We start from the raw sequence: 288,358 nt of genomic DNA, 5'->3' as shown, positions 1-288,358 counted from the left end.
ACTGCTAAAATAAGTATTTGCATTATTTACGACAAGTTGGTAACTGACTGACATATTGGCAACTGACTGATATTACAAACATCCAACACAATATATCCATTAAAAAAATATTTTCTTCTAGTTTATTGATTTCTTCAAGCTGAATTTAATTATATAATTGAATGTTTAAAAGGCATTTTAAATCATTAAAAAAATGTTAAAACATGGTGACTACATGAATGCAACCTGCGAGAAAAGTAGTATAGATTGAATAAAAGATTCTCCTCTGAAAGCAAAAGGAATTATTCATAAATTTAAATCGGGGTCAAGGAATAATGAAAAACCTTTTAGGTTACGGAATTTGATATTTCAAACATGTTACTAAAATACAAAATTACAGTAATTAGAGCACCCTGGTACTAACTGAATGACATTTCAAAATATCCTATATATCCTAACATAAAAAATTCAGAATTATGCAGTAAAACAAACAAATAAGTGTACACAAAAGAAGAACTTTCTGTGCCATAAAAGCTAGACCAGGGTTCCCTCAGCTTATGAGGACCCCCAAAATAATTAGACCATACAGAAAATTACTACAAAACATTGTTTTAATATGTTAATTATGATGTTTAAAAGCAAGGGCGATACAAAACGTATATAAAGATTGATTTTTAACATCAAAATGATAATTTTTTGCTACCTAGTATTTTGTTCAAGTTGTCTACACCCTCAGTGTACAGTAGATGTAATATATGAAATCACAGAAACTGTAGGCGCTTGCAACTCTGTAGTACTTCCTTCGGTATTTTTTTTTTCGGTAGGATCTATAAATGTGTTTCACCGAATGTCTAACTGCCTTAAAATTTGTAAATAAAAGTTTTACGCAAAAGTAAAGCAATTAAATAAGATTTTTTTTTCTATCGATAACCTCTTTTCCTTCATAGTTTTCTTTTTTTTTTTTTTTATTGCTAGAGGATTTGAAAATCTCTTTTTTTCCCTTCGGTGTTTTAAAATGGATCACATCCCTGTAAAATTATTGAGCTCTAAAAGGTAAACTATTTCTATTTCCTCTACTTCATCTTAGCCACTCATATAATTGAACAAGTCCTTTTTTCAAGAATTTCACCTTAGCCTTTCCCATATTACCATCTATCTTTTACTACAAAATATTGTAAATCACAAGAAACTCCATAGAAATGTTCTTTACAAGCAGTCACTTCCCATATTTCTGAATTTCTCTTCCCCTGTGAAAGTTGTGACATTGCAAATTTGTCTTTTGGCTGTACTGACTGTAAAATGCTTTCCTCTTCTGTTTTGAATTAATGTATTTTTCGAATATTAGGCAATTTCTTTCGAAATTTAGGCCCAATCATTACTAAATTATGTAAGAATGAATAATGAACAAAATCAATAAACTATGTTATCATTCATAAAAACCAAAAGAGTTGGGCTGTATATCACATCACTAAAAAGGCTAAAAATAAAATAATTTTATTTTCATTAGCTAAAATAAATACATTGCAGTCATTTTAAAGTTAAACAGAATGTCAGTCAGTTAACGTATCAAGTGTGTCAGTCAGTTACCGAGGAATTTTCGGTGTTCCGGTTTTAAACTACCAATTCTACTTATTCATCATTTAAATACTCCTGATGTAGGCAGATAATATGAATTTTAGAATATTTCCACCAATAATTTTCATACTGAGGGGAAAATTTCATTTCATCAGAGCTGTTCATTTTTTATGATAACTGACTGACATTCATAAACTGATTTTAAAATTGTTTCTGAAGGAAACAGTATAAAGATATTTTTGGTATAAACTTCCAGTATAAAACAATATTATAAGCATAACAAAATACATTAACTTTTTTTCCTTTTAGTTAGAAATTTTTTTTTTAGGAAAAAGGTTGATTACTACAGACCAAATTTTCTCCAAAAAATCCGGAAAGGACGTAGACATTTGTTACGGATTATTTTCAATACAAAAAATTTTAAATTAAAATTTAACTTGGAACACTTTAAAAATATATATTTTAAGATTTTTAAGTGATATACACTACTTAAAGTTTTGTTAATATTGAAATTTTGGTGCTCAGGTTGACATTTTCGTGGAATTGCCCTTCCACATATCGTAATGTTCCTTCCCTTTACAGAGAGAAAGAAATTTATGTAAAAAGCAAAAGAAAAAGTTTTTTTGTGGTAAAATAAAGAAATTAATAAACAGCATGAATCATTATTAACTGCCGTGTGTCTGATGAATTTTAGTTTTACCGAAACCATTTGTCCTTTTTAATTCAAATTCCTTTTATGTTTTGATTCTTTCAATATAAGGCAATCTACTATAAAACACACAAATCCTGATCCAGTTTTATGCCTACTGCTAATCATTGTTGGCGCACAGTAGCGGTCAAAAAAAAAAAAAAAAAAAGCATCATTTGCGGAAAAGTGGAAAAGAGAGTAAATAAGGTTTTTCATGTGATTGGTTCATGCAATGAGGATAATTTTTCAATAAAATACAGTAGTAATACTAACCTCAATCACATTTTATTCGGATTAATAAAATATTGGCTCGCCATTATTTAGAAAGTTGAAAAAAAAAAAAGTTAAGTTTAAAAATGCATTATTTATGAAAGTGTGGAACAAAGCAATTAATGCACAAATTCTGTATTTAATATGAATTCTAACTAACGGCAATCATTCTGCATACACTTACAAGTGTACATCTATTGGGAGCACTCCACGAGCTGCAAGGAGAACTTTGCAATATTCTCGCATAGAAGATATCAACTTCTGAAATCACTCCTACATATCTCACAACACTAGAGCCTAAGAATGATTTCCGAATCATTGTAAGAAAATTCCGAAACGTCACAGATTAGTTTCGGGCAACGTTCCAGGTTTTCACGAGTTTTCATAAGTTTCCTGTGAAAATCCAGTATTTTTGTCAAAACGTTTCCTGAGTTGCTACAAGTTGCATGAATGCAGACTTCTCACTGTAGCAAAAGATATTTTTAGCTACAAGTTTAAAGATAAACAGACCTTATTTATTAAATCTATAGCCGTTAGTTAAACTACAGTCCATCCAGATTGGCTAAGTTGCTAACGGTTCTCAACCCATGTTTTCTTTTTGTCACCCGTCATGTCATTAAGAATCATTTTGCTTTTTAAAGCTGGACACTTTTGATTGTTGATGTCTTTAATGTTCGTAAAAATTTCAGGATGTGTTAGTGGTACTATGATAAGAAAAAGTGAAATTTCTTTTTAAAAAAAACTGATTTGTTTGTCCTTGAGTTGAGGTCAAAGTTTCAGTTCTTGAAAAAAAAAAAAAAAGAGCTAAATATATGATTGCTTTGCTCCAAAAGCAATGAGTGAACCAAGCCAATTCTTTTTAATGTGAATACTTCTTGATACTAGGTACATGCTAGCATAAATATTTTGATGGCTCACTTATGGTTTTCAAGGCAAAGGTCAATTGAAACTGATACTTTTGAAACTTTTTTTTTGTCTAGTTTGGGCCCAGATACCTGCTAAAGCCGTGAGTAACCCTCGGAGAAAAGTATATGATTTACTACTCACTCAGTACAATATATGAAAAATTATCATATAAGCTTTGTGCTACAATATGATTAAAGTGAAAAACAAGTTGCGAGAGTTCTCTCGCAACTTTTGGTTGTGTTGGTGAGCTTTCTGCACTGATGAAAAGGCTCCATTGTAGCCTTGAAATAGCTATATGCTGTATCTTATCCAATATTTGTGCTTTATTTACGTTGTTTTTCACTTTAATCACTCAGTACAATACTAATAAAAATATAAAATAGCTTTTGTTTCTCTTGGTTTTAGTAGCTAAACGGCCTCTAAGTCGAGGATTTTTTAAAAATGGTCAAGTTTAGAGGTCAATAACTTTGTTCACGACGGGTCAACAACTTTGGGACACAGCTCTAGTTATAATCCGAGCGGTGTAGTTTAAGGTCCATGTTAGAAACCCATGGCAACTAAGCAACTTTCTTAAGTACACGGTCTCAAAGTTGATAATTTGAAGCAAAAGTCATCAAAGTTTTAAGTCCATTACTCTAAAACGACTGAGTCAATAACTTTGATCAAGCGCTGTAATTATACTCTACGTGGTGTAGTTTTAGACTCATGTCAGAAAACTATGAGATCTAACAGTTTTACTTAATTAAACGGTCTCAAAAATGATGATTGGAGTATAAAAGAGCGTTTTTTCACGAGTTTATATACGTGCTACTCAAAATCTTATGAGATCAAACTCGCATAAATACTAGAAAGAATCAATAACCAAATGTACTTTAAGCTCCCAAAATTTTACAGTTCCTGTGTAATAAAATTTTCTACAACCTTTACTGCAACATGGCGGTTTGTCTCACAAAGCTGATCCGCCATATTGGAGCATTATATTTTGGAGATCCTAGATCCCCAGGATTCGGATCTCGAAAGCGGAAAATTTGCATAGGTTAGTTTCAAAAACATCTCTATACCTCTATAAAATTTCATTCCATTCGGTAATGATCAAGCGGGGACTGTTTGAAAAATCAAGTTACATCAAGCCATGAGTGAGCCACCAAAATATTTATGCTTAGCATGTACCGAGTATCAAATAGTATCCACATTAAAAAGAATTGGCTTGGTTCACTCATTGCTTTTGAAGCAAAGCAATCATATATTTAGCTCGTTTTTTTCGGGACTTTAAACTTTGACCCCTACTCGAGGGCCAACAAGTCAAATTTGAGAGGAAAGAAGCTTCACTTTTTCTTATAACAATACTGGTAAAATATCCTGAAAGTTTCAGGAAAATTGAAGGTGTCAACTATCAGGCCCCCATTACTTTGTTCAGCTTTAAAAAAAACGACTCTTAAATCGTCGCCTGGTTATATAGTTTGGAATTGGTACTTTGACCATCTCATTCATTTCATCGGGATTTATCGTTTCCCGTACGATTTCTTACACGCTGGAAAAATAAATGTTTCACAGTTGGTATGCAGTTTTCAATGCAATTAATTAAACTAGCAACATTGTATCTGATCTCCTGTGCAGGTTAAATGCATCTCTTTTCGTTTTTCTACAACTACGAAAATACCGTGGCACACCAAGGAAGGACCTTGTCGTGGCACACCGGATGAGAAGCACTGGCTTAAGCTATTTACACTATTGTTTTAACATTGCTGTATTTGTTTTCAGGCTAATAAACTTCAGAAACACTTTCAAAGTAAGACAGAAACATCCAATCGATTAAATAAAATATTGTATAAAATTAATTTAATTGCTTTGTCTTTCTTTTTATAAGGAAAATGCTGGTTTCAAATATCCTAAGCTTTAAAAGTCAAAAATAAATTTATTCCAGAATTATCTATTCTGACTAAGCAAGATTTTTTAAGGTGGATTGAGTAGAATTTTAGAATACAGTTTGGTTCTATGATAAACGAAAATAAAAAACCCTGTTAATCACTACTCTCACATAGGAAATGTTTTGATCAGCAAAAAGTAAGTTGCCATAGTGCCCATTACTCCGAAAAATAGTCCTCTTCGTATAGGAACAAAGCCACCGATTGTAAGTGACGGCCCTTGTTGAACTTTCAAGAGTAACATAATTACTTCATTTGAATATCCGTAATAGCTTCCTAAGCTACATAAAATGTTATTCAAATCTACGTTGGCATCAGGAATACCTGCAGCGAGATATATCAGTACACACAAAGAACATGTTCCGCAAACGGTAGAAAAAAATGGTCCAGACAGGGTAACAGTTAGAGGTAAATCACTGCAAAGGAATCCGAATAAGGTAACATACGTACCAACTGATGCAAAGATAACGGAAGCAAGAAGAATTGAACTCAACTGCTTATCCACCTCAAGTAACACTGCCGTTACGAAGTCGTAATATCGATGATGATGGTCTAGTTGAAATGGCGTTAAAACTAAATTTTGTGCTATGTCTGTAAATGTATGTTTCAAATGCCAACATACTGTACAATAGAGAACTATAAAGGCATTGAACCAAAAAACAGAATAACAAGGTACTACAATGCTAACAGTTAACAAAAATAGTTTTGTGATTAAGTCCTTGTGCTTTGCAGTTTCTATAATGTCGGAAAATAAAGAATAGTATTGAATAACATATTGCATCGTATAGTTTGCCGTTAAAATATTGCGCAATTCAAATTGCGATATCTGTACCAAGATTTGACTCAGAGTGATCAAGAACAAAATAATGACGGAAATGCGTACTAAAGTTGCACCTTTGTTACATTTTGTTTTAATATATGACGATATGGGAATAGATGCAACAGCTTGGAGAACACAAGCTATGTTCTTTTTTTTCTTGGTCAAAAAAATGTTGAAGGTTAATGTTACAAAATAGAGAGCGCAAGGAGCAATGTTGTTTTGAGTAAACCCATTTCGTAGAGAAGTCACTGAAGTTATCAACACAAACATTGTAAACAGTATAGCAAATCTTTCGAGAGTGACAAGAATGACTCTCAAAATCTTCATGAAGCAGTTATTCAGATCTGTAAATGAATCCAAGGCATTACAAAATAGCAATAACCACACGGGTGTGTAGATGAGCCAATATTTTGAACCTTTTTTGAAAATGACTTCGTTAATAGCATGAGTCATCTTCGGAAAACTTGTTTTGATTTAATTCACTACAGCCAAAGATTTTCACATCCATTTATCTCTTGGGAATTTCTGTTTTACTGGTAAAATTGCTTTGAAGTTGCACTTTGAAACTGCTTCTTTTAATATGCACTTAGCTGATATTTAGTGCATATAACTACCAAACATTTGTTTTGGAAAATCTAGAAACGCATATTAAAAACTTAAAATAGCTTTTAAGGTTGAATATTCCTTACATTTGATGCAAACCTTTTTATATAGAAATTCTGACATAAGTGCCCTTCTGGTGAAAATTTGGTTGATTCGGAGAAGTCTTTAATGTAAAATAAATAAATAAATAAATAAATAAAAACCCCTAAAAGCTATTGATTTCATTACAGAGTATTGTTGCAGTTTTTTGTATAGAAAAAGTTTTTGTTGAAAGTTAGGCCATAATTTTGTGTTGGATTATTGTAATCAATAACTATTTCTGCCTCATTTGGCTTTCATTTCTCTAAAATCAATTTTTGCCTGATTGCAATTTAACAAAAACTCTCTTTTAGCTTATTGTCCGTAACATTTCACTTCCGAGAACGGATCTGTTTCCAATAAACTTCTTTTCACTGTTTTTAGAATTTGATCCATTTGATATTATCAAAATTACAATTCAATTTCTTTGAATTTTGATATTCATATGAAGTGTTTCCCATTGTTCTGAAAGTCACTTAGTCGACTTTTAATGTAGCGATCAATAAAAAGTTTTTCGTATTTGATTTCTACACATTATGACGGCTGGGTTTTTAAAAAATGTATTTTACCTAAAAACTTTCATTACGTCTAAAATTTTCCTTTGATTTTTCGTTAAAGTATAAAATGTTTTCCAAACAAACATGCATTGAGTCAATCCATGTCAAGTGATCTAGTGGTCCCAGCTCGATCATCTCCGAATTAAATAAAATTTTATAGGGGTGTAGGGCCTTTAAAAAACTATATATATATATAGTAAAACCTATGCAAATTTTCAGCTTCGAGATCCAAATCCTCAGGATCTAGGATCTCACAAAAAAGACCCAAAATGGCGGATGATGTTTTTGTGACAAATTGCCACTTTTAGACTAAGTTTGCAAAGAATTTTCACATACCACAATCCTTAAATATTAGGAGATTAAAGTACAATCGGCTGTTAATACTTTCAAGTATTTTTGTGAATTTGAGCTCAATAGCTTTTTTAAAGCATGCCTGTAAGCTAGTGAACAAGCGCGGAGGGGAAATTTTTTCCTGGATTTTATGTTGTCGTAAAACCTGAACAAAAATAATTCAAAGGCTCATACACTCCTGTTTGTGAAAATTGCAACACCATAAGGGAAGCATCATAGTTGAATGAAATTTTATACACAGTTGAGTGGTAATGGTACAAATAAATGATTACATTTTCAAACCAAACAAATAATAAAAAGAGACAGAAATTAGTATTTTGTGTGGCTACCACTCGCCGTAGTAAGAGCTGCTATACGACTTGGCATGGAGTGAAACAAAGTTTGAATATCTGTATGCGGAAGAGTATTCCATATTGTTTGTATGCGCAACCAAAGTTCGTCTGTCGAAGCAACAGGACGAGGATCACGAGCGAGACGCCCCCAACGAAATCCCACGCATGTTCAATCGGTGATATATCCGGGGATATGTAGGCCAAGGAAGAAGCTGTACCTGCTGCGAATCAAGGTAGGATGACAGTCCTGGCGACATGTGGACGGGCATTATCTTGCTGGAATACAGCCCCTGGCAATCCTTGCAAGAAAAGAATAGCTTGTGGCTTTAAAATTCGTTTATGTATCGAGTATTGTTCAAATTGCCTACAATTCGTAGCAATTGTGACCGTCCATAATATGCTATGGCACCCCAGACCGTAACTCCGGGTGTTCGTCCACTGTGGCGTTCGATAATGCGCTCCGGAATGTGCCGTTCACCGGCATAGCGCCTGACACGAATTCGGCCATCATGGTGCCACAAATTGAAGCGGAATTCGTCAGAAAAGACAACCTGCTGCCAATCAGCACGCCAGCTCCTATACACATTGAAACATTGTTGCCGCAGTCGGCGATGGTTTTGCGCGAGAGGAATCCTATATAAAGAAATCCATGCGCGCACCCCACGCTGCAGCCGACGTCTCCGAATTGATGAAACACCTGTAGCTGTTGACCACTGTGGTGCCAGTTGTCTAGAAGAAGCTGTGCGGTCCGTCAAAGCCATACGCACCAGGTGTCTGTCATCGCGAGCTGACGTCACATTTCGGGGTCCACTCCCGGATTTCCGAGCTGTCCGACCCTCGTCCGTCCACGGCTTCCAAACACGCATGATCGCGCTGCTGTTACGCTGCACGATAAGACAATCCAGCTTCACGAAGACCGACTATTCTGCCCCGTTCAAACTCCGAAATTTGCTCAAATTTCGCTTTCTTTCGTCGAAGAGGCATAGTAAAGATTCAGTTAACGTTTACTCTAGCATATAACCACCGATAATCATACACGCCTCGATGCAGCCGTCTATTTATATTCGGTTCGATTCGCCGTTCAGAGGGCACTGCTCAACATACGCATGCGCTACCGGTCTGCAATTCTAATCATTTGCATATCATGCCCTACTTTACAATTCCTGCAATTTTCAGCTCACTCGCGCAAGTCCTTCGGGGTGTTGCAATTTTCACAAACAGGAGTGTACATCGTGACTATGAATGAAAACTTCCTCCTCTCCACAGAGCTTTTTTCGCCAGCTGGCGCTGTAAACTATTTACATTGAGTAGCGCATGGCAACTTTACAATATACCTAGATTCAGGAGCGGATACAGAAAAATCTTTTGGAGGGAGCTCGGAAAATTGAACCCCCCCCCCCCTATTCGATGTTTCATAACATAGTTTTCATGACTTTATTTAAAAAAAAATCATTTATAATGTCACAAGATGCTATACAATGAACATGGTTTTAATTAGGAAGATTGTCATTTTGCTTGTAACACGAGGGCAAGGTTATTAAATAAACCCATACCTCATTTGAGTTTTTATAAATTAATTTATATTTTAACTATAAAATATTGTAAATCATAACTTCATAACGTGTAATTTTTATTGAAGAATTCAGAAACTATTAATGTGTGAATTTCAAAGCAGTTGCTGATTTGTTTATAAAGTCATGATACAGTTGAGATAACATATTGATACCACATGCCGTTTCTATTAATAGTCATGGTTTTTTCAAGAAACCACCATATGATTTCTTTCATTTTGCATTTTTGATAAGCTGAAAAAGAAATCTACTATTTCGCAAATGGTTGCTGGATCAAAATGACTCTTTTAGGTGCGCCTACACATTTTTTGAAAAAATGTTTATTATTGATTCCATCAAAGAAGAATTAGTGAACGAATCGCGACAATACGTTCCCTTGAATTCGAAACCAGCGAGTTAAATGTATTCAGCCACTCTAGGCCTCTGACTCCAGTATTACTTCTTCAACAAAAATGCTTTTATTCAAAATATGCTGTGTGTGTGTGTGTATTGTGTTCCTTTTAATTAACTACAAAAAAAAAAAAAAAAAAAAAAAAAAGAGAAGTCCATTAAAAATAAATAAAATAGTTAAATCCATAATTGGGAGGGGGGATGAGCCCCCTGCCCCCCACCCCCCTAAAATCCGCTACTGCCCAGACTCAACTTTTATGACTATTGCCGTTTAGAAATTATTGGGGTGACAACGGACTTTAGCAGGTACACTACATGTAACAGCATTTTTACTAATGAATTCCATTTAAATTTACAGTTCCAATAGAGCATTTCGATTACACGAAGTCTTTAGTTCAAATCCCCTTTATATTATTTCTTAAGCATTTTTTTTCCCATTTTTTTTTAAATTATTTTTTCAAGTCTCTTGTAATGTTTTTTTTTTAAAGTATTACTATTATTATTTTTTTAAGAGCTAATGGGGCTCTTCATCTGGCTGAGGTAGAAATGGCTGGTATGGAAGGTTTCAAGGGTCAAAGTAAATTTTTAGTATAGACCTAAAAGCTGAAAACATTTTTAGAAAATAATAATAAAACAATTTAACAGTGGTAGCTTGGGCTTTCGTAAAAAGCGTTTTTTCCAATTCATTTATTTTACTGTAGTACTATATAAAAGAAAAATTATACTTAATTTTCCACAGAAAAAATGATAATGGATTTCACGTTAAACATTTTTACTTGATTTATCTATGATCCTTATTTCATCACATGTTTATTATACTTTGAATTTAAATTTTCAGTGATGGGATTAGTGCGTCATTTGTTGTCGCAAACTAAAACACAACAATTAAATAAAACTTCGTAAGACTTGCGGCTCATTTTACCTCTGTTGAAGCATAACGCAAGATAATAAAACGTCAATATAGGAAAAAAATGGCAAGTTAACAGTTTAACACCGCTTTAAGTTTATCTTATTCAGCGCACTAATTTCACATTAGAAATACACTACCTGCCATTAAAATTGCTACACCAAGAAGGCGACATGGTACAGACATGAAATTTAAACAAGAAGATGATGTGATATGCAAATGATTAGCTTTTCAGCTCATTCAGACAACGGAGGCGCCCGCAGCGTCACCTACAAGATGTTTCAATGAGGAATTTGTAAAGCCAATTTCCCACGTGCAAATTCAATTTGAACTTTGTTGCGTGGTGGAAAATTGTTGTAATGCCTCGTGTAAGAAGAAGAAATGCGTACCAGCACGTTTCTGCCTTTGATAGAGGTTGAATTATAGCCTACAGGGGTTGCGGTTTATTCTATAGCAGTATTGCTGCTCGCCGTCGGTTGAGATCCAATGACAGTCAGCAGAATATGGATTCGATGGGTTCAGGATGGTAATACAGATCGCCGTGCTGGTTCTCAACGGCCAGTAATCACTACCAGCCGAGAGGACAGTGTTATCCGCATGACCTTAATGGCTCGTACAGCTACGGCACGAGCCCTGAGTCAAGAAATGGGGTCATTTGCAAGACAACAAGTGTCTGCACGAACAGTTTTTGCGAGATTTACAGCAGTATGGACTGTCAGCTAGGAGACCATGGTTGATGCTACCATTGACGCTGCATCTCAGACAGGAGCGCCTTTAATGGTGTGATCAGCGACGAACCTGGCTGTACCAATGGCGAGACGTCATTTTTTCTGATGAATCTAGGTTCTGCTTACAACATCATGATGGTTGCATCCGTGTTTGGCGGCATCGTTGTAAACGCACACTGACAGCGTACATCCGCCATCGTCATATTGGCCCATCCCCTGGCGTGATGGTATAGGGTGCCGTTGGATACACATGTCGGTCACCTCTTGTTCGCATTGACGGCAATACGAACATTCAGTGTTACATTTCTGATGTGTTACGACCCGTGGCACTACCTTTTATTCGAGCCCTACGAAACACTACGTTTCAGCAGGATAATGCACGACCGCATGTGCCTGGTAGTGTGCAGACTCTCCTTGATGCGGAAAATGTACGACTGATGCCCTGGCCAGCACGTTCTCCAGATCTCTCCTATATAGAAAAAGTCTGGTCAATGGTTGCTGAACAACTGGCTCGTCAGCAAACTCCAGCCACTACGGTCGATGAACTGTGGCATCGTGTTGAAGCTGCATAGGTGTCTGTACCTGTACATGCCATCCAATCTCTGTACGAATCTCTGCCCAGGCGTATAAGCGCTGTTATTGCTGCCAGTGGTAGTAGTTCTAGGTACTAATTTCTCAAGATCTATTCACACAAATTTCTTGAAAATTTAATCATTTGTTATTTTTAGCATAATATATGTGTCCAATAAATATCATTTTGTTATCTGCATTTCTTCCTGGTGTAGCAAATTTAATGACCAGTAGTGTATAATGTTGATGATTATACCATCTATAATAAGTAATCAACAAACTTCTAGTTTTTCTGTCTTCTGTTTGTGTACACTGTTAAAACTACAGGTTGCGTTTGGCACCTGTCAGGGGTGAAACGCTTGTTCACCAGCGACACCCGATAGAGAGCCGAAATTGCACCCTTAGCAAGGGTGAAAAACTGACTCCCTTCACCCAACGTGCACCGTGGGTTGAAAGATGGTACCCTAGGTGAGAAAAATGGCACCTTTATTGCTTCCTATAGGGATTCCCCCCCCCCCGTGTTGTGTGCGTTTTTGAATACAATTGTGTTTTATTTATTTTGATTTATATATACGAAGGCATTTGATCACATTTCAACTTTCGAACATAGTTTAGAAGTGTTCATGACTTTAATTTGTCTGTTCGTGCACTAACTTTCTTATATTCACACTTGAATTGCTCAGTAATTAATATGTTGTTGACAATTTTTACTATAATCCGTACCGAAAATGAACAGGGAAGGTATTTATCAATCATTTGCCGGAACAACCAGAAATATTAGGTAACATTAGATTAGAATCATAGGAAAATAAAAGCGTTTCATAAACATTTAAAATATTAATCGAGCGTAACTTATCAATACTTATTATAAGATTCGATATTTGAGTATCCTTATGCGTACAAGATAAATACTAATTTAAAAGCCCTTCTTTCCAATGTCAAGTTTTCCGTCAGATTAAAAATAAAAACTAGCAGATAACTACATTCGCTTCATGCAATAACGCCTGAGAAAGATACGTTAACCAAAACACGATGTGAAACTCATGAGTCAAACGCTAAGTGAGAGATTTCTTTTCACGCAGTTTTTTTTTTTCTCTGCCTTTGCTGCTCTGTTCGTTTCCACTACGTAGTTATTTCATTCAGAAGAAATAGACATTGATATATAGGCTGTTAACGTCGATGCATTTTTATTCCGGAATTAGCAATTCAATTATCAGCTGATTCAAACGTTTTTATTTTTAATATTAGTACTGATAGATAGTTTTAGGTAACAGTTTTGCAGGATATAAATAACAAGACATTAAATGTTTAATAAGGTAAACGGAACAATAAGAGTTGTCAACATACTTTAAACACTTTAAATATGTTCGAAAGTTCTGAGAGCTACAATATAATCAAATGCCTTTACTTACGCGAGATTTCGAAGATTAATCCACGAAATTTTCAGTTTTGTACTTCATTCAAAATGAAAGTAAATTTCGTTGCAACTTCCTTCGTTCGCCATTCAAACTGGAGTTGTCGTTGGACGATAAGTCAGAGCGCAAGGAGTCGCTCTCCTATTGAATGGTCTTTTATCACTTTTGTTGACGTCGTTCACCCACTGAGGAACCAAAAGCACCTTAACGACACTTCCTAGCCTCTGTTTCACCCAGAGGCACCGTTTTTTCACCCTTGGGTGAAATTCTTTACCCCTGTGGAACTCCTGGTTTTAACAGTGTACTGACGAAGAAGATCAAAGCACCGTTCTGCTAGATAAAGCTTCTTGATTGATTTTCCGGTTTTGCTAAAGTTGTTTTACATAGCTTTGTAACTTAATTTATAAACCAAAGATGAAAAACATACAATTTTTAAAATTTCACATTTGTACCTAATTCTAATCTCATTTAGTAAACGGTAGTTCATAAAAGTTTCACTCCGCTGTAGCAGAGGTGGTAGCACTTGGAACAGTCGATCGAGAAAACAAAAAGAGATAATTTAATTATGATTATTTGATTGGCGACTTGCATATTATGATTTAATTACTGATAAGCGAAAAATTTATGCCAATCCTTTTTAGCATACGTCTTACTTCATTTTAATATTATTATTTATGTATTTATTTTTTGCATAGTTAAAAAAAAAGAACACAAGCTTTAATAAATGCCTACTTACATTTTATATTTCTTCAAATTAAAAATACTCTGTTTTGTATCTGTTATTTTTCACGGCATGTATATTTCTAAATTACTGCACTAACCAATCCACGAGTTAACGCATTATGAAAACTATATTGTTCTTTGAAAGCTGCAAATGAATATATCTATTTCTTCAAGCTCACGTTAAAATGTCTGATAAACGAGTCATATTTGAAAATAGTAAAATATATTTTTGGAGTTACGACGAGTAACACATAATTGTAAAATGTACATAAAATATTTTTATTCAGTGCCTTTAGTGCTTATACAATAAGTAAAGAACAGATTATCACGCATAACTTAATGATTTTGTACAAAATGGAGATTTTTACGAGTTTATATTTCATAGGGTTATTCATCAATGAAAATGAAACAGAATTTTTTGTTTCTCATCTGAATTTATTGATTTCAATTTAGTTTCTTAACTAAACAATCGCCACTTTTTCTTCATTAAAGCTTAGAGGAAAAGCATGGGCGTCGCTGGCTCTTCTTTATTGAGGGGGACGATTGATGTAATGCAGAACAATCACCGAGGTGTTATACCCCCCCCAGCTTTTTTTGTGAAAACTTTAACTTAGAGATCTAAAAAGAAATGGGAAGCCTTCCATCTAAAAAATAAAAATAATGAAATTCTGAATATAAGTAAGAATTGAATAAATACCTGTGTGCGGAAAAGTAAAAGAAGACAAAACAAAGTTCATAGCGACAAATTTTCAGGAAACAGCAAGCATGTGTTTCGGAGTTGCAAGAAACCCTTTTGCTGTCTTAAAGAAGGGAGTTTGTGGACAGCTCATTTTCATCGATCGTGCTTGTTCATCAGCATGATTTCTATATATATTATCTGTGAAATTTTATCAGCACTAAGCTAAAAACGTTTTAACAATGAAAATCTATAAAAACGGATTTTTTGCAAATTTATATATATAAAAAGTGAGAAATGAAATCCGATCGTTATTTTTTTCTTCTCTTTTGACTGTGCACCCCCAAAAAAAGTTGCTTTATGTCAGTTGCAGCCTATTGTTATATTCCTCCGAGAAAAGGAGAAAAGAAGTCCGAAATTCTTTCTGGAGTAACAGTTAGTAAACAAGAAACCCGGCGACGGGAAACAAAAATAGCTGAAGCGACAATGAGTAATTTCCCAGAATCTTCGCAAACGAAAGAAATTTCTTTCTCTGCGTTATTGACATAAAAGTTTTATCACATAGTTCGAAACCTACAAAGTATCTATGTATGGGAAAAAAATTAAGTCTCAAAATCGTTATCAAAACATTACTAAACAATTCTCCTTCATTGAATAATTTCTAGTTCTTTTTAAATCGATACATATTAAAATGGGAGTTTATTTGTGTGTGTGAGTGTATGTTCTTATACAAATCCGCAGTTTACGCCAGGTTATTGCCAAATTTAGCACAAATGTGATCTGATGCTCACAAACTTACATAGGGAAGTTTTCACCAAATTTGGCGTAGAAGCTCTTAGAGGCTCAGAAATTCTCATAGGACTTTTTTCCTTATGCAAATCTAGTTTACCTCGCATCTTTGCCAAACTTAGCACAGAGGTCCTTTGATGCTCATGAATTCTCATAGGTATTTTTTCGCTCTAATGGGGTTGGGGGGGGGGAACCTAGGGGGAAGGCTTAGTAAAAATGACAGAGTTTCTGGAATTTAAGAAAAAAATTCAAAGAGGTTTAAATTTTGAGGCGAGAAATTGCTCGTTTCTACACGTTGAAGGGGAATTTTTACCACCTTTTTTTCTTTTATTTATACTTTATTGCTGAACATGAGTCATTTGACGCACATTTTATTTTCAAGGCAGACAGTGCAACATCCGGGCACTGTCTACCTCATTATCTCAGCTAGTGATTTAATAAACATCACAACTTTCTTTATCTGTTATTATAAGCCATTCGTTATGTAACTATTAGCCCTTTTGATAGCTTATCAGTAGCGTAATAATTATTCCAGCTATAAAATCAGCCAAAAAACATTTGTGTACTTTAATAGGGTAACTTTGAGCCTCAATTTCTCTACTTTAAACTACATCATTCATAGTATTTGTTGGTGAAAAATGAAAGTAAAAGTTCTGAGTATTGCATAGCTATACAACATTAAAAAGTACTAATTATAAAATCCACTTAAAATGAATTATTAGCCTAGCTCAAAGTTATCCTGCCTTTTATGGTAACTTTGAGCCTCGTCGGAAATGAAAGGCAAAATGAATTTTATTAGAAGTAGTACAGCTTTAAAGCAGAAAAAAATCATTAAAAACTCCCCTTCCTTACTTACAACATCGTAGAATTTCTGTCCTTTATAATATTGCGCTTAATAAAATTTACTTTGTTGAAAGAGCACTTTCAACAACTTTAATTATAGCTTCCAAACAGTACTTCAAAACAAATTATTGAATGATGCAATTATCTGTGCATGGCCAACTTTTTTGTTTTTTAAAATGAAGAGTAGAAAATTCATTTCATATCTTCGCCGGGAGCGTGCAGCATCGAACCATCTAATTTATTAGTTACTTTTTGTTACGTCAAATATACAGTGCCTGCAAAAAAAAAAAAAAAAAATCTTTGCATGTGGGTGTCAATTAAAAACCTGACTTGAAAACTTCTTGTAATGATTTTACTTGGCGTGCTCACCCTAGTGATGTGTGACGACTGGCCAGGCGAATGGAGCACAGTGTAAATGGTCAGTCGTCTCACATCACTAAGGTGAGCATGTTAAGTACAGTGCTGATGAAAAAAATTGCATCATCCTCGCATTTTCACAACAATGGGATTAGGTGAGAAGTTTTGGTCGCCCGATTAACGATGAATGTATGTGAAATTCTGCAAAACTTATGAAATAAACATTTAACAGCAGGAATCCGATAATTGTTTACGAAGATCGGGGCTGTTTCCGGGCCAAGGCAAACTGCTGACCCCATGCTCATTTTCCCATTTCTGAACCTGCGTGTGAGTTTAGAGAAAGGAAATTACTTAACCCCATGTCAATTTCAGTCTAATGACAGGATAAAGGTTTCTAAATTGTTACTTACCAGTTTTGCCCTACGGCACGGAGCAGAAACATCCTGGAAAATGACGTTTGGAACTAAAGTAAAGTGATCCCGCATAGTAGGAAGCAATTTCTCCTCCAAAATGCCAATGTACACCTGAGCGTTTACTGTTCCTTTCACAAAGTGAATCCTTACCAACTCCTTGATCAGAAATACATCACCAAATCATCTGGGATACGGGATGCTTGACTGTGTGTTGAATGCAGTCGGGATTATATTTCTCTCCTTTGCGGCCCGGGTGATGCATTTTTTTTTTTACCACCACTGTAAAAGCATGACAAGAAGTTCGCATGTCAGGTTTTCAATTGCCACCCACATGTAAATTTTTTTTCCGGCACTGTAGTAAAAAAAAAAAAAATGGAAACGACAAAAAGTTAACCGGCATGACTTAAAATTGCCTTGAGTGACTATACCGGTAGCTCATTCTATCAGCAAAAGCAGCCAATGTCGCTGCATTTGATGGTCACTGTTGTTAATGCTGTTATGGGTGATTTTCAAATGTATTGACACATTAGGTTCGACGCAATTTCAAAATCTTTGTTGTTATAAACATTAAAATTTTCCAAGGGATAAATTCTTTACTATTTATAGCTTTCTAATCAGGTGATTATTTGTGAGTTAATTTGCTTAGACTTTAAAAATTCTAAAAAACTGATTGTCAAGTCACCGTTTTTCATATAGTGTTACCTTTATAAAACATTCTTTAAATTTTTTTCTAAAATCAAATAAACAAGCAAATCTTGATTAAACTATCTTAAATGCAGATTAATAAGCCAAAATGGTATATTTACTTATTTAAGATATTTTAAGTATTTGTATAACTGTTTTTCTCATGAGTGTTACTTTGTTTCCTAAATAAAAGGTAAAGAGTTTTCGATAAAAACATTAAATTCAATATTAAATGTTTCCATTGCAATTTCCATGAATAGCTAAAAAGTTCCAATATTGAAACCAATTTTTTTAAGATTAAAGAAAAAGTTTAATTATACAAATGCTGAATTTTAGCTATAGTAACACTCATGAGAGATGGACTCGTGAAATAATTTATTGCAGATTTCGGCTGTAATTCCTCTAAAATGTGTAGTTATTTGAATACTATATCTTAATAATGAGTTTTTTTCCCTAAACAACGCACACAATTTTTCTTTTTGCAAACATCAGCTTTGTGTCAGTGTTCACTCTTCTAATTTTTAATAAATGTAATTTATTGCATATATATATATATATATATATATATATATATATATATATATATATATATATATATATATACATACAGGGTGTTCCGTTTTAACCTGCAAGACCTTTATTTTCGCAACCGTTAGCCCTAGATGTATACTTGCAATTGCAAAAATGTTCAAAATCATATGCATAGTTAAGATGCTGAAAGTTCGAAGTAAAAATTAAAATGAGTCAAAAAATACAAAATTTAACTTTTTACACGGGCCCCAGGTAACCTAACTTATATTTAGAGAAATAATCTCCATTGAAAGTAATTCGAACACAAAAAGTTTGAAATTAGTACGACAAATATTCATAGAGATATGAAACGCAGCGTTTTGTGACTTACGCCACTTTTCACTCGCCGTCAATAACACCTTTGGGGGAAAATATAGCTGTTAACAAGTGCTTAAAATTATATGTGTGCATAGAGTGTGATTTTTCAAATTGTTCGAGGTTTTGTAGTGTATTTTTGAGCATCACGGATAACATTTGCATTTATTTTTGAATAGCAATGAAAAATATAAGTACTTTGTTTTTCTTACTTCGACAACCTGTCAATCTTCTGAAGGTTCGATAAGTACCAATTTCATCTTCTGTATGGTCCCTTAAAACTTTGAAATGGAATATCTCCTTGAGTTTTGGTCGCACAAATGTCAAGTTTTTTGTGTCAGTAATAGTTTTCAATGAAAATTATTTCCCTAAATATAAGTTGGGGGACCTGGGGTTAGTATAAAAAGTTAAATTTTATATTTTTTGACTAATTTTTATTTTTACTTCAAACTTTCGCTATCTTAACTCTGTAGCTGATTAAATATTTACTTTCCACTCATGAGTTGTACTTAAGAACACAAACTGAAAGGAAATTTTAAAATGTTAGATGAGCAGTTCAGTAAAACCAATTTCAGCTGTGTTTAACTAACAAATATTACATCTTTGTTCCTCCGGGCCTACTACCGAACGTAACGAGTAGGTTTAGCTTTAAAGACTATTTTCGCATTTTATTAAAATTGTGTTTAACTCAGGATTTAGTGGGTTGTCAGTTACGTTAGGTAGTGGTTTATAGGAGGCCCCGACTTCAAATGGTTATTAAAAATCAAGAGATCGTATATAATTAGTTAGGTATTAAAATAATTCATCGTATAGTGATTAAAATCAGCGTTTATTTTATAATTGGGTGTTTAGTTTAGTTGATTTTTGTACTGGAATTGTAAAATAAATTTGATTTATACGTTTGGGTAGAAAATCGTATGTAAGTATGACCCATTATTTTTTACTTTTTAGTTCCTCTTGTTTTTTTTGAAGTCGGTTCTTTTTTTTATTGGGAAATAATTTGTTTTTTGCTTTTTAGTGGTGTAAATATAAAATAAGTACCTAGGGTAGAGTATGTGGTACACTCCTCACGTACATCTCGAGTGAGAAATCGTCGAGCAAAGGAGTCTGAAAACAGCTAATATGAGCAAAATAGAGAAAGAAATAGAGCACAACGTCTCGGAGACTTCCGAAGACTAAAGAAAGCCTTTTTCAAATGTGCAATTATTTACAAAGAAAATTATCTTCATCAGCAGTTTGACTTTATCAAAGTATGCTTTCCGAAAAAAATTCACGTGTCACTAAAAAAACAACAGAAATCGCTTTAACTTTGCCCATAGAATTTAAAGGGTTATCTTGATTTTTCAAGGATCCCATCTTCAGATACTGACTTGATGACCATGGGATCACCTGGGAAGTATATACCTTTTCAAACGATAAAAAAACAATTCAAATTTGTCTGAGCGTGTTTGAGTTTACGAGGGACATATATAAAGAGATTCCGACGAATTGAGAACGTCCTTTTTGAAGTCGGTTAAAAAAAGAAAAATTCTTAATGCGCATAACATTTTATACGATTGGCACTAAAAACTGATCTTTGTTCCTCTACAGGATTTATTTGTGGGTTAATCTAATTAGAGCCATTTAAATGTGAAAGATTTTCCTAACTATTTTATATTTCACAATAATACGTGTCACGTAACTCGTGGAAAAAAAAATCACATTTCTCTTTACTAGACCCCGTTATAGATCAATACCACACTAGAAACAGTATCTACTGTGATGTTGTATATATGAAGATCAAAATACTATTAGAACAATGAAACTAAATGAATTTCCTGTTTGCTTTTCAGAGGAGTCCTTATTCAAAAATTGCGATATGACTGCGAATGATTAATGCAGGGGAAATAGTTAGGGAGGAGGGTACTCCCCCAAAGGAAGAGCCCCCTAAAAAGGAAAAATACCCCTCAAAACACCCTCCTTCGCCCATAAGGGGGCACCCCTGACTAATATTAATGTTTTATGGTACTTTCTTTAACACTGAGTAAAGAGTGTACCTTTGTTTTATGGGGGGCACTTTCTTTAACAATGGATTTTATATTTAATCGTTTGATATTGAAATTGAATGAAGTTTATTGTTTTTTGCCCATAACTTTTTTCTAAAGAACAAGTATGGAGAAGCAAAGGTTTGGGTCTTAAGTTAGATCCCTTCTATGCATTAAACAAAAACATAAAAATAGTTTCTTTAAGTGAGACGCTATGAGTTTACAAACAACAAAGCGCGAGTATGAAATTTATTTTATAATTTTAGTACAAAAATCAACTAAACTAAACACCCAGTTATAAAATAAACACTGATTTTAATTACTACACGATGAATTATTTTAATACCTAACTAATTATATACGATCTCGTAATTTTTTATAACCTTTTGAAGTCGGGACCTATAAACTACTACATAACGTAACTGACAACCCACATGAGTTTAACACTAATTTAACTAAACGCGAAATTAGACTTTAAATCTATCCTCTCCCTCGATTTCTCCAGTATCCCTTATACCCGGACTTGAAGACCATTAGACGACAGGGAGAAGTATAAAGTTTCAAACAGAATTTTTTTTTCCTAATCTGTACAGGCGTCTTCTAGTAATCGGGGAGCATAGTACATAAAAAAATTCCAACTATGTCTGTAAATTAATATTACCCTAACTGTAAATTAAGCTGACGGCGTCATGAAATATTAAATCTAGAATACTAGTCAAACTTTAGAAATCGGCGCCAGTTACGATATATTTATTAAGGAACATAAATTTAATCTTCGGAGGGAGCGGCAGGGGGATTTTTGTCTTAAATTCTCCTTGAATTTAACACTAAATATATTTCAAAACTGAAATATTAAAAAAAAAACCTTTGAAATGAATTTATTAGCAAAAAAAAAATAAATAAATTAATTCAACTATTTTCGTAGCAAAATGCATTTAATTTACTGATTTGCTCATGAGTAAGAAATACATTAGTAAGACAAAATTAAAATTAGCAAGCGGCGCCGTGAAAATCAAATCCCGATCCGAGAGAATTATATACGTATTGTTCAAAACAAGATACATCTGTCGAAAGAATGCACCGTTCACGCCAAGACCACGTGACCTCCTGTGACGTATCGCGCAGTGACGAAAGCGGTCTACGTAGCCACAACGTGTGAAATTTAAAGTTTCTTAGATTTCTCCGAGAACCCTCAACAGATCCAGACAAAATTAACATGGGACCATCTGAGAAGCATACCCTTCCAAACAAAAAAAGAATTTTTCGAATCGATCCAGTATTCTTGAAGTAATACGAAAACACACATAAAAAGCCGCAAGCCGAAATCATAACGTCCTTTTTTGAAGTCGGTTAATAAACGTACTAATTGTAGAGACATGAAGGATACACGTCAACATGATTCCGTAGTTATTAAACACGTTGACTGCCAACTACGAGATAACTCGTAGTTTGCGTTCTTTTCTAGGACGCCAACTACGAGTTATCTAGTATTTGTTTACTCGTCATTTTTGCGCAACTACGATTTAACTCGTAATATATCAGTGCTAATATCGATAGATGGCTTCTGGGAAAATAACAAAAAATCAATGCTGGCTTGCACGAACAGAAAATTTATTAAGAAACGAACAAAAAATATAATTATAAAACTTAGTTTAAATTCAAGAAAAACAATAATATTTTATTGTTTTTTTATGCTTCTTGATGACAACTAAGCCATAGTATTAGATTTTTTAATAATATAGTATGATTAAACCAAATCATTTTAGGATAGATTTCTAAAAATTGTAGTGGCAGTCAACGTGTTAACGCTAAAATGACTGCCAAAAAAAGTAGCTGTAATGAAGCGAAAAATTGTTCGTAATAAATAGGATAAGAAATTGCAGAGTAACTGCGAATATTCAGCACAAATTGCATTTTTGATATAGCATCATGAATAAGGTATAAAGCTGTGCTAATAAACTCCGTTGTATGCATTATGAATCTAAACTTATGAGACGCTCTAAACATTTGTAAAGCATACTTTGTGCAAACGTTGCGAACACTGCTTAAAATTTGATATGCATTAATCAGTACAAAATAAGTTAACCATCAATTTGATACTAAAAGTAGATGAAGTTATACGGAATACAATATTGTATTTGCATTGCGCAGTGTCCTGCATAGAGTAATTTTGATGAATTAGATAAAACTAAGGGAAATCGGACAGGACAGCGATCCTTCGAGATTTTTGCTTTTATATATCACTAGCGGTACCCGCACGCCTTTGCTCATAGCAGAAAATTAAAAGGTCATTTGGTTCGCCTGTATAGTTACAAATGATGGATGACGAATTTCTCGCCAATTTGCTATGTTCATTTGCTCGCCCATGTTACAGTAGTTTGTTCGTCCATGTTATGATAATTTGCTCGGTAAAATGTTCCTAAAATTGGAACAGAAAAAGAACAAAATCGAATTTTCGAAAAATCGCTTCGAGGTGCACACCCCATGCTTCAAACTAATTCTGTGCCAAATTTAATGAAAATCGGCCGATCGGTCTATGCGTTATGCGCGTCACAGACATCCATCAAGACTTTCAGCTTTATTATTAGTAAAGATAACTGAATTTTGAGATTTATACACATCTCATTAAATTTTCTCCTTCTTTAGAACAAGGAATTGAAATGAGGATGTTTCTAAAAAAATATTAATGTGTCAAAAAAAAAAAAAAATCTTAAAATATAATAATCATAAAATATCATGATATCTGAATGAACTATAAAGTTTTTTTCTGTTAATTTTCAGATTAAAGTTTAAATATATAAGAAACCATATTGAAACAAACATTAAAAAAAAAAAAAAAAAAATGAGTATCGTGGTTAAGTATAGAGTTCTTCATGAAATAACTACAACCATAGTTTTTGAAAAGGAAATGATTTTAAATTAAACAGTACAGTGTACATTGCAAAAAATGTCTGCCACAAGCTTAAGCGCTTTCTCACTTATTAACTACTTAACATTCAATTCGTTCTATTTTTTATTTAAAAAATAAGTGGTTAAAATCTATAAGTAACTGATCAGATGGAGTATTGGATTTTGTAAGGACAATATGGATCCATCGATCGGTTCTAACTTTATAGATTAAAAATAAATTAATAAAAAAATTTGAAATATCCAAACAGAAAACAAAAAAAAGTCATAAATAAAAATAACTAAATGGATGCCTAAACATAAAAAAAGTCAGTAAAAATAAACAAAATAAATATATTATTGTTTCGTAAAACAAATCGACCAGAATAAGTAAATTAATTAATTAATAAAATATATTATACTATTATATTTTTGTGAAAGACTGTCAAAATAAGTTATTAAATATCAAGTGTGTTGGTCGAGTATATTTCTAAAATTCTATTCAAATTTCCTTCACTGGCTTCTTGAAAAGAACTAACGCAACAGAGTTCGAGTTGGCTTCTAGAGTATTTACAAGAGATCTGGCGAAGGCAATGTATGCAAGAGAAAAAATTTATGCCTGGAACGTGTTTTCATCAACTGTGGAATAATTCATTGAGCAATATTTCGTCGAAAGTTTCTTTCCGAAGCTATTTTTACCAACGGTGTTTATTTAACGCATACGATCGACTAACAAATATTTTTAAAAACTTTTAATGTTGAATTTCAGCAAGAGATTATTCTTTCAACTTTTCTTTTGAGCTGACACATTTAAGTCAGAAAAACATGTACGTTCACGATTAATCCTCAATCGGATCATTTTGTTATCACTATTTCCTAGAAGTAATATGTTTTCTCAACAGATTATTTCTTGAAATTGTTTATTTTATCTACGGAAGGAGCAATAGCTTTGAAAATTTTACTTTTGCCCTGATTTTACTCTTCACAGACTTTCGAAAAGATTTTTACTTTAACATCGCATGTATTCAGGTACCATAGAATCAACAGATAAACTAATACAGCTATGCCATAGAAAAGAGCTGAGTAATATATTCCAGAACTAAAAATTATTCTTTCTGGTCCATTTCTTAGAGCAGGGATTAAAATGAAGGGAGCCAGTCTAATCATTGGCATAGCAAAACCTGATTCAAGGATCACAAGTCGCATGACTCAACAACAATGAATGGTTGGCAGGTTTTGCGTGAAACAAGAGGGAGAAACCCGATTTCTTCCAATGCTTTGCTTTAAAATCTGTCACGTGACTTGGGGCCTCGGTTTCATGAATGGAAGTCTTCACTCCCTCCATTTTATCCCTTCTCAATTTTTCATTTACTGTTTCAGAAATGAGAGCCATATAAAGTTGCTAGTAATGTTACTGTGTCAAGATCTTTCGTTACTCAATTTACTACTATTTGCAATTTAATAACTGTAACATTATTGCAAACAGTGCTCTGAGTTTCGGATGTCGAAATTTAATTGCATCAATTATTCATTTCAGATCAGGAAGCAATGAGTGAGTAATATGCGTTACAATGGAGTATTCGATTTATTGACATAAAATAGTGAAGCCATTTTTTTGCATTTTCAAACTGCAGTATATTTGAAAAAGACGATTTATTTGTATGTATCCGTTTTTAAACTACAAATATTTGCAAAACTATGTGTAAAAAGCATCAAGTTTACCTTGTTGAAAAATAACAAGTAAGCTTTGGGAATGTCCAATAAACGTATTAACCTTTGTTTCAGTTGGAGTTTATTTACCTTTAGATAAGTAGGGTCAGTTGAGGCGAATTGAAACACGAGGTAAATGGCAACAAACTCTATTACCACATTTGTAATAATTTTTCAAACTAAATTTTTGTGGTGTTCCCATAGGGTATACTCCCCATACGCCGTATACTCTCAAATATTTTTTAGACACATATCGTATACCCTCAAGCTTCAAAAATTTTCATATAATGACATATGACGTATATAATCACATACACATATTATTATGCGTAAATGGATTACTGGGAGTATACCCTCAGAAAAACAGATGAGAACATCACTGTACTTAAGAGATTCTGAGAGTTCTGAGTGTTTTGAAACAATTGCATAACTGTCATCATTGTTCGAAGATGACCTTGTGGAAAAAATTTGCTTTTTAAAATTCAGTCATCTTACATTTTCTTTTCCAGCAGGTCTACAAATGAGAAGTAATCGGATTCAACTAGTTCTATTTGTCACGTAGAAAGGTAATTAAAACATTTATTTGGGAATTTCACTTTCTCAGCATTTTTTGATGTTAAATTCAAGTGCTTCCATTTAACCCATTAATATTGAACTCTGGGGTAAATGAAAGCTTTTCATTCTTCCTATTTTATGGAAGATAAGATTTTAATGTAAATTACATTTTTTGTGTATATTTTACAAAGTATATCATGTAATTATTTTTGTATGGTTTTTCTTTTTTAATGAGTTCACATTACGTTTGGAAGATTCAACGGGTCGCATGCGACCTACGATAAAAAGAATGAGTATTGCTAGAGTAGAACTTCTTTAACTTCTAAGCAGATTATGTATACTGCTATTATCCACTAATGGGGGGGGGCAAAGAGGGAGTTTTTATTTACATCTATTCGCTTGGGTAAAAGGAAATACGCAGCGTCAAGTGGAAAGATGATTTGATTCGCTAACAAACAGACACAAAGTCAAATTTTTTATGCCTTGTTATTACTTCCAGAGAGTGTAGTCTCGGACGCAATGCACAAAATGTTATAGCTCAATTCAATGAGAAAGAAGGATCTGAAGATGGAGATATTGAAATTCTGTTTCTCTTTACCTCGACTGACCCTTACAGATGTGTATATCGTCACCTCAAAACAACAGTAGGATATCTTACTGTTATTCCTGGGACTAGATGTCTTACTGTTGCTCTGAGGTGACGATATAACACTCAACTAATAAAATGTGGTATTTTTCATAACTTGAAATGGAAATCATCAGGTTAAAATATGCTTATGAAAACGGCTAAATCTGAAGTCTATATTTTTTCAAATCTCGCGGTATATTTTTATTCATTAAATCAAAGCATTGAGTGTTATACAATGGCGATGTGAAGTAGAATGTCGGGATACCTGTTTCTCAGTTTCATCCAAGCACTGCGTCGTTATGCCTTTCTCAATCCGATGTCAGCTGGGATTGATATTCCGTGCAAGAATTATTTATCTGAAAAGTCTTTCCAGTTGATATAAGCTGAAATACACGTTACTGGAGTGGAAATATTGAAAACAAAATTAGGGTACCGCAAAAGTTGTTTGCGTTATTTTCGGACGCTTGCACGTTCACAAATTTGTCTCGGTAGCCTACGGAACCAGCTTCTCGTTATGAATCTTCTTAATATTACATACCATGAGATACACACCTTTTCCCTTAGATTTACTTGAGCACCTAATGAAAAATGTCTAATCACAGTGTTGAGCTTAGGCCTACTTAGAATTTTTTTATTATTTTTCCCCAATTGAGGATACCAAACTCCATCTTTTAAGAGGTAATGCGATTCCAAAATAAAGAAATCAATTTTTTAGAAAAACCCTACCAAATAAGATCATCCTATTGTTCATAATCAAGTATCCCGCTCATTTATGACTGAATTAGCACCAACTTTTGCATATTCATCACACGGCTTATTGGGCTACCATCTACTTTTCTAGGATATCAAATAGGAAAAAATGACGGTACACAATGACATGTTTCTCTTTGAATTCGTCAACTACCTACATTAGGCTTCAAGAACAATAAATAAATTTTTTTTATGCTTGTAAACTACAGTGAACAACGCAGAAAAAAAAAAAAAAACTAGTATAAAGTATGATCAGATAGTTTTGATATCTCTTTTGTAATAACTTTTGCTAAATTATTGCCTGGCAATCAAAAACTGTTTATTGAAAAGGCTTAATCATCAGTCAGGTTTTATGATGACAATGAAGACACGATATGGTAGCGAACTTTTATTATGCTACATCAAAAATGGGGGGAATGGCTTTATTCGCGTCTTTATTTCGCGCACCCATCTGACATACATATGGATCATATGGACACTTCGCGGCACCCCTTGCGTCTTCCTACGGCACCCCAAGGCGCCGCGGCACACAGTTTGAGAGCCCCTGCTTTGAAGCGTAGTGTTCTTTTAAACAATTTTTTTATTAATAAATTTTGATGGAAGGTGAAATTCATTTTTGCTAAGTTTAACGATTTAACTTTCCTCGTAATTAATCTTTAATAAATATTAAAAGTCAGAATTAATGAAACTTTCAACCCATTACCCACTGTGTTGACATGCTTCAGAAAGTGTAAAGCAATTAGAATGTTACTTTTTTTTTTTGCTCATTTTTCTTTTTTCCAGTTTACTCATATTCTTCAATTCAATGTACGTTTTCAAGATCCTTTTGACACATTTAGAAACCTTTGAAAAGTTTTCTAGATTCATTAACTGTTAAGTGTTTTCTCGCTTACAAAGTTGAGATCTAGAAAAAGTTTTTTTTTTTAAATCAAAAAATGGATTTCTTTGTTTCCATTTTAAATTTTTATTCGCTTTTAGCAAGAGGAAAGCTAATGAAATAAAAATCCTCCAAAGCTGTTCAACATTATATTGATTTCCTATGTAACATAGAAAAAAAATCTAAAAGAAATGAAGCTGCGCTTTGTTTTACGAATCTAGATAATTGATATCAAATGTGTTTTGCAAAGAAACATAGCGGCACATTTTAAATTGTTATTACGCCCCATTACGCAATTTCAGATGCTTTAGAAAAGTTATTATTTCCCTGCATTTTTTTTGTCTTTAAATTCAATTACAGTAACAATAACAAGTGTCCGTAAAATATTTCTGTCAAACCAGTTGAAAGAAGTGATTTATTTAGTTTAATTAGAAAATATAATTAGATTGAAAATACGATTTATTCTACGTCTTAAACAAAAACCAGAGACAGGAAAATTGAGCAGTAATACAATTAATGGGCAAGATTAAAAATTTCAATGCGTAACGTGATCTGAACATTAAAAAAAAAAGCAAGATTCAAAAGATAGGAAATAAATAAAAAACATAGAACGAAACAAAACTATTTTTCGCTGTGTAAAAAAAATATTGCTTTAAGACATAGAGAACCCTGGAGTTATTTATGTGAAATTTTAAAAATTGGGTTATGCAAATAAGGAAGATTGATGTTGTGATAAGGATGTTCATAAGTGAAATGTAGAAAGGTAAGATTCGCATGATTTAGTTTATTGAAAACTAGTAAATCAGTAATAGGATGAGGGAATAATCGTAACAAACTTTTTGTTTCTTAAAACCAACTAATTCCAGAAACATTGGACAGTCTAAAATTCTTGAACTTGTGATTGTTTCAGAAACTTTAGTAGTGAAATAAGCATTTGATATTTAGTACATGTTATTACAATAAACAGTCTTGCATATCAGAATCCTAGTCTCTCAGAATCTACCTTTTTTACAATCCAGTGGCGCAGCGAAAGGGGGTTTTGGGGGTGAAAACACCCCCCAGAGGCATTGGATTTAACATAAATGTAAATTCAAATACAGTAGTTTATGCATATGAAAGGGCTGTTTTGATCAGAAAACCCCTTTCAGAAGGTATTTTTAATCAAAATTCTCCTCCAGAAGGTAATTTTGATCAAAAAAACCCCTCCATAATTTAATTTTGATCAACCCCCCCCCCCCCCCCCCCCACAGAAGGTATTTCTGGCTGCACTAGTGTTGCAATCGATAAGCTGATGTACATCAATAGATTCCGTTTGTAGATAAGTGCAAATTTTGCTCTCTGTGCACACGCACACACACACCAAAGATTTATGACACGCGCTAATGAAATAAAAATCCGTTTGTATTAATAAACAATAGATTCCGTTTGTAGATAAGTGCAAATTTTGCTCTCTGTGCACACGCACACACACACCAAAGATTTATGACACGCGCGCGCGTGTGCGCGTATGGAGTGGTCACTAGAAAAAGACCTAAGTCCAATAATTGAATAAAACAAAAATGTAAGCCTACTGCTTAATAATATGACAAATTCAAAGGTTATCACGAATGTTATAAAATGAATGAGTAAAACTTAAAAATAAGATTTCATCAAAAAGTGGCCTCTTATTACTCCGAAATATGTGTAGACAGTTTGACTGAAAATCTGCGTGAAAACTAAGATTTTTTTTTTTTTTTTTTGACTTTAAGGAAACGTTGAGTAAGGACATGGAATGAAGTGATCTTATGTAGGGAGTTCGGAATTCCAATAACACTCGTTTACTCTGAAATCCTCATATTATCTTTATTATCTTTGAACTAATCTGCTTTCCACCTGGTAAGGAGCAGATTGAAAATTTTAGCTTACGACCAAACGGCACGACCTTGAGGGTCACGGATTTGGACAAAATTCTAGCTATAGGTTCATTCACACTAGATATAAGTGCAGGTAAAACGGTTTGACTGCATAGGCCCTACGATCTCTGCAACGAGGGTTTAAATTGTTAGTTTGGCCCCAGATTTGCAATGGCGTTTCCATTGGAAATTGAGAATTAGACACTTTTTTCGATCTCCCAACACCTTTTTCATCTGTTGTAAGTAAATTGAGCATAAGAGAGAACAGGTATTTATTTATGCATCTAAGTTATTTGAAAAGTCGACACGATCTCGTATTTTTGTTCTTTAGTGTGCCATGTGCAATAAATAAGAGTTTTTTTCTTCTATTTTTTTCTTATCAATGTGGGATATCTTTGATAGCATACAATAAATATCCAGTCAAAGTAATTGTTTTTATTAGCAAACGATAAATACTTGTTGCCAGCAGACGATTAATATTTAACGAAAGTAATTAGTTTCATTTGCAAACGATAAACATCCTGTTACTATGTTATTTTGGAATTCACGTTATTGAAATTAAAAGTAGTTGCCAATCTGAATTTGAGAACCGTTTATTAAAAATTAATATTCAGCATAATTAATTCAAAGGCAAGTATGCAAACGGCTCATACTGCAGTACAATAGCAGAAAAAACATTAAAAATAGTAATTTTAAAGGAAACTCCATTGCACTTCTGGGTCCAAATTATCAACTTGAGACCCACGTTACAGCCGAACTAGGGCCTATGCAGTCAAACCGCTATACCTGGGTTCATATCTAGTTGGAACTGACCTATATCTAGAATTTTGTCCAAATCCATGACCCTCAAGATCGTGCCGTTTGGTAGTTAGATGATCCACGTTTTTTTTTTTTGACACGGGGATTTTTTTTTTTTTAAACTGCGGTTTTTTTACCCCGCTTTCTCGGTCAATGTATCAGGGCTCAAACGACAGCTTCCCTGCTTTCTAATCTGAAATTAATATCAACAAACTTTTCTTATGCAATGAACATCTAGAACACACATAAGAGAATCAAATCGCTTCGGATTCTCTTTTAACACCTTCTGCATCAAACAAGAGGTATTTTTTGGAAAAAGAAGCAACTGTTCTTCTGTTTAAAATGCTTATACAAATTTTGGTATATTAAAACATAAAAAATGAAAAAGTGAAAGATAAAATAAAATTTTGACTGAAATGCAAACATTACATTAAAAAAAAAATAATAAATTAAATAAAAAAAACGGGATTTGTCAGTTTCCCAGCTTTGGTTTTGTTCATGGAGATGAAAGGGGAGAGGGAACTCGAGAGAAGCTGAGGAGGAACTTTAATACAATTTATATGCGCATTTAAATGTGCTTATTACATGTACTTTCCTTGCTACGCAAGCATTTATTTCAAAAAATTGTATTCGGTACTTTATCGATGAATTTTTACAAAAACCTATTTATATATAATTTCTTTTTACAAAACTTGTGTACTATTTAAAAAGAAGAAAAAAACGGAGCGAGAGTCACTCAGTAAACCGCTTTTACTAAAGGAAATTTTCAAAGTGTAAATAAAATAAAAAACACATCCGACAAAAGTCGTACGTTTTTTTCATCCATGAGTTCACTTATTTTGCGTTGAAAAAGGGGTTCCTTGTAACCCTAAAACACGTGTATGCAGTAATCTACATTTTTTGTACAATTATACGTTGTTACATACATTTAAGTTACGGAACAGTTTGATTTATTCTTAACATCAGAGAAGTTTTCGTTAAGAAAGTTATGTTTTCGTTTTTAATCTGTGTTGGGAAACTCAGTATGCATTTTTTTCCTGGCACAAGTTTTTATTATTATTAATTTTTCTCTTAATAACTAATTCCACTCCTGATACAGATATAAAAGTTTGCTTTGCATAAAATCAAGCTTTTAATAAGCAAAAATTTCAATAAACTCTTGAATTCTGGCATATTAGAAACTGACCTTTGCATACCTATTTCTGAGCTTATCAAAAATTGAAGAAGCCGTTCGCCGACCTGGTAAGGAGACTTACAAAAAATGTGAGAGCCAGTAATGAAACGTATTTTACAATTTGTTTGTTTTGACTCCGATGAAAAAAATACTTTCAAACTTAGTAAGTTACAGCACGCTACTACTTAAAAAAAAGATTCTGCCTACTATTAACCAAACTGGAAACAATAGAATTCAGTAAAACTAATAAAATTATTGCAGTACAGAAAAAATGTATTCTTTTGAGCACATATTTTTTCCAACTACTAACAATATAAGAATTTTTAATGAGTTAGAGTAATGTACTTGTTTCTTCAAAAGTTTAGCGCGAATGATAAAGTTCAGGAAAACAATTCCTAAAACAGATATTTTCTTATTGAAATTTAAAAAAGAAGAAATTATTGTTTTGCAGGAAATAACCCCAATAAAAGTAAATATAACCTTTTTAAAACAAATTGTGGTTCCAACATTTCTCTTATGTTGTTGTTGTTTTTTTTTTAATCTTCCCTACTCTAAGTCACGCATTAAAAGATATATATCTCTTCCTTCGTATTCTTGAAATTTATTAAAAAAGTTGGGTCCCTGAAACCCCCACAGAGGAAACTGTCACAATCCCCAGTAGATGGCGCCGCACCGCTTAATGTATCCGATAACATTTGGACCGAAAATACTACTCTAGGACACTGTTGGTTGGGCTTCGCTGTACGACATCCGCGATAGAGACACAGTCAAACGCCAGGATAGCTGTTCGCAAAACTGATTTACAACCGTTCGACATCGTGTCCAGCTAGCGGGAGGCCGCGCTATTACTATAGCAACCCCTTAAGAGTGTTTTGCTATTTTCCCGACTCTTTAATTGTACTTAGAAGAGTTTATGGCACATTATATTCTGCGTGAACTTAATCTTTCACATAATAAATTCGTATTTATTTCTTTTGTGAAGAGCGCTGGGAAAATTTGTTTGTCTGAAGGAAATAGTTTTTTGCCAATTAATTATATTTAGGCTATAAAAAAGTCGATTTTTAACAAATGAGGTTATTTGTTGCATTTTATCAAAGTAAAATAAAATAAGAAACGGCTACTTTCAACTTTTATTAATACGTAAACGTGTGTATCCGCGAAATTTGAATGTTAATTTAATTTTTGAAACTTTATTATCGCTGTGAGTTCTGAACTGAATAATGAAATATGAAGGTATTTAAATTCGTCTTATTGAAAGTCACCAAGGAATTTCAGTACAAATAATCAATTATTATTGAGGTAGCTCAGCATACGAAAAAAATCACAAAATGGCTCAGCCAATGATTTCTGACCCCATTCAAGATGTACCACCTCAGACTTTACCCGAAGAAACGGACCAGCGAGGAATGCCTGCTTCTTCAAGGGTTGGTGGATCACAAGTTGAAATTGGTAGTGTGCTGAAGATGTTCCCAGCAGGGACAACAATTTCAACCAAAAAGGAGCATTTTTACCAATTGCTGTGGACTAATAAGCATGTCACAGGAACACTGTGTGCTCTTTTTTGGTCTTTTGGTATGTGTGTGGCTTTTCTTGGACCAACTTTACTGGACTTGGGATGTAAGACAAATACAGTGTTTCCAACAATGTCTTGGGTGTTCTTTAGTCAATCCCTGTTTGTTCTTTTTGGTTCAGCTTGTGGAGGAGTTCTTGTTCAAAGGTGAGATTTATAAATTATAATAAATGTAATCTTATTTTGACGAAATTACTAGCAATTTGCCTTATAATGTATGTTATTCTACCCAATGTATGGAACTAAATGTTTTTTTACGTATAGTAGAGAGAAAAATAATCTAGGTTATTTTTTTCCTTTTTTTCTGCGATTTCATCAGTTCTAAAGTACTGAAAATTATTTCCCAACTCTTTCTGCCCGTGTGATTTCATTTCTGCTCTGAAACGAACAAATAAAAATAAACAAAAAAAAAAAAAAAAAAGTAAATTACACATGTTGTTCTTAGGGATGAAAGCAAAAACAGTTGATGAAAAACATTTTCCTTTCAAAATAAAAATTACTTCAGAGAAACATAAAATTTTATCGAAAGTATAAGGGAAAAAAAAAAGAAATATCAGAGAAAAATAAAGCAAAGGATCTATTTCTTAAAATTATTTTTTTATATTGCCAATTTAATATACAAAATAAAAATGTATTTTTATTATTTTTGCCTAATTTGAATCCTTTTGCATCTTTGTATTGCAACAAAAAAATTTCATATACTTTCCAAACTTTCTGAAAAAAAATCTTATATTCCTAAAAAAAGTAATTTCTTTAATAGCATATCAAATACCAGCAAATATTTTGTCTATAATTATTTAAAAAATCAAATATGATCTTTTCTCATCAAAAATGTTGGTTCTAAAATTATTTAAGATTGTTTTAGGTGCTTTAAACAGCATCTTCACTATCGCAACAGCATGAAAATAATTTCAAATTCAGTAAATTAATGTCAAAAAAACATTACAAAATAATGTATTGTTTCATTTGTCTTTACAATCTTTCCCTATGCTTTAAGTAGAGATGTTGAAACTTTTTGCAACATTGGCTGCATTAAAAATACACTTTTGAGAGCTACTAAAATTCTGAATTCAATAGTTATGCAATTTGGTTTTAATGGAATTCTAAATTATGGAACAATGAGCTCAGATCGACTTTTAATATTAAATATCTTTTTTTAGCAGTTGGTTCAACTATTTTGTTAGGGATGTTTATGGTAAATGTAGATTTCTTTACTTTTGAGAAAATATTTTCAAATCTGAGCTCATTATTGGTATTTCAAAGCTTACATAGAAAACTAAACATAAATTAAACTAAATAAAATTACTAGCTTTTAATTAGTTTATAGAAAATAATAATAAACTTCAGTAGTTAAAACTTATACGATTGTTATACCATTCCTCCAAGCATATTATGTATGATAATTATTTGCAGATATGAAAATTTATAATTATATCGGGGCTCGATTCAAGTAGGTTAAAGAGAAATCATAGACGGTGGACGGGAGTGGACAAGTAATTATTTTGTTGCTTTCAGGGAAAAAATGTAATATGATTTGATTAAAGTGACTGAGAGTAACAAAAGTTCATCATTACTTTCTAAAATACTGCTTTTAATTTTCTTAAAAATTATAATTTAGAAAAATCAGATGGGTTTCCCACTTACCCCACAATAAGGAGTAAGTGGGCCATCCCCCTTTTATCTAAATTTAAATCATGCATATCTAAAAAAGGGGTAAGGAGGTGTTACTTGGTACGGTATGTAAATTTTTAGTATGAATTATTTTTTTGTAAACGCATCTATTTTGGAGATACTGTTTTTTTAATCTGTATGACAGAATTTTTCCAGCAAAAACGAAAAATTACATCTGCGAAGTTAATTGAAAGCCTATAATTACATATTTTACTTTTAACATATAAAGGTGTGTTGAATATACGTAATACAGTTGATTAAGGTCAAATTCGGTAAATTAGCCAAAACTGCTAGCTGAAAAAGAAATTGGCAACACTAAATGACTGCGTCTATTTAAAGTGTGCTAAGGAAGAACTATCATCATACTGGCGGCTTCATCCTAAATAATAATTCCGACATCCTTCGCACCAGACCAATAAAAACTCACCATTTCTATTCGTCCTTGCAATTCAGCAGTATTTTTTTTGTTTGTATTATTAACTCTCAGCATTAGACTTACATAATACTTCAAATAAGAAAGTAATACGTAAAGCAAGAAGCTTTTGTCGGATGGCTTTTCATCCATAAAGTCATTACTTTTTGAAAAAGGCGTTCCTTATAATGCTGAAACACGTGTCAGCAGTAATCTGCAATTTGTGCGTTCTGACGTTGTTATTTCTTACTTTACTATTCAGCACAAAGGTACTTATTTATCTTATTTTATCATACATAATATTTTTTGGTTTACTTTGATGTAAGTTTCACAGATACATAATCACTAGCTTTAGCAGTTTTTGTAGCTATACTATCAATTCTTACTAGGTCATCATAGTTGTCTTGTATTTCATTAATACAAATCTTTAATCAGAGTTGCTTTTTATTTTAAAATCCTCATTATTATAGGGGGAACCCCTTACCCCATAGTAAGGTGACCCACTTACCCCTTATAGCAAAATATTACGGGGTAAGTTGGAAACCTCCTCTTACACAAAAAAAAATCGTTGCATTATGAACTTTAAGTTAAACTATACATGAAAAACCAATGATCATAAAAAATAAACAAAAGCTATCTTGGAAACACTTCTTTGAAATATGTTGCTTGAACTCGCAAAAGAATATTTTTCAGAATTGTTTTTTTTACTATGTGCCATGACCTAGAAAAAAATTCGACGAAACACAAATATATGCCAAACCAATCACTGTGATTAAATTTAGCATGAACAGTGTAACAAAGTTTGAACACTTTATCCATATTTCAGTTTTAGGGGGGTGACCCACTTACCCCAGTGACCCACCTCCCCCAACCAACCCTATTGTAAAAAAATGCTTTTAAATTAAAAAAAAACCGCCTTCAAAAAACACCTAGGAACTAAAAAGCAAAAAATAACCGATTACACTTACATAATATTTTCTACCCAAACCTAGAAATGACATTTATTTTACAATTCCAGTACAAAAATCAACTAAACACCCAATTATAAAATAAACGCTGAATTTAATTACTATACGATGAATTATTTTTAATACCTAACTAATTATATACGATCTCTTAATTTTTAATAACCTTTTGAAGTCGGGGACTCCTATAATTACTACCTAACGTAACTGGCAACTCACCGAATCCTGAATTAAACACTAATTTATCTAAATACAAAATTAGTATTTAAAACTTAATCTACTCAATTACGTTTATTTTGGTTTAAAATAATATTAAGGTAATTGATTCAGCTATTAAAGTAGCAAAGTATATTTAACTTACTGCTTTGCTATGCAGTAAAACATTAGTAACACCTATAAGTAAAAATTAACAGACGACGAAAATTAATCATCCATATGGGTCGTTCTCCAGAAAACGTAATTTTTGAATGCAAATATTTTTCAATTTCGAAACCTTTTGTTTTATTTTTATTTTTTAATTCTTACATGAAAGTGTTACCTACTAGAAGTAACCATAAACAATGACCCAGCTAAGTTAAAATTATTTTACTCATAAGTAAAAAAAATAAAAAAATTGTCTTGTTCACGGAAATAAAAAGAAAAAAAAACTTTTAATATTTAAAAATCGATGCCAATTTAATATCAAAGTTGTAATTTTGCTAATTGTCAAAACAATCAGCTATTTTAATGATTAGTGGGAATATAATATTAAGCTCTCTTAATTAAAGTACGGCTAAATTAGTAGTTTCAAATGTATATTAAAGAAAAGTATTTTGTAAATTTGAAGACATACTGGTAATTTATAATTTTGGTACAATGCCTATTATTGATGTATTTCCCCTCCATCAGTTATTTTCACCTCAGAAATACTGACATTGATAAGGTCTGTCACGGAGGTGAGGATCTTTCTATTAATATAGGCCTAATAGATACATTTTTGAAGGATTTTTTTTCTTCGTTGCTACAATCTGCACATGTTAAGCATATAAAAACGTATTCACTTCTTTTTTTACATGAATTTACATCCCTGAAATTCAAGTTCACGGAGGTGAGAAGTCAGAATAACCACACTAAGCTTTAAAAGCAAAATCTATCTTCTTGGTTTTCGACAAAAATCTCACAACTTCAACTATGGGTGAAAACAAACAAGGGGGCTCCCTTGTATCATGGAAAATAAAATTTGATATCATTACTGCCCATGTTAATGAGGAATGGCATTGTGTGTTTAGGTAACGGAGGTGAGAATTTATTGTGTGACATGACTTCTTGTCCTTCTAAAACGAACTAAAACACAATATTAAAAAAATTAAATTTTCTTAGGCAATTAGTATTTGACACACTTGTGAAAGGAATAATAAATAAGTTTATACTTTTAATCAAACAAGTTATTAAGCAACATAAACAGCCCCACAGGGTGTGTGACATGCCACGGAGGCGAGAATTCACATGTTGTGAACCAAAAATATACTAAAAAAATTATGAAAAAACTGTTGTGAGGTTTAAATAGATATATATTTGATGAAATTAAAAATCATTGTTAAATGAATTGTTCCTTAAAGTTTTTACAGCAAAAGGCGTGTGACAGAAAAGTTACACTTTTTGAAGAATAACTCATATGCCGCGAGAATTATCGTTTAAGACGAAGGCAAAACCTTTGCCGTGAAAATACACCGGTCACGGAAAAACCACGTGATCTGTGTGAATGGATCCGTAATCATAATGGGGGAAGTAACTGGCGATTGTTTCTTATAGATCAAGTTGTAACTCAGAGGACTCGAGAGGAGACGATTTTGGATCTAGTTTTCAGTGACTGACTAGTGGTGTGGTAGGAAGTTCTGTTAAGGGGTTGTGTGTAGGAGACCATATGGAAGATAGTGATAATAACAGCATTAGGTTCTGGATTGAATTTGAAGTGTACAAAGTTGAAAATTTTATGCTTGTGCCCAATTTCAGAAACACTGATTTTGTTGCACTTAGGCAGAGCTTGAAAGAGGTTTTTTCGTCAGGATTTCAAAATTGCGACGTAGATCAGCAGTGGACAGAATTTAAGGAAATGCTGGCAAAAACGGTTGGGGATTTTGTTCCATTTTGGAGAAAAAGTGTTGTACTAAAATTTGGCCCATGTGGTTCTTCAGGGAGATTAAAAAAGCAAGCGGCATATTGTCGGTTTAAGGAAACTGGTCAGAGTGCAGATAGGCTTTAGTATTGTAAAGCAAGACGAAATTTTAAGTATTTGGTACGGATTCAGAAAAGGGAATTTGAACAAAGGCTAGCAGATAACATTGATGGGAATCCTAAAAGATTTTTTGCTTACGCTAATTCTGGGAAAGCTCGAAATAGTCAAACTGGGTCATTGGTTGATAAGCATAGAAATTAATCCAAAACGAAAGGGATATTGCAAATGTTCTTAATAACTTTTTTTCCTGTGTTTAACGATAACTGTATCTCAACAGTCGACACTAGCAAGACACAAGCTATTATGCAGCTTGAGGATTTTGTGTTTTCCAGGGAGGAGGTTCTATTTTATTTGAAAAAAATAAAGCAACTAAAGCCCCGAAACCAGATAATATTTACCCTAAAATTTTAGTTGAATGTGCAGAGGAATTAGTGGATGTTATTTTAAATATTTTCAATGCTTCTTATAACTCAGGGACAGTGCCAGTGAACTGGAAACAGGCTAACATAACCCCGCTCTTCAAGAAAGGGTCTAAAGGTAATGCTGGGAATTATAGACCTGTAAGTCTGACTTCAGTGGTTTGCAAGATTTTCGAAACTTTGATCAAAATTAATATTATGAATTTCTTAGAGACTAATAGTCTGTTGACTAGTTTGCAGTATGGATTCAGGAAAGGTAAATCGCGTGCTACTAATTTATTGCATTTCTACGACAAGGTTACCTTGACTTTAGATAACAAAAAGTGTGTGGATGTTGTTTATATTGATTTTCAAAAAGCTTTTGATAAGGTACCGCATGTTGCTCTTCGCAGCAAATTAGCTGACATAGGAATAGGAGGAAAACTTTACTTTGGGTTAGAAGTTGGCTGACTGGAAGGAAAAAAAAGAGTGATTGTGAGGGGAAATCATTCTAAATGGAGTGATGTTTTAAGCGGGGTTCCTCAGGGTTCAGCTTTATGGCCTCTCGTTTATTATTTTTATGAATGACATCAATGAGAATATTTCTGGAAGCATGAATTGTTTTACTGACGATGTAAAATGTATGGGGATTGTAGACAATGAAGAACAGGTAAAACAGCTTCAAGAGGATTTAGATTATATTACTAAGTGGGCGGATAAGTGTGGTATGGCTGTTAATGTAGGGAAATGTCAAGTGCTACACTTAGGTTGATGCAACCTGTAGCTAAAATGATTCTTTAACTGTAAGTTTTTTTTTTTTTTTTTTTTTTTAAAGGTTTGGATCCGGTCAGAAAACTAAAGCATAATAAGTATTTGACCTTTGTTCAAAAAAAAAAAAAAAAAATACTACCCTAAATTGATATTACGCTTTTCATTTAGTTTAAAATAGACTTACGGTCTAAAAATCAATTTTTCGGAAACACCCCTTGCTGTTGCAAAACCTTGATGCAGCCTGTAGTTCTTATGCAGATTTTTTTTTAAAGCAAAATTCCAATTTTTTGCGTCGCTTTCGGCGAAAAAAAAAATACAATTAACCCGTTTTTTAATTTTTTTTTATTTTTTAGATAAAGCTTAAGAGCACTGGACTTAGTTGTTCGGTTAAATTGATAATTTTTTTTTCGGTAGAGCGTTCAGTTATAAACTAGCTAAAATACAGTTAAGCCCCTGCATGAGATGTCCGACATTGTAGGCTAATTTAGATTAATATTACGCATTACATGTACTCATAACATACAACTGATAACACAAGGCGGCAATAAAATAAATGGCACAGGAATGCTCCTTGGCATTTGGACTCCTTTATGCAGGCTACGGTTATTATTCAGATAAGTTGACTATTAATCGAAGGGTGCTATTTCTTTCTTTTTTTTTAAGCTTTGACTTCGTTCAGATAACTAAGCATAATGAAAGCATAAAAAAAGCATTAGATTTAAAAATTCAGACCTCAAGGGAACCTTTCTGTGCATAAAAACTTTTTCATTGTATGCTGAAATGTAGAGTTTTCTAACAACAGTGTTCGACCTTTTGTACACATAAAAAAGTCCTACGCCAAATTAAAATTACGAGTTTCATCCAGTAAACCTTTAACTATTTATTCGAATACGATGTAAAACATTAAAATTACTATCAACTTCATAAGTAAGAAATAATTTTCTACTCCTCTGCTTTGGGCGAAAGAAAAAAAAAATGCATTTTGTCTACGTACGAAAAATTACGCTTAAAAAACCGACTCAGCTCAACTGATTTTGGTTTTGAATTTCAAGTGTTTGATTTAGAGAAAAACATGTGCTGGCATTCTAGCCGTACCGGTTAAAACAGCCTGCTATGGGGGAAGTTGTATCAATTTTCAAAAATAGAAACACTTATTTTCAATCTAATTTATTATTTCTCCCGAATTTTTGTTTCAATCGCTACGCGAGATCTTCCTCATTCTTTAATCAAAATCAATGTTCTACGAATAATTTTAAAGCGTACCATGCTGGCTAATGACAAAACATAGACGCATGGTCTCAAAAGTTTTCTTTTCTTTTATTACGCACTGCTTCAATGAATAGCATTCGAAATTTAGCGCATTTGCTCGGTTGGATGGAATGTTGTACTAATAATTAGAATGACGCCTGTTCGAATCCGTGCCAATAAATATCCGTTTAATGTTTCTTTTTTTCCCCGTCAGATACTCACATAGGCAGAATTGTATTTGAAAAACCGGTTTCTTCACATGCATAATTACTGCTTTTTCATGAGTCACTCAGTCACACTTTTAATGATATTTATGTTTGCATTGAAAGTACGTATAACTAAAAAGTGAGCAATAATCACATTATCACAACATTATATTTAACGAGGTTTTGCTGCTGATTTCTTCAAATTACATGCCTTCTTTTGTGCGTTTAGTTTTTTTCCGTTTACTTTTTTTCGATTCTTCTTCATATTGCCCTTTCTTTGAAATTTTTAAAGAGTGAAATGCCACATGAAAAAATTTGAAGCACAGTGCGGAGTTCCGCACGGGTCGACTAGTATATTATATTGAAACCAGCGGGATAAACATTCAAACTTAAGAAAAAAGGATCCTTTCCTACTAAACTTTAGCACGTGACTGCAGTAAACTCCGATTATCCATGGAATTGGTTGCCACAAGTGCCGCGGATAATAAAAATCGCTGATAAAGAGCAAAAAGGCTAAAATGAGGGACAATAAAGGTAAAAATTGTAATTCTTCTTAAAAATATGGCTGTATAACACGGTACTTGTACAGCACGGTTTTGATATTACACGGTACCGAATTTGCGATTATTATAACACGTTTTCGATATTACATGGAACCAAATTGGCGATCATTATAACACGTTTTTGATATTACATGGTACGAAACTTCAATTTAATACGTCATGCCTTTGATGCAACATGAATGTTATATTTAAAAAAGATGGAATTTCATTTTTGTTTAATACATTTTTGACAATAACTCTAACACTTTACTTTGTTTTTATGAAACTTGGTTTTGATACAACATGGTACACATCCCTTGATTTACATTTTTATTTCTACGTCTCGTATAACACGGTTTCGATATAACACGAAACACGGTTTCAATACAACACGGTACATATTAGCATTAGTTTTACTATGTACATGATTAATTAGTGTAAAAAATAAGCTAAAAATTCATTTTTAAATAAGTCTCGTATAACACGGTTTCGATACTACACGGAACGAATTAACCGTGCATGTACGATGAAGAAAGCGCAACAGTAAATAAATAAATAAATACAACAAAAACTACTAAAAGTTTAACTTTACAGTTTTTTGGAAAAAAAAAACAAACAGATATCCGTTTTTTCTTCTTTATTGCGAAAATACATGTTCCTGATTGTTGGATAATTCTCTCGCTGATAATCGGGAGTTTACTGTACATAAAAAAACCGTGTACAATTGTTATTTCATGAAAAATATTATCTCAACAGCATTTTCCCACCTCAGTAGATTCGGAGAAACAATTACAAGATATTTTTTGAACCTTTAAAAAATTTGGAAAAATCTTTATGTAAACTGAAACTTTGTCAAGTGGTTTTCTGCTCATTTTCTGCTCATGATGCATTTTTATAACGACTTTACAACCACTAATTGCTGATTTTGTTTAATATTTTTGTGGGTAAAATTTTCACTTCAGCCTTAAAAAAAAAAAAAAAAAAGATAATTTTGCCAATTCTAAACGTTTTTTTTTTTTTTCAAAGTATAAAAATTCTCAGTATAAAACTCATTGTGTATTTCAAAATTAATTACGTCTTTTTTTTCCTAAGAACTGTCGATTAAATATATTATTTCATGAAGTGAAGTCTAATGAAAGTAAATATGCCATTAAAATATTCTCCGAAGCATTGTTTCGATAATTAAAATATAACTTTAAAAAGAAAAAAAATCGGAAAAAGTACTTATTTTTTAAGGATTTATACTGCTAAATGAAATTTGGTAAAGTAACGTGAGACATTTCAGTCCAATTAAAAAAATATCGCAACGTACAATTTTTACCGAGTTTTGTTTTCATAGTTTGCCTCTTCAACACAAATAAATACCATTTCTTTAACGTACGAGCAAGAAATAAATACTTATTTCGAATTTCAAGTGCCATGGAATTTAATAAGCGTTAATTGATGTTTAAATCGTATATTTAATGAAGAAGGCAGCTGATTGTTACTACTTAATTGTACGATGAATAATTGATTCCTGTAGCATCATTTTTGAATCGCATTGCAATTGAAAAATCATTTTGCAATTCCAGAGACATTTATTATAATGTCATCTATAAAACCATTTGTTAACCAAATAAGAATTTATAGTTCCGAGTACATACTGCTTAAAAGTTTACGATTTAAGTATTTTCCAAGCATATTTAATTTAATGCGTGCGTGTGTTTAAAACAAATTCAATAACACTCCAGAACAAACGATCAGCAATAAAATGTCTTATAAAAAATCTACCGAGTTAGTCGGGGTATCACACCCCACCTCCGCAGAAACTTAAAAAAAAAAAAAGTTAACGAAAAATAAAAGATAATACTGTTTGTCTATCTTAATGTAGGTCCAGACGCTATGAAAGATCTATCATGATCAAAAACGATGGATTTTTTTTTTATTGCAAAAGAAAAAGCAAAAACAAAATTGCAACTTGGGGGCACATTAGCACGATGACAGTCGGGCGATAGGCATTTTGTCCACTAAACTAATGCAAGTTCATACAAATCATCATACGAGCAGCCAGAGGAAAAATCAATGTCAATTTTATTCTAGCAAAATTAAAATGTAGGAAAATTAAAATGCAAAAGCTTTTAAACTGGGTTAAAAATTGTCACTTTTACTTCTCACTTTGCTGTAACGTTGTAATTACCTCTAAAAATTGCTGAAAATGACCCCAGTATATGCGTAAAACTTCTTCATACACAAATACAGTTGAAAATCTTGTCACAGGCACACTCTTGCTGAAATTGTGAAATAGCTATAGGGGCGTTTCCCGGTGGAGTGTGATACTACGACTTACATTAATTTTTAAACGCTATTTAAATACATTAATTTTAGTAGCAAGTTTTAAGTTTGAGTTTGTTATTTATTTTAAATAACTAACTCCAACTCTAAACATACAGCATACTAAAGAGTTAGATGCATATAAAATATTCTCCCAAAGAGCAGAACACGATAGCAAAACCTTTGTTCAGATCAGTTTATTTCTAATGTATATGCAGACAAACCTCATTAATTCGAACATGCTTAAAACGAACTACTGCTAAGACGAACTGTATTTGTGATCCCGTCCTATTGCATTTACACATAGCTCCATTTATTGTTCTTCGGAAAAGACGAACTACGTTTGAGACAATTTAATTTTAAAGGTCCCTTTGAGTTCGTTTTAACGAGGATCAACTGTATTTCTTTGTTTAAATTATTGTTTTTTTTTCTTTGAAATAAATAAAACTAAATAAAATAATTAGGTCTATTAGTTCTCCTGAGCTAAAATATGTTTCATGTTGGGACAAAAATATTTATATGAGGCACTAGCGCAGCCAGAAATACCTTCTGAAGGTTTTTTTTAAAAATCAAAACAGCCCCAGTGCATGACCTACTGTATTAGAATTTGCATTTATGTTAAAATCAATGGCTCTGGGGGGGGGGGGGTTCCCCCTTCGCTGCGCCACTCATATGAGGCGTTTAGTATCAAAACCAGCTCAATCCATTTTTCAAAATTTTACAGGAGGGACGAAAACTATTCGTGGATTAGGCTTTTTTCCAAAAATAACCGATTTTTGATAGCAGAATTTTACTTGATTGAGCTCAATACGCTCCAAAACGCTTTGTAGCAAGATATTTTACACCGAGAAGCAACAAATAAGGAAAAAAAGCTTCTGAAAGTTCATGGATTGAGCTGACTTTGATGCTTAACGCCTCATATAAACAGTAATACAAACCGTACGACATTAATAAATATATATGACTTTAAAATGTACTTTTTTGTTCCCTTAATTTCTGTGAAGAAATATGACTACCTTTCCAAAACCGCTAAATGCACAAACGATTCTGGAAACGTTCTCTCAATTGCACTACTCTATTCCAAAAATTAAAATGTCATGCAATTTGAAACAATTAGTAGTTAAATTTTCATGTTAATGTATAATACTTTATTCTAAACTGTTACTCGATAGAACCAGAAAAAAAAAATTAACACGGGTATGCTATTTTATTATAACGGAAAAGGAAATATGCATTGCAATTTAATAGCGACATGTTATAATTGATACAAGGAAATCATACACAAAACTAAATGTAATATGTTTAAAACATATCATTCCCTCAGCAATAAATTACGTTAAAATATTTTAATTTGTTTAAAACTGGAAAATAGATAACTAATGTTTGACTCTCAAAACACAGCTATTTTTAGAATAGTTCCACGTGTTTTAGCTGCTCTTCAGTCTATTTGTTCATGAAACTAAAAACAACTAAAATAATTTAAAAATATCTGAAAACATTTAGCACAAAAACGTAAATATTTATCGGAATATTTATATAATTTCAATTATGATGAAAATGTTTAAAAATAATAAAAAAGGATTGAATCAACAACACCTTATCCTATAAATATAAAGGGCAATTATGACGTTTTTGTTTCAAAAAATGTTGCAAAAGTTTCTGTTCAGTTTTGTACAAGAGTACATGCAATACGGCTGTACGTGGAAAATTCTATCCTTTATAACTCCGAATTAAACACAGATTTTTTGTCTGAAGGAAGTTTCGAAATGTGGAGAAAGGGTGCAAGGAGATCTTTTTTATACTTAGTTAAAAAAATTTTAAGATTCGCCACTAACTGCCGTAATACACAAAGTTTTTAATCAAAGTACTGCATACTAAAGAATTGAAAAAAAAGAAAAAAAGGAAATAAAACGTGTGTGTTTTTATCTGTTCCTTTTTTTTTCTGTTTAATTAAGGGGAAAAAAGTAAGTACAAAAATCAAGTTTGCCTTCCTATCAACAAAACGAACGAGAAAATGCCAGATTCAACTCATAAAACTAAAAACACTCAAATAACGAGGCAACAAATGATTTTATTTTTTATATAAATGTTTTTTTTATAGTAAATATTTTTATTTTAATAATTTAACTGATACATTAAGTTTTATTTGGTAATGAAAAAAATAATACAATTTGATTTCACTAGCATTTATCACAGACATAGTTTCTACTCCCTCACTCTAAGTATCAGAAATATTGCAGTGACTAAGAAAAGGAAAAAAAAAAACAATGCTTAAAACAAATATTTTTCATCTTCATAAAATGATTAGCTAAATTAATTAAAAAAAGACTTACTATTAATTTTTTTTAAATCAACAAATTACTTTTTGTGTCCTTTTATAAACTCATTACTGTCATTTTAGGATTAAAAAAAAGACCAGTGTGGAGTTAATTATTTTTTAACTTTTTTTTTCTCCATTCGTTACATTGATAATATTTTTATTGTAAGAAAAAACATTAGCATAAATTGATATTTTAATACAAAAAAGTCTTAATATATTTCTAAGCAATAGTTGATGAGCTTAATAGGCAGTATTATAATAATTATATATAAATTATTAAACAATTACTTTAATTATATCTTTGCAAAGTTAAACGAAATAAAAATAAAAACTCGACAGTAATTATTTTGCAAAAAGAAAAAAAATAAATAAATAAATAAAATAAAAATAAAATAAATAAATACATAAATAAAGGATGCTTATAGGATAATATGGTTAACTGGATTGTTGAACGCGGAGTGATTTCTGGAATTCCGTCTTTAATGACCCTTACTTTATTATCTACAAACTTTTCTCTCATACTATAGTCAATTATTAAAAATTTCTGATTATGTTTAAAGTTCTTTCCATAGGAAAGCCGACTTTTTTATTATTATTTTTGAATTTTATGATTTAAACTTTTACGCAGTTATTTAAAAATTAATAATTGATATTATACATTTTAAAAGAAGAAACCAATTAAAAGAAATCGCAGCAAAAATCTCAGCATGGAAATTCCTAACATTTTTATTTAAAACCATTTTGTCTTGCAATTTTATTTTTACATACCTTTTCAGTGAAATATACACTGAGTGAGCAGTGAAATACGAAAATGCTAATTCAAGTGTGCTACCCGTTCCCAGCAGATCAGAGCCGAATTTAACTCTATGCCGCCCCTAGGCAGATTTGAAATCTGCTGCCCCCTCCCCCTTAAAAGAAGCAAAATTTCCTTGACTCAAAAACACACAAAAAAGTGTTCCCGAAATTTAAACTGTCAAGCTTATGAAGAAATGATGACGCTTCACACTCGGGGGCGGCCTCGATGGGAGGTCAAAGCAATCTCCCCAAATTATTCCTTATTCTTAAAATGTTGCTGACGATTCGGCAAATCTGGAGATTATATTGCAACGTAGAGATTCATTTTTATTTAATTGTTAAAAAATGGTTTTTTAACGATGCCTAAAGTTCCTTCTCATTAGATGTTATGTACGTATGTATGATATGAATGTAAGCTCGTGTTTTATCATTCGGTATATTTAGAATTTTCCTCCTCCCAAAAATTTTAGTTCGATATGCCTCTGTTTGCATTAAATTTTATACATCGTTCATGACTCAAGTACTATTAAACGATTTTGAAATCGAAACTCTAGTTATTTAATAGCTGTCTATATAGCTGAATCTTTGATGAGCACTAAACGTTAAAGTCTTAAGCGTTTTTAATTTTATCAGTTGTCATCGTTATTTAAAGCAGCATCTTTATCCTTTCCTTCAACAAATTAACGATTTGAATAATTTCCGTTCACTCACTTCCGTTATTACGTTCACTCACTTTTGTTCTTACCACTCTTCACTGTTCGATGGTAGTATTTCATTAGTAAATTATAACTGGATTGCATTGCAAGGCATTGCATTGCAGAGTCCAAAGCTTCCGCTTTTGAAAACTGCCCATTTGAAAAAAAAAAAAAAAAGCATCACGTTTCTAAAATTTTTGAAGACTCTTTTTTGTTCTCCGCGCGGTTTATAATTTAGTACGTTTTCTTTATTTAAAATCATTTAGCTTTTTGTCTCGTCACTCATTTTAATTTACCTCCGAGACTTAATATTAAGAGAAAACAATTTTTAAAAATTAATAATGTAAAAACGAAATTAAACATCAATCACTCAAGAAACCAGTACTGAATAAATTTTAGTATATCACTAAAAATCTTAGTCTAACTATAATCTTGTTGCGACTTTTGGCCAAACGCAACGAAACTTTTTGAAATCGACTCCCGCTTTTCGTCTTCACATATTTGATTTTCATATGATGTGTGAAAGTAATCATTGTTAAATTACAGGAAAAAATCGTCTCTGCGGAAAGTGAAAGAATACCAATATTTCACTTTCAAGAATAACAAATTAATTTAAAAAATGTGTGGTGAAAGCGAAATTTGCCATCCCTGAAAATTTTGCTGCCCTAGGCAGCTGCCTACTCTGCCTGTTGGGAAATTGGCCCCTGCTAAAGATACATCACTAATTTGAATTGTATTTGGAATTTGCCTCGTGAACGAGAAGAAAATTCTCAAGTAATAGGGAAAAGAAAAAAAGAATTTACGCTAAAAGTTTCGTTAAGTTCAAGAAATTCACCCAGCAGCGAAACAGTGAAACTCCGGGATGTGCCAGTCCAGGTTTATTAGAAACATCGCGCAAAATCGATAAAACCACAGAAGCATCGATGAAAGCGTTTCCACTCCCAATAACACGACTCACGCACGACAGTACGTGAAAAGGAAGACTAAATATATATTGTAGTTTTTATCCTGTATTTAGGGGCTGCAGCTAAGCAGTGTTTAACCAGTTTTGGGTCAGCTAGCGTTAACTCCATTCACGTGATTACCATTTCGACCAGTCACGCCATGGCGAAAACATATTGATTGATGATCCTGACTTCCCCGCGCGGGAGTGACTATCCCCCAAACGACTATTGCAATTTTATAGCAGATTTAAAAGCTTTTCGATAGAGCTCCCGCCTTTTATTGTACGGAATCGACTTTGTCGAAGCTAATTCAATTAAAAACCTAAGAGTAGACAAAGGAGTTTTAAAACCGACAAAGCAGGGAAGAGCATTTTAAATATTTCCAGCAATTCATAATACTTTCAGACTTTTTTTTTCCTTTTTTTTTTAATGCGTATTAAAACTGGTAGGCTGTTTGTTTGTAAATGATAACTATGCTTGTAAAAACATTTAAATATTTTGATTCATCTTGGAAATTTTGAACTTTGTATTTGGGTAAGGAATAAGTTGTAATATATTAACTTAACAAATCACATTACAATTATATTGAGTTTGTCTCAAAAATGATTTCTCATAATTTAGGTTTAATTAATTTTGTGCCTAATTTCCTTCCTGCTGATGTTCTGTTTATTTTATATTTTTCTTTGATGTATTCAGTTCTGAATAATGGTGCTCTTGCTTGGGGCCAAACAACTAAACATAATCTAAATAGAATAAATATTTTATTGAAAAGGTTTCACAGAATAATTAATAGAGATAATATTGTGGGTAACAGTAATAGAAGCTTTTTAAAGACCGCGGGACAAATTTATAAATATCATGTTGGTATTTCTATGCATGATTTAGTAATAAATGGTTTGAATTTGGAAATAGTAACAATCCGTGAAATGGTTCACAATTACCCCACTAGAAATCGTGGAAATATCATGCCTATTAACGCAAAAATAAATCTATTGTTTAATGGCATTAACTCTTACGGACCAAGATTGTGGAACACCTTACCCATCTGTTTAAAAACCATAAATAGTAGAAATTTGTGTAAGAAAAGTTAAGTGTAAAAAAAATCTTATCCTCAACTCTACTGCAGTTAATTTAATATAAAGTAGCATATTTGTAATAGTATACTTTGATTTTGTTATAAATTTCGACCTACTTTTTTGCATAACTTGTGTTGTGTTTACAGGGTGCGGCAAAAATGGTAACTTTTTAATAGTATAATTTTATGAAACAAATTTTAACAAATTTGACAGGTAATAAAAAGGACTTGGCAATGTTTGATATGCAGAGCAATCCTTTTTTTTTACTTACTCTTTTTAAACTACAGAGTATATTAAATGGATGAATTAAATGTATGACGTATTTAGCTTAATTTTAATACCTTTTTGTATTTTGATTTACGGAACTAATTTTAACACATTGTACGTAGATAACCCAAGAGCTATTTTAAACTAATCGCCACTACTGGAAACCATCCGTTTACTGAACACAACTCCTTCAGCATTGACAGCTATTTTGAACAGCAACAGGGACTGTATTCATCTTTTTTTCGGTTTTTCTCTTTGTTCTTTTTTTATTTACTAAATAAGTAGCCTTTGTAGGGGAATTGGAGGGCTAAATGATGTAGTTAAGAAAACTTACCCCTTCCAAAATCAACAATTTGGGAAACTTGTTTTGAAAATTACAGTACATAAAAGAACAATTTTATAGTAAAACTGGCATTGAAACTTTATTTTTTTTAAATTTTGCAGTAATATTTTGTCTTAAAATATAGAGGTAGATTTTTACTTGTTTTGATGGGGAAAAGTGAAAAATAACTTTTTTAAAAATGAAATACTTCTCAAATGATTATTAAAAATATTTTTAAAAATGAATGAGTAAATAAAATAATAAAACAATAGATAATGAAACAAGAAACGAATACATAAAAAGCAATTAATACACGAGAAAAAATGAATGAGTGAACAAAATAACGAAAAAGTGAAATAAATGAGTGAATTAATAAATGATGGAATGTAAATGAATTATTTAATATAATAATCAGCTTATTATTAAATAAATGAATATTGCACCGAAAATTAGTTGGTCTCAATATTTAAAACTTTTACTACAAGAACTTTATCTTTTTATAACAACAAAAATAGTTTTTGACTTACAACAAAATGACAACAATGAGAATGAATTTAGGAAAATTGCTTGTATTATCATGTGCTTTCATTTTCTGAGTTAACTTTTTCCTGACCGGAATAAACTACGTATGTTAGGTACTAGTTAAAATGTTACGAGAAAGGTGAAGCAAAAAACAGGATAAATATTTCAGTTTCACTTTGCTACGTCGTTTCACTTTTTTAAAGTGTGGCCTTGACCAATGGGATCTTTGACATTGCTTCCTATTGGCCAATTTCTGTTTCCTATAAGCAGTTCTTCTTTCGCTCTTAGTTTTATGCTTTTTAACTGTCACTTTTTCTTTCTGATTTTGTTATTTTAGGCTATTTTTCCAAGTATCAAAAGTCGCAGTTGTATCTCATTTTAATGACCATAACTGAGCGTTAAAATGTATTCTTTAGATGAAAATAATTTTTAAACTATAGACTCAAGTAAGTTGAAACACCTTAAAGAGCTTCGAGAGGTAGTCTTTCTGCTATGATAGTCATTAAATTAGCACACAATAAACAAAAGACTTAATGTACATTTAACTTCTTAATAAATGAAAATGCAGCAAAGCTGAAAAGTGAGGCTAACTGGTCAAGATTTATTTGTTTCCATATAAACAAACACTCTTGAAAAGTGTGGTGAAGAATAGAAATTACTTTAAAATAATTAAAACACAATCCTGGAAAACTATGGTGTGAAATGGAAATTTGTTGGAAATGGAAAACATTCTAATTATCTTATTTGCGAATGAACCTGAAGTGGAACTGAAAGGGATGCAAGGCGCTTGAAAAATTTCATTTAATAAGAAAGAGTATTGATTCAAGAATGAGTAATAATAGTAGAAAAAACGATTGCAAAGTATTTTGTCTTTCTTTCAAAAAGAAGGGTACTAAGCAGACAATTGTTATTAAGTTTCAAAAATATTTGTCCCCTTTGTTTTCTTTCAAACTGGTAGATATATACAGGGTGGCCAGTAATTAACGCGCTGATGTTAAAAAAAATTTTTCTCGAAAACTAATAATTCAAAACATTCTATGAAAATTCTTAAACAAAGTACAATGCATGGGAATTAGTTTAATACTTGTTCGATGTGTCTTCCATCTCTAACTATAATATGGCGAAACGAATAGTGAAATTCTGTATCACTCGGTGAAGGGTCGAAGTTTCAATGCGTTCAATAACTGTTTGAACCGCAGTTTTCAAGTCCTCGACATTCTAGTGTATTTCCAGCGAAACTTTGTATTTGATTTAGCCATACAAAAATGAATCGCAGGGGTTCAGGTCCGGAGAAAATAGTGCCCAATCAATTCCCATATTTTTCGATTTTGGGTACCCTACAGCCAAAATCTGCTCCTTAAAGTAGATTTCAAAAAATTGACAATTCCTTTCAAAAGCGTTAATTACTGACCACCCTGTACATGTTTAGCACAAATGAATGACCAGACCTAATCAAAAATTTAACCCCATCATAACTTTTCTCAGTCCTGCTAATATAAATCCTGCCTCTAAAATAAGCCGGAATTAGGGTCGTCATTCAAAAAATCGTCAAACGCCAGAGTCTTATTCATCGACAAGATAAGAGTTTTATTCCTGAATGACAACATGCAGACGAAAGGAATATGGATATTTGAAACGAAACGAACGAATGCGCTTGTTACAATCTTGAACGTTAAGTATTTGTTTATAATATGTCGAGTTACATACGAACGTTTATCAATGACTATGTTCCAGAAGAAATAGAAGGTCGGATCCAGCTTTTCGTTTTGAAGGGCATTATTAATAAAATGTGATTATTAAAATCAGAAAAAAGGGAGGGGACATAAGTATCATATTTGAGAGAAGCAAGAGGCTCTAGGCCTCTCTCCCAGTAAATTATCTATCTGAAGTTCCCAAAACGCGGTTTTAGGTTAACTTTGGTCGTTCTAAAGATAAATATGATTCATCCGGTGATATTGCAAAAACCCCGGTGATTATTCATAATCACCGCTAAAAATGGTAAATGTGATAAATTATTGAATATTTATCAAACTTACCGGTTTATTTATATGATCCCTAACCAGTGTCGGGAAAAGTATTAAAAGTATATAGTTTTACCAGAAATCAGTTCATAATGTACGAAGACTTAATTTGTTTAGGCTGTTTTGAACATTTTGCAGTTTTCAATGCATTTTGCAACAGACATTACATTAATGTCGTTCCTAGCATAGATTTTTTTTTGGGGGGAGAGGGAGGGTAACAATTTTTGATGCATTGTAGAAGTAAGAAGAAAATAACAATTTTATTTATATGGTGCAACGAAAGTTTATTAAAAAAAAGACAAGTATAAATTATGAAAACATTTTATTCAAAATTTATCCCAGATACATATGTATCTACCCTCTGCCCACAATGTTGTACTCCAATTTCCTTTGAAATTCAATCAATTGAATAGTTTAAGATACATTCTACGAAATAATTCGAATTTATTACATTCCCCATCACGAGTCGAGGATTCTATTATACATGAATCGATAACTTCGCGAAAGATTACATAATATATTACTTTTACCACGTTTGTATAATCACCGGTAATTACATACAACACCAGTGTCAGGGGTGTGCACGGGGAGGGGGAGGAACACCATTTGGACCGGGCCTGAGCCTGAAGGGGCCCGAGATTTTGAAAATGAGGAGTGAAATATATGTAGGGACGTAAACATTATGGAGGGGGGCTCGTAAAAGTCATTTGTTGACTGCCCCCAAAATTTATGTGCACGCCTCGACCAGTGTACATACAACCCCCCCCCCCCACACACACCAGTATAAAACCATATTTATCTTAACATATGCAAGCATTCACTGCACTTCTCAAAGTACGCTAATTAACAAGGAAACAAAAATATGTTCTAGAACATTGCTCTGGATTTATTGCACTAGTTGATCAAATCCGTATTCAATTAAAAAACCCACAAAAATGTACAAACTCAATTATATTACCCTGCAGTACACATTTTTTAATTATATTTGTTAGGGAAAAACTAAGTTTCGAAGATAGCATAATTTTATATTATATATATATATATATATATATATATATATATATATATATATACTAGAGGACCCGACAGACGTTGTTCTGTTCAAACTTTGTAAATTGAACAGTTAAAAAATTTCAATAAACTATCAAGTGTTTGAACCGTTTTGTTGAAAAAAATAAGTAAAAAGAAAAGGTTTTAAGCTGCTTGGTGTCAGAATGCGTATATTTATTACAACTTGATTTATCTAAAGCCCACTGAGCAGTTGTTTTATTAACTATTTTTTCTCCCGTATATGATGGTTTGTTCCTTCAGCCATACTCAAAGCATAAAAACCGTCCTCAGATATTAAGTGTAAAAAACTAACTACCCATCCAGAACAAACGGGAAATCCCGCTGCGACATCCCTCATATGAAAAAGAATAAAACAATCAAAAGGATATCGTTTAAAAAAATGATAAAGGTAAAAACAGTTCTTTGAATAAGTGAAAAATCACTCATCCCTCCCCCCGCTCCCGATGCAAAATAAACACATCCTTCAACTAAAATGACTAAAAACTCTTTAAAAACGAAAAGCAATTCTTTGCAATTTGAAATAATTCGCCAAATAAACAAATAATACAATAAATTACATTAACAGTAGCTTTAAAATGTAAACAAATGATCACGCAACTTTGTTGTTTATAGCCAAAGTCGCCAAGCCACCACGTTACTGTAATCCAGCCGATCAGTGAGCGAAGCCAACTCCGACCGATTAGCGGTCCGATCTTTTGAACAAAAACTTTTTAAACTTCATAAATTGCCTAATTTGTTCTTCCCCCCAAAGATAAAGATCTTCCACTGCACTGATCTTTTGTGTACAGAACTACCCTGTTGTAAGTTATCTGGACGATTTGTTTCATCTTTAAATTCCATCATCTTTTCCTTTAATAATGTACTGATTAGTTAGATAATCTTTAAAGTATTCTTGACATTGGTGCCAAAACTCAGATGGATTTCAGCCGAGAAACAAATGTTGCTAGGTACGGTACTTTCTGATCATTTGGTTAGGAAAACCTAAAGCACCGATCAGGTCTCATGATCTACGACGACAGAATACACGTTTTGCGTGAATCTTGCAGTACTTGACTTTGAAATATATCACTGAAACTAAAATCGTTGCCTTCAAGAGATAGATAAATGAAGGCTTCACTCTCTCTTTGAACTCTCTACGTTTTATCTATTCTCAGTTGACATATCACAGTAGGAAATTATTATAAAAAGCAGAGCTGGCTTTCTTATTGTCCTTTGGCAACGGGTTTAATATTTATTTCAGTTCTCGCTCAACAATATGTAAAAATAAATGTTAATCATTTGGGAGATTTTGCCATACTGTTTTAATTAAGTAATTAATACAATGTTTAAATTAATTAATTAATTAACAAAAACGTTTCCGATTCGATCCATCGCACTTCGAAACCATGCTTGCCACAACTTAATTACATATAAAAAAAAATTGATCAAAATCGGTCCAACCGTTTAAAAGCCTTATTATGACAAACGTACGCATATAAGATTTTTATACATTAAGATATATAAATATATATATATATATATATTATGGTAACTCTTTATATATGCTGTTCCTTATTTGATACACAATGATGATTGCGATATAAATAAATGTACATCTTTTGCGGACACACAATAACACATTTTCTTGGAGAAATCGGGATGTGATGTCTTTCCGAGTTGGCAGAAAAAGGAACATTCTCCTTTCTTCCAAAGAAACCATAATGAATAAAGAATGCTTTCTATTTTAATGGAATTGATAGATGACGGAAGACAGGACGTTAGTTATTCATTTGCGGGCATTCTGAAGCAATGTGGTTTTTGATGGTTTTATGGCAGTTTATTATCGCTATTAATCATAGTTGACTAAGGGTAAAGAATGGCATTTCTTGATAATAAATCTGGCAAATGGAGTAATTCTTCATCAGCTTTATACATTTCGGAGATCTAGCCCTACGACAGCGGGAAGAACGGGTAATTTTGAGAGGGATTATAATCCCTCAGTATGAAATCTCAAAACGGGTATATAAATTCGAGCATGTACTAAGATTAAGTGAATCAATTAACCAACGTTTTGAAGCACAAAAATTGTAAATTACTGCAGACACGTGTTTCGGTGTTACAAAGAACACATTTTTCAATGCAAAAGAAGTGTGATCTTCTGGATGAAAAGTCACCAGAGGAAAGGCTTTCCATCTAAAAAAAAAATCCATTCTTGAATCCTGATTTTTTTCATACATGTCACATTAATATTTGTCACATTAAGTATATGTATCATTATTCCACTCGAAGAGATATTTGTCAATTCCTGAAGTTTACGAGCCACAATTGCTGAATCTGACTTCACTACTGTCAAGCTCTTTTTAAAACATTTTTACTATTTCTTGCAACTGACAGGAACTTCTTTTTCACCTGGCATTGAGCAAGTCTTTTGGTCACATTCGTGATGATTTCGGAATTTTTCTCTCTTTCTTATTCTATTATATATCTGTTTAGGTTTTATTTTTTATTCTTTAAAATTGTGGAAAAAATAACGCGTGGGGTTCAAAATTTTACAATCTTTCGTATCCGAACGTAAAGAAGCATATTAATTTATTTAATAAATTTGTCGAATCCCGATAAATTCTATTTTTATAGCTTTGTATTTTTTGACCCCCACCCCCCAAGCCAAAGTTTTTTTTTTTTTTTCAAATTTTTGAAAAGCCACTTACAGCTACTTATTTAGCGTTATTTTAAGTCTGATGCAAGCGTAACCTCAGTAATTTTTCAAATGTATTTCAAAAGCTATAAATATCTTTTAAACAACACCATCCGGGCTTTTATTATTTTCCGTGACATGCAGGGGCGGCAAATAGGGGAGTCAAGAGGGGGCGGTCGCACCCCCAAATTTTTTGAGAGGAATGATAAAAAATGAGCAAATTCAATTTACGTAAATCGCCAATCAATGTTAAAGAAAAACAATCTTGCTGGTTCTCCGTAATGGTTGATGAAACTTGACACATTTCAACACTTGAGCAAGCGTTTTCCGTTTTTCAAATTTTTTAGAAATTCATCAAGCCTTTACCGGCCTTTTTAGAACAGAAAAAAACTGATGAAGAATCCTGGTTAATTTTAACTAACGACTTAATTTCCCCATATAGACTAAATGTCTCGTTCTTGTGTGCTCTGCGTAACGATGGTTAGAGGCTCGTGCAGTGGTGTGGCTGCATGATTTTCACAATAAAATGACTTGGTATTTTACTTTCATTGTTACGCTCATACTTTTAAGTGTGTCTATTTAATGAGTGTTCATCACTTTCTTCTGCTAGAAACACGTTTCAGCTGCTCAATGCATAGTATGCTTTCACAGATACTCTTTAAAAATACATACTATTTTTGAAAAAAAAAACTCACATCAACAAATATCTTTTCTGGGGGCTCTTTAACTATTCAATCTCCCCCCCCCCATATCTTATATGTTTAAACGAGCAATTCTTGTGGGTATATATATATTTCGTATCTCGAAAACGGCTCTAACAATTTGGATAAAATTTTGGATTTAATTGTAGTTTTGCATTCTAAGTTCATCTACATCAGTGTTTTTTCTGTAAAAACGCGATTTTTTACAAAAAACAGTTTTTTAATATAAAGTCTAATTAAGTTAAGCCTTGAAGTAAACTGTGAATTAACGCATCAGGCAAATATAACAAAAACGATTTGCAAATATAACAATAAAAATGTGTCACTTTTCGCTTAAAATTTTAAACTTGCTTTGGGTTGCCAGGCTTGGCTGATATTGGCCACTTTGGCTAATTTCAAACACACTTAGCTGAAAACAAATTCAAAAGCATTATGTAAGTCGATGTAAGGCTTTTTTCTTTTTTAAGTGAAACTATTGCTAGACCGTCTTATTTTATTTTATTTATTTATTTTCTTTTTACACTTCAAATAGTTTAACATGTTTTTTAAATCACGCATCTAAATTTTATTTCGAAGAAACGTATGTCTTAAGACTGTTTATGTTTTGTTAAGACAGTTTTTATCATTTGTTGGAATGGTTTGTGGATCATCAGTTTTGATGGATATCATGCTGTATGTAGCATTTTCTGGCGTAAAGTGACCAACTACACTAAAAGTACTTAGTCAAAAAGAAAATCTCGATTGGGATAAAATCGCGAAGTGCATCATAGTATGAAAGGAAGTATTCGGTTAAAAACCGATTTTACCATAGCAAAACTGGCTAAGGTCAAAATATTTTAATTACTGGCAAGAAAATTGTGTAGTGGAAACAAAGTAACAGATAGTTTAAAGCAAAATGTTAATTTAATTACATTCAGAATCTTCTTTGTTTGGTATTTTAGTATTATAAAGAAGGTCGAGTGCTTAATATTTCGTTAACGTGAAGCTTTTCAAGTATATTTGAAAACATATTGAACCTTAAAAAAGCACGAGTTGACAAAAAATAATTCTTTTAAAGCGGAGCGAGGCTCGGTCGTCCAGGTACTCATGATAATACTTGCTGTTAGCCAATATGTGCTTTGTTCTATACTGAGGTAATTCGTATTTAAGAAACTCGACCCTCCAAATGAAATGCTGAAATGCCGCCCCTGGTGACATGCCCTAACATATGCAAGTTGATTCACATGCACAGAAAATGAGCAATACAGCAATTTGACTCACATTTTCATTCTGTATTCAATTTATTTAATTATTATTATTTTTTTGGTAAAATTTTAGAAACAATGCGAGTTTAACATTGACAGCACGTAGTTTATTCCATATCAATTGGCTACAGTACTCAAGTCCACTTCTAATTTTTCCAGGGCGGATGCAAAGGATGTATACTCAATGGAAACTTTATTGGTAAACAACAAAAATCATGCCGACTTTTATCCAAAAATATTAATTATTCAATGCCTTTCAGGGAGTGGCAGTTAACCCCCCCCCTTAATGACGGGCCTGACTGAAAAACATACTGCAGCCAACTGAAATTGGCAACAGTGAGTGTTTGACGAACTAATAAAGGTTTTGCCATGTATTATTTTTCCCTTAATACAAAAGCTTAATCTATACACTTACTCAAAATTTTTATTTTACTACAATTTGAAAAAGCAAATAAAAAAATGCCCTTTACATAAAGCATAAATTTCTCAGCTGCTTATGTTACTTCCATTTAACCTCTAGTAGATAAAAGTAGTTCAAAAGATTCGATAAATCACTATAAAACTGCATTCCATTCATTAAATATATCGTAACAGAGTAGATAAAAAAGCCGCCTCTCGTGGGAATATTATTTCTATTTTAGTGCTACACACATAAAAGCAGAAAGGAATTCATTTATACAACAATTAAGATCTTCTGAAATAACTTGGAGTTTTGTAGATAAGATTAAGTTTCAACTGGCGGAAGCATAAACACAGTAAAATTCTGTCTAAACGAAAATATTTTATAGAGATAGTTTGGCAATTAAATTTTAGTTAATCAACGGAATTTAAAATTGAGCTTTACTAATTCAATTATTTACTTATTTTTTACATTTTAACTATTTCCAATATGGTGCGGTATGAAATTACTTCAGGCATTCACGACCACGATACGATAATTGGTTCCGTATGGATCTTCATCGAGGACACATTCGGGATTTCATTACTGATAGATCATAAATGGTTTTAAATAGGATTTTTTTTAAAAACAATGTCCTTTACTGTAAGTTTGTTAATAATGCTCGTAAGTTGAAATCAAAATATTGAGGCCACCAAAAGGTACCAATCAATCTGATCGTCAACGTCCATAAGCAGCTCCTTTTAACATTTTAGCTTTATTTCTGTATCTCTTTTTGAACTGCGCAAAAGAGGTAACGCTATGACATTGAACATAATCTAGTGTTTTGTATCGAGAAATATTGATAGCGGCAGTGTAAAAGAACTGAAAAAGCTAGTAACATTTTATTTCAAAAAAGTCTGATAGAAGTGAAACATCAACTCTAAACTGTTGAGATGAGGAGTCTCACACAACCTGTCTTCAAACATTTTGTAAATGCTCACATATCATCGCCATAGAGCAACAGTAAGCTACCTAATCCTCCCATAATAATCCTACTGCTGTTCTGAGGCGACGATATATGATTTCATACGTATATATGTTTTATTTACGGTACTGCTTCAGTTATATTTGTGCAAATAGCACACAAGACATTGGAAATTTTCCTATTTTAATTTGCTAAATTTTGTGCATTGCACAAAGGATATAACTCTGGGGTTACATACGCCAAACATCACCACTAACGTTACAAAAAAAAAATATCACTTCACCAGTTAAGAGTAGATTGCATATATTTTTTCTCATTTTTAAGATGCTTTATTAAGCCCTACAAGTAATGAATATTTAATTATTCTCCACAGAGTTGAACGTCACTTCACAGAATTCACTTTTATTTCGCAAAACCTGTCGGAAGTTGAACCAACTTCATTCTCGCTGCCCGAACCTCTAGGATCATCTGCGAGTTAATATCATTATCGATAAATGTTCTCCTTAGACTTGAAATGTACGTAAGCAGCATGATCTAGTCAATCGGCGTTTTTCTTGACAACCCTCATTTTACCTTCTTTTATGTTTGTTGTTGGATTTCACTGTTGGATAGTATCATTCTGTTTGCTGCTTTTACTCAGATGCATCGTATTAAGTTTTTAGCAGTAAGTTAGCGTCAGTAAGCCAGAGGGCTAAGACCAAAACTACATGCTATATACCAGACATCACGGTAATCACATCCTGAGACTGCAGTCTCAGGATGTAATGACTGGGCTGTCTGGTACATGGCATCGTATTAAGTTGCTTATAAAGAAAGTTGAAATTTTTGTTCATTTTATTGCTCAGCTTAATGCATATTTCTGCACCTTCAAGAGGAAAAAGCAATTTAATCTAATTTGGAATCAAAAAGTCGCTGAACTGAACTGTTCATCCAGGACCAATCATAAGCTTGCATTAAACAAAGCATTAGGAACATATTTTCTCTTGTCCCGGTTTCCTCCCAATCCATTTAAAGAGCAATCGCCAGCGTTCTGCTATTTGAAGCTCCTATCTGTTGAAAGTATAGCCTATGGAATCCCTGCATCCCAAGAGGAGTACTTGATTCCATTAGGCAATGTGAGTCAGATCCTATCACCAGCAGCGGCATTGATGTGTTGCAGGAAATCTCAATAAGGGTGAGTAATTTATGCACGGGGTACGATGCTCTTGAGTTTGAATGCTGCTGTCCAAAACGTTTCGGGGATGAGGACGCACTGCCATTGACATGACTATGAAGCTAAAGAATGAAATCGGTGAGGAAGCCTTTGTGTCTGCTTCCTTAGCTCAGCATTTAAAAAATATTAACTACTTTAGGTTCCATTTGAAAATTGATACATACCTGTTATGTGTACAATTTTATCAAAAATGTCGTTAAGGTTAGAGTTGGCAATACCACAGCTAGACTCTCGTTCAGAGACGATACAAGCTTCTTTGTGTTTTTTTCCTCTCTCTTTCTCTTTTTTTTTTTGTGAAGATAAAAATTTAAATGATAATTAACAATCCTTTGAAGCTCGAAAAAGATCATTTTAAGTACTTGGAAGAATGTGTGAAGCCCCAAAACTCATTTTCAGAAATGAAAAATGGACTGCTTAGTAAATCAAATTATTAAAAAAAAAAAAAAAAGAAGTACCTTTAATAAACTTCTATACACATTCCTTTCTACTTCTGAAGAATTACTTCACGGCATTAAACTCCTATCTAAATTAACTTAAAAGCAATTCCTTTAAATACGTAATCTTCATAGAATTTTGCCATGTAAAAATTTTACGGTTCATACAAAAATATAGGTAAATCGGTACCTCCATTAAGCATGCACATCAATTGTCACTCGATACTTAATGTTATTCATTTTTCTTTAATCCTTTATGTTTCTCATTTTCATTAAACTCCTTAGCGTTATTAACTTTCAAAAATGTAATTAATCCATAAATTCTTCAAAAATAAATATTATAAAATGAGAAGATTTGTGATGTATTTTCGCAAGGAAATTTGAAATGGCAGAACTTATTGAGGATTATTTAGAGAAAGAGGATTACTGAATACGAGTTCAAAAGATACTGATGGACAAAAGGACGAATTAAAATTATTGAAATAGGCAGAACACGAAAGATAACTTAAAAAGGAGGCAAACGCTTCTGAGTTTGTAGTGCAGAGATTTTTAGTCCTTTTTTTTGCGGGGGGGGGGGTCGCACTGATGAAGATTTTACTCAACATAGAGATATATTTATTCATGCATCAATAAAATGTTTCAGAAAACTTATCTATTTTTGATCCGATCCATTATTTGCATCACGTGTGTCAAATGATCATTTACTACCATGATACAAAATCTCCGAATGTGCCATCGGATTGCAGATCAATATCAATCAATGTGCATATCAAAAGCAATGATAAAAAATCGGAGAAAATTGAAACCATATGAACATTGAATATCTCATTTATATTTTTTTAAATTTTTAATTGCTTTTTTATCTTTATGTGACAATTTACTCACGCACTGTGCGCAATGTATTAATTTTACGATAAGTTCAGGATTTTTTTGTGATAAGTAATGTTACGAAGTGTTGCTTTTCTAATGCACTTCATTTTCTGAAAAAAGAAAAATATATACGAATGGTACACAATGTTTTACCTAAAACTTTTTTTGCAAACAAGTGAAATTGAACATTATTGTAAGTATCTAAAAAATTAAAAGACAATGCAAATTTTTCAAACTCTAGTAACACAAATAAAACATAATGTACCAAAACTGCCAATCAAATTTCCACGCGATAAAATTATATCCTTATATAGGGTTCCAAGAGCTTTTGAAAATATCGCATTTAATAATAAAAATTCCACACTTAAAATAAAACTTGACTTTTTAAGTAGATATTATAAAATGAGTTCTTGACTGTAACTACAACATAATTTTGAAGCTAAAATACTCATTCCCAAACGTTTGTCAGAGAAAGATTGGAAACTGAAAAACGCCCTTATTGAAAACTAAAATGCTTCAAAAAAAAAAAAAAAAAAAAAAAAAACTAGCTTCTCCACTTTTAAATTTGAGACTCTAAAAACTAGTGGAATTCTTAAAACGTTTTCTAGAAATACGTTCGTCGGAACTGACGTCAATTTTTATAATTAATAACAACATTTAAGTAATTCATTTACACACGTATACCTAAGTTTAACACTGAAAACGGCATTGTTAATTTATTATTATTAAATTTCAATCACTGAAATTATAGTTGCTACATAAATATGCTTGAAATGTTGTTTGGAGGCAAAATTTCGTGATTTCAAGTATTTAACAGCTCTAAATATATGTTAGACATTGCCATTTGGCTGCGTGGTATGAATAAATAATGAAAAAATTCATTACTGAAATTACATATGCTCACATATGCACGAAGGAGACTTCGTGACATTTGTAACTTCATAACATATCATTTATGCAAAACTTTCACTTACACCACAAGTGAACGTTGCTTGTTGTGAAATGCAATTCAGTACAAGCAAAATATTTTATTTATATGTTTAAATATGAATTTTCATTTTCATCTAGTCCTGTTGTAAGACAGTTTACTTCGCTTAAGAATAGATGTTTCTGCTTTTATCAAATAATTTGATAAACGTAGCGAAACATTATAAGAAACTTAAAATATTAATATTTAAATTTGAATACTGAAAATAATTTATGTAAACAAATTAATATTCAAAATTATTCAAATAAAAAAAGCAAATTTTAAAAATTGAAATTTCATCACAAATTTTGTAACATCAAATTTTGTAGATGTTTTTTTCGATTTGCTTAGGATTTGGGTTTGTCGATGTCATGTAATTTATAATGCAATAAAAATAAATTACAATTAACGTTCATTTCTATTTTATTTATTCATAGCATATCATGGGTCATATGCCCTATCCATTGGCGTTGAGCCCACATTACGAAATAGCTGGCAGGAAAGAACACGCATGTATGTTTCAGAAATAATTTTTGAGTACGTATTTATTTCTTTGTATATGTTAATATGTCAAACTTTCACCAGTTTTATATTAGACAAAAATTGAACCTTGAATTCCAGTCAATTGAATATTTCTTATACATCAATACTTTTTTTGTAATTTTTCTCTGTAACTGTCCCTCCCAAGTAGAAGCAAATGTAAAAAAGAAGCCGTTTCCTACTCAAAGGGGGCTCAGAAATTTTTTCCCTAAAACAGGGATGTCCCTTTTCGGATGTGGTCCTTAAAAGAGGTACTACTGTAGAAGAGGTCATTTCTTGCCAACGCGTCTAGTACAAGTGAATTCCATTTAATATCTTGACCTAATCGCTTATTTCCAAAAAAGTTTCAAAATCATAGAAATTATTAATTTTTATAAGTAAACGATTTTACAGTTGCTAATTTACTTTTCGAAAAGAAGAGTTTTGTAACAGTTACAGAAACCTTTCCCAAACATGTGTTTACGAGTGTAAACACTTAAGATTTACTGTGTGAAATTGTTATGCCCCTATGGAATTCCATTAGTGGAATTCTATCCTTTCAGCACCATGAAATGCTTTTAAATTTGAGTTTAAGATATAATGAAATCTTGTTGATACCATTAAATTTGGTATATTTACATAGCGTAACGGGACCAGTAACAGACAAGGGTCCAATAACACACATTCTTAAGTTTGGATTTAAATAAGAATTTTTTGCGGGTAAAAGTGATGTTGCTGCCACTCGAGAATACGGTGCAACTATCTAGTGTTATCAGAGTGAATTTTGTGAGCCAGTTGGTATTTACAAGGCAGTGGTCGAAGGTTATGAACAGCCTCCACGAGGTCAGCAAGTGTTTCATGTTCATTTGAGTTTAATAAGGTTTTAGATCTAAAAGAAAGAGCTTTGCACATTTTGAAGAGAAAAGGGGAATTTTGTCCATTACTCATCCCTTCCCCATCTGTTAGTGGGTATCATCAGAATTGTCGGTGTCTGTTACTGGAGGGTTGGACTTTTTTCAAAATTGAGCAAATAAAAATAGAATTAACTAACTCAGACGATCCAGAAGCAGTCAAACGTTTGATCAGATGTAGTTGCATGAGAGAAAAATAGTTTTGAATGTCTGAATACATTAAAAGGCTCAGAAAATAAAATTAACCTGTGAGCGATGTCTTAAGCATGTCTGTTACTGGTGCCGTTACACTACATTGAAATTTCCAACATTTTTAAGTTCAAGGACTTAACTTTTATTAAGGGACTATAGACTCTCTGTAAAATATATAGTCGCTTTGATTCAACCTTATAAGTCTTAAAACCTTTTCTTCGCGCTAACAAACGGTTCTGTTTCGGGTGATAAAGCACGTACAAGAGGATAAGTTTTTTTTATAAACTAAACACAATGCTTTGAATAAATGTATTCTGAAAAGATTCTACGAAGTCTTTTCTACACAGAATATACTCTTTTTCCCCTTTAACTGTGATACATTGAACAAAGTTTTGTTTTTTAGTATGACTTATTTTGGAAGCGGTAAAAGTGATAATGTTTTTCTCCCATTGGGCAAAATAGTTTTCTTAATGTTTCAATGAAACTGGATTATTTAATGCTTTTAAATCAAAGGGAATCAAGATTATGTGAAGAAATAACACATTTATAAAAAAAGAAAAAAATAAATATTTCACCTGAATTGGAGTAAAACCAAGTTTTTAAACGCTAACGGAAAGAAAGTAAGCGAAGTGCAGTCTAAATATTAAGTAATAAAATGTACGTATGGTATCTTAATTTTCACGAAAACTTGAACTGGATGACAAGTATAAAATTATATTAAATAATAAAGTGTTACCCAAGTTTTACAAGGGTTTAGAGTTGATATTGGGATTGAAAAGAATCAGAATTTCAGAAATGATAAACAGAATAATTTAAATTCCATATATGGACCATGAAAATGTAAACCATAGAACAAAGTTTCAATTTTGGCAAAATTCTAAGTATTCCATATCATTTGAAATTTTGAACTATAGATTTTAATAATGTTTCAAGTTGAGTTTTAAACCAGAAATTGCATGTTGAAGTTTATCTTCGTTATAGCAAAACAAAAGACCTATACTGTCAAAAGTAATATATATATATATATATATATATATATATATATATATATATATATATATATATAGGTCATTCTCCAGGAAATGTAACTTTTGAAAAAATTTTCAATTTCGAAACCTTTTTTCTTTTCTTTTTTCATTCTTACATGAAAGTGTTACGTACGCGAAGTAACCATAAACAATAGCCCAGCTAAGTTCCAATTATTTTAATCATAAATTTAAAAAAATAAAAATGCATTGCTCACGATACATTTATATATATATAACTTTTAATAGTTTAAAAACCGAGGCCAATTTAATATGAAAGTAGTAAATTTTGTTAATAGTGTAAACAATGAGCTATTTTAATGAATAGCGAGAACCTAATATTAAGCTCTCTTAATTAAAGTACGGATTAATTTTTAGTTATCCTTTTAGTTCAAATGTGTTAAAAAATAGTATTTAGCAAATTTGAGAACATACTGGCAATTTATCATTTTAGTAGAAAAGTCTAATATTGATGTTTTTTCCCTCCATCATTCATTTTCACCTCAGAAATAATGACATTGATAAGGGCTAATAGATACATTTTTCAGGGAAATATATTTTTGTTCTTCATTGCTACAAACTGCACATGTTAAACATATAAAAACATGTTCACTGATTTCTTTACATTAATTTACATCCCTGAAATTGAAGTTCACGGAGGTGAGACACTTTTTATGAAATTTAGCTCCGATTTTTATTTAAAGCATTTCGTTCAAAAAGAATTTCCTTTTTAAATGATATTTTGTTTTTGAAACGAAACTTTCCTTTAACAAAAAAGAGTTTTTTCAGTACAATCTGAATTTTAGGTGCGTCTTCTAATTCGTAAAAAAACAATGTGGCAAAATCTGTAAAATATGACGCCTACTGCACATGAATTTTTGTTTAATAAACGAATATTTTAATACATTTTAGTCTTTAAATAAAATAACTTAAGAGTGCACAAAAAGGAAAGTAAATCATTGGTGTTCTATATTTGTGTCTATCACTCCATATTCAAAGAGATTACGTGCTTAAGATGCTTAGGTAATAGCTAAAAAAAAAACAAAATTCGAAAGAGAAAAAGTCTCACACTTTATCTATAAATAAAACAGTAAGTTTTCTTCGTATGAGCTCCTCTAGAATCAGTATTTGAGTCACGTTCAGCATCCGATCACGTATAATAGCTAAAGAAATGGACCCAGAAGTATCATTTCCGAGCAAGCAAGTGACCAGAGAACATTTGATTTAAAGTATTGAGATCCAGTGAAATACGCTTAGGTCTACGTGGGCAAACTATATTTTCATCTTGAGTTTGATTGACCAATAATATAGTTATAATTTTTATAATTTTTGTTTCTGTATTTTGTCGTTTTTATATTTTTCCCAAGATAAAAAAGGGTTTCAGGGTCTGATTTTGGAATCGATTCATGCAAGGCCCAACTATGATTTTTAAAGATACTGGGCCCAATTTATTTGGTGCCCCCTCCCCAGCTTATTCTATATACAGAAATATTTTGATACTTGTGCATTGAAGGTGTTAACACAGTAATTCTAAATCTTTCTAAATCTGGCGATATTTTGTATTACAATATAGAGATGATATAGTACACATACGATTGTATTAAACATTATAATATAAGATGTCAAACTTTTCAGGTTGAAGTAAGACATAAATATCAAAATTATGGTTGATCTAAATTGAATAGTGCAAAAAGAGATTACTCTTGGAGTGGTTTTGGAATTTAAAAAAGAAACTATATTTGGAGAATGTTTTTCTTCTTGATTCAGTATTAACAGCTTGCTATAGTGCGATATGAAATGAATCCGATTAAAACTTTACCTACAGATTTGGTGCCCTCCAAATGTTGGTGCTCTGGGCCGTTGCCCCATGTTCCCATGCTTTAATCTGGCCCTGGATTCATAGGATGATTTTTATGACGTGATGAATAGGGAGAAATGTCATGGTTTGGTAAAAGAAAAAGTCTTGCAGCGAATTGATTGTCCACAAGATTATGTATAGTTAAAAATAGTCACTAGCTAATTTATTAGGCAAAGATACAGACCCAGACGTATCATTTCTGAGCAAGGAAGTGACCAGAAATCATTTGATTTCAAATGTTGAGTTCCAGGGAAGTGTGCTTAGGTCTGCGCATGTAGTCTATATTTTCATCATGAACTTGACTAATAGTACAGTAATGAATTTTACGATTTTTCTTCTGTATTCTCTCGTTGTTCTTTATTTATTTCTTAGATGCAAGACGATTTCGTGGTCCTTTTCCGGAATTTATTATTAGCATGTTTTTCATGGCGTGATGAGCAGGAGAAATTATCATGGTTAGAAAGAACGCGAAGTTTTTTAGTAAATTAATCGTCCACAAGACTATATCGTGATTGTTTTTTCTCGTTGTCTATTCTCTATTTAAAACGCTACTTTAATATAATTGATACCGTAAATGGCCGCTAAATTAAAAACTAAAACTAAACTGTTTTGGTTTGGGATCAAAGCAAAATATTATATTGAAGAATTCAACGAAAGAAAACAAAATATAATTATTTACAAGCAATTTATTAGTTATTGAGGTCCCATATTTTCGAGCTGTTCATAACTATTGAACTTACTAACGCAACATATAACACACTGTTCTGCGTCTGGATTTTCTTCCTTTATTGGTGTATCATATTAAACTGTATCATAATAAACAATCTAAATGAGAATAATACAGCAAAAAAAAAAAAAAAAGACAAACATAAGGCATGTTTATAAGTGTCATGCACTGTCTCTACTGTAACTCCTTCCTTCATCTCTCCTTCCCTTCTCTGAATATGCAATCTTTAAGTTAGTGCTTATGGTTTGCATAATTCCTGATGCTGACAGAATATGTAAAGTGCCCAAAACACCATTTAAACGAGCTGATGTGTGCATCACATGACTTCCTTTTACTCCAATTTAATGTAATTTTCCAATTATTGGCAATTTTAATGTGATTCAATAGTTTACTCTCTAAATATCACCGACAAAGGCCTAATTGAAACAGATTTAAAACATAGAAATTTAAAAAATCGCCAAATTTGCCGCCAAGTTGGCGACAAAACTTGGCGACCTAAAGACTGGTGATATATCGCCAAGTGTCCGCCAAATTAAAACACCACTTAAGTTTACAGCGAAATTAACGATTCCCCCTCCCCCCAAAAAAGGAGCAAAAGACCCCATTAGAAACACCCGAATGCAACCAAAAAGGGAGGTGCACAACTAGACCCCACTAGGAGTCTACGTACCAAATTTCAACTTTCTAGAACTTACCGTTCTTGAGTTATGTGACATACATACGCACATCCGCACATACCACATACATACATATGTATATACAGACTTCAAGAGAAAATTCGTTGTAATTAACTCGGGAATCGTCACTATGGATATTTCGCGTATCTATACGTTCTTAGGCACTTATCCACAATGCGGTCCGAGTCGAAAAAAAAACTCAATATTCATTCGGGGGTTAGTAAAATGGAAATTAAGGTCGGTTTTTGAGTGAAAATTTTTTCGCGAATACAATACTTCCTTTTTTGTAAAAGGAAGTAAAAATAAGGTAACTTAAATTTTTTCTTGAAAGCGCTATGCTTTTAGAGTTTCATATATTGCTGCAGGGAACTTTAAATTGTTTTCTGTACTTTTAATAAGCTAAACATTTTGACTAACTATAATCAGCGACAGCTTTGTAAAGTCAAAAGTTAAAGGTAATTCAAGTTATTTATTTTTTGTTTTCACGTTATAAAATTGAGAGTTTAGGAAGTTCGAAATTTATAACCGATTCATATTTTAAGAGTTATACTACATCTGAGTCGGTCTAGCTAAATTGGAGACGGATCAAAACTTTTGACAGCAAGTTATAAAGACAAATATATCATCAAAAACTTTTGACTGCTTCAACAAATATTAAAATTTTCGCTTAGTAAATTATGTGTTTAAAACAAAATAAAAATGTGATAAAAAGGTATACAGACCTATGCTGTTATAAAGTGCCAAAAAACCGTATCATCAGAACTGCGAAGGGTTTGTAGAGCTAATTTTGTTTTCCAAAACTCTACATATCATGGCGTTGACATTAAACTTTTTCTGATCTTCTTATGTGAAAAACAGATACTCAATTGTATCTGCCTTTTAGTAAAAAAATCGAAAATACATACCCATAGTTACTCATTTTATTGGATCATTCTATTGTGACGAACGTAACATTCAGAGACTGTTTTGTTGCTAACGTCTAGTAATCATTTACTCGTGGTTTTGCGGAATTTTGTGAAAGAATAAAACTTTTGTGTAATATTCATTCAATAAAATACGGTAAAAATCACATAAATTGGTTCTTGAAACTAAATTACTATAGTGTGATGAACGTAATATTTTTGCAACCTTGAATTTGCAACATGAAATTCAACTTCTCAATTTCTCTAAAGTTTAGGTAGATATTATTGTAAAAGCAGTGCAGAGCGTTATTTTCAATCCTTAACTTTATTTTTCGTGCAGAATAATACTAATTTTTCTTTTAATGTGACAGAAATGAATATTTCTTCAAAATATGACGTGTGACGAACGTAACCGTAAGGAACCCAACTCTGAAGTTAAACCGTTACGTGTCTAAATATTAATAAGTAAGCACTGATACTTTGTCTTAGAATTAACACCTTTATCAACAGATTTTCAACATGGATTAAATAAATGCTTTTTTATTGGGTTTGTGTAAAATTTATCGAGAAATCACGATTGCTTATTGCTTTCATTTGACTGTTTTGATGTGCTATCATTTTATTTTCCCACCGCCACATTCTGCCGCACCACCGTCGACCGGTTCCTCACGATGCTGCTCCTATAGCGAAAACCGTCTCCAGGTTGCGTCCATATCCTACACACACGCGCATACACACACAAATACACACATACACCTACACAAACACATACACACACATACACTCACGCATACATACAGACACCTACAGATACACAAACACACAACTACCCACACATTCATGCCTGCACACACACACACATACCCCGCCCCCACGCGCAAACACTCATACACCCAACTACCCACACACTCATGCCTGCACACAGACACAAACACAGATGCCTACACACACATACCCCCTTCACACAAACACACATACCCCCCCCCACACACAAACACACGCGCCCACACACACACTCGTGATTGCGAAAAACATAATTTGGATTCAAGATGACAAAATTCAAATTATTTTTTTTTTCCTCTTCTCCAACTTTTTATGCGAGAGCTTTGAATTTCTGATACCCAACCTTTTTGTGCGACGGAAGTGACAAAGCTGTTTTTTAATTGTTGCCAGAACTAATAAAAATGATAGTATTTTTAAATTTAGTTTTGTTAATAAAATTAACAATTTAATTTCAAGGCTTAAGTAAGCATATATTTGAGGACTTTGGTAACTTGAAACGTTTTTAATAATGCAGGTTTTCGAGGATTTCTTTGATATAAGTCATCAGTTTAAGAGCGTAATCCACATTGCTAAGGTTCAGCCTTGAATTTAGTTTGTTCACTTTTATTACCAAAATTAACTTCATTATCACTATTATTTTTTATTGCTTTTGGCAACAATTAAAGAGCGGATTTCGAATAATTTTTAGTTTTCTCACTGATTATAATCTATTTTCTTCATTAAAATGTACAATCATGTTGTGAATATGCCTAATTCAGACGCAGAAAGAACAAGCGCCCAGCGCGAGAGAAAACGTACGGGTTAAATGGCAGTTTAGAATGCAAAAAAGAAGATATAAAAGTTTTACTTCTATGGGGGTTCTTTACAACACACTTTTGTTTTTAAATCACTCACAAGCGGAACTTCTTTTTCCAGAAAACTATCAAGAAATGTAATCTTCTTTACGAAAACAAAATCAATTGTAAGGATTGTTTTTTCAAGAAGGCTTCTTCCAGGAACTTTGATTTCCATTTCTGCCACAGTAATTCCAATATTTTTAGTTAGCAAGATAATATATAAAAGCCTTTTTTTCCCTCGGACTACTTGGAAGAGCATGCTTTTTGATTCTTTCGGTAAACTTAGCATGTTGAGAAAGGTGTAGTTGCATTGGTTTACAACTCTATACTAAGTTAACTTACTAGCTTCTCTGCAATTGATTCTCATCTCCTGCATGCATTTTCTCCTGACTTTGCATTTTTGATTCGTCAGTCTTCTTGATTTTTTTTTTTTTTTTTTTATCGTTGTGTGTCTTTTTTTTCCTTTGCCGTAATATTTGCATACGCTCTGCTGCTTTTTTCCTGTCATTTTCTTTTTGTTTACCTGCCATTCTTGCTTTGCTTTAGCTCTTTTTTTTTGAGCTGCCGTTTTTTCCATTCAATACAATCCAAGAAAATTAGACAAATACATGTTGAAAAATCGAGTAAATTTTTGCGAAAATTACAAAATATTATGAAGTGACATTAAAAAATTAAATTATTTCAAAATAAACATTTTATTTGTTTTGTATTGAATTAAAGATGCAGTGTTTGTTTGAAGTGATTACGTTCGTCACAATCAATTTGTTACGTTCGTCACGCTGATAATTAATTGTTTAAATAATTTAATAAAACTTTAACATTTTAAATGCATTCTAGGTAGCTCTTGGGAAGAGAATAAAGCAATATTCTTCAATTTAGTCCTATAAAAAGTGTGGAAGAGAAAATACGATATTTCGTGACGAACGTAACCGGCCGTTTAACACAGAATTCAAATTACGATCAACGCGAAAAAAAAATAAAAATTCAATGAAAGAAATTGTAGAAACTGAAATCTCAAAATATAATCAATAACTGAAAAAAAAAATATTTACATAAAATGTATGCTTAAAAAATTACAGGTCTCGTTTCTTGAATGCTTTATAGTTATAATTTACATGCTGATCTTGAAGATCTTCAAGCAGTAATATTATTTTACGCACGGCATCTATCTTGAAAAATGTTTTACCAGATTCGAAAATTGAGAATGTTATCTCTAAAATGATGTACCTATAACACATTAATATTGATTGAGTTTGAAATTTTGTCCTACAGGTTGACATTTTCGTGGAATGACCCTACTGCTAATTATTATGTGGGAAAGTTCATTCTCATCTGTATGATCTCCGTCTAACTAAGTTTAAAACTAATAAAACTGTTGTTTAAATGTTTAATAATTAACATTTTAGTTGTCTAAAACCCCATCAAGCAAAAAAATAAACAAATAAAAAATTAATTTGAGCAAAGCTTCGTCTCAAAATAATCTTTAAAACAGCTGCCTAGTACAAAATTTGAATCGCCAACTTAAAAAAAAGAAAAGAACAAAATTGTCATATTTATAAGATATGAGGTGTTCCAAATTTCTTTGAGTAAATTTTGCTTTCTATTTGGTAAAAAATGGTTAACCTGGTGCTCGGTTCAGCGAGTTTTTACCGTTTTTTTTGGGGACAATGCGTTGCTGCTACGTTTGTTCTTAAAGATCTGGCTGATAATCAAAAAGAACGTCCAGTTGAAACTTGAAGGTGCTGTCCCACGCAACTTACTCCCCTGACCTGGCTCCGCCCGACTTTTTCTTATTTTAATTCATTAAAAAGGGGCATAAAAGGACCCCGATTTCACATCATTGAAGAGGTCAAGAAAAAAACGACTAAGAAGCTGTCAGCCATTTCTATAGAGGACTTCAAAAAATGTTTCGAATAGTTTAACATGGATGGGACAAATGTATCAATTGTAATGGAAAGTGTTTTGAAGGGAATAAATTTTTGTTTTGTAAAAAACTTGAAAATATGTTGCTCTGAAAAATAATTTCGCCATCTTTATGGTCTTCCCTCATTATATATATATATATATATATATATATATATATATATATATATATATATATATATATATATATATATATATATATATATATATATATATATATATATATATATATATATATATGTGTGTGTGTGTGTGTGTGTGTGTGTGTGTGTGTGTGTGTGTGCACCTTTACATCAAAAATTTAAGCTGCCATTAATTCAGGGGTATCTTTGTTGCTATTGAAAACGATAGTATTTTATACCTCTTTTATACCGTCTCTAAATATCTCCTTTAAAACGCGTCAGTATTGTGCTTCACCCTCACCCAAGGGACATCATTCCCAATGGATCAAGCCCGTGAAACATGTCAACTCAACACCAATCTCAACCAACCCCCCGAGTTCCATCTCTTTTTCCCTCGGATAGAAGCAATTTCCGGAGGACCTCTCAAATTGCGTCACTGGGGGGAGGGGGGGGGTAGATGGATTTAGATAAAGAGCCTCCATGCCTTGTTTCGCCTGCCATGTCCTCAAATTGTAATCAGCGATCATAGAAAGAGACAGGGCTTAAGAATGAAGTTAGTAGCTAAGTGGCAAATATAATTTTGATTTTATTGCATCCAACTCAACAGAACTTCTGCTTTAAATGAAGGTCAGTTGTTGATCACTTTTTCAGCGAGATGATCCTTGTCCATTGATCCAATTCAGTTTGAACAACAGATAGTCAATGTTTAATGTTAATTTTAATGCATATTCTCGGTCTTTTCTTCTATAAATGCAATGCCAAATAATTAATGCACAGGAAAAGTAATTAAGAATAATGCTAAAGACCATAAAAAACGAAGTGGCTCAAATGGAAGTTAATACGAGCAAAATATAATTTTGATGTTATTGAATCTAAAAAAAAAAAAAAAAAAGCGGCTGTCGAGGAAGGCCAGGATATACTTGTAGATGTCTATATGTATTCAGTTTGTTTCAAACAAGAAATGATTAAAGACAAATATTAGTTTTCATAACACATTCTGAGCTTTCCCCCCACAAAATGCAAGCATAATGTAAAATTTTAATTACAGTATAAATAAAAGAGAAACTGCCTTATTATCACAGCTAACTCATAGTTTGCGTTTCCTACTGAAAATCATATCATGAATAATTTCTGAACAACTCACTCATTTCTTATTGTATCTGCTCAATTATTTACTGATATTTTGCTAATTTATGTTGACTAAATGTACACACATGTTTATTTGTTTATAGGTCAGTTTTTTTTACATACATGACATTTTCTTTAACTATTTTTAGTGTATTTCTAAGTTCTTGACCTATTCCAGTTGCACTTGATAAAAGGCGTTAAAAAATTGTTTTGTCTTGACATTTTTTATGGTTTTATAGGTTTTTATCAATTGAAGCATAAACTCGTATACGTCAAGAATAACTTTAATTAGTGGTACTCTCAAAAGTACCAATAAATATATACACCCTTATCTGAAAAGAATAATTTAACTCAGGTAAACTACGATTATTCTAAATGTCAGTAAAAAATAATTGCGAGTATAAATCTTGATGCAGATGTACACTTGAGGAATGGTCATTACATGAAGTTTCATCTTCAATGAGTAACCTTGAAACACCACAAACTATCTTAGCTGAAGTCAATAAGTCAGTTATTAGGAGGGTGAATAACATAGTCGTTTCTGGTTATCCCAAAAGTATTCACCACAAAGCTTTAGTTCAGTTGAAATGAAAGGAAGTAAGCATTACTTTTATATTGATCTTGCTTTGTCTTGCACGAAAAATGAAATCTTCAAGAATGGTTTTTTTTCTCAATTCCTTTTACATTCTGTTATTCAAAGGAAGACATTGAAGCCAACTGAAAAAAATCAGCTATGTCATTACAACCAATTCATATTTTTGTAGGCTTTCGTAAACAGAATTGGGAAACGTAATTATGCATCCAAATGTTCCTAAGTAAAAGTAAAAAAATGTTTTCTTAAAAATACTCTGAAAGAGCATCCACGATTTTCCAAGAACTATTCAGTGACTTTGTTGCAGTCAAAAACAATGGCTTTTGTCACTAAATAGATCTTCTTTCTTCCTTGAATAAATTTTTCGCATCGAAAAATCGATCGTCCTTTTGAATCATTCTTTTTAAAAACAAAATCTCTTCTAAAATTTTACATTCAAGCAGTTTTTTATTTGTTCATTGTAGAAAACGTTTTGACAGAATACGCATTTAAATGTCATCGGTATGAGTTATCAGTTATTTGTATCAATAACAATACAAATAACTGACAATTAAAAACTGATGACCCGATAAACTGAATAAAATATAATTATAAAAATTCTCAAACGTTTCAATCAAAGTTGAATCCCGCATGGGGTTGCTTTATAGCTTATAACATTCTATAGAAATTTGAATCAGTTTTTCCTGAAAAGTTTTTCATAGCTCGGATTTATAAAAAAAAATTTAATTGAAAGATGCAATTCAATGAATTAAGGAACACGTATTGAAGTTCTGAGCTTTTCTCCGTTCAAGCTAAGGCCACTACATATATTTCTGACAGTGAATTTTTCTTTGTGAATGTCCTCTGTTTTAAGCAATATCCTTAGCTTCCTATTTTATTTTATCTTCGTAAAAACAAAGATAAAAACAAACCCAGGATTTCTTCTAGTTCATTACGTATCGGTTTGCTTTAAATTTTGTAATAATGCAACCCAACATTTAACAAAAATGTTTTCTCAGAATACTACTTTATTACTCAGTTTTTAGAAGAACATCAATATTCAGGTTTTAAAAGATAGAGTAAGGTTAATTAAGATGGTAAATATTTTGCTTAAAAATAAGACACTTTCTCAGTAACTAAGGTCATTACCATATCCTGTGTCCTATTCAACAGCAATCTACACTAGTTTTATAATCCTTCATTTAATTGTTACGAGCGTAGAGTACTTAAATCGGTTAGGATAAAAAATTCAAGTTTTTTAAAATTTGAAAAGCTTATATTCAGTTTGAGTGTTGCCTATTTAATTGCGCTAAATATTTTCAGCAAACCAGTTTCATTTCATAAGGTTTTTTTTTTTCTTTTCATTTAATATGAAGCAACTGTAGAAGAAAAGCCTTGTCAAGAACTGAACATAGAAAAACGAAATGAAAAACTAGTTCTAATGCAACAATTACGGTTTCTTTTTTTGCTGATCGTGGCCTGATTTTCAACTGGCCCTTCATGACACTCTGTACATAATAGTCACCGAAAAAAATGTATATACATATTATAATGAAGTTTTCACTCAAATCTTCACAACGGAAAAGAAAAGAATGGATGGGAAGGGCATGATGTACTTATATGAGCAAGCTCGAAGTTATCTTTCTTCAATTCATTTCCTCTTAAGAGTATTTAATGTAGTAAGCTTTTAGTTAATATAAGAGTTTAATTTCCATGTGCAACAAAAGTTGTACACGCGTTAAAGGGCATTAAAAAAGATTTTAACAAACTTTTACCCACAGTTTGTCAAAAATGGAAAATGAATGCCAGAGTGTAATTTTCCAATTCGTCCGATTTAATCTGACATTTGCAAATGCGTAAATTGATATTGTATTGCAACGAATGTCTGTCTAATAAAGGATAGAGTGTAGAGAATAGTTTTCAGTCAATCTATACAAAAGCAAAGTGTGATGAATATGATTCTGTACCTGTGAGATAAGGGACACTTTGTCACAAAAAGCAATATTAACCAGGAACTGTGCTTGGAGAAATTTTACCTTGAGAAGATTTGTATGACTGGACTGTCATTTATGGATTTATATAATGAAAATGTGTTAATCAAAGGCTTAGTTTTTATACTTCTGAGTATATTATGAAAGCTGAGCAAGATGGTGTTTAAATCTCAATTTTTAATAAAATGGACAAAATGCACTTTACCTCCCAAGTAATGAGAAGTCCAATGAAAATACCCGAGTCTGGAAAATATCACGAAGAACCACCAATAACGTTTTAAATGTAAGGCTTATTCAAGTAGCATTATGCTTGTTTTCTGCTATCATTTCGAGTTCTCAGACGCAAGCAAAAAGCACATTTTATATCGGAAAAAAAAAATCGAGAAATCATTTTACATCTTCATTTATAATATTTTACTATAATAATATAACGGAGCACTTCAACTTTCATTAGTCAGGTATGAGTTAGCTGTTTTGAACGCCACAAGCCGGGCTTCAAAGCCACGCACAAATCCATTAAGCAAGAAACATGTCAGCACGGGATCGCGAACAGAAAGTCAGCGTCTTCCAGATAAAGCTAGAAGGGGAATAAAATGAGTTTCTAATCCGATTTTCCGACCCTTTCAAACTGGGAAATGCACGTGCCGGAAGAGATGTCGGATTATTTATCGGTAGGAGAGTAGGCGGCGACCGCTTGTCATGGAGAATAAAGCAATATAAGGATTATAATGACCCGAGAAGTGCATTTTTACTCCCCTCCCCCCGTATTGAAGTAATTAACTTTCGTATTGAGAAAGAAGTGAGATTTTTTTTTTCGTTAATGCGACCACTTTAACGTCAAGATTCTAAAATTACTCTGAAAACTAACAAACGTTAGACATGTGAGAGAAGACTCAAACTGAGAATGCGGGTGTTAGAAGAAAAGTCAGTTTATTTTTCAGTAAGCCAGTAAGATCACGGCCGCCTGTCATTGAGTAAGGGTTTTAATGACTTTTAGAGTGCATTTTACTTCACTGTCCCAATATTAAAGTAATTAATTTGCGCATTGAGATGGAGGTGAAAGTTTTTTTTTTTTCTTTAACTCGACCATTTCAATTTCAAGACGTTAAAATTAAACTGAAATTACCCATTTTATAAACACTGGATGGAAGATTCAAATAGAGGAACACATGTCACACAAGCCACAAGAAATATCAAATTATTTACCAGTAAGAGAGTATGATGGTGGACGAATACCATGGAGTGGAAAATAAAAAAATACGGGGATTACACTGACCCTAGATTTGCATTTATTCAATCACTAGTGGAACCCGTACGGCATTGCCCGTAATAGAAAAATTAAAAGGTCATTTGGTTCGCCTGTATATTTACAAATAATGTATGGTGAATTTCTCGTCAATTGGCTTGTACCCATGTTACGGTTCCACGTTATGATAATTTCGTATCTCGCCAATTGGCTTGTGTCCATGTTACGGTTCCACGTTATGATAATTTCGTAATTTATTCGTCCATCTCATGATAATTTTGTTCTTAAAATTGGAATAGAAAAAGAACCACATCGAATTTTCAAAAAATCGCTTCGAGGTGCACACCCCCATGCTACAAACTAACTTTGTGCCAAATTTCATGAAAATCGGCCGAACGGTCTAGGCGTTATGCGCGTCACAAAGACCCTGACAGACAGAGATCTGGACAGAGAGACTTTCAGCTTTATTATTAGTAAAGATTAAAGCACTGATGGATTAATTTATTAATTCATTTACATTTCTTCATTTGTAGTTTACTTATTTATTAATTTATTCACTTATTTTCTTATTCATCGCATATTTTATTCATTTGTTTATTTTTCCTCGTATAATTCGTTTATTGTTTCATTATTTTTCAGTTTTTCATTCATTATTTTCCTTTTCTAATTCGTTTAACCAAAATATATTTTGATAGTGAAATCAAAGATTTGAAAAATATTTTATTTTTCACTTTGCCTTATAGAAAAACGAAACGTTAAAAATTTTTGCCATTTTTGACGGTACAAATTTATTGTCAGAAAAAAAAATGTTTCAATGCCTGTGTTATCACAAAATACATTGTTCCATCTTTATGTACTGTGATTTTTAAAACAAATCTCCAATTTGCTCATTTTGAAAAAAGTAAGTTATTATTTCACTTTGCCCTACATTCTCCTAAAAAAATTTTATTACTCGATAAATCCACTTAAAGGTGTAAAATGGTACTAGAAAGTTATATTGCAGGTATAACGTAATGCATATAAGGTAAGACTCAAACTGGGAAATAAAGTGCGGAAAGAGATAACGGATTTTTTATCAGTAGGAAAGTTAAGACTTCCGCTTGTTATATAGAATTAAGGATTAAATGGCCCTAAAAGTGGATTTCACCAACCTGGTCTCATGTTAAATCACTGAACTTGTGTATTGGGAGAGAAGAGATTGTAAAAACACTACCATTTCAATCAGAAAATTCTAAAACTACGCTGAAAATTTTGTAAAGTTAATTACGAAGGAAGATTCATACTGGAGCACATGGGTATTGTAAAACACTCATCTCATTAAGTAATTAGTCAAGCTACTAATTTTTGACAATTTTGTTTCATAATTAAAAGAAATTCCATAATGTATGGAAATATTGATAGCAGTGGAAATGGTGTTAAGTTCCTCATACAGTTTACAGAAAGCGCAGCAGGTGTAACTAATATATTGAGCCACATTTCATTTAGTACGTTATTTGATCCGGATATAGTTAAAATTCGAAGTAGTCGGTCATAGAACCAAATAATATAGTACATACATATGCAATGAGTATCCACTTAATGTGGTCGCTGTTTATGTTATCACTCTGTTAAAACAGATTTCTCAATATTGAGACAAAATCGCTTGTTTTTGAAAACATCACTTACTCAAAATGTCTCCGAGACAATTTGGATTAGAATTGAAAAAGCAAGCGGTTTTACTTTTGAAATATACCCTCTTCTCAAAAACGATTCACCATGTTCTCATTTTTGAAATACCGCTACTCTACTCAGAAATAAGCACAGATGGTATCATTTCTGAGAATAGGACTGTTTCAAAAATGAGAACATGTCGAATTGGTTTGAGAATACGAATGTCTCAAAACTAAGCGCATGTTGTACCATTCGTGAGTATCGTATTTTGCTCGCCTTTAATTCTTGCAAAACTAAGTAGTCCATGGACTTATTTGCTCCATTTGAGAGCTTAAACAGTCTGGACATGCCGTAATAGAACTAAAGACGGTACACTTTATAAATACGCTCAGTTAATTTTTAAATTGGGAGCTAAAAATATTTTTCAGAACAGTGAGAATTCTGCATTGAGAAGCGCTGTGAAATTCAATTCCCGCTTTCCTTTCTGCGCATGCGTTATTTTTGAGATGGTCTGCTTACTTGAATTTAAATTTGACATTTACTTATTTCTAACTCAAGACTGCTTGGAAAAAATGAGAAGATAAACGTTTTCATTTCTAAGCAGATGATTTTTAGCAATGCAGTCTCTTATTATTCACTCACATTGTTTAATAGTATCTTCCAAAATACGGAAGCTGAAACCATTAAAAATTACTCTGCCTACTCAAGATTTTACAAAAAAGAATGCAAGATTGTTTTAGGAAAACAGAATGATGATGGAACTGATGAGTCAGATGAAGAATGCCTTGATGTTGGGCCACCTCCTACGAATGCTGAATTGTTGAATGCTTTGAAAAGTGCTGCGACGTAGAGTACAACGATGACTTAAAAATATCATTTACTACGAGCAATTTATGAATGAGCATCTGAAAACTTGTAGACATTCTATCACAATATTTTTCATTCTTTTTACTTCTAGTAAGAAAATTTACTCTTGGCTTTATTGAAGTGCGCATGCTGCCGTTAATCAACTTAAGGATTGTCCAAGGTTTAATTTTACAATGCGGAACTCTATGCGTTATAGTAGAGGCAGATAGAGGTATTTATAGAGCTTAAAAAATTATTCATTTCAAAAGACTTTCAATAGATATTCATAATGGTACCATAAATTGTGTACTGTATTTTTCAGGAACCTAACGCACACGTTTTCACCTTAAAGCCAGTTCGTAAATCAAGATGAGCATTAATGCATATGCATCGACAGAAAGCCCTTTTACTTATTTTTGCTATGAGGATAGGATTTTCAGCTAGATACAGCACCATACGTTCCAGTAAATACAACAACTTACAAAATGGTAATGAAAAAGATTTTAAACTTAAAGTTATTATATTACTACATTAGCAATAAATGCAAGCGAATATTAATGATTAAAATATGACGGATTCATCTCAGAATACTCACTGAGGCTGAGCATTAGGAGGCTTGAAAGAAAATGAATAAAAAAAAAAAAAAGATTTCATTCGCTTTTGAAACGAATTTCATTCGCCACAGAAGCTCATCTGTAGAGAATACAAAAGGATATCTTTGATATCTGCTGCATAAAAAGGTATGAGAACCATTAATGAATAATGAAATTAAAACTTTTTTTTATGTGTGTTTTCCCTTTTACAATGCATTCACGCATATGAATATGAAAAAATTGTCGAGTACAAAAAGGACAGAAATTTAAATATGAAAAGAGATCCAACAATGGGGAACTGTAATAATCGGATTTGAAAAGAAGCGCACTTTGGATGAAAGCAAGAAAACGTGAAAAAACTTAAATATATCAGTCTTCTCTTATTACATGATTCAAAAACTAGTAATATAAATAGCATCTTTTGTGTTTGAGTTTCTTATATCCGTCAATAAATAGAAATGATGATTAAAAAAAAGCAGTGAAAATCCATTTTAGCGAAAATTATGTTTTAACGAACTTCAATTTCTTCCCCTATAAATTACCATAGAGTAAATGAAATACAATCGAACTTGCTTATAGCGGACCCTGTTTTAACGAGTACTCAGATTTAGCGAAGAAATCAAAAAGATTTGGTTGGTACAATGTTAAGTCTATGTGAACAAAACTCGCTTTTAACGAGCAAAACCCGTTTATAACGAGCAATATTTTTGTAATTCATAAAATGTATTTTCATTTCCCCCTCAGAAAAGATTATTATATTTTTGGAAACAAATTCATAACATTTTGAATTTAACCGAAAGTTCGAGATAAGACATAAGAACAAGTGATGACACGGCCCTTTTTTAAAAAAATTCGTGGGGTAGAGGAGCATTTAAAAGTTGTATATTTGTTGAAGAGTGTTATCATTTCCGAGACATACTTCAGAGGATATAGTAGCTGAAAATCAAGAGAGAGAGAGAAAGAAAGCAACCACTACAGCGATAATGTAAAGAATTTGAAGCTAATAGCCCTCAACACACTTGGCGTTCTAAAGAGCAGAAGAACATCAAACTATTTTGAAGCCACGGATGCAAATGACGATGTTTTTCGGACCCCACGTTAATCGAAAACAATAACAAGAAAGAGAATAAGACAGTCCAAATCAAATAACGAACGTCTTTGGTACTGTACAGAAATATATAAATAACAAAGCAAGCACACTGTTAAAACTACAGGTTGCGTTTGGCACCTTTCAGTGGTGAAACGCTTGTTCACCAGCGACACCCGATAGAGAGCCGAAATTGCACCCTTAGAAAGGGTGAAAACCTGGCTCCCTTCACCCAACGTGCACCGTAGATGAAAGATGGTACTCTAGGTGAGAAAAATGGCACCTTTATTGCTTCCTAGAGTGATTCCCCCCCCCCCCCCGTGTTGTTTGCGTTTTTTAATACAATTGTGTTTTATTTATTTTGATTTATATATACGAAGGCATTTGATCACATTTCAACTTTCGAACAAGTTTAAAAGTGTTCATGACTTTAATTTGTCTGTTCGTGCACTAACTTTCTAATATTCACACTTGGATTGCTCAGTAATTAATATGTTGTTGACAATTTTTACTATAATCCGTACCGAAAATGAACAGGGAAGGTATTTATCAATCATTTGCCGGAACAACCAGAAATATTAGGTAACATTAGATTAGAATCATGGGAAAATAAAAGCGTTCATAAACGTTTAAAATTTTAATCGAGCGTAACATATCAATGCTTAGTATAAGATTCGATATTTGAGTATCCTTATGCGTACAAGATAAATACTGATTTAAAAGCCCTTCTTTCCAAAGAGTTTTCCGTCAGATTAAAAATAAAAACGAGTAGATGACATTCGCTTCATGCAATAACGCCTAAGAAAGATACGTTAACCAAAACACGATGTGAAACTCATGAGTCAAACGCTGAGAAAGATTTCTTTTCAGGCGGATTTTCCCCCCCCCCCCTGCCTTTGCTGCTTTATTCGTTTCCACTACGTAGTTATTTCATTTGAGAAGAAATAGATATTGGTATAATTGGCTGCTCACGTCGATGCATTTTTATTTCGGAATTAGCAATTCAATTATCAGCTGATTTAAACGTTTTTATTTTTAATGTTGTTGTTGTTCAAGATAGTACTGATAGATAAATTAGGTAACAATTTTGCAGGATATAAATAGCAAGATATTAAATATTTAATAAGGTAAACGGAACAATAAGCAGTTGTCAACATACTTTAAACACTTTAAATATGTTCGAAAGTTCTAAGTGCTACAATATGATCAAATGCCTTTACTTACGCGAGATTTCGAAGATTAATCCACGAAATTTTCAGTTTTGTACTTCATTCAATGTGAAAGCAAATTTCGTTGCAACTTCTTTCGTTCGCCATTCAAACTGAAGTTGTCGTTGGATGATAAGTCAGAGCGCATGCGCAATGAGTCGCTCTCCTATTGAATCACTTTTGTTAACGTCTTTCACCCACTGAGGAACCAAAAGCACCTTGACGACACTTCCTAGGCTCCGTTTCACCCCGCGGCACTGTTTTTTCACCCTAAGGTGAAATTCTTTACCCCTGTGGCACTCCTGGTTTTAACAGTGCATGTATATTTTTTTTTCATACATGCTTGACACGAATCACGAACCCGTTTTTTTACGAGCACTTGGTTATAACGAGCAAATGTCACAGTCCATTCGACTGTATCAGTTTAACGCAGTTTCACTGAAAAAATAGTGGACTGGTGGAATTTTCCGAATCAACGTCTTGAACTAACTTTACTTAACATGTAGTTTTATTGATACCCTATTTTAAATCTGATTTTTATGTTTAACATTATGGCCTAGTTATTCATGTCGTTTTCTCCTTACTGTTGTTTCTAATGTAACTTACTTGTAGCTAAGTAAATAAACTAACATAGAATTTGATTAAATATCTTGGTGTTTTAGTTACATGTAAAACGAAACATTAAGCTGTCGTTAACTGTTTTACCTCACGATATACCTAAAATCAGAAATATCGATACTAAGGCCTCCTTCATACAAGGCAACTCAGTTGAATCAACTTTTGAACGGGCGGTTATCCACATTTTAGCTGATTACACTCATCGGGAAACTTCCAAGCGTTTGCTCTTTACACGAATAAACTAACCAAGAGTCAATTTGGTTCAGTTTTAACAGCGTTGTGGAGCAGATGCTAGAATAAAATTTATCTTATTAGAAGAAAATTTGATTTAACTAAGTTGCCTGTTGCGAAGGCAACGAAAACCGGCAGTCAACTAGTTGACAGGCAACTTGTTTGAAAAGTTGATTCCACTAACCGCCTAAATCTGAGGAGGTCTAAATCTGAAGACTAAAAACTCTCGAAAAAATGTCATTTTTTCATAAATTTTCTCATCTAAAGACAAATGCATTGATTCGGAATGTTTCGGGGAAATTTAAAACAGAAAAAAAAGTCTGTGACATAATAAAAGAAGACATGGTTAGGTAAAGTTCCATTTCAGTAATAGCAACATTTCGTGTAAAAAACAGCGACATATCGTGGGCACCATGCTCAGCTAACAAATGTGAAAAATCTCGAATTGCGTTTTTCAAATTCGACGGATTTGCCGTAGTACTCAGAAAAGGTTACCTACTATTTAAAACTACTTCAAATATAATCAAACTCTTAACGTTATCTATAAAAATTAAATCATTGAAAAGAAATAACGAAAGGAAAAGAATTGTTTTGATTCTCCTGGAAAGTGCCAATTTTCTTATTCGTTAGTTTGGCATGGTGCCGATGATATTAACCGGAACACAGTGAAGAAGCCGCATGCCATAGTTGACTGCTCTCGCAAAAGAAAATGTCGTTGTCATATACACAGCACTTTATATAAAACCCACGTTTTTACTTCGAAATTATGCATCGTTACCTTATCTAGAGAACAAAAACTATTTTAGCACATGGCGTTTAAAACGTTTTGGTAGTGAAACCATGTGTCTACCTCAAAATAACGATTGCACAGCTAAAGTGATGATTGAATTGAGATTCACGCTTTATAGCGGTTCAAGAAATCTCATTTCGCACCCATACTGGCATCTATCCATAATTACAAGAAAAACAAGGGTATGTCATCTATCCCACATGCGGCGAATCTCCCGCTTTTAAATGTCCGTTTTTATTTAACAAAATATCCAGTTGTTAAGAAAACATAACATTTTCCGCAGCAGCTGAGTCTTTGCCTGGATTTATTTGTTAACTAGCGGTACCCGCACGGCTTTGTCCGTAGTAGAAAAATTAAAAAGACATTTGGTTCGCCTGTATATTTACAAATAATGGATGATGAATTTCTCGCCAATTTGATAAGCTATTTTCTCGCCCAAGGTCGCATAATATGGCAGTTTGCTCGTCCACGTTACGGTAATTTGCTAGTCTACGGTATGATAATTTGTTCGTCCACTTTATTTGCTCGGCAAAATGTTTAAAAATTGGAATAGAAAAAGAACAAGAATATTCGAAAAATCGCTTCACAGTGCTCACTCCTATGCTACGAACTAATTTTGTGCCAAACTTCATCATAATCGGCAGAACGGTCTTGGCGTTATGTGCGTAACAGACAGAGATCCAGATTTATCAAAACTAGAATATGAAAAAATTTCAATAAGAGATTTGATTTCAAAAATATTGTCTCCAATGCACATTAACGGACCTCCTCTGCCCATTTTACAATACTTTTTAAACCCTACTAACAGTAAAAGTAGAGACTGCTTTTACTGCTTGTATTTACTTCAGTTTTGATTGTAAAGTTGTCAAGTAAAGAAAAAAAAAAGACCATAGGTTACATTGTTACTAACTTATTTATGCTTTGTTTGTTAACTTACATTTTAGCAGAGTTGTATTTGGTCCATTTTAATTCCTATTTAAAGAAATTATTTAAAGTTAGACCAATCCAGTTGAATAACATATATTCTATACCTGAAAAACTAGAAAAAAAAAATCTTTTACTGATACAGAATTTAGTCAACCGTTTGATTGTAGGTATTGTAACACCAAATGTAGGTAAAGATTTTTTTTTTCTTTTTGGAAATGAAAGTGTCGGAAGCAGTTTTCCCCTTCTATAATGCAATAGTTTTATAATGTGATTAATTATCTTTTTTAACTTATTTAAGTACAAGTACAGGCGTCCCTCGTATAACACGGTTAATTCGTTCCGTGTAGTATCGAAACCGTGTTACATGAGACTTTTTTAAAAATTACTCTAACTTATTTTTTACACTAATTAATCATGTACATAGTAAAAATCATGTCAATATGTATTGTGTTGTATCGAAACAGTGTTTCGTGTTATTTCGAAACCGTGTTATACGAGACTTAGAAATAAAGTGAATCAAGGGATGTGTACCATGTTATATCGAAACCAAATCCCATAAAAACAAAGTAAAACTTGAGTTATTATCAAAAATTAACAGAATGTAATAAACAAAAATGTAAAAAATTCCATCTTTTTTAAACATAACTTTCGTGTTGTATCAAAACTATGAAGTATTAAATTCAAGCTTCGTACTGTGTAATATCGAAACCGTATTGTACAAGTACCGTGTTATACGAGGAACGCCTGTACACCATTATTTGAAAAGTAATGCGTCTGAAAGTAACTGTTTTGATTATTCTTACGATGGCTTTTTTAAATGGTTCTTAGAATCACTCTTCCGTGTTATTATTGTAGTTTACTTCCTTGTTATTATCATTGATAGAAATACAAATGTCGGGTGAATCCGCATTTTCTTTATTGATTGAAAAGAGAAAACAATGCATACAAAAAAAAAAAAAAAAAAGCAAAAATTGCACATCGTGTTTTAAAAGTTTTAAGAAAATATTATTTCAGAAAAAAAAGGTTCTCGGATGAAACCGGAGAAAAGTGAGCCACAAAAAAGAAGTTTTGAAATTTGCTAGACAATCTTATTTTGTCCTCCTTTCTGCATTAGAGACTCGGTGCTTGACTTATTGATTGGTACGTGAAGTCGGGGGACAAAATTCGCTAAAACGTCGGTCACAGAAACTCTGTTGCGAAAATTACTCAAGAACAAACTCCACCCCTGATAAAAAAGACACGCCCTCGACGAACGCATGCGCTTTTTGGTAGAGAGAAAGACCACTGCAGATAAAATAGAAACTTGGCATCCGTTTAACGAATTCAAATGTGAGTCAAATTGAAGAGCTTTCCAGAAACTTGAAGCTTGAATACACATTTGTTTACATTTTTTTATTGATGAAGAAAAAATGAATCGTGCAATTTTAGTACGTTTTTTGTTTGTAGAAAATTTGTCACTTGATGGGTATTAATGCATCTCTCTAACAAGAAGTCAGAAGTTAATTCGGGGGGGGGGGTGAGGTCTTTGTAACAGTTTATATATATATATATATATATATATATACATATACAGTGGCTTCGCTAGGGAGCGGTCCGCCCCGAGTGTCACCCGTCTGGGGGTTGACACCCGATGTGGAACAGCAAGTTTTTGGAAAATATAAATATACTTCAATTCAGAAAAATTTCCCCGATATTTTGAATTATAATTACTCTATAAAACGCAGTTACAGTCAAACGGGGGTGGGGGTGAGGGAGGTGGGCGCTTGCGCTGGGGGACACCCTCACGAGGGGGGCTGATACCAATTTGGGTTTTTTCCCCCACAACATTTCCTATTACATTTAATCTATCAAATGAGTAGCATTTTGCTGTTGGAGGGAGTGGCATTTGCACCGGCTGACATCTTTTTGGTGAATGACACCCAAATTACGGTTAAGAGTTCCTAAACAATATAAATACTGAAATCCTGATCTATTTTAAATTATGTTTAATGTATCAAACGCAGTAGCATCACTACGGAAGGGATGGGGGGGGGGGGGGGGGGCTTGGATCAAGTGACAACCCTTTTGGAGAGTGGCACCGAAAATGTATTTAAGAGTTTTCTGAAAAATATAAATACTGAATCTGGGAGCATTTTAAATTACTTTTACTCTTGCAAGAGTTTCAAAAGAAATTCATCACATCAGCACAAAACGAAAACAAAATCATCTTTCTTTTCCCTTATTTTGTTAAATGTATTATCCGTTAGATCAGAGATTTCCAAACTGTTCCAAGTCGTAGCATCCTTTTAACAGTTACAAATTTCTCACGGCACCATAATCATTTATCGCTATTATATGTATATCTATCTATATTAATGTTTATATTTATTTATTTATGTATTTATATAAAAATAGAACAGTATATATAAGCAAAGCATCATGTTCATGTATTTGCATGATTTTGCGGGAAAAACCAGAAAGTTTTCAGAAACAGAGTTACCACTTAGTATTTATTTACTACATGAAGACCTTTTTAAGAGTTCTTAATGCAGATGAATATTTTTTTCTTTTTGCTATATTCAAGTAAAATATTTGAAACCTGGTAAGACTTAAGAGCAACTTCTGCATTATACTTCTTTAAAAAAATACTTCTTTCTCATTCCAAATATCTATGGGGTGATTCTCGAAAAAATGTAACGTGCGTAATGCTAACTTTTTTATTTTATTCAAGTAACTTAGGGTCGTGTAAAGTTAATTACTCCCTTTACCCCCCTTAAATGTATCCCCTTAAATCTATGATGCAAGATCCCAATTTTGCGAGGTCGAAAGGACTCTAATTTTATCAAATAAACAATTAAAGGGCGATTCTCGAAAAAATGTCCCGCGAGTAACGCTAAGCTTTTTATTTTATTCAAGTAATTATTAAATAAATATGAGATTAACTGTTATGCTTTGATAGTATATTAAAGCATGTATTATTCCCCATCAGCATTATTTTTTGAAGGCTTTGGTTAGCTGGAAAAAATAAAAAACTTAGAATTACGCACGGGACATTTTTTCGAGAATCGACCAATGACAGCAGAGCCTTGACAGCAGAGCCTTCCCGAAACACATAAAATGTGTTTCGGGAACCTTACTTGAACTAAAGTCCTGCACGACTCCGTATTGCTACATGATTTCGAGTCGGCAGGGAAACAGTTAACTGAAACTAACTGTACATACAGCGTGCCCTGTTTTTTAACCTCTATTTTGGCAGCCGTTAGTCCTAGATGCATACTTCCAATTGAAAAAATGTTTAAAATGAGATGCAGAGTTAAAATATTAAAAGTTTGAAGCGGGGGGGAAAATATGAAAAAATACGAAATTTAACTTTCTTTATAGAGCCTAGGTTTCCTAATTTATACTTAGGGAAATAATCTCCATTGAAAAATAATTCTAACACAAAAAAACTTGAAATATTTGAGAAAAACCCTAGGAGATACTCGAATCTAAAAATTTAAAGGACCGTGCATAAGATGATATTGCAACTTATCGTCCTCTCGGAAGACTGAAAGATTGTCCAAGTAAAAAAAACAAAATGTTTGTATGTTTCATAGCTATCGAAAAAAAAATGCAAATATTACGCTGTAATACGTAATAACACACGACAAAAGCTCTAAAAATTTGGAAAAAAAAAGACACCTATGCAAAAATATAATTTTAAACCCTTGTTAGCCGCTACATCCCCCCCCCCCCTTTCCACAATATCTTGTTGGCTACCAGTGTATAAAGTGTCACAAACGCTGCGATTCATATCTAAGTGAATATTGGTCGAACTAATGTAAAGCTTTTTGTTCGAGTTTTTTCTTTTTTTTTTTTTTTTCATCTTTGTGGGTTTTCAAAATATGATTGAGAGTTCCCACATCGCTTTTTACTTCCTTTTCCAAAAAAGGAAGTATTGTATTCGCGAAAAAATTTTCACTCAAAAATCGGCCTTAATTTCCATTTTTCTCACCCCCAAATAAATGTTGATTTTTTTTTTTTTCGACCCGATCACACGTGGATATATGCCTAGAAACCTACAGACACCCGAAATATCCATTTTGACGACCCCCGGGTTAATTACAACGAAATTTCTCGTGACGTCCGTATGTATGTGCGTATGTGTGTATGTATCTCACATAACTCAAAAACGGTATGTCCTAGAAAGTTGAAATTTGGTACGTAGACTCCTAGTGGGGTCTAGTTGTGCACCTTCCCTTTTGGTTGCATTTGGATGTTCCTAAGGGGGTCTTTTGCCCCTTTTTGGGGGGAAATCATTGTTAATTTCGATGTAAACTCAAGTTGTGTTGTAATTTGTCGGACACTTGGCGATATATAGCCAGTATTTTGATCGCCATTTTTGTCGCCAACTTGGCGATAAATTTGACGGATTTTTTTTTTTTTTATTTTAAATTTCGTTTCAATTTGGCCACTGTTGGTGATATTTAGAGAGTAAACAATTAAATCACATTAAAATTGCCAATCGTGAGGAAATGACATTAAATTGGAGTAAAAGGAAGTCATGTGATGCACACATCAGCTCTTTTATAGGTAAATTACCTTTAGGCATAACTTTTCCTCAAAGAAAAATAGTTTTTCTTTGGTACAGTAATTTCACTATTAAGCCAAAAACAAGAAAGAACTTCATGACTTTCGCATGAAAACTCTTACTGCGTGTTGTTTAGATTCAGACTCTGGTAGAAATGAAACTCAGCAATGAAAACTAAGGAAAAAAAAACAGTGTCGACTTACGTAGATCCCGTTTTAATAAACATATGCTATCAAAACTTTTTACATGTTATATGCACCGTGGACCAAAAGAAAGAAAAACATTCATTAAGAAAGTATTAGTTCGAATGTTAACCGCCAGGTAAAGGATTCTTGGCATTTTTATCAATAGTGCTTCTAACCTCCGCGTTGCTGCAATTGAACAGAAACCTTTCGTGCTATTGTTCATTACGCTTTAACATGATGTAACATAGGATTGAAGCAAATGGATAGCATAGTAAATAAAAATAATCCCTCCCCCTGGATACTTGTCTTCTTTCGTGCGCTCTTTTTTTCTGGTGAAATTGTGATCTAGTGTTTTCCTGTTGCAAATTAATTTTTCCATAGCGCTTACATTAACATGTATACCAAATGATAATGACTTTTGTTTATTAGGACCTCTGCTTTGATATAAACCAGGTATATTTATTACCACCATGCATTTTTACAGCGTTCACGCCACTTTATTATAACCACGCAGTGACTAATCATTTTTGCATACCTGTCTGCAAATGTATTTTGTTTTCTAGCTTACAGTTTTAACGTATAAACTCAAAAACAAAAATCGTGAAAAAAGTAAGGAGGCACATATTTCATTACCGACAAAAAAAATCTTTGAAACTTATCCTAAAAAATGCTTGCCACATTTTTGGTATTTTACATTAAATGGTACTATAGCTCAAATCTGATAGAATTATATTTTTAATGCTGCTAAGTTTAAGTTTTAAGCCTAAAACATTAGAGAGAAATTTGACAAAGCAAAATTTGTGCTCTCTTTTTATTTCTAAATTTAGAAGACGTGTCATTTTCATAGCTAATAACTCTAATAACATTATTGAAAAAAGTCATACTAACTTCAAAAGTTCAGTCTTCATCCAATCTATTAAGTATTCTGGCAGTACTTATGTTTTTCTTGTACTTGCATAACCTTTAACATTATATCACTTGCTTTGAAGAATCTATTTGGTTCTTGGCTTTGTTCCCAACACCATACTTGATGCAACAGAGTCTTATTAGAGAATACTTTGTATCGATCAGTTTTTTTTTTTTTTTTTTGTTTTGTTTGTTAGGTAAGATGGAGATTAACAAGAACTAATTTCATAAGCAATGGTGTCATGATAAATTGCAAGGAAATGAAACTGCTGTCATTTGAAATTGATAGCTGGGGCATTTCTGTGATTCATCTAACTGTTGAAAATAGTTTCCCGTACTAATTGGATTTGGATGGGTTTTCTCAACATTTTATTCTTTACTTCGCACTTATTCAACATGAAAAAGTTTTCTGCGCACGATTGTTTTACTACGCGTATTATTAGTTGCTTAGATAAAACTATCAGCTTTTGTGAAAATAAATTCATGGTTAACTAAGTCATTGTAATTTAAGTGAACTTAAAACAATCAATATCAACGAGTCAGACGAGATGGAGTGTCAAAGTTCGAGCGTGTATGTGCGTATATATTAGTATGCAGCAGCGTCACTACGAGAGGGGGGGGGGGGCTGTTCGTCCCAGGTGTCACCCGTCGGGGGGGGGGGGTGACACTCAAAATGGATTTACGGGTTTAGGGACAATATGAATATTTCAAATCTGAATTTGTTTTCCAGTATTTCAAATTACAGTCAAGCGCCTATATACTTGGGACATTACCCTAACATGGGACATTTTGTAAAATTTTAATTTCCCCAATGCGACGAATTTTATTTTACAGTAACTCATAACTGAATCTAAGCCTCCAGATTTTGCTGTAAGATACTATAATTCACTCTTATATTTATGTGTGTGTGTGTGTGCTGGCAGACGAAACGAGCTGATATGTGCATCACATGACTTCTTTTTTACTCCAATTTAATGATAAAGTGCCTCGGAGTAAGCAAAGAATCACTTTAAATATTTTCACCCCAAGTTTGTTGGGAACCGAAGCAAAGAAAACGTTTTATACAGATAAAATTTCACAATATTGGCAGTTTTAATGTGATTCAATGGTTAACTCTCTAAATAAGGCCAAATTAAAACCAGATTTTAAAAAACACCGCCAAATTTGTCGCCAAGTTTTCGACGAAACTTGGCGATCAAAAGCTTGGCTATATATTACCAAGTGTTTGCCAAATTATAACACCACTTGAGTTTGCATTGAAATTAACAATGATTTTACCTCAAAAAGGTATGAAAGACCCCCTTTGGAACATCGGAATGCAACCAAAAAGGAAGGTGCACAACTAGACCCCACTAGAAGTCTACGTACCAAATTTCAACTTTCTAGGACATACCGGTTTTGAGTTATGCGAGATACATACGCACGTACACACATACGCTCATATACAAACGTATATACGGACGTCAAAAGAAAACTCATTGTAATCAACTCGGGGATCGTCAAAACGGATACTTCGGATGTCTATACGTTCTTAGGCATATATCCACGTGTGGTCGGGTTGAAAAAAAAAACTCAGTATTAATCCGGGGGAGAGCAAAATGGAAATTAAGGTCGATTTTTGAGTGAAATTTTTTTACGCAAATACAATACTTCCTTTTTTGTAAAAGGAAGTAAAAAATGATAAACTATTTTTAAAATATGTTTTCTGCTGTTTTTTTTACCCGTTATGTATTGTTTTGCGCTTCATAATTCTTTTTTTCTTTCATTTATTTTAAAATGTAATTATAGTTTGTATTTTCGTGATTCCATATCATCCGTAATTTTATTTAATTATTTTTACATCGGGTTTGTACTCAAAAGTTCTTTGAATTAAATTCTTCTTAAGGATTAGATTGTTGGTATTACACGTAGAAAATTTCGCACTAAACTTCTAACTGCTATTCATTATGAATATTCATTATTCTTATATTGATAGCGAGAAGAGTGTTAAAATTCTGTTTACGTTTTAACTATTAAAACATAATTCAAACTATTGTTCATTTTGGAGGAATTTGCTGAGCATAGTTTACAATCATGGGGCCCAAATAAAATTATTTTAGATTAACGAACAAGTAATTTTAGAGAATATAGTTTATGATCGTTGACTCTCAGTCAATTTGAATGTCTGCTCAAGATCTGGATTGCTCCTGAAATAATTCAATAACAATTATCGCCATCACTTTGGAAAGTGATATTTAGCAAGAGGCCAAATTTTAATTTAATGACATACTCGATTTGAAATGTATTTGGATGGAGACATTTTGATTAAATCGTTCCTTTCTTCCATGGTCACGCATATTTAAACGATTGTTTTTTCCTAGGACCACATTATTTCTCTACAGAAGACTTGTATTCAAATACCTTCATAGTTAATAATAAGGAAGTTTCCTACGAACACATATTTTACGAACATGTATATGCGTACTTTCTTGTTTCCTTAGTACTTATCTTAGTAGAACAACGTAGCAGTTCAAATGTAAAAGAAAATGTGATAGAGAAAAAACAGACACCACACTCAATGCAATTTAAAATACAAAAGAACCTAGGTGTGTCGTAAGGACACTCGATAGAAACTTTTGAATTACAGAATAACATTTTAATTATTCGTCAATCACTTTTGAATTGTGCTGATCATTCATTTATTTACATTAAATTATATACATATGTATAACTCTTCGATCTTACGAAGATAAATTATTGTTTTCGTATGCATACAAATAGTGCCGCAAAGAGATATTTGACTGACAATCATACAACTGACTGATATATTCCCAACAAAATTGTATAATTAAATGAAGAAAATAGATTATAAACAACGAGAACACTAAACAATTCTCGAAATGCTTTGATTATGCACGCGTGTACTAAAGAGTCTCTGTTAATAATCAACAGCTATACTCAACGCAGTACAACCTCGGACAATGAGAAAGAAAGAAAGCAAGAAGAGCGCATGTGTGGCCAACAGTCTAACTTCAAAAAGCGCAGTTTTTTTTTTTTTTTTTTTTTTTTTTTTAACATTAGTCAAAAACCGTGGACACATAAAATTTTAATTTTGCATAATGAAAGAACCTGATACCCTAAGAACCCTAAGAACTACAGGCCACCGAGGAACCTTTCCTTGACCCCCAAATTTTAGGGGGCCCATATTACAGGGTATATATAATTATTATTAATATTTTTGTTATTTTTTTATTGTAATTGCATATTCAGAAAAGTTGAGTAGTTTAGCAAGCAGTATATTTATTTATTTAACTATTAATTGCAGAATCATTCCACGTCAAATCGCTTAAATTAAATAGCCGGCCGTGCCGTCATGTGACATATTTTGTCCATTATTTTTTTAATAATAGACACCTATGAGACAAACTGAAATTATTTTTTTTTTATATTTGGATAAAAATTAAGCTGTGGAGAATTTTTTGAAAAAGTTGATTTTGGGTCACTTTTCAGAGTCCCCTTTTGTGATATGAGTTCAGAAAAATTGCTCTAATTTCTTTTTTTTTCCAACCATTTAAACTGAATGAGGTATCAACTTCAAGCTAAGAAATTTCTCTTTCAGTATAAACAACAGAAAGTGTTCTATGAATAGTGGTATCGTTGCCACTTTTTAGCTAAAAACAGTTTTTAGGTTTTTTAAATTGATCGGGTTTTATGCTTTTTCAATTGGAAGATTTAATTAGTCATATCCCGGAGTACCAACTAATATCTGCATCGAATTTATTTTGCAGTATATTTAAAGCATTCTCTTGCGATACAGAAAAAATTGGATGGGGTTTTTTATTGTTTTGAAAAAAAATAATACAGTTTGTTTTTCAGAAAATGTACTTCAAATAGAAGTTTTCTATTACTTTAAAGCCCTTTTGAGCCTAAAGAAGCCAAAAAACTATTCAGAAAAATTATTACTGGAATTTCAAAGAATAAAACTTGATTTGTACCAATAGTTAATCGTAAAAAAGTTGCTAACTTTTGAACAGAATTGTGAAAAAACCTCCGTTTCACACTCGACGAAAAAAAAAGAAAAAAAAGAAAAAAAAGGAAAAAAAAGAAAAAGACTTAATTGAAAATTAACCAAATATTAAAAATAATAATTACAAAAAACAGGCTATATCAGAAAAATAGGCATTTCTAATGCCCTTATCCCTTATTTCGATATTAAAAAAATAATAATAATAATTACTACTAAAAAATATCATAACGGAAATGTTTTTGAATTACGTAACACTAGATCGATCCTCCACTCTTGCACTATACTCATGCAACCCAAATCTAGATTTCTCTGAGAAAGATTATTTCTGCAGAAGAAAGTATATTCTAAAATATTCTTGAAACCTAGTTTAAATTTAATAAAAGTTATGATTTTCTTATCTTTTGATACAACAGAAAAGTGTTCTATCTGCCAGCAGAAGGTAATGAAGAAAACTTTAAGTTGTACTGAAATAATGAAAAAAGTAATATATCTTTCAATTGAATGAAGCAATGGAGCAGATTTTTAAAATAAATGCAGTTGGCAAAAGTATGCCTTTCATTTAACATTTTATAATCGACAAAAGCTGTGTCAATTCACTTTCAAAGCGCCAGAAGAATAATGTACAATGAGCATCTAATGTATGTGCTTTGTGTTTGCATTATTTAAAAAATGTAAACAATTTCTTGCACTCTTACCAGGTACAAAATTATGCCCTTCTCACCTAAAAAAAGTTTTTGGAATTTTTCCTCAGAGTATAGTCAAAGTAAACCAATTTTTCAGACAGTGAGTGTGAAATAGGACATTTATGATCTACGGAATTCTTTTGACAAATCCTTACTGTTGTTATTAATGAAATCTCGAGCTTTTTTTCTTCGTATTTATAAAACAAAATATACCGACAAAACTACTCCAAATGTAATGTTCCGTCGCATGGAATAGCTCTGAAAACCAATAAAAACACTACATTGCGAGTGTTGCTTCAAAAGCTCGAAAATATTTTTGAAGAATATTTTTGATTAGTAAGAGAATAATCATTTTCCTTGAAGCAGTCGCAAATTTCGAGAAACTGGATTTTAACGGGATGCCCTAATAAGATTCTGTTTGTTAACTATTATTTTGTTTAAAATTGCGTGAAATCATGAACTATCAATAATTACAATTGAATAATCTATGTCTAACAATTTCGAAACTGCAAAATTTGGCATAAATGATGACTGGCGGCAGAAAATGAGTCTTTATTTTGATTTAAGAAAAAAGGTTTTATGAATTTATGCAAACATCATGATACAAAGATTAGAAAACACATAGTTAACACAACATCATCTTTTTTCTTTAATTTACTCTTTTTCTTTTTGAGTCAGAGAACACACATTACCTATCCCAAGTTCCACACACATTGCAATAAGGCGTCTCACATTGGATTGTTAGGCAAGTTTTTCGTTCTCTTATTGAAACATGTAACCACTTTGAGAAATACATGTTTTTTAAATTTTTTCTTAATTAAAATATAATGTTTTCTAAATGTCTTACATCTTAATGAAATTACAAATATATACCTTTTTTACCACTAACAAACATGTCAAAACCAATGAAAACCTATGTGCGCGTGTTGCTTTAAAAGTTCAAATATATTTGGAAGAATATTTTTGATTAGTAAAGGAATAATCATTTTCCTTGAGACAGTAATAAATTTCGAGAAACAGGGTTTTTAACAGAATGCCTTACTAAAAATTCTGTTTGTTTACTATTATCTTTTGTTGATATTTCATGAAACCATGAACTATGAATAACAACAGTATAATATCCTTATTCAAACAATTTTGAAGCTGCAAAATTTGGAATAACAGATGACTTCCGGAAGGAAAATAAGTATTTATTTTGATTTAAGAAAAAAGGTTTTACGAAATTATTCAAACATCATGTTACACAAGTTAAAAATACACATATTTTGCACAACATCATCTTCTTTGTTTATTTTTTTTCTTTTTGAGTCAGAGAACATATTACATATCCCCAGTTCCACGCTTAATGCGATAAGACGCCTCACATGGGATTGCTAGGCAAGATTTTCGTTTTCTTATTGAAACATGTAACAAGTCAAAGAATTACTTTTTTTTTATTTTCTTATTTAAAATCTAATGCTTCAGAATTGTCTTGCATCTTACAGAAAATTACACACATAATAACTATTTTTTCCACTGAAAGGTATGTTAAAACCAATAAAAACCAAAGCCATAAGTGCTGCTTTATAAGTTCAAAAATTTTTGGAAGAATATTTGTGATTAGTAAGGGAGTAATCATTTTCCTTGAGGCAGTCATAAATTTTGAGAAACTAGGTTTTAAACAGGATGCCCTATTAAAAATAATAATTGTTTACTACTATTTTATTTTATATTTCATGAAACCATGAACTATCAATAACTACAGTATAATATTCTTATTCAAACATTTTTGAAGATGTAAAATTTGGAATAACAGATCACTGCCGGCAGAAAAAGAGTATTTATTTTGATTGAAGAAATAAGGTTTTACGTAATCATGAAAAACATCATGATAATCAGATTAAAATACACACATTTTGCGCAACATCATCTTCTTTCTTCATTTATTTTTTTTTCTTTTTGAGTCAGAGAACATATTACCTATCCCAAGTTCCACGCTTAAGGCAATAAGACGTCTCACATGGGATTGCTAGGCAAGTTTTTCGTTCTCTTATTGAGACATGTATCCAGTCAGAGAAAAACAGGCAAAATTTTAAATTTTTCATATGTAAAATAAAATGTTTTCGAAATAACTTGCATCTTGCAGAAAACTACACGTATAATAACTTTTCTGCTTCAGTAAAAGACGCAATAAAACCAATAAAAACATATGTTGCAAATGTTGCTGTAAAATTTTAAAATATTTTTTTATTATTAAGGGAATAATCATTTTCCTTGAGACAGTAATAAATTTCGAGAAACAGGGTTTTTAACAGAATGCCTTACTAAAAATTCTGTTTGTTTACTATTATCTTTTGTTGATATTTCATGAAACCATGAACTATGAATAACAACAGTATAATATCCTTATTCAAACAATTTTGAAGCTGCAAAATTTGGAATAACAGATGACTGCCGGCAGAAAATGAGTATTTATTTTGATTTGAGAAATTAGTTTTACGAAATTATGCAAACACCATGCTAAACAGATTAAAATACATACATTTTGCACAACATCATCAACTTTTTTTTTTTTTTCTTTTTGAGTCAGAGAACACATTACCCATCCCAAGTTCCACGCTTAATGCAATAAGACGTCTCACATGGGATTGCTAGGCAAGTTTTTCGTTCTCTTATTGAGACATGTACACAGTCAGAGAAAAACATTTTTTTTTTAAATTTTTCATACATAAAATATAATGTTTTCGAAATGTCTTGCATCTTACAGAAAACACCACGTATAATAACTTTTCTGCTTCAATAAAAGACACAATAAAACCAATAAAAACCTATGTTGAAAGTGTTGCTGTAAAATTATAAAATATTTTTTATTAGTAAGGGAATAGTCATTTTCCTTGAGGCAGTCATCAATTTCGAGAAACTGGGTTTTTAACGGGATACCCTACCAAAAATTATGTTTGTTCACCATTATTTTATTTGATACTAGCCGCCTGCGGCGACCAGCCGGTCCGCTTTCTTACGCCATTCGCCTTTCTATGCAAGCAGCCACCTATGGCGGCTGGTTGGCTAACTTGTCATTTAAATTTTTACTTCAAGTTTGCCGCCTTCGGTGGCTGTTTAAATAAATTTGGCAGCAGTATTAATCATATATCTCTATCTTTTGTTGTGCCATTCACATTTTTACGCCAAGATTGCCGCCTTCGGCGGCTATCTACCTTTACGATCTTTCTCTAAATTTTCTTATCCATCTCTATTTATTTTAACCTCCCCTCCCATTTCCTAATAAAAACAAAGATCACTCAAAAAAAACCCATCTTTTTTTTATTTAAGTAGAGCAAAAAAAAAAAAAAAAAGTTATCTTCAAAACTCCCCATAGTGTGCAAAAAGTAACGTTTGACAAAGAAAAAAAAATCTGTTATTATTGAAGTAAATGTGCATAACTATGAAATGTAACGTAATATAGATGCAGCAAAACGTTCCAGCTTGGGGGGGGGGGGGGAATGGAAAAAGAAATAAATGCAATCCCTAAATAAAACAAAAAAAAAGGAAAGAAAAAAATAACCTCTGCCGGAAAACACGTGGTCATCACATCATAAAATGTAGAAGTAAGCTGTATAGTAAAAACAAAAGATAAACATTGTTTGCGATTAAGATTCCATCGTAAATACGGAATCGAAATCCAAGTAGTGACGTCAGAGGCATAAAAGATTGAAGAACGCTTTTTTCGACCGATGCGTGGAAAGACAATGTGTTCAGCATTAAAAAATTGTTTTAAAAAAAAACTATTGCGTATTTTTAAGAACTTTTTTCTTCTGAAGAGGGCGAAATGGTTTTACTATTACCAACTTAAATTTTAGAAATGGGGCTTTGATACTTCTCGCAGGATGATATTTAAAAAAAAAAAAAACCCAGAAAAAATGCAAATTAAAAGTTTTTTAAAAAATTCATAAAAAATACAAAAATTGCTCTATTTTCAAAATTTTTTCATTCATCATATTTAAAATTAAATCTTCTACTTTATAGTAGGACTCGACCGATGCATCGGCCTGGCCGATGCATCGGCGCCGATGGTTCAACAATTTAGCCATCGGCATCGGCGGCCGATGCTAACTTGCAGGAAACATCGGCCCATCGGCCTTAAAAACATCGAAAAGCCGTTGAATTGGCCGATGTTTTTGAAAAAAAAAAGGACTTTTGTTGTTTTACTTTTTAATACAAAGTAATGGGAGTTATTGTTTTCAAATAAAATTGTTTACTTAAATTTCAGTATGAATTTCTATTTTAGTCACCCCTAAAAGGGTTTTTAATACTGCATTCAGGTACCAAACAAGTTAATTATTGCGTTGTTTCTTGCGGCTGGATGTACGTATGTATCTCTCATAAGTTATAACTCAAAAATGGTAAGCTGTAGAGGACTAAATTTTCGCATGTGGGATGTGCGCACGTTCCAGTTGTGCACTTCCCTTTTTGTTTTCGAGCGGGTGTTCTAAGAAGCCTATTAACTGATTTTTTGTGGCTATTAAGTACTTATTTCAATGCAAGACTAATATAGCGTCTCAGACTGACGATCATTTGGTGATATATTGCAGAATTGGAGACCATGAAAACAAATATGAGATGGCGAAACCGTTTTTTTTTTCATTTTGTTAGATTCCCATTGAACCGACGGTAATTTTTAATTTTTCGATATTTGTAATATGAACCACAGTAATGCGGTCTTTTCTGTATCACTTCGCCGGAGCTACAAGTTTGGAGCCCAATGAAATACATTTTGGGGCTTTATTTCTCTATCACAGAAGTTGTAAAACATTTATCATAAGCATTTTTGTAACTCCTACGGTGCCCCTATGGTTAAGGGGCCTCTCGCGCAATTGCAACATTTGCTATATTTTAAATCCGCCACTGCACGTCAAAACAAACTCGGGTGCAAGTTTTAAAAGGATTTTTCTGCTCAATGTTTATGATTATTTTGAACTCGATTTTTTACGACTATTTTTTGTATTTCCGAGAACACTTGCATGCCCCTCCTCCCACTCCCTCAATTTCTGAAATTAAACTCTAGTTGTACTTCTGAGTTGTTTAAAACTGACACCATTCATAAAATTAGAGATTTTTTTTTTTTCAAGCTTTATCTATTGTTAAGGAAGAATTTAGAGCATTAATGCAAGAAATAGATTAAAGACGTTTTGAGTGGTGACATAATTTGGAAAACAAAGGGACTTTTGAATTTTTTCTTCGGAAGTGCTGAAGTAGTTTCAGAAACTCTTCCGAGGCGTTAGTGGTAGCGGTTCTGTACTAAAAAAATTAAGCCCAAGTTGGGGCCGAAGTTTAACCTTGTGAATTACCCCCCCCCCTCCCCCCCAGAACCCACCGTCGTCGTTTCAAGCATTTCTTAAATATTTAGCGATTGTTTATTTTGGACAAAAAATGTCATTTTGCGTATTTCTTATACTTGTTTCACCTATATTTTGTAATGCGAAATCTTTTTTGCATCATTAATAGCGATCGATTTTTTTTCTGTTGTAACTAACTATTTTTATATATTTATATAAAAGCAATGAATAAGTTATTTTCGTCTTCATCATATGTTTAATAATATGTTATAGAAAAGTTTCAAGGATTTTTTATTATGCAATTTTTTAAATTTCAGAAAATTATTGCTAAATTGAAAAATTTAATTTGAACTTGTTTGTAGTGCTTCATAAAAGATTAAACAATCAAATTGTTCAATATTACGTGTGCAAACATCAGATCAAGTAGTATATGTATTCAGTTATTAACTTGGTGTAAATATTGAGTTTGTTTATTGTAGCTGCGTTTTAAGAACCTCGCTTTTTTCATGGCTCTTTCTTTTTTCCGCAAAATATATGTCACTGTTATACATTTTATGAAAAATGCAAACTTTTCTATTCATAAATTTTAAATAAGTATAAAAATATTCCTATTATGATTTAATATTGTAATTTATCTGTTACCTTTTTTGTTTATTTTGATGACTAAAAAATGTCTACGTGCAATCTTTCCACTTTAATTGCGTAATTTGTTGACGGTTTCAAAATTTTATTCTTATTATTTTTATTTATTTATTATTATTTTTTTTTTAATGATTAAACAACATAATTTGATGTTTTTTAACTATGTTTAGTTTACCTAAATCCACATTATTACAATATTACTGAAAACTTAGTTATATGTTCAATTAAAAAAAAAATCAATTGGTTATTAAACAGTGTCTTTGTTTTTCTTTCTTTCTTTTTCTTTTTTTTATTTTTATTTTTGGCTGTTGTTCTTTGTTTTCCATCATACAGCAGTCAAAAAAGGAGAAGCATAAATACACCCTATACAGATTGTACGTAGTACGATCCAAAAGATCGGGGGACAAGCTGTACAAAACCTTACCCAGAATAATTCACATTACCAAAGCACATCCACCTTCAAAAGGTCATCTTGAGGGACTATGTACTTCTGCCAGTGTTCATATAACTTTTGGAAACATTCCTGTAAGCCATTTTTCGCTACCTACTGTGATGCAGCTTTATCTTCTCCTGACGGAAGAAAGCGGCGTCCATGCAAATGTTTTTTTGCTGGGAACAGGTAAAAGTCACACGGAGCTAAGTCCGACGAAACGTTATGTTATTTGTTTGTCATATCAGAGTATTGACCAATCGAACCGTGCATCCTCAACATGAAAGTCGCCTTCTTCCCCACGGTGAAGTTAAAGCAGCAGCGCAAGAGGCCTTACAGGAGGTTGCGATAAATGTCTTCCAGGAATCCTTCTAAAAGCTATACGAACGTTGGTAGAAGTGCATAGTCGTTCAAGGTGACTATTTTGTAGATAGATGTACTTCGGTAATATGAACTATTCACGGTAAATTTTTATACAACTTGTCCTCGAACTTTTAGATCATACTACGTATGTATGAGTTTTCAACTTACTATTTCATAACGTTATTGAGTGACGTAAGTTTACGCGCATGAAGGCATTACAAGAGAATTTGCAATAATTAACTTAGGAGGCGTTCAAAATGGATATTTCGGTCATCTATATGTTCTTAGGTACACTGCTTGACAATTGCTAAGGAACAAGTGATTTATGCAAATTTGTACCTCAGCCACCTGGCCAATGGAAATAAATTCAAGTTCAGATGGCGTGGTGGACCAAGACTCGTTATCCGAATAAAAGACAGTGCATACACGCTCAAAATTCGTACGAAAATTGACGCTATTTGGTTTTTAACAAAAATAGTGCCGAATGTTAAAAAAGGTTTTTCTCTGAAATTCTCTTTGGTTCTTGAAATACTTAAGAGTAAAATCTCAGCAAGACATCATTTGAGTATCTACGATCGTGGACGAGCGGTTGGACGACTGTAAGCAGGTCAAAGTGTCATCACTGTGGCTGCTGCAATGGGTGTATCAAAAAGTGCCATCTCCCGATTAAAGATCGCCGCTGAAGGTGAAAATGTTTTGCAAAAGCATGCCGGGGGCGTGGTAGGAGCACCACACCTTCAGAGGATTGCTATGTAGCCCTCGTGCCAAAAAGGAACAGAAATTTCACTCTTGGACAGATAGCTGCAAATCCAACAACCGCTACCCGTACGCATGTTTCTGCAAGAACCATCTCACGGCGAGTAAATAATGTCGGTTTGTATGCACGGAAGCCCGTACGTTGCATCCAAGTTCAACCACGCCATCGTCGAGAGAGATTACGCTGGTGTAAGGAACATGTTGGTGGGATCATCAAAATTGGTTTAGAGTGATGTTCTCTGACGAATCTCGTTTCAGTGTGACAAGTGATTCTGGTCACCAACTACTGTGGAGAGAGCGTGGAACACGTTATGCACAAAAATTTGTTTGCGAACGTGATCGGTACGGCACAGGCGTCATGGTGTGGGCAGGCATCATGCACAATGGCAGAACACAGCTTCACATTTTTGAATAAGAAAGCGATACGTCGCGAATTTGTTGCAGAGATGTTATGCTGGACCATGTTCGTCTTTTTAGGGGGGCGCTCGGTCCAGATTTTCTCTTTACGAATGACGATACACGGCCACACTGGAACATTGAAGTGTCAGACACACTGCAAAGTCAAAACATTCTCTGTATGCAGTGGCCTGCTTACTTTCTTGTCTTAAATCCAATTGAACTTGCTTGGGAGGCTCTTATCAGACGTGTTGCGCGAAGAACCGTCCCTCCCAGAACAGCACAAGAACTCAAATCCACATTGAGAGAGGAGTGGGAAAACATCCCCCAAGCACTTCTCAATAATTAGTGGGAAGTATGGAAAACAGATGTAAATTGTGCATCAGTGTCCCTGGTAATCATACATCATATTAAGGTACTCATGTCTCCATCATTCTGACCTAGATAATTTTTTTGGTGTTGTATGAAAATCATCTAAGTAGGATTAATTTTTTATTTTTAAGTTTTTACTTCATTAATGCAGTAATATCTGTATTATTTTGTACTTATAATAAAGGCACATGCTCCCTACTAACTATACATTTCGTTCCGTTTCTTTAATCATTATCTATTCTTAACTATTCCAAAAAACGTAATTGTTCCTTAGCAATTGTCAAGCAGTGTACATATGTATGTACATATGCGCCGAAAAAAACTTGTGAAGTTTAAATTGGATGAACGTAAAATAAAAATTTAGGTCGAAATCTGTTTTTTTTGGGGGGGGATTACAATTCCATCTTTGTAGAAAGGAAGTAAAGTGAAATGAATCAATGATCCTTTAAATCCCTGACAATCTTTTCAATTTATTTCTGTTAGATTTTTTTTTTTTTTTTTGCCATCGGCCAACAGCATCGGCCATCGGCAATCGGCCATTTTGAGGAAAACAATCGGCCATCGGCCATCTTTGAACAATCGGCCAACAATCGGCATCGGCCCATCGGCCAAAAAATGCCATCGGTCGAGCCCTACTTTATAGTGCAAAAAATATTTGTGTGGCGCGATTGGTTCGGGGTCTGTGAGGTAAAAAGTGCAAAAAAACACATAAAACATTAAATAACTTTTTTTCTAATTAAAATATCAAAAATCGAAGCCCGAGGTGCACATCTTCAGCAAAAACTGCACCTGTATACCAAATTTCATCTTTCTAGGTCTTGCCGTTTTCTCGGGATGCGCGCCACACACACACACACACACACACACACACACACACACACAAACATCTTATTTTATTATATGTATAGATTTCATAAAAATATGAACTATTAATAATTACAATAGAATAACTTTATTCTAAAAAATTTTCAAGCTGCCAAATTTGGAATAACAGATGACTGCTGGCAGAAAATGAGTCTTTTGATTTAAGAAATGAGGTTTTACGAAATTACGCAAACATCATGCTAAACAGATTAAAATACACACATTTTGCACAACATCATCTTCTTTATTTATTTTATTTCTATTTGAGTCAGAGATTATATTACCTATCCCAAGTTCCACGCTTAATGCAATAAGACGTCTCACATGGGATTGCTAGGCAAGTATTTTGTTCTCTTATTGAGACATGTATCCAGTCAGATAAAAACATTTTTTTTTTAATTTTTCATACATAAAATATAATGTTTTCGAAATGTCTTGCATCTTACAGAAAACAGCACGTATAATAACTTTTCTGCTTCAATAAAAGACACTATAAAACCAATAAAAACCTATGTTGAAAGTGTTGCTGTAAAATTTTAAAATGTTTTTTATTAGTAAGGGAATAATCATTTTCCTTGAGGTAGTCATCAATTTCAAGAAACTGGGTTTTTAACGGGATACCCTACTAAAAATTCTGTTTGTTTAATATTATCTTTTGTTAATATTTCATGAAACCACGAACTATGAATAACTGCAGTATTATATAATTATTCAAACAATTTTGAAGCTGCCAAATTTGGAATAACAGATGACTGCTGGCAGAAAATGAGTCTTTTGATTTAAGAAATGAGGTTTTACGAAATTACGCAAAACATCATGCTAAACAGATTAAAATACATACAGTTTGCACAACATCATCTTCTTTATTTATTTTATTTCTATTTGAGTCAGAGATTATATTACCTATCCCAAGTTCCACGCTTAATGCAATAAGACGTCTCACATGGGATTGCTAGGTAAGTTTTCCGTTCTCTTATTGAGACATGTATCCAGTCAGAGAAAAAAATTTTTTTTTTTAATTTTTTCATATTTAAAACATAATGTTTTCGAAATCTTACATCTTACACATAATTACGCATGTAATAACTTTTTTTCCACTCAAACTGATGTTAAAACCAATAAAAAAACCTATGTCTCAAGTGTTGCTTTAAAAGTTCAAATATTTTTGGAAGAATATTTCTGATTAGTAAAGGAATAATCATTTTCCTTGAGACAGTAATAAATTTCGAGAAACAGGGTTTTTAACAGAATGCCTTACTAAAAATTCTGTTTGTTTACTATTATCTTTTGTTGATATTTCATGAAAACATGAACTATCAATAATTACAATGGAATAACTTTATTCTAAAAAATTTTCAAACAGCAAAATTTGGAATAACAGATGGCTGCCGGCAGGAAAATAAGTATTTATTTTGATTTAAGAAAAAAAGTTTTACGAAACTATGCAAACATCATGCTACACAAATTAAAATACCCACATTTTGCACAACATTTTTTTTCTTTCTTATTTTTTCTTTATGAGTTAGAGAACACATTACCTATTTCAAGTTCCGTGCTTAATGCAATAAGCCGTCACACATGGGATTGCTCGGCAAGTTTTTCTTTCTTTCTTTTTTTTTTTTTTGAGACATGTATTCAGTCAGAGAAAAACCTTTTTTTTTTAAATTTCGAAGTGACATCTTATTGAAAATTACATACATTATTTTTTTTTATCCACAAAAAGGCATGATGAGCCATTCGATGTGACGGAGCGAGACATTTGGAGTAGTTTTGTCACTAGATTTTGTAATAAATACAAATAGAAGCTAAATTTTTTATTTTTGATAGCAACAGTAAATATGAGTTTTGTGTGTATGTAGAACATCAAAAGTTAAATCAGTTTGAATAAAACAGTTGAACGACGTGCAATAAAATGCCTGTAACGGAACGGGACACATACGAGTCCCGTTTCGTCACGGGCCAGCTCAATTATTTTATTTAAAAATAATAACTCTTTCCAGTCTACGTAACAACGAAGCCATTGCTATTGGTTTTAAATAAAATCTCTGAACCAGCACTGAATTCGCCATTACAGTTAAAAAACGATCTGGTTTTGTTACCTGGTACAAGTACATGCAGTTGCTTGCATTTCTTTCATAATACAAGCACCACAGTTTGTAGGTCATAGTACACATCCCACTTCTAATGGTGTGAAATTAGATCGACGCAAAGCTTTCGTCGAATATAAAAGATTAAACGGAAAGCATGCCTATACCGACTGCATTTGTTCTCAAATTTTACTCTATATCTTGTTTATATTAAAAGTTTTATTTTTCTTAATTGCAGAAAAACTTAAAAGTTTCCTTCAATTCCTTCTGTTTGCACTGATGTGGGGTGGATCTCTTTAAAAAGATGGCAGATAGAACATATTTCCTTTACTTCAAAAGAGGAAAAATCAGGACTTCTCTCAATTTAAAAATAAGTTTCAAAGATATTTTAGAACATGGTTTAGTCCGCAAAAATAATCTTCAACAGAGAAATCTAGAGTTGGGCTTTATTACTAATATGAGAGCAGAGGCTCGTTGTCAGGTGTTACGCTACCCAAACAAGTTCACGTTATGAAAACTTTTCAATAATGCCTCAATTTTTTTTGTCTTTTAATGTCGAAAACAATGCAAAATAAGGTTATTAAAATGTGTTTTAAATAATTCTTCTCATTATTATTATACTTTATATTTAGTATATTTACAATCAAAAAATTTTTTCATGTAAAGTCTGAAACGGAGGTTTTTGCACCATTCTTTTCCAAAGTGAACAACCTTTAAGCTACTTACAATTTATGCAAATCAATTTTTATTCCTTGACATTTCAGTATTAATTGTTCTGAATAGTTTTGGGGTTTTTTAAGCTGTAAAAGGCTTTAAAGTTATCGAAAACTTGTGTCTGAAGTAAATTTTCTGCAAAACGAACTCAATTTTTTCCAATAAACAAAAAACATCCTTTTAATTTTTTCTGTATCCCAAAAGAGTGATTTAAATATACTACAAGAAAAGTTTGATTCAGGTATTCGTTGGTACTCCGAAGATATGACTAATTAAATCTCCCTATTGAAAAAGCATAAAACCCGACTTTAGATGAGAAGTGGCATCACTTTACTATTCAGAATACTTTCTGTTGTTTATACTGAAACATAAAAATATTAGCTTAAAATTAATACCTCATTCAGATTAATTGGTTGAAAAGTTAAGAAATTAAAGCTATTTTCCTTAATGCATACCAAAAAAGTGACTAAGAAAAGTGATCAAAAATAAAGTTTTTCAAACAGTTCTCCAAAGCCTTATTTTTATTTGACATTTTTTAAAAATTAATTTGAACTTATCTCTTAGATATCCATTCGTAAAAAAACAATGGATAAAATCTGAGACATGACGGCACATGGCATTAGGCGATTTGACGTGAAATGACCCTGCTGCACTATTTAATACTTAATTGCTACTACTTATTAAATTCTAATAGTAAGTGTTTAATTGCTGTTTTTAACTATCTTATTTTGCATAATATATAAAATAATTTACGTTCCATAGTTGTTGGATAGGGCCTCAAATTATAGTTCCGCACTTTGCTTTGATGGTAGAAATAAAAGAGGAATCTGTAGTGTATATTAGAGTTTCCAATCCCGATCCCGAATTCCGCAGGATTCAGCATGATATTTAGCAGGATTAATCCCGCGGGACTGAGAGCAAAATTCAGCGGGATTTCCAATCCCGCTGATTTTCCATGCAAAAGATTTTCCACAAAGCGAATATTTCTACAAGTATCATCAGAAGTTTTAATTACATTTCTGTATATCTGCAAGAAAAGCAAGAAAAACTTTGTCTTAAAAGATGAAGGGTGGATTTACCATTCAAGAAAACAATAAAAATAGAATATATTTTTTTCTGAGAATGAATTGGTATTCTTATCCGAGGTTTCAGTTTTCATATTGTTACGTGTTAGATGCAACTTCAAGAAATTCTTTAAATGACGACACAGTTCTTGAGAAAACACAGGAGATTTATTTACAACTATGTACAAGAAATATCGTCAGCAACTGCTAAATTAACCATAGCAATTAGGCAAATATAAATTAACACCGTAAACTGAACGGTCACACACGTATTTACATCAAAATACGAGGAAACACAGCGCAAAGGCTAATACACTCTTTCCAGAGCAACAACTAAATCGAGACTAACTAAACACGCCGACGGCCGTGGCTATTTATAAATCTCGAAAGAAAGCTCTCAAACATTTCACGTGATTCCCGAAGTTTCATTTCATTTTCTTTTTTATTCATTCACAAATCTTATCCTTCAGAAATGGAGGGACCATATACTTCATTCGAATGTAAGGGGGTTGTATATTCATTACAAGAAATTATTTACAGGTTACATTACTAAGATAATTTTAGGTGAAAGATAATGGCTTAAACGCCAAATTTAGCCAGATTACAACAAATTAATCATAAAAATAATTACTACTTAAAGAATTTGTAGCAATATATTCAGGAATTGCAAAAATGAATAAAAATTATAAGCCTTTTCGATAAACAATAACTAAATATTGAAACCCAGAAAATTGGACTTTAGAAGAAATTTACTCTCATAAAAAATTCCAGCGATTTTAACTCAGACTGAGTAAATTTTCACTCCTTTCCAGTTTTGAAAACGCACTTTCCTTATAGGAGTGAATTTCATTCCTTTTTCGGAGCGGTTATTTTCACTCCTTTTGGATAAGCTAATTTCACTCCCTTTTGATAAGTTATTTTCAAACTTTTTAAGGACTAAATTAATATCCCAAATGAGTGGCTGCTTTCCGTTTTGGAAAGCCGATATTTCCCTCTTTTTTAGAATAAAATAGGTAAAATCATTTCACTCACGTTTGGTGAAATTGTTTTTTAAACGTGTTTTCATGTGCTTATGCTGAGTATTTGAATTTAAAACTGTTTTTAAAACTGTTATTTCATTTGGAAAAAAAATTTAGTTTTTAGGTTAAAAAATTGTCAAAAAAAAAAAAAAAAAAACTGTTTTTAGTGTTTCCGAAGAGGATGCACAAAAACTATATGGTAAGTACGAAGAATTTTCTTTTTTATTTAAACTTTAACTGGTAATATTTCTTGAACTACTCGTATATCGTTACAAATTACCCACGTGCAATATTACGTACATTCCCGAATCTAAAAATTGAAATTAAAATTAAAAAAACCCACAAGTTCCAAATAAATAGATTTAAAATTTTGAAACTTTATATATTGATATTCTAGGAGTGCCTTTTAACATTAATAATGTTTTAAAAGTTACATCAGTCCAAATTAATTTAAAGTCATTCATAAATTATGACAAGATACGTTTGAATTCAATTTTGTTTCTTCGGGGCCATTCATTAATTACGTAAGAACAATTTTTGACCTTCCCTTCCCCCTATGTAAGGGTATGTAAGATCCCCCCCCCCCATTTTACGTAAGATTCTTTTTTTTCTTCACAATATTAAAATAAATATTACATCACTATAATCGTTCTTAAATTAACTATCATTATTATTATTATTATTATTTTAACCTTTTTGAGTTAAGGAATCTAGACCGAATGTTTTTTCGACAAATAATTTTTGTATATGATGCGATAATAATTCAAAATAATACATGCAAAACACAGTGCGATTCTTTTATTATATTTTACACGCTTCATCCTTTGAAACACAAGTAAAAAACAGTTCATCCTATAATACATACTTTTACATTCCTGAAGCAAATGAAATATAATATTTGCCAAACCACTTGACCACGGATTTCTAATATAAAATATCGGCTTGGAAAATGCTACGTAAGAATGGATCTAAACCCCTCCCCCCTCCAAGCAAGGGTATGTAGAGAATTTTCCACCCCTCCCCCTCAGGACCCTTACTTAATTAATGAATGGCCCGTTACACATATGAATGAGTGTATTATACAAAGTTTATGATACTCTTTAAAGTTTATTATACACACAAACAATATTTAATTAATTTAAAATATACGCAGTGGTTGGAGCTCCGACCATCTAGCGCGGATTCGGTATCCGACCTATAGATTTGCGCATGATCGAGTCTGTAACACCTGCTTAAATATATAAACGATACACACACACACACACACCAAAGATGGTAACGACTGTTTCAAATTTCATATTTTTGATTCGATGAACGAAACAAAATTCTTGATGAAAGTTTCATTAATTTGGAAGAAAATGTTACAAAAAGTTCGCCGTAACATTGCACGTGGGTGATTTGTAACGATGTACGAACAGTTCAAGAAATATTAACAGTTACAAGTTTTAATAAAAAAGAAAATTCTTCGCACTTACCATGCAGTTTCTGGTTATTGCCTTCAGAAACCTCATTCGGGAACAAATATTGTTTTAATTCATTAAATGAAGACATTTTGCTAGCGACATCCACTTGGTACTCGCGACCAACGTTAGTTAAGCCGAACATGGAGGTATAGAAGATTCTCCCTAAACAAAATCACGTGACAGAATCGTACCAATGAAAATGTTTTTGAGTCCTTCTTTTAAAGAATGTTTTTATTTTTCGCCCAGCAAAAGGAGTGTTTCCGAATTTCACGTCAATAAGGATAAGTTTTAGTCTTGGTTTTTTCGTAAAGCGTCTTTTTTCGATAAAGCTAGCAATCAGAAAGAATGAATACAACCGCAATAGATTTCACTCTTTTTAAGAGTTATTTTTTCGTTCTTTTGAATTAAGAGTGTAGAAGGTGTATTACAGAGTGCAAAATCCGTTGGAGTAGCCTGAATGCAATTTTGGAATGCTTCTGAAAACTTATGGAATTCGCATGAAACTTTTAATTTGCTTAAGATGCGCAATATTTTTTCCCTTATTTATGCTCTCTAACCTGAAGAAAAAGCATGCATAGGGTGGGTCGGAAAAAGGAAATTTTCGATAAGCAACTTTAATAGTAAAACAAAAAAATCTGTATTGCCATCCTTAACATGAGAAAAATAATTTAAAAAATTAATATTTATGACTTCAGATCGCGCATTGGCAGCAAAGTTTGAAAAAAATGTAAAAAAATGGTAAATTTTCAAGTATTTTTATAATAATCCAAATGTTCAAAAATTTTGTTCTAATCCCGCTTAAATGCTTCGTTTTAAGACTCTTTGCTATATCTTTGAAAATATTTACATTCCTTTAGAGTTTTTTGTTCGTGCATAAGCCGCAAAGTTAAGTGAAATTAACATCTGATTTTGAACATTTTTGCAATTGGAAGTTTGCATCTAGGACTAACGGTTGCAGGTTAAACGGGAACACCCTGTAAATTGCGTTATAATTAAATCCAGGAAATGTCCTTGCCCATTAAATAAGATTTTTTTTTAATCAACGGAAGCTTAGTAAATTCTTAGTTTATTTAACGGAACGTACACCTGTGTTTGATGACTTAGGGAAGTCATTGGAAATTTTATTTGGTTTATCCTTTTCAATCATGTCACGTCATCTATACTATTATAATCTGTGTGTGTGGGTTTGTAATCCTATCGACTCCAGTCAATGTCTACCAGGTCAATACTGGTACCATTGAAAACAGGACAAATAGGGGAAGCCATTCTGTCTTGTCGCACCCCTCTTAACTAAAAGGGGCCAGGCATTCAGTGATAAAAGCATTAAAAGCATCAATTTTCACCCGCCGCATTCGGCATTCAGCCACCGCAGGTGGCGAACGGAGGTCGGAGCCCCTTAGTGGTTAATAAATGCTGCAGGCTTGACCATAAAGAGTAAGAGTGGCCTATCCAGGGGAGATTTGAGGATATATCCTTCTCTCCTCCCCATCCTGCGCAAAATTTTCTGACTATAATAGCAGGTGTATGTGCTATCAGGAATTAATTTGTCAATATTTTTAATGATGTTGTAGAAAAATCTAAGGAATTTGCTTGAAAATATTGCTTGACTTAAGTTTTTAACTCATAACGTTACGATAAATATGACAAATTATATAATTTATACATAGCTATTATTTCAACTGGCGTGTATTAAAACTCATGTTAACATATTGTTCACAAGTACATTGATCCTTTTAAAAGCGCTGTTATGATATTAGAAACCCAAAATTTTGAGATGATTCATACCCAAAACTTATCGTTACACTTTAAATAGCTTGAAACGCGTTTGAAAGCTGGCTCAAGTAAGGTTTACTATAATGTTACTTCAACGCACTTTTGCTACTTCAACTAAAAGATTTTAAAGGCATTATTTTCTTAGTTTTCTTTCTACCTTAAAAATAATAGATATAAACAAAACATATCTTTGCCTTATTTCAATTAGTTTTACCCTTTTTTCAAGCGGAATAGCAAAAATTGAAAAAAAAAATATAATAATAACAATAATAAATATAACTTATTTTAGTAGTAGGTTTTATCATTGTGTTACTTAGATATGTTTTTGCCATTTCAAAGATAATATTTTACTTTACTTTTCTTTCGCGATTAAAAAAAAAGCATAAGCAAATGATTTATTTTTGCCGTTATACTTTAAATTTACACTAGTTACAAGCGGAGTTTTTAAAAAGAAACACCCTAGAATAAATAAAAGAGCTGAAGAAATAAAAACGTTTTAATACCCAAAATAATCAGTAGTATCGAAAGATAACTCAGAAAAACTGAATTCTCAAGCTTAAAATAAGAAAAAAATGAATACTATTTAATACGATAGAAACGGCAAAAGTTGTAGATTTGTCAGCGGAGTAAATTCAATTGAGAAGCCGAAAGCCGCGAAGCACAAAGCAGCGATGACATGAAATAGCTTTTATCTGATCAGACCCTGTGGCTTCTGGGTACGAGAAGAAAAATATGATGTCAGGATTGAAGTTTGTCATTGGTCTAACAGTTTAATTCTATAAAACTTTTTTTTTATTTTTTCATATTTTGCATGAAACGTCTTGCAAAACAACTAAGATTCGTCTGAAGCAATTAGCATAATTAAATTCATTTTTTGCTATGTCTTGGACTTTTGACTGGCTAATGTTTTCGATTAAGTTGAAAGGGTCTTTCATGTATGTATACGATTGGTCTGAAGAAGTAATTATTCTTCCTTTCTTGGTTATATATTAAGTAAATATTGCATGCATCAATAGGGAAGAGTCGGGAGAAATGGAACAGCTGCATTTATATGCCGAAATTAAATGTGAAAAATTATTTCTAGCTTGTTCAACAGTTGTAGAAGTTTAAAAAGGATTTTGCTGCATCTACTGGACACACAAGCTGGAAATGATTTTTTCTTATTTTATTTCGACATATAAATTCAGCTGTCCAATTACTGTCGCCGCCCCATTCCTCCCGACCCTCCCCTGTCATTATGGTCAGGATGAAAATTAAAAATTAAAAGAAAAAGTGTGTTAATTTAAAATAATTGACAAAGTTTAAAAATATATGGTTTGACACGAATTTCACATGATCTGTGATAGACTTTGTTTTGTGTGAAAGAATATTCGTCCGTGTTCACCGCCACCTCAACCTCTTATTGTGTTGCTTTAGAAATAATGCAACAAAATGCGCAACTTTTTCCTGCCACCACACGGGAAGGTCTCTAAAGATCTTCGTGAATTTTAAATGTATTCATACAAATATTTACTCTCTCAAACGGTTTGGATAAAAAGCTGATTCTCTAGTTTTTCAATCATTAAATTTTAATTCCATGTTTAGTCATTGCAATATAATATTGTGTTATTACTTTATTGCATGGCTGTGTTTTTTCTTGCATGGAAACGTTTACTGCAGCACTGAAATATTTATCTGTAAATATCGATTTCTTTATTTGCATGGCAGTTTACTGCTACGTTATGTTATTTTTGACCAGCTCAGCACCATTCATTTTAAAGCAAAAAAAAAAAAAAAAAACACAGACACACACATTTTAAATCAATAGTGAAAATTTAAATTAAATTAAGAAACGCAATTTCATGTATTTTTTGCATCATTTACAGGGCAAGAAGGGCTTTTCCAATGAATTCAGTTCATTTAGCAATGCTTTAGTAGCAGGTGCTTTCCATATCCACATCCACCATGCCCTCAAAAGAATCATCACGGCTAGATTTAAGACCCATTAACATGTAATTATTTAGAATCTAGTCAAGGAAAAGATCTGAGGTTTTTTTTTTTTAATTGGATAATCTATTTCAAGTGAATAGCCTAAATCTGTGGGCCTTGCAACTTTAAGGAAAAAAGTGGGACATGAATATAGAAAATATTTTCACGGGATTGAACTGTAAGACTCACAAACTTGGCCAATTTAACTCATGTCCTGGACTTCATGACGTTGTAAGCAACACTGAAAATGATTTTAACTGTTTAAAACATTTTTCGAGCCATGCCTAGTCTTGGCGTAGGTTAAAAAAAATAACAATACTTCAGTTTTGCTAATGCAACAAGCTTTAGTTTTTCAAGAGCCGATATTAATATTTTTACAAACGGGAACTTATAAACTTCAAGAAACGTGATCGAAGGTTTTAGAACAGTTTTTTTAAAACGTAAATTAAAGGGCACACGTTCTTATGTGCAGTGTACACGCATAGAAATTCTGCCTTTTAATTTTATGTTTTTAATGAATTTTCTGTAATTAATAAAGATGAATGTTTTTGGTAAAGATAGCTGGTCGAATTCTGTTGACATGGTACATTGTTAAAACTACAGGTTGCATATGGTACTTTTTAGGGTGAAACTTTGTAGTACCAGTGGCACCTCCTTATGAGTGCTATTTTGCTCCCTTTGGCACCCCATAAATGCCACTTGATACCTTATGGCACCCTATGGCATTTCTAATGGTGCTATTTGTCTTCTTCTGGCATCTTTAAAGGTGCCATAGGTGGCAAACTGGCACTCTTAAGGAGGTGCCTCTGGTGCTACAACATTTCACCGTAAAAGGTGCCGTATGCAACCCGCAGTTTTAACATTGTAATACAAACATGCAGCTGATATTGTGCATTCAGTGGACGATACCACGAATTAAATTTTAACGAAAGATTGTAGAAAATAAATAAAACGTATTTTTGCTCTAAATCATCAGATTTAACTTGAATTCTTGATAATATACAAACGGAAATTCCATTTTACTAAACGTTTAACAGCAATCATAAAAAACAACGTAACTGATGCTAAAATAATGTTAGAAAATGCAGATGCGTATTTCGGGGCTTTAAGGAATTTCTTTTTCAGTGCAAAAAAAAAAAAAAAAAAGTGAGCTTTGAATAAGTCATTCGATAAAAAAGATGATCCGATTTTGAATTTTATCATATGATTTTACATCCAAAACTCAAGTATTTATGCATTTAAAAGGGGGCTCTATCAAACCCCAAAACACGTGTCTGCTACTAATTGCATTATTTGAGCATTCATTTAATGTTGCTTCTTATGGTTACTTTTTGGCACAAAGATGTTTATTCATTTCAAACATGGTCAATGTTAATTTTTTAAAAGAAAATTATATTACTAGAACGCGTTAAAAATTATTTCTTTCCTGTATCAAGAAGACATGGTTAAACTTCTGTTTCCCATAACAGTTCAAAACTCGCAGCTCAAAATTTATTAAGTTTGTTTCGATCTTCTAATACTCAATATGTTTCTAATTATCTCGCTCCCCAATTGCTTTTTCATCCAATTTCTTTGTGACTAGTTGATTTGGATATTATTTAAATTAAAAATAATTAAGAACTGATTACATAATTTGAACTTTGAGGCAGATAAACGAGTAAAATTCCGGCAAATGAAATCAAAACTCCTGAAGTTTTCATATTAACTCCCATTGAAGATCCGAGAAACACAATCCGATTCAACGAGCAACTTTTGCGATAAAAAAGCATTCCAAATAATGTAAAAATAATGATGAATATTACAAGACCCCCAAAAACTGGCAACTGAAGTATTAAAATCAAAATGAAATATATAATAATGTCATCAGAATTTGATGCGTTTGAATTTTCAATTTAAAGGGGGGGGGTTGAATACCGCCTTTGAAAGGACCTAGGCTAAACAGTTTTCTTTGAAGAAAGATAAAGGAAAAAAAATCTGGTTGACAACTGAAAAATTTTACTGTATTTTCTACTGTATTATTTTTCCAGCCAAATCTCAGTTAGTACTACGTCCAAATAAAATAGGGAGTTCAAGATTGTGGAAATTACAAAACATTTTTATAAAGCAATCACCACCTTTCAACGAGCTTTAATTTATTTGCCATTGTTGTCTCAATAGCTCGAGATAGGGCAAAATGAGTCTGTCAGCAAACATTTTCGATCCAGGGAACTGTCAACTCTGACTCACATTCCCTTTCTGTTTACCCCCCACGACCCTCAAGGAATTTCCTCCCATGGTCAAATACACATCAGAGGACTGATGGAGCACTTACCCACTTTCAATCTGATGACGTGGCACCCTTCTATTATGCATCCCTTTCTTCCTCAGTTTCGTTTTTATGTACAGCTACTGTGATTTACAGAGGAGCGATAAACGTCTTTTCAATCGTTTAAATCCCTCTTGCATAGCTCTTTCGAGGGGAAATAACAAGAACAGTTACCTCTTTACCAATGTCTCTGAGAAAATATATTAAAATTTAACCACTGCTTAAATATACAGCCGAACTCATTTATAACGAGCCCGGATTTAGCGAGAAAATTAGAAATACTTGGTTGGTACAATGTTAAGTTTATGGGAGCAAAACTCGCTTTAAACGAGCAAATCCCGCTTAAAGCGAGCAATATTTTTTTGTCTAAATTTTCTTTAACATTCCAAAGTCAACCAAAGTTAGTGATAAATCATAAATCCCAAAACAAGCGATGACAGCACTTTTTCTTAATATGTGGAGCAAAGAAATATTTTAAAGTAATGTATGTTTGTATACATGAATTCTTCCAAAAACAATGACGTACGAAAGAGACATTCAAACAGTTCAAAGCAAAGTAATCAACGTCCTTGGTACTGTAGCGTGATTAATAGGACGAAAAAAAAACAACAATGATGAATTTTTATGATATTTTTCACAAACTCTATTTTTACGAGCACTCGGTTATAACGAGCAAACATCGCGGTCCCTTTGCTCTCGTTAGAAGCGAGTTTGGCTGTACAATATATTCTATTACAAAAATATGTTGCAATAAAGTTTTTAACAATACTTTAATAACACTTGATTACCTGGTTTTAAAATTCTTTTAGTTAGATTTATTACCAACTAGCAATTTCGCATTAGTCATAAAAAAATTTTTAGCAGTTAAACTGTACACGCTTTCCCCTTATATATGTAAAAAAAGCATTTTTGAGATTATTTTTTACTTTATGCTAAAGTTTCTGCCAATATTCATAAAGATAATCTTATTTGACTTTACAATTGCGAAAAGGACTCTGCTCAGATTTTCAGCCTTTTTTCCCGCTCTAAATTAGGCAATTCAAGTGTGTGAGTACGAAAACTGCTCATATATTTGAAATTTTTATTTGCTAAAAAAACTAATTAGACCAACATTTTTTCCCTCAAGAATAAGAACTACCAATTTAAAAGAAATTTTAAAAAATAAGATCATCGTTTTTCAGAATGGCGAATTTTAAATTTTGTAGTAACATTTTAGTGACACTTGAGTTCCGTGTTCAACAATTGAGGATCCCGCTTTCCTAATACGACTTTAAAAAGAGAGAGAGAGAGAGAAACAACTTTTGTTAAATTAAGTTTGAACAATTTCACATGATACGAAAATTTGAGCAAGAATGAGGTTTCTTAGAGGTTATTTAACGAGTTCTGAATCTAGATAATACGTAAGTCTATGTATGCGTTACTGAATTCACAGAAGACAGAATGACAGATAAAAAAAGGGTCACAGAAATCCTCGATTTCATTGAAGAAGAAAAAAATTCTATGACATAGCTCAAGTTCTGGACATCATGTTAATTTAAAATCAGTTTAACGCCACGTCATCGAAAGCCGTCACGCATCAAAATTTTCGGGGATTTTTAGGTAGCTTCATTCTAAAAATATAGTTTCTAATCGACAAACTTAAGAGTAATTCTTTCGTTCAAGAAATAAAATAGGATCAGTTGGAGTAAAAAGAAATGAAATTTCAATGTTTCAAATTTTGATTCTTCCCTTTCATCTGGATGGATAGAGGGATAAAATTTTGTGCATCGTGTCCATGACTACACTTTGAGTGTAATTGGGTATGAAAAATTTGATTTTCTGAATATTTGTTAAAGACTGAAATCATGTTTTCTTGTACAAGGCACTATGGAAACACTCCATTTATTTTCCCATTAGGATGATGTTGGTAGATCACCGCAATATACACAATCATATTAGAACCTGAAGAAGTTCTACCCCAAAAATACTTAGTCTGTGGTCCGTAGGTCGCATATGACCCGAATAATCCTCCAAAGGTTATTGAAAAAGAATGAAATCATTGAAAAAGAAAAATCTTACAATGAAATTAAATAACACGATGACTGCGTAAAATTGACTGCAAAGTGCAGTTTTCATCAAAATTTAATCTTCCAAAAAGTATGAAGAATGAAAAACTTGGTTGTTACCATTTACCGCAAAATACAGTATTTGCGGGGTGAATGGAAACACTTAAATTGCACACCAAAGATAACTGGGAAAATTAAATTCCCAAATAAACGTTTTTAGTTACCTTCAATTTGAAAAGTAGTTGAAACCAGTTACACGCAAACCTGTTTTTATGCGGTGGATAGGAACCGCATAAAAAAAAATTGTTCGAAACTTCACGAGTAGAGAAGAGTTGTTTTCGCAACACAGTTAAAATATATATATATATATATATATATATATGCAGTGGATAGGGACCGCATAAAAAAAAAGCCTCACGTAGAAAATAATCCAAAAACGTATCGTTAAACGAAATCAAAATTAACCAAGTGATGATAATTTTGCTGAATAGTCGGACAAAATTTTCCGAATAAGGAAATTTTGGGGAGGTGAGAGTGACTTCCCATCGGAATGCCCCTGTCGTCACTTGAAGATACTTCCTTGCACTCGTTTTATAAATAATTTCTTTATTAATGATGTCATAGTTGAATTAATTTTAGGCGAAAAAAGCTAATTTAGGATTAACTTAAACCATCTGTAATGCAACAGCAAGATATTAGACTTTAGCTAAAAAGATGGTTTCAAACTAATTAACTTGAAATTTGTGTTATCTTTACAATAAACCAAATATTTAAGAGACACTTCCCTGCGTTCCTCCCCCTTCCCTCAACTACAGCACTGTTACATGTTGTCGGTTCGCTGGTGTGCATTGAGAGAGAAAATTGCCGAATCGCTGTAAAACGGCATGAAGTACTCTTCGACATCAAGTGTTGAAATGTGGAAATGTGTTCATTTTAGATGCATCAAAAAAAATTACAATAACAATAATGTTTGATTAGTTGATGCGCTCTCCTTCATAAAGTTTCAAACTTACAGCACCCCCCCCCCCCCAATCTGGAAATGTGCATCCTTATTAATAACAATTATTTTTTTTAGTTAAAAATACAACATGCAATTGTTTAAGCCATGTATATAAAATCTGTTACTTCCCAGTTATTTTTATCATGTTATCACTCTGCTGCAAAAGACGAAAAAATTCTTTAAAAAAGTCAATTTCATCCCTTAAGAATTCATAGACACCGGTTGAAATCTTAAACCACTTACTCAGACATAATGCTTATATTAAAATAAGTGCTGCAGATATTTGATACGAAATAATGCAAGATTTTTCCAACTGTGCCACATGTAGTTATTTATGATATTTTTGCAAAGTTTGGCATCTTTCCAAGATCAATAGCGTTCAAACCAAATTAGCTTATTGAAATGCGGTCACATTCCGGGGATGTTTTAGGTGCAACTTTTGTTCTAATATTGACGTATTTCCACGATAATTATTCTATGAATGAATGTGTGATTCTTTCTTAGTGACAAGACTCAAAATGTTCCTAATGCATTGAAAATTAAATTCGTTGTCCCCCGGGAAATACAGCGGCAAGTAATTTATGGATGAAGAAACTTGACAAGAGTATACTTAATTGCAGTTTGAACATTTTTCTCATGATTATTATTTGGGAAGAAATCGCAGGAGTAAACCTCGCTGAAAATTGGAACTCGGAAACAATTTTTAAATCATTGCTTTGAATAAATAAAGTCTTAGTTCAGTTCAGTAATAAATGAAAAACTGAAAACGTGAAAGTCGTTTGTCAAACATGAAAATAAATATGTCTTAACAAATTCTAGGTGAAGGATGAAATTGAAAATGTTGCGCAAATTGTTTTTTAAAAATTAGAAACAAATTTCTGATTTTTAAGTAAAACTTTGCGTTTTCTTGTGTAAAAGTGTATTATTTTTGTAAGATTTCTGTATCAAATTCAAGAGTGCTTGGATAAGAAAGAAAATAGATAGTGGAAAGATCTGAATCTTAAAGACGGCATGCCAGCAGAAGTTATAAGAAAAATTTTCCTAGGGACTGTCCATAATTGAGGCAGTGAGAAGAAAAGGGATATAAGTTGCAAAATTAAAAATTTGGAGATAACCTGTACAAATGTTTGGTGAACTTCTTCTCTGTCTTGGGACAAGAGATAGTACTAGTAACCCTGGTAGGTTCTGGTGTACAGCATGATTTAGAACAACTTTTCAGTGAAAGCCTACCTAGGACCTTATCTTTAAACGCGTTTTACTCAAAACTTCAAAATGTCCACTTACATCCTTTTGCTTCTCACTGCCTCAATTGATGTCACTTTTTTCAACATATTTGATCTCCCTTTCGCCCTCCCTCCCTTTCTTTGTCTCAAAGGGTTAGTTACACTTCACCTTACCCATTCCCCTCTCCTTGTCACACTATATTGTATAAGTATATTGTTTTTCAAAAAAAGTATGATGTCACTCTTCTTATTACCCCCTCATCCCTTGTTACAAACTGTCACAATTTCACGAGCCACTCCCATTCCTCCTTAAAACGCGACATTAGTGAAAGACCCTCTATCAGTGTATTTTACATTTTACTTATTACAAGAGGGACAACATAAGATGTGGAAATATTGGGAATGGAAAATCAGTACTCCTTGGGCCCGGTTCAGGCTATCGGCGACTTTCACCACACGTAATTACTTAAAAAACCAACTTAAATTTTTTTTATAGCTACTATTTCTCTGTACTAAAAATAGCTGGCGCAACATTTAATTATCAACACATCTAACTTAAATATATTTTTTAAACTAAAGACTCCATTAGAAAATAATTACTCCAGGGGTTATCATCCTTTTAGGCTCCGCGCCCTCCTTTGAACACTGACGGAAACTCATTAGTTTTTTGGCACTTACTGCAGTTTCCATTTTTAATCTTCAATTACTCACGTTAATACTCAACCGATTTTGCTTGTTTTCAGATGATAGGGAAGAGGAGAAATACTAGAATAATTTAACTGCCATAGTTTCGTCTCTTTTGTGATATTATCAGAATAAGTTTCATATTAGTCAAAATTTAGCAGACTTGTTTAAAGTTTGAAAAATTTAATGCCACGAATTTTTTGGACCAGTGTTGTTCCGACAGATTTTCGCAGTTAAATATCAAGTCATCTAGTTTTTTGCTCTTCGTCTTAAATGTACAGTCAACTCTAGATAACTCGTAGTCCCAAGGGGCTGGCTTAAACGTTCGAGTTATTGGTAGTTCAAGTTATGGGAAATTTCCACAACAGTCTCAAGAGTTTGGGACCCGATAAAAACTTAGAGAAATATTTGAGTTATAAGCTTCGAGTTATAGAGATTCGACTGTATTTGACATTACAGAATTTTACTTGGCTATTGCAACGGGCCTTGAAAGAAAATAAATAAAACAAATGAATGCGCAAAGTATAAACTAATAGATTTTATATTCAAAACAAAAAATTAAAAAAAAGAGGCATTTTAAATGTTCTTTTTAGACTTTAAAAAAACTTTAAAACTCAAAAATGTATTCGAATAGTTTCTAAAATTACATAAAGAGGATTTTAAATGATTGGGTTTGAATAATACTACAAAACAAATGCCAGATATACTGATAGAAAGAAGGATAGATAGAATAAATGAAAAGGAAAAATCCTCTGGCACAGGAAGCAGGCAGTGAAGCGTTTAAAAATAATCAAAAATAGGGAGTTTCCAATGACTTTGAATTAGAACTATGAAGGAATTTTGCATGGTACAGTTTTGAAGGATTGTGGTTCCACAGATACATGAATTCGCATTTAAGTACTATTTTATTGTGGTAAATATTTATAAGAAATTTTAATCGATTGTAGTATATGGTTTGAATGAGAGAAAAAAGGATACGTATGCAGTATTTTTTTTATAGTATACGAATAAAGGATTTTTCCCTATAAAATGATATCGTTTTAACTGCCGTATACTTACAAAGCATTTCTTCAGTCAAATTTTAAAATTAATACTTGTCTATTATAGCGCTTGTTAAGCTGTCCTTGTAACTTTATTGGAAAATGAAACCCAATTATCGATGCAAAGATTAAATACTGTTGCTTACCATACCTTGCTAGAACGATAATCAAAAATAAAGTTCTATGAAGGAATATATAAGGTAATGACTGGTTTTATGTTTGTTAATGAAACAGAATGAGATAGCAGTTGCAATTTTCAATGCAAGTGGTTAATGTCTGCTGGTCATTTAGGACCACCATAGACCCATCGAAACGTATGTTGACTGTCATGTGTGACTATTTAGATGTCTGCATGTTATATCGGAATTTCTAAAGCTAGATTCATCTCTTCCGAAGAACCGAGCTCTTAAGGGGGTTCGGAACACAAAAATTGTCAAATTTTGCATTTTTTTTCTTTATCCTTAAAAAAACTTCTCCGTTTTTTCTGCTGGAAAGAACGCTTGAATCTTGTTTTTATCTTATTTAGAACGAAAGATATAATTATTTTTGTTGCATGCATTAAACAAATATTATATTTAACGTTAAAATTTAAAACGCGTTTTTCTCCATGATGCAATTTTTCCCGATTTTTTTGCTTTCAAAGTCCTATAAGTCAAGAACTGATAAAAAATAAAGTAATCAAATTTGGAGCATATCTTTTTCAAACAGTTTACTTTAATTTTTATTTGGCTAATTTGAAAAAAAAAAAAAGAAAAAAAAACGTTTACTGCAAAAAATATAATTAAAAAAAAAGTATCTTTGAACTTTTCGAAAAAAATTTCAATTATTTGTCGTTTTTTATTGAATTAATATTTTTTAAATCGCCGAATAGAATTTAAAGCTTAGTTATTTGTGCATAAATTTTTGAAAAAATTTGAAAAATTACCAAGAATATTTTTAGTTACAGATTGAGTTAAGATTTAATATTTATGTTACGATTTTGCTTGGTAAAAAGATGGTGAATCAGTGCAAAAAATTTCAAAACTCTAAACTGTTTAGTAATTTTTTTTTTCGAAATGTGTCCTTTAACCCCTTAACTGGGCATAAAGTTTTAGCATAAGAAGCTTTTTCGAAATCAGGCCTTGCATATATATTTTTCCCTCTTCTGTTAGTGAATTCAAAAGGAACCTTTCTTCATTTAGAAAGAAATAAAGATTGGTATATTTTTTTTTCAAATCCTAAATTAAAGTTCTAATGAATATCATAAAAAATTCCATTTATATAAGCGATACGCACTGTTAAAGAACTTTATCTGCGTCAGAAACCGCCTTTGAAAGAGATGTCATGATTGCTTGATCGATTTCTAAGGCAAATACAAAGACGTCGTGGAGGCGCAACTACCAATAGGAGGCAAAGTACTGTAAGTCATATGAGAGCTCTGAAAACTGCTTTAAACTATTTTTGAAATTGAACGGAAAGTCAATGCAAATGCAAACTCTAGATCTTTGAAAAGCATCATGTATTATTAATTAAACTCTTAGGAAACGTATGTAGTTGCTTTTAGTCATATAAAATTGAAATATTCTTGGTACACACGCAGTTTTTAAAGGGAAAAATAAGGAGATTGTACTGGAAAAAATGTATCTACGAATATACTTCATCTAAAAAAAATAAATATATGATCATGTATTTTTGGTATGCAAAGATTAAATGGGGCATAGAGGGATCTGAAGAAAATAAAGTAGATCTTTGAAGCAGTGCACCACTATATATTCTACGAAAAATCTTCAAATATTGGTGAGAATAATGCAAGGAGAGTCAAGATGTGTTTTTTTTTTTTTTTCTGCAAATGAAAAATCGTAATCTAGCATTTAATCTAACGTATTCCTTCAATATCTAATAATTTAAATTGTACAATAGAAATTCAAACAAACACTCACATACACGTACTCACATACAACAACAAACATGAGCACCGCTGTATTATAAGATTCGTCAGTAATGATCAGCTGTCATAGAGAGTGTTTTTTCCCTCACGATGTTTCTTAGTTTTGTGTTTATAAATAGTGAAAGAAGGTTTTTCTTGAACCTATTCAGAAATTCGTTCTTGCTAGCCAATCTATTTTTACTTCCTTTTACGTAGTGAAGGAAATATTGTATACACGAAAAAAATTTCACTCAAAAATCGGCCTTAATTTCCATTTTGCTCGCTGTCAAATGAATATTTATTTATTTATTTGACGCGACCACACGTGGATATATGCCTAAAAACGTATAGACACCCGAAATATCCATTTTGACAATCCCGAGTTAATTACGAGTTTTCTCGTGACGTCCGTATGTACGTAGTATGTGCGTATGTATGTATCTCGCATAACTCAAAAACGGTATGTCCTAGAAAGTTGAAATTTTGTATGTAGACTCCTAAAGGGGTCTAGTTGTGCACCTCTTCTTTTGGTTGCATTCGGATGTTCCAAAGGGGGTCTTTTATACCTTTTTGGGGGAAAATCATTGTTAATTTCAGTGCAAACTCAAGTGGTGTTATAATTTGGCAAACACTTGGCAATATATCGCCAAGCTTTTGGTCACCAAGTTTTGTCGAAAACTTGGCGACAAATTTGGCGATTTTTTTTTTTAATCTGGTTTCAATTTGGCCTTATTTAGAGAGGCCATTGAATCACATTAAAATTGCCCATTTTGGGAAAACTTATCTGTATAAAACGTTTTCTTTGCTTTGGTTTGCACCATACTTGGGGTGAAAATATTTAAAGTTTTTCTTTGCTTACTCAGAGGCACTTGGAGTATAAGGAAGTCATGTGATGCACACATCAGCTCGTTTCTTTTAAAAATCAAGATAACCGATGCTAAAGGGTAAAAGTAACTGCTCCATTTCGATATTAAAGAAGTGATACCTTGTTGGAGGACTTTTATAGGCAAATTTTCCCTAATTATGGGCCTCGATTAGGAGAAAACTGAGAAAAATATCAGGCTAGTTGATGAACATTACATCTGCCACGGTAACCGCTTCATGTCTGTTTCTCGCATCAAAGCCTACCATTCAAGAATTTGAACCAGAAATGTCCAGACCTCAAATCGTTAATGAAGCATAAATCTGAAATTACTAATCATAGATGGCATTTTATTATGCGATACAAAAAAAAGTAATGCTTCGTTTTATGTGTAACGATTAAATATGTGAGATGATGGCAGGCAAGTGGTGTATTCCTTTCGATGATTAATTTTCGTGATTAATTTTATTCGTGCAGATGACATATGAGTTCTCTTCTCCAAATTATATTCATTCCTACTTTTCAGTGAATAAATATCAAATTAAAGTATTAATCTACTCTGAAACACAAAAGGATGCTTTTTTTTTTTATACAAGGAAAACTCGAGAAATGCAGAGCAAAGTAACGAGAAGTGTTTGCATTGTTTTTAAAGGTTAAGTGTAATTAAACAATAAATTCCTCGATTTTTAAAAATATTGATTCAGCATTAATACATTTAGCATAGCGTGGAAATGTTTTTAAAGATAACTAAGTGTATATTTATGTTTACATCATGAATATCAAAAACAAACTTAAGTGCAAGTCTCTCTAAAATAACCAAAGAGGACGAGCGTTGCTCTAACTTATGTATAACGAGCTGATGTGTGCATCACATGACTTCCTTTTACTCCAATTTAATGTCATTTCCCCATTATTCGCTATTTTAATGTGATTCAATATTTATTCTCTAAATATCACCAACAATGGCCAAATTGAAACCAAAAAAAAAAAAAAAAAAAACTCCGCCAAATTTGTCGCCAAGTTGGCGACAAAACTTGGCGACCAAAAGACTGGCGATATATCGCCAAGTGTCCGACAAATTATAACGCCACTTGAGTTTACATCGAAATTAACAATGATTTCCCCCCAAAAAGGTGCAAAAGACCCCCTTAGGAACATCCGAAAGCAACCAAAAGGGGAGGTGCACAACTAGACCCCACTACGAGTCTATGTACCAAATTTCAACTTTCTAGGACATACCATTTTTGAGTTATGCGAGGCACATACGCACATACACACATACGCACATACATACAGACGTCACGAGAAAAGTCGTTGTAATTACCTCGGTGATGGTCAAAATGGATATTTCGCGTGTCTATACATTCTTAGGCACTTTTCCGCATGTGGTCGAATCGAAAAAAAAACTCAACATTCATTTGGGGGTGAGCAAAATGGAAATTAAGGGCGATTTTTGAGTGAAAATTTTTTCGCGAATACAATACTTCCTTTTTTGTAAAAGGAAGTAAAAAGGAGTTGAAGCAAAAAAAAAAACAGGCAATCTATGAGCAAACTACAACATGAAAAAAGATTGTAACCACCCAAAACTATTCTTTACTACTAAAAACATATACAATTTAAAATAAAGCATGGGTTTCGAGCCATCAACTTTCGAAATACTGAAAAAAATCTTCAAAAATCAAAGTGAAAATCAGTCAACTTTTCCTTAAAGTCAGAATTCCAGAGACGCGCCGTTTTCTTCTTAAGCGTTAGCTTCACTGTACTAGAATTACATATGGACAAATGTTTGGTTTATAATAACTTTTAGTTAACAGTTAAACCCAAGTTTTAAAGATTAATTTACAATTAATTACAATGAAGTGCTGCATCAAAAAAAAAAAAGAATTAACTAAATATACTAAGGGAAGTCGATGTATAGGTACATTATGCTCGTTCAGTGAACAAAGACACCACTTGACTGATTAAAATAAAATTGGGCACAAAGTTCAATCATTCCTTGGAAGGAGAAAGATTTTTTGACAGCAAATATTTAAAATATATCTTTTTTAATTTTACATAATTTCGACGCTGTCAAAAACTTTCAGGTGGAATTCGTTTCAAAACTCCAAAAACATTGAAAAGGAGCTATTGCCGTTGATTACTTTTTTTGAAGTAAGGGACTAAAATAAATTCTTATTTTATCGAATTATTTAGAATTTAACAATCCCGACCGCTTATTGAATATTTTGGAAAGAAACATTTCGAACATGTTTTTATTGTTAGCAGGATTTTAAAATAAGCACGTGAGTTTTGCTCCGTTCTTGAAATAGTTGGTAAACTTAATTTTCTACGGCCAGGCTTGGCACTGCGGCGAGTTGCTTTTAACGGTTTCATATCCACAGTGGGGGAAAAAACAGGAAACACACAGGCACAGTCAAACCTCTATTGGCGCAGAATTTTCAGCAAAGCTTGCTATGTTGAATATTAAACAGGTTGTTTATTGTACTATTCTCCAGCTGATGTTCAAATCTACACCGTCTGATGGACAAATACCAGTTTTGTACACGGAAAAAATTTCTAAATTTGATGAATTAAATAAGACAACAATTGGCAATTAAAAATGCAGTTTAAAATGTTAATCAAAAAATATATCTTTGTAGGTCATTATTCCGTTCACTTTTGTTCATATGAGTGATTAATTGCTGGCATGGTGGCTCAAAATATTTGGCGATTTTTTTGGCGACAGTCATTTACATGTATTTTTGCGAGGTTATTGTGACCTCCCAAAAATTTCTTTATCCGGCAAATTTTGTTTGACGATTCGGCAAACTTTGGAGTTCTATTCGACCAAATTATCAACATTCGGCCAAATTTGGAGTTCCATTCGGCAAGTTAGGAATTTTTGCCCACCCAAAAACTTAAGATCGGGGCGCTCCTGCAAGCACACCCTACAAAAGTCTGTTTCATTTCCTTTTTGTAAGCAATTGTTGATTTGATTAACCCGAAAATTTTAGTGCTAAATAAATTTTACGATTTTACTAAAGAAAAACTAGTTTATAGTGGTAATCAACTTTTATAATTTTCCATACTGCTCCCAGTGTAAATTAGTGGGCAGCGAGTGAACTAGCATAAAAAAATCATCAGAATGTATGATCATTCAAAGTAAAAATGTTTAATGAAGTAGGCAAGTAAAACAAAAAAATTTCATTAAACAAATTTGAAGTGTACATAGTTGGGAAAAGTTCGCGTCCCCACAAGTGCCTCAAGTCAGGCACTAGGTGTCGCAACAGGTGACATTTATTACTGGTAGCAATACAGAACACTATATACTTGCAGAAGTTTCATGAGTCTAGTCCTCTGTGTCGTCATTTGGGAGCACTTATTCTGAATTTTGAAACTTAAGTTATGGTATAACTATTTGTAAATGCTCATTTTGATTTATTAGAATGGGTATTTTTTTAGTTTTATTTGACATATTTTCTTAGGGTAAACTATAAACCTATACAAAACCCTCACAAGACCGATCATTTTATACGATAGTGAGACATGGGCTGATGAAGAAGAAGAAGCTATAAACTAAGTGACCTGAACATTTTGCCATTTTTCACGAGAACATTACGTAGCGGATTACGTAGAGTAGGAAGCTGCTATATTGGCAGATAGGATGTTCCTGTTTGATCCCAAATGATTCAAGCAAAAAAAAAAAATGATGCAGCGTATCTGAATTGCCAAAAACATGTTTATGAAGACAAGCATGGAGGAATATGGGTGTGTTGCTCTTAATGCACCTCAAGGAAAAACGAAACGATCTTCCAGGAGTGAAGAACAAAACAAAAAAAAAAGTTCGTGACGGTGTGTTAAAGGTTTAAAATAAATCTTACAATTATTAATTAAATATTTTGTACTAAAAGTGCACTATTTGCGATGTTTTTCTTTAAAACAATTCTTAATATATCATTGGAAGCAGATCTGGTTATTATCTGGTTTTTAAACATTATTACCTCTTTCGCAAGGTGTATTGGAGGGAGGAAGAAAACATAGCTATGAGGGTTGCTCAATAAAGACTGACCATAATTTGTTTAACAGGTAAATTAATAATCAAGTCCAAGAAAACTGATATGTATGTGTGGTAGGTGATGAATAGACAATGTAAGTTTAAGGGTCATGACATCAGTAATGTGACCTTGGCAGTCATCCAAATACATGTTGGTTCGTTTTCGCATACGGAAAAATGAAAGTGATACGCGATGAACAAATAGAATGTTGCATTGTGATTTCATAATTGCCAAAAGAAAAAAGTATAGTATATGTATCGTTGCAGCAAGCGTATGAGAGATATGTTCTTCCCTAAAGCACAGTTAGATGATGGTTCAAAGTGTTTAAAGATGAGAGAATAACTTTCAAAGGAAGTTGGACCAGGCGCTCTAGTAACTTTTGTATAATTTCAGAAACATCAACATCGCTACTATAATAGGGAGAAAAAATTGGAAATATAGGATAAAAGGGAGATTTCCAGTAGTTGTCTTGACAAACCGCGTGAAGACAACTATCGGAAAAAATGAACATTTTATTTGGTTTCACTCGAACTTTGCAAATGACCCGGGCTTGTGCTCAAAGGATTTCAAGGTTACTTGTTCCCAATGAAAAGGATGTATGTGCGGACGTTTGTTTGTTGTACCTCATCCAAGCAGCAGATTTTGCTCCCTGTGATTTTTTCTGCTTCCAAATTCGAAAGAACACCTCCTGGAGTGGTATTTCTCACCTTTAAAGGCAGTGGTAGCAGCTTCGGAGGCGAATTTAAGGATGTGTCCGAAAATGCCGTCCAGGATATCTTTGACGATTTGAAGAAAATATGCAGCAAGTGAATTGTAAGCAGTTGGGACTGTTTTGAAAAATAAAATCAACATTTGGAGGATTCACAGGCATAGTTTGTTTTTACTAATTTATGATTATTCTTTATTGAACAGCCCTCGTATTTTCAGTTCTGGTAAAAGTGCATTTTTTAAAAAATGTTTTTAAAACAAAATAAAAATTTTGTTACATGTATCTGAGCTTAAATACCATGTATAGGCTTAATGGATGGTGTTGCATAAACTTTTGTGGCTTAATTGATCGTAGCATATGGTGCTCAGAGATGGAAACCCTTAAGGGGGACGAAATATGGCCCCTTTACCGTAAGTACAAGTATGTAGAGACCGACGAAAAGCTTCTGAGCTAGGAAAGCATCTTAAGTGCCAGAAAAAATATTTATGAAAGAAACTTTCCCGTTACTATCATTTCTGAAAGACTGTTCTGAACGAACTATTCTCTCTCTCTCTCTCTCTATTCTATTTTTTTTTTCCTTTTTTGGTCACTCTTGCGACCCACGATTTGTCTGATCATGCACAATGCACATACTTAAAAGCACAGATGTAGCAGAAACAATACTTTCGAGTCGAATAAATAAATAAATAAAGCAAAAGACAAAAAAAATCATTTTTTAAAACTTCCTTAAGTTATTATGTAAACTGTTTGACGTGCTAAATACAACAACAGTAAAGCTACAACAGCAGTCAAGAACCATCAAGTCCCTTTTAAACGAGCAAAAAAACTTCAAAGGATTGAAAGAAATTAGTAAAAATATATGTCTTTATATAACATAGAAGTAATGTAAATAAAAAAAAAACCTGTTTTAAGCGCTGCACAACAAAACAAAAACAAATTATGTTACATGTATCTAAGCTTAAATACCATGTATAGGCTTAATGGATGGTGTTGCATAAACTTGAAAAAATAACATCAAAAATAAGTAATGCGAAAGCTCAAGATGCGATCATATTTTGTATTGAAGTTCAAAAAACTTCAAAGAGTTAGTTTTGTCAATCTGTCGAAAGTTTAATTTCTTTTCTCGGTAAATATTAAATTTCATTATTTCTGCTAATTAATGTTGCGAACTTAATCCTTACTTTTGAACCTCTTTCGCGATGTAGACGAATAGAAAGAAGTAGAAAACTATAAATTAATTAAATCAATTTTTGCTTTTCCATTTTATTTATATTAAAAATATTACAACGTCTCTTAAAAGAATCTTTTCTTTAAAATTATATTAGTACTAGCCTTTTGGATCAATTTACATATTTTTAAAGGAATAGCAAAACATATTGTATTCACAAGCTTTTAAATAAGCTATTATTTTTAAAGCATTTTTAGTTATACTAAAACGCGCATTTCTACTAAAAAATGAATATTATATATATATATATATATATATATATATATATATGACAATACCGCCTAACATGGTGTCCCTATGTTTTTTTTTCTATACATTCGTCCGAAATATACATTGAACTAAAATAAGAGCGTCAAATAGCACAATAGATTAATGCAGACACGTGTTTCGGCGTTACAAGGAACGCCTTTTTCAATGCAAAATAAATGAGTTTATGGGTGAAAATACATCCTACAAAAGCCGTCTTATGTTTTTTTTTTTCTTGGGCTTTCCTTGTAACGCCAAAACACGTGTCTGCAGTAATCAGTAATTTGTGCTATTTGACGACTGTTATTTCTTATTTTACTTTTTATGTTCAAAGGTATTTATTTAACAGAAACTGAGAATATCGGGACTATTTGTCTAAGAGTTGATATTTTGTGTTGTGACCTGAAACAGTGGTCAGAGATGCAGACATCAAGTCAATAGGTGTTTTGCTTGTTGTCACAGTTCTGATAAATTTTGACATTCCTACAGTTATCAAGTTGCTCCACTCTTATGTATTGAAGGTATAACGTTTTACGTTGTTATTTCTTTCGTACCAACGTTAAGTACGTTATTTTGCATTAATTATTCGATTTCAAGTACAGTGGACGCTTGTTAATTGAATCAGTGGTATATTGCACCAACCACTTTAATGAATTAAATTGTCGAAAACCGAATAAAATCCATCTTTATTGAGTTAGCCGCTTAATTGAATCAGCCGCTTCATGGAATCAAAACTGTTTAGAACGAACGGGATTCATATAAGCGGCGGCCACTGTATAATTAATGCAAGTGATCAAGAAAAAAAATAGGGTTTTATATTGATGGAATATAAATCGTTCTATTAGAAAAAAGAGGCATGAGAGTGAAGATGAAAATGTCGCTGTGTGTGTGACTGCGCATGTTCATTTTTAAATAATCGGTTAAGGGAAAGAGGGAGGCAAACAGTGGGTTCGGTTGCAAAAATGCCTCAGATAGACTCATTTAGGCTGCACCAGAAACTTTAATCATTCTATGGCGAAAAAAAGGTGTTTTTTCCCCCACAAGTTAGAGCTTAATGCAATTCTTTACACAGTCGAACTCGCTTATAACGAGCGCGAAGGGGCAGCGATACTTGCTCGTTATAAGAGTGATCGTAAAAAAAAAAAAAAAAAACGGTTTCGTGAAAAAATTCATAAAAATGTATACCTGTCCACTTCGTTGTTTTTATATTTATGTACAGTACCAAAGAAGTTGGGCATTGTCTCTTTCTTGTTATTGTTTCGAGGAACGTCTGATCCGAAAAACATCGACATTTGCATCCGTGGCTTCAAAATAGTTTTTCTGCACTTTAGAAACCAAGTATGTCGAGAACTATTTAACTTCAAGTTCTTCACATTTGTCGCATCAAAAAAAAACGAGCTGATGTGTGCATCACATGACTTCCTTTTACTCCAATTTAATGTCATTTCCCCATTATTCGCTATTTTAATGTGATTCAATATTTATTCTCTAAATATCACCAACAATGGCCAAATTGAAACCAAAAAAAAAAAAAACTCCGCCAAATTTGTCGCCAAGTTGGCGACAAAACTTGGCGACCAAAAGACTGGCGATATATCGCCAAGTGTCCGACAAATTATAACGCCACTTGAGTTTACATCGAAATTAACAATGATTTCCCCCCAAAAAGGTGCAAAAGACCCCCTTAGGAACATCCGAAAGCAACCAAAAGGGGAGGTGCACAACTAGACCCCACTACGAGTCTATGTACCAAATTTCAACTTTCTAGGACATACCATTTTTGAGTTATGCGAGATACATACGCACATACGCACATACACACATACGCACATACATACAGACGTCACGAGAAAAGTCGTTGTAATTACCTCGGTGATGGTCAAAATGGATATTTCGCGTGTCTATACATTCTTAGGCACTTTTCCGCATGTGGTCGAATCGAAAAAAAAACTCAACATTCATTTGGGGGTGAGCAAAATGGAAATTAAGGGCGATTTTTGAGTGAAAATTTTTTCGCGAATACAATACTTCCTTTTTTGTAAAAGGAAGTAAAAAAAAAAAAGAAGCATAGTGCAAGGTAACATGATTTGCATTTTAAATGAGCTTCTTCCAGTCAAGTTTATCAAGTATTCTTTCATAGTACAAGACCAAATATACATAATATGTGATAAAATATCTTTTTGCGCAATTTTTAATCCTCTTTGAAATGTACCGCACAGCAAATAAAATATTCGATTTGAAAAATGTTGCAAAAAAAAAAAAAATCAACGCTGGGACCATTAAACAGCATGTGATCCCCTAATAGAGGCACGTGCGAGCAATTGAAGATTTTCTAAAAACACGATAAAGTACAGAAATATCTATATTTTTTTAATCTCAGAAACTTTTATGACACAAAGAAAATGTTTTTCAATCACAAGGACATTTTTTCGCGGAGAAATTAGTAATAATTTTCAAAAATAAAGAAATAAAAAAATATTGTTCACATGTGCTCCCTTTCCTCTATACTCATTTTTTATAATATATATATATATACACACCAGTGGCATACCTAGCATGGATCACACCCAGGGCGGTAATTTGTGGTGTCACCCCTCGTTCCCCCACCAATGCAAAAAAATAATTATTAAATAAATACAAAAGACTCGACTGCGTAAAAATTAAAAAAACTAAAAAGAAAAATAAGTAAGCCCAGTAGTTTATAATTTTATTAAGTGTTACTGAATAACTACTCGATTGAAATAGTTTTATAATCGACACACACATAAGACAAATCTCAAAAACAGAAAAGCAGAAACTCAAAAGCAGAATAGAAGGATCAACAGTCGGGGGCCCATTCAAATTTTACGGGGTTCCTTAAATGGACAAAAAGGAATGGTGCCCGACTGTTGATCCTTCTGTTCTGCTTTTGAATTTATGATTTGTCTTATGTGTGGGTCGATCATAAAACTATTTCAATCGAGTAGTTATTCTGTAACACTTAATAAAATTCTAAATTACTCTGCTTCCATATTTTTCTTTAGGTTTTTTTTTATTATTACGCAGTCGGGTTTTTTGTATTTATTTAATAATTATTTTTTATTTTACCCTTTTTAGTTAATTTTCATTGACTTAGTTATTATGATCATAAGACGGCAAATTTCGCAATTTTGTCATTTCATTGAGAGAGTTTTTATTGTGAGGATTTTTAAGTAACTCGCGATGGTCTAAGCTACTGCTTATTAGTCCCTCTAGAGACCTTACTCGGCTTAAAGCTACATATGCTTGACCTTTAGCAAAAATGCGAAAACTTAAGTCAACCACAGCTATATTAACAGCGCGGAAAAATCGTCAGTCAAATCTTTTTCCCAAAACTAAAAAAGCCCGTCAGGAGCGTACACGTCGCGAAACTGTCCCCTGAATCACGACAAAAACAAATGCAACATGTTAGAGATGAAAATCGAATTAGTAGACTTAGTAAACAAAAAGTTCAGGCAGTGAAAACGCTACCTGCATTTGTCGCACACTGGGTTAGCACGCAGGTAGCGTGAGACACGATCCCGAACTGACAATAGGGCGACTGGTTGTTTATATTGTGATTTTTGATTATTGTCATGTGTTTAGTGACACTCCCAAGGTTAAGACAAATCGATTGAAGTAAAATTTATCAAGATCGGCCAAGGAGTTTAGCCTGTACAACGTCACATAGGAGCAAACATACATACATAGACTCATAAGCACATAACCCTCCTTTGCGTCGCGCACGCGGGTTAAAAAAAGATTTTAATGTTCTATGAAAACATGAAACTCATACAACTTTGCTTTTTATATAACTTTCCCTAGACGCATATGTTTAGAGCCGTGGAGAGGTCTAAAAATTAAGGGGTTGTATGAAATTGATGGGCCCTTAATTATTTAAACCTATCTCAAACAAAGGGGAAAATAATGGGTTTCAGTTTTTGGTTTAAGAGGAAGTCATTAATAGGTGTAAGTTTTGACAATATGAACTTAAACCTGAGTATAATATTCATTCCATGACGTGGGGTGGGGGGTGAAGATGGTTCTGGAGTTCCCTCTCATCCCCACCCCCGCGGAAATTTTCAAATTTGTTGTCATAAAACTGAATTTTAGCTTTATATTTTTCAAAAACTTGAAATTCCACTTTGGGTATAACCCCCCCAGACGGGTAACAAAAGAGTCGGACCGCCCCCTCGACCCCCCCGTAGTGATGGCACTGCATATATATATATATATATATATATATATATATATATATATATATATATATATATATATATATATATATATTACACTATGCCTACGCGAACGGGCAGAAATTCATCTCAAAAGAGAATAATTCTTTTTTATAAGTTCAAAATATTCTACATTACTTCAGAAAACATTGAAATGAAGGGAAGGGTGCAAATGGAAGAGTGCCAAAATGTCCTAAGGAACTGACAGGACTTTTATAGTTTCTAGAACATTATGATGTATGCTTTGTTGTGCTACCAGACCTTCAGAGACGTACAATACGTATTTTCTCAAAAAAAAAAAAAAAAAGAGCCAGTTTCATCTAAAAATATGAAACAATGTAATACTATCATTTAGAATTTTTTTTAAGTCAAGTTCTGAGCATTTTATTTTTCAAAACATGTATGCATGTTGAAGTATATAGCTCATAAGCGTTTGAGTCGTATCGAATTAGTTCGACAATTGATTTTTTATAAGTACTACTGAAATCAGAGCTGTCGATTAAACAATGAAAAGTAAATGCTCGTACTTACGCTTATAAATTTTCTGTCAAAAGTAACAGTAAATGAAAGTGAAAATCAAAGCTATAAATGTTTATTTTTTTTTTCATATTAGTGTTCTTTAACGCTGAATTTATTTATGCCTTTCCTTCTTTCTTTTTTTTTCTTTGCCAATATTTAAATTACTTATTTATTTTTAGGAACAATTTAGTCTCGAAGAGACATTTACTAAAAAGATAAAAGCACCAATTAATACAAGTAATTGTGATGGTTATATGAGTAGTCTGCTGTTAAAACCTCATTTAAATACTAATAAATGAGCTGTTTCCTAACAAATTGAAATAAAAAATAAATTTCAAGGATAACATTTAATTTCAAACTTTTATCTTTGATTATATTTCTTGTTATCTTCTAGACTAGTATCGTTTATAACGTCGTAAATACCGTGAACCATCTGATGCCTTTTAAAGCAAGGTCTATACTCGTCTACACACACACACACACACACATATATATCTTATATTATTAAAAACTGACTATCTTTGCATGTATGTATCTATGTCATCGCTACTACTGGACGTTCGATGCTCAGAAAATTGAGCATCGAACAAGATATCGCTAGATTCGTAATTTTCTTGGCTACATGTTTAGCTATGTGGCATAGCTGTGCGACTTTAATTAGTGGAGATATTTATTAAAAACGATTAAAAACCCAACTTATTTTTCTGAACGGTTCTTCTTTAGGAATCACTTTTTTTCCCATCATTCTGATAAAGGGCAAAAACAGAAGTGACTCGTAGAGCAATGGTTTTTTTGACTCAAGGCCACGTTGATCCTGCGTTTGTAATTTCTCTCTCTTTTCTGCTTAAAGCGGAAGTTATTGAACAGTTCGAGTTAATAGTTTTATTTTAAGGTGCGCGGAACAGAATTGAATGATTTTAGAGCTGCGCTGCGCAGAAATTAATACACTGTTTACTAAATTAATGTATTGACGCAGGCGATGTGTTTTTTGATGCAATCATTTTTCCATCTTTTCCTTTGAAAAAATGTAATTTACGTCCAGAAAAGTCATTTAAATTTATTTTGCTAAGCGAAGCTAAAGGAAGTACAGCGCCGTACTTTAGTACTTCGGAAGAACAGAGTGGTACACCAACCCACCGGAGGCGGATTATGCGAGCCGCCGCAGGTGGCGAGGCCGAGGCAGGCACCGCAAGCCGCCTCGCTAATCTAGCCGCCTTGGTGGCTAATATACATAGATCGTCTTCTCATAGCAATAGTAAGACATCTAAATCTAGAGACAGCAGTAAGCTATCCTGTTGTTCTGAGGCGACGATCTATAACTATATATATATTTCAAGTATGCTAAGTCAAACTTTTAATTATTATGAATAATTTTCTTTCAAGCTGAACAAAGTGAATGTTGGTTTGAAAGTTGACACTTTCAATTTTTCTGAATCTTATAGGACTTGTTAGTAGTACTGATGTGATAAGTAAAAGTGAGTCTTCTGTCCTCTCAAATTTGACTTATTAACCCTTGCGGAACGGACAAAATTTAAGGTTTTGAATATAATAGTGTTATGTATATGATCCTTTTACTTCAAAAGCAGTAAATGACCTCATGATACTTCTTTAAATATGAATACTACTTGATACTAGGTACAAACTTGCATAAATAATTTTGAGGCTCTCTGATTGCTCTGAGACCAAAGGTCAAATTAAAATGATATTTTCATTGCTTTTTTTTTTTTTTGCTTGACCTCTTTCTGTCCGGATATCAGGTGAAGCCATGAAAATAACAATGGGATTAACTACACACCATAGTATAGTACTCAGAAAACATAAAATAGCATGCGTTGCTCTTTTCTTTAGTAGTTAAACGGTCTCAAAGCTGGTAATTTACAAAAAAAAAGGGGGGGGGGGGTCCAACTTCAACGTAAATAACTGCGCTAGCAACTAGTCGATAACTTTGAGACTCTACTGTAGGTAAGGTCCATATGGTTTAGTTTTAGATCCAGATTAGAAAACTTATGCTTCAAATGTTTGTTGAATCGGACGATAAAATGTTGCTTTTTCATTTTATCTTGACTACTTATTAAAGCTTTTTGCTCACGTAGAAACGAAACAGAGAATAAATATAAGTTACGAATTGCGAAATAGTAGTTCCGAAACTGACCCCCCACCCCCCTCTCCCAGTGGAGCATAAATCTGCAAATCTACAGGAGACATTTTCAGAAGGAGAACATTCTTTTTGTGTTTAGTTTTGTTCATGATTCATTAAGTAACAGCACAGAAACCAGTGTAATAATATTAATATAAGCAAAAACTTTTTCTGTGTAGGAATACTTATAGTCGCCTCAGAGCAACAGTAAAACATCTAAGTATCCTACTGTAGCTCTGAGAGGATGTTGTGTTATAGATTGAGTCAATTTTTCGTGATCAATTTTTTATGCATATTAAGAAAATACTGATTCATTCTTACGTTATGAATCTATTATTGATAAGTTTGTGAGAGTAATGAAGGCAAGAAAAGCAACACTTTAATAGACCGCGTTTAAAGTGATGGAATATTATCACAATTAACAATAGTAAATTACTGAAAATGTGGCGAAAAATTTAACTGTGGTATTTTTTAACCAGACAACTGTTTTTTTTCCCCTTTATTTTTAAATAACAGTATGATCGCTATTTTTTCTTGTTCTTGTGCAAAAGCATTGCTTTATTTCGGTAACTTATTGTTACGAGTTTAGGTTTTTGTCGACTCTAAAGATAAAAACGACACCATTGATTCCATGTGGTAAAAAATCCCATTCCAAATAAGGTCAATAGATCAATTCGCACGTATAACTCTATGAAATCAAGATCCGTTACTGGATAAATGATTTTTTGGTTTAAATTAAAAGAGAAAGTGAATGCGAAATTTTGCATGTATACAAACAAGCGCAATAATGGGATATGTTTTCCTTGAATTTTTGTTTCTACGTTCAAACCGAGAGAGATTTGTCCACACGCGCGAGTAGTATTCCATCATTCTCTCAAATGCGCATAATTTTGAATAAGTTCTGTATTTAAGTCAGATAAATCAAGCTTCAAATGCAATTTTATTCAAAAAATATTGTTTTCAGTTTTTAGATATAATTTGGTGCAACCAGGAAAATATCAACATCACATAAGAGCTTACAATTTATAGTTTTTCTTCCCATCTCTTTTTTCATTGAATAAATATTTTTGTAGATACTCAAGTGGAAATCTTGATTACGCAATTCAGTGCCTTAAAAATTATGACCTTGCATAAATTCTCATCCCCCAAGAAATTGTCATGAAAATATCTTTTATTCGTTCCCACCAAATCCACATCGCAATTTCGAAAATATAACATCATACCACTTCTCCTGCGAAGTCTTTTTCCCTGCCAGCGAAAGCAAAAGATAAAAAGGAAACGTATACGCTAGCTAAGCTTCTTTCATCTCCTCCTCTTCTCTTTTATGCCAGACGTCTTGGCACCACGGAAAATCAAATCCAAGCACTGCAATAAATGGACTGTTATGTTTAGAGCAACGTCGAACATTTCCGGCGCATTTCTTCGCTAATCAAATACCAATTCTGCTCTCTGAAATAGGCTCTCAGGGAAAATTATCAAGCGTGCTGTGGGCTTAATGTGTGGTAAATATATCGATGTTGCGTGAAAAAAAATCAATTTTCCCCTTGGCACTATGAAAATAGCTGAAATACTCTGCATATTCTTACGGCTAATTTATTTAATGTAGCGAATACGTCAGAATCCTCATTCAGTAACATCGCTCTTAGAGTCGGGCTCAATTTTTGATAATCAAATTTAGGATAAACTGAAAGTTTTACTTTTTTGCTTTCCTTTCTTTTTTTAGGACATTATTTTTTAAATGTATTACAACCGTAATCCTAATATTTTGATTTGCGATATGTTTTCAAACAAAAAACGTCTTGGAGATTGTAATTCAAGTGCATAAAGTAAAGTAGAGTTGTTAAAAGTCGTAAGAATGCTCTTTCGCTGAAGGATCTGCAGTATTTATGTTGCCTCATCTGAGAAACGGTGGGTACAGTAAAAAATTGATACAAACCAGTTCTATGCGCACCTTTTTTATGTGTCTTTTTTTTTGGGGGGGGGGGGATACTTTTATTAATGGCCCACACATTTATTAAACAGGGACAAAAGATTTTGCCAACAATGAGTACAATATGTCTCAGCAGCAAAACATTTCGAAAATGAAATGTGAAAGTATTTATACGTTTGCAATTTGCGATTATTTGTAGGAAAGCAGCTGTTCCGAATTTTGGATCTCATTCAAAAGCAAAAGGGATAAGTGGGATTTTGCGGGAAATATTGTAGCTTTCGTAATTGAAATGTACACTGTACACATTAGCATTATACCATTTTTTAGTCTTTTAACTTAATTTTGTGTTTCCGAAAGACACTGTTGATTTGAAGATTATATATATATATATATATATATATATATATAATCATTTTTATTTGTATATTTTGAATAGTCCAAAGTCATAACCATAGTGAAATTGTAATTTAACTGAAAAATGTCACAAAATCTTTCAATTAGAAATTATCTATTTAGAAATTATCTATTTGTACCAGAATTACTTCTGAGCCCATCTCTCAAGGATGCCATAAAGATTATTTTAATTGATCCTTGAGGGCATATTTTGTGCTATAGTTGAATATTTCTGATTCTTTATCTCTAGTTTCACATATTATTGTAATGTAAGCGAATGAAATAAATTTGAAAAACTTCAACCACTGTTCAGAATTGGTTCTATTTACAGTGTATTGCGATACCTTTGCATATCCCAAAGTCGAAACATGAGTAGATTGTAGCAATATTGAACAATGTATCGCTCACACCTTCCAACAATGTCATACTTCAAAAAAACGTGATTTTTTAGCTATGTTAAAAATTAAACTTAAGATATCCTGTAGTAAAAAAAATTCTTTGGTAAAACTTTATGTCAAGCCACTGATTAAATGTTTCCTTAAGCATAAGGTATTTTCTGAGAAAATCTGGTGTTTGTTTTCTGTTTTATGAAGCAGAAGTCTAAAAAGTAATTTTTAAAAAGTTGCGTTTTATCTATGACGTTCTTGCACTTAATTTCGAGGATACTATTTGAAGTATCTCGAAATATGTCATTGTTACTAATTATTCTCCTTTCAATACCGACAATACCGACTTAAATGCAAATAGTGCGTGCTTTATCAAAAAATAAGGATGAAAAGTGCTTTTTTTTTGTGTGTGTGCAATATTTTCGGAATAAATACCATTTTTCAATAAGTGACACAGATGTTTCATGCCTAATGGATATAGCACAGCTCATGATGTGACATTCTTGAAAAGAACATTCCAAAAAATATTTGAAAATGCAAATACGACATTTTTGCTCTCTAGCGGCAAAATATTAAGTTATCGAAATGCAAGTCTTGCAGAGATATGCAACTCATGCATGCAGTTCGAAAAAAGGCATAACTCAAAATCGCAAATTTTCGAGATATGACGTTTTTGAAAGGAGTGAACCGGTATGTCAAGCACAAGTTAAAAATATGATTACATACACGCGTTTCGTGGTTTCAAGGAACCCGTTCTTCAACTCGACGAAGTATGAACTTTTGGACGAGAAGACTTTCAAAAAACTAAAATAGCTAGGTTATGAAAACCCCCCACGTTAAAAAGGTTACTTTTTAGCTATATAAAATCAGGTTTTCATTTCTAATCCTTAATTTTCTAAATAAAGTGAAAGTAAATAAACCTGATGAAGCCGGCTTGTGACGAAATGCTATTAGTTTAAGAGTCATATTCCTTTAATTGTTTAAATTTGAACATTATACAAAATGTAAGCTAAGTGGTGCGAACCACAGAAAACAAAGTAATTAATGCACAAATAAAGCACGAAAATGGAGACACGTATTTCGGGGTTTCAAGAAACCTTTTTTTCAATGCAGACAAGTTTGAGTCTTTAGATGCAAAACATCTGATAAAAGGAACGAGAAAGAGCAGTTTGGCATCTCAAATAGTAAACATAGCAAATAAATAAAATAAAGGAGACAGAATGAAACTCAGATCCCAAATTTATTACATTATTCCCTTTAAAGAAAAAACTGTTACGCAACAAAGTTCTCAAAAACTCCCATAATAAATTTACTGCTTAATGGATCTTGTTCAAGGGAATCAAGTAGCAAAACTTCGACTCTGAGTTTCAATTTCTCTTGTCTGCTTTGCTAACTTGCTATATTTTCTTTTTAAGCTATCTACTATTTATTCTGGTTGCTTTTATCGGAAGATTTAACAATCAAACCCTCACACTTTTCTGTGTTGACCCCCGAGACACGTGTCTGCAACTTCTTGCACTATTTGTATATTAATTAGGTTTTTTTTTAAGTGATTATTATTCTGCACGATGGTATTTATTCATTTCTTAACTTGTTGACTACCAACTACGAGATAACTCGTAGATTGCGTTCTTTTCTAGGACGCCAACTTCGAGTTATCTCGTGCTTGTTTACTTGCCATTTTTATGCAACTATGATTAAACTCGGAACATATTAGTGCTAATATCTATAGATGGCTTCTGGGAAAATAACAAAAAACCAATGCTGGCTTACAGGAATACAAAATTTATTTAAGAACGAACAAAAAATATCGTTATAAAAATTAGTTAAAGAAATGAAATAATATTTTATTGCTACCGGATCTTTTTAAAACAATCTTCCACGCAAAGGGCTTCTCATCACAGATTGGACAGAAATAACGCGTTTTTCGCCTTTTTTTTTTTTTTTTTTTTGCTTGGGTACATATACGACATGACTTTGTAGGACGAAGTTTTTTTCATTAGATGGTTTCATTTTTTATGCTTTTTCATGATAACTATGCACTAGAATTAGAGTTTTTAAAAATGTAATGTGATTAAATCAAATTGTCATTTTATGCCAGATTTCTGAAAATTACCGTATTAGTCAACGTGATAAATGATGCTAACTAAATTGCATACCATAGAACCTATGTTTGCTGTATCTTCACAACAAATGAGAAAGTTGATTTAATATAATGGAAAGATAAAAACTATTATACCACTTAATGATAATAATTATACTCATATAGTTAAAACGTTAGTTACTAATTAAAAAAATATTGAAACAATAAAAGAAAATATTAAACAGCGTAAAAATGTTCAAATATAACAAAAAAATTTATGCAAGTGTAAGAAATTTTTTTAAAAGCAAGTAAATTTAAAAACAACCAATACAATACAAACGGCACATTAACCGGATAATCTAAGCACAAAAAAGTATGCTCACATGCACAGAGGAATGCTACAGGGGGAAGGAAAAGCGCAGCAGCGGCAAATTTTTCATCATCTGCATTTTTGTCATCTGTTGTGCTTTAACTTTATTGCACAAACTTACATGGTTTCCGCTGAAAATAAATCGCGAAAAAAACTTCAATTTCCGCAATTTTCATATTGTTCTTATAGAATCCAAAACTCGTTTCTTCAAATACCTCAAAAGCTCATTTCTGCAGATACTGCACTTTGCCTTCTCGCGGCAGAATGGTTTTCAGTGCATCAGTGAGAAAACAAAAAATACTTCTCGCAGGAAAAAATATTTACTGCAAAAGACATTCGCGTAAAATAGGCTTCAAGGCAGCGCTCTATCTGTTTTAATGAGAAATGTATGACCACGCCCAATGCTTTGCCTCACAAAGCAATGACATAACTGATGAAACGCTTATGTACTTCAGAGATTTCTTTTTTCAATGTGCAACATGTCCTAGATGCTCCATAGATACTAAATACTATTGGATACTCGATGAGTCCATGTCTGTTTTAATCCATTAATAAGTTCAATCGTATTTAACGCATCCATTCCGGAGGTTAGCTCACCCTCTCTCACGCGGAGACCGCATAGGATATCCCCAGAACTCCCCCCTGATTTAAAAAGCATAACGCATGAATCCCATTCAGGGCGGAAGACCAAAGGGGGAGAAAGGCAAAAAAAAGGGGGGGGGTAATGCACATAGCGTGCTTGAAGCTCTTTGTCGAGAGCCTAATGGAATGGAGACCCACGCAGCTATGGGGGAGTATTTCCGCATAAGGGGGTATATACGTGGATGATTAATAGATGACTGTTTACAATAAAGAATGGTAGTTAACAGAGAAATTTGGTGCTGCCCATTGTCAAGAATGGAGTTTTTTGCTGTCACTTGAAACATTTGTCAGCGAGTGGTATAAAAAATGCAAAAGCTATTAAGATTCAGTAGATGTGCACTTTTTTTTTGGTCCTGCGCTAAATACAATAAAACGAAAACGTGGCTAGTACTCGTGAAACTTCACTTAAAAGAAGAGCCTATTTTTCTTGATGCTTTTCAGCTTTGACAAACACAATATTAAGTTTTAATTAAGACAAACGTGTAATATGATCGTAAGTCTTGTCCGAGATCTTTGAGCATTGGTGTTTCATTAATTTTTAGAAGATATAACATTTTTTTTGTTCATTTTTCTAGCATGATGAACATCTGCTTCACAATAATAATTTACCTCCCCCACCCCTTATATATATATATATATATATATATATATATATATATATATATATATATATATATATACACAGAAGGAAAAAAAAGGTCATAGAAACTGGTTGTGTCGATGTTTTATGTCCAGACATTTAAAAAAAATCTGAATATTTTTTCAATGTTTTTAACTTTTTCAACGTTTTCAATGTTAAACTAATCAACGACAATTTATTTCGTTCGCGTTCTCTCCATTACATGGACACTTTATCAAACTTTAGACCTTGAGTTTAATGTCTTTACTTTGTTTAGAGGCCTGGGTCTAGCAAATAGTTTCTCTTCGTCAGCTTCGAAATATTTCCACTCAAAAGCTCATTTTGAATACATATGACTTCCATCAACTAGTACTACTTAACATTACCAATCTAAAATGACATTTTTGACTTGTTTCGGCAATTTAGGATCAAATTCTTCAATTAGGTAGATAATAAAGTTGAAAAACTTCTGAATTAGAACTACAGCAAAAGTTTTTATTCATGATTTAATTATGTGACAATTTTTTCTTTTATTTTATTATTAACCGTTAAAAACATGTAGATGCCAGTTTTTTCATAGCGTTACATGCACACATTTCAGTTTAATAAACGCTGTCTAAAATGCGCCACACAAGTATTTACCTTGTTGATTACCAATAGCCTTTTTGCTGCTACACAGATATATGAATAACAACACAGAAGAAAATTAGCATACTTTTAAACAGCCAAGCTGTTTCGTTTATTTATAGTTATCTAAATTCTGAGTTGTATACGAAACAAATTGTTAGTGCTTATTAAATTTATTATTTTTTTCTCTTTGGTTGTTTTGTACTTCTTTGTGTTTTCAGTTTTTGTTCTTGCTTTTTGAACTATAAATTCTAAGGATATAGTTGCTACCTCCGTTTAACTCCTCGAAAATATTGTGTTTGAGTAAAGTTAAGTATTGTGGTATGATATCAGAAAATCTTTTTGCGCATGCTCAGAGCAACAGAACAACTTGAGCGGAAAAAATTCACACTAACCGAAGTTTTTAACATTAGAGGGGCAATGCAGTTTTTGATAGATGATAGCACTTAAAACAGTAGTAGAACATAAAAAAAGTAGCTAGCGGATAGTATTAGAGATTTAGAATTTGCTTTTAATGAACAAGTAGAAGACCATAGGCAACATATTTCTGTTATAATTTCAAATTTAGATATCTTGCTTATTAAATATCTGCTATATACATTAAAAAAATAACTAATACCAGGCGTACTCTAAAACTAAGGTCCGTTTGGCTGTTGTTGGCGTGTCCGTAATAAACTATTACAGAAAGATTAGTGCCATTGCATCGTTAAGGTTGAACTTCTTTATTAACAGATAAGACAACATAAGAAAGATTTACAGCACATGGAGAGGAAATAACACCCAGGGCAACGGCGGGAATTGAACCTGTTACCTCCGGCATATGAAGCGAAGCTTCTACCATAGAGCCACGGAGGCCCCAGATCCATTTGGTCATAAAACAAAACTTCGTGACAGAACATTTTTCTCGACAGTAATAATGTACGACATATCTTTTTTACCTTTTCATATGATAGCAAGTCAAATCTATACACATTCTGCAACGCTACAGAAGCTTCTTTAACTTTGCACAGAGGCAAGTGGCTTTGGAATTTCACCACTTGTCACATTGGTCTTGAGTTCAACGCCGGTTGAAATGTGTATACCTCGCCATTTTTTCAGCTGCAAGAGGAAATATCAGTGCAAAGTCAGCAAGGACTCAGTGCAAGGTCAGGACTGTACCGACGGCTATCAAAAAGTTTCCACCAAAAATTTTGAATCTTCTTGTTGGTTTTTGCAGCAGTGTGAGTGCACGCGTTGTTAGTACGTACAATTGGCATAACTCACTTGGGATTCAAACTGATGAAATTCTTTTTGCAGATAGAAAAATCCAGGAACAGCGTTCACTTCACAACTGGAGGGATCTAGGATAGTCTTGTTTACCCAATCTCTCTCTTACTATCTGATAAACGACTACTGAATCAAATCAGTGGTTTCCTAAAGAGTTGGTAAATAGTGTTGCATGGGTGAAATTTTATTCAGGCATGCCATCAGTCAAATATTAGTCACCGGAGTTTACTTTTGGAATACGCCATACAAATGTACCTAAATTTACTTGATTAATTAATTCACTTTCAGCAGAAATTAACTAGACCGAATTAAAATCAGAGATTCCCATCCATTTTATCTAGAACTTGAAAGTGAATTTTTTTCCTAAAAGTGAACCTCGAAACGAAACTTGATTGCGAAAAAATATTAAATTTTCGAAACTAGAGAAAACTAGCTATTTAACACTTTAGTTTTAAATAACGAATAAATACCTTTGTGCTGAAAATTAAAATAATCAATTATCCAACGTATTGAAGCACAAAACATGCAAATTATTGCATGGTCTGTTTGTGAGCGTGCTTCAATATGTTGGAAAATTAATTATTTTAACTTTAGTTTTATTTTATTTTTTACCTTATTCATTCGTGTATTTTTACTTGTAAATGATTTCGTTGTTTTTTTTTGAAACTTTAGGAAACAATTATGGAACTGGGGCAAAGGAGTAGACATTACGGTAAAAAAAATTCCCCTAGTTACCTCTTTGTAAAGGCACGTATCCTATCTATTCGGGAAGTTTTCTGAAACATTCCGAAAATTAAGAGAAAATTGCACTGGACATGGGCAACCACGCCAGTGCCAAACCTGATCAGCGCCGTCGTGCAAATGTCTTTTGAGCGTCTTTATGCAGTAACACTCGAACAAAATATAGTTAGCACCTAGGGTGAGGTTTTGTAGACAAATGTAAAACGGAAAAAAAATACGTTTCGCATATTTTTTTCAAAATAAAACATTGTGTACATTTTTAATTTTAAAGCACAGTGTACGTTTTTACTTCATATCTCGAAATTATTTCGAGTAAGAGCGGATTTGAAATATGACTTTTTTTCTTTTGGAAACCTTGCATTGAGCTGCTGTTAGAAAAGAGATGGCAAGTTTCAGATAACAAAGCATTTTCCCCCAACAACAATAATAAAAAAAAATCTTCGAATTTGATTGAAATCATTATTGCTTATTTCAGTCTAATAAGTATTTAAAAAAATAGGAAACGGCTATTATGCAGCTTAGATTTCAAATATTTGACATACTGTCTACAAAGCAAGATGTCTATTTCTGGACTTCGTCTTGATCAATATTTAGTTTGTTTCTGAAGTAAATGTTTGAAAATGAAGATTATTGTGAAAAACCCACTTTACTGAGATAGTGGGTTTTTTCAAGTATGCATGCCCGAAAAAAAACCGGGCGGGTTTTTTCGGGCTGTTCCTGGTTTGACGAACTCTGCCTTTGATATGCTACTGCGTTTTTAGAAGAAGAAAATATTTTGAATGTCATAGTTAAAGTCGGTCTAATTATCTCTCTAATCTGTAATTGATAGATAATTATTCAAAGTTTTATGCCTGTCAAAACAAGACAACGTAGAACTAAATAGATTTCTAAATTGAAGTAGATGGTATTCCTTAAAATCTGAAACAGAAATCATTTCCGGCAAAATCAGGAATTCTAAAATATGAAACCGTTACAAAAGGCATTGAATTTAATATCTATACAAATACATAGTCTTTCAAAGCCTTTTTTTTTAATTTAAGGCACAAATAGTAAAAGAAATAAAAAGGGGGGGGGGGAGACCGAGTAGTTATGGTCAAGTCGTTCGATAGTAAAAAGTTAACCTAAATTATTGCCTGCAATATATGAACATTACGCACATCTAAATAATATGTAAATATGCTTATCGTATTTTTTTAACTGACTTCAAAAAGGAGGCGGTTATCAGTTCATACCGTATGTGTTTTTTTTTTTTTTTTTTTTTTTTTTTTTTGTCCACTCACAGCGTCTCACATAGTGAACCGATTTTGATGATTCTTTTTTTTAATGGATGGGGGATGGCTCAACTTAGGTCCCATTACTTTGTTTGACTAGATTTGTTCTTTAGAAAAAAGTTAAGGGCAAAAAACAGTAAATTTCATGCAATTTCCCTATTAAATGATTAAATATGAAACCCATTCTTATAAAAGTTTGGTGCCATATAACTGTAACATTAATAGTAATTGTAATGATAATTTTGGATAAAGGCTTCTCGGAAGCAAGCATCAAGTTTCTTCAGTGTCATTGCTCCATAGTGGTGGTAAAGCTAACCTGGAAGCAAGGTGATGCAGTGATCAGGATCTGCTTAGCCTTCACAATAATGCCAGGTTATGTTTGCCTCAACTATACAGGACTGAATCACAAGCAACTAGTATGCTGTGAAATGTAAATTAATTAGGGATATTTAAATGGTTATAATTAAATTAACCCACAAATGAATTCCAAAGAGGAACAAAGATACATTTTTAGTGCCAATCGCTTAAAGTTTAAGACGTGCTTATAGTTTTTTTTTTTAGTGTGGAGCATTTTTAGGAAAAAAAGGGTAAGTTTCATGATGGTAACTTCTTACTTTTACTGAAATATATACATTTACACTAAAAAGAATGAAATAAAAAAAATTTGGAAAAAAAAAGAACCGACTTCAAAATTGCTCTAAAAAGGGGAAAATAATTTTATTCTTTAAACACCATCGATAATACTTTTAAACATAATTTTTGAAGTTGGCGCAAAAACGATAGAAAAGATCATTCACAGCCATAACTCAACTACAACTATAAATTTAACCAGGCCAAGTTTCTTCACTACCACACACATTAAGCATTGATAACAGCATATTTGAGTAACGATATAAATGTTTCGTTTCCAACTTTGGATGATTTTCTGAAAAAAATATGAACGAAGCATGGTTACACTGGATTTTACTTTTTGTTTTTGCGCCAACTTCAAAAATCATGTTTAAAAGTATTATCGATGGTGTTTAAAGAATAAAATTATTTTTCCCTTTTTAGAGCAATTTTGAAGTCGGTTCAATTTTTTTCCAAAATTTTTTATGTATGATAACACGACGCAGTGGAATTACCACGAATCACAAAAAGACTATAATTGCACAAATTATAATACAAGATCTTCACCGCAAGGACCAAAATGGGGAATAGCAAATTTCTTGCTCCTGGTATGCTCAACATTGTGTACTATAGACATATCGTAATAGAATTTACGGCTCCACTTTAAGGAAGGAGAATGCTAATGTATGCATTAATTAAAGTCACTTGTTTTCAGTGTAAAAGATTGCGCTTTTGAATAGCATGTTTTGACACAACAAGGCAATTTTATCTTTTAGATTTGCAACTAGAACGATAAATTGTTTTAATGAGCAGTATAATTTCCCCGCCACCATTACTAAAAATGAAGAATTACATTTTAATTTTTTTAGCTTTTTTCCCTTCATTTCAAGTATTTTTGATCGGTAGAACTCGGCGCCTTTCTGGCTCTGGCGCCGTCGTGCGTCGCACGACCACGCACACAGGAACGGCGCGGCCCTGTAGGCAACACAAGGCGGCGAAAAATAGATTTAAGCCGGAAGCGTCGACATTAAAATTAATTTCTTCATTCAGTAAATGCATCTTTAGTTTACTTTTGCTTGGTTTAAAGAATCAGATTTAACAAGAACTGTGTACGCATGAGGAATGCACCGTTCACAAAGCATGTTATATTTTGGCGACACATTAAATTAACCTTCCAGCGAGTAAGCGTTTCTTAGATATCAACTACGAGGGAATTTCGCTTTTTAGCTTTACACCTGATAGCTCTACGATCGTCTGACTTCAGCTTTTCTTCCCCCTTTCTTTATATTAAAATCTTAGATGACTTTTAGTCATTACTGAATTTTTTCTGGCTTCAGCAGCAGTCTGTTCATCTGCTCTTGATATCTGAGGGATTGACGCGAATGTTCAAGCATTTTTTTTTCAGTTTATTTTCCATTTATATTATTAGTTTAAGTTTAAATGTTATACGTTTCTTGGGATGACCCCAGAAATACGTTTAAACTGCTGTATTGTAATGAAAACTTTCAGTGCAAACATAGAAAATCGGATTTAACAAACTTAAATAGTCGCACGTATCTCTCGGATACACTGCTTTTACTCTAGAATTAAACTCAACAAAACATGAAAATTACCTCGACTCATAATCTAAAATGACAAATGCACTAGACTCACGATTTAGCAGTGAAGTGCCGCCCCTAAGCTGGAGCGAAGGCAGAACTACATGCAATATACCAAATAAATCCACATTATCTACCAGTTTGTTGGCATTCTCAGCTTCAATGAGATGACATCTCGGTTTTTCACTAATTTAGACTGATGAGTTCCAATTAGAACGAAACTGCAGTCTCTGGATGCGATAACGGGCTATCTAGTGCATTGCATTTAGACTCACGACGAGCTGTGACATAAGCTAAAAATTTATATGCTTGGAATAATGATTTCAAGAAATACGTGCTACCTTTCATGTTGATATCGAAGCGCTGAAAGATTAAATTGAAAACTAAATATTCATGGCTTTCAACGTTATGATCATAGGGCGGGATATTTTTGAATTACTGGCGGAAGGATAAACTAACGCAGAAAAACGCATTAAATAGAAGTTTGGATTATTTTGATAAACAGTACTTTCGAATTGTATTCTGCCATTCTTGAATACCACTCGGCTTGGATACCTTTCTCAGTAAGTACAACTAATAATTTAGAGTTAGACTTCTTTGCTATTAAATTGGATGCAATCTTTCTTAGCCCAAATCTAGTTTTCGCTATGCGCCCTTGATTTATGTAATGTAATAGTTATATAATAGAGTTATATCAGTACTCTCTTTCATAATAACAGCAATTTTCAGTATGGAAGCCAAGTGAATTTTCATTTTGCGCTTTGTGAATTTCGTTCACTTGCTTCTTGTGAACCAAAAAAGTGGACAAAATAGGTACCCCAATCAGAACACTATTTCTATAATATAATGCTGTTTCATCTGTATACATTCTACATTATTTGATATTTACTTTTGATTTTAAAAAACATTCAGGCAATTTTTGCTTATTGTTAATTGCTTAATAGTTTTTGATACCCATCTTGCGCACTAATATTTGACTAAACGTTTCGAAACCGAATGAATCGCAGAAGGTCCTGCAGTGAAAAATATTCAGAAACATTTCTGAATACATGGGGCAGCTACGCTACATGTAAACGTCAAAAAAAAATAATAAGAACTTTTTTGAAATACTTAAAAAAAAGTTTCTGAATGATGCAGAAAAAGTTTCCCACATACTCGGAAACTTATTTAAGAATTATAGAAAGATGTTTCGAACCCACTGGAAAACGTTTTTGAAAATAACATGTGCAGTAGCTGCCCCATATATTTAGAAAGTTTTCTATTTTTTCACACTATAATTATTTAAATGTTTTAAGAAAACCATATCACGCATTTGTGTTACTTTAAAATGTCTTAACACAAAGCAGCCATTATAGTATAAAGTAATAAAAAGGCGCTTCCCAAAAGTGCTTTCCAGGATCGCTACCCATCAGTGGTTCGCAAGTCAAATTTTGCCAGATCATAGTACTGCAATGATCAGTTTATTCTTTTAAAACTTAATGAAGAGAAAATGATCCTGAAACGAGTATTGAATGATTGTAAAATAATTTGGTTTGTGCGGAAATGACAATTAGAAAAATCAAGAGTCATTCAACGAACACTTTAAAAACGTAATGAAAAATTGAAAGTAACGAAAGTTTCAGTTTATGGCATTTCTCTTTTCTGCAAGTTTTATAATGTTAAATAAACAAAAACTGAAACACATCTACGTAAGTATTCCGAGTGCGTACGAAATGAGGTCGCTACAAAATGGGTTTGGTCAATGGAAAGTGATTCGCAGTGTTTAAAAGTTTGGGAGCCTCTGCATTTGAACATCCTATTTGAGCATTGTACAGGGTCAGCCCAAATGATTTAGAAGTAGCTATGCTATTTCATGAAAGTTTACTTATAAGCACTATTGGGAAAGCAATTATAAATTGTTTTCACGAAAACAGTTTGCACGTGTTGTATACTTTTTCATCGATTTTTATCTTTGCATTATCAACTTTGTTATTTTTTTTAACTTGAAATTTCAGCATTATTTTATAATTACTTATGAAATCTTACAACTTTTATAAGTCCTTACGTTTCAAAAAGGTAAAAAATAAATCCCGAAGAGAAAACTTCCCGTACACCCTGCATGAAACGAAGTCGAGTAGTTTCTTCTCTCAAGAAAATGTTCAGAAGTTGTACCCAGGGGCCGGGCAAGCTGAGATGACGCCGAATTTGGGGGGTGGGGTTTAATATGACATCGTCCTGACCTGCGCATCGATTGCCCTGCGTCAGAAGCTGCGCAGTATCTCATCCGCGTTTGCGCCATTGAGGTCGTTTCCTGTATTTTAGAACACATAGGACTTTTCTCTAAATCTAAACCTTCGAGGAAAAACTTTTGAAACCAAATTTTCATTTTTGGCATGACGAAAAATTGTTTCATCAGAATGCTACATGAAATTTTTAAACTTTTCTATTTTGCATTAAATTCGCAATCTTCGATATTGCGAGAATTATCCTGCTCATTCGGTACCCTCAAAGCCCTTTTAGAAAAACGTACAAAACCCAAACAAAGTTATACTTTTTCTCTGCGGCGGTAATTTTTTTTTACGAATTCGAAATTATTGTAAATGTTTGCATTTTTCTAATAATTTCAATTTTTAATATGTTAACCGTAAAATTCGAATATATAGTTAAATACAAAACCAATTTTTATGTTACACTATTATGCATTGACAATACCTTTAAAATGATGTTTTAAACTTGCAGTTCATAAAATTTGAACTTATAACAAACACAAATCTAGTTTTTTTCGATATGTTAATCAAATAATTGTAACCAGACCCGTCGTTTCAAAGTTCTCCGACGGGAGGGAGTGGCGAGGGGTATATACGCAATACGCTTGAAAGGGAAAAAGCATCAGAATACATGCGAAAATGAATAGCTATACGCAAAAATTTAGTTTCAAAAATTTGGAGGGACAATTGACCTCCCTCCCCTGATCGTCCAAACGACGGGCCTGATTGCAAACTATTTCAAACTGACATTTTCACTAACAAATATTCCATAAAAAGTTGCACTTAACCAAAAGAATACATTTGGTTTTTTAAACTGATTTTTTTAAACAGTAAAAAGGATTCCTGTTTGTTAATTTTTCGCTAAAAGAGGGGGAGGCAGTGGCGCAGTGAAGAGGAGGTTTTGGAGGGGGACCTCCCCCCCCCCCCAGCAGTTGTTCTTAACATGCATGCCAATTCTAACACAGTTTATACATATGAAAGTGCTGTTTTAATTTTTTTAAAACCCTTCAGGAGGTATTTTTGACCAAAAAATCCCCTTCAGAAGATATTTTCAATCAAAAAACCCTCTCCAGAAGGTGTTTTTATCAATAAAAAAAAAAAAAAACAAGGCATTGCTATCAAAATAAAAACCCTCCAAAAGGCATTTTTTTTTAAATCAAAAGAAACCCTCCAGAATGTATTTCTGGCTGCGCTAGTGGGGGGAGGAATCTCTAAAAATTATGCCATACATATGAAGTTAGATGACGTATTGGAGAAGTTATGGCGTTCCCACACAAAAAAAAATCTATTTTGAGAGAATATGTAAGGTTATGCAGTTGAGAATAAGCAGGGTAATTAAATAGTAAAAGTGAGTCCTAAAGTGTACAAATAAAACAAGAAATGTTCAGACAAAAAACTAATTATTCTGCGAATGGCACTTCATCTTAAAACTCTATTGTTTGCAAGAACAAAAGCCAACAAAAAAATATATAATATAATTTTAAGAAGGCATCGATTTTAATTTTTCAAACAATAAAGTTACCCTTTTTTATTCGATTCAAACTTGTTTATTGTAATTGTTTTCAGTTCCCCTAACAGTATAAACGCCTTTACTACGCGCCATACGCATTATACATTTGAGTCGGTATTCTATTAATTTTAGTATTTAAATCTACCCACTCCTTCCAAAAATATCATTTTGTAGGTCACTACTTCAGATAAAACAAAAACTGTTACCTCTAGCTATAAAATACTGCTCTTAGACAAGCCAACAGGCAGTAAAATCAAATAAAAACACCATGTTGAAAACACTTAAAAAAAAAAAGTTACAGGTATCAAAATAACTTTAAGAAACCGATGATTTGGGGTGAAAATCAAACTTAGTGCGCTATGACACCTCCAGTGCAAATGAGAAAAACTCTAATAAAAGTTAGAACACTTCACAATTATGAGGATTTCATTCAGAACTACAAGAGCCATCTTTTCGTAGTCGGTTTTTTTTTTTCGTTTAATGTTTTTTTTTATGTTATGTATGTCTTTTAGACATTTACTTATTTTTTCTTCAGACATTTACTTTACGCTAAAACTCTATTAAGTCAAGGATATTAGATATGGATATTAAATGTGCAATTTATTGCGCAATAGATTTTATTAATTCTAAATTATTCAAAATCGTCCTTTTAAAAGTAATTTTTATGATAAGATAATCTTAGAACACATGTCTTTCCGCTAGTCGTGCGAGTATACAAATGAATTCAAAGACTTAGGAACATAAAATGTGTACAAAAACTAAAAAAAAAAAAAAAAATACATTCAGAATGTTTTTTTAAAGCAGGTCAAAAAATACGCTAATAATATGCATGTAAAGTGTTTTGTATGTCAACCACAGTATTTTGTATTTTAAACAATGTTTATAACAACTCGTTGGAAACGTCTTAAATAAAAGTCTAATTAATGTTACTATATTTTGTGCCATTACATGACAAGCAATTTTTAAGACAACAAGTTAAAAAAAGTCTGAATTAAGTCTTTTTAACGAAGCAAAGGCAAATACTATTTCTTATTATTCAGATTAGCTGACAAAGTGATATTCATTAGCTTTATAGATAGCTAATTTAACAAAGTATTTGTTTTCAAATGTGAAACACAATTCGGAGTGGATTTTCACATTATTAAATCGTAAAATGTAGAAAAAATATCTGCAATGAAACCAGCGAAAGAACCTAAACGAATGTTTCTTGAGACAGTTGAGCAAGATTGCATTACGCCTTTAACTTGATTACAGTGTTTGCCTGCGAACAAATTTAACGTTATCTGATAGTCCTCAATGTATTTCTAAGTATTCAAGAGGCATTGGAATTTTTGATCAAATTCAGTATAAGATTAAAAGTTTTGACAAATAATAGTTGAGAAATTATAACGGATAAAAAGAAATGCAATGAAACTGTTTCTTTTAAATTTTGAAATTTATGTACCTTTCGTTACAACAAAAATATTGCAAAATCTAAAACTTTTTTTTTGTGAATTGCATTTTATTTTAAATAGATACTTATTTCTTGAATGCATACTACATTCACAATTTCGGAAAGAGCTGAAAAACTTTTTCTTGAATTACTTTTTGATTAACTTATATATTGTGAAACTACGGTTTGTCTAGATTACGTAATTTGGGCAACTGTAAACGCTAACGCTGTGCTGTATTTACCCTCAATTTGTATCAATTTTCCCCCCTGTTTATAACAGTATTCATATCAGTCCCAAAACCATCGCAAATCAAGCACAAGTTCTCAACATTGAGAATTAGTGCTTTATTTACGTTGGTTTTCTATTTAATAGTACTGCACTACGCTTTAAGCAAATATAACGAAGTTTTCAGCGTACTTCAAAGTTTATTCGGAGAGACATCTAATATTGTACATGATATATGGTTTTTTTTTTTTTTAATTCATTTGATATTTGAGAAACAATAAAATTCAAACTTTTTACATGATTCTAAATTTTACAAATCCTTCTGAAAATCTCCAAGAATAAAATTTTAATTAATGGTTAAAATGGTTCAATATCAGTCGACTAGAACTGTTGTGTATAGTTGATTGATCTGTACTTTTTGCTCTATAAATATCTGTAAAATTTAAACACTTTTTTTAACTACAAGGTTTATTTCTGCAGATAACAGGTTTACAATTTAAAAATAACAAACATACTTTTCGTAAATTCACAAACTGATTAAATGTATTGAATATGTAAACTAAATTTTACATATTCAATACATTTAATCTAGATAATACGCATGAATTATAAAATAATAAGCATGTCTTGTATTAAATAACATGGAGATAAATAATGAATATGAACAAACAATTTTTCGCGTATTATCGAAGTATTAAATATAAATCTTCAGCAATAGTTAAAAATAACTGATGCAGTCGCAAACTTGTTACTATTTTTGCATATAAACGTTTACACCCCTCACTCCTAGATTGATTAAGAAGTAGGTATTAAAACTAACTTGAAGTTTTAGAATTAATACCAAGCTTGCCTGTTCTCTAGAATCATGTAGCTTCAAAATGTCTCGAAATAGCAACCATCCATTTTTATTTTGTTCAGGTTTATGAAAGCACAATGTAAAAACCTTCGGCCTCTTACTTCAAATACCTCTGCATTTGTGCATAACACATTTATAAATCATTACGGATAGTAACATAATAATATAACATTAGCTCTTTTTAATTGATTTTACGGAGCTCTTTAATATAACTCAAAAATACGCGTCCGCAAACATTTTAAACCGAACGACGAATACGAACAAAACGATTTTCGCGTGTTAAACCCTATTATCATTAAAGAAGTGCTAAATCTTCAGCAATAGTTAAAAATTGACTTATGTAGTAGTAAGCTTGTTACTATACTTGCATAAAAACGTTAACACCCTACACTTCTAAGTTGATTAAGAGCAAGTAATAAAACTAATTTGAAATCTTAAGAAGTAATATAAAACTTACTTGATCTCTGTAATCTTGTAGCTTCGACTATCTCAAAACAGCAGCCATCCATTTTTATTTTGTTCTGGTCTACGAAATCACAATGTAAAAGTTTTTGACCCTGTTTCTTGTAAATACCTCTGCACTTGAGCATAACACATTTATAATTCATTACGAATTATAACATAATAATAATATCACACAGTAGCACTTTCTAATCGATTTCACGAAGCTCATTGATGTAACTCAAAAGTACGTGTTCCCAAACCATGGTAAACCGAAATCTCTCGCCAAATGTCAAGTTATTGAACCTGAAGTTGAAGTTAAAGTTGAAAAAGAGTCTATATGACTCAAAAGTGATGAGAGGGCGGCGAAGATATCACCTTGCCTCTGCTTTGTTGTTGAAGAGCGATTATTGGTTCTAGAAGTTCAAAGTTGTTGAATCTACTGATGAAAAGAATGCACATACTTGAGCGTTCAAATGTTGTCAGCTCGACTCGTACTATCAGGCTTGCGTTTTTTTTACAAAAAAAAGTTTCAAAAATGATAAATTGTATTTATCCCTTCCAATTTTAAATTACTCATTAAGATTTTTTTTTTTTTTTTTGAAATGTTAATTCTACGATTGAATTTTAACTTAACAACAGTTATTCCTATTCAGAGTCACAACTGACTACAACTGTATTTATGTCGAGGAATGCATACTAAGTGCCTTGCCTCCATTATTTATATACCGATAGATGGCAGCATCATCACCGGATCGAACAGTTAATGAGAATTTAGAACTAGTCCAAGAGCTAATAGCTACCTGGTGCTAGCACCCCCAGAGGTATCGTTTCACTTGGAGGACATTGAGACCACGAGCATATTTAACGTCGCCCAGTCCCCTTTAATGACGACGATGGGTCTTCGACCATCGAGGTTCGAACTCAGGACCCTCCGGCCCCGAATCCGACACTCTACCGATCGGGCTACCACGGCCCTAACAGTTATTTGCTGCCAAACACAATCACAATGTTAGAGTTTTTCACCCTGTTACTTCGTAAATACCTCTGCACTTGAGCATAACACATTTATAATTCAATACGGATTATAAAATAATAATAATATCACCATAGTAGCAATTTCTAATCGATTTCAGGAAGCTCATTCATGTAACTCAAAAGTACGTGTTCCCAAACCATGGTAGACCGAAATCTCTCGCCAAATGTCAAGTTGCTGAATCTATTGGAGCAAATACTTGAGCGTTCAAATGTTGTCCGCTCGACTCGCACTATTATGTTTGCGTTTTTTTTACAAAAATGTTTCAAAAACTAATGATAAATTGTATTTATCTCTTACAATTTTAAATTACTGATTAAGATATTTTTTTATTTTAATATTTCAATTGAATTTCAAAAATTACACTGAATTTCTCAAAATAATTCTAACTACGTTATTAAGTTACACTAATCACTTACTTTATAACGTGATAAGTAAAAAGGCTTGCTGAATTACGTATCCTTAAACTGGACCACCGGTCCGATATAGGAAAATTTTATCGGTCCAATAAAGGAAAGCACGCCGTTTTTTATTCTTTTATTTATACCTTGTCAACAAGTTTCACAATCGTGCATGTAAATACATTGCTGTAATCTTTAATCCCCGTTAAATACTGTTTATAATACTATAACAGCAATATTCTTAGTTCACAAATTTTAGTATTATTCTACTAGATACAAGTTCTCAAAATAAGATCGAACACGTTTTCACCACAAATCACATCGTAACACAAACTATTCAGATCGAAATGGGACGAAACTTCATCAGCAAAGGTTTCAGACACAAATCTTTGTATTTCCACCGGTAGAGTGTAGCACAGAACACTACGCTAGATTTTAAATCCCAGGCCCAATTTAAGCAAGGGTCAAATATAGGCGATTTTTCCATAGTACAAAAAGAACTTTAGCTAAAAACACAATTTTGTTAAACTTTAAAGCAGGATTTAGTGCTTAAAAATGCACAATTTTTGTAAATACATGAAACTGCAGTTATTTCTTTCGAAACAAATTGCAGTTTTTTGACATTATATAAATTCTTAACAATTAAAAAAAAATGTTGTGCTCTCTCTTTAAAATATTCAACATTATTCACTTTTCATACACTAATTGTGTAGATTGTAAATTTTTTCCTAACTTTTTTTTTTGTAAAAAAATATGGCATTTTCTTGCCGGTTGGGTAGTCAAAAGAATGTAATCATATTTGGAAAATGCATCTCAAAGCTACTTCTTCGCATTTAAAGTACTATTAAAAATACACAACCCAATTAATCATCAAAATGAGATGATGTGGAACATTTTCTTTCAAAAAAAAAAAGACTGTTTAAATGATTTTAATTGGTTCATGTAAAGTTGAATTCGAGAGAAACAAAGTTAAATGACGTCTGTTATTTAGAGATCCACTGTCTTAGAAATGTTATGACACGGGAAATTGCATAAATCCATTCTATTGAAAAACAGTACAATTCAACTAAGGAATATATTTTTAATAAAATTTAGCAGGCTATATTGATGATGTAACTTACTGTCTAAAGCTGAGAATAAATTTTATTTCCTTGAAAGGATAATAATGCTGTTGGGTGGAGAATTTTACATTAAAAAATGTGAATGAAGACATTTAACTCTTCAAAAGTACCGATAATTTAACACGCTCTTCTAATGCTGGTTTACTACTCCGTTTAATTGCAATCTTTGAATTGTAACAGAATGCGAAATGTTTGTTTGAAGATTGTTAGATTCTGCAATAAGCATTTCAAACCGCCTTCAATTGTGTTCAAATTCACTTCTAAATCACAGATTCATACTCCGCGTAGAAAACATTGAGGGATTTAGCTGATTAACTTAGATCCCCTCATATATCCCATCACTTCACGGTCCAGCGATACTAACTCAGCAACTTTGAGTCATTCGCCTCATATGAACGCACCCATTATAACCTGCCTACTTATTTGGTGGCCATAATGAAATACGCTTTGTGGGACTGTTCATTTACTGGGGAAGCTTTTCCCTCTGACGTGGGGACTCGGGAGGTCCCGCTTTCTATGGCAAGGCGGATCCATTAGCGCTCTAGTCACAACATTCGACCCCCCCCCCCCCCCCATACCCTATCTTGGATGTTATATACTCCAGCCTCTAATACAATGTAATGCTTATCTCCCCGTCCCACAGGATAACCGCGGTGCAGACTTGTCGTCACAGTAATGTATCAATAAGGATGAGGGGACATGGGAGGGGGAAATCAGGTGGGGGTAAGGTAAGAAACAAGCGCTTAAACGTCTGATGTGCCAGTGTCTAAAAAATAGCAAATAACAAACTTGTAGTATCTACAATGATATTTTGACACCCCTGCCCCCTCCGTTTTGCTAGTTTCGCTACAGTAGCAGATTTTTTTTCAGCAGTCTGCGAGGCAGATTTAAAAGCCCAAAAATAGTCTGCAAGGGAAACTAGCATTATATTAGTTGCAACACTTATTAAAAATCAAGTTGAAAGCATATGGTTAATATGCTACTAAAGGTAAGAATTCAAAACGGAGAGGGAGTCATACGTTGTTCTGTAGAATTTTTTTTTTTTTAACTGCACCATGGAGTGCAGCGGAATGAACGCTGGATAACCGGTAAAAGAAAAAAAAAGTAGTGTCTTTGTGTCTTTACTGAAAAAAAAAATGAAACTGTTCTTGTGATAAATGATACAAATTTACTCCATTGCTGATGTTCCTTGATTTTGACCCACTTCTTAGGTAATAGTATTAGAGGGACCAGAAAGTAATGTTTTTTTTTTCAAGCAAAAAACATTTTTAAAGCGTTTGTTTTTAATCAACGATTTAATTACCCAATTATCAACAGCCTTTTGCAATCTAGTATGCAAACTTTCAATCCTGGATGGATAAAAATCAGTTGATTTTTGGAGCTAAATATCTGTATTTGGCATCTTGGATACAAACAAAATTTTCAATTTTTTGTCTCATAAAAAGCGTTTTAGGGATCAGAAGAAATCAGATGGTGAATTTATGGCGAGAATGTTTCCACTGTTATCAGCAAAAAAGGAGCAATCCTGAAACCTGATAATGCATGACACACTGCTCAAAGCGAATCCTTAAGAACTTAATGAGCTGTGGTAGGCTGCATCTCCCACCATATTCGCCTGAAATTTCACCATCTGATTTCCCTTTATTCCTATCTATATGAAAAAAATATAACCCTCGTTATATCGTGCTTGTTGGGAGGGAACAAAGAAGCGTGATATATCCGAAAACGCGATATAAACGAGGGATTAAAAGTAACAATTCAATTAATGAAACAATTAATGACATTTGTATCAAGAAAAATTTTAGTTTATTATCATATGAAGACGAGTTTCTCATTAAAAAACAAAAGAAAATTTGTCTACTAATTTTTCTCTTAAAGTAAGAAAAAATAATTTAAGCTATTCTTATTGTTTTATGACAGAAAGCGAATCGAAAGTTGCAACTTAAACTGCAACGAATTAAGTCTATGGAAAACATGCCAGTTTTGTTCATTCATTAAAAAAAAAAAAAGAAGAAGAAAATTTTCTGAGAAATATGCTTCTTTTCTTTGATGTCAAATTTAAAGCAACATATATAATTCTTCGAGAGACAAAGGCAAAACGCGATATATCCGAATAAGCGATGTAACGAAGGTGGTACTGTACCTGAAAATTTGACCGATATCCAAAATTCCATCTCCCAGATATTTTGCTCAAAAATCGATTAATTTTTATCTAACCAGTATTGAAAATTTGCACACTACACGGCAAAAGGTTGTTGACAACGAGGGTAATTACAGCGTTGATTAAAAAAAAAAACCTTTTAAAAATTTATTTGCTTGGAAAAAACATTACTTTCTAATCCCTCTAATATTAACATGGATTACATTTTACGTGAAACAAACTAAATACGAGAGTTCCTAGACGAAAAGTGTATTTACTGACCAAATTTTCATCGTGATACTAAAATACGAGTAAATATTTCCTCATATATTAACTAATTATTCATTATTTTCCATTAAGGTGTCGAGATTTCCCTGAACTACTCGATAATATTGTAACAGACTCGAATCGGGGAAAAAAAATCCTGAAAATCCGATTTTTGCTTGGTCTTATAAACACTGCTTAGTTGTAAAAGAAATGTATATAAGAATCCTGGTTCTAATAAGAAATAGCAATAACCTAGGGCAGTTCCTAAAAAACGGCATCTGAAATGAAATTCAAGTTCAAGTTCAATTAGAAACAATTACTCCCGCAATTATAAGGACCGTTCCACGAAAACTCGCTTTTTGCTTTAGAAATGACTCGCACACTTGCGATTTCTTAAGCATTAAAGTTTTGTTCATTTCTCTTTTAAATTATTACTTTTAATGAAATACATGTGCTGTGACTTGCGGGACAAAATGTCCAATTTTCCATGTGAGGAAGTGAGACGCAAAGCGATGCAAGTGGACATTTTCAAGTTTTGAGTAAAACGCGCTTAAAGATTAGCTCCTAGGTAGGCTTTCATTGAATTTTTTTTCTAAATCATGCTGCATAGCAGCAACTACCAGGGCTACTAGTACCATCTCTTGCCCCAAGACAGAGGAGAGGTTCACCTACCATGCGTACTGGTTATGTCCAAATTTTTAATTTTGTTACTTGCATCCCTTTGCTTCTCACTGCCTCATGTGTGCTATACGCCATGACTCTGTTGCATTTCATAACTACCACAAGTATCCCCCCCCCCCCCCCTTTTTTTTCTCTTATTTACAGATAAGATAACGCAAGAAATATTTAATGCACAAAATGAGGAAACTACACTTAAGGGCACCGCACCGGTGATAATCGAAACCCATGACCTACTGAACCGAACTCAGGAAAATACGACCATTTGGTCACGGAGTCCCTAATACTGAAATTACATGTTACTAAAAATACTGATAGGAAAATCTAGATTCTACTGGTTAAAAATTGTTGTAATGGTATTGGAACGAAATTTGAATTGAAAATGAAGAAATACAATACCCGAACGATTTTGCTTGAAAAAAATTCTTAAAATCTCCTCTTTTTTATGTAGCATATCGAAAAAACTTTCAATAGGAACGAGCAATACAAAGGTCCAAAAAAAGTACTATATGAAAAAAATATTTATTACAAGGAGAGCCGATAACCGCATTTTTTTTTTAAGGGATCCTTTACAAAATTCAATACTTATAAGACGTAGTAAAGAAATTTAGGTTGATTTTAAAAAGTTGCAATAAAAAATAGCTTCCTTAGTACAATTTATGACTTCAAAAGCTTCATAAAAGCGTTTGACTTGAAAATTTGGAATAAATCATCACGTATTTCAATTATTTTCAATTCTACACCTTCTTAAACAGGTAAAACTTAAGTGTTGCATAAGACCACTGAAGGTTTTTACTTCCTTTTACAAAAAAGGAAGTATTGTATTCGCGAAAAAATTTTCACTCAAAAATCGCCCTTAATTTCCATTTTGCTCACCCCCAAATGAATGTTGAGTTTTTTTTTCGATTCGACCACATGCGGAAAAGTGCCTAAGAATGTATAGACACGCGAAATATCCATTTTGACCATCACCGAGGTAATTACAACGACTTTTCTCGTGACGTCTGTATGTATGTGCGTATGTGTGTATGTGCGTATGTGCGTATGTGCGTATGTATCTCGCATAACTCAAAAATGGTATGTCCTAGAAAGTTGAAATTTGGTACATAGACTCGTAGTGGGGTCTAGTTGTGCACCTCCTATTTTGGTTGCATTCGGGTGTTTCTAAAGGGGTCTTTTGCACCTTTTTGGGAGGAAATCATTGTTAATTTCGATGCAAACTCAAGTGGTGTTATAATTTGGCGGTCACTTGGCGATATATCGCCAGTCTTTTGGTTGCCAAGTTTTGTCGCCAACTTGGCGAAAAATTTGGCGATTTTTTTTTTTTTTTTTTAAATCTGCTTTCAATGTGGCCATTGCTAGTGATATTTAAAGAGTTAGAGAGAGAATCCCATTAAAATTGCAATAATAGGGAAATAGCATTAAATTGGTGTAAAAGGAAGTCATGTGATGCACACTTCAGCTCGTTTTTTTAAGCATTTCAGTGTAGTTAGGCATCAAAAAAACTTATTGAAACTGACTTTTATCATTTCCGTTTCAGAATATCTCATTATATTCTACTGGTTGTGAGCATCATCATGATGAGCTTTACTATGGCAATAATTCCATTCTGCCAGGCACTTTGGGTACTGGCAATCGTCCTCGCTATTATGGGCTTCTTCATGGGTACAGTTGATACCGTTGCAAATGTGTCCATGATTAGAATTTATGGAAGAGATGTATCTCCATTTCTACAAGTAAGTACTTTTCTATGTTATCTACTTTCAGTTTCATTTTTTCGTCACTTCCTGGTATTGCTTATTCTGTAGTGAGACATTTGGTTTTATCTTCGATAAACTCAGACTATGTTTTAAGATACATGCAATATACCAGACAACCCAGTTATCACATCCTGAGACTGTAGTTTGGTTCGTATTAGACCTCCTCAGTCAGGCATAGTAAATAACCGATCTGGAGGAAGATGTCATCTCATTGGAGCTAAGAGTATCAACAAACTGGTAGATAAAGTAAATTTATCACACCAGTGAGTGTCCAAAGCAAGGTGCAATTCAACTCGTTTGCCTTCAATTTACGAGTCGAACCACACCATGGCACTGATAGAACCAGTGCCATTGCGCCTTCGGTGCTATATCTACCTATCTATATATCTATCTATGTATATCTATGCTATATCTATCTATCTATATATATAGATAGATAGATAGATAGATAGATATAGATATAGTTATGGATATATGTATATTAGAGATAGACTACGGTGGGCGAGAAAATTCTAATTTCTCAATATTGCCATGAATCAGAAAAATTTGGGAACCACTGGTATAAGTAATATTACAAATAAATATAAGTGTAAATAAATTAGTCAATGATGATTGAATAAGTGAATGAATACATAAATAAATAAATAAATAAATGAAATAAACTCTTCCACTTTGCCCCATTTACTTTGCCCCGGTAGCACTTGACAAATTTTACCACAAAATCAAAACTAAAATGTGTCTAATGTTAAACAAATCAGTACAGCGCTAAACAACAATTAATAATTTAAATGTTAATATCCAGAACTTTCTCATTTTATTAAACAAAAGATGTTTATGATACACCACACAATGATAAAGTATTAGTATCAAATTTTGAAAATGGCTTTCATTATCATGTGCCTTAATCTTTAGAGGTAACATTTTTTGACTAGAATTATCAGGTTTAATACATTTATAGTCTGACAGTTGACGTCACAAACAGTGGAAATAATTGACCATTTCATTATAACCCGCTATGTCACTTTATCCTACATTTCCCAACATCTTTTACAAATGCTACTCTGCAACAGACAAAAAAGAATAAGAAAGGTTCGTGACAAAAAAAAAGAACATTCTTGAAAAAACAATAAAATCAACATAACATTGATTTTACATTTCCAATTCTTACACTCCATTAGGACGGATTGATTAAGCTCAAATGAAATTGGTCATTGTAAAATTGGTATTAAGAAATTGAGTTAGAAGAATAAGACACGTGAAGTCATGACTTGGGTAGAAATTTATTCCCTACTAGCGGTACCCGCACGGTTTTGCTCGTAGTCGAAAATTAAAAGATCATTTGGTTCGCCTGTATATTTACAAATAATGGATGATGAATTTCTCGTCAATTTGGTATGTTGATTTGCTCGCCCCTGTTATGGTAAGTTGCTGGTTCACGTTATGGTAATTTGCTCGTCCATGTTATGATAATTTGCTGGGTAAAATGTTCTTAAAATTGAAATGGAAAAAGAACAAAATCGAATTTTCGAAAAATCGCGTCGAGGTGCACACCTCCGTGCTACAAACTAATTTTTGACGAATTTCATGAAAGTCGGCCGAACGGTCTAGGCGCTATGCGCGTCACAGAAATCAAAATACAGATATCTAGACATCCAGACAGAGATCCAGACTTTCAGCTTTATTATTAGTAAAAAATTAAATAGGAAAAGTACTTTATTTTAAAAAAATGATACCTAAAAATAATCGGATCGCAGTGTGAAAAAATTATACAAATGCATCTGTTTACTCGTTTTACAGCAAAATAATAAACCTGCTGTTAGTCAAAGTTTCAAAACTATACTTCTGAATTTATGATTAGTTTACTAGTTTGAAAAAGAAACTGCAACGGTGGTATTGAAGGAGATCAATATCTTATGAATATACCAATTATAAAAAAAATATCATCGATGGCCCTCTAATTTCCCTTTAAACAGCTTAGTTAAGCGAGAATGAAGCACTGAACTTGTAGAAGAAAAACTGATAGCTTTCTTTCTCACTGCCTGTATTTTAATAAAAGGTAAGTCATTCATAACTTTATTCTCTAACTTGAGAGTAGTTCCGAACTTTACCATTAGCTTTCTTGATTAAAACGCCTGAAAAAGGAAGAAAAGATTATGTTCATCTACTTGTAATCAGTAACGCACGTTTAATTGATTAGATTCCTAAATGAAAGTGACGTTACGCTAGATTTTATGGTTGCTAAGTAAGTTGATATAATTATGTTTCTGCATTTTTTCAGTTCAGCGCTTATCCGACGAAAATGCAATATTTTTATGTATGGAGGGATTTTTTTTTACTTCATAGGGTTATTCAAAAGGGGAGAGTGAAATGTAAATTTTATGTAAAAATAAAAATAAATGCTATGAAAATCAGTTTGAAGTTTTTTTTTTCATTTTTTGGAAATAAATAAATAAATATATATATATATATATATATATATATATATATATATATATATATATATATCTTTTTCGAGCAAGCTTTGTTTCAATTTTTCTTACACGTTGCATTATTCAATGGATTTTAACTTATAACAGTTCAAAAACAAGTACAATGAACTGCTAAATTTTTTTCACTCAATTTAACAAAAATTTTAATCTATTCAATTGCGTTGAAATGATTTATCAAGACGAATACGTAAAAATGGAGCTAAGATTATTTCCTTGAAATAAAAATACCAAATATATGAAACTGAAAATTAATTGAAGAAAAAACGTTCTCAAATTTTGGATCACTTGACATGGAATGACCTTGAAACGGATATTTTGTTGTATTGGCGTTCGTTGCAATGGGATTTTACAGATGTTGATAAATCATTCAAAGGTAAATTATAAATGAAACAGTCATTCATATTAAACTATTTAATTGAAATGTCTTCACTTAATTTCTGAAAACTCCATGTACTGTTAAATTCAGAGTAGTAAGTTAAATGCGTTGATTGTACTTTTTTATAGGCACTACATTTTTTCTATGGAGTGGGTGCTTTTATAAGTCCAATGATTGCTCAGCCTTTTCTTTTAAATGAAGATTGCACGCCTTTCCTTGACAACCAATCGGAACCCGTTCATATACTAGATCAAAATGAAACTCTTCCAGCAAAGAATCTTCAAGAAGCTCAGAGAATGACACACATTGATTATGCATTCTGGATAATGGCCGGATTGATGGTAAGAAAAGGAAACATTTTTTCCTTTTTTATTTTCTTATCACACTCTTATTTTCTTGTCATGATCTTGAAACGTGTCTATACCTTTTAGAATGCTGACCCAATTTTCTCAAACTCTACGTTTTTGAAATGCATAAAGCAGAGGAAAGGTGTAAATATGGGCACCTATTATTATTTTTGATTTAAAGTTACTTTCAATTCGAAAAATTCTAGCTTTTTTTTTTTAATGTTAACAACTATTACAAGTATCCTAGTTTCGAGAAGGCAAAACAATGATTAACATCAATGATTTCATTTCAAAAGCGACGATTTACAAATTGCTTTAAGTCAAGCACCTCAAAAAATGGGATGTAAATATGAGCCTTCTTCAAAATATCACCAAAAATAGTTAAAAAACAGGATAAAACTACACAAAATGGTAGAAAATTTATTTTTTACAGGAAAGAAAATATTTACAGAACTATAACTAGTTCTTTCAGCACCGTCATAATCTAAGTGGGACCACATTTGACACATAACACATTTCATACACTCCTCTCCTCGAGTGTCATCAGAGAGCATTCCATCATGAAATATGCAAGTTGTACCGCATGAGAAATAATTTTTGTTGTTTCGAAAAAAAAAGTGGTATAATTATGGGCTCCCTTTAAATGTTAGCCCATATTTTGACCAACTAGTATATCTAAGAAAGATGGTCACTATCATATGTAACGTAAAATAATGCTTGACTAAAGTTGTGCTTCAAAATTCAGCTTAAGATCTCTGCTCTCCCGTTATCACTGTGACATTGTTTTAACTAAACAATAGAACATGAAAAGAAGACGATTTCCCATACCTCTTAAAAGTTTGTAGTCCTGAAAAAACACCAATTTGCACAATAACTAAAGCTGCATCCACACTTTTTGAAAGAATGTTTCCAACCGTTGTCTGCTATCTCATATTAGTAAATGGCACCATCTACATTCCTCGCCACCTATCTTCAGTACTTCAGATAGTCACTTGGGAGGGGTGCCCATATTTGCACCAGTGCCCTTTTTTACAATTTTCCCTCTAAGCGATAACAAAAAATAAATGCTACAGTTTCCGAAAATAAGAAACATTTTTCAAAATAATCATTGCAGAAAATATGCTGTGCATTAAACCATTATTTTAATGCTATCCATTTTTAAAATACTCAAAGCAAAAGTTTAATCTTTGCAGTGAAAGTTCCTTACAAACTTTTACTATGAGTAAAAATTTGGCTCATCATAACGTAGAACTATAAATTTGAAGCCAACGGATTTATGTTTAAAAATTTTTTAATCTGTAAAAGTGAGAAAATAATCGCCCCCAGTAATTCATTTTGCATCATCTTCAAGTTTTCTGCCATTTCTTTTATTTTTTGAGTTGTTGAGAATGTTAATTTTAAACCTTAAGTGGATTACGTACGAGTACTCTATCAGAGCTATTTTATATTCCACACATGCTAACATTATGTGTTGTAGCATTAAAGCTGCAGTTGAATGAATACATTGTTTTCAACTTTGTTTTCTACTTGCTGGTTTTTGCTGTGCACTTACTTCGCTCTCTAACTAAGCCATTCGAATGAGCTTTTTGTGTGGCGTTATGAATTTTCATTGCTAAACCACTTGGTTTTTAACGTGACCTTAGATGACAAATCTTAAATACATCACTCTTGCAAAAAGTGAGCAACGGACTATTAGTTCACATCGGCACAGAATCAGCACCGATTCTGTCTTATCTATTTCCTTCATTGTAAAATGAAAAACATGGCTAAAACGCAAAAAAAAGGAGAAGAGGGGAGGAGGGGAAAGCAGAATATTTCCAAAGTTAGAGTTTTCTAAATATGATCGACAAAAGTTTTCTAGTTGAAGCTGGACCATTCATTTCGTAGAAGTTGGAAAGCATTTGATAGTAAATCAGGAAAAAGCAAAAGAATAGCACAAAAAGTTGCTTGAATAGATGTAATAAACCGAAAATCAACTGGTCAAGAATTCTTAGAAAACAGAGATAATACTTCTCCTTGTCCGTAAGTCAAGGCATTTACAGTGTCTTTCAATATTCTTGCTGAGAGTGGCATACTTTTTTTTTCTATTGGAGCATATCTATTTCCAATCGCCATTTATATTTAATCAAACTCTTTGATTCTCCATTTGCTGCAGGAAGGGAAATACTACCCCCTTTGAAAAACACTGATAGAATAAACTGCAACTGACACTTTGGCGGTAAACGACAAATCGAGAAACTAGCCACCAACCATGTCCTTAGCTCAAACCAATTTCAAATTCATTATGTTCTCCAACAACAGCAACGAATTTGTTAGATTTTGGTTTTTGCTGGCTGACGCGTTACGATTACCATTTAACAGATCAATATGAGCAAACTTTTGCTTTTTACAACAAATTCTCAGGGATGATATTTGCAATTTTATATTCACTACGTGTGAAACTCCTTCATTGTATCTTATTCGTGTACACTACCATAAAAATATTAGATAATATTTTCTGCTTTAGTAATGTCATGTATTTTGCTTTTTTAGATTCCAGTTGCGTTGTTGAGTCTTACATTGCTTGGAAAAGATGTATATCTAAAAATGTTTGGAAGACCTGGCGATATAAATCAGAACAAACAAGATCAATACGAAAGTGCAGATGCAGGTTTTGTTTTCATTTTTTTCTTTTATTATTAATCTTTACTTTTCATTTATTTATTTATTTATTTTTTTTCAATCATTTTTATTACCCACTAGTTCGAGTTCATGAGTTTTCGAAAGGCAGAATAAAACTGGATTGGTTTACTGTAAATCTTAAAATTGGGATCTTAAACATTATACTTGGGTATATTTTTGCTTATGGTGTACAGCTTGTTCCCTTGAACCAGTGATGCCCTAACTTTTTCTACACGAAGGCAGAGAAGGCTTCATATTAAAATGATTTTCACGGGGACCAGAACACGTATAAAATTTCAAATATTTAAACGTTTTCCAAATGAAAATTGAAAACATGAAAAAGGAAAGAGAATTATTATCCTCAAATTAAAAACCAATAAATATTATTATCATTGCTATACTTCTTTTATTGAAATGCAACTGTTTTTTGGAAACCAATTTTTGAATATTTGACTCCAAATTTGTAACACTGTCATTAATAGTGATTTACGATTTGTAACGTTAAACAAAACAACGGGCCACATCAATCGGCTTCGCGAGCAGGATGTGGCCCGTGGGCAGTAAGTTGGGCACCACTGCATGATACCAATTTCAGTAATATGATAGAAAAATTTAACAGGGGAAAAACTGTCTCAGAAAATATTATCGTAAACAATGTTGAGTCGATGAAAATCACGAAAATACTTTCGCATGAAGTGACATCGATAGCAGGATTTTTCACAGGAGTTGTCCGTTTTCCACGAGGTGGCACTTGACTCAGCCTTCGTCACGTGGCATCCGATGATTCTATACGCTGTTTTCGGCAGAAGGTATGTTCGGATCATAGCATTTTGTTGTAAAAGCAGCATTTTTTAAAATGTAAGAATAACGAAAATAGCAACAGACAATTGAAGCAAGTGATGTAAAGGGCACTAAGAGTTTTTGCATATTAAAATGCACGTCCAAGGTTGTCTGGTTGTCTCATTTAGAAACGCGTGAGTATGTTTACCGATCACCCCCGCTTAAAATGGAACTTTTCCTTCGAGAAAAAGGGGCGAATTGACTTCTCTTGAAAAATGGACAATATGATGGACTTATCACCAGCAACAAACGTGATCTTTGAATTTTGCAACAGGACGCAATAGTTTTCATCCTCTATCAGCTCAGTAACGACGATTGTGGCTGCAACCTCGAGAGAGGCTCCTGCACTCATTTTCTTTCGTCTCCATCTTGACACTAAATACTACTCTAGTGACTGCAGTAATCATGTAGTCAAATAAATTTTTGCTCGTTTAGGCACTTGTTGCTATTCCGAAAGGTGAAAAAACTCGGTATAGAAAATCCCCATTCCTTTTTTATTTAACTGTACAATTTTTAATGCTATTATACTATTTCGTTTGCATGAAGATAACTTAATAGTAATTTCATTTCAACTCAAGATTGTATTAGCAGTTTTCTGTTACCATTCGTGTTTCAAGCAAAGGCATGAGAAACATTCTTTACCAATTGGTGGATTTTCTTCATCAAGAAATCTACATACAATTGGTTTTTTTAAACCAATTACAATGACACATTTTCAATTTCTAGCAGTGTATATTGTATAAACTTGCTTTTATTTATTGCTACAAACTATAACAATAAATATAAGCAAGGCTCTAAGCTGAAGATAATTGAAGCAGCGGGTTTTCAAGTTCATATTCTTTCATACATTTTAGCAGTGTATATTTTCAGCATTTCGTGGGAATTTGGTAAGCTTTTTTTGAAATATATCATTAATTTTTTGCCTAGAAGTTCAAATATCTAAGATACGAAGTTTTAATGACATATAAGAGATACGGGTTTGAGTTAAATCCATACATCAAGCAAAACACGAAACATTTGTGATTATTATTACATATTATACAAAATATCAGAGCCTTAATACCGAACAGGCCAACTGGACCGTGGTTTTGAGCCTCCTTATATTATTTTCAAAAGGTCTATAATTTTAGGGTATACTTATTCCGAAGAAACCGGAATGAGTTAATTAGTCACAATTCTATACCTCAGAGCCAGACTGACGAAAGTCCAAAAAATATGATTTTCCGTTTATTAGTGCATTCTATGTTGAATCCTATTCCGCATCGTGCCATATGAACATAATACTTTCAAAAAAATCCCTTGCAGTTATTGACTAGTGCTAAAAGAGCTCAAGTCCAATCCTTTGTATGCACCAAGTAACCGTTTTTTCCGCTCTCCCGAAAAGTAGCGATTATGTCACTTACGTTAGTATGGCTCTGAGGTACAGAATTGAAGGGCTCGGGGCAGAAATGTGACAAGCCACAAGGAGTGATTTTTCGATCAAAATTTTTGTTTCTCATGACTAAAATTGAAATAAACATGACAATGGATCTTGTCATTTGGAGAAAAACATATCTGGTTTTAGAATTTCAGAATATAGAATGTATAATAAATACCTTTGAAAAGTTCTACAAATATTTTTTACAGTGTAGAAATTGGCCTACTGAAAAATTCGCATCATGTGTCATATCACATTCTTGCCCCGAGCCCTTCAATTGTTCCATTGAAAACATAGAATGAAATACTTTGCTCTATTTTATCCCTCTTATTACTGTTATTGTTATACTGAACAGTACTGGAGTCAAATGAGACGTCATTAGTATTTCTTTCCCCATTTAAAACGTCATCATAAATACAGTTGATCTCTCTTAATACCATCACGTTTAGTACGAAATCATGGCTAAAACGAACATTTTGTTCGTTAAGTTTGGTTGGCTATTTTAACAATTTCATGTATAATACGTACAGTAAATTGTAAGTATCGGCTTAGACGAACGAAAATTTCTGACCTTTTTTACTTGAAATGTTCGTGGTTAAATACTGTAATTTTCTTTTTTATAAATAATTCATCCTTTTGTTAGGTAATAGAAGTCCCATTGTGTATCAAGCAGAAAATATTAAACATTTTGCATAGAAAATAAAGCCCGTACATTTGTTTACCCGTGGACATGTCAATTTACTCGGAGTTAAAACTGTTCATCTTCCATTGTGGATTACAACATATTCCGCGATTGTCGATGAACATCTCCCTTTTTCAATATTTCCTAAAAACATTCATTTATGAGAAATAAGTGATTTTTTTCTGAATAAACAAATAAATTACAATTTATGTATTAGTAGTAATATTTTCTAAACATATAGCAAGCATTTCTTCGTTTTTCCACGGTATCACTCATTCAAGGTTGTTACGAATAGCGGCTACTGCGAATAAATTCGTGGATTTTTGACATTTCGCATTAACCGAGTTCAACTGTATATGTAATAAATGTATGAATTTATTTGTATAATATATCAACCATACAAAATTAATTATTATCACTGAAGAAGCACTAGTTCCTGTCTTAAAAAAGACTTAAACATATTTCTTAAAATCCTCAAAAATCTCCTAAATAGTGCTACGACCAATGCACTACTTTAATGACATAAAGTTTTTTCTTCTTACAATTAAACAAGAAATATTTCTTTGGTATCTTGTGACCCCATTGGTGTTTAATGATTTTTATTAAAATAAGCAGAGAAACAGTTTATGAAATGTGCAATAAAAATAGTTTTTAAAGTTTGTATAACACATGTTAAAGAATAAAATATTATATTAATTATTTGTATTATTTTATGTAGCTTCCAACATCCCAGCATCTACGGACGAAAAGTATGATACTAGCCCTGTATCGACCTTCCAAACAATAACAATTACACTATTATGCGCTTCTTTAATGTTCTTATATGACGGCTTACAAGTAAGTAAAAGAAGTAGTCGAAAAAATTGCATAAAATGAGTAAAAATACGAACAACGTGCATACATATCGTCGCCTCAGAGCAACACTAAAACATCTAATCTGAGGAATAACAGTAAGATATCCTACTGTTGCTCTGAGGCGACGATATACAAATAAAATCAATTAAAAAGAGTTTAAAAAAACTCTGCAACAGCTGTTTCGAGGCTATAAAAACAAACCCCTTCATCAGTGCATTAAAAGAAAAAATGGTACACAAAATCCGACGACGGACAAGTGAACCAAGTCCGTCGGTTCAATTGTCCGTCGTCGGACTTAGTGTATCATTTTTTTCTTTTTATGGACTGATGAAGGGGTTGGTTTTCATAACCTTGAAACAGCTGTCTGCAGAGTTTTTCAACTCTTTTTAATTGATTTTATTTGTACATGTTTTCACGTTGTTCGTATTTTTACTCATTACAAGCAGGTGTTTAAAAATCATTTTATTAAGAAAAGAATAATATCTCGGTATCTATATTTTCCGACATGATTTATTTGAGAGCAAATAGTGCAAAAGACGTACTGTCTCTAGATGCATCTTTTCCTAATAACTTCTCTGATTTTAAAAGAAACGTTACGGAAAGCATAGAAAGATTAAATTCCAAAATAAATTTCTAAAGGGAAATACAAAAGCAATATCGAAAAATCAGATACATCTAAATATACTTATCAAAATATTAAAGAGAGAATATTGCATTTAAAGTAATAATGGCGAATGTAAAATAAAAAACTGTGCTAAAGTAAATAAGACAAGAAGAAGGATCGCCAAGAGGAATACGATGAAAAAAGTTTTTTTTTTTTTTTTTTTGTAAGTAAAGAAAAGTCCCTCTTCTCTTTAAAGTTTTTTTTTTCAACAGTTTACTGAAGTAAAAAATTAAGAAAAACTAACAAGTGTTGGAAAACAAAGTTTAAAATCGTGTTGGATTCTTTTGTTTTCTGATATTTTTTGCGCTGCCTCATATAAGTCCTCACTGGACTATCTGAAATCACAAAACTAATATAACTTTATTGATTAAAACGTTTCTGAAGGTAACAACGTTAGTTTGTTTTCTTTAACTGATTTTTCAACTTTTCACAGCTCCTAGAACTCAAAATACTAATTTTTTCGTTAAAAGAAATAAAAATTGCTATTTTTTAAAATTACGTTAAAATTTTTTAAAAAATAATAATAATCCTCTTATATATAATAGCAAATGATAGAGTTACGCTCCTGACGTCATCAACAATGAAACTCGCTCCATGACATGATAACTTGATAACATTTTTTGGTAATGTTTGACATGCAGGGAAATGCTTTATTTTGACGCTGCTGAACTGGATCCGATATCTTAGCTGTTTTACTGGTAAGACTCATTTTAGGAGAATAAAGAAACGAAAAAGTGGTCAACAACGAACGATATCTACTGGTTTAGAGTTAATCCACTGGAGTTCGGGTTAAAATTTCAACTGTCAAAATATCATCAAACAGGCAATTGCTTCGTTCAAATGCAGAAGCAATTTTCACCCGTCGTACCTTGACGGGCGATTTTCCAGTAATAATAATAATAATCGACGTTGTTACCTGCAGAAACTTATTTACTAACAATACCATTTTAGATTTTTGATTTCAAATCTTCCAATGATTAGTTATGAAGGGCCCTGCAATGAAACTTTTTTTTTCTTCTTGAGACGTCAGCGGAGAATCGTTGTCAATGACTCATTTCTTCGCAAAAATTAATAACATTTTCCCAAGTTATTCTTCCAATCTATGAAGCCCAGTGGCTTAATGGTAACGTTTCGTGCTTCCACGCCGTAGGGGAACTAAACCCTGGGGGTTCCGCGCTCGGCTGGCCACCGAACCGGAACATCTGCTTTGGCACCTTATTAGAGCTCTCGGTCAAGAAAGCTGAGATGGCACGCCGTAGTTCTTGGCCCCGATGGGCTGTTGCACCACTGAGTTTAGTATTCTTCAAATATGACTTTAATGAAGTAATTAATCTTAATTTCTTGTTTCGTCAAAACAAATTATCCAAAATAAGCTTTTTCTTTCGTATCGAATTCACTTCACTCCTATTTTAAATTTATTTCATTTTCCTCACAACATAATTTCCGTATGCCCAAATTATATAAACTGAATTCAGTATGTTGTGAGCATTAAATATTGATTTTTCTTTAAAAAGAAAAAAAGAAAAAAAAATGGTTTATGAATACGTTTGTGATGAAATTCTAGTAATTATACACAGCATGTAAAAATTGTTTTGTAATTAAACCTGACGTGATAGAAGTAAATGGATTGTAAATTCGGATACATCGCATCGACATTATATAAATACACTTTTAAAACTTCAGGAAACTAATAAAATGTCTGAATTCGCATGCTTGTGTTATCTCTCTGTTGAAATACGTTCTCTCAGAAACAAATCGTCGTTGAAATTTCTACTGTGCAGGTATTTTAACACTGCTAAATTCTATAGAATAACTTTATCCTATAAGAAAAGGTAAACAATGCATTGAGAAGAGATAAAATGAAGGGAGTGAAGACCCCATTCCTGAAGCAAAGACCCCCAAGTCACGTGATAGATTTTAAAGCGAAGTATTGGAAGAAATCCGGTTTCTTTTTCTAGTCTCACGCAAACCGTGTCAACCATTCGTAGTTGTTGAGTCACTTGACTTGGGGTCTTTGCCTCAGCTTTTGCTAAGCCAATGATTGAACTTGCTCCCTCCATTTACTAATTCCTGCTCTAAGGGAAAAGACGACTTCGTGAAAATGTATGCTAATATTAGTATTATTCACCTACATTTTCAGAAATTTATCAAGTCCTAAAGTTCAACTTGTGCATAACATTAGAATTGCGAAGCCCTTATTATTTTTATAGTTTTTCGCATACATGCACATTGCACACACACGCACGCGCGCATATATACATATAGATTTGCTCTCTTTAAATAATGAACTGCCCTATTCCTGAATTACATATTTAACTGCTAAAACTCAAGTACTATGGTAGTATAACCTTTTAAAACAATTTTATTGGGTTAAGGACATGAAATAGTTTCAGATTTTCAATATTACAGTTAATTCTTTACAAGCTCTGATCAATGCAACAAATTCATTTTCTCTTTTGTATAAACATCTCAATGTGTAATGTACTTAAATATTTGTTAAAGTAGTATTTAATGCTTATAGGCTATTTATGGTGGATATCTATACTCTTACGCTGTTAAAGGTCCGGTTAATTTGAAGAAATCAAATGCAGCTTACTTAAATGCATTTTTTTGGGTAAGTATTTTTCAATAAATAGACAACTTTTATGACAAACAAAAATTAATAAAGTGTTTGATGTATAAATAGAATGCGAAGTAGCTGAATATATTAATAATAATGCAAAAAGAAAAATTATTTGGCACTTTATCTATCAATTACCATTCCATTCTTGCATATATCTGCAAGCTTAGTTTATTCAACTTCGTGTTAAGTTTTAACTATTCAAAAACTATTGGAAAAAAAATACGACACTCATTACCAACTTAGCCAGAAGCAAAATTTAACTATACAAACATGCACGTGCTTCATATTTGATGTGACAAGAACAGCCTTTTTATTTTACAGATTCATTGTTGTTTCTGCTGTTGTTACATTTGCTATTTGCATCACCGAGTCCGAGTAGAATTTACTAACCGGCTTAAGGTCAAAACAACGATCTTTCTTTTAAACGAGTACCACAAGGGTGTAAGTCAGACTTCAACTTGGGCAAAAAAGAACAGATGAAAACACCATCGATCAACCGTTTGATGATATTGATTCATACTAGAAGCCAAACAATCCCTGATCCAGTACTCTCAGAGGTATTGATTTGTGACGGGAACTTGGTGCACTTTGTGAGTACGACTGATTTAACGTGCATCAGTCACCAGTAGCGTGCACGTGGGGTCATCGACTGGCAAGTAATGAACATTGCGACCCTTCAGTCACTAGAAAAATGCCTAACCGATCGGGCTACTTGGCCCAAAGATTAGATTCGTTATCCGAAAGTGTGTTGTTATTCCAAAACACGTCGACACTATTTTCGTTGATAGGTTGTGCTTTACTACAATCATTTTAAAGCTTTTCAGAAGTCTCAAAGATATCTATTTTTCATGTTCATAATATTTTAGTAACTGAGCACTATTTCGCATTCTTAAATAGATTTGTCTTCATTCAGTTTCTACAGTAGAACTCCGTAAACACGACTTAATGTGCACCGAAAACTGGCAGAGTTTGATTGTTCCGATTGCGCGCGCAATATGTTTTTCGTGCAGGGCCTTTTCTTCCAGCCAGAATGTGGCCGAGTTTTCTGAAATTACACGAGTTATCAAGTGACTTCTCGAATCTCAAAGGCTTTGGACTCGCTACTTAGATGAGTAGAAAACAGTGTAATATTTTTTTCTTTTCTTTCTTCTTTTTTTTTCAATAAAAAAGAAAAAAGCTATGGAAAGTTAAAGTGCATAAACTAACTAAAAATAAAGTTGCATTTTTAATTAGAAACGCGTTTGCACAAATATTGAACATTGTAACAAGCAACTCGAGATTAATTACTAACCAGAAAGTCAGAAAGTGTCTTTAAAAATGGATAAAACAATATTTGAATTTTTAAAGCCATTTGGTTTTACCTCAGCATCTGTGAAAAAAGAAAAAAGCTATGGAAAGTTAAAGTGCATAAACTAACTAAAAATAAAGTTGCATTTTTAATTAGAAACGCGTTTGCACAAATATTGAACATTGTAACAAGCAACTCGAGATTAATTACTAACCAGAAAGTCAGAAAGTGTCTTTAAAAATGGATAAAACAATATTTGAATTTTTAAAGCCATTTGGTTTTACCTCAGCATCTGTGAGACTAAATGAAATTGTTCCATCCAAAATGTACTATTGTTCATAGAGTAGTAATGTTAACACGTGGTAATTTAATGATCACGTGATCTTTACGTTATGGAGCTTTCATGGAAGCAAAATTCATAAACAGGAAAATTATGTTTAGTTACTGCAAAATTAGATGTATTTATTCTCTTCAAATCTCATGTTGAAAAAGTTTTTTTTTTTTTTTAAACAAGTAGTACCATTGTAGAATGCTTTTTTTCTTCGCCTTTTTCAAAAAAAGGATTTTTTTTTCTCCACTTATAATGTTCTCTCAGCCATTGAAACTGGTATTTAGAATTTAATTATTTAAATAATTTGTAATAAAAAGTTTGTACTAATTTATATCTTGTATTTAAGAATAATTTCTGTTATTCTTTTCCAGGGAATGTTCGCTACTGGACGATTACTATCCATAGCCCTAGCTACACGACTTGCTCCTGCTTTCATGCTGGGATGCAATATAGTAAGAAATATAAAACAACTTTTACATACAAATTCGGGATTTACATAGTCTCTGAAGCTAACCACGGTTATTATCAAGGCTTAATTTGCATGGGAGTTCATGGGTAAAGCCCTGGATCGTAGCTTAAAAGTAGCGACATGTCCACCATCTTGGGGCTAAACGCCGTTTTTTCCTATCTCTGCTATGGTATAGCTTGACCACGAAAAGAAGGCGGATGACCTTGAAGCAAAAACATCATTTGTATCATTTGTAATAGATTGTTTGTTATTATTTTGGAATAGATAGGATTAGCGAGACCATGCCTCTTACTATTCGGTGCTTTCTAGCAGATTCTACCTATTCCAAATGATACAAATGATGTTTCGCGTCAAGGTCATCCTCCTTTTTTTCGTGGTCAAACTTTAAAGTAGCATGCTTTGTTTCTTAATTGTGATTTCTTGTCAACTCCATGTCAATCTACAGTCAAGAAGTACCACAATCAAGAGGTAAAACGCGCTACTTCATCAAGCAGACAGAGGAAGAAAGCGGCAATTGGCTCTAAGATGGCGTACGTGTCGCCATTTAAGTTACAATCTGAGACTTTTTATTCACTGGAGCTCTGCTTCTGCACTTCTTTTTTTTTGGGGGGGGGGGGGGTTTGCAGTGAATTTTTATACATTATTTGGAAAGTAGCAGAGCTCGTCAATGTTGGGCTCCGGAACCCACCAATACATCCATTTCGAATACTGTAACCAATGACTGACAACTTCTTTCACCGGAAGTTATTGGGTCTTTGGTTATATACTCAATTTATCACAACTACGAGGAATGCCACTATTAACCATAATTGCTATTAAAACTCGTGCGGTACCAGAGCAGAAAAGCAAAACCAAATCAGCGTTCCGGTACTGCTTTTCTTTGAAAATATTTTACTTTTACACAATAAGTTTTATATTAGCTTTTGACCTATTTTTGATTTTAAAATCAAACATACATTGTGTTTAAATTCCATTATTCGCCATTTGTCCAACAAATACTATTCACTTGACGATATTTTTCATTATACAGGGTGTCCCAAAACGACCGCATAAACTCTGCAAAGCTAGATTTCTCGTTGGAAGTACATAAAACTGCCCAAAGAAGCGTTCCTGTACCATCAATAGTTTGAGAGAAAATTACGAAAAACAAAGTATGACGTCACTGCTGGTGCAAGAAAAAAAAAACTTTATTGAACATAACAGCAGTTTCCGTACATAACGTATAACAACAAATAAGTGCAATGACGTTTTAAAAATTATCGTCTGGAAGGATATGCAAATACTGTTGTTGATATGTCTAATAAAGTGTTTTTTCCTTGCACCGGCAGTGACGTTATTCTTTGATTTTCGTATTTTTCTCTTAAACTATGGATTGTACAAGAACGGTTCTACGCTTCCTTGGGGCAGTTTTCATGCACTCCCAACGAGGAATCTAGCTATGCAGAGCTTATGCGGTCGTTTTGGAACACCCTGTATAGCCGACTTCTAACAGAATCGCCGTTCACTTTATAAAATAAGACGTTCCAGTACTGAAAGGTTTATAAGTGCATCCCAAAATGCACAGCATTTAAGTTCTATGTGAGATCAGGTCCCATTTTTTTTTTTTAAGTCTATCTTAGTGTTACTAGAGTTTCGACTATTTGCGTGTACCTCTGTGTTCTGCAGAATCTAACACTGCCGCACTAGGCTAGTTACGCGTTAAAATAAGTTGTAGACCTATAATACTCATGCACATCTTTTGGTAGAAATTAAGTCCTTGTTTCATGACAGCAGCTTACTAATTAGTTCTAAATAAGATTTAGAAATTCATATGTACGCGGCTCTCCTCTCTGTAACAGCATCAAGCATTGATATGACGGATTTATAGAGAAAGGCAGCGTCACTGATCTTCCATCTAATGCCGGGTGAATTCCATAATGTGTCAGGTCATCGATTGATGCTCTTAACATGCAGAGAATCGAGACCATATCCATTTCTAAACATTTTTGCACTCGAATAAGAGATTATGGGAACACAGTACCCACTGAACTTCCTCTTTCATAGAGTTTCCAATTCTAGCGTAACCTACATCACTTTAGAGGAATGAAATAAGCACTAAATAATTTGGTGTGACCTTACTCCCCCCCCATAAAATTAGCGGCAGCATGGATGCCTCAAATGTTATGGAGTAATTAAACTCATATAGCTGATGTAAAGTAACTCATCGCTTCGGGGAGGTTACACTATGGTAATGTTTTTATGTTGTAACGTATAACTAATTTATAAGTAAGGTTACACCAGAATTTTCTATAAGCGTGCCGAGAAATTGTTTGAAAGGTTACACATTAGCAAAAATAAACTTTGAGCAGAATTTCTTTGACAGTTACTCATTTTCAAGTGTAAGTTGACTTATACTTCAAGTTAACTGTTCGATGATTTAAATAATTCGAATAAATTAAATGACTAGAAAATAACCCGTCATGGTATGACGGGGCCAAATTGCCTTTTTATTAGAGAGTTTGACTTGCAAATTTGAAATGTTCTAAGAAATATCTATGACTGAAAGTCAGATTAACGTAAGTCACATTTTCACTATTTATCGGAAGAGCGTAAAAACGTTTGTTTATTGCATACGAAGGATGGGGTCACGCTCTTATAAAACTGGTCAACAAATATAAAGGTTTTATTTTCCAAATTCGTTGTTACGGCTTAATGCGGAATAGGAATCCATTCATCAGTCTGAGCACTGATGATATGGCAAGGCTAACATCCGGTTTACAGGCGGAAATAGACGCATCTATTAGCTTTCCGGGATAAATCTTTTAAAAATGAAATTACTGAATTTTAGGTGCTCCAACAATTAAATAATGCCTTCATGCTAATCATTTATAATCTATGGTTTTGTACGTTTTTATTATAGCATTGTTTATGTGGCGAAACATTTTAAATTGCAGGGGAAAAAAACGCTTTACTCTTTAAAGGGCAGGGTTACGGTAGCGTGGTTGCTTTGCACATTAAGCGATGAACTATATAGTTGAAGGATTATTTTGAGTTTTAAAGCTACCGTTAATATTTTTATGTGTTTCGGCGAAGAGCTTTAAATTCCAAAGAGACTTTAATAGGTCTTTTGAAAAGGTGTGTACCTATTTTAGTTGAAGAAAAATGATCATTTCACATCAGAAGGGGGGGGGGCGTGGATTTGTTTTTTTTTTTTTTTTTTTTCAATGGACTTCCTTTAACTTCTTAGCACAGGCATCGCCGTGCGGGACCTGCTAGTACTATATAAACGGCAACAACAGTTTATCAGCTCTGCGTCGATGCTGATCTTTACGCATGCGTTTTGAGTTCTACCTCAGTTTTTAAAGCCATTTTGATGCTCTATGAGACTTTACGCAAGCCATCGTGAAAGCTTCCTCCAACAATGAAAATTTTCTTAAAATCGACATGACATACTCCAGAAGTTGTGTAACGTTACACACACTAACAATGATAACCTAACACATTTTTTACAGTAAATTTTAAAAAAATATATGCATACTAAATAAATTTTCCTTGTCAGCACAAGACTTTGCCTTCCCCCTATACTATAATAATTAAGGGAAATCCGTTGACTTCATTCCAGATTTCAAACGCGTCTGGCACTTTTTGCAGCTTGTTGCATTATCATTCTTCTTTTAATCCTCATAATTCTTTAATTATTATTATCTTTGTATTTTAGGTTGGCTGCACACTAGGAATGCTCTTCATGCTAGCTTTCAACCATAGTAAAGCAGTTCTTGTTATGGGTACCTGCATCATTGGATTATTCATGAGCTCCGTCTTCCCAACCGCCCTTTCATTGACTGAGGAGTACATAAAAGTAACACGTAAGCATCATTTGTGAAAAAAATGTATAGCAGAATACCTTAAGTTCTACAAATATTTTATTTTTAATTCCACTGCTAGTTAAAAAAATCCATTCTAACTAAAATTAAAATTGATATTAAAAGAAAATATTGTACAAAATTTCAAGTTCTGTCTATTTGATATAAAGTTAATAAAATGATCTGAAAATGCAAATGACATATACTCAGAGTTGTAGCGAGAAATTACTCATGGGTATGGCTCTCCTTCAAAGCAATAAAAAATATGTAAGACACAATGCGAGGAAAAAAAGCAACAGTAGGCATCTGAACAAATAAAAAGCAAAACTAGCCATGAAATATGGCTTAAAAATAATGACCAGGGATATAAACAACAGTTGAATATGAAACAGATTCGAATGATGAACAGATTCATTCGTGCTCGTAAATTGAACATTTTCACACTTAACGTGTCATCTCCTTACACACACACATATCATCATACATATTTTTCCTCAAAGGGTTTTTTTTTCTGGATTTTAACTAAAAGCGGATGTTGGCTACATCATTTTCTTTGGGGTAGGATCAGCTAGGATGAGCAAGCAGTCAAGATTTTACTACTCGCGCGTTCTCACTGATTTTACATGTTAAAAAATGAAGTGTTCTATTTCCGCTCCCAGTTCATCCACCAGCTCTCCTTGGCACAGCTATAATTGTCTATCCACCGTGGAAAATAAAAAGAGGGGCTGTTGAAAGGAAGGTGTTGCTATCATTGGATCGATTCTTGTGATGTGACACTTTCGCTGTTTTAAAGCTACATACAGCAAGTGCTACCTGATGGTGCTTAAGTGTAATTGCAGTCATTCAGGATAACTTTGATACACAATTTATCCATACTTAATAGCTGCACGTATATTTTAGTTGTGATAGTGCACCTATTGCGAAGAAAAACTGAAGAAAAACCCCTAGAGTGTTACATAGTTATCTAACATAAAATAAATAATGATTGGACAACCATTTTAAAATGCACTGTTAAACAGTTTCAAACTTATCCTGTCCCTTGGAGCCCATTTGCGTTGACCAGTGCCGGAACTTTTTTCCGAGCCGGGGCATAGATCTTGAAACTGCCGCCCTTGCACATCTTTCTTTAAATTTCAATGAAGAACCCGTAGAAATGGGATGAATTTGCCGCCCCCCCCCCCCCCCGAGAAGTTGCTGACAGGAGCAAGGGCCCCAAATTGCTACCCAGTAGATTCGGCACTGACTTTGGCAGAAAAAGCCGACTCATTAATTACAAGCAATAAAAAAATTCCCATCAGGGTTGATTCCTTGATATACACTTTATCCTACTTGTACGGTAGGATAATAGGAGGCAAAGTGAAACAGTAAAATGTTTTCACAGTTTACAAAGCCACCTATCTAGTATTATTTTAACTATATTCTGAAACACAAGTTGATTCCATTCAAAAAATGAATAGCTCTAAAGATCAAGGAAAAAAATAACGCTAGTAATTTTCAAAATTTACACAAATTGAAATATTTTGTCGTTCATTAAAAACAAGTCATTATAAAATGATCGAGTTTCTGTTATTAATATTTTATGTATAATTGATGCCTACACCGATGTCAATTCCGTCCTTAGTGAATATTAAGCATGTTTTGGTTTTAAATGTTTAATACAATTCTCAAAAACACACCGAGTACAGAGTGCACACTGGGAAAAGTAAGACAGTTCATTTCGTTTACTTATGCATTCATTTATTAAATCACTAACGTATTCATTCATTTATTCAACTACATTCCTTTACTTATTAATTCACTTATTTATTCAGTCGTACACTTATTTTCTTACTCATTCACTGATTTATTCACCCATTTACCTTTTTGCATATATTTATTTACCTTTTTATTGTTTCATTATTTATTTATTCATTCACTCATTTGTTAGTCATGCTATGTTTAATAATCAAATAGAAAATATTGCAGTAGAAAAAATATCTCATTTTTCCCTCTGCTCCCATACAAATAAATGAAAGTTTTCCTCTCTTTTTGAAAAATACCACTTTTTGCCAAAAATTAAAAATAATATTCCAGTGTAAGTTTTATTACGCATAGTTACATTCTACATAGTTCCTTCTTTTCTACTGTATTTTTCAATACAAATATTCAATTTGTTCGTTTTGAAAAAGGTAATTTTTCCCAAGATTTTAACTTTGCCTCACATTAACCTACTACTTGTTAAGAATTTATTTCATTTGTCTGTGCTGTTCAGGAATAACTTTTAATGGTAATATTTTTCTGTTTCAGCTACTATTACCACAATACTCGTATTTGGTGCTGCACTCGGAGAAATGTCCATGCCAGTAATTTTAGGACATGTACGTAAACATTTTCTCTCAATTTGCTGATAGCATTTTATTGCATCATTTCTTTTTTCACACACACTTGTCAAATATGCTAGTAATTTATTAGTAAAGAAAGATGAATTATGCGTCAATAAAGTACATGCATATATTTGTTTATCAAACATACACAGCGTTGCATAAGGTTTGTAATAATATTGAGAAACAATTTAAACTTTCCTTCATTTATTTTTAGCAGTACCCTACAGTTTCACCCGCGTTAATTAAACAACAATGTATTAAAAAACTATTTGAAGTACATCACGTTATGATATATATATATATATATATATATATATATATATATATATATATATATATGATATATTCATATAGTAAAAAAATACATACCCTTATCTATATCAATGTTTTCCGTTAAGAAACTCGAAAACAAAATCAATAAAAAATAACTGAAAACCCTTTATTTATAAACTAATTAATTTTTAAAGGAGCCGGATAATAAGTGCTGAAAATCTTCCCTCTCGAAGCCGGGTTCGAACCCGAGACCCTAGGGTTGCTGAGCAAGCGCTTTACCGACTGAGCTATTTGGGCAAAAGCAGCTCGAGCTATTGATGCAGCAAAATATGCATCATGGTTATTATTGGTTAAATTTCAATTAATTGCTGCTCCACTCCTATTAGTCATAGCATGATGTTATACAGCCTATAGCCTTCCTCAATAAATGGACTATTCAACACAAAAAGAATTTTTCAATTAGAACCAGTAGTTCCTGAGATTAGCGCGTTCAAACAAACAAACTCTTCAGCTTTATATTATTAGTATAGATTTTAAATTATTCTGTTCATGTCTTAAATCTTTTGTTTGTTGTATTTATGTATTTTGTCTTATAGTTAGTAATTATTCTGAAATTACAGAGATAATTTATTATTTAGGGAATAAACACACACACACACACGCGCGCATTCACACACGAACAGAATTCCTGAAAAATCAAGGATCTGCCCTGTATTTAAGAACAATAAAACATCAGATAACAGCTTAAATTAGTGGTTTGTTATTTGCTTCAAAGTCATTTCTCATTAAATACTATTTATTATTGAGACAGATAAAAGATAAAGTGAAATTTTAAATATTATTTTTTTCTACTTTGAAGTCAGTAAAAGAATAATGAATTAAATACGGCATAAAAATAAACAATGCAGGGTATATAGAGGGAAGACGCCACAGTTTCTAACTTTATTTCATATAAAATACCACATTGGATTTGTTTTTAATCAACTATTTTATCTGCTGTACTTTTGTGATTAGTAAAAAAATATATTTCGCCTTGAAAGACCATGTTTTTTACCTAAGAAATTAATAATCTGTAAACGTTTGCACTTCATCATCCTACCCCAATCTTGGGGTAAGATGATTAGTATTTTAATTTGTATTGAAATCAAGCGCTTCCTTCGATATCACACAAACCTGCTTGAAGCAGAATTTTAAGGGTGTCCCAAAATTAGCACAAAATTTGAATTTGTCGCCATTTTTCCAGTAAATTGTTGGTAACCTTGAAAAAAGAACAATATGACAGCTGAGAGTTTATGGTTATTAAAAATGGAGCGTTATGTGACACACACACACACACACACACACATAATAACGCGTTTTTATTATTGAACAATTATTTCAAAAAATAATGAAAGTTGAAGCTGGTCAAGCAGTTACTGTTATTGACGCTCGATATCGCAACACGACACGGGTGGTTTTAGGCTTGTTGACATAGACCTTTAACTTCAAATAACCCCATAAGAAGAAATCTAATGCTTTTAAATCACGTGATCTAGGGTGCCAATTCTGATCACCGAAGCGAGAGAGGACACGACCAGGATCATGCAGTAATTGAATTGTTTTTCTGGCTGTGTGGTAGCATAACACTATTTTTACTAACCCTAAACTCTCAGCTGTCAAATTGCTCTTTTTTCTTGGCTGCAAACAATTTACGGCAAAAATGGTAGCAAAGTCAAATCATGCGTTAATTTTGGGATACCCTTTACATTTAGAAGCTCCTTTGTGCTTTACATTTGTAGAAAGAGTAGCATGTTTCACTTACTGGGATTGTAAAAACGTATTTTAAATTGTTTTATTTTTCAAAGACTTTGTTTTTCATCAAATTCTTCTTTTTAGGAATTTGAACGTGCTGGACCTATAACGTTCTTAGTAACTGGAGTGGTTCTCTGCTTTTTGTCTCTTATAATTTACATGGCTTTGTGGATCGTTGGTCATTCAGTTGTTCGTTATACAGGTGAGTTTTCAGCTCTTAAAAAGAAGAATCACCTCATTTTCGTTGTTTTCTTATTTCAAAACTCAAAATGTGTTTTGGGAACGTTGCCTACACACGGATTTATTTCATGCATATTCAGCTTATTAAATTTGGAGCTGCAGTTTAAGGCCTAACTCTCTTTTGCAAGGCTTGCAGACCTTTTTTGAAAAACTTATAAGAAAATTGTGTGTCTCTTAAAAAGAAGAAAAGGGAAATCAGGGGAGGGGGGGGGGGTTCAAGAAAGAACCTGTAACTGCGTTTTTAAAACTTTAATTTCGAAAAATTTTAAAAAGACCCCTTACACCCATTGCGGGAAAGGCGGAGGAACTTTTCTTATCAGAAAGAAAAACTGATGTAGGGGAATGTGGGGCAAAGTGAAATGGTTAAGATGACTGAGTTTTTTCAAAATGAACAAATCGGAAATTTGTTTTGAACATTACAGTACATTAAGAAAGAACATTGTATTTTATAATAAAACTTGTGTTGAAACAGTATTTTTTATTTTTGGCAGTAAATTTGAGTTTTCCAAAAAAAAAGTGGAAAATTTTTCACTTTTTTTTTCATGGGGCAAAGTAAAAAATAAGATTTTTTTCTAATGAAATATTTTCTATTTGATTATAAAACATACTTTTCATCAAAAGAATCAGTAAATAAAAGGTTGAATGAATAACTGAAGAGATAATGAAACAAAAAAACGAATAATTAAATGAATAAATCAATTGATATATGAAGAAAAATAAATGTTCCAGTAAAAGAATGAATGAATAAGAAAATAAGTGAATGAATGAATAAATAAGTCAATTACTAAATGAAGGAATGTAAATGAATTAATTAATAAATGAAAATGTAAGTGATTTAGATTAAAAGACTGAGTGAGTAAATGAAACAAACTATTTCACTTTGCCCCCGTATGTACTTGACTAACTGCACAATGTATTTAAAACACAAATAAGCCCAATACTAAATAAATTTTTGCTGCATTGAATATTAGGAGGTCTTAATTAATATTTCAAATGCTAACAACAAGAACTTTATCATTTTACAGTAACAAAAATAATTTTTCACTTACAATAAAATGTTACAATATGAGTACCAATTTTTTAAAATTGCCTGTATTACCAAATGCTTTAATTTTCGGCGGTATTTTTTTCCTGACTGGAATAGACTACATATGGTACTACATACTAAAAATAATACCAGATAGGTGGAGCTAAAAGCAGAGTAAATATTTCGCCATTTTAATTTACCCCATGTTCCCCTACAACTTCAAAAAACAAGAAGCAATCTTTTCCCAACTATTTTGGCTGTTACAATTTATGGCTCGAGGTGATTGTCGAGTTACATACGTTTGAACAACTTTTCGAAAACAATAGTTTTAAAAAAAAGTAAACAAAAAAACTCCAGTGTTGGAAGGAGACGGCTTGTATAAGCATTTCTGCATTCTGTGTAACATACTGCTAAAAACTTTTCGTTATCATTAGTTTTGCAGCAAACTCGTAACATATAACTGCAATTTGTAAACTTTCTGAAATTTACCTTACTTTTTAACCGACGTTCAAAAAGCATAAAGTTGTGAATTCATAACATGTAACTTAAATTTGTTTATCCGTCCCCAACGTTTCAAAAACTGATCTTGCTGAATTTTTTTGATCGATTGATATTAATTCTGTAAGTTTCCCGTTCCCATCTATATCGGAGATAACATTATATCAACATGCTAAAAATAAATAAGTTGGCCTGAAAACCCAAAATTTGTGTTACATTACAGAAAACTAAGCGGCATCGCATTGCTGGTGTTGAGTGTAACATTAGATGAAGCAAGGTTTCTGCCTTAGCTTTTTTAGCAGATTAAAAGAAGAGAAAAAAAAAGTACGTGAACTGTATTCAGTAAAAAACCAAAATATGAATGTACCTTTATAACACAAATAAATGCCTCGAAAAAAATATGGTTGCGGCCATAAAAGGTTTCACCAGGTTTTCAACCAGTTGCTGAACCTCGTCAAACCATCGTCTCCAGTACATTTTTGCCACTTCGTTGTGTTTAAAATGTGTCAAAATTCTTTTTAAAAATCTACTTTGCTCATTGAATGGTTAATTCTCGATTAATAAACTTTAACCTATTATACAAGTAAATTTTTCATATTTGTTAATACAAATGCCTCTAAGCACCTATAAGCTCCTTAGAGACCACAGAAAAATTTCCTTTATTATGTAAGTAGGTAAATATTTTTTTTTTTTTTGACCTTTATTTTCTTTTTAATATGAAACACCGATGGGGTCAGAGGGAACCTAAGAAATATTTCTCGGCATTTTCTTGAATAAAAAAAAAGTAATAATAATAACAGAAATGTTGTGTACTACAATGTTAGAAAGTGGCAGCGCTTATCGGAAGCATCTGCAAAAATTTTAATGCTGTAATTGTTTTTAGGCTGGGTAGTTTGTGTTTCCTCAGAAATGGTGGTCAAACTTATGTGATTAATTTTTGTATGGTTAAATGTATAAATGCCCTTTATTTTATAACAATGTATTAAGGGATTTATTTTAAATATTAATGGTGTAGTTGAAAAATAAATGTGGTTGGAAAATAGAAATAAAATTCTGCAGTTCATTCGACCTTTTACAATGTATATGGGTTCGACTTGTTTTGGTGTGGTTGTCTCTTTCCTTTATTCATTTATATCAAATGGTAGAGAACTTGACGAATTGGCAAAAGACAAACATAACTAAAAACGAAGAACAGGGGGGGGGGTCATTATCTCATAGGCGAAGAAGTCACAGGCCAGAAAGTTATAGATCTTTTAGCCGTATTAAACGTTGCCCAGAGCACACCACGTGGAGGTAGATCTAAAGTCGTGCCCTATAGACGTATTCTTTTCCTTTTCCTAGGCTCATTTGCTCCGGGGAAATCGCCGTTTGAGAAACTAATGAATCTTTTTTCTTTTACATTATTTTCAGTGAAAGTAAGAATTACAAAAAAACATATACATAATTAATATTTCCTGTCTTATGAGCACAAAAATTATTTTTGGAGTGCCCAAGCCCTGCTTGGTTTGTTTGGGCGGACCGCACGTCACTGGTTTTAACATATGCTACATTCAAAAATTCCATGACTATCACTGTAACGCCCCTGCTGAATTGACATGGATTCTACCTATAGATTTGTCATTATAACGTTTTTTCCCATTTCAAGTAGTGCAGAAAACAAAAAAGAACAGAGGTTGTGTGCTATTTTTTTCCTGTGCTAAACAGATCAACAATATACAGTAGAAGTAAGATAAAAGCAAACAAGAACAAAAGAATTTCAAAAATACTGAATTTGAGATTATAAGCAAGGTGTGAAACATCATGATGAAAGTCACAAAAATTTATCTGAAACAAATGTTACAGAAACGTAAGAACCCAATGACTTTTACCTTTCTGATGCAGAATGAAACAAAAAGAGCTAAATTTGGCCCTCTTCCTCTCATTCGTTAAAAAATTTTAAATTGAAGGTTTGCAACTACATTTTTCCAAATTTTCAACGTTTTCTAGCATTTGAAAAGGAAATTTATTTTTTCAAGTACTTTTCATTTTTTAGGAATGAATGATGCAATTTTTCAGGACCCTAAGCCAGGGCCGCCGAGAGCAAAAGCGGACTCCTTGTCAAGAGAGGTCGCCGGGCCCCTAGTTTCCGACTAGGCTGACATGACCTCTCATTAACATACCTAAGCTATTGCTTGTTTAGCTCAGGGGTGGGTACAAGGGGAGAGGCATGAGGTCATGACTCCCAACCCCCCTAAACCATTGACAATATTATGCATCCATCATTATTGTATTGGATCGTAATTTAACAACTGCACACAAGAATGGGTGTAAAATATCATGTAAATATAACATAATGTGTTTTCTGTAAAAATTTTTTAAAACTCGTTTCCATAAATATTTGAAATAAAACTTCCTTTCATTACTTCTGAAAGTTTTTTCCCCACTACGTGCCGTATCCCTAGCCGATTTGACGCTCTTTATTGACACCCAAATAGTGTCAGAATTTTTTGTACTCAAGACTTAAAATTTTTCTACGTGACCCCCCCTTCCCCTCCCCGTTCTAGTCTCTCCCCCCCCCCCCAAAAAAAATGTTCCGCACCATATTTCTTGTTTTAGCTTATAAGATAAATCCAGCCCCTTTTTTAAATATTTATTCATTTTTACAGAATTTATTTTATGATTTATTTATTTATTGAGCAATCACGATTGCTTATTGTTCTCATTTGACTGTTTTTGGCGTCTTTTGATTTTTCCCACCGCCACCCTCCGCACCATCACCGTCGACGGGCTCCTCACGCGAAAGCCGTCTCCAGGTTGCATCCATGTCCTACACACACGCGCATACATACACAACTACACACATACACAAACACATACACACATACACCTACACGCATGCACAAACACATACACACACGCATACATACAGACACCCACACATACACACACAAAAACACACACACACACACAACTACCCACACATTCATGCCTGTGCACACAGACACAAACACATATGCTTACACACACATACACATACCTTCCTCCCACACACACACATTCCTACACACAACTACCCACACACTTATGCCACGACACAGACACAAACACACATGCCTACATACACATAACCCCTACACACAAACACATACCCCCACACACAAACACACATGCCTAACATACACACACTCGTGATTGTGAAAAACGTAATTTGAATTCAAGATGTCAAAATTCAATTTTTTTTTTTTTTTTTCGATCTTTCCTTGGTGTAAATATCGCATTTTATCAGAAGTTTATCTAGAATCAAGTTGCTTCCCACGGCAATATTTGTTACGCGCAGACTTGTACCATTCTTCCAATCTTTTTTTTTCCAGTTGAAAAGATGAAACAAGAATCATATTTCGATCATTATTTCTTTCAAAATGATTTTAAAAAAAAAATCAACACAATTAATGCGAATTAAATACTGAGACTCTGATGGAAATATGTCCTTTAAAATTTAAAACTCTCAAAAACAGTACTTTGCCTTAGTTTTAGTGGCGCCATCTACTGAACTTAAATCGTAACACATTCATATTTGGTGAATTAGGTATTCTGCCGTGCTAAGCACAGATGTGGTATCTGCACATTTTATCAAAATTGAGTTATTCTCACCAGGTGGTCGTTAGTAATTTAATTTACCTAAATCTCAAGTTTTTTGGTGATTTGTGAACGCGAAATATTAAAAAAAGCTTTAGGAAAAAAGTCGTAACTGCACAGTTAGAGGAGTTTGCTAAGGCAATTTGAACGTAAGTGACAAATACTAAGCCTTTAAAGTGGTATCTACGCAGTTACCACTTTTTTCCTTAGTATTTTTTGTAGATACGACTTTTATACCTTAGTAAAGCAGCATATTTATTAATGTAGCAGTTTATTATAACACAGAAATAAAAATTAGTTTACCGTTGAATAGTTGATACAAGCTGATTATAAAAATTAATACAACTTTGCATAATTGTTAAAGTAAATATTCAGCTTTTTCTATTCAAATGTTTATTTAAAATGTAAATTCTAAAAATGAAATGCATGTAAAATATTCATATCTAATTCTTTCATGCAAAAAAAAAAAAAAAAAACGCATTTTATTCTACGGCCAGTAATATTTTTATTTAAGTATCGTCTGCTGTCAAAATTATCTTCATGCTCGGTAAAAATGAATCTAGAAAATAAAACATTATAAAAAACTAAAAAACACATTCTTTTAATATATAGAACAGAAAATTGTAATGGATTACAGTTTTAACTGTCCGGAGTTTTGAAAATGGTATCTTTCAGAAGGTAGATTCTGTTAGATTTGTATTAACAAAATAAAGCGAAACAGCTAACTCCAAAGAAGGCAGATGTTTTCAGTATTATTTAATGATACCTTGAGCACGTTTTACTAAGCTATTTTTGTCGTATCTTTGCAGATACCTCTAAAAATGCTTAGTAATTGTCACTTACGGTGAATTTTAGCTTAGTATATGAAAAGGTTTTGAAAAGAAAATTTGTCGTAACTACATTTATTAATTTTAAATTAAGATTTTTACAAAAATACTCTCTTACGGTTTTTAGATAAGTGATTTACGGAACAACTACCGCAAGTTGAGCATTCAATTAAGTCATAAATCAAAGAAATGAGTTGTAAAACTTTAATCGTCGATTTCTCATTTCGAGCTCTACTGCAGATACCACATCTGTGCTTAGCACGGCAGTATTCGGAATTTCCTTCTTATTTATGAAGCGGCGGAGGAGTATTTGTATAAAAAAACCGAGCAAAATTATTTGATGCGTTTTTTGTCATATAATGAATTTAAATATCCTATTCGATCACAATAAGGTGTTTACATGATAGAAAAAAGACATAACTTAGAGAAAATTATTGTATTCATCTTCTTTACACTTATCACAATTAAATGATTGCTCATCTAGGATTAATTACAGCGTGATTGCGTCTAGCGATTATCATATTTACTACTGCAAGGGAAAGACTTTTTCAGAGTTGTCTGGGTCGACTACCACTCAAGGGAGCCCATATAGGGGGGCAAGTGGGGGCTCAAGCCCCCCCCCCCCCCCTAGAAATGAGAACTTCCTTGCTTTTAGTGCTTTTTTCTTTTCAAAAATGTATAAAAATTTCTTTTCCAGTCATTAATGAATAAGTTATTAAAAATGTTAAATTTTAATATCTCTAATCTGTATTGAAATCGGATTAAATGAGGAAAATATTAAACCATGAGGGAATTTTTTAAGCCCCCCCCCCCCTTAAAATTTTGCATATGGGCGCCCTTGCTATCACTTCCCAAGTAGGGAGTTAGAATGCATCTGTTACAATCCACTCGAGAAAATTCTCGTGAAAAATGTAATAGATGCTGCTGCGAGAGCTTATTATGGGTTACAGCTTCTTTCTCTGAAAACTGAAAAATTGTTTGGATTTCTTGAGAGGTAACTTCAGCACCATGCATTAAAAACTTATGTATACCTTTAGCAGAGGCGGTGATTGAGACTGAAAAGTGGGGAGGGAGGGGGGGCAAAAAAAACGACAAATAAAAACCATAGGATTTTTAGCGGCAGCAAAAAAAAAAAAAAGAGAAGAAAAAAAAGGTACAACATTTTGTTAAGGCTGGTTTTGAGAGCATATGAGTGGTAATTGATGCCAATCTAACAGCTCAACTCATGTTTTTCTTAAGATTTTCATGAATTATGTATACAATAACTTTCCCGAAGAAACACTTAGGACACATGGATTATAGACTTACATTATTTACTCCAAAGTATTTTGAGATGTCACAAACACTTGGTAGTAATTTCATTAATGAGGTATGGCCTGTTTAATTAAAAAACTGTTTTACTTATATCTGAACAATGAATACATAAGTTAAAAGTTACTGCTTGTGTTAAATAATGTTTCGTAAACAGATATTATACAAAGTAAAACAAATAATTATAATCTAAAAATGTTGACGCTTCTGTTTTTTTTTTTTTTTTTTTTTTTAATATAATTTCTAGTTTTAATTCCTAAATTGGAAAGTAAAATAAATGAACCATAAAAGTGGGGTTGGGAGGCCATCCTTATAGCATTCAAATGCCCCTTTACTCTTGAACTCCGGTAGCAAAACACTTCAAAACACGACTCAATATGATCTGTATATTTCCCTTACTCCTCAAGTTTTTCTTCTGATAATATAAACCTTTTATAAGCTATAATGGCATTAATTCCTTCATGATAGCATATAACTATGATATGGTAAAAGTTTCACCAGTTTCAGAAGAATCTATAAGGAAATTTTTAAAAAACCCAAACTTGAAATAATTAAGCCATTTTTACTCATCAACTTTAAACCCCTAAAAAAGGGGGGGGACATGGGCGGAAGATGTTTTTACAGAATATCATAGCAGATAGTCTAAATTTTATGCCCATAAAAAATTATAGCCCGACTCGACCCGAAAAGTAAACAAAAACCTTAATATCTAAAACTTTTAGGTAAAAATAAACTCCGAATTCTGACATACTTTCATACAGAAAGAAAATGACAAATGTTATAGCAATTCAACAAAACAGGATTTTAAATCGCGCGCGCGAGCTACATATCTTCCTTTTTCATATTCAAAGGTTCGTTTTACTAAATCCTCTCACATTCAAATACAATAACAAGAAAAACGAAGACTTGGACACCTTCGAAAACAAAAGTGAGCAATTCCAAATCTAAACATAAATTATTATTATTGTATTAGTATCATAATATTGTTATTATTTATTATTATTATTAGTATTAATAGTATTATTGTTGGTATTATTATTATTGTAGTTATTATTATTATTATCATTATTTTTAGTAGTAGTAGTAGTAGTAGTAGTAGTAGTAGTAGTAGTAGTAGTAGTAGTAGTAGTAGTAGCAGCAGCAGTAGTAGTAGCAGTAGTAATAGTAGTAATAGTATTAATAGCAGCAGCAGTAGTAGTATAGCAGTAGTAGTAGTAGTAATAGCAGCAGCAGTAGTAGTAGTAATAGCAGCAGCAGTAGTAGTATAGCAGTAGTAGTAGCAATAGCAGCAGCAGTAGTAGTAGCAGTAGTAGTAGTAGTACGATTACCCCCCCCCCCCTTTCAGAACATGTATTGCTAATCCTAATACGGTGGTTTATATGCAGGGGAGCAGGTTATATAATGATATCCTCCTCGAAGGTAACTTCTGTCTGCGCTAGTAAGTGCCCTGCCGTAATCTGACTTTCTAACCTTGAGATGTTATTGGTGCATGGCTTCACCCATAGCGCTTGTAACTTATTTTCGTTGTCCTTATCCACAAGGCAGAAACTGTTAACATGGGGATAAAGTGGGAGTCAAGATTTGAGGAGGGGTCTGCAATTGACCTCTTTCTTGCCACATCATGTGCCAAATAGTGGTTCTAGAAACTGCTTCCATCCTTACAGTAGAAAAATAACCCTATCGCGCGCTCTAGCGCTATTTTTTCTCTATGGTTTCACCGGCGATAGAGAGTCTGTAACTAACAGCTTCCCTAACTTCTTGCTTTCTTTTTCTTGCAGCCACTGGTGGATTTTTGAGCTTTTTTTCGTCCTGTTTTCCCTCAAAATCTGCTGCTGAAGGAGAAGATACCGGCCTCACAACACAGCATGTCCGATACTATTCGAGGATGAGGTATGACGAATCACAAAACAGTTTAGGAGAACCTCAATACACAGAATCATCCTTCACCGAGCAGCAAAGTGAGAGACGGCAACAATGATGTGATTCCTTAATTGTTTCTTTCTTTTCACTGTTATAAATGTTATACATATGTTTCTACAGAGAGAAATTGTTCTGAGTAGTTATGTAAACGTCACATGGGATTCATGCTGTTCTCTGTAAATGTGATTTTTGAATACTTATAGATGACTTTTATGGTTTTCGGACTGTGCGACACTTACATAGAAAGAATGTAAAAATATTATGTTTACTTTATTTTTTGTTTTCCTCCTCGCATGCATATCATGCTTGATTGTGTAGGCGTTGTTCTAAAGTAGTCGAATTAGGAGAAATATTTTATCAGTTAAAGTGGTTCCAAGGTATTGAGGATTAGAAAGAAAAATCAATAATGGAATTTTGAAAAGAAAAACATTCTACCCCTGTTGTACTCACTTTAATCAATTTTTCGTCGTCTTTTAACTCCAAATGGTTGGTTTATCCACACATGAATATTGTGTCCTAGGACTCAATAGATCAATAAAGGAGATTTTCATAACGTTACCGAAGTAAAATATCAGTTCTGTCGTGACATCGAGAAATTTTCATGTCGAGTTTGGAGTAGTTCCAACAACCAGCCGAATATGAGGGGAGGGAGGATTGATTTCTTCCTTCGTAATGGGCCAAACCACGATACAAATTTTTGAAATGTTCCATCCGCAACGATAGATTTTATCGCGGTTTGACGGACCCATATACAGGGTGGTTATAATTAAAGTTACCCTGTTTAGATCCCTCTAGTGACCGTTCTACACATCGGATTGCGATGAAACTTGGAATATAGATTATATAGACTATGGAGAGCAGGATTATACAATAAAAAAAAAGTTCAAAAATCACGATAGGGGGCGCTCTACTCACGTAAAACATCCGGCAACAACCACCGATGCATTATGCAAATTAAATGAGCTATAAAAAGGCAGGAGTTCACTCATCTTCATCACGATGACTTTGGAAAAGAAAGAGCGAGCCTTACTGATCAAGATCTTCTATCAGAAGGATAGTAATCTTACTGCCGCTCTCCGTGAGTATGGAAGATTGAAAGGCATATGGAAAGGGCCCATGTCAAGGCAATCCTTGAAAAAGATCGGGTCTATGGCGAAAGCATACGGACGGTGCCTGAATTAAAGGATAGCAAGGAGCCATGTTCATGCTATTGACAGGGCAACCCTTCGTGCAACTATAGATCACGCTATAACACGTTTTGAACACGTGATTGACGCAGATGGAATGCACATTAACCCAATCTTGTAAATAAAATCGATTTTGTGACACAGTCTCCGTTTTATTTGATACATGCGCCCTTTTCTACCCTGGTGGTAGATTTTTGAACCATTTTTTTTATTGTACAATCCTGCTCCCCATGAGCTATATAATCTATATTCCAAGTTTCATCGAAATCCGATGTGTAGAACGGTCACTAGAGGGGTCTAAACAGGGTAACTTTAATCATAACCACCCTGTATATGTACGTATATGTATTTTTTGGACAATATGAAACATAAATGGGCATTAAGATATGTATGACATATAACCAAACCACGGTACATTTTTTTGTTGCGAAGGGGACATTTCAAAAATTATATCGTGGTTTGACCTAACTAGATAACTTAAAGCACAAGTTACTGACAACCGTATCAAAGTTTTGGCTTCCATCGAGTCATCCGAGAGAAACGGTGTTACAAAGAAAAGTTTCATGTAATTGAAGTAAGATTCTATAAAGGGGATCGAAAGTATCACAAAAATCAGGACTGTGTTCACCCACTAGTTTCTTGGTATGAAAATAAAAAAATAAACTTAAAAAAAATCGCATAACTTTGTTATCATTGAAGCATTTTTGAATAATAAACGTTCTTCCTTGGACCTCAAGGAAAATTTTGTTGTAACTACAACTGATGTCGCTAGCAACATCTAGGAAATAAATCTAGAGTTTCAAAAAAGTAGGCTCAAAGTTATCCTAATATAGCTGCCTGACATTCTTGATCTATAGGTTTATTATTCCATTACATAATTTATTTTAAATCAAAGGTCCTACAACCTAACCCGAAAATGTAAATTCATAATCAATATACTCGTACAGTTAACGCAAAGAAGCTCATTACATTTTACCACAAGCTTGTTACTTCATCAAAAAAGGGTCTGAACCGTTTGCTTGGGACCACTAATCTGAAATCTCCTCTGCATTCAAGCATTTTAACTGCATTATAGAAAATCTTATTCAATTCTCAATTAAAAGTATTAACTATGCGGTGATTCCGATATCAGTTTGTGATGTTTTTATTTTCAAAAATACGAATAGAAAGCGGCTTTTTAGAAGATTATTACTTTAATTTATGAAAAATTGAATGATGTTACTGCTTAAGTTTGTTAAACAGAATAAGACAATTTTGAACTACTTAAAAAATAAGTTATGAAAAAAAAATCGCTCTGGATGGTGTCATTAATCACATGAACTTTTATTATATTATAAAAATATAAGGAATTTCATTTATTTCTTTCGCAATTCCTGCGTGAATTATACTGTATTTTACGATTTAGAAAGTAAACCTTCAGAGGCACTGAAAGGTTTGCATTTTGCATACTTTTCCGAAGGAGGGAGTCACGCACATTCATATCTGGAAAGTATGGAAATTTACCATCGGGTTGTCCAGAAACAGATGATTCAACAGTTGACGAATTTAGCTATTCTTCGCGTTTTGTAAATGAACTTTTCCGTTACTTCGCGTCATTGGCATTGATTTTATTTTGTTATATCAATTTTTTTTAGATATCTTCGAGATATTATTGAGTAGTTAAACCTATTGGAAGATAAATTCAAAGAAGAAAATGTATTATCAAACTATTTATGGTATCACTGAAAATTTATTCTTTTGTCATAGAATAGATTGGCGGATTTCTGAAACTGAATTGACTGTACATTAACAAACTTTTACCTATCACCACCACAAAACTCGTATGCAAAAACGTTTGGACTCACGTAGAAAATGATATTTGAAGCATTATATGTTACAGAAATATTATGTCCTTTAAGTATAGACAATGAAAACATTGATCTTTTTTCTAAACGTTACGATATCGAATTTCTAAACTGTATATGTATGAGTGATAACTATCTGACATTCTTGCTGTTTCATTACGATATTTATTCTGGCAGACATCTAGTTTTAACGACAAAAGCTGTTTCACGTTTATTACTGCACTGAATAAACGTACTGCTCAAAAGTACTTTCGCGCTGAATCACCAAAAACAGAAACCCTCATATATATAATAGCCAAAATCACTGATCGAGTAACGTTCTGACGTCAACAGCAATGAAGTTATTTTTAAAATGAATTACTTTACAATTGAGAATGCCTATTGAATTTTGTATATATTATATCGAGAAAATAGCTGAGATTCTTGATATATATTTTTTTTCAACCTTTTGCCAATTTGTTGGCACCAAAGAAAGTTAATGTACTTCAACCTCGCAGATTTTGCCAGAAAGGAACAACTGTCCAAAGTTATGCGACCCGAAATTTCAACGATCAAAATATCCCCTAAGAAGTTGCTTCACTCAAATGAGAAGCAATTTTCACCCGTCATTCCTTGATGGGAAATTTTGTAGTATAAAAATTGTAATTATAAACACTAGAATTTTCTTTTAAGCTATGTAGACAGCAAAATGAAATGAATTGAACATTTTACTAATGATTGCAAACCTGCAGTTGTTGAAACAAGATACAGTAGTCTCTCTAAAATTCCGAGGTAATTGGGGCTCACCTCACCTCGGATTTCTGAAAACTCGGATTATCCGGAAAATTCTTCCCGATAATGAAGATCGAAAACTTTACGTCAAGTGTAATAGATTCTCAATTTCTTCGTAAATAAACGCATCAGTTTATAGGGTAAACTTTTTGCTTCGAATTTCCTGTGGAAACTTCCAACAGAACAAACGTCACTAAAATAAAACTAATTTTTTTTAACCAACCTTTTATTTACAATCTAAAGTAAGACTTACATACATCAATGAGGTTTTAGAGATTGCCAAAATGACGTAAGTCCAGCCAGTAAGTACTAAAAAATGCAGGTCTGACATTTTCAATCTTTACATATACATTAGAAAATTAAGATTTACTCTTTCAGAATATTCTACGGGTATTTCGGGAAAATTTAATTAACACCGAAGCGCCCAAAAGATAATATATGATGTACTTACCTGACGTAAATAGTATGAATTGTTCGAAGATATTTCTTAACTTCATTAAGAAAACGAAAAGATGAAGGGAAGAAAAAACGAGCAGAGTTCGACAAATCTTGGGCACCAAACTCGACCGGAAGACTAAGAAACCTGTAAAGTAACTTGGTGAATGGTTCTATCAGAACAAGACTCTTTCGTAATCCTTGTTACACTGATGTTTTTCCTATGAATTTTAGAAATAGCAATGTTTAGCACCAATTTTTACTTTTTTTTCCTGGCTCCTAAGATTTTCTAATTTTTGTCGTTGCCTGTTCATAAGTACACTAATTTGTTTTAATACAATGTCATGGCTCTGAATATTTCAATTTAGTTCTCTCTGTTTTGTATTTTATAAACAGTCAACTGCGTAACTAAGTGACTGAGAAAAATGCCATGCACTGCGCGCTTGTCTTTCTGGCGTATACTCAAAAAAATAAATAAATAAATAAATAAATAAATAAATAAATAAATAAATAAAATAAACTTTACTATCCAGTTTTGGCATTACAGGCCATTGAATTCCAAAAAGGAGCGGGATGGGGTGGGGGGGGGGGATGTTTTAGTTCCGGAAAGCTAGTTACAAAAAGAAGTATTTAAAGTACACAAAAGCAGATCAAATTTAATTTAAAAGCAGTAAAATCAGTTGGAGAATTTCAACGTGCACAAGCGAAAGTATAATGTGTTCTTTTAATCAGTAGAAATAAATTACACATTTAGATCCTCCTATTCAAATATAGTTTAAATTCGATGTAAACAGGCTTGTCATTTCAGAGTTTAAAGGGGATGGGTAAACAGTATATACTCAGTGACGTTTTTGGAAAAAATCACCAAAATAAAAGCGAAATGCGTATTTACATTATGTTTCTGAAATCCAGGGGCCCAACTGCCCCCCCCCCCCCCCTCCTGTTCTCCCAAATCACGGGCCTGGACTGAAAGTAAAAGTAAGAGGATCCTAAAAAGCTATTCCGTTTTCTTCTTTTTTTATTTTTGCAAAACTACAATCTAAAATGTAATTAATCCTTAAAACATTTACAGATGTAAACAAATTGTAATTTGCTCTTATTTATCGAAAATAAATTTATGTACAAATGCAATTAGGATAATACATTTTTGTAATATGTCGTACAAAAAGTCAAATTTCTCGAAAATAATAATAATAACAATCAAACGAATTAATAAAAACTAATGTGCCAACCTTCATGAAACAATGGTCTTTTTTTTCCCTTTGAGCATGATTAATATTTAAAGTCTTATAATAAAAGCAAGGAGAAGCTTTAGCAATTGGGAGCAGTTTTTAATACTAAAAATTGATTTATGTTTTCACTTTTACAACCTTATTCTGAATTCCTTTGATAAGTCTTAGAAAATTATGTCAATTTCATGTTATAGTCCAATTCGCTGAAGTTAACAACAAAATGTTCCCTCGTATCGAATTTAATTCGTTCAAATCGGGAATATTAATAAGAAAGTGTTTACTTTAGAAATAAAGTAGCCCGTTTAAGTTACGTGTTAAACATAGAATATTATAATGCTGTAAATAGTCATTTCGCAGGAATTTCTAAATGTGGTTACGTACGCTGTTTCGCATTCACAGAGCTCTATCCTAACTCATCTACTATTTAGGTGCATCAGGTGAATAATGCAAAACAACTTTAAAATGTTACATTTCATTTGTTTTTTAAATTATGCGAATACTTTTTGGAGGAATTCGAGTTAAATGTGATTCTTATGAAAAATGATGTACAGATAAATAAAGCACTATTTGCTTTCGTAAATGAATCCTAAAAGTTCTGTTAAACGTATAACTGATATTGATATTTTACAAATTTGACGCGTGATTGAAGAAAACAAAGACAATTGTTATGTTTGATGATCAATGATAATGTTTTGTTATGCATTGATTCTGACTTTGCTTGATGTAGAGTTAAATCTTTTTAAAGTCTTTAGAGATATATTATATTGTTTTTTTACATTCATTTGTAGAAAATATGTATTGTACTAATGTTATTTTACTGTATATGTGGTGCTGTAAAAATGCACTTGGTGATTTTTTTTCATTTGTTACATACTTGTAGGAAAGTTGTTCCATGGCAATAAAATATGTATAGAATTGCATGCTGAAGATTTATTTATTTTCTTGCACACAAGTGCCCAGCCGTTTTTAAAAGTAACACATTTTCGTAAAACAGCTATCTGATTTAGTTTAGATTAAATACTTTAATTTAAAAGCTCGATATTATTTCCAACGTTTATTTTGCCTGAACCAAAAATTCAAAACAAAATTGAGCTTTAACAAACAAAAAATAAGACTATTATAGTTTTGCACTAAGTTACCGCCCTAAGCCAGGACTAAGGCAGAAATACATAAAATACACCGCCAGCTCAGTTATTCCATCCGAGGACTGCAGTTTCGGGCTTTTTAGCACTCATCAGCCCAGAATAGGAAGCAACTGAGCTTGAGGCGGAAAACCAATTAAAGGAGATAAGAAAGCCAAACCGCCTCTAGCTCAGTTACTTCCTATTGCGGGCTGATGAGTGCTAAAAAGCACGAAACTGCAGTCCTCGGATGGAATAACTGAGCTGGCGGTGTATTTTATGTAAGACTATTATAGCTATGTCAAAAACGGAATGAAGTGTTACAAGTAAAACCCTTCATATTTCCGTAAAATTCAACTACTTAGTGATGAGTTTAATGTTCAGACGCATAAACTTATACGAATAAAAATTGGAAAACTCGAATAGAATATTGATTGTTTCCCTATAATATTGAAATCAAAATAAAGAAACATAACAATATAATGTTGTACATTAAACAGACATTTATACCCAATTTTCCTCTCTTCGAAGCGATATTTTTTTTTACACTCCCTCTTAATTCCCTCTCGACTTTTGTTGAAGTTAATGGCTGTCAACCAATTTTGATATGTTTATTTGGAAAACACTTATAGTTAGAATATTCGTTGCAAACTCGATCACACTTGCTTGAGATTCTTTCAGTCTCTGCTAAAAACAGTTGTGTTTATTCTTCTTTGAGCACATTTGGCAACCTCTCTTAATTTTCTTGTTCATCCCATTTTATGTGAAGACTGTTTCGAATCATATTTTAAACTACTTGTAATTTTAATACGGAGCAAATTTTATAATCCCGCACAGGCTGGTAATTTCGAAGTTTTCGAAGGGGTGGGGATGGAGGGGCTAAGGTTCATGTCAGCCTAGTCGTAAACTAACCGGCCCTTGAGAGGGTCCAGCTCTCGGAATCAGAGTAGTATAAGTTTTTTAAGTTTTGGGGGGGGGGGGGGGAACTCGGAGAACAAACTGATAAGGACCTGCCTTGGCTCTCGGCTACCCTGTCAGTAGGAAAATAGTTCCATATTCAAATTCGAGTAATCGGTAGCTCGAGTTATTGGAGTTCCTATCCCAGCCTTCTCAAGAATAATTTTTATTTGTTTATTTTTTTTTTTTCAAGAATAGTGTATATTAGATAGGGTGTAACACTTATTGTTTGATAAAATTCATTTTATTAGTACTACAAAAAAATATCTTTACAGAGAATAAATTTTATTAAAATACATCGAAAGAGAAATATATTTTTGACTGCTTACGTTTATAATCGCATCTTAAAACGTCATTACGTTTGTATGTCATACGCCTAATAAAGCTTCTCTTGATTTCCGTTTGTATTGCTTGTTTTCAGCGTCTTTTTATCCTAAAAGCAAATTATTTGAGTCAAACTGCAAGTAAAAGCTACTTTTAAAGTTCTAAGTCTGTCAAAGATTAGTCAGCAATAAAATTTCAGGTTGTCTGCCACGGCAGAAAGTCCCAATCGGCAACTGCTCACTCTTGCAACACTGTGTGGATTAAGAAGCATTATTGTAAATAAATGATCTCCCTCACACAAACTGATAAGCAAAGCAATGTATTAAAGAGGGTAACTTTTTTAAAAATTTTGGCTGCATTTTTATGCATGAAATGGAAACGAAATTCTCGTAAAAACTTCGATTTAAAAAAAGTGCATTCGAGATACAGACAATAGTATTGAAAGGTCTAATTATTTTACGACTGGTTAAAAACTTCGAGATAAAGGAATATTCGAGTTATATGGCTTCGAGTTATTGAGAGCCGACTGTACTAGTAGAGAACAAATAAAAATCATTATTTATGTTATATTTATAAACCGCTTAAAGATAGACGATTTTAATACTTTTTTTCTGAACGCAGTTTGTAAACTGGTACTTAAGCATCATTAAACATATTCTTATTTACAAAGACAAAATCTTTTGAGTCGGAGTAATTTACTCGAACTTTTGATATAATAAGTGCTATATGGAAAGATTGATGTCTTAGTAAAAAAAGTGATGAGAGTTTTTTCATAGATTTTGGCAGATAATTTCCAAATCTTTTACAAGTAGTTTTCACGAAGAAAAAAAGAAGGAACAGTAATTTAAATTAAAATCTAGCCCTAAACATTTAGTCTCTGGCGTTAGTCCGAATTTTGACTTCTGAAGTTCAAATTTAAATTATGTTTTCCTCAATCACAAATTGCGACAGGACCGTACTCGCTGGATCTCTTGTATCCTGAGGCGTGCACAGAATTTTTGGGGTCCGTCACAAATGACTTTTACGGGCCCCCTCCATATTGTTTTCCCCTACGCCTCTTACATATATTTCACCTCTAATTTTAAAAATCTCGGGTCTATGCCAACGTCGCTTCATCCCCCTTCCCCTGTGATCGCTCTTGCATGTATCTACAAATCGCTGTTATCGCAATCGTAATTGCGAAAAACATTATTTTAATCCAAGAAGTAAAAGTTCAAGTTAATGTCAAGGTCTGAAGGCTAGATGTTGTGCACTAGATGCTGGAAGCTGAATATCGAATGTGCCGGATGCTAGTTTTGTGCAAAGTCGAGAGAGTGAGGTATAAATAAGTTCAATTCTGCTGGGCATGAAAGCTACTGCCTAAGAGGAGTGCCTCCCCCCTCCCGGCGGACCTAAAAAGTGAGCAGAAAGGTCAACTTCAATCAAGAGAGGACAATTATCAATTCGTAATTTCTCAAAATAATAATAATAATAATAATGGCGCCGATAATCTTTACCACCTTTTCATTTTCCTTTAAATTATTATTTTTATTTTTTTAATTTTAGATTTTTTTTCTTTTCTGTTTTTTCTTCTTTTCTTTCCTTTTTTTTACTTTTATTTTTATATATTCTTGACGACACTTTTTTTCAACCTGAGAGTAATTTGAAATTGAAAGAGTATCTAGCATCAAAGATGACAAATAATCATAAATACCTCATAAATAGTACTGGAAGCTGAATTATAAAAGTAATAAATTGACAATTCTCTCTACTAGTTGTGGGTAAACGTTTTTGAACGTCACAAAAGACAAATCATGCAACTCTCTTTTTTATTGCCTTTTCAAATGCGTCACAACTTTTCTGAAAACGTCTTTTTATTTATGTGTTTGGAATTTACGTTTACGAAACGACACCATAATGTTTTCTGTTTTGCTGAAGAAATGAAATTCGATTGTTTCATATTGAGACTTTTGGTATTTTTATTTTTAAAATGAAGACATAGCATTGCTTCAAGCCCACAGTTGCAATTAAAAACTCTAGGTTTCTGGGCCTCCGTGGCCGAGTGGTCGCCCTTGCCGGCTTGCCTGGCCGGTGCAGTAGTTTGTGAGCAGTGGCGTAGCCCTGGGGATAATTTTTTCCCCCTTTCTTGACCACAGAAAACTGCTTAAACGAACCATACCCCTCCCCCTCCTCCCCGTATTTTTTTTCTGGCTGTGCAACTGGACGTGGATTTGATCACCGGTGTCCTGGGCAGGGCTGTGGAGTCGGAGTCGGAGTCGGAGTCGAAGAGTCGGAGTCGAAGAGTCGGAGTCGGACTGATTTTGAAGTAAAGGAGTTGGAGTCGGAGTCGGTAGAAAATATGCCTACTCCGACTCCGGTCTACTTTTTTTTCTTTAATTTTCGCTGACTCTCCTGGCATTTTTTGAAAAACTGACTACCAGTTGATTCGATTACATGTATAAAAGCCTACTAATAAGAAAACAACTGTCATTAATAACCAGCTGGCTTGATTGTTCATCGAATTTTCTGTAATAGCCACCTACGCTGTTCCCTAGTTTGCTTGTTTTTCAACATTCTTGAAATAATAGCAACTGTGAGCACGGTTTTCTAACCTAACATTTTATATTTTTTTAATCACTTTAAAACAACAATAATAAAATTTTTTTAAATCACTTTAAAACAACAATAATAACATTTTTTTTACTTCGACCTCAGTTATAAAATTGTAAAAGGAATGTACCCCTTGAGCAAGTTGGAGCCCGTAGTTCGAGAGGTATCTTACGGTGTTCTGTAATTCAACTTAGTGTTGGCGTGCAAAGGCGCAAATCTAAAAGACATGATAAAATATATCTGTCTTTTCAATTTAAGGACAACATCTACAAGCTTGATTCTCAACAAAAGTATGAAATAGAACAAATATCTTGGTTACAACACTCAAATAATTGCAGTTAATCTTAAAATCTTCATTTCAAGATTAATTCTAAAGCAGCCAGTAAAATTAAAATTAAAAATTGAGGGAATAATTATAGGAAAAAGAAAAGCTATTTGTACAAAGCTGTATATTGCCGCATTTTCTGTAAAACTTTCTCCAAGCGTACATGTACCCCATATTTTCCCTCAATACAAGTATAGTGCCTTATTTTCGTTGAAATTTTATAGATGAAATATAATTTCAAATTTATTGGGGATTTTTTTTTTCAGAATTAAAGTATGTGTATTGTTTTTATAAACTCTGAAATATTATTGAGGTGTCACCCACCAGATGGATCTCGGCCGGAGCGGACCGCCCTCGCTCTAGAAAGGTTTTTTGACTTAGCAAAAAAAGCGTTTTTGAAAATCACACGACTTGATCAACATCTATTCGTTAAACATTAATGGGGAGCAAGTTAAACCTTTTCAATTTTTTTTAACAATAGGATGATTATGTGATTTCAATTTTAAAATCGTAAGTATTGGAACAATTTGATTTTCAAATTCAATTTCTGACGTTGTATGCTTCTTAATTTTACAAAAAAAATACAGCGCTTAAATTTCATAAGAAACAAATTAATATTTCAATCTCTGTATAGAGGTTTTCCTCCCTTTTCATGAGGGGGATAGGGGTTGAATTGAAAAATAAATAAATAAAAAAGCCGGAGTCGGAGTCGGAGTCGGGTGTTTCGAAACCCCGGAGTCGGAGTCGGGGTCGGCTATTTTCCTTCCGACTCCGCAGCCCTGGTCCTGGGTATGAGATCCTCTCTTTTGCGTTGATAAGCTTATTTGGATATGTTCGAATAGAGTAACCGGTTGCACTGGTCGCTTGATTTAAAGACGTCAGTGGATGATTGACTGATTGTAAATGATCGATCATCTTCTACGATGGTAAAACTCATAGGGTCACAGTTCAAAGAGTCAATGCAAGCATAGATGAAAAAGAGTGGTCTAAAATTTACGTTGAAGGACTATCATTGTATTTAGCTCTTCCCCGTTTTTGCCCATAGTGGTTCTGGGCTCCGTGAATTTTGTATTGCAGAACATGAAGAAGTTTTCAGAAGATTGTCACTATTGTCAAAGACATTTGTTACTCATAAATATGTATTTCAAAAACAATATTAATTTACTCTTAAGTGGGCCTTAAGTAGTTCTTGCCGTAATGTTTCATAGAAAATGAAGTGAAATGATTGAAAAAAAAGAGAACTGAACTGAAGCTAATTCGCTGTTGTCTCTCCGATCGGAGAGGATCGCAGGCTGGTCTCTGAAGCGGGGATGGATGTGTATAAGCTGTGGCATGTTGGGAGAGTTTTAAATCATCAAGTCTCGATGTGTTTGATCCTATAGATCAAGAAGCATGAAGAACGGAATGTATTCCTCAGTGAGTTCGAAAGAAAATTTAATGCTTTCTTCTCTCTCCGTTAGATTAAAGATTTTAGATGAGGAGTTTTGTTTAGGCTTAGATTATGTCCACAATTAACATGCCTTTATCCCGTACTAGATCACTTGTTACGAGCATTAATGGCAATCCAGGTTCAACTCCAAAGGAGTCATTTCTTCCACAAATTAATGATCGAAGTACAAAAACATCCCTTCCTCCAATTAAAAGTCAAACAGTCGGGGGGTTCAAAACTGTCTGTCAAAACAACATACCCAATCGGCATTTGTACGATAATGAGAGGGATCACAGTGATACTTCAGCATCCCAAACTGTTCCTCAGCTTCCAGAAGTCCGTCCTGCGACCAGTGGAGATAGTTCATCCAGCAACAAAAGCTGCTCTGGAAAGTCTAAAATTCTTGTTGCTACTCCAGAACAAGTAATGAAATTGTACATGCATAAACTGACCCCTTATGAACAGCAAGAAATTTATTCTTATTCTCATATTTACTTCATTGGTGCAAATGCTCCTAAGAGGCAAGGTATCATTGGTGCTCCATCAAACTGTGGCTATGATGATAGTACAGGATCGTACATTCATGTTCCTCATGATCAAATATCTTACAGGTATGAAATGCTTAAAGTGATTGGAAAAGGGAGTTTCGGACAAGTTATCAAAGCCTTTGATCATAAAACTTCTCAATACGTTGCCCTGAAAATGGTACGAAATGAGAAAAGATTCTTTCGACAAGCTCAGGAAGAGATCCGCATCCTCGATCATTTAAGAAAACAGGATAAAGATAATACAATGAATATCGTTCACATGTATGAACACTTTACATTCCGTAATCACGTTTGCATCACATTTGAGCTTCTCAGTATTAATCTGTATGAACTTATAAAGAAAAACAAATTTCAAGGTTTTAGTTTGCAACTCGTGCGGAAATTTGCCCATTCGCTGCTGCAGTGTTTAGATGCCCTGTACAGGAATAAAATTATTCATTGTGATTTAAAACCCGAAAATGTGCTTTTGAAGCAGCAAGGACGCAGTGGAATTAAGGTAATTGATTTTGGATCCAGTTGCTTTGAAGATCAGAGAGTATATACGTATATTCAATCACGCTTCTACAGAGCACCAGAAGTTATTCTAGGTTCTAAGTATGGGATGCCGATTGATATGTGGAGTTTAGGTTGTATTCTCGCGGAACTCTTGACGGGCTATCCTTTGCTACCTGGTGAAGATGAGAGTGACCAGCTTGCTTGCATGATAGAACTCCTAGGTATGCCATCTCCCAAGCTCTTAGAGCAATCTAAACGTGCCAAGACATTCATCAATTCCAAGGGATATCCGCGGTATTGCACGGCTACCGTGCAACCTGATGGAAAGATAGTATTGAGTGGGGGCAGGTCTCGGCGAGGGAAATTGCGTGGACCACCCGGAAGTAAAGATTGGATCAGAGCATTACGTGGCTGCGATGATGTGCTATTTATCGACTTTTTAAAGAGATGTCTGGAGTGGGATCCAGTTGCCCGTATGACACCACCGGCTGCTTTGCGTCATGGCTGGTTGCGACGTCGTTTGCCTAGACCCCCTCAGAGCACCAGCAATACTGCAGGCAGTGACCCTTCACATCGATCATATATGCAAGAAGGCAGTAGCAGCGGTATAGTGGATGTACGTACTAGTCTAGCCCCAAAGCCTATTGTAAATGCTTCAAAATCTAGAACAGCTTTGAGTAGTGCTGGAGAGAATATTACGAGTATTATCGATTCTCGTACATTACCTTCTCTTGGTAAGATTCCTTAACGTATGTGATATTTAGATTATAGTTTTATAATGAGCTTTTGCAACACTGTGAGTTTTTAAATGGTTTGTCTAAGAAGCAGTTTGAGATGATTTTCCTTTGTACAATGCATATCTGTCATTTTACAGCATTGTTTTGAATTTTAAACTAAAAGGTATTTCATACTCTTTCAAAAAGCATGCATTTCCTGCTTTTGCCTTTTAAAAGTGTTTCACAAACTCACACAAGTTAAGCATTTGCCAATATATATGTTAATAGTTCCCGAAAGAACTCGTTTCTTGTATATTGAATGAATTTAATTATTGTATTTTTTCCTGTTTGGGTTCCTGCGGCGGTGATTCATTTAATCTAATTTTAGAAAAATTATATACAATCATACTGAATGTAAATGAATTTATAAAGATCAGTTATCATGTATTGAGGATACACTTGCAATAAATTTGGTTGCATTGCAATGTATCCTCTCTGTTTTGTGTAAGAATGTTATAATTGAACAATTTATATAATGTTTTAGAATTATTTGTTTTATCAATTTTAATTTTAATCAATTTGTTTTATCAATGCTGTAGAAAATGGTTTAAATTATATATTTTTGATATTTTACTGAAAAATAATTTTATTTGTAAATTGATTTGCTCACTGAAGTTGTCAAATATATTTTTCAAACATGAAATTTTAGCAGATTAGAGATTCATCTAATAGTGGTTGTTTTCATTTTAGCTTTGGGGTTTGATATGATTAGATAAAGCCAGAGCTGCCAACTTTTGAAAATCCAAAATTGTAGCTTCATTTTTCAAAGGGGTGGGGCTTGGCCGCTGCCACAGATTTGAACAGTGATGAATTGTAAACAGTACGAAGAACAAAAACAATGATACTTAACAAATTTCAAATAGGATAGAGGAAATATTAATACGGAATATTAAAAAATGTATAATCTTCATGGAATTTTTGGCAGATTTTCCGCTTTTTTGCCGAAAGTTCATTGATTGGATCAGCGTCACAATAAACCAATCCATCTTTATGCCATTCAACTTTCAAAGAGCGATGCTTGTTGCTCAAAGACCATCAGCACAAGTGTAGAAGTTTGATTTTCTGAACTTACCAGTTTAATTTTCTTGCTATTTTTTTATTATTTCATTTTTTTTTTTGGCTTTCTTGGGATTATAAATTAGAATAACAGAAAAGCATAGTTTTTGGACCCGATTTTGTAGCGTAGTAGTTTAAACTGCAATTTGTAGAAACTACGAATTTTCATAGCAGTTGGCAGCTCTGGATAAAGCATATGCTCTGTATATATATGCTGTGTATTTTATTTGGTACATCTAAAGATGCCTAATATTTTAAATATAAGATAGTCTAAAAAATTAATAACCTAAAATTTTCTGATTTTTCTTTTGAATGATAATTGAATTTATTGCCATGGTTTCCAAGGAAAAAAAAGTTACTTTTTTATGTTAAAAAGATCATTTTTAATTTAAAACTTTCCTCATCCCTCATCCCCTCTCCTATTCTTTCTCCTTTATAATGTAAACATTTTTTTTTTAAATAAAAAATGATGTTCCTGATTAAGGTTTAGCCAAGAATAACTGAAATTTTTTCTGAATACCTGAAAATTATGGCAGTATTTCTCTTTTAAAACTCTGATTTATATTGATTCTGAATGGGATTATAATGCCTAAGTTTATATACATGAAGTGAATGTATGTATCCTTTTTTAATGTGCAATGGTTTTTAAAAAATGCATTAGTTCCTATCAGGATCTCTATTGTGTAAATCTGTCTTATCTATAATCCAGAATTAATTATTCTGGAGAATCTCTCATTGCAGGTCCCATAAATTGACAAATTAAATTAAATGCAAATAACAGTTAAACATAGTTCGTGGATAAAATGTTGATTTCTCATATTCAACTTCTATAAAGAAGTTAAGTTATTTTGTTATACTCTCAGTGTAAAGTTTGTCCAGATTAGGATAAAAAGGCTTTAAAAATTGGCTTAAAGCTTAAAGCTCATGTTAATCAGTACAGTTTATGTCGCATGTGACACAGTTGCCTGGAAACAGGCTTTGGAGCCAGGGGCGCCATATAGAGGGCAAGTGGGAGCTCAAACTCCCTCCTAAGAAATTAGATTTTTCTTGCTTTTAGTACTTTTTTCTTCGCAGAAATGTAAAAACATTTCTTCTTCAGCCGTTAATGAATAAGTTATTACAAACGTCAAATTTTAATAACTCTAATCTGTACTAAAATCTGTTTCCATGGGGGAAATATCTGAGCCCCCCCCCTTACAATTTTGCATATGGGCACCCTTGTTTGGAGCAAAAATTATACATGCGTGAGAGTACAATGCTTAAGATGAGTGGATCACTGCTGTGCTTGCCAGAAAAGTCGTATCTGCAGCTGAGTTCAAAATGAGTAATTGCCGTTCAAAGTTGTGTGTCTCTATGTATTTGATTCAGATACAACTTTTCTTAAAAATATATTTCAGATTGATTAATAACCATAAAGCACTGTGTTTAGGTGAAATATGTAGCAAAGAACCACCTGGTGACCATAACTCAATTTTGATAAAAAGTTCAGTCATGACTTTTGTGCTTAGCACAGCAGATCGCTGCTTTTTGTGCAAATGTAGATGTAACTTTGGAAATAATTTAGTTTTTTCCAAAAAAAATTGTCCCCCCCCCCATCACTCTTCATTGATTCTTTTTTCTTCACCGGGGTGTACTTTGCAGGATAAGTTCTAAATTTAGTACAAAGACACCATTGTGCAGTTCAGTTCCGTGTCAGGAAATACGCTTCTTTCAGGAGATTGTGTTATAAAAAGATTGATAAGAATATATTTTTATTCCTTAAGCATAAATATCTAGTACAGTGAAACTATTTATAGCTTTTAAAATCTTTCTTCGAAACAAAATTTGCTAGACTGATTTTCTTTCATGATTTTTTTTCTGGAAGAGAATAACCAATATTCAAATGATATGCAAAATGAGAGGAATTGCAACAAAATCCTTCCCCTTTGAATGGTCATTTTCAAATTATGTACTCGACGTCAGGGTTTCCACTACGGTCGCATTTTGTGCAAAATGCAAAAGTTCTATCTTAGTTAAAAAAATAGAGCAATTCATTTTCAATTTTGCTCAAATAATAACATAATAATTATTAGAGAAAATGATGCATGATCTGAAAGAGGAAGCAAGCCCATGGCAATGTTCAACTTTGTATTTTTGCTAACTATTTTAAATAACTATTAAGTTCAACAATACTTAAGTCTTATTGTGCATTATGTTCTTCCAATGTTGTTGTCTTGTGCCAGCTAGTTTGGCAATTTTGGGTGTGCTGCTTCACCTTCCCAACTGTAATTTGGTGTGAAGTCCCACTTCTGCAGTACATGCTTTTAGGGACAGGGTAGACAACCACTCACATCACAACAGCACATTCACACAAAGAAAGGACAAGGACTGGAGAGAGACAGCAAATTCATGTCCGAGCCGGGATTTGGGACTTCTAGACCACAGTCGGATTTCTCTAACCACTAGACAAGGGGACCGACCGTTCTTCCAATGAATGCGATATTGAAAGGAGCAGACTTGTACCAGAGCTTCCCCCAGGATTAAAAAAGTGTAGGGTTCTGTTTTTTTTTAAGGGCACCTTTTTGATAAAAGGACATTTTTTTCAAAACTAAAAGGCATGTTATCGCTTAAAAGCATTAGCGTGGATACAGTCGCAGGATATATACTGTTATTCCTGGGTTCAAATGTCTTACTGTTGCAACAATAAAAACTTCGAAACATTCATGAATTACTTCCTAAAACAATTGAATAGTTTATAATCATTTGAAAAAGAATTATGGTAACTAATTCTTTCTGCTGTTACTAGCTGTAACTTAAAAAACTTTTAAATTCAAAAGTAATAATTGCTCTTGGAGTAACCACTACCATAAGGAGACAAAAACCAATAAACTGTGCCAGTTTGAAAGCACTTGGTATTAATTTTCAATAAGTAAGTCATTTATTTTCAATTAAAATGTCCAAAATCATCCACATTTAGTTTTTACATGCTGTAAAATCCTGAAACATTCCACCAAAATAGCCTGTAACTTTTCGGAATTTTTATAGTGTATCGCAGATAATCCACAAATCGCTTAAAACAAGGGACAAATTAAATAAAAGTTGTCCTTGATAAAAAAAAGTGATTGTACTGAACATAAAACAAGATACAGTACAATGAAAATATATGCAGTACGTACATTCAAATTGAATTTATGTATCAAAGCACATTAAAAGGGGAAAAAAATTACTTCCCCATAACCTTCTCTTAAGATAATATATTCCTTAAATTACACCTTACTCTTCAATAATACAAACTTTAAAATTCACAAGTTTTCAGAAAAATCAGTCATTTGTTTTTGTTTATTTCTGCGAAAACACATTTTCTAAATTCTTGACTGCACATTTTTAGCATCAGTTTTTCAGCCAACTGTGCCCCCATCTTGCGACTGAGAATATTATAGTAGTCCATTAATGTGTTATAAAGCCATTTCATGGAAGTGCTCTTCTTCACTTTCACCTTACTCTTATCTTTTCCCTATTTCTTTACTTGAGATTGCTTAATTTATCAGTAAATTGTCTACAGTATTTTTTCTGAAGACGCTCGTGGATAATCTGCCCCACAGATAATCTACTCGCAGATAATCAGGAGTTAACTGTAATTGTGAACTAACTAAAGTTACTTTAATAAAGGAGTTCAATTTTTCTTCTGAAATCTTGATGAAACCCATAAAAGAAAACTAAAGTTGCCGTTTTCTGAAAATTACTTATCACTACTAAAATAACACTTTCTGGAATAAAATTTGTTCATTATAACTGTACCATGTGATTTCATTATAGGATTTCTAGGACCATAGGTGCTATTTGATAGTCATAAATTTAAAAAAAAAATTGTAAATGGTCAATATAAATGAGACCAGTCCAACAAATCCCATCTCCCTTGCTATTTATTTTTGAAAAAATATTTTTTAAGTAAAAAATAAGTTTATAACATTTTTTTTTAAATAAAAATGGGCATTATCTGAAAGAATGGTACTTTATATTCTTCTTCAAGTGTAGTTCATAGCTAGCCATGACTTTTTCCTACCTTTCTATTTTGGATTACTGAAAATTCAAATTCTGAAAATAGTCAAGTTTTTAGAGGCTTACCTCTATTCAAGTCATAAACCTGAAAACTTTTCTAATGTTTTTTTTAAATCACCGTTCCATTTCAAATGAACTGTATCTGTAGTCTCTGACTAATGGCAGCTGTTGTTCCTGTCTTGTGCCAGCTAGGCTGGCTATTTTGGGTGCGATGCATCACTTTTCTAACTGTACCGTAATTTGGCGTGAAGTTCTACTTCCACAGTACACACATGCCATAAGGATCCATTATAGGGTAGGCAACCATTAACAGCATAACAACACATTCACACAAAGGAAGGACATGAACAGGAGAGAGAAAGTGCATCCATGCCCAAGTCGGGATTCGAACCCGAGACCTCCCCATCAGTCAGACTCCTGTGACCACTAGACAAAGTGGGCAGCGACTAATGGCAGCTGAAAGAAGTAAAACAAAGAGTTTCACAAATTTTACATTATTAAAATCTTTTGTTATAGACACTTACTCTGTCTGACATCAGTTTGGTTAGGTGCATCCAATGATTGATAATAACAATATTCCTTCTCAACTAAATAAAATGCCCAACCCACTACTCTTTAAAACCCGATACCCAAAGTTATTACTTCATTGTTTTTTTTTTTTTTCAAAATAACTCAATTGTATTTTGTTGCAATTAGTTTGTGATGTTTAAAGGATTTCAAGTTATCACAATCTCACATATAATTGATAGATAAGAAAAGCATTTATTCATTTCATTCTCTTATCCCACCCCCTCAAAGCTAACTAGTCTGAACTTATGGGCATGTACAAAGTTTGAACTTGCTTTGGAGGTAGAGAAAAAAAGAAAAAAATGTAACTGAGTGAGATTGCAGTTAATTTTCATACATCAATATTTTCTTCCACACCTTACTTTTTTTGTTTTTCTAAAAAAAAAAGTTCCTCTATAAAATGACTAGTATAATAAAAATATGGGTACTAAACTTTTAGTGTCAACCAGCTACAGGCAACTAATAAAAAATTAGAAATTTCTGGTCTATTTTAACTTTACAAGTCCTAAGTATTTCACAAAAATAATTTAAATTGCTTTTTTTGAATAAATTATTTTCATTTGCTGTTGGTTTTTGCTTCGAAAAAATGCAGGAAAATAAATAAATTATAAAATCAGAGGGAAAACATTGTAGTCCAAAAAATGTATCTTGTTCACTACTTTAAACAATTTTGTTAAATTATTTATTTGAAAATAGAGCATACAGAAAATAGTTTTCTTAAATTTTCTGATACAATATGCATGGTATTATCATACTTAAAAGGAAATCGTTTTAAGAAACATATTCAAGCCCCTTTCATTTTAAACATGAAAATTTGGTGTGAGTCCAATGCTTTTTTGAAGTGTTGTTTTATTCTCTTGATTATAAAAATGCAAAGACTATAAAGTTGAAAGGGAGAGGATAGCAAATTCTCGAAAATTCCGCTCATGAGTTTCAGAGTTGCAAAGAATGACACTTCACAATTCACAGCCTTTCTTGGAAAAAATACTTTATTTTATGGATCAGGGCAATGAGTGAATGGGAAAAAAGAGAAATATTTTAAAATGTAAGGTATGAAAAAAATGTGGGTGTAAGAAAAAGAGTGCATTAAATGGATAATTTGACATTTTGTAAATCTATTGTAAATATTCTAGGAAAAGTTTGAAATGAAGAAATTTGCTAAATAGGCTTCTTACTGTATTTTAAGCCATAAAATTTTAATTGTTGTATCCAAATTGATGAGTATAACCCTTTATTCAAATGATGTTTCATTAACTCGTACAAATTATCATAAAAGTGGGTATAACTTTTGAAGATCATAAATTATATTTTGAAACCACATACATTTCATAAATTACAAATTGTCAATTTTCCCACCATGACTTGTGGTTTTTACGTTTCTCATGCGTATGTGTATACTTTCATGGTACATAATGCTGTATATATGTACAATATGTCCTTAGATACTTTAGTATATAATTTCCGTAAAATTACTCTACAACTGAGTTGCAATGATACTCATGACTATTAGCTTCCATTAGGCAGAATTTTATACCTTTAAAAAACTATTGTTTTTAATGGTAAAAATTCAGTTACAATTTTGGATTGAGTTAGATATCTTTTTAAATTTAACTTAAGTGAAAATATATTTTAAAAATTATTATAGCCATATCAAATTTGATACACTCATGCAATCTGTTTAGATGCAAGCTTATTTTTTTGAAAGCTCAAGACAAATACTCTCTTTAAAAAAATTTAGTTGTGTAATTAGTAAGCAATGGTCACACTTGAAGTTAGTATACACTGTTGTTTAACCAATTAAGATAAGTTTTGGAAATTTCAGGATGTCTACAGATTGTGAGAAATCCAAATATTTAAAAATGAATGCTGAGCTATGAAATTAAAGCTAAGCATGTAAAAATTTCAAAAAGCATGGATTTAGAAGACCAAAATGAACAGAAATGTACTTCTGATTAGATGAGAATTAATTAAAAAAACTTTCTGCTAAATTTCAGAGCACATGTAAATATTTTTACTTCCTTTTACAAAAAAGGAAGTATTGTATTCGTGAAAAAAATTTCACTCAAAAATCGACCTTTATTTCCATTTTACTCACCCCCGAATGAATGATGAGGGTTTTTTTGATTCAACCACACGTGGATAAGTGCCTAAGAACTATAGACACGCGAAATATCCATTTTGACGATTCCCGAGTTAATTACAACAAGTTTTCTCGTGACATCTGTATGTGCATATGTATGTCGCATAGCTCAAGAATGGTATGTCCTAGAAAGTTGAAATTTGGTATGTGACTTCTAGTTGGGTTATAGTTGTGCACCTCCCCTTTTGGTTGCATTTGTGTGTATCTAAAGGGGACTTTTGCCCCGTTTTGGGGGGGGGGGGGAATTATTATTAATTTCAGTGTAAACTCCAGTGGTGTTATAATTTGGCGGACACTTGGCGATATATCGCCAGTCTTTTGGTCGCCAAGTTTTGGCACCAACTTAGCGACAAATTTGGCGATTTTTTTTTATATTTTAAAATCTGATTTCAATTTGGCCATTGTTGGTGATGTTTGGAGAATAAACTATTGAATCACAATAAAATTGCCAGTAATGGGGAAATGACATTAAATTGGGGTAAAAGGAAGTCGTGATGCACACATCAGCTCGTTAATTCAAAAATTCTTATTTTATTTGAGTTTGAAATATAAAAATGGTTCAGTGTCTGAAAAATATTAATTTATTGATGCTTTTCAGACTGGTCAAAATTGCTTTTCTCTTTTCTGTGTACATCTTGAAAAATCCGTTATTCTAGTGTTTTCAATTATTTTCCTGTGAAGCCTTACCTTTCTCGGCTCCGAAATAGTTTAATTATTTCTTCCTGGTTAGGATGCCTACAAGAGGGGTGTCATGGTGCAAATTGGGGCATTGAAATTCCTTGAAGTTTTTTAGGGGTCTTAGTCTGTTTTGTAGGTTTTAAATGGGGGGGGGGGGGGGGTATATCATTTGAAGATGATGCAATACTGCTCAAGGGGATGGGATTTAGTCACCCCTGTGCTTAGAATGTTTTTAGGAGAATCAGGTATGGCATTTAAATGTATAAACACCTTATAACTTAAACTCACTTATAGGCTGCTGTGCATTGCTTATTCTTTTAAATTCATAATTCTCTAAGTGTTAGTGAGTTACTTATTCGAGAATTTAAGAAGTAAATTTTGCGAATGGAGACAAAGAGAAACTTCTTTTTTATCTTTCAACTAGTTTTTTCTGCACTGAAATTTTCTTGAATGATCGAAAAAATTGAACTTAACAAAAATATCTTCTGTTTCATATGTAGCATTGGTTTAAAACTTAATGATGTAATGTTTGTACTGTTTGAACAGTCTCTTTTTTCAGTGTGTGCATTTTCACTAGTATTGCCTTGTATTAGTTTCAATTTTCAGTGCATAATAATTTTAGGTCCCAAATCCAGAAAAATTGAGTCCCAAAATAGTAATTATGAATCATACCGTATTTCGTCTGGATCTTATTGATTGCATTGCTCCAATTTTTCTATTAAATAGTAATTAAGCTTGTGTAACTATTTGCTTTCATGTTATACAGTCATTAAGAGTTCACCTTACAAGAGTAATATTTATTATTTCAAAATTTTCTGTATTATTATTTTGCAATAGATTGAATTTATAAGCAATGGAGTGCAGTTTTATATTATCCCTGATGCCATTTCAGAGTGGCTTTCTCTGCATAAAAAAGGTGACACATGGTTAATTTCAGAAAAGTTAAAAAAATGCTGAGATTTCAAAGTTTGCTTAGAAAATGGGTGGGATTTGGAAAAAAAGGTTCAATGCTGAGTTGTTTGATGTAAAAAAAACATTTCAGATGTTTGTAGTGAGTAAATCAACTTTTTGTTTTTTAAAGAAATGAGAAATTTTAATTCACATTTAAGAATTTATGTATTGTGCCACACTTTATTGCAGAGTTAGCCAACGTGTCTGTCACTAAGATTGACTTTGTATTCTAACAAAACAATTTTGACTTTGATTGAAGTTTAAAACCCTTTCATATGTCTATCTTCAAAATTAATGGTAAGAAAGTTTGATATCATTTTCAGTAAGTTTATATTTTTAAACTTATATTGTTAAACTTATATCATTTAATGGAAAACGGAGGAATAAAATAAAAAACTTTATTAAATGATGCATTTTGAAGCAAAGGGGTATAAGTGACAAAATTGAAGATGTTGCAAATGATAAGAGAAACACATATTTGTTTTGTGTCAAGAAATGTTAGGGATAGCCATAACAGGTGCTTATTTTCTGCATGATTTAGCAAAAATGTACATTAATGCTAATATATGAAAGAAACTTTTGCCTTTATTTTACTCAAAATATTTCTTTTGTCACTTACATTTCTTTTCACTCCTGCATAAAATCATAGATGATATTTTTTGCAAGTCAAGATGTTAAGTATTTCTCTACTTCATCCATAATATTTATAGTTGCATGAGTCTGTTGCTATGACCATAGTCATTCTATTTTGATGTGTAACAAAAAAAAAAAAAAAGCTATAATTGTTTTCATTTTATAGACTATTTTCTTTTAAAGCAACTGTTTTAATTGCCTTTTAGTGCTTTTAATTGGTTTTCATCAGAAGATGTTTTATTGTAATGTAATGTTTTTCGTCTTAGTATTTGTTATTTTTATTAAATGTGATATATCATAAGCTCAAAAAGTACAATTTTCATTGACAGAAATTGTTGGTATTTATGGTTATATTTTCTGGTAATAACTGATAAATGTTATTTTTCACATATCAATAACCCAAGATCAAGAAGCAGGTCTCATTAAGATTTATGTTCATGCATGGTAATGGGGCTATAATTTATTTGATTACACTGTCATCACACTCCAGAGCCCCCCATACCAATATTTTGTGGTTTAACCGGTTGGATGGGACCTTGAAGACAGCTGTGATTTTTTGATCCAAACCAGAAGTCAAGCAATCCCTGGTCCAGCACTCTCAGAGGTATTGATTCACTTGAAGGACTTTGTAACCACGACATATATATTTTATTTGCCCCAGCCACCATTAATGAATATGGAGGATCTTCAACCGACCAGCATCAAGCTCGGGACCCTTCGGTAAAGAGTAGGACGCCTTACCGATCAGGGGTAGGCTCGATTACACAGTCAAAATGCATTTGAATTTTGGCTTGACATACTTTGAAAACTCCTTTAATATTTTAACCCCTTAACTGTGACATATATTTCAGAAAAATGGACCAAAAATGAGAATTTTTCGATAGTTTAAGTTTGTTCTTTACATTATTATAAAAGTTAGAAAATGGTTTTTTATTTCAAAAATAAAATTTTAAATGCTAATTTAGGTTTTGTCTAATTAAATTTTTTTTTGGTTTTTAAAACTTCTGTTACTACAGTCGACGCTCATTATAACGACCACACATTATAAAGACCGTCCCATTATAACGAGCAGTGGTAGAAGTCCCAACTTTGTTCCTATAAACTCTATGTTAATTTGCTTTCGTTATAACGACCGTTCTGTATCGTCTAATCCAATACAGCGATCGAATCAGCGGACGCTATTTCTTGTGTTCTTTCCAAAAAAACAAATTTGTAGCTTAAAATGACATTGATTATTGTTTATGGACATCTGCCTGAAGTTTTCAATGTTAAATCCAACTTTAAGAGGGGGTGGGGGGGAGATTACCATTCACCACAGCTAGCACAAAAAAAATAATGGGAGGAAAAATCGAGAAAATTCCAGATTAAGAAAAGGGAGTTGACAGATGCATTGGTAGTTTGGTGTTTGAATCTAGTATTTTTAAAGATTTGGGGTTCTCGAGGGACTTTTAAATGTTTCTTTGGAAAGCAAGAGAAACACAATTTATCACCTATATCTGAAACAGAAAATAATGTTTTGAAAAAATCACGTCTGCTAAAAAGGCAGACCTCTGTTTCTGGTTTTATCTTCAGAAATTGTTGTGGTAGTAGTAGTAGTAGCAGATCTGAAAGTGTGAAACATTTTCCTCCCTATATTTTCTACTTTAAAACTTGTTTAATATTCTGTCATAATATTTTGCACACTACTTTTCTAAAAATTCCTATGATAAAAAACATTTGGGCATTTACTTGGGCGTGCATGATGGCGGTGTACATTTTTTAAATTTATACCTCTTATAACGACCACTCGTTATAAAGACCTTTTTCTCTGGGACGGAGATGGTCGTTATATCGAGCGTCGACTGTATTTCGTACTCAATATGTCGGAAATTATCATTCATTTGAGTTTTGTGTTGTTCATGAAAATAATCATCAACTTTCATTTTACTAGCATTTGCATTATACTCACTGCTCACTTGCATAATGACGAAAAAGTTTATTTTAAAAATCTGTTGTATATTTAATAATATGCGAAATAGAGCTTAAAATTTATGTATTTTTTACTTTTATTACTGAAATAATGCTCCCTGATTTTTTTAATTGTTTTTTTGTTCATCTGTGTCACTCATACTATCATCACGTTTCTCAATATTTTGTTTCATTTGTAATTTATTTAATGCGTACATGTTGTAACTTATTTGAGTGGGCCATAATTTTTAATTTGTATTGAGTTTTTACATGTTTTTTCGATATATTTTCTTTTTATTGCTTTAAATATTTGTGTATTATCATTTTTGTAACAGTGAAGGTGTATGCAGTTTAAATTGAACGCTTTCAGTACTGAAGTTTTTAATTACATTAATTGCAAAAATTAATTAATTCAATTATTTAAACTTCAAAAAACTCAAGCTGTTTATAGCACAATCATTCTGTGTTTGCTTCATTTTGAATGGGCTTGAAACATTACCAAACTTCTGAAGAGACAGATAAAGTGAAATAGCACTCTACTATTTCTCATCTTTCTGTTTCTTATCTGCAACTCAGGTGATTCCGATGTTAGCTTTTCTCCTTCTTACTTCAATAAAAATCTAAATTTTGCATTTGTTTCGTAAAACATTTTTCACCAACATGATAATTTTTTTTATATATTTGGAAAAAAAAAATAAATTAATAAAAAACAATAGGTTGTTGCCAATATAAAAGTTATTTTAGTGTTTTGCTTATTCTGAAAACGTTTCAAAATTCTCATTAAATAAATAAGGTTTTTTTTTTTTTTGGTGGATGAAACATTTTGCACTAAAATATTATTTTCTAGAAAAGAAATTTTTTTTCCCTCCAATCAGAGCGTTAAAACATGCAAAATGTTTTTGTACTCAGAGAATTGAAATGTGCTAATTCTCAACCAGTTGCCTAATAAACCGCGTGAAACAATTAAATGGTTGTACAGCTAAATCTGGCAAATATTGTTCATTTATCTGCAGCATTAATACTTTTAAAACAGTTTTCTCTATCTTCAGCAGAAACTCAGCAATAGTTCACAGTTGTGGATTGTTGATTAGTAACAGTAACATCTGTATGAAGTATTGTAAAACCAACAGATGTAATTCGACCTAGAACACCAACTGCAATGAACGGGGGGGGGGGGGGGATACACAAATCAATTATTTTCTTCCATGTTGAAAGGATATAGAAGAAAAACAAAAGCAGAAGGATCATTACTTGAACTTCCATGAGTTGGGAAAAAATCTAAGCATTCCTTGATTGCTCAAACATAAACAAATAACTAATAAAATAATAATGATAGATCAATGAGTAAGTAAGATAAAACAAATACATAAAAGTGGTTTAATCATTATTTTTTTTAGGGGGAAGGCTATCAATTTCTTACAATGCTTAACAATTATTTGACACTCATTTCTTTATTAGTATTTAAATATTTTGCTCTATTCTAGAAATGCAGGTATAAATTGCCTTTTCTTCTTAAAGAGATTATTTTTCCTAATTTTCTTATATCATTCAACTTTTCTATTTTCCTCGCAAATGAATCCAACTAGATTACAAACTGTACTTTATTTATTTAGTAGCTTGATATTGTTAATGAATGTGTAGACTAGGGTTCGCCGATATGTATCAGTCGATATATATCATGATATATATCCAGTATTTATTTTGAAAATATCATGATGTTTTGATATTTTCGATATTTAATTTTTCAACTATGGTATTTTCAATATAAAAAGTATATTAATCACAGTTATATTTTTCATTTATTATTAAAAATTACCATGAAGTGATATAGTAATTTTTATGATGTATTAATACATCAATAATATAACAAAGTAATACAATGTTTCTTTTTTACTTGAATTTTATTTTCATAAAATTATTACTTATGTAACAATTTGAATTCATATTAAAAGTGCCCAATTAAATATTAAACATTGCTCAGAAAAAAAATAAATGTATTTTGACTGTGCACCGAGTAATGTATATTATTTATTTCTGATGAATCATATAACTGTAAAAGTAGCTAACAGAAGAAAAATTAGTAAAAGAACCAATGCTAAATTAACTCCATTAAAATTGATAGAAATAAACAAAATATTAGATATAAATAATGAAAGAAACCATAATTTTAAGTCTACATATTGTTATTGTGATATAAAAAAATAAAGAGTGATTTGAGGATGCATTTACTAATTTGAAGACTTTAGTTTGTGCTAAATGAAAATATTGGATATATAAATCAAAATATCTGATATATATCAAAACATCAAATATTTTCGAACCCTGGTGGAGAACTATCACTCTTTCATCACCATTAAAATGATGCCCGTTTGCAAGCAGGTTGCAACAGATGACCAGCATTGCCCCAACGTTCACATCTCTGTGTCCACAATTTAGATCTGAGGCTGAATGGGCGAGAACTTTTCCCCAGTCTCTTGTACCTAAGGTAAACTGCTTTAGTGACAGACCACAGGACTTTCAGGCCTAAGGATTTCACGAGTATATGTCTTTGTAGCCTCACGTATTGATCCTGGAGTCCTCCAATCCTAAATCTGATGCCCTAATCACCCAGTCTCCTAATCACCAGTCTTTTTACATCCCACAAATTCCAGAAAATAAGAAACTTGAATCTCAAATTTAAAAATGAAATTTATAAAAAATATTTCCGTAGCAACTCTATGGTCCATTTCCTAAAAAAAAATTTGAAGCAGTTGGCAGTAAAATTTTCTGAGTTATATCAATCAAGCAATTTTTAAGCTTAAAAGTAATTTATGCTGGATTTGTTTGGATTTATATTACATTTGTTACTTTATATTGTATTATGAATATTAATTATTTAAGAGTAAATAGCTTATTTATTGAATATAATGATTTATTTATCAAATTTGTCAAAAAAAAAAAAAAAAAAAGAAAAGAAAATTAACTGGAGGCTAGGTTTAGCAAAATTAAAAAAATCTAGCAATGGGGCACATTAGGACATTGTTTTTTTGGGCACATATGGACAGTCTAAATGTCCCCTAATGTTTTAAATCTATGAGTTATTACACATAATTGAATCTTTTTAAATAAGTACAATATGACCTGTCTTATGCTTAAGCCAGAATGCTTGCATATAATTATGCAGAAGCAAATGGTTTCTTAACACTTGGAGAAATGATAAAATGCGTGGTATCAACTGATGCAGGAAGACAAATAGCTATGTGAGACAATGTCCAAACCTTTCTACTTTGTGACTGAAGAATAAAATTTAGCCAAGGCCTTTAAAGCAGAAAATATTCGTGCATTTTTATTTTTATTTTATTATTTTTAAATTGTTTAGATATTATGGCATGATACACAAGTTCATTCTTAACAAGCTTCTGAATTTTCGCATGTTTGAAATCTCAAAATTCCTAAGCAGTCTAAAAGTTATTTCTGGAAGTGGTAAAAAACAGTTTAATCAAGCAGTTTTGGGAGAATGAAGATAATTTCCAATTTATATGAATTCAAGCCATTTGGCTTCACCTTTTTAAATTCCTAATATTGTTTTATTTATGGTGTCTAAATGTGCACCAAGCATGTCCAAACATACCCTATGAAGGGCATATGTGAACGATTTTTACGTATTTTAATATATATATACTCTTACATCTTATAATATTCGTGCATGCTTAAATAGAGAGAAGAGATTAATTTCAAGATTACAGAAAGTAAAAATATTGAGAAAATAAAATAATAAAGGTTAGATTTTTGAATAAAACAAAATAACGTTCACATGAGCCCCCCCCCCCTTCCGCCTTAAGTGTGTGTGTTTTTAGTTGATTTTTTACACCAACTCCGCAAAATTGCAAAATAATTCTCAAAATCGCCACAAATGCTCCTCAGATTGTTTCTCTGAGGTTGACAACCCTGTTATTCCCCCTTTAGTTTTAATAATATTCTTCTATAAATGTAACATATTTGTGCAATGCAAATATTAAGTTTGTTAGTGATAAATCGATCTGAAATTAAATGATGTGTTAAAATGGTATCAGGTTTCAGGCTATGTATAGAGAGATTTATCTTTTTTAAGAAAATTAGAATTCGCTTTCCAGGACTACTTGAAAACCTTCTATTAGAGATAGTTCTCATATAATTAATTTGATCAATGCTCATTCAATTTGATGCTAAAAAAACTTTCCCAATTAGCAACAGTTTTGTATTACACAAAAATGCCTCTGTTCATTTGATTCTTGGTCAAAATCGAAGCCATTGGGCTCCTTTGTTGATGCTTTTTAGTGATTCTTTGTAGTAAAATGTGTATTTTCTATGTATACTCAGGGTTGCATTTACTGTTGATCTGTACTCTACAAAGTAGAAACAACAGGTTGTTTTTTTGCTTTTCTGGTGTATGATAGAATTGCTCACTCTATGCTGTGAAATACCCTACATGATGTATTAATAACTGTAGATATGTATTGCACGCATTTTGAATTGCAAAAAGGAAGTTTCTTATACATGACTCGTAAGAGAAAAGCAAAATGCATGTAATTACGAAAAGCAGTGTCACAATTTTTTGGGAGCTTTAATTTATTATAAATGTGTACATGGCTAAAGTCATTTTATATTTTAATTTATCTGTGTGTAAATTTGTGGGATTGAATTAGTTAGTAGATTACTTGTATGCAAAGTTTATGACACAGATCAATGTCTATGCAAAGTTTGTGACTCAGATCAATGTCTATGCAAAGTTTGACACAGATCAATGTCTGCGAATTGCATAATGTGATTGTGCCTATTTGTAAAGTGTCACTTTTGTTACAAGTGCACAATAAATATATTTATTAAATTGCTTTTCTTTTTCCAATTAGTGATATTCACTTATTTGTACAGAAGAAGAAAATATTGATGAAAACTATGCTGTCGCTTTTTTATGCCATTCAATTTTCTTATCTATGCCCAAGCAGCAACTTGAGTATAGTTCCACAAAAAATAAAAAATAAATAATAAAATACAAAAATTGTTTGAAATTAAAAAGTAATATTTTAGATAAAATTGATGACAATTAAAAAATGCTAAAAATGTATTTAATGCCTATCACATACTTTCATAGCTTTTAATTCAAAAAAGTTTACGCATGAGAAGTGTACTTGTCTGCTTTGTTAACATTTTTTCAACATTAGTTTTTTTATCTGAGTTTTAGCATTAGGAAAATCAGCATGTGCAATCCATGATTCGCACAGTTGTTGAATTTCATTTTAACAATTAGATGCCCTTAAAAGTACATGAAAATGCTATGTGGTGCTTAAAAGTAGGGTTGGTTGGGGTAAGTGGGACCCCTTTTGAGAACAGTTCGTTTTTGAAATCTTACATAAAAGTTTTGAATTTTTTTTTTTTTTTTTTTAAACAAAGTGTGGTTATTGTGAATTTTCACCTACGTGAACTTGAATTTCAGGGATGCAAATTAATGTAAAAAAAAAAGAAGTGATCATGTTTTCATATGCTTAACATATGCCGATTGTAGTGACGAAGAAAAAAAAATCTCTGAAAAATGTATCCATTAGGCTTATATTATTGGAAAATTCCTCACCTCCGTGACAGACCTTATTAATGTCATTATTTCTGAGGTGAAAATAAATGATGGAGGGGAAATACTTCAATTTTAGGCAGCCTACTAAAATTATAAATTGCCAATATATTCTTAAATTTACTAATTTGGAAATACAATAATATTATACTATTTTTAACACACATTTGAACTAGAAGGGTAACTAAAATATAAGCCGTACGTTAAATAAGATAGCTTAATATTAGATTCACACTAATCATTAAATTAGCTCATAGTTTGCACATTCAACAAAATTACTACTTTGATATTAAATTGGCCTCGATTTTCAAACACTAAAAGTTTTTTTCTTTTCTTTTTTTTATTATTTATGAGTAAAATAATTGGAAACTAGCTGGGACATTGTTTATAGCTACCTCTACGGTAACACTTTCATGTAAGAATGAAAAGAAAACAAAAGGTTTCGAAACTGAAAGATATTTTCGTTCAAAAGTTAAGTGTTCTAGAGAATGACCCATACGTGGATGCCTTTTTTGCCAAATCGACTAACTCAATTTAACAAAAAGTATAGAAAAGTTATGAAGAAGATGGTGTTATATCCATAGGAGTAAATAGGCCCTCGTGTTACATTTTCTGCCATCACAAGGTCAGAATTGTACTGAGCCAAAACTTTTATATAAATTCACATGCGAAGCATTGATAAAGCACTATTAAAGCTGATATGTGGATTTTTTTTAAAGAAGTGGAGTTAATCGATTTGTCTCAATTGAGGCATCTATCTCGAAAATTCGGACTTCCGAAATACGGAAATCTCTAAAAATCGGACATGTTTTTTAAGAGTTTCATTTCAATTCAAATGTTGCACACAAGGGGGGGGGGGGGGGGGTCCGGATCTCTTCCGTCGCCCTTGAGTTTTTTTGTTTGACAATAATCCTATGTATGTGTTACATAAAATAATTCCAAACAAAATTAAAAATAATTTCAGATTGAATAAATGAAAAAATAAAATTTATTTTCTCTCTTTCTTCCCCTGCAAAATCGAACTGTATGTGAACATAAATTGTTCTATAATGATGATTTTGCTCCGCTGATTTTTTATTATTTATTATTTCGGGTATTTTAATTAAGTATTCCTTATTAATAAATTAATTTTATTAACTAATGCTAAGTAATAATGCAATATTTTTTTGAAAAATATTTTTTATTCCCAACAATCGATAAAATCATAAGAATATATTTGGATGCGTGTCGGAGTATGATATGAGAATGGTTGACCTTCGATCCTGGGACTCCCCCCCCCCCCTTTTGAAAAAAATTCTGGGGTGCGCCACTGATAAACAGCAGCCATTACAATTAGCTGTCCATTTTCAGACCAGGAAGATTTACCAGGAAGGCTCCTAGAGCACTTTCAAAAACATGGTCGAAGCAAAGTTAGACTTGCAAACTAGTACTGAAACAGTAAGAAATTAATATCTTTCTACAGAAAAGTAAACGGAGATAACCAACGTTTTGTGCACAAAACTAGATTACTGCAAACACATATTTCGGGGTTTCAAGGAATTCCTTTTCAATGCAATATAAAGAGTTTTTGGATGTAAAGACAACTGGGAAAAGCCAGCCGCCTTTACTAGACTAGGTTAGGATAGTCTGATTTAGACTAGGTCAGGTGACGAGAACTATCAAATTCGCAAGGGAATCGAATTATTGTTCTTCGATATCAAAATGAAACCGATATTTGCTTCCGATTTCATTTCCATTGCTAAGGTTCTCAGTGCCGAGTGATTTAAGCAACTGCTCCACACAATTGAGGCAGTAGGTTTGACTCCTGTCGTTACCGGTTGTACTTTCCCTTCTTTGTGCTGAAAATGCTTTCGTGCGTTGTTTATGTGTTCTGTACTATATAAAATAAAATATATTGTATGTAAGGGAGGCAGAACACTCAGGTTGTAGTCCTCATCATAAACAAACCTGTGCAATAAGCGCCTAGAAGAAGAAGCATTTAATTACTAAATCGGTGTCGATTGTCGAAGACGCTCCAGATTTGGTTTGTTTCTCGAATTTTACACATTCAAATTTTTCAGTTTATGCTGAATTTTGTAGAATTCTGAATTTGAAGCAAGTGAAAGAAGATACATTGAAAGAAGTAAGAATAATTTATGCATTGTTTTCGTTTTCCGATAAAAAAATATAAAAAGACGACTTAGAATAAATTGAGCAAGGTTACTAGCAGTATCACGTTTTTACAGGTACATTTTTCAGGATTTAACATATCTGCAGAAAAATGAATGTCTAAAACGAAGAAATAAATAAATAGATGTAAAAGAGTGCTTCTCAGTCGCCAATAGTGATTTTCTTTGAATTTAAGTTTTTGAAGGGTTTCCCCTTTTTAAGGACCGTAAAAATTGCTTTAAAAAAAAAAAAATCAGATCGCAGTTTAATTGCTACTTACTCATTCTTTAGTTTTTTTCCTATCGTATACGTATATTTTTTGTTAATAATTAAGGTATTTAAGATCTTTTCAAGCTAATGTGCCTATAAATTAGTCAATAAAAAGTAAGTATTTTAATTTTGGCAGCATATGATCATAATTATTTTTTTAGTTATTCTTACTCAAAATTATTACAGTAGGAGACCGTTTTAACGCACACCTTGGGACCAGAGCTTTTGCGTTATATAGATCATTTCAAATTTTGAAACTAATATTCAGAATATATCTATATATTAGCACTTCAGAATGAGTTTTATCTGCAATGAGTATTAAAGCACCAATATTACAATTAGTTGTTCTCACAAATAAATATGTTTCACAATCAAAAGAAAGTGCATTATCCTGCACTTCTGCTAGCTTCATGGTTTGCATAACAGCTGCATTTTCAAGAGCCATCTGGTCTTTTCTATTTACTGTAAGTACTAATTTTCTTTTAAAAGCTTTGAATTAAGATGGAAAGATGAGAAACTATTTCAAAATTTGATTTGCCTTACAATTTTTATGCTTGACAAGCAAAAAAGAGGGATTTTTTAAACTTCAAAACATATTGTTTACTTCTGAAAAAATGTGCGTTTTATAGAGAATTGCGTTATATAGGTCAGCGTTATAAAAGTCTTCTACTTTATTAAGAATTGATTATAAAACATAAGCTAAATTTGACAAACGATAAATGAAAAATGTAGCAGTAGAATAGTGCTATTTCTTATTTATTTTTTTGTTGCTGTTATTCAGGCGAACCTTTCAAAAGCGACTTATTAGTTCTCCATTTTTACTTAATTTTACAAAAAAGGAAGTATTGTATTCGCGAAAAAATTTTCACTCAAAAATCGGCCTTAATTTCCATTTTTCTCTCCCCCGAATGAATGTTGAGTTTTTTTTCGAGCCGACCACACGTGGATATATGCCTAGGAGCTTACAGACACCCAAAATATCCATTGTGACGACCCCCGAGTTAATTACAACGAATTTTCTCGTGACGTACGTATGTATGTGTGTATGTATCTCGCATAACTCAAAAACGGTATGTCCTAGAAAGTTGAAATTTGGTACGTAGACTCCTAGTGGGGCCTAATTGTGCACCTTTCCTTTTGGTTGCATTCGGATGTTCCTAAGGGGGTCTTTTGCCCCTTTTTGGGTGGAAATCATTGTTAATTTCGATGTAAACTCAAGTGGTGTTATAGTTTGTCGGACACTTGGCGATATATCGCTAGTCTTTTGGTCGCCAAGTTTTCTCACCAACTTGGCGACAAATTTGGCGACTTTTTTTTAAATTTTAAATTTGGTTTCAATTTGGCCACTGTTGGTGATATTTAGAGAGTAAACAATTGAATCACATTAAAATTGCCAATAATGGGAAATGACATTAAATTGGAGTAAAAGGAAGTCATGTGATGCACACATCAGCTTGTTTAGCTTTAATGTTGCTCGAATTAGTAAGTCAAGATACAATCCATTAAATTTGATTATATTGTAGGGAAAATAAGTTTTTTACTATTGCTGATTACTTATTTTGTTTATATTTGAACTCAGCTAGTCTGACCGTTACTGGTTTTTAGTAAGCTGATAACTAGGCGAGTATGACCATAACTCTTCAAATTATTTTCTATTCCAATTTACGTCGGGGAAAAAAATCATTGTTGAAAATTAGTGAAACTTTTACAGCTATAAAAGTGCCATTTTTAAGTTCCAACACCGTGATAATTAGTTTGTCCATGAACTAGGACTGCATCTTCACAGTTCAACAACGATCTAAATTTAAAAAAAAAAAACTTAATCATGCCTATAACTAGTCAATTACCTACGTCCTTTTTGCCACAATCTGACATTTTGTGGCTAACATGCAGTGGCGGATTGATTCAAGAAATCGGCCCTGGCATAAAGGATGTCGCGGCGCCATAGCTCCTAATACTAATTTTTACCAAACAATTGGGAAACGATATCCCTTAAATATGAAGAAATTATTCGTAAAAATTAAATACTTAAAAAAAAATAATAACGGAACGGATCCTTTCTGTGTTTAAATGGTGAACAATTGATACAAGATAAGCAAAATCTTGGTTTGTAAAAAAGAAAAAACAGGTGGGGGGGGGGGGGTAAAATAATCTATTTAAATATTTTTAAATGATTCCAGCTTCATCGATTATTTCCGTAATAATATCTTCTAACGTAACTTTTGTTAGAATAGAAAGGTTATTAGGGAGGCGGGTTGACCCCTTAATTTTGTCAAACACATGCAGCAATACACAGAGAGAAAGAGAGTAGATTTATTTTCTTGCTTAAGGCATTCATTACATTAAATATTAGCAACATAAACCTAATTGTAAGTTCAACATTAGATCAGAAATAAGGGGTCCGGGGGTTTCTCCCCAGAAATTTTTTAAAATTGTAGTCTTAAAAACGCAATTTTAGATGATCTCTGGTGATGTAGGGAGAGTGGAAGTTCGAAGGCTCTTCTCTGGCAATTTTTTGGAATTGAAACTCCAAAATTGGATTTTTATATTATTCTCAATTATGTTAGGAAGATGGGAGTCCAGGAAATTTTCAAAATCTTAGCTCTGAAAACGCGGTTTTAGAAGATTTTGAGCGATGTTAGTGAAAGGAGAGATTCGAGCAGCATCCACCAAGAATTTGCTTAAAATTAAGCCTTAAAAACGTGTAAGCTTTCTTTGATAAAAACTAGGGTGTAGAAAGTTGTTCAAAAGTTAAGTTCCAAAAACAAAACTTTAACTGACCTCCTATGATTTTAGGAGGAGGAGTAATGGCGGGGCTCTCCCTGGATTTTTTCCAAAACTGAAGCATTAAAACCGAGATTTCTGACGCGCTTTACTATGATGACGAGGGGAGGGAGAGGGGGGGGGGGCTTTCCTTCATATTTTTCGATGCTGTAGATTCGGAAACGGTGTTTTAAATATCTTTCGTAATGTTAATAAAAAGAAAAAATCGATGGTACACTTTCGAAACTAAATCCTATCAACCCAACACTGTAGACGATCTTTGGTGTTGTTATGCATATACATACACCTTAGAGACTCCCGTTACCTGTTACAATTAGAATTTGAATGTTACAAAACACAATAAGAAGTACAATACAATACGTTAAAAATGCAGAATGATTATAATTATAAAGCTGAGTGATAAATGGCAAAAAAAACAAAAATTGGCACTAAATGAAAATAATTCTGTTAAACCAAACATAGACAATGTGAATCACTATGTTCTCGGGGTGAGGGGGGGGGGAGGACTGAAAACAAAAGTTTAATAAATTTTTAAAACACCAGTAATTTTTTTCATTACATAAGTTCATAACTAAAATTTAAAAACCCTAGAAACGATAACCCCTTTTAGATAAGAATGAAAAGAGGGTTTGTATGCATTTATTCTCATGAGGATGAAAAAGCTGTGCGGAGATTTTCGGAAGGAAAAAGAGAGGGGTTTATATTTAATGTGAAAAGATGAGGTTTATGGCAGATGTAAAGGTCTGGCGTGTACCTGGGAGTTCATGACACCAGACTTGATACAGAATCTGAAAGTGAGAAACGAGGTACAGTCGAATCCCGACTTACGCGAGGGATGCGTTCCAAGACCCTTCGCGTAAGTCGAAATTTCGCGTTGTGGAACAGGGTATGTGTAAAAACTTTTATAAACATACCGAATTGTTTTATACATTTGTAAACACGACTTCAAACTTAAAAACCATTTCTTAACCATACGTTACTGTTTCTTATATTAAAAAAAACTGAATTTTAAAGATGTTTTATATTAAAAAAACCGTTTTATTCAACATAAAATACTGATACGATGCAAAAAGTCAATGATCAATGGGAAAGAAAGACATAAAATAAACCAGTACGGTACGTACAGTATGAAGTAAGAAAAACAAATGCACACTAGTTTTACATTTGTAACTTTAGAAAATGAAGATGTCGATGATTTAAGTTGCGTGATCAAATTGTTAATTTTAATATATTTTTAAATGCAATAGGGAAGTTTTCGATTTTTCAATTTTATTTTTATATGATAGAGAAACATGTATGAACATCATAGGTGAAAAAAATTTTGCGATACGATAAGTAGTTTTTTTTAAATTAATTTTTAAAGTTCAAGCGCCTGTGACGTCAGATGGCATAGGAAGTGACGTCCGATAGGAGAGAAACGCTAGCGAACCGGTTCCCATGTCATGGGAGAAATCGAAGAACGTGCATTCGACTTCGAAGATGAAACGTAAAAGGCTTATCTCCTCGCGTTTCTGGAACATTAAACCTCTCATCCTCTCGGAAATATTCGAATATCACCATTGATATTATTTGAGGAAGATTATTTAGATTGTGCTTTAACGAATCCGGCCTCCATAGTGTGTTCAAAAGGATTATTGAATTTCTAAAAAATAAAAATATCAGCGCGCTCAAAATGTCCCTAGCGAAAACAAGGGGTCTTCGGCGGAAGGCTGCACATTCGCGCCCTGTGACGTAGGCTCGTGACGTTTTAGAAGAGCGCACTTTTGCGCGTGGATTTTTAAAAATTCATTAAAAATCAACCACGGTGTTTTAAAATTTGGCGATGGTGAATTTTTTAGTTTTGAGGGTCAATTAACAATATGCAATAGCCAAAATATGAACATTTAATAGGTTGCAACTTCCCTATTGCTTCGCTGGTTCTTTTATAACGTTTTCATCTATGGCAGCACCCCTATCTCTGCTTTCTTAAATACAATACAAAAGCAGCTTCCATTTTAATATTTTTTGTGTTTTTATTAGATACTACTTGGTGAACTTTTACGGATTTCTTTTTCTTGACTTTTAATTGTACAAAATGGACGATTCACTCATACCTAATTGTCGTGCTACCTTTGACGCCAGGCCCGTGTCCAGGATTTCATAAAGGGAGGGGTTGAAACCTTTTCCCTTTGTAACTTACGTTGTCAAAGGAAAACTAACTACGCGTGTTGAATAGTTCATTTTAGTTCGATAACTAGGCTTTCTTTTTTTAATGAAATCTTATTTGTACAGTTGAACATTTCGTAAAAGCACACATATTTCTTTTATGCCACCTCATTTTCCTTCTTTTTTTTCTATCAAATAACATTGAACAGGAATTGAATGAAAATAAAATTTTATTTTAAAAAAAAATGCTGTTTCGCATTGAAACATTTTTCTACTGTGTGAAACGACTAATTCATCCAACAACACTAAAGGCGTACCATAAAAAAACAGCAAGCAAAGTAACCATTTTCCCTGCCCCTAAATTTTTTTTGGCGGGGGGGGGGGGGGTACGTCATTGTCTAATATTTTTTTAATAGTTTTCCCCTGCATGCTTACAGCATTGCCGGACTCTCCAGCCATTCCATTTTTTCAAGCACTTAGAAGCGAAGGGGCTTGGGAATCCTACAATTGAGGAAAATGTTAATTTTTAAAGTTGGGGAAATATTAAAGAGGGTGAATACTACTGTATCAGAGTTTAACTCTAAAATTAATTAAAACTTAAAATACGTTTTGGAAAATCGTTTAATGATTCATTGATTTTTTTTCAATGGGAGGGGTTTAACCCCTAAAACCCTCCCCTTGGACACGGCTCTGTTTGACGCATTTTATAGTTGTTCAACCACATAATCTTTAGCTTTTCTTTAACTGTCAGAAACTTTCTCTTTTTCTTTCGATCTTCACACGAGAAAACTTCACTCTTAAATGTCATTATATTTCAACAACTTTCATATTTACAATGAAAGAAAAATAGAAAATGAGGAGTAAGTTATTTGTATAAGCGATGTATCAGAGCAGTACGGTGTAAGAACTTCCGCTCTCAGTGATGCTATAGGTATAAAGGTCCATTCACGGGGGGGGGGGGGGGGGGATTTTTTTTTTTTTTTGGAAGCCAATAACGAAGCCGATACTTACACACCACGATTCCCTTCCGAAAATTTTCGTGCTGCGGGCGAGGAATTCGTGTTATATCTAAAAAAATTTATTTGAAAAAAAAAAAAAAATCGCGTTATAGCCATTTTGCGTAAGTCGGATCGCGTTGTAGCGGGAGTCGACTGTACGTAGATAGGGAAATGATTATGGCCAGTTACAAAACTTTTTTGGTGTCTAGATTTAATTTGAGGTTTTGATTTAATTTTAGGGAATAGGTCAAAAACTCTCCTGCCATGATGTTGTTATGGGGAAAGCGGAGGTTTGGGGATTATCTTTTTTTTTTTGAGATTGAAGCTCAAAAAAGGTAATTTTTGACAATCTTCGATGATGTTATGGGAAAATGTTCAAAGGGACTTCCGAAATTTTTTCGACCCTGATTTCTGACGCTCTTCAATGATGGGGAGGGGAAGTTTCAAGGTAGGTTGCACCGGAAACGCTCTCCTTGAAGATTTTCGAAGCTGAAATCCCAATTACGCTGTTGTGGGCCATCTTTTATGACGTTAAACTAAAGGGCGTTTTTCCGAGAATTCCTAAAAAAGCAAAGTTTTAAAAACGCACTTTAAGCTAGCTGTGGTGACTAAAAAGGAAGATATAAGCTTTTGGATCCCATCCCCCATTTTGGCTACGCCCCAATCTTTATTTATCAATTTATTTTAACTACTGATAAAAAAAAAAAAATCACCATCCTACAGTTTTCTCTTTCAAAACCATTTAGGCTTAGATTCCAGCCTCGTATTTTTATTTGCTTGAAATGCAAGCTCATCTGCGGCCGCAGGTAAAAGAAAAACTTCTTTTGAACTGACCTGATGCTTTAATGACCTTAAAGACTTTAGGCCTTTTTTTTCCGCTCTACATTTTATTTTAATTTCATAATCTTCTTCACCCCTTCATAAAGTTTAGTTTCACATTCAAACACTTAGAACACTGATGTGACTATTTATTTCAATATTTTCAATCTCTCTCGCTGAATTTTAATTTTTCTCCTAGATAAACCATGTTTCGGGGCCTGTGTATTTTTCTCCACTTTCAGGAACTCTGATTTTCAGGATGAAATTTTTTAATGAAAAAAAAAAAAAAGAAAGGTAAATGGTAGAAAAGGTAGGCTTGTCGGTGACCCCTGAGACCCATGTTTTTTATTTTTATTTTAAATCTAATCACTTTCAAATTTAACTGTATTAACCAAGGGTTTTAAACTGTGGATTTGAATCCTTCGAGTGATACTGAGGAAAACTAAATGCTTCATTTTTCGTAAAAAGTGTTAGAAACGCACATTTCGGAGGTCTTTACTTGAATAGTCTTAATAATATAGTATTTTGGATGCTCTAAATTGTGTTTTAAAATTGCATTTTATGTTAAAATTTTATTGAAAAATGTCACTTTTATTGCAATTGTTGTGAAATACAAATCATAACAATTGTTAATTGTCATTCATAAGTAAAGTAAATGTGAATTGTCATTCGTAACTGAATCTGACAATTGGGCAAAAGTATTTTAACTTCTTAATACTGCCCTTGTTTTCCTGTTTTTTATTGCATTACTAAAATGAAATTGGCGTCCCCATTTCTGAAAAACTGAGGTGGTGTAGCATCCTCTCCCCCTCGGCCTTTTGGTGCCGGCCTTGCCCCCTCCGCCCGCGGCACGGGCTTGAGCCTATGCGTTAAGAGGAGTTGAAGCTAGAGAATTAACGTATCGGTATTTACATTTTGTTGTTTGTAGGACAGGGAACTGAGCGGCCCAAACATGACCGGCCCACCGGGCAAATGCCCGGTTGCCCGCCGGCTGTATCCGCCACTGCTAACATGCGTACTGAATTGAGCATTCTTGATAATCTCTGGCCTTCTGGATGAAAATTTTTTCTACAAAGAAAATTTAGTTATTTCTTTCTGTTCCAAACTGGTTTGGAATCTTTGTTGCGTTTCTTCCTTTTGAGCATTTAGAAGCCAACTAATGTATAGTAAAAAATATCGTCTGTGATGACTGAAAGTACGTAATATCATGAAAATAAATAAATAAATAGAATTATTCTATTGCTACATTTTTTAATTGTCCTGCCAATTTTTGCAAAACATATTTTATTCCTTGTTATATTTAAAATACTGAAATGAAAAATGAATGACTTTCTAAAAGTTCGATGTCTTTAAATGTAGAACATTTTTGTCGTATTAATGTGAAATGAAGTTGTAATTTGAGTAAGTAATTTGAAATGAAGATTATCATATCTAAAAACTAATTATAATACCCCTTGCTATTGTGCGTAGTTGTACTTCAAAATTGGAATCTATAATATTTTAATTAAGCCACAGAATAATGACTAACAGATTTTCAACTATTATGAATTCAACTAACTAATGAGAATCTTGAAACAACAAGGTAAGCGTAAGAATTCCACCTTTTAGGGAAGATAAAAACTAACATATTCTGTTAGTGTAATCATTCAGGGGCATCAAATAAGACTCGGGTATTTAAAAGTAGAGAAAATGGCTCAAAGTTACATTGAGTGTATTGTTTTATTAATGGTTATTTCAAGTTACTCAAAGTTCGAAAAATCTACAATTTAAGAAACAGTAGTAAAAACGACGCTTTGCTTTGTACGTGCAAATTGAAATGAAATGAAAAATCAAAACTCGATCAAGTCATTCTGATTGTTTAAAATCGATATCGAGTGTTTACTAGAGATGTGTCGTTCATGAGCGAACGGGTCAAAAAGAACGAATCTTTAAAATGAACGAGTCAGAACGATCTCCTAAAAATGAACGACTGTTCTTTTGAACGGTGAACAGCTTGGAACATTGTATTAATGCACAAAATTACAATAACAATCATCTTCAAATTTTCAACTCTCAATCAATCGCAAAATTTCCTTTTTCTCAATGCTGTATAATATATTCATTTCGAACCATTTTTACTTTCTGCTTTATTTATTATTTTTCTTTAACCGTTGTGGTTCATTTGCATTTTTTTAATGCGTCCATCAGTAATATTTTGTGCAACTTTTTTAAGCTACTAATAAAATGTTTGGACTTTCCACTTCCTATCCCTCGCACCTGTAAAAATCCTCACTCTTTCTGTCGCCTAAATTATTTCTAAAAATTCCTTTTATCTCCTTTTTTTTTGCCTTTCCTGTTGTCTTCTATATAAAACATCTCTATTACTATCACCTGTATTAATTTGGCTTTATTTTGACTAGCTAGGCGATTTCTAAGTCTGATGTTGCTCTGAGATTTCAAGTTGCCATGACGAAGGTTGTTTTTAATATTTAAAATTTATTTAGAGAGCAAAACTTTTGCCGTCATATTTATGAATTGTCTGGAGTTAAATTTTATTCATATTTTTTTCATAGCTTAATTCAAGCATACTTCTAGATTTCTAATTCATATCATTTAAATTGATAAGAAATAAAAATATATAACTTTATACCCTGTAAGTAATGTTTATTATAAAATGTACTTATGGATATCGACCATAAAATCCGTATGTTTTTTACGGGACCGCGCCAAGCCAGATCGGCGCCGTCGTGCAAATGTCTTTTGAACTCCTTAATGCAGTGACGTTCGAGCAAATTAACTCCTGGGGTTAGGTTTTGTAGACAAATGCAATATGGGAAAAAATACATTTGACATTTTTAATTTATTAAAATAAAAACAATCTAGAAATTTTCAATTTTGGAGCACAGTGTACGTGTTGACTTATTTCGAGTATGGGCGGGTGTAAGGAATGGGCGATTGAAACTGACTTTTAGAATCTGACTTTTTCTCTTCGAAACCTTGCATTGAGCTGCCGTTAAAAAAGAGAAGACCAGTTTCAGTTAATCAAAGCATTTTATCTCAACAATTAAAAAAAATTAATAAAAAAATCTTGGAATGTGATCGAAATAATTATTGTTTGCTAGTATGCAGCTTAAATTTCTAATATTTGATATACTCTTCAGAAAGCAAGATGTCTATTTCTGGACTTTATATTGATCGATATTTAGTTTGTTTCTGAAGAGAATGTTTCAAAATATAGAAAATTCTGAAAAACCACCTACTTTACGGAGATAGCGGTTTTTTTTTTTCAGACTGGGCTCGGTTTGACGAACCCGGCCTGTGATATGCTAATGCGTTTTTGGAAAAAGAAAATATTTTAAACATCAAAGTTAACACCGCTCTAAATATCTCTCTAATTAATAAATTATTATTTTAAGTGTTATGCCGGCCAAAATATGACAACAGAATACTGAACAGATTTCTAAATTGATTTAGAGGATATTTCCCCTTAAAATCTGAAACTGAAATCATTTCCGGTAAAATCAAAAATTTTAAATTACGGAACCGTTACAAAAGGCATTGAATTTAAGATCCAAAGCAAATACATAGCCTCTCCAAAAAATTTTTTTTAATTTAATGCATAAATAGTTAAAAAAGATAAAGGGAGGGGAGGAGAATCAAGTAATTATGGTTAACACTTTTCGGAACTAAAAAAACTAACCTAAATTATTGTTTGAAATATATAAATATTACACACATCTAAGTAATATGCAATTGTGCTTACCGTAATTTTTTTAAAATGTATGATAACACGAAGCAGTGGAATTACAACGAATTAAAAATCACAAAAAAACTATGTTTGCACAAAGTATAATACAAGATATTCACCTCAAGAACCAAAATTGGGATAAGCAAATTTCTTGCTTCTCGTATGCTCAACCTTTTGTAACAAAGAAATACCGAAATAGCATTCATGGCTCCACATTAAGAAGGAAAATGCTAATGTATGCATCAATTAAAGTCACTTGTTTTCAATGTAAAAGATTGCGCGTTTGAATAGCATGTTTAGACACAACAAGTCAATAATTTTTCGTTTTAAATTCTCAGCGAGACGGATTAATATCCTCCATTAGATATCATGAAGAATTCCATTTTACTTTTTGGTTAGAGTTTAATTTCCTTTCATTTGAAGCAATTTTAATCGGTAGACCGATTAAAAGTGCGCCGCACGACCTTGCACATAGGGACGGTGCGGCCCTGGTTTATTACCGCATCCTAATCACCTTTCTGCTGTTTAGTAAAAATATGTCTTAGTTATTAAATACTCTTTTCTTTAAAATTATAGGTTGTATGTAACAATGTAAACTTCAAAATGCCTTCTTTAAAGTTTCCTTTGACACATTCAAATGATCATTTCTTGAGCTAAAACAAAATGCCTGAAAAGGACTAAGTGTTGCCAAATTTTGTGTATAAGTACAACTTTAACATTGTTTCAGGTTCTTAATGGTTTTGGTACATTTTTGGCTGAGGGATCATGTATCACCAGGGATCAAATATCCCTAGTCTCACCTACATATTTAAAGAAAAGTCAATATAATTTTGACTAATGACGAATATTCCAAAATGATCTATCACAGCTATTTTATTCCTCGTAATTTGTTGTTTCATACAATCTGTATTGTTTCTCTGAAGACATTGAAAAATTTATGAAATTGATACAAATTGAAACAACAGTTCAATTATTAATTCTTGTTTAAATAAAATTTAAAGCATGTCTTAAAAATCAAATCTTATTAAACAATGAAAACAGTTTTGATGAATGACACAGTTGCATTTTTTTAAACAAATTGTGAAATGTATTTTGTGTTTATGTGTATAAACTGTAATTACAATAGCGGTAAAACAAAACATTTTTTTTTTCGAATTGTAGTATTCCCTCAAAAGTGAAGGGAACCCAGACATACAGGCATCTAACCATCTCAGAACAATTTACTTTTCTTTCTAAACAATGAAAAAAAATCTTATTGTTTGTTAATTAATTCAATAGTATTTTGTTCTAGGCATACTTAAATTAATTTTAATTAAAAAAAATCTTCCAGTTAATTGCAAAATTTGGCCGATTATGACCGATTACGGCCGATTAGTTGGTGCATCCCTACTGTGAACCAGCATTGTACAGAAATTCGTCTTAATTTATTTACTTGTTGTTTAAACTTCTTTTTTGAAATTTATGCTGGAGCGACTCGTTATTGTAATTTTTCTATTGACTATATGTTTCTCCTACTCTTGAAGTTTGTGCATTGAATTAAAAGGTTTTCTTTTTAAAACGAAAGCTGTAGTTTCTGGAAGTTATTAAAACAAATCCTAACAGTTCTAGATATTGAATTTTATTTCAGTTTCCTATAAACTAATTGCTCTTTTTTCTATGCAAAGGTATCTATTTTGTTTTGAGAGACAACATTTGCCATAGCTTGGAATGAAACGCAAATGATAACTAATGTTACGAAATAGATCAATTTCCTGCCAATTTATTTAAATTTTTGCACTTTGATAAAGCTCTATCTGTGATCCCTGATCGTACTGTCATAAGTCATTAGACACCTTCGAAATTGGACATTTTTTTTCGAATTTCTAGAAAAATGCATGATCAATTCGTCTGTAACTTTATTCACATTAAGAACTGGATTGAGCTCATTAAAAATTTAATAACGTGGGCATTTAGGTGACCTACAACAAATAGAAGAGAAAATAATTCGCTATGTTTAATTTTTTGATAGATTTTCATTGCAATTTATACTCGTATACACAAAGATACAATTATTTCTTTCAAAAATGCCAATTTATTTCACATGTTTCTAGCTTACAACGCGCATAGCTTTGCTGCACTAAATTTCAACAAGCTTAAATAAAAATTAACAAGAGAAACACATAAATACTGAAATATTCACAGCATGTACCAAATATTTGATAAAATAAAAACATTCTTTTACTGCGAATATGCGTGCAGTGCAGCAATTTTTACCTTTTTAATTTCTTAGAGATGTTAATATTTAAGAAATCTCAGTTGAATTTCGTTGAAATTTTAGAAAGAAATTGATGATCTTAGAAGTTGTATTCCATGGACTCTTGAAAAAGACATCGGCAATTCTTCCATCCTCATCGCCTTTTCGAGAATCATTGAAATACAACTGACTAGATGGTTAATATTTTTTCTGAATTATTACGACGTCAACAGGAACATTTTGAGAAATTGGCATGTATACATAACTATGAAATTATGAAAGTTAAAAATTGCAATCTTTTATGCATGCGGAATGAAAAAAAAAAATCATTAAATGCTTGTACTTCATAAAACATTCGTATTTTATTCAAACTTCAGTATTATATATAAATATATATATATATATATATATATATATATATATATATATATATATATATATATATATATATATATATATATATATATATTCTGTCAATATTTCTTTTACATAACTTTTATAAAATTTCATGTAAAATTTGGTGCGTTTTAAGCGAAGCATGCAAATTAAAATTCCAATTTTTGTAGAAATGCATAAATTTTCTTCAATATACGAGCTATTTTTACAAAAATGGAGTACAATACAATTTTACATAAGCAAACTATATTTTTTGAATTTACCTTTTATTTCTATTTTTTTACGGTACAAACTGGTTGAAAAAATTATTCAAGTGGTGGAATTTATATTAGTGTACGTTCAAGCTTGCTTTTATTTGACCAAAATTACTGAAAAATGAGACAGTGAGAAGGATAAGGGATATAAGTGCCAAAATAAAAAAAATAGAGATAACTAGTACAAATGGTAGAGGAACTTCTCTGTTTCTTGGTAAGAGATATAGCTAGGAGATCTGGTAGGTGCTGCTGTACAGCATGAATTAGAAAAGGTTTTCAATGAAATCCTACCATTGCTTGATCGCTTTTCCTGGAGCTTTTCATCAAGTTCTGTAAAACAAAACTTTTCTTACACTCTGCTGTAAAAATTTTGTTATTTTTGGGATTTTTGGGGGGAGGGGAACATTCTCCCAGGTCCTCTCCGTGGATCCACTTCCACTGTTGCCCAATTGCCTCTCCTGGTGCCACACTTGTTTTCGACGCAGTTCCTCTTTTTGGATCCGCTTTTGCAATTCTCTCCTCGCTTTTTGTGGCACCTTTCTTCCCGTTCAAGTTTAAAAAAACGGAAGAATTTTCCTGTATTAAATTCTGAAAAATTTTAGGTACACTTGGGATTCAGGGGGGGGGGGACGCCCCCTCCCCGTACATTCGAGCCTGATCCCTTTTAATTCAACTTTGTAACGCTTATTTACATCCTTTTGCTTTTCACTCCCTCAGTTAATCCAGCATTTCTCCAAAAATTTGAAAAAGAAAAAAAATGTCTTTCATTGAAAGTATCTGATGACTTTTTGATTTAGTTTAACAATGAATAGAATACGTTCAATTAGTAGATTTTTCTTAAAGACAAATAAATAAATGAATAAAAACCTGCTTATTGTAATTTTTTGTTTTTATTAAAAACAGAGCATTAAATATTTTGAGGAATGAGCCAAAAAACTCTTCCCTTGTTACGCGTCTTTACACTTCATTAATCGAGAAATATTATCTCACACCTTATAGCACATTCTAAAAAAATTAAATGAACTAATAAATTATCAAATTAAAAAAGGATTGAAGCATCAATTCCGTATGTTTTGTGTTACAATTATAAAAATCCTTTTTTCTTTTGGTTTAAATCCCATTTCAGTTATGTACTGTATAATGAGATAAATAATTAATGATATTTGAAATTTCCAATCAAGATGAACAGGCTTTTTATGTAAAATACCAATCACTTTTCCATTTCATTAAAAAAGTTCTTTGAAACTTCACAAAATCTTAGCACTCTTTAATCGTTGATGATCTTCTCTCAAACATCTTGATGTATTGCTAAACCGTGATAAATCTAGGAGTTATATGTTTTTCAAATCATCCCTGCTTCAGCGGCGTTCGATTTCGTCGAGACACTTGGTTTGGTGGTACTGGCAATGCACCGATACACACCTTACTACATCCACTGTGGCAGCATTTCTTGGTCCCTGGACAGTCCGTATCCGTTTTGCAGACATTCAAAAAGGCTGATGAGGAAATGGAGCAGTTCTCTGCTCTTATTTCTGCCACTGGACAAAAGCCTTCTGTCAAAGAAAAAGAAAATATATGTTTTATTGAATGTGGAAGCATGTTCTTAATTATCAAAAACAGTAATTAGACTAACCATTAAATTAGAAATTTATAATAATTTTCGAAATTAACACTGATAAAGAAGATCTGTGCACACGAATGTACACAGATAAGTGTCGGTTGCTGCTGTTCCTCAATCATATCAATCATAGATTGAAGTATTAAAACTACTGCAAATGAGTCATCATAGTTCGTAAATAGTTTTAAATTAAAAGGCTTTGAAATCGATAGTTGTCTTAAAAATTAAATATAATACCTAACAATGTGCAGTTTTTCTATCAACTGAACTACAAGCGATGAAATTTCGTTCTTATGTGTGTGTGTGTTTAGTAATATTCATTAGAACACTTTATCTTTCTAAAAAGCTTGAATTTGGTAAAACAAAATCTTTTTGAAAGTGCTGTATCCTTTTCTTTCCTCCGCTTTTGGTTCTATGCATCGATTTATCTTGTCTGCGAGTAAATTGTAAAACAGCGTAGCAGTTTCTAATGAAACTTTTTTGTTTGGTTTATTATTTCCCGCACTTTTAATTAACAATCTGTAACTTTTTTAAATAAAAATTGTATCTTATATTTGAAGGAAATATGTAAATAACAGTAATCATAATTTCAATTACTGCTGTTATGAAACCGAAAAAACAAAGCTATTCTGAAATTCAATTAGTTGTAGTACATTTTCTTTCTCGTCACAGATTTTTATTTTTGTATGCCTTTGCTAAGGTCATTTTACTCTTTAGAATGTGTTATAAGGAGTCTGAAGCAAAATGAGTTTTTTTTATTTGCTAGTCATCAAGCAATATTTTCATAAAAGTTCAAAGCGGTTCTTTTAAAAACATTATCGTGCTTCTATACAGTTTTCATTGCTTTAGAAATATGTTGCAATATTTCACTCTGATTTGAGCTTAAAACCTGAACTTCATAAAGCAGATGAGGCTCAATCATAAGTTTACAGATGAAAAGTTGTGATTTGTATGTTGAATACTTTAACTTTATAAGTCATTCGTTTAAATGGCAAGAAATTTATTCTTTTGAAGCACAAATAATTCATTTCTGAAAGGCAAACAGATATTTTCTAGAATGATCGTGGATGTATTATACGTTAAAGCTTCAAATTAATTATGCAAAATAATTAGAAAACTACTGCTGTAAAAATCCCGCATCACGTGAAAATTGCATTTGTAAATTTAATTCTTTCGAAGTAATTAAATGGCTAATGTAATTCAGATAATGTACATGGCCTTTTTGTGGAGATACAGCTCATTTGTAGCGTATACAAAGAAAATGTTAGGATTGTTTTCAATCCCTTAAATTTTCACCACTAATGAGCTTTATCTTCACTAAAGAGCCATGCATTTTCTGGCGACCTCTCAAAAAGACAAAGTTTTGTCTAGAAAAAGCGAAACCCATATTTCATCCCGTTGTGACCTTTTCATTGTCCAGCCTACCAACTGAATTATTTATGAAAATCTTTTTGTTTCTGTTTCAAGAAAAGGTATCCTTTAGTGTAATCAGGTCTTTTTTTTGGAAGCTCTCAACAAGAAAGTCAATTTTTTTCTTCGTCTTTGCTTCATTTACCTTTATTACGCTGCTAAACATCATGCAGCCGTCATTTTCCGGATGATTAATTTAGTTAATTTATTCACAAAAAAAAAAAAAAAAAAAAATGCAAAGTGAAGAATATTTACTCATTAATTCAAAACAATAACAAAATATAAAAATTACGTCACAAAGTTGAAGATTATTTAGAGAATGAAATGATTAATTAAAAATCACACACAAAACCCAAAACTTCCTTTTTAAAGATCTGTTTTTGAGTTGTGCAAAATATTGAAATGTGGTGTTAAAAAAAGTTTCTTGAAAATCATTTTAATATTATACAAGTAATTTTCATGTATCTGTCTTTGGCAAATTTGGATGTCCGTGAGTTTAGGCAGGTGTTTTTCTTCTTCTTCTTCTTCTTTTTTTTTTTTTTTTTTTTTTTGAGTAAGCGAAAAAGAAATATTGACAAATCGCAGCTGATGTGAAAAAAGGTGTGTTGAAGATTTTTCAGTGTATGTTGAAGTTAACCACAAAAAATTGTGAAAGATATTTAATATTATTTTATTTATTATTTTCATATATATTTTTTTTTTCTAGCTCTTATTTTTGTATTTTTTGCTTTTTGAATAAGTGTGTGACAAACTCACACAGCCTATTACCTGATCGGACTAGAATTTTAGACTTCTCTTTATGTTGACATAACATTTACGAATCCGGCTGCTCCTTGAACTTCATGTTTTTCGCTCCATTCTACTATACAGAAGTTAAAATATAAGAGGGTATATGCTGAAACTTTAGAGCGAAGATGAGGGGTATTTAAATTCAATGTAGATAAAATAAATAGTAATATTTGTACTTTTGAAAAAAAAATCTCATACATCAGGGCGAAATGTATATTCCTCTATAAAACTATGATAAACTTATAATGCGTAAGTAAAAATAAATGATGAGAATTAAATTAGAAAAATGAGATTTATGTAGATAATGTTTTATTGGAATGATACTTTTTGATTTAATTCAAAAAATAAATAAATAAATAAATAAAATTAAACTAAATATGAAGTATCAAATTCATTAAAAAGTAGAGGGTATACGCTTATTTTTGAAGGAAATACAGCCATACACTCTTCAATACTACCGTGGTCAGGTAAAGAGCAATAACTGCAAATTTTTCATTTTTTTGTATTGTTGTCATTTTTTATACTTTAGCTTTATTGTTAAAGCTTGCTTTTTCGGTCACGATTTGTTACTTCTGGGAACTAGGAAGGGCTTTTCTACATATTCTGTAAAATTGGGGCAAAACTTCAGTGTCCAAAACCTTTTTGGTATCAATAGAAAATGCTACAATACAGCCATATGGTGACGAGTATCCACATCTTTGCTACGTTCCGTCAACACTGACACCACTTTAACAATATTAAGTTCCTTTCCCTTTCGTAACTCTACAGCACCCCTTTTCATCAAGTTTTCAGCAACACTGGAATCAGATTCCAATAGTCTGGTTAATAATAATCGAAAGCTTACATTTGAGAGAGGAGGTGGCAAATTCAAAGTGGAACAGAACTTCTTCGCTGCAGACAAACCTTTCCCAATCAAACGTAATGTGTAAACAAATCTTATATTAATTTCGTTCATCTTGTTAATTTTTTTGTTTGAAGCAAAACCTTTGAAAAATGAGCACTGACTGCATTTCAATGTAAAATTAGAGCATAGTCCGAACTTTGACTCTTCCCGTCGTATCACCAAATTTTGGTCAACATAAAGAGCAGCACATTAATGAAATCACGGAAACTAACAGTCCCTTATCTATTATTATGCTACCAGTAGGCACAGGATTACATTCAAAGTCATCAAAGACACATTCGACAATTGTTTTCAATTTTTTACTGCTGGCAGTTTCAGGCAGTTTAGACGACTCTTTTGTGTGCCTATTCCTATGGAACACTCGTTCCTTTGAGCCATTTCTTCTGTTGCCCATTAAAAAGCTTCACCAAAACTGCTTTCCAAAATTGTTTCCAAAATACAACTAATAATGGCAATTTTATATCAGTAAGTACGAAATGAAATCGGATGGATACTTTGAGTTTTCGCTAATAAAAGTAAACAAACGATCTTCGAGCTGCTGATATTTTAGTTTTTAGTAAAACATAATAAATATTTTTAAAAAAATGATGGTTTAGTTGATGTTTTGAAAAAACATATAAGCTTTTAAATCATAACAATAACAAAGTTAAAAATCCCCCAGTTTTTGTTTTGAATTTGAACTTTTGGTTCGGAAAACAGCTGTGGTTCAAGATTAAAATTATGGTTTTTTTCTCTGCTAATAATTATAGTAGAAATAATATTTTAAAAGTTTTAGAGAGAGAAAGGTTCAAATTTTTTAAATCAGACTTAAAAAAAGCTCGACATTCTCTTGTAAAATCGACTTTTCAAGTTTGTAAGATACCTTTTGATTTTCAAGATTACAATTGTTTACATTTCTTACTGCATAGATAGCTAATTTAATATTTGATTTTGGTTTCATGTATAATGTTAAAAATTTTTAATATTTATTGGTGTTCTTTTTGCATAGTATTTAGTGTGAATACAAAAAACTGAACAGGTAGACTGAAATTAACGCACAGTTTTTAGAATCAAGGAGTAATCAACTGTAGCACGCATAAGTTTTAAAAGGTAAATAAAAGGAAGTTTCAAAAATAAATGGATACATTAATAATAAGCAATATTATCCTTCGTTTTTAAGATTACATTTGTTCACATTTCTTACTGCGTAGATAGTTAATTTAATTTTTGATTCATGCTTCATGTATAATGGTAAAATTAAAAATATATGTATATGCTGGTGTTTGTTTTGCATGATATTAAGTGTGAAAACAAAAACTGAACATATAGACTGAAATTAATGCAAAATTTTTAGAAAGACGGAGACTAATGTGCATGTAATTTCTGAAAGGAAAAATGTAAGAAAGATTCAAAAATAATTGTTTACATAAGTATTAATAATAAGCAACATTTGAAATCCTGGTTGAAATTCTTGATTGAGAAAACTTTAATGTCTAGAAAAAAAATCGATTTTTTTTTTCAAACGGGCGGAAGAGAGAGCTTTTTTAAGCGAATTTTAAACCAAGAAAACTGCACCAATATGTAAGAGTTAGCTTCTAAGTTCGTAAGTTATTGCAGACCGAAATTTTCAACTGCCTACTCACGCTTGATATGAATATTTTCTAAAAGAAGAAATGGATTAATGTTGCTACGCATTGACCATTAGCGTTGTTATGTTTCCTCGCATGACAAATCTTATTATATACCTATGGCACTTTTGGAGTGTTTCCTTGAGAACAAGTTTGTTTTGGTATGAATCAGAACGATAAAGGGCGAGAAAATTCTAATGTGATAGCAGTCGGAGAAAGAAAATAAAAGTTTTGAATTTTAATTTCTAACTTGTTCCTAATAAAGACTCAAGATCGAAATAGACAGGTAAAATTTTGAGACAAAGATAAATATTTTGAAGTCAAAAGAAAGACAGTTATTTTTTGAAATAAAAAAATAAGTTATTGTGCGTTCATGAGGAGAAGAGACTTCGGAACGCCTTCCCGAAAGCAAAGCTAAGTTTAGCGCGGGGGTGATCGCTACCGCTTTCAATTGAGACAACCCTAAATTTGGCGGGCATTTAAATTTGTAAAAATGTCTTTGTGTTCTTTCCTTTCGTTTCTAGCTTCGCGTAATTGTCGTCTACGGGGAATCTATACTTTTTAAACTGAAAATTTCAGAACAAAAATATTGTATTTACAAAAAAAAGTAAGGTATTTTGTTTTCCGAATGAAACATTTCTATTAAGGATAGGCTTTCTGAATTTTGAACGATATCCTTTTAAACACTAACGTCCTATATTCGAAATTGCAAGTGCGCTGATGAAAAAAAAAAGGGGGGGCGGACAGGAAAACTTCATTGCCACACAGACTGTGGCATTGAAATGCTTAAGGGTTGCGTTCGTTTTGAAGACTTAATATCTCTCTCCATGTCCCTCTCCCTTTTCTTGAGGGGGGGGGGTGACTCAGTAGCTCTTACGGGTTGGGTCTTTTTGATGCATCTGTATGGGTTGTACAAAATTTCAGATCATATAGAGCGGATATATAGTCAGTAGATCTACAGTAGCAGTTATTTTTGAAAAATGATGAAAACATTATTCGAACAAAAGTTGCCCCCCCCCCCTCTCCCCCCCCCCCAAAAAAAACTTGGTTGAACCAAAGGCGGGGACTGGGCAATTGTTCCAGAAAGGATTTACTTGTGAGAAATAAAAGTAAATGAGAAAACAATAAAAAATCAATCTGAAATATTTAAAGCAATTGACTATTAAAATCAAGGCTATTTCTCTAAGTATTGCATGAATATTAATGTTTAGAAATATGTAATAATTTGCGATGCGTTATAAAAAGTGTCTTTGGTTTGAATACTGTTTTAAAATTATAGGTTCATCGGTTGGGTCCGGCTTAAGAGATGACGACTACCCCCAGGGAGAGTATTTTCAAGGCGGGGGGGGGGGGGGGAGGTAACCAACTTCGTTTCGGGGGGAGGAGGCAGAAACGAAGTTAGTTATAACACTTCAGTACACAGTAGCCTAACGTAAACACGGATTGTCCATAAAGGACGTTACACTTCACCTTAGCCTCTCCCCTCGTCACGTCTCACGCAATGTTCGATGAACATATTGCTATAACGAACGCTTTTATTTGGACCAAAATATGTGAAGTCATATTTCTTATAATCCCCTCCTTCCCCCTTGAGACTAACTGTCCGAAGTTCATGAACCCCGAACCCTCTCTCCCTACCCCTTTCAAGCGTGACATCATTTGTGAACGACTCCTTAGGTTTGCTCTAAGTCACCAAAATCGCAGTAACAATTGTTTTAAGGGAAAAGACCGGCTCCCCCCCTCCTTCCTGGATAGCTCTAGTCACAATTTGTTTATGATCATGTATGTTTTTAATAAAGAATCATATCGTACTCCGGCAAGGAAAGTGACATAATTCAAAATCTGGGAAAACCGTACCGGCTATTGATTTAAAATCTAAATTTAGTGCTTTTTCTCGACACAAAAACCGCAAAGTTAGCTCACCTAAATGGTGCGGGGGGGGGGGGGGGTAGAAACGATTTCATCAATAATGACACATCATTAAAATTTCATAATTTGGAAGAATATTTTTCGAGCTTAAAGTATGCATTATGTATCTATACTTCAAAAACTAATTAATAAACATCACATAATAAGTTGAATGCGCATATTGTAATATTTGAGACTAAATCACTTAAAATTACTATTGCGTCAAACCTTAATTTTCTCCATTGCTGTTTTTTTTTTCTTGTGGTTGAGTCAGTTTCCTTGCCAGTGTGGGATATGTTGAACAACTGAATAGGTTGACTATAGCAACGTTTCTTGATAAAAATAACGCATTTTACATTCAGAGCTAAGGACGGATCCAGAAACTATTCAAGGAGGGGGCGATTGATTTCACACCCTTACCCTTTTATAAATTCGCAAACCTCCGCCCCCCCCCCCCCCTTTCCAAACACCATGAAAGATCGTCTCATTTCAGTTATTTTGGGAAGGGGAGGGACTTCCTTTTCTACAAAATTGCGGAGGAATGTACCAAACCCCATCCCTTACCTTAACGCCATCAAAGGTGTCCCCCCCCCCAAGTTCCTCTTTTTTTTGGGGGGGGGACTTCAATTTTCCAAACTTTCCTGAGAAGAGCCCTTGAACCCTATAACCCTATTTAATATCATCTAAAATCTTCTAAAATTGAGTTTTTGGAACTTTGAAATACTTCCTATACAAAGTTCAGATCTCTATCAGTAATGTGTTAAGAATAAGATATGTGCTACACTTTCATTTTCCAGACAGCAAGTTCAAAGTCAGTATCAAAGACATGCCGTGGAAGAGTTCTGCATCTCGACTCAAGGAAGGGGCGGTCGCCCCATCGCTCCTCCCTTGTGTCCGTCCTTGTTCGGATCTGTATTAGAATACGGGCAACAAACTTTTGCCTATTTTATGATCCCCACACGTAACGCTGTTCCGTAAAAGTACTGGAAGAACTGAATTACTTTTAGAGTAATCGAAAAAACTTGAATAAAAAAAAGCATGTATATTTTTTCGTATTTACAAAAATAAATAGGTTAAAACAGTAACATAAAACGTTGTTTCAGACACTCATTCAATTATTCTGTAGATAACCATATTGGCATGTGAAAAGCTTTAATTTTTGTTTTGTTCCTTTTTTCATTTCTGAAGAATAAAAGCCATATTGGGAAAAAAAAATAGTACTAAAGTATTGAAATGTGTCACACATAGTGCAGCTTACCTACTGAGGCTTCCAAAATTGTTCGTAGGCTTTAAATGTGTATGGTTAAAAATGAAGTGCCTAGGAATCGAAATAGTAGTTCAATACTTTTTCATACTGTCTCTACATGATTACATCAATTCAACATTTTTTTTTTACAAAATATTGACTGTTTGAAATGGGTCAAAAATGAGGTGACAGAGAAATATTTTCAGAAAAATTCGAAATTAAAGTTATCGTCTGTCGTTTTCTTTCTTTCTTTCTTTCTTTTTTTTTTTGTTATTTTTTCAATGCGGTGATAGTTAAAAAATCTTTTGGCATTAATTTTTGCTTGTTCACTTTACAAATCTACGTATTATTTTAAAAATGACTCGTATTCGCAAAGTAACAACAAACACAATTCGAAAACGCATTAATTCTTCATTAGATTCGAAGTAAAACAGTTCGAAATATTGCAAAGGTAGTTCATTTATCCCTAAGCACTGTGTAATATTTAATAAACGCTTTAAAGAAGAAAATCGGATCGAAAATAAGGTGAGAAATGGTTGACCAGCAAAGTTAACAATATGCGGTTAGAGATTTATAATTAGAATACCTATGAAAAACCCACGTTTGAGAGCTGTGAAAGTTTCAGCAGAATAGAAGGAAAAATTTTCCTTCCAATTTCACCTGCAACTGCTCACCGTGTTTTCAGAAAATGTTTACTTAGCGTGAAAGACAGAAAGTTTAGGATTTCCTTCGCAAAATCAATGATAAATTAACCCAAAACGTATAGAAATACACTGCAAGTCTTAAAATACTTTTAAGTCGAACAATTGTCTTAGTAGCACACCTTTTTTTCGGGAAAGATTGTGGGAGGTAATTTCTTAGAAAATTATAGAACACTCGTCTTCTTACAGCGCGATAACGATAGCCAATTGCAACCTTTCTCAGTGTTGGTCTGAAGCCTCATCCCCAAAAGACGCATATAGAATCTTCCGATACCACGTGTTGGGGGCGTGGCCAAGTCTCAACTAGTGAAAAACGGACAATATATGTAATCTAAAAAAAAGCTTAAAACGGTATTGTTGTGTACAGACAGGGATAGTGCACTTTTCTACGATGAAAGAAAAAAAAAAGGAAATTATAAAGAAGGTGTCTGTGTGTGTGAGAGAGAGAGAGAGAGAGAGAGAGAGAGAGAGAGAGAGAGAGAGAGAAAGAGTGTTATCAAAACCCCGAGCAACAGCTTTTAAAGCTTCATCTAATGGATTATTTTTTTGCTGTGCATTAGTTAACCACGACAGCACATCAATTCTAAGAGATTATGCGACAGTCCCAAGTATATCAACAGTAAGATCTTTGCGTTCATGTCAATAAAACTGTAGAGACACATATAGATTAAATTTACTTGAATATCATTTAAATAAGTCAACTAGTAGTTTATCTTGAGATCAAATCATTTTAGTTTTAATTTTATGAGTCATTTTAAATTTAAGTCCTTTGAAACCAGCAGTAAACGAGAGGATAGTTTAGAATATTCTTAAAACGCTAACTTATTTTCAAAATAAAATACAATGAAAAATTGCCCCAGTGACATGAGTTTTTCAACTAACTGACAATATTTTTAGTTCAGAACAGGATCAACTTTCATTGTAATTCCACTGGCAAGTTAAAGCCTTACATATTCGCATTCTTTTTTAGGCAGAAACTGAAAACAAATAACAAATACTGTCATTCATTCTGCTGCTCAATATTTCAATAACTCCTCTTTCTTTACGAGTAAAATGTTTTTATTTCTGTGCAATTGAGTAATATTTGCCCATATTCTCATTCGGAAAAGTTATTTTTAAACGAGCTGTATAAAACATATTTTTTTCATTAATTCCTATGTTGCGATGAAGAAAATAAGGGTTTAAAAGCGGTTCTTCAATTTAAAATTTTTAAAATATATATTTTCAGAATTCGTCTTTTATTTAGTAATAATTTCTAAATTAACTTCTGAAGATTAAGCCCCTTCCCTCACTCCTGATTAGAAATGGTCGAGTGTCAGTCATTCCTAAATTCTTGCGTGTTTCAGGAAGTAGAGTTTTCCTTCTTGTTTTCCGCATTTAATGCTTGAATTATTACTTTTTTTTGCATTAATCAATGAATAAAGAAAGTGACATGGAGCCAACATGCTAGTGGTATTTTTTTTTTTTTTTTTTTTTTAAGTCAAGCAATAAAAAAGTCCAATGGACCAAGGAAAGGACACTCCGCTCGAGCTAAATAATACTTTTTATCTAAAAAATGGGAAATAAGAAGAATGATTTCAATTTCTTAGTTCGTTCTATTGTGTAAAGAAGAATTTGTGATTTCGATAGCCTTACAAAGATTCATAAAACCGGAAAAATAGTTTTGTAAAATATTTATAAAAGTATTTAAATGGAGTATTTTGCTCTCCTTATAATGTTTGTGGGGCATAATAATTTACTGAATTTGTTTATTTTGCGTTAAAAAGGGGGGGGGGGAGATGAACAAGAAAATTCTAATGTTAAGTTTAAAGAAAATTTTAATTGACCTCGTAATATTTAGAAAAAACGTGCAAATTAAATTTTTTTTAAAAAACTTTTAGAACAAAATATTTGTAAATGGTCTCTGCAGCAATAAAACGGAAATCGATGGTATTTCATTCAAAATGTAAATATTTTTAAAATAGTAATAATCAAGAATAAGTAAATGAAAAACAATGTGACTAAAAGATTCATATTTACAATTTACGGCGGTTTACGAAAATGAGTGGCACTTACGAAGGTTACTAAGAACGCTACAATCGAGATTTTTGACAAATATCTGTCTAAAAAGAATTAGAAAATAAATTACAGTAATGATCTGGATCTTAATCATGCCCTCTCAAGTTTTGAAATACGATTTTTTTGTTACCAGGTTTTGTAATTTCCATTTTTCAGAAAATATCGGCTAGATCAAGCCTTTGCAGCTAGGGAGAAGAAGAAAGAGGTAGAAAAGTAGCTTGTATGTGGATAGATGTGTCCTAGTTGTCCGCCCTCCACTCATTCTGCAGGGGTGCCTATCTTCCCCAAGAGTAAGGGCACAGCCCCCTAAAAGCCACATTACTCCATCAAAAGCTAGCCCCACCCCCACCAAAAAAGAGAAAAATACCCCACAAAACCCCCTTCCCCTAAAAATTTCAATGGCGCAGTCTGCACCATGACGGTAGGCACCCTTTCATTTTTAAAAAAGTATTTTACTTAATTTAAAGCTTTCTACAATGTATGTAAATGTATTTATACATGCAAATCGACATTTATTAGGTACAAAATAATGTTAATGATTTTAAAGCAATATAGGGAAACTTTATGCTTACTGAATTAAACATACTTTCCAACCTTCCTTGGAAAGCCAACTGTTTCTTATAGTAAAAAGTTAATTTTTATAGCATTATCAATGATTTCGACAATCATTAGCACTCAAATTTAACAAATGCTTTGTAACTTATGAAGTAAAAAATACCCACCTGAATAAAAATCGCTCTTTTTTTTTCTTTTCTTCCTTTTTTTTTATGCTTCATTCATATAGGCCTTTATATAGGAGTTTAGTAAGACCCCATTTGGAGTATGCTGTGCAGTTTTGACCGTCTTATCTGAGGAAAGATATTTGTGTATTGGAAAGGGTTCAAAGAAGGGTAACTAGACTAGTAAGGGGACTTTCAAATTTAGATTATGATACTAGACTTAATTGGCTTAATATGTATGGCCAGGAGCAAAGGAGGATCAGAGGGGACATGATCCAGTTGTTTAAATTTGTCAAAATGAATGATGTTAATGGATTAAATTTTTGCACCGAAAGCAGGACAAGGGATCATTGTTTTAAGCTATTCAAATCTCAGGCTAACATGGAAAAAAGGAAAAACTACTACTTTAGTAGGGTTGTGGGCACTTGGAATAGCTTACCGGAAGAAGTGGTAACGAGCAAGGGGTGGATAGCTTTAAGAGGACCATTGATCATCATATTGGGGACTAATAAATTGACGAGGACCAGCCTAGCTGGGCCAAGAGCCTGTTGCTGGTCGTCACATTTGTATTTGTAGGGGAAAGTGGGGTAAAACCGGGAAGTCGGGAGCAAACCGGGAACCCCCTTCTAGCCCCTCTAAGCGCTGCAATCGCGTGGACAAATGAGGAACTACCTTCTACCTTGATGAAGAAGCAGCGGCAATTATATTAGAACGTAATAGACTCGCTTCTTTCGTTCCTGTGAAGAAAATTCTGTTTGAGTGGTTTTTGTTTAAAATGTTTGACCAAAACTAGAAGGACTATACTGCGTTCCTGCTTCTGCAACAGTAAAGGTATTTAGCTCTCTTTGTACAACATTTAATTACCTTCATTATCATTTTAAGTAATTGTCTGTAGCATTCTGCATAGTCATTGATTTTTAAAAGATAGTGAGTTTATTATATAATGGTAATAAAACTTTTATTTGACCAAATTATTTTGCAACGAGGTTACAAAACAAGATATATTAAAGCTTCATCTTCAGGCATTAATATTTAGAGAACATTAGAAGAAAAGAAAAAGAAAAATGATGGAATGAAGACCCAAGATGGACGGAAGAAAAAAAAAACCTGAAGGAAAGATAAACGAATCAAAGAAAAGACTTAATCAAGATTCCAAAATCTAAAATAAAGATTCCAAAAAGGAACAGGCAGAAAATAAAGCGTTCAAAAAAAGAAGAACCGAAGGAGCAAATGAGGGATGAGTCTAGTTAAGAGGATGACAATACTCTTTGCATTTACTGCAATGAGCTTTACTCGGACTCCAAGCGTGGTGAAGTATAAATCCAATGTATCCAATGTCGTCGTTGGGCCCATGAAAGCTGCTCTGGGGTACCCGGCTGTACCCGGTTTCACCCAACTAGCGGGGTAAAACCGGGTAAAATGACCTTTTTTACAAAAAAAATTAATAAAAATTAAAAAATAAAAAACACCATGTTTTTTAACTGTGGTTGCATTAATAGATAAGTAGTGCATACTTTTGCAAAATTTGTTCCTTTATGATAAAAACTGTGATTTCTAGAAGCGTGCAAACCTTAGGGTCCCGGTTTTACCCCACTTTCCCCTATATATTTCGTCGTTTACCCTGCATTATTGCTTCAAAACACTCTTTTGATCGAATATTTTCATATTCTAAGCTATTAATATTGCGATTGCTAAGTTTCTCAACCTTATTTGGTAATGGGAATTTTTCTTATTGCGATTTTGAGAGGCAAAATACCTCAAAGGAGAATTGTTATTCCTTAGGGCATTTTTGTCTGACCTTTAATGGGGTCTATGTGGTACAAAGGCGGATACAGCTTTCGGCCCACCGAGCAGTTGCCCGGTAGATCAGTTATCGAACCCGTTGACTGCAAACTAAAGGTACTGCGCACACGTGGATTCTTAAAACGCAGCCTCTTAAAACGTCGCCTATTAAGCCTATGTTTAGTATGCCCATGTATCCCCTAGTAAGCTCATGTATCCCGTAGTTCACCCCCTCCCCCAAATTCTCAAAAATGAACATCGCTATAAGAAGGTGTTTCCAGCATCCCCCGCTCCTGCTACTATTCAGAAAAATTAGCACCAATTTATTATTATTATTTTTTTTAATTTATTTATTTCTTTATTTTTTAAGAAAAACACTTTGGATGTGTTAAAAGTTTTAAAAAAAAGAAAAAAAGAAAAAAATTAAAAATGAGTAACATTGAAAAGAAATTCTTTTTGTGTGAAATAAAATGATAGCTATGTGATGTGAAAGCTAAAAGTAGCAGAAATTAGTCACTAATTTCGGATGTTTCACCACAAACTTCATTTCATCATCCAACAATTAAATAGTTGAAACACTTAAAAAGTATTTGAATATGCAGATACTTTACGAGAAACGCTTTATCTACTTTTTGCCCTGTTTTGGCCCACTCGTATTGGATTTAGCGATATGTTTGAACCTGGTAAACAATTAAATAAAATATGTATCAGAAAAGTTGGAGCAGTATTTTTTCCTCTTTTGTTTCTTTGTTTGTTTGGAGTTAAATGGCTCAAAGGTGTGAACTGATTATTCTAAGCAAAATAAAGTTTATAGTGAGGCACTTCATAGTGAATATTCTTTCAAGTCGAAAAGGGCCTTTTTGGAAGAATTCAAAGAGTGAATGCTAAACATTTGCATATTGATTAAGAGACAACCAGGAGAACTGCAACCTGGCATCTCGATGAGCAAGCAAAAAGCGTGATCTTAAAACCAATTTTATATCCTGGTTTTTCATTGCATTGCATTTTTTGAAAAAATGTCTCATGTGCTACAACCCCCCTCTCTCTTTTTAAAAGTTTAAATGTGCAACACAGACGTCTGAAAATTTTACTAAAAAAAAGCAGAAACAAAATCTATATTTAAAGCATTGTTTAGTAAATCAAATCCAACTTTCTGGAATTTCATGTGAAAACATCTTAAAATGTGTGGGTTATTGCGCCGTGGGTTTCTTCCATTTTCCAGCCAAATGGTTCAATAGAAAATCAGCTCTTTGTGTCGAATGTAAAACTTACCTTTTCAGACGCTCTTTTTGAAATTTGCGTCTAATCGAAATTGCGAAAAAATACTAATTTAGCTCATTCAGATTCTTTTATGTACGATATGTACTTACCTTCCAATCTCTATAAGTTCCAGGAAAAAAAGGTTAGCTTCCTGTTCTCCAATTCAAGTTTCTATTTTATTTATGCTCTTAATAGTTTTTTTATTTGTTGGAGTAGGTATTTTTTTCTCCTTTTATGTCTACCACATCTTGTTAGAATTCCTTGCTTAATAGTACTGTATCATAATCGATATCTATTTATGACTGGAAAAAAAGTATTTGATTAGTAATAACTTGGTTTCAAAGTACGGATCAAAACATTTGCCCCAATACTTGCGGTTCAACTTGATTCCACTGTAACACAATCCACAATAATGTAAATCTTCGAATTTTTTAGTTCTTTTTTAATCCCCTCAGAGTTTATATCTCGCGCCTTCAATTGATTTTTTTAATTTTACCACTCTGAGTAATACGAACCATTTTTCTTAGAGAAAAACGTTGAGAACATAAATCACGCAATCTACAAATGCACTCCTAAACGGAAGGTGAATGACACTTGATGAACGGTATTATTTTCGTAGTAAAAGATGAAAACTGTTTATTGGATAATATTTTTTTTTCTTTTGCTAGCGTTTCGTAATCAATGTAAGGAAAAGCGTTAAAAAGATTATCTGAAAAGTGATCTGAAACCGACCATTCTTCAAAAATGTTTGCAATGCAGTGACTTTATTTTAAAGTTTTTCTTTTCCGGCTATTTTCGATTTCGAACGTCATTGTTTAATTTGTTTCTGACTACTGTGTTGAATAACTTTATTTTAGTTTATTGTTTTATTGAAACAGTTGAACTTCATAAATTGTTTTGAAATTACCCCAGGAAGGAATTATTGCGTAAAACTTATGCTATTTGTATTTTATTTTTTCAAAACTATTCTGCTTAGAAATGTTGTATTATTGGGTTATTTTACTAATAAAAAAAGATATTATATTTATTTATTTACAAAAAGTAACCCAATGTATTAAAATTTTTTCAATAAAAATTTTGATAGTGTAAACTTATTAAAACCTGAAGAACAATAAAAATTCTAGAGAATGAATTCAAAATCATTTTCAAAATTCACGTCTTCTTTTTTCGTATATAAAAGTTCTATTTTATAAGGAAATCATTGTTTTAAACGATAAAAGAGAGTTTTATGAGGTTTAGCTCACACCCTTGTCTCCAAGATGAACCAAACAGAATAATCCATTGGGTTCAAATGTGGGTAATACGATGGTCATTCTTGAGCTCCAATGAAGTCTGGAAAATGTGTCTTGCACCAGTCTTGAGTGCTTTTAGCTCTGGTTGCAGGTGAGGAATCCTGTTGGAAAATCCATCTTTTGTTTCCAAAAAACTTTTGCGACCAAGGTAAGACAACATCTTCAAAAATGAGCTTGCAATATGTTTCTTGATTAATCTTTTTCCCTTGATCAACAAAAACAATTGGTGTTTTCCCTCTAACACATATCCCACCTCAAACCATTACAGATTGGAGTCGTAGATGCCGTTTAATAATCCAAGAAGATCTTGTAGACAAGGGTGTGTGCTAAACCTCATAAATTGTTGGCGTCTCTAAAGAAATCCTTATGCAGGGAGCGGATAAAATATCAGTAAGTGAGTTGCGATAAATAGCCGAAAATTTTGTGACACGTTTGAAGCTCTGTATTAAGGCTAAAGGTAGCCACTTTGAAAAAATAGTAGTTATATTATTTGAAGTTTGGTCGTAATATTTTCATTAGCATTAAAATTATAATCTATCATGTGTGTCTAAGTTATTTCTTTTTACGATGTAATTATGCATGAACCTTAAAGCAATACTTTAAAATTTTTGCTTCCGTGCAAATAAGTTTAATTTATCCAAAGTAACTTCATCTTTTCTATTTTTATAGAATATCTCCAAGCATGAGCAATAACTAAATAAATCTGGAGTGAAAGGACTTTAAATGTATTGCCCGCCTATTATAACGGTTCCTTGAAAAGGAGATTTTCATTTTCGCAATCAGCGATGAAGTCAACAGAACAAAACATTTCAATTTAGCATATGCTCAATAATAATATTCGTGCATTTTACTGCTTCAGAAATGACGATGATTTATCCTTGCAACGTGATTGCATATTGCCCCTAAGAGAGAGAGAGAGAGAGAATTCAAATTCTCCAATTTCTTTTCATATTTTCATTGATTCCAGTCCTCTCCAGAAGGATCATCAGAAAAGGCATTCATAGAAATTACCGTCTTTTATAATCACCGCTTTAGTCATGGGGGATAAATGATTTGTTTGATTTGCTGCGGTATTTTTGCACACACACAAAACAACGGCTTAACTGTTGTAGTTTTTAAATTGTGAAAGGAAAAGTACTGCATTGCGAGTGAATCGCTCGATTACTCGCAATTGTTTGCATTTAAGGTGAATTGAGTAGAGATTGCGCATGAGGAGGTTCGAGAGGGGCAAGAGTAAGCGTGCAGAGACTTCACCCCCAGTAAACTCCTGACTATCGGTGGTCGGATTATCCGCGGGTCTTTTCACATTTTTTGTTTTGCTTAGGTCATTAAACATCCTTTCAACTTATGATTCTGCTATTGTTCGCTTTCAGCTTTTGCATATATATATTTTTTTCCAGTATTTGCAGATGCAATGTAGCAATGTTTCTAGCAATTTTTATTTAAATTAATGTGTGAGCGTTATTCATATTTTTTACCTATTATTCGGATTATACGTGGTTTTCACTTATCCCCGGTTACCGTGCCACTCTATTCCGCGGATAATCGGGAGCTTACTGTAGTTGTTCAAGAGCAGTATTCGAGTGTACAACTGAAAGTACATACTGGTTGTTTTTGCTCAGAGCGTTAGCCATGAAGTATCGCTACTTTGTATTGTTTAAACAAGCTAAAAACGTGAAATTTCATACATTTTTCAAACTTTATAAAATGTTAATAAAGTGAATAATTTTGATTTGAATGGTTTCTCATGTATCTTCTTCCTTAGACGAACATTGTTAGCACCTGTAGTTCTTTCTATCAGTGGCCTTGTTTAAATGAAAGACCGCGCAATGTCTCCTACTGAAATAGGAGAGTTCGCGTATCTGCTACTTAGCATCTTTCCGTGTTTAACTTTTGGCAATGAGTATATATATATATATATATATATATATATATATATATATATATATATATATATATATATATATATATATATATATATATATATATATATATATATATATATATATATATATATATTGCAGACCTCTACAGAAATTATAAAATCTTTGGAGCCACCAAAACGTTTTAGGTGCCAGGCAAACATATGTATACTAATGCATGCTTGGACGATATGTATGTTAATACATGCATACTGGTGAGTAAATTTTAAATTTCCTTATAAAAGGCATAATTCAGCCAAAACTGGTGAGCATATTTCCACGAAATTTGATATGGATTTACCACACTAACTCAAGGCGTTAAGAAAAGTCTTAAGTTCACTGTACACTAGCCGGTCCTTTGAATGGATAAATAAACATCATTTTTCAAAAGCTCCTCTTAAAAGCTTGGTTCGAATTCTTTACATTGCTTACACGCTCGTTTTAGATCATTTTAGTATTCAATTTATTGCTCTTTCATATAAATCGCAATCTGACACATTTGAACCTTTTTTTTTTTTGGAAAATTCTTTAAGTTTATCACCGTGTGTAGTTAACTCATATCGTGGCAGTACATTTTCCTGTATTCGCTGCAGGATGTTGTTCATAGGGGAAGTTAAATTATAATCACTCTGTGTTTGTGTGTGGAACATAACCCCTGGAGATTTTTCTGAAACGTGTATATCGCAACTTTTTAACTTTTAATGTATTAGATAAGCAGCTTGCATACCGGGGTAGTAAAATTTTACCCCGACTGTGAGTTCTATGTACATAGAATGGAAATATGCAAATAAAATTCACGATATTATTCCTCATACGACTTGTAAAGGATTTGACAAAAAAGTGGGATACTTGCACTTTTCCTGTAAATAGTTCTTAGTATGTAATTTATAATCACATTTCACTCTGAATAGTAGAAAAGTCAATTCAGGTGTCTAAATTGAACTGTCATGCGGTGAAATGGCTGCAAAAAAACGAAATAATGCTCCACAAACCCAGATATTGCTATCATAGAAAGAGTTTAAGTAGGTACTCAAATTGGAAGCTAAGTGTAATGGGGTAAAATTAAAAAAGAATCGTTTTTATAAGAGCGGAGTGTGATCCTTGGTTCCATTGCTAATATTCTACATCTTGATGGGTTCTTATTTTCTCAAAACCCTTTTGAGCATCTGTATGTTTCTAAAAACAGATGTAGTAGCCCTACTGGTTTTTGCTTTGGTGAATAGGAGCTTAAGTTTTTGAACACTTGTTAGTACATTTTAAAGTATGAGTTTAAATCGCGCTAAAAATTATTACAATCCAAAGTTTATGTAAGAATGTTCATTAGTATCTGTGATCTTTGGTAAAATTAAATGTTGCCTACACACAATAACTTTCTAATTACCGAGATAACTGAAAAACCGATCGCTTGCTTAAAGAAATGTCACATGACTAGTAACAGAAAAAGGAAGTCTAACCGTCTAATTGGTGCAAGAAAAATTAAATGTTTGAAAAGAAATCAGTTAAACACAGCTGAAGTTTGTGATAAACAGTCACATTTGTGTGCCCATGCCCAGCTTCGTAGGTGACATGTTCTATTTATATCAAGCAGGAATCAGTCACTTAAGTACTTACAAAATTTTGAAACATGATTTTATATGATGTACTATTTATAGATTGTAAAAATTTCTTTATTGTGGTAAGAGACACTTTTATGTCGCTTAGCCAAATGCACCGAAACTTAATGTTGGTTTAGTTATAATGAAGAGTTATTGCGTAAGATTAAGGAATGAATAGTAAAAGTAAAAAAAAGCAACGTATATTTGCAGTAATCTGCAATTTTTGTCTAATATACCTTACATTGGACAAAAATTGCAGATTACTGCAAACAGTGCCTAGTTGAGAGTGCTTAGTTGTTTTTACTTTCCTTTACAAAAAAAAAAGAAGTATTGTATTCGCGAAGAAAATTTCACTCAAAATCGACCTTAATTTCCATTTTGCTCACCCCCGAATGAATGTTGAGTTTTTTTTTCGACCCGACCACACGTGCATATATACCTAAGAACATATAGACGGCCGAAATATCCATTTTGACGATTCCTGAGTTAATTACAACGAGTTTTCTCGTGACGTCTGTATGTACGTATATATGTGTGTATGTACGTATGTGCGTATGTATGTCACATAACTCAAGAACGGTATGTCCTAGAAAGTTGAAATTTGGAACGTAGACTCCCAGTGGGATCTATCTGTGCACCTTCTTTTTTGGTTGCATTCGGGTGCTTATAAAGGGGTCTTTTGCACCTTTTTTTGGGGGGGGGGAATAATTGTTAATTTCGATGCAAATTCAAGTAGTGTTATAATTTGGCGGACACTTGGCAATATATCACCAGTCTTTTGGTCGTCAATTTTTTTCGCCAACCTGGCGACAAATTAGGCAAATTTTTTTTTGTAAATCTGGTTTCAATTTGGCCATTGTTGGTGATGTTTAGAGAGTTAACAATTGAATCACATTAAAATTGCCAATAGTGGATAAATAACATTAAACTGGTGTAAAAGGAAGCCATGTGAACACATCAGCTCGTTTAAAAGTAGTTAATGTGATTGGTTCCTGCTTGATATAAATAGAACATATCTAGTACGAAACTGGGCATGGGTACTCAATTTGACTGTTTATCACAAGCTACAGCAAAAACTTATTTATTTTTAAACGTTTCTTAATTTACGTTTTCGTTTTCTGTTATTAATCACACCAGACTTTTCTTAAAGCAAGAGTTCGGTTTTTCAGTTATCTCGTTAATATAAAAAAGAGCTGGTGTGTGCATCACATGACTTCCTTTTACATCAATTTAATGTTATTTCCCCATTATAGGCAATTTTAATGTGATTCAATAGTTAACTCTTTAACATCACCAACAGTGGCCAAATTGAAACCAGATTTAGAAAACAAAATCGCCAAATTTATTACCAGGTCGGCAACAAAACTAGGCGACTAAAAGACTGGTGATATATTGCCAAGTGTCCGCCAAATTATAACACCACTTGAGTTTGCATGGAAATTAACAATGAATTCCCCCCTCCCAAAAAAAGGAAAAGATCCCTTTAGAAGCACCCGAATGCAACCAAAAGGAGAGGTGCACAACTAGACTCCACTAGGAGTCTACGTACCAAATTTCAACTTTCTGGGACCTACCGTTCATGAGTTATTCGACATACATACGCACATACATACGTACATACAGGCGTCACGAGAAAACTCTTTGTTATTAACTCGGGAATGGTACAAATGAATATTTCGGGCGTCTATATGCTCTTAGGTATATATGCACGTGTGGTCGGGTCGAAAAAAAACCTCAAAATTCATTGGGGGGTGAGCAAAATGGAAATTAAGGTCAATTTTTGAGTGATTTTTTTTTCACGAATACAATACTTCCTTTTTTGTAAAAGGAAGTAACTGTTGTCAATGTTTAATTCAACATTTAACTTTAAAAATGATCACAGATACTAACGAAGATTCTTACATAAACTTTAGCTTGTACTAATTTTTGCAGTAATCTGCAATTTTCTTGCAATTATTATTTAATTTTTTAATTTTACTTTTCGAGCACAAAGGTATTTATTCAGTTTTAAAAAATGAATGTTTAATATTTCAGTTCTTTGGCGATGCCTTTACGTTTCAAGAGCATTGTTTTCTTTTATTGACACTTACACTCACCACATCAACTAATGCCATTGTTCTACATCAATGTATTTCTTCCGATATTTTGTTTTTTAAATTCTCGAAAATGTCATTGAACTTTCAAGAACAGTTAGCGAAATTTCATTCCTACAGATCATTCGATTTAACATCGAGGTTATGTTTTTTTTAGAAATTATTTATTGTATGGATGAATGTCAAACACTCGTGGCCAATCGGGTACGGAAATTCCCATCGTTGCATAGGATGATTTATTTGAGAAAAAGTGGACAGTAGTGACATTTGCAAGTCTGTCTGGCTATCTGCTCTGAGTTTAATTGTGTTTTTTTCTGGTCGAAGTGCAAATGAGAGACGTTCACTTTAAAAACTCCATTAGGTAGTACCTGTTATCAGGGTCGCCTCGAACTCAAATTTTTGGAAAGGCGGAAATACTCAATTTGCCAAATAGAACTCCAAATTTCGCTGAATGTTAATGATTTTGCCGAATAGAGCTCCAAATTTTGACGAATAAGGAAAATTTGTGAGGTCAGGGTGACCTCCCGTGACCTTTCATCAGAACGCCTCTGCCTGTAATCTAAGCACACTAGGACAAAAGATATACTCTTAACATTGATGGCGTCAAAGAAAATGTTTGCATGCGTTTGCATCCCGCTACCTCAAATTCATCAAATGAAGATAAGAAGTATTAATCAGTATAGAAGTTGAAATACACCGCCAGCTCAGTCATTCCAGCCGAGGACTGCAGTTTCGTGCTTATTAGCACTCATCAGTCCGGCTTAGGAATTGACTGAGCTGGAGGTGAAAAACCTCTTAAGGAAGCCAAGAGTGCCAAACAAACTAGTAGCTAATATGGAACTAGCACTGACCAGACGAGTGATCGAAACAATGGTTCGATTCAACTCGAAGAATGAAGGCAAGGCAAGTATTTTCAGTAAATAAGTATTATTACTGAAATTATTACTGAATATTCTGTAAATGAGTATTTTCAGTAAATAATTTCAGCAAATAAATTTACTGAAAAGTATAGAAGTTATTGAGAATGAAAACAATAGATAACATTGCATACTTTACCCCTCAAGGAAATTTCAGTGTTACAATGAGTGAGAATGAAAACGAATGTCAAAAAATTGCATACTTTATTCAGCAGTCCAGCAGCAACAATGACATGGGATTAAGAATAAAAGTAAATTTTAAGTAGTTACGCATTTGATTAATAAATACAATAGAAATAATAAAATGGGACCATTTGTGAATTAAAAGGAACTTAAATCTTCTGCATTCTTTACCGATTAGAACAAGAAAAACAATATATACATACTGCACTTATCGAGAACGGGAAGAAATGTGAACAAACTGAATATTTGTTCAGTAAATACAATAATAATAATAATAATTATGTGAGAGTTAATCAGAACCAAAAAAAGCCCTTTTGTATACTTGAGCTATCAATATAAAGAAAATAATCAATGTGGTACTTATTGGAGTGAAAAAATAATTGCCAAGGCGATGAAAAATATAGTACAGAAAAATGATCATCAGCATCAGTTTTTGTTTTCTAAGCAGTTTTCATATTTTAATTTAACGATTAAAATCCAAAATAATAAGAAAAGTAAGTATATTTGGGAGTATTTTCTGAAATTACTAGCTGTAAAAATATCCAATAAGAAACATTCCTCGAATAACAAGTCTTTTCTAGCCCACTCACACAGATAAGGGCACAGAAGCTTTATTAATTTTTTACTGGCTGTTATAATTAAAAAAGGGTAATCACCTGCTTCATTCTTTCTTGAAGTTGCTCTTTCAGTAGCTCAACGGCATTTTTTACTTTCTAAGTTGTTGATTCAATTTTTAAATATCAATTCATTCTCTAACAGTTTTGGCTGTTTTATTTTCTTTGCACTGATTGTGTGAAATATTTCTATTGATTATTAAAATAAATATAACTTTAAAAAAAATCTTTGGCAGTTTTATTTATTTCTTTATTTTTGCGTTCAGTGTGTGAAATAAGTCTTTTAACTATTACAATATATATTACATTTTGAAAAATTAAGCTTTGCCTTTAGCATTGTCAATGCGAATGGTAACTTTTGTTGGATTATTTGTATTTTTTGAGATTTTTGTATATGATGTTTTAAATTTGACTGCGTTTCAAATTTTGAGTTTTAAGTACAATGAAGACAAGCATTGGCAAACTTTTTCTATTCTTTTATAGTGTTACTTATATTTTGCGTAGTTATACATTTAAGTTTAATGACACTAAAGGTTAAAATTAAGTAAATAATATGAATTTTTTATTAACAAAAATGTTTATTCACATTTCCAAGATATTGGAAGTTTCTGGCTCAATTTCCGATTCAAAAAGTAACCAATATCTTATTTAAAAAAATTCCTATCAACAGAAGTAAGTCAAACTAGCAAATGAATTATATTTTTTTCTTTTTTTTTTTTTCTCATTTTTGTTTTTCTCTTTTAAAAAGGAGTCTAATTAGAAGGAATGGTTTGTGTTGTCGCTTGGTTAGTCGCCTCCTCTAATACCCTTCTTGGATGTTTTTTTCTAGTTGTAACTCAGTTAAGTCAAGACAGTCACGTGTCTCGCTTTCCGATTTGGACAAATTTTCGTTTAGTTTTGTCATACTAATGAACATGCAGATCGGTTCGATCAATCTTAAGGGAAAAAATTCGTATTTTGATGCAGAGCACGTATAAATTGTTTTTTAAGCGAGTAGCTTTTTAATCAGCTCCAAAATACTTAATATTACCGTCGACAGACGAAGTTCTAAGTTTTTTGTTTTGATAACGTTAGAAACAAATAGTTTACCTCAAAAATGAAAAAAAAAAGGGTTCTCAACACTTGTTTTGGTTCACTGAAGTATGTATACAAGAGGGGAAAACAGATGGTATTAAATGAAGTAAGATGAAATCTTGATTGAAAGTAAATTCGCTATCAGTTCATTAGACCTAATGGTTTTGATTGTTATATAGAGAAGAAATAAGGTTTTTGAAGAAAATTAATTTGTGATATAAAGAGAAAACTTTCGTGATTACAAATAGTACAATGACACTGGTGGTAACAGTTCATTTCAAAGCTCTAGACTTGTTAATATACAAATCTGGTGATAAATTTTATCCACCATTTTGCTGTCTAACACTTCATTACCATCGCTCTTGTTTTTATTTTCTGAATAATTTCAATTTAATTTACTAGAATCAGTTACTATTATCTCAGAAATTTTCTGATGATGATTATATTATTTAGAATCATATATATATATATATATATATATATATATATATATATATATATATATATATATATATATATATATATATATATATATATATATATATATACCGTATTACCCCGCATTATCCGGTATGCTGGATAATTTGAGGTTTATTTTGCAACAAAACAAAAGTAAATTTCCCCATTCAATTTCAGTCAGAAATCAGACCATTGTATGGAAAAAAATAAATAAATCCCAAAAGTAACCTTCTTTCAAAAAAAAAAAAAAAAAAAAAATGTGTATTGCATATAATATGTGCTTGTTTTTTATGGCAGGCCATTCTTAATGTATTTATTTACATGCCTATAAAGTAGTTAATTTAGAAGCAATCGACGTTAATGAGTCAGTAGAAGTCGTTACTTCGATTTGTTCCATAATTTTTTTAGATAAATTTTAGGTTTCTTTTAGAGAGGTGAGTTTAATTGTTATTTATTGAATAGCTATGGTAAGTACTTTAGCACTGGTTTAGGGGCGGTAACTTACTGCTTAAATGTTTGCTTACTTAGTTTTAAATTATTTTTTTTTAAATTATTCGTTATTAAACTATATTTTTCTTGTTAAAATAACAAATGTCATTGTCTGTAAATATTTTTGCAAAACTGACTATTAACTGTTTATTAATACTAATAAAAAATAAATAGAACTTATAATATTCATTTTTCAGCTGAACATATATTTTTATAACATTATTTTCCCCCCTAACCTCGATTTTTTCCGGCATGCCGGATAATGCGGGGTAATACGGTAAATTATATACATATATATATATATATATATATATATATATATATATATATATATATATATATATATATATATATATATATATATATATATATATATATATATATATATATATATGCATCGAACTTCTCTATATCGGAAAAATCTTGAACACTACGAAATATTTTTCAAATCATATTGAGAGATTTTATTCCACTTCAGACCGTTTCCTCCATGAAAACTACGATCAAAAGAAAAAGGTAATTCCTTTAGGGCCGCTACGAGTCCCACAAATCAGCTGGGGTTGAAGGAAAGGCAAACAAGTAGTTGTTTCGTTTTGGAATTCGTAAATTTCCCGCAGCCGTTTTCAAATTTCGGTTGCGATCTGTCCAATAAGAAGAAATTTTCAGATATTACTTTTTTCTGGTGGTTGTTTCTGATTCCTAAACTTTCTTCATGTTAAATGTTTTGAGTTTCATTGAAAATCTAAGCATTTCTGGACATGAAAAACAAAACTTGAGAAGGATTTTAAAGAATAAATCCTGGAATTCAGTTATCAGAAACCGTTCCTGATGAAGTTGTTTGTGGACTGAAGAAATAAAAATGGTTCTTTGAAAACGTTTCGCGAAACTGGCTGTTCAGCACAACTAAGTAGACTTTTCAAAAATAAATCAATTATGATTAATGTATCCACAATATATTAATTTTTTTTTCTAGTCATTTTTTGTAAGATTCTAGTCATCAATAATTTTTTCTGATGATTCAGATTTTTTTTAGATTTTTCACATGAAGAGGTACACTTATAAATAAAAATGGGGTTTCATATCAGAAAACTTGCAGGACGTTCAAGTTTTAGGAGTAATAATCATAAATTAAAAGCACTTCTATCTATGGAAATTTCTACATATCAATTTTTTTCCCGGAAATTTGCCGCTTCAGTATAAAGTACAAAATTTGCAAAAATTCACGATTTTGAAGAATTTCTCTAAAAATACGAGAACAATTGCTTTGTAAATTTTGTCACATAAACGATATACTTCAGCTGGCATGTTTCGATAACAATAAAATCACTCATGCATTTAGGGGACCTGCAACAAATTGGTGAAACCAGAAACGGCTTTTGATCATCCTTCATCGTAAATAGCGGGAATAAGCTATAATTTTGAGCAATTAGTTTATTTACTATGTATGATAATTTTATAGTTTCTTGAAAGTATCACTTATATTCAGAATTTTTTTTTCAAAAATACCAATTTTGTTTGCGTGTTTTTGGCTCATAACGAGCCGAGTTTTCCAACCTGGCTTAACAGACTTTCAGAAAACATGGCAGCATACAAGATAATCATCATACTAACTTTCAAATAAAAATTTTGAAAATTTGATGAAATATTTACATTTAAAGCAGTCTCTCACTGCGCATGCGCTAAAGATTTTATTTTATACCTTGCAAAATTTCTTAGGCAATAGATTTGGCAACTTATAAAAAAATTCGACTTGAATATCAAAAAATTTAAAAAGATATCGGCGACCTAATGAGCTGCATTTAAATTGTTTTCGGATATGCGACGATTTGTTCACAAATCGTACTTGCCTGTAGGGGAGAGTGTTGTACCTTGGGAGACTTTTCATATTTTAATTTTTAACGTCAATAATTTGAATCAAATTCAAAATCAAAAAGTCACATTAAAGTACCCCAACATACTTCTATGCAATATATTTTTTAAAATTCAGACAGTTTGAAAATAAAATATTGCTGGCCATTTAAAGTAAAAGTTCCAAGCTGTCCCAAGGTACAACATCCTATTGTACCTTGGGACACATCCTGTTGTACTATTGGAAAGTTTTCATGATTCAAGAAACAGCCATATACTTCCACCAATTTCGCACCAGAAAACAAAAAAAAAAAAAAAAAAAAAAATATTTTTTTTCATGGTAGTGAATTAAATCATGAATATTTAATTATGAATAAGGAATTATGAATTATCTATTATCTGAATTATCTATTATTATGAATTATCTTAAAAAGACTACAGACGATCAGAATATTGTTCCATGTTCCGAAACATATCTTAATTATTATGAACCGTGCATATGCTGTACCTTGGAACGTGTCCTAAGGTACCAAATGTTTGGCTGTCCCAAAGAACAATCACCCCTAATTAGAAAAACCAAAATGATGGTCAATCTAGATGCACTATCATTATTTTCTCATAAGCAAAATACTTAAAGTACTTCTCTTTTATCACAAAATAAAAATTCAGTTGATTAAATTTACAAATACAAAGACAGTTAATGAAATAAAAATGAAGAAAATATTTACTTTCGAGTCATGAAATGTTTTTTACCTCACAAAATCGTCAATTTTATACGTTTGATGCAGATTTTTACTATGGCACCATTTAGTAGTATAGGTTACTATTAGAGATTAGAAAAACATGACTGCTAAAAATAGATTCTTAGAAATTAATAGTGTCCCAAGGTGCAAACGTCCCGAGGTACAACTCTCCCCTAATCGTTCAGCATAAATCGCGATAAAAAGTTAATTTGTGAACGATAATTACCATTCGTCGCTTATCATAGAATAATCGAAATTCGGCTCATTAGATTGCCGATATCTTAAATTTTTATATTTCACTGGAATTTTTTTTTCTGAAGTTTCAGAATCTATTGCCCAAGAAATTTTGAAATTTATAAATTGCTATCTCTCGCGCATGCGCAGTGAGAAGTAATTGTTTTAAATGTTAATTTTTAATCAAATTTTCAAAATTTACATTCTAAATTTTAGTATTATGATTTTGCTGTCAAATGTTCTGAAAGTTTGGTAAGCCAATTTGGAAAACTCTGCGTGTTATGAGTCAAAAACAAGCGAACAAAATTGATATTTTTGAAAGAAGTGCTTATATCTTCGTAAACATAAGATATACAGTCAAGAAAATGTGTAAAATTATTGTACATAGAAAGCAAACTAGTTGTTGAAATTTACAGCTTATTCCCAGCTATTTACGATGAAGGATGATGATGAAACGTTTTCTATTTTCTTAATTTGTTAGTGGTTACCTACATGTATGGGTGATTTAATTTTCATTGAACTATGTCAGGTGAAGCATACCTTTTATGTGTGACAAAAATTACAGAAAAATTGTTCTTTTTTTTTCCTTCTAAATGTGAGTTTTTGCAAGTGATGCAGTTTTTATGTCCACCACTATATTTATTATATATACAGGGTGTTCCGTTTTAACCTGCAAGACTTTATTTTCGCAACCATTAGTCCTAGATGGATAGTACTTCTAATTGCAAAAATGTTCAAAATCAGATCTAGGGTTAAGATATTGAAAGTTTGCAGTGAAACCAAAAATAGAGTCAAAAAATACAAAATTTAACTTTTTATACGAGCCCCAGGTCCCCTAACTTATGTTTAGGGAAATAATCTTCATTGAAAAATAATTCCAACACAAAAAGTTTGAAATTAGTACGACCAATATTCACCGAGATATGAAGCGCAGCGTGATTCACACCACTTTTAACTCGCCGCCAATAACACCTTTTGGGGGAAAATATAGTGGTTAACAAGTGTTTAAAATTACATGTGTGCATTTAGTGTAATTTTTCAAATTATTCGAGGTTTTGCAATGTGTTTTTGCGTATCACTGCATAACATTTGCATTCATTTTTGTGTAGCAATGAAAAATAAAAATTTCTTGTTACTCTTTCTTTGACGACCTGTCATTCTTCTGAAAGAGCGATATGTTCCAATCTCATCTTGTGTATGGTCCCTTAAAACCTTAAACAGGAATATCTCCTTGAGTTTTGGTCCCACAGATGTCAAGTTTATTTGTTTTTTTTTATAGTAATAGTTTTTAAAGGAGATTATTTCTCTAAATATTAGTTCGGGGACCTAGGGCCCGTATAAAAAGTTAAATTTCGTATTTTTTGACTGATTTTTATTTTTGTTTCAAACTTTCAATATCTTAACTCTGCATCTGATGTTGAACATTTTTGCAATTGGAAGTATACATCTAGGACTAACGGTTGCGAAAATAAAGGTCTTGTAGGTTAAAACGGAGCACCCTGTATATATATAATAACGACTAACAATATTATATCGCACTCATAATTTTGTCACTGATACCTTGATATGTACATACTGATGCTCAAACTCCTCCTTTTATTTTAGTTACGAGTAATGAAATAAAACAGAACAGAATAGGAAAAAAAAAATTCTTTTCTTTTATGACTAATAAAATTGGGCATATTTTATGAGTTTCATAGTGATAAATGTAAGAGCTTCCTTTGCCACAGGTGAAATAATTTTCCTTTTTTGCACAGATAACTTATGGAGAACAAATGTTTTGTCACCATTTTTTATGAGTTTTGCATAGGCAATGATTGTTCAGTAATGTGCTAGATGAATATCTGTTCCGAGGTCTTGAAAAAGAATTAAGCTACTTTTAATGTGTAGATTATCTTTATGCATTGAAGAATGAACAAAAGGTTCTTTTAAACAACATGAGCACACATACTGAGATTTTCTACATATTGCATTATTTCTCTTTATGTTACTTCAACGAAAAAATAATGATTTTCAATTTAACTTGCGTAAACTTATTATCAGTTATTAAATCTTTGAGCAGAGCATTTCTTTAAAATTTGAAACACGTGTGAGCAATTTTTTGGAAATTTACCTCTTCTTGCTCTGTTTATCTTCAAACAACAGTCGAGAGCCGATGCAAAAAGAATGCTTTTTAATTTAATTTCCATTAAAAGATTATTAGCTCATAATTCGAAGTATTCAGCTGTTTTTGTAAAATTACCTATGTATCTACATACTTCTCAAAATAGCAATATTATTATGTCATTATTATTCATTCAGCAACTAGAATAAAGAATTTGAAATCATAGGAAAATAAGCGAGTGAAACGCTGATTTTTAAAGACACATACCTGAGTTAGAATTCGTACTGATTTGTCTTAGCCTAAACTAATGAGCGAACTGATAGAGCATGTGGTCCCAGTTACAACCGAATGTTCAAAAACTTGTCAAGGACTAACAGTGGTAACAAATGTGTCATTCTCATTCATTCATCAACTAGAATAAAGAATAGGGGAAACTAAGGAGGTTTGACCCATAGGGAGACTCGACTAATGGTGATTTTTTTCCATGAAAAGGATATTTAGGGAAAATTTAATCATGTTGTTGGTTGACCAATCACAGAACAGTATTTTGCAAGGCGAAGTCATTTCAGAATTATCAGTGGTTTTCAAAAAATTCAGTGTTAAATAATATTGCACCTTTCAAATAGAGTTTGAAGATTTCGGAATTTGTTTAATTTTAACCACAAGTTTTCAGGAAAATGAATTTAAAAAGTATACAAATGTTTTAGTCACTTTTCTAGCTATATATTGATCTGCAGTAGTTTTATATAACCTTAAGTTGCTAAAAATTTAAGGTAAACAAAAGAAAGCTACTTAAGGAGATTTCACCCAAGCTAGCAAGGGAGACTTGACCCAAAGTCTAATTTAATATTTTTTTGAATTAGATGTTTTTTCAATGAATTGTTCTTTATGAATAGCTAAAATCTTATGATTTAAGCATAATGATTTTATCTAAGCAATAACCATAATATTGTAATATGAAGGCCTTTTTTTTTACTGAATGAATAACTAAATACAGTATACTCCCGATTATCCGTGTGCGGATTATCTGGTTTGTGGATTATCCGTGCATCATTTCGGAATCACACTTTTCTAAAGCTTCGATGATGTTATCGATAATATCGGTAACAGCATTCAGGAAGTTAAAGAAATCAAAGGTTTCGAATCAGTTGACGCTGAAAATGTTGAAGAGTGGTTTAAAATGTGAATCAGGATTTCAATGTCTAACTGACGAAAACATCATTAAACTTGTTACTGAATCAAACACAAGTGATGATACCGAAAACGAAGAACATGAAGAAAATACAATTTCACATTCTACTGTTCTACAATCTGTGGAACATTTATTGGATTACATGAGTGAAAGAAGTTACGATTACGGATTAATAATTGCAGTAAGAAACATTCGTACGGACATACACAACAATTTAAACAAACCAAGAAAACAAAAATGTATCACCGATTTTTTTTTTAAGCAATACATTTCGAAGAAAAGTTCTTGGTTTGTGTGAGTATATATATTATTTAGTTTTTTTTTATTTCCCCTTAAATAGTTACCCTGCATATTCCTTAAACGATTTTTCGGATTATCCGTGTTTTTTGATTATCCATGCTACGCCGCCCGGTGATTAGCACGGATAATCGGGAGTATACTGTAATATTACTATGATCTAATAAATTGTTCTTGTTTGACAAATAAGGAAAATACTAAAAATCTTTAAGTCCAATGATTAATAAGATGTTGACTGAAATGTTGTTTTGGTCTGAAGTGATAAAGTTTTGAATTCGACTTCTGCTTTTCTGCTGATGTGGAGTAGGATTAATTTTTTAAAAAAGTATGTAACTCTTTACGTAAAGAGTGAACATTTTGTTCATTCACTTAAAGTATCACTTATTAAAACAGAAATCAGTATCAAACCTGCGTTTTTTATTTCAATAGCTATGAGTCTTCTTACATTCATGAAGGGGGTCATGTCTCTCTAAATGTTGGGTCAAGTCTTCCTTGATCTAGGGACACTTGACAGATATGCAGACTTGAAGATTTTTTTTTTTTGTACCATTTTTTCTCATACTTTTGTTATTATTTTTAGCTATAATAATGTGCAAAATAACAATCTATTTTTATATTTTATATTTCGTTCTAACTATTCTACAAAAAAAAGGGTAGAAAGTAAGTTAGTGAATGCCGATATAAAGGCACATAGCTAGGAATTGCAATACCGGACCAAAAATTGAATACCGGTATTCGTTATTTTTAAAACGTGATACCGGAATGCCGGTTTTTGAAAATTTTCAAAAACTGCTTGAAAACATATTGTTTTGTTGTCACATTTCATAATTTTTTTAAACAATTGTTTTTATTTATTATAGTCGTGTTGTGAACTAATATAAAATGAAGGAACAAATGTCATAATAAAAAATCAATACTAGTAGAAAACATAATGCATCTATTGAATTGTCTCTAAACCTGGAGCTCATTTTAGTGCTCAACTTTCCTACAGTTGAAAATACTCTTTCTGAATTCACGCAGGTCAATTGTAATTAACCACATTTGGTGGTGTTGGGTGTGGGTAAGAAAGGGACTTCATATCATTGTTCAAAGGGAACGCTGAGCCTGTAAAGGCTGAGAACCCCTGATTCAATGGCAAGCTCATGTTAAATTTAATGTTTTCTGATTAGTTAGAAGAACGTTTCCCCCAATGATCATCAAGGAACGCTCCTGCATTTCTAAACTATTCGTACTTATCTATACTAATAATATAAAGCTGAAGAGTTTGGTTGTTTGAACGCGCTAATATCAGGAACTACTGGTTCGAATTAAAAGAAAAATCTTTTTGTGTTGAATAGTCCATTTATTAAGGAAGGCTATGGGCTATTTTTAAAAAAATCAAATTGACCGAAGTATTTTTAATTGTAAATTAAATGTTAAATTAATTGTTTAGTTCTATGAATTCCTAGTAGATGCCGTGGTAAGTTAACTCATCGAGAGGGAGCTGGCCGACAGTGTCGATAGCTGCGATGAACCATTACTGCGCGGCTTATCATTTAATTGTGATTGTTCTTTATAACGTTTTAATTTTTTGTATTGTTTATTTCGCAAAACATTTTAAATTTCAGAAAAGAAAACGCTTTACTCGCTAAAGGAGACAAGGCTACGGTAGCGTAATTGCTTGGTGCGTTAAGCGATGAACTATGCAGTTGAAAGATTATTTTGAGTTTTAAAGCTACTGTTATGTTAATCTTTTTATGTGTTTTGGCGAAGAACTTTAAATTTCAAAAAGACACATTTTTGAAATATATACATTTTTGAAAAGGTGTGTGCGCATTTTTGTTGAAGAAAAATGATCGATTCCTATCAGAAAGGGGGGGGGGAGCGTTTTTTTTTTTTTTTTTTTTTTTCATTCAACGGACTTTAAATTTTTAGCACGAGCATCGCTGTGCAGGTACTGTTTGGTAAATTATTTCATTTTTAAAAATGCGAGGTTGATTATACTCATCCTGAGTGCATTTTTTTTTCTACCACACATGGGCACTAACTGCACACAAATACAATTTTACTCTTATCTCAATATCCTACATATATATTTAAATAAAATTTATTCACAGGAACGCATTTTTTTGGCTACTGTATAAATGCAGAAGGACACTAAAAGTAATATCTTTGTGACACTTTAGACGTCATGTCGTAGATTTCACATAGAAACGCCAGGATCGCATTCTTTAAAATGAAGGCAGTTATTTTCGTCAAGTATTCCTGAAACGGGTGAAGCTCGGGCCATCTGCAGAGTATTAAAGGACGTTGAGTTGACAGATATAGAAGACTCTTTCTTTAAAAATCGTGTTAATACCAGTATATATTTCAGATATAATAGGAAGAAAAAAAGTTTTGTTTTTTTATCAACTGAGTTGCTCGCTTAAAAATAAAATTCAAGCTATTAGTTAATGTTTGAAAGGAAAGAAACTTTTTTTTGTGGTATTTTTTCCGCTAAAGGTAGCGCCTGTTCGATGCACGATTAATAAATCCAAGTTGTTACAATAATAAAGTAATGGTTCATAATTCTTAGCACAGTTAAAGAAACAAGTCTCTGTTGCCTTCAACAACGCATTGAGAAAATTATGTTTTTTTCCCCCTTTTTTCCCTCCTTGGACAAGCCATTCAGTTATTAAATGGAAAAGGATATGACGAACGTTTTGTAGCACATATTTGCTGTTTATGTAGACATGTGTTTCGGGGTTTCAAGAAACTTTTTTCAATGCAAAATAGATTGGGTTTTGGATGCAAAGACATCCGGTAAAAGCAATGAGAGTGAACAGCAAACAGCTGAAATAGCAAAACAAACATGACAAAATTTAACTCAGAGCTGCAAAAGGGTTAAGCAATATCTTTTACCAAAAATCCGGTAATAATAAATTTTTCTGTCAAAATGAAACAGCTAATTAATAAATTAGCAATAAATTTCATGTTAGAAAAAAATTAACGGATCAAGTGTTGCATTTCGCGAAAGGCAGAATAAACATAACACAGGAAAACCTGAGAAATGTTGGGAAAATAACAAAAAATGCAAAATATGTACAAAGTAAAGCAATAATAAATTTAAGCCTTTAAGTTTTCACAAAGCCAGTTTTATCAATTAGTAGAAGAATGTGAGGCAAGGTTATGTGACTTAAGATAACTTACTAGGTTTAGAAATGAACAAATTGGATTTTTTTTTTCTGAAAATTACGGCACATAAAGAAAGAAGAATATATTTTGCAACAAAACTTATATTGAAACATCATTTTGTATTTTTGGCAGTAAGTTTGTGCCTCCAAAAAAAAAAAAAGTCTAGAAGAAAAATTTTCATCTTTCTTTTCTCTCTATGGAGCAAAGTGAAAAATGAAATATTTTAATAATGAACAGCTTTCTATACGATCATTAGAGTTTTTTTTTTTTTAAATAAACGGGATGAATAAATGAAAATAAATAAATAAATGAAAAAAAATAGATAATTAATAAGAAAATAAGTGAATAAATGAATAAATAAGGAGATTATTAAATGAAGGAATGTAACTGAACGAACTAATAAATGAATACGTAAGTGATTTTGATAAAATACTGAATAAGTAAATGATATGAACTGCATATTTCACTTTGCCCCATCCACTTTGTTCCGGATTGACATCATAATTGTGCAAAATATTTAAAATGCAAAGAAGCTTAATAATAACTAAATTAATACTGCACCAAATGCTAGTAGGTCTCAATTGATATCTAAAATGTTACTAATAAGAACTTAATTATTTAATATTATCAAAAATATTTTTAACTTACAATAAAATATTACAATATGCGTATCAATTTTCAGAAATTGCTTATATAATCATATTTTTGATTTTCAGAGGGAATTTTTTCTTGCCTGGAATAGACTACATGTGTTACTATATATTTAAAATATTACTAGATAGGTGGTGCTAAAATAAGAGTAAATATTTCACCATTTCACTTTGCCCCGCTATTTTACTTTGCCCCTCATTCCCCTACGATAGTTAATTAGGTATAAGACTAGTTAGAAACTTTTTTATAAGCTATTTAAAATTATTTTGGCTTTTACTTAGCTCTTCTCTTATTTAAACAAGGAACATTCTTGAACTAAACAGAAATCATGTATTAAAAAGTTACTATGCCTTCAACCAGCCTTAGAACAGCATCAATTTTAATTTCAATTGTAAAATATTTTAACACTTCAATTACATTATTGGCATTTCATTTTGATAAATTTAGTGAAAGTTATTTTCATACATTTATGCAGTAAAATTACTTTAAGCGCAAATATGAAACGTTTATAACTGCAGCAGGCGATTGTATATTTCAGCAATAATTCAGACAAAACCATCACTAATGCTTGATATTTTAAATTTCATAATTTGACTATTTTGAACACGCAACATTTTGCAGAAGTTCAAGTGAATCTGTCTAAGAAAGCTGAAAAAGACCATTTTTTTTTTAATTACTTTCTTGTTGGTATTCATATTTATAAATATCTTAACCTTGCAACCTTCAACTTTAATTACTAACTCGTTTCCTGAACTAAAAATCCGTATCTTGAACTTCTCCAAGTAATTGATATTCAGATTCATTCCAGAAAAACTCGTTCAAATTGAAAGTCACTGAAAAGGATGACAAATTCCAAGAGCAGTAATTTGTGTGCATAGCAAAACTATAGGGTTTGCGTGGAACAAATTTCAGTTTTTGTAACTGAAGAGATCAATCATCATAGCCGGTAGGAGAGTCAGTAGTTGCCTGAGGCATTTTTGCTTGATTTCTTCTTTCAACCCCACATCATCAACTGAATCCTGCAGATCTTGATATCTATGGTTGCCTGTGCTGCCGTGTGCAGGTAAACGGCAGTATCTACAGAAATTAGTTTTCGAGACATTTGAAGAAACGCATTTTGGATTCAATACTAACTATGGGGAAAGGTTGGAATTAGACGTCTTTTTCGCGCCTTTTTTTTTAGCGGAAACCAAATAAACGAGCTTGTACAATAAAGATAACGTAAAATAGATGACAAAAATGCAAAAAAATGAAAAATGAAAAATTTACAGTTACTGCCCTTTACCTGCACACGGCAGTGTGTACCTCTTACATTTTTTTTTTTTTTTTTTGAACTACTTGAGTAAGAATATATTTTTGTTTCTTCTTATTTTGAGAAAAGTGATTCGTTATCCAATGCGAATATTACTATCGTAAAAGAAACTATAATCATTCTTTTAAAGACACAACGGAAAAAAATGACATTTTATCATGTGAAAAGTTAAAATTTAAAATTTTATTATGTGCAACGGTCGTTTAACCTTATAATACATTGTATCATGCATTTCGAATAGCGTCATTGGCATGACTCCACTACTTTTAGAAGTAAGGTGGAAGTTGCCCCCCTTCCCTTCGAGAGACTAGCCGCCTACACTGTTAAAAATTCAGGAAGATTTTCTGGTAATTGTTACTGTAAAATTGCATCGCCGACGCATCGCTGATTTTTACGGTAATTTATACCGGAGAAATAAGCGATCCCAGCGCCAATTGGTTGCTGCGGCCTACCGAGAATACCGTAAAATTTTACAGTAACATTTGATTTTTACGGTAATAGTTACTGGCAACATGGATGCCAGTAACAATTACCGTAAATTTTCCGGAAAATTTTTAACAGTGTATAATATTCTGCTAAGATCCGTTCTTCTTGTTAATCTCCGATCCCAAAGGAAAGGCTGTTTATTTGGAACCTAATGCGACATACAACAAAAGCAGGAAAGAAGTTTTTGAATTTAGTTACATAATGACAGAAAATTAATAATTGAGGAATAATTAAAATACTCACACAATGATAATAATGATGATTAGTATACAACTAAATGTTATGCAATGAAAAAAAGAAAAAAAAATAGTAACTTGTGTTTTATTTATAATTGTTCCATTTTCTCCAACTTTTGAAGGAAATCAATCCTCGTTAGAGATCCCAAAGAGCTATGCAAACTTTTTAATATTTTGTGTGTGTTTTGTACTTACAAATACGCAACTTTCGCGGGTTTTCCAAAACAAGGTCTCAACTTTCATTTCATTCCTTCCATCCTAGTGTACACTCTTATTTTCAAACTAGAAAATCGCCCGACAAGGTATGACAGGTAAAAATTGTTTCTACATTTGAACGAAGCAATTGCCTGTTTGGGGATATTTTGACAGTTGAAATTCTAACCCTAACTCCATTGGATTCACCTAAACTCCAGTAGATAGTGTTCATTGTTGACCACTTTTTGTTTCTTCACTCTCTTTAAATTACAGTTTTACCAGTAAAACAGGCTAGTTACCGGATCCAGGTCAGCTTTGTCACTATAAAGCCTTTCCCTGCATTTTAAACATTACCAAAACATACTATAAAGTTATCATGCCGTGGCAAAAGTTTCATTGTTGATGACGTCAGGAGCGTTACTCGATCATTATATATATGAGGACGAAGTGGAGGGAGGCGATCCAACTCCAGCTCACACGGATGAGTTTCAACAGTGTGATAATGATTATAATGATCCAGATAATTTGAATCCAATAAAATAGAATATGCAATGCTGACCAAAGTATGCTTTCTTTGCGAAGAGTTTGGGACAGACAACCAAATGCGATTTTGCTGTACTCGAGATGTGGTTCAATAACTAAAAAAGTTCGCTTCAACCCTCATGTACTAGTCACACCTATGTAAGGGCGTGAACAGCCCTCATATATATGATTTTTGTCGTACTTAAATGTTGTATCTAAAACTTAGAGAGAAATTACACTACAGTATTGGGCATTACTGCTGAATGCATGGTGTAATGAAACAAACGATTTAAAAAAATGTTTCTGAAACTTTTATGCAAATTAGTTAATTGCAAACTGTTCCTAAAGCTTTGGAATTATACTTCGTTGAAAAAAAAAAAAAAAAAGTTTTTTGGGTAAATGTGATTAGTCATTGATATTTTTCCTTAAGGGAAGAGTCGTTATCCAACTTTCCCCTATTAGAAATAGCATTTCAAAATAACTCATGCAAATTTTCTTTCTTTTTTATCTAAGTAACAGAATAAAATACTTTTATAAATATAGTATATCGTAGTTGCAAAATTTTCAGAGCAATGTTTAATTTTTTATGTATCATAGTATTCATGTTTCAGTAGAATAAAACTTTAAAAAAAATAAATGACTAAAAAAAATAAATATAGGTATCCCTCGTATAACACGGTTCATTCGTACGGTGTAGTGTCGCAACAGTGTTATACGAGACTTTTT

At 32.6% G+C, this 288,358-nt stretch overlaps 2 protein-coding genes across 2 annotated transcripts; both read left to right on the top strand.

The window, feature by feature from the left end:
• The first annotated feature begins 80,561 nt into the window (after window positions 1-80,561).
• Window positions 80,562-200,676, top strand: LOC129230998 (major facilitator superfamily domain-containing protein 4A-like). Its single transcript, XM_054865242.1, has 12 exons — window positions 80,562-80,572; window positions 81,853-82,044; window positions 167,650-167,845; window positions 170,863-171,075; window positions 173,614-173,719; window positions 177,415-177,518; window positions 180,722-180,814; window positions 182,814-182,894; window positions 186,609-186,756; window positions 189,040-189,110; window positions 191,265-191,382; window positions 200,477-200,676. The coding sequence occupies exons 1-12, from the start codon at window positions 80,562-80,564 to the stop codon at window positions 200,674-200,676; spliced, it is 1,533 nt and encodes a 510-aa protein (XP_054721217.1).
• Window positions 200,677-212,919: 12,243 nt separating this feature from the next.
• On the top strand, window positions 212,920-214,623 carry LOC129231555 (dual specificity tyrosine-phosphorylation-regulated kinase 2-like). The gene has a single exon (XM_054865908.1). The coding sequence runs from the start codon at window positions 212,920-212,922 to the stop codon at window positions 214,621-214,623; it is 1,704 nt and encodes a 567-aa protein (XP_054721883.1).
• Window positions 214,624-288,358: the final 73,735 nt, after the last annotated feature.

Source organism: Uloborus diversus, chromosome 10, assembly GCF_026930045.1.
Source record: "Uloborus diversus isolate 005 chromosome 10, Udiv.v.3.1, whole genome shotgun sequence".
Lineage (NCBI taxonomy): Eukaryota > Metazoa > Arthropoda > Arachnida > Araneae > Uloboridae > Uloborus > Uloborus diversus.
This window is presented reverse-complemented; position numbering and strand designations above follow the sequence as displayed.

What these genes read in the sequence shown, in the direction of transcription:
- LOC129230998 (XM_054865242.1), top strand. An exon ending in GCTTTGAAAAGTGCTGCGAC is followed by an intron (nt 82,045 to 167,649) that starts GTAGAGTACAAC and finishes TTTCCGTTTCAG; the next exon opens with AATATCTCATTATATTCTAC. An exon ending in GGATAATGGCCGGATTGATG is followed by an intron (nt 171,076 to 173,613) that starts GTAAGAAAAGGA and finishes TTGCTTTTTTAG; the next exon opens with ATTCCAGTTGCGTTGTTGAG.
- LOC129231555 (XM_054865908.1), top strand. Translation starts at nt 212,920, where the DNA reads ATGCCTTTATCCCGTACTAGATCACTTGTTACGAGCATTAATGGCAAT.